At 38.8% G+C, this 213,757-nt stretch overlaps 2 protein-coding genes across 6 annotated transcripts; both read right to left on the bottom strand.

The window, feature by feature from the left end:
- Positions 1 to 59,696: 59,696 nt before the first annotated feature.
- On the bottom strand, positions 59,697 to 201,772 carry ARHGEF12 (Rho guanine nucleotide exchange factor 12). 4 transcript variants are annotated; one of them, XM_063092401.1, is made up of 41 exons: positions 201,685 to 201,772; positions 135,772 to 135,795; positions 134,423 to 134,508; positions 132,779 to 132,835; positions 122,181 to 122,279; positions 121,438 to 121,487; positions 118,970 to 119,027; positions 116,644 to 116,822; positions 115,058 to 115,135; positions 114,760 to 114,879; positions 112,981 to 113,121; positions 108,117 to 108,197; positions 105,542 to 105,634; positions 103,854 to 103,964; positions 103,456 to 103,554; positions 100,651 to 100,693; positions 100,250 to 100,355; positions 99,664 to 99,801; positions 99,162 to 99,194; positions 98,729 to 98,843; positions 97,910 to 98,015; positions 96,323 to 96,535; positions 91,440 to 91,572; positions 91,099 to 91,134; positions 90,609 to 90,763; positions 85,704 to 85,850; positions 84,547 to 84,632; positions 80,858 to 80,983; positions 79,093 to 79,207; positions 77,326 to 77,426; positions 74,016 to 74,093; positions 72,665 to 72,740; positions 71,976 to 72,143; positions 71,025 to 71,112; positions 70,257 to 70,343; positions 70,043 to 70,122; positions 69,534 to 69,767; positions 66,653 to 67,123; positions 65,484 to 65,800; positions 64,297 to 64,366; positions 59,697 to 63,717 (listed from the first exon to the last, which is right to left on the bottom strand). In XM_063092401.1, exons 1-41 carry the CDS (start codon positions 201,714 to 201,716, stop codon positions 63,707 to 63,709), a joined length of 4,641 nt encoding a protein of 1,546 aa, XP_062948471.1. In that variant the 5' UTR covers positions 201,717 to 201,772; the 3' UTR covers positions 59,697 to 63,706. The 4 variants fall into 4 exon arrangements, with proteins under 4 accessions (XP_062948471.1, XP_062948475.1, XP_062948472.1 ...); XM_063092405.1 differs by lacking the exon at positions 65,484 to 65,800; XM_063092402.1 differs by lacking the exon at positions 132,779 to 132,835.
- A 6,326-nt stretch (positions 201,773 to 208,098) lies between these two features.
- TLCD5 (TLC domain containing 5) lies at positions 208,099 to 210,606 on the bottom strand. Of its 2 annotated transcripts, XM_063095975.1 has the most exons (3): positions 210,354 to 210,606; positions 208,565 to 208,637; positions 208,099 to 208,207 (listed from the first exon to the last, which is right to left on the bottom strand). In XM_063095975.1, the coding sequence occupies exons 1-3, from the start codon at positions 210,550 to 210,552 to the stop codon at positions 208,099 to 208,101; spliced, it is 381 nt and encodes a 126-aa protein (XP_062952045.1). In that variant the 5' UTR covers positions 210,553 to 210,606. The 2 variants fall into 2 exon arrangements, with proteins under 2 accessions (XP_062952045.1, XP_062952044.1); XM_063095974.1 differs by having other exon boundaries at positions 208,099 to 208,637.
- Between the last annotated feature and the right edge of the window lie 3,151 nt (positions 210,607 to 213,757).

Here is a 213,757-nt window from a genome sequence, read left to right as displayed (position 1 = left end):
TGCTAAGCAATTTTAACAGCCATGATCTCATTGAATCCTCACAGCCCCATGAGGTAGCCACTACAATTATCCCAATTTATAGATGAGGAAACTGAGGCACAGAGCAATCTAAATCTACCCATCTAGAAAATGGAGGAGTTGAAATTGTATCCCCCAATGTGACTAACTCTTACTCACCATCATACTGTCTCTTTTGTGAGCCTGATGGAACCGCTCTTTCTTTCTAGCATTACATCTATGCTATATTCAATTTAATTCCCTATCTTGTTGTTGAGTAGACACGTTGATAAATTCATTGTGTACAGGTGTGTAGGGTCTCTGCTACACACAGAGCACAGCTGTGTGGGTAGCATAACAAATGCGAGGCGAGGTCCCTTGTCTACCACAATCTTAGAATTTATTTTGAAAACTGGGCATATATGCAAAACAATGCAGCACCAATCCGAGGCGGTACAGTCACACCACCTACCTAGGGGACTCGGCTCTATCCTGAGATACAGAAGGAAACAAAAAGACCTCAGAACAAACAAGGGAGCCCCTCTCAGGCCTCATGCTAACTAAGCCTGTCTGCTGCTGCTGCTGCAGCTGGGGGTGTAATGCTGTTGTAGTTCATACATACTACGTGCGGAACACAGAAGAGGCAAACATTCTGGCAATAATTAGAAGAGCAACTGATATAGAAGAGGAAATCACAAAAAGTAGACGAAGAACTCAAGGTCAGCAGTCTTAGGCCATCTGATGTGGGGGAGAAGAAAATACCCTAGAAGCCCCTGGGAGTATCTGTTCATGAGAGCACAGGGTAGTGGCTGATGTTTATAACAATGACCCCGAGTAACAAAAAAATGGTCCAATCATGTTCTGTGCATACTGTTTAAGAAAGCATGCATATTAGTCATACTTTTCTCATATCCATTTGGATGGAAATATTTCATGAAAGTGGCCAAAATATTTTTCTTTTAAGTTTTGATAATTAAAAGAATAAGTCACATTCTTCTGAAATGCCAGATGAAATACAAATTACAGTGTGTAATTAAGTACCACAGTCAGTCAGGACTGGGAATCCCTGGTGAATGGGAAAAGATTCTGCCTGGCCCTCTGCTCAGTGCCCAGCACAGGTAAGCAACCAGCAAAAGATGACCATCCCCCGGGTACTGGTGCTCATGTGCCTCGTTCATCCACAGCCAAGAAGGTAGGGAAGCTTAGGTGTCTGGGCCCCTTTCCAAAGCTAGTCCTGGAGAGTTGAGGACCTCCCTTACCCAGCTCCAAGGAGGCCAAGCTTAGGGCAGAATTGCCACCACCTAGCCTAAGGGGGCCTGTGCTATCCCATGGAGGTCACTGTTTCCAGACCTCTCTAGAAGGAGTCCTGATCTAAGTTGTCAGCAGCCAACCTCCAGCTGATAATAGGTAAGGCTTCTCTTATCTCCCTTTGCCTGGTCCTAAATGGCTCTAGCCAGCTGCTGCCGGGGAAGAGGACAGGAAGAGAAAACAGCAAAAAAATGAGAGCCCCTCAGAATCTCCATGATGAGGACTTACTAAGGATTTCAGACATCTTTTTAAAACCAAATACTCGCAGACAAGGAGCTACAGTAAGACACAGAGAGAGACACAGAGAGAGCAACCTGTGAAACTCAGACCATGTTGGGAAGGTGAAAACTTTTGCCTACTTTCTTTCTATGTAAACCTAAAATGTCCCCTAAACCCTTCCCATCAACTAAATGCATTTAACTGTTACTTACATATAATCTACTCACTTGTAAATTTTCTATCATTTATCATTTATTTATGTTACATACAAATGCCTCTATATCAGCATGACTGTCTGAACTGAAAACATCTATGGGCTTTTGAACTTACTTCATATGGGGGGGAAAGGAACTAATATTTATAGAGCCTGCTATAATACAGACACTTCATGTAGCTTTATCTCATTTAACCTTATAACAGCCCTCTAAGGTGAATATTATTTCCATTTCACACACAAGAAAACCAAGACTCAGAGAGGTTAAGTAACTGCTAAATGTTGCCCAGCTAGTAAGTGTCAAAACAAGGACTCTGTTTCGGGTTCCCTGATTCTGACTCCAAGTATCACCTCAGATGCCTTCTTGATGTTATCACCACAAAAGAGCAGAAAGAGAGAGACCTCTCAGGTAGCACATCTGGGGATAAGGAAGACCCCTTCTGACTTCAGACAAGAATGCTCCTCATATTTGGCCTAAGCCTGGCTGGTATTTCAGGAGTTGACTTACATGATGAATGGCCTTAGGGCACACACAAGACGCAATATGTCTTGATTTAGTGAAGCACTTGATAGGTCGTCTGATGAAATTTTACTTGCAAAATTAATTCAGATTGTCTTGGCTGTGTACTCCCATCACCCAGACAGCACAGAGGCTGGGAAACCGTCAATAAGTGGTCAAGAGAAGAGCTGGGCTGGACAGGATTGTAGTGGCAGGGCAGGCACTGCCCAGGATGAGACTGAGACAGCAGTAAGTACTGTTTTCTTTCCCCAGTGCAATAGCACACAGGGTGACTGCAGGGAGAGGAAAGGGATACCATGCTGAACAAGAGAGTCTCTCAAAGGGGAAGAGGGACAGTAGAAGTAAAGGAGGGAAAAATGACCTCACAGGGCTCCTTCCAGTCCCCAAATTCTACACGGTCATAAAACATGGGCCAGGAACACACTGGTAGAGCCACCAGAGAGTGACAGTCAATCCTGGTCCCTAAATGCTGTCATCGAGCAGGCTCTAAGAACACGTCACCTGGTCCGAAAATCAGGGTCACTTAAGTCTTAATCAGGCCAACTTTGCAGGAGTAGCTAGAGGTCGTTTCCTTCTGGGGGCAGGAGGAGCCTGGAGGGGCAGCCCGGGGAGGATGTCAGCTCACTCCAAGATGGGAGGTGAGCTGCCACTGGTGAGGGTGGCGAGATGGAGGAGAGAGAAAGAGACTAATGAGGGAGAATCAGATGCTCGGTGCACGAGTGGAGCTAAACTGACACGGGGCAAGGACGTGACTGCCATTCACAATTAATGAAGGAGCAAAGAGGAGACGAATTACTGTAATTATGAACCTGCGGAGCACAGTTTTAAAAAAGTGTTTCTCTCGTGCATTCGCAGGAGATGAGAGGAAGATGCAGTTGTTTTTCTTCCTAAAGCAAAGGGTAGGGATTAAGTCCATTCCCAAGACATGTGTTACCCAGGATGTTGAGGAACCTGGAGACATAGAGAGATTAGGTGGGCAAAAGGAAGCCAGGCTGATCCCAAAAAAAGCAGGCATGACCGAGAAATCCTAACCCCTACCTCCTTGTGGAGCTAGAAGGAGGTAAGTGGAATTGATTGGGGTTGCGGATGGGGGGTGGGTAGGTGCTGCCTCCTGGATGTACTTTGAGTTATCCCTGTGAAATGACTTGATCTGGCTTGCATTTTTAAAGGTTTACTCTAGTTGGGAGAGTGGAGGCAGGCAGGTAAACAGAGAACAGGGGTCTGGATTAGGATGGTGGCTAGCAGAAAGTGGAAAGTGGTTAGTTGGAGGTCTATTTTGAGGTAGAGCAACAGGATTGTTGAAGAATTGAATATGGGGTGTGAGATAAAGGAGTCATGAATGAATGAATGAACACGTGCATGAACACCCCTCCCTGGCTGCACCATGACAGGGCCCTGTGGCAATGATGGCAATAACGTTTCCCACTCACAGGCTTGCCCCCGACTCCCCACCTATCTTGTCTTCCATTTAAACCTTGACCTAGACCTGCTCCTTCCAACTACCTGACAATTTACTTCAATCCAAGTCAAACAGCTCTCTGTGTGCTGGCATGGAAACCTAATCACCACCTGAAAACGTATTTCTATAAGCAAAACTGCTTTCAAGTAGCCAACAATCAATTTATAAATAAACAGTTAGAAATATGACCTGTACTTAAGTGGGAAGTTCCTGTATAAACACTGCCATTGCCTGAGTTGTCAAGTCCAAGGCAAAGCAGTTTCTACTGCCCCCAAGACCAATGGCCCCAGCATGGCCATGATTCCTATGGGCAGGGGCATTGATAGTGATGACGGTGGGAGCAGCTCCAAGGCCTCTCGCAATGATGGTGACGGAGGGAAAAGGAACGTGCGGACTTCATGCCGCTCAGTTTTCCTGAGAAGTCGAAAGGGCCATGGGCAGACAGAGGGCAGACCTTCTCTCCACCCGTCTTCCCATGTCTCTACCTAGCCACTGGATGCTTCTTCATTCCATTTGCCCAATAAGAAACTGCCCAGAAGTGGGTAGTTTGGGAAAGGCAGGTGGAAGGATGCCCGCTGTGTGCATCTGGCAGCAGCCTCAGCCCCAAAGTGAATTGTACTCAGAGAAGATGAGAAAGTGTGTGAGCCAGCGTTGGCTCAGCAGATCAGAACACACACAGACCCGGGCTTTCTTAGGAACCTTGATGCAAATCAGACTTGGAGAAACAAAAGCCAGACCTAGGCCTGCTGTGTCAGCTCCAGAGATGATTTTCTACTTCTCATCTGGCCCTTGCTGCCTCACAGTGGCTTCTGGCTCACCACCCAATAATGAGAGCTCCCAGACCTAATGCATAAACAGGAAGCCGCTTGCTGGGCTTGGCATCCAAAATCCCAGGGGCTTTCCGGGGCTCACCATCTCCACGTGCAGGAGTCAAGCATGGAGTCACGAGAAAGATGGGCAGATGGCACAGCAACATCTGTACTTTGACCCAGCATGCACGGCCTGGAGGACATGTGGGTGGCAGCTGCAGGCTGGGGCTGCAGAGAACCTTCTCAGGTCTCACACACTCCATACCAGCTCTATCCTGGGGCTTCCTTGCACCACCTTCTGGGATGCTTGCATGGCAGTGTGGTTGGGGTCCCCACCCCACCCCCCGCACCTCCTCCAGTGCTTGAGATGCTGCAAAAGCTTTTGTGGCTAAGAATAATTAATTGCCACCGTCAACTGCTCAGAGCTGTCTTAGAACATAAACTATCTCTGCTAATGATATCCTGGGCTCAAAATCTCATTTGGAGATTTACAGATATTTTTGCCGGCCCCATTTGGGCCCAACTCTACATTTTTTTAACTTCATGTACTCATCCACCTTTCTCTCCTTATAACAGAGCCTTATGGGTGCCTACAGCTCGAGGCTATTCCACATACCATGGGGTGTGGGGGGTGAAAAACCTTTAACATTATCCCTACATGTAGGTGTCCCCAAATCCATCCTAATCACAGCTGCCCCGGTCTCCAGAGTGGTTTCTCTGCTTTAAAGCCTGATCTTGACACTGTGACTTGGACCTGCCCAGTCCTCCCCCTGCCCCTCCCCCACCCTGTCAGTGTTGAGAGTGCGCAGTCTGCTTTACTATGGGGACAGAAATCTCCAGGCACAAGTGACATAAGGGCATGTAATTTACAATTACTCAGCTTGCTCCAAGTTCAACAGTACCAGAGTCCTTTTAACATCTCCTCGCCTCTGGAGGTCCAAAAGGGCTCTCACTCACAGCTCCAGGCCCTGAGGAAGCCCAGCGCTGTTTTCTGGATCAAATATAACCCCCCAAGGGCCCCCGAGGGCTGGCGGGTTAGCTCGGTTGGTTAGAACACCACCTTGTAACACTGAGGTCAGAGGCCAGGCGCCAAAAGAAAAACCAAAAAAAAATCAAATACAACCGCCAAGTTCAGGTCATCACTTCTTTTCCCTATAGCCTCTTGGAAAATTAACCGTTTTCTCACTTCTCCAGGCCCAGGTCAAGTTCCCTCACTGATTCCACATCCTCTCTTCCCTTCCTCACGCCAGCCAGCCCACCGCTTCTCCTCTGAACACGTTCTCCCCTGGGTCACCAGTGGCCCAACCTCCTGCGAGCTCCTGGAAGCATGTGACTCGGTTGGCCACTCCGACTCTTCCTTCCTCTTGGTTTCCGTGACGCCACCTCTCCTGGCTTTCCTCCTACCTCCCGTCTCTTCCCGAGGCTCCTCTACTTGCCCCTGCAGTGCTGGCTCAGGGTTCAACCACCTACCCTGTTCTTTCCCACTCCACGCACTCTCGCTGGGTGATCTCAAGAAAACCCTTCACCTGCTGCCTATTGTCTGACGGCCCCAAATCCTTATTTCCAGAGTCTTTTCTATCTAGGAGGTACTTAGAGATTCATAATTATAGCCAATTATAGTCTCTCCCTTGCAGATAACCTCAAATCCTTTGCCCTTTCCTCTCTCCTTCTACTCACCTGGCTGAGTCCCAAGTCCCCCCAATCCCTAGTATCCATCCTCTCCATGCCTGCAGCAGCAACTGAACATTTCTGGAGAAAACCACAAGATCAGGTTGACTACTTGCACTTCAAGCTTATAACCACAGCTTCAAACAGGCCCTTAACAGCACCCTGGGACTCTCCTGCAGATCCCAGCAAAGTCCCCGCGCAGCTCCTGCAGACTGCCGAGTTATGCCTTACCTCCTCCCCCCAGTTCCCCCACACAGCCCACCGCCTTGTCCCGCAGCCCAGTGGGAAAACGAGCCGACAGAGACTCCTTAACTTCCCACCGCTGAGTCTATGGGCTTACCTCCTTCTGTCTCATATTCTCTGTCCTCCCTCCATTTACGGTGGCAGAAGTGTTCCTGTTCCCATCTGAGGCCAAACCATCTATCTTCTGAATCCCAACCCCTCACTATCTCAAGGCCTTCATTCTGGAAGTGACCCCCTCTCCTGAAGCGTCAGTTGACTGTCCCTATACTAGATCAGTCCCAGCACTGCACACTCACTCTGCCATCTTCTGTCTTTAACAACAAAAGGCCTTCCTTGGCCCCAGTTCCCCTCCAGCCACCGCTCCAGTCATCTGCTCCTGTTCACAGCACACCTCAGAGAAATTTCTGTGCTTGTCCCCTATTCCTCGCCCCCCATCTGCTCTTCAGTCACTCCAGTCTGGCTTCTTATCAAGACTACCAATGACCTCCATGTTGCCAAATCCTATAGTCACTTCTGTATGCTCTGTGTGACCCATCCTCAGCACCACGGGACCCATCCGACCTCTCCTTCCTCTCTCCCTCCTCCTGGCCACCCGGTCTTCTCCAGGTGATCCCACACTCCCCGGGTTAGTCCTCTCTCTCTGGCCACTCTCTCTCCATTTCCATTGCTGGCCTCCCCACCTCTACCTGACTCTAATAATGGCAGACGCCAGGACTCAGTCCTCAGCCCTCTTCTCAATATCCAGATGTCCTCTCTACAATATCTTTTACTTTCCTTTTAACCACTGAGGACTCCCAAATTCTATCTCTAGCCTTGACCTTTCACTTGGGCAAGAGGCTGGTATCCAGCTGCTGATTTTACATCTCTACTTGGTTGTCTAATCAGCATCTGCTCAAAGGAGAACCCCATGCTCCTCCCAACTCACAGCCCCCAACCCTGTTCCTATTTAGTATCACGACACCCCATCCTCCTCCCAGTCACCCCAGATCCTTTGCTCTGCCTCCTCCCTCCAGTGCAGCAGCAGCAGCAGTCTTGCGGATTCTACACCCAAAATATACCATGACTCTGCTGGCATCTGTCCACTCGGCTACGACCACCACGTTGAAGCCACTTCTACCTGAACGACTGCAACAGCCTCCTGAGGGGTCTCTCACTTCCACTTTTGCCCCCCTGCAGTCCACTCTCCCCAAGGCAGCCACAGTGAGCTTTATAAAATGTAAATCAGACCCTGTCCCTCCTTTGCTCAAAAGCCTTTAATAGCTTTTCATTGCACTTAGAACCAAACCCATTGCAAGTGACAGAAAACCAAACTCAAACTGGCTTAGATGATAAAAACTAATTTGGAGGGAGTAAATTGGCTGAAGCTGTTGTAGACCTCACGTCTAAACACCTCCATATCCAGGGGGAGCCTTTTTCTAAAGGCCACAAAGGGGCCACATAGGCAAGCAGCAGCACTGACAGTTCAGTTGAGAGTCCTCAGACCCTAGAGGTTCAATCAGCTTAGAGAGTTGCCTCTTCTCCCCATGGCAGCAGCTGCCCGCCTCTTCCAGCTGCTCATAAGCCAGGCCTCCTCCACCCTGCTCTGTCCTGCCCCAGGCTCGTGCTGTGAGCTGAGCAGTGTGTTATTCAGGTCACCGAGCCAGGCTCTGGGTGGGGGTGCTTGTGCACCTCTCCCCATCCTCTCTGCGCTCACGTCCTCTTAAAGGAAAAGGGCCTTTGAACAGATGCTAGGGCAGCTCCCCACAAAGGTAGCACTCCATCTTTGTTACAGTTTGTGTCTGTCCACATTGACTGTCTAACAGTACCCCATGGGGCCATGTTTCTTCCGGTGAGAAACAGCCAGGAAACAGAGCATCCTTCAGAGCCCCCTGAGTCCCACGGCTGCCTAGGATGACAACACCGGGAGAGGGACGACCTAGCCATGCCATACACATGGTTCCCCGAGCCTGCCTCAGCCTATGCCATGCCTGAGACCACCCCAGCCCCACATGTCAGATAGGCATTGTGTGGTCTCAGACAAGAGAGCCCTCTCCCTGCACTGCAAATTCAGCCATCTCTGCTGAGTGACTTTTGATAAATCACTTAACCTCTCAGGGCTTCAGTGTCCTGTCTGTAAAATGATGGGGTCTTAGAGCTGGGGTGGGTAGCCCCAAGGACATGCTTCTGCTCTAGGGCATTTGCTCTGGAGCTTTCGTACAGCTGGCAAGACTCTCCCCTCTCCATGCATCCCCCCCACCCCCCCGCTGTTCCCAAAATGTCCAAAGGATCATGTCAGTCTCTCTCTCAAAACCCACTGCTTAGAAGAGAAAGTCAACATCTCCCAGCAAGGCCATTGGAACCAATTTGCCTCTCTAACTTTATCTCCTCCCACTCCTCCTGCAAGTGTGACACCCAGGTGAGGGAGATACCCTGCCCTTCTCTGACCACACCTCCTATTTCCAGGCCACCATGCCTTCACTAGAGCATACCCTGTACTTAGAATCCCCTTGCTTTTTTTGCCCCTGTCTCCACCTAGAGCAATCTATTTATTTATTTATTTATTTATTTTTCTGCCATCTGTGGAACATTTATTTATTTATTTATTTATTTATTTTTTAAATTTTATTTTGTCGATATACATTGTGGCTGATTATTGTTGCCCATCACCAAAACCTCCCTCCCTCCTCCCTCCCCCCCCTCCCCCCTCCCCCCACCGATGTCCCCTCTGTTTGCTTGTCGTGTCAACTTCAAGTAATTGTGGTTGTTATATCTTCTCCCCCCCCCCGGTTTTGTGTGTGTGTGTGTGTGTGTGTGAATTTATATATTAATTTTTAGCTCCCACCAATAAGTGAGAACATGTGGTATTTCTCTTTCTGTGCCTGACTTGTTTCACTTAATATAATTCTCTCAAGGTCCATCCATGTTGTTGCAAATGGCAGTATTTCATTCGTTTTTATAGCTGAGTAGTATTCCATCGTGTAGATGTACCACATTTTCCGTATCCACTCATCTGATGATGGACATTTGGGCTGGTTCCAACTCTTGGCTATTGTAAAGAGTGCTGCGATGAACATTGGGGAACAGGTATACCTTCGACTTGATGATTTCCATTCCTCTGGGTATATTCCCAACAGTGGGATAGCTTGGTCGTATGGCAGATCTATCTGCAATTGTTTGAGGAACCTCCATACCATTTTCCATAGAGGCTGCACCATTTTGCAGTCCCACCAACAGTGTATGAGAGTTCCTTTTTCTCCGCAACCTCGCCAGCATTTATTGTTCGAGTCTTTTGGATTTTAGCCATCCTAACTGGGGTTAGATGGTATCTCAGTGTGGTTTTGATTTGCATTTCCCGGATGCTGAGTGATGTTGAGCATTTTTTCATATGTTTGTTGGCCATTTGTATATCTTCCTTAGAGAACTAGAGCAATCTATTTAATAATCAAGGTTCTGCTCAAATGGCCTCTGTGCATCTTTGCCCATCCCCCCCATCAGAATTAAAGACCCCTCATTGGGCATCCATGGTGCTGGGTCCTCTCCTACACTCCTACAACAGCCAGCACTTACAGCACGGCATGTGTGTATTTTCACACATCAGGGAGCTCCTGGATGCCAGGAAGTACAAGAGAGACAGTGCAAGAGGGCCTGGACATGCAGCAGGCCTTGTCTATGATTATGATTCAGGCTGAGTTACCTACAGCACCAGAACCAGATGATCACTCTCATAGACTGTAAGCAGTGGCTTATGCCTGCATTTTCCCAGGGTCGTTCCTCCCCACATGGACAGCGGTCCCCAGGTGTGCAGCTGCACAGGAACCCTCGGGAGTCACCCAGCAAGGCAGCCAGCTCACCCTGGCAGGCGCCTAGCAGCACCAGGCTGCAGAGTCCCCTGCGCCCAGCACATTTATCTCGCTAATGAGAAGTTTCTTAAAGCTCTAACAAGGCTCTTTCCGCTGAGCAGGTTCAGTAACAGATTCTTATAAAAAATAAATTCAGCACATTAAACCCAGATTTCAGCACATTAGGAGACCCATGGGGAGGGGCCTGAATTTACCAAATACCAGGCAGTTGCTGTCTTTTAATTAAAAAATAATAATGACAAGCTCGTGCAATTTCTGGTTTCCCCCTAAGAAAAATTTTCTGATTTCCGATGTCAGATGCTCCCGTGGAAAAACTGAGTGTTTATGTCAGGACGAAACACATTTCTGAATGGCTGGAAACAAGAGGACGCCTGCCCTGCTTGGCCTCACCGGCTCCAACCCTCTCCCACACCTTCTTCCTCCAGTCATCTGACTGCTGCTTTCAAAGAGTGGTGAGACTGCATGCCTGTGTGGGCATCTGGTCACCTCCCACCAGATTCTGACCGAGCCTTGCCCCATGTCACCACACTACACATTCATCTATCTGTCCCTCCTCCTGTGCAGCCACCCAGCCACCTGTTGAGGTGTATGCTAGGAATTAGACATACAAAGACGCCTGAGGCAAGGTTTTTACCCCATAGAGTTCACAGTCTAGCTGCAAAGATGCTAACAGCCACGGTGGAGGTGTGACCAGGGTGTTCCAGAGGCAAAGAGGATGGTGTCTGTGTCTAAGAAAGGCTTGCTGGCAAGGCTTTGTGGAGAAAATGACCACTGAGCTGGCTCCTGAAGATGGGTGCAAGGGAGAGAGGGGAAAGGGACTTCAATTAGATGGGACTGCCCATACAAAGGGACAGAGTCTTGCAAGATATGAGCCCAAGGGGCAGGATGCCAGGGAGGCACACAGTGCTCTGCATTTGAGAGGTCTGGGCTCGATGGTCAGGCAGTGCCAGCCCCCCAACCTTGATGTTCTGAAGCTGTGCTCAGTCCCAGAACCTGGTGGCATTGGAGAGAGGTCAGAGTCATATTTGGTTCCTCTAGCAAGATGGTGAATGGTCTTCTTGCATTTGCATCTCATGCCCAGTTCATGAGGCCTGAAGCCTCCCACAAATTCTGTCCTTACTCCTTGTAGGCACATAATGGGGAGGGGACTTTGGAATGCAGGGGCCCGGGGTGTCTGAGACTTAGAAAAGGGACTGACATACTGAAGAATGCAAGGTCAACATGAGAGCTGAGCCAGGAAGCAGGTCCCAGGACCTCTCCACACATTGTCTGCTTTGTAGACTCCATCCTTCACCTTGGACACAATGTGTGACAGGACTCCTGGGACATGCACTGTGCCCAGCCCTCCTCACAGTGCTGGACTCCAATCCAGATTGCATTCCCTTATTCTAGTGGATTTCTAGAAAGAAGGGATTAGGCTGTCAGAAGAACAGGCCCAGAAGCCATGCATCCCCAGCCTGGTGGGCAGTCTCCCCCACCTGGAAGGACACAGGTAGGCATGTCCCCTTGGGAAGTCCTTTGCCATTACAGAGAGAATCATTCCAAACTGAAAGATGCCCCTGATCACTTCTCTGGACCAGGTCTCATTTTAGCCCATCTTTCTTGAGATGCAGTCCCAAGAACTATAGCCAGGATTCTAAGTGAGACTGCATGAGCAAGCCCATGTCAACTGGGGATGAACCAATTAAATGGGAAAGCCAAAGCTCACGCTGTAAGGGGTGGTTTTCAGTGCGGGCTCCTGCCTGATAAAATATTCTGTCTCCTACTCACACAGATTCCCCCACAGAGAATGCAGCCCCAAGGGACCCCCATTAGGAACACAGGACTGCTGTGCCTCAGGGTCAACAGCTGGACCAACCCATGAAGACCAAGGACTCTTGATCATTGGCCAAAGGGACACCAAGGGGAGAAACTGAGGGTATTCGGCTACACTGTGGGGCAACAGACCACAAAGCAGAGGACACAGGAGAGGTGTGAAGCGTTCCAGCCCAGAGCCACCATCCTTGCTGAGGAGGGAAGGAGACCGTCCCACTCCCACTTGTCGCTGAAAGCGCGCAGCGTCACCGAGTAAAGGTCTCACCGCGGCGCATGCTTCAGCAGTTCTCAGCAACTCTTCCTCTGTCTTCATCAAGCCTGGATTAAAGAACCTCTCGGTGTAGTTATCTCAAGATTTCTAAAACTGGTGGTCCCTACTTGACAATTACAGTCAAGACTTCTGGCGTCCAGAATAGGTAAAATTCAATAAAGTTCCAACTCCTCCCTTTCAAAATTCACTGCCATTGTTATTTCACAGAAGAAAGAGGTGGTTAAGAGCCCGGGCCCTGGAATCAAGCTGTGTATATAAAAATTTCATCATTTCCTGGCTGTGTGACCTTCGCCAAGTTATGTAACGTCTCACAGCCTGTTTTCCTTATACATAAAAAAGGGCTAATAATAATAGTATGCTAAAGCACTTAGAAGAGTGCTTACTATAGAGCAATTATTCAATATGTATCAGTTATTACTGTTATTGATAGTATTATCCACAACAGGATTTTGAACAATTTCTACCCTCTTACATTGGCCTCACTGTATTTTTTAAGCTTTCTTCAATGAGCATGTATCATTTTCTAATAAGAAAAAGTTTATCTTAGGAAAATAACCTTCAATTAAATTAACTTAATATAGATTTAGCCAAAAGAACATTCTAAAGACAAGAGATAAGGTGGTTTTGAGTGAGCGTAGCTCCATTTCTGGTGTGACTACATAAGGTCTTGTGCTAAGAGACAAACAAAGGTGCCCGAGGTTGTGACTGAACTATTACCTGCACAGAGACAGGGCAGCTGGGCCAGGCACCCCCACAAGCCAGGCCTGGACCTCCTCTGGTGACTCACGCCTCTCAGGCTCTGTGATGACACCCTCAGCACAGCCATGGGAGACAGCAATGCCCAAGCTTTGTGAGAGGACCCCTACAGCAGAGTTCTGCCCCTGCTTCTGACCAGCTTGAGCTGACTGTGCAACCTCTCTGCCTCAGTTTCCCCACTCACAAATTAGAGAAAACAGGAACCCTCCAGCCCAGGGCTGTTGTGACAATGTACCATGCCTAGCATCACACGGGGAACCTGGGTTGTGCCCAACAAGCCTCTTTCCTCTTGATGCTCTCTTGGTGAGAAGGGACAAATACGGTTTCACTGAACACACCTCTTCAGATTCTTCCCAACCCTTGACCTCTGACCCCTACATTAGGATCAGAGCTCTGATAACCCACAGGACATCTCCCTTTCTTGTCCCCCTGGTAACTCAAACTCAGTCTGTTCCAAACCCAAGGAAATATCACTAGAGTGTGGAGGGGTGGGGAGGTAGACACAACTTTCTAATAATAGCAGTGCTGAAATTTCCAAGTTTAAAACAAAGAGTGTTTTTTAACCACTTTATTGAGGTATGATTGACATGTAAAAAGCTGTACGTATTTACTGTATGCAACTCAATGAGTTTGGGAATGATAAGTGATGAGCATCTTTTCATATCCCTGTTGGCTATTCATATGTCTTTCTCTGGAAAAATGTCTGTTCAGGTCCTTTGCTCCTTTTTTAATAGACTTATTTGGTTTTTTGCTATTAAATTGTAGATGCTCCGTATATTTTGGATATTAGTCACTTATCAAATATATGACTTGCAAATACTCTCTCCCATTCCATAGGCTGCCTTTTCATTTTGTTAATTGTTTCCTTGGCTGTGCAGAAGCTTTTTAGTTTGATGTAGTTCCACTTTATTTTTGCCTTTGTTACCTGTGCTTTTGGTGTTACATCCAAAAAATCATTTGCAAAATCAATGTCATGGAGCTTTTCCCATTTTCTTTTAGGAGTTTTATGGTTTCAGGTCTACATTTAAGTCTTTAATTCATTTTCAGTTGATTTTTGTGTATGGTGTAAGATATGGGTCCAGTTTCACTCTTTTGCATGTGTATACCCAGTTTTCCCAAAAGAAAACATAAGTTCTTTTCTTCAGTAAGAGATTTTCCTAAGTCTCTTATTGAAGAGACTTCTGTTTCCCTATTGTATATTCTTAGCACCTTTGTTGAAGGCAAAGGTAACCATATATGCATGAGTTTATTTCTGGGCTATCTATTCTGTTCCACTGGTCTATATGTCTGTTTTTTATGCCAATGCCATACAATTTTATTTACTATAGCTTTATAATATAATTTTACAAAAGGAATTGTGATCCTTCAGCTTTGTTCTTGTTGCTCAAGTTTGCTTTGGTTATTTGGGATCTTTTATGGTTTCATATGAATTTCAGGATTGTTTTTTCTATTTCTGTAAAAAATGCCATTGAAATTTTGATAGGGATTGCATTAAATCTGTAGCTCGCTTTGGATAGTATGGACATTTTAACAATAGTAACTCTTCCAATCCATGAACATGGGATATCTTTCCATTTATTTGTGTCTTCTTCAATTAAAAAATATTTTTCTTAATACCTACTTGTTGTGGCCATTTTGGTTAAAACAGTTTATCCAGGTCTATTTAAAATTTTTTATTGAAGGTTCACACAAAAGGCTTACTCAGAAATGAGTAGAACAGCCCCCGCTCTCAAGAAGTACCTAGTCTTCTGCGTAAAACAGACACAGGAAAAAATCATTTTGACACACTGTGTAGTAAGTGCTCCAATAAACCTGTTCAAGGTTTGATGCTGGCTCAGAGTGGGGTAGGGTGGCACTGGCTATTCCCAGAGGGGATGGGTCAGCAGAGCTTGAGCTGGGTCTTAGAGGATGAGTAGGAGCTGAGTAGGTGGTTAAGGAGGCAGAGACAGAAAGGCCAGCCCTGGCAAAGGCCCAGAAATTTGAACCAGTGTAGCACATTCAAGAAGCTGCACCTAAATCCTGTGCCTGGGCCCCAGGCTGTGGGGTGGGAAGTGGCAAAAATATGCTGGAGAGAGAGGCTGAGGCAGGTTGGGGAGGGCCTTATGTAGCAAAAAAGTGCTTACATGTTTGTTGAAGCCACAGTCCTCTTTGAGAATCTGATGAAAGCTATGGACCTTTGTATCCCAACATGCATATATCCACAATTTCGCATACCATTCAGAGGTCTTCCCACCCTGAACTCTATCAATGATCCCCTGGGTATTAATGAGCCCTAGGTTATAAATTCCAGGTGAGCATCCTCAGGAAGAAACTGTGGTAACATGACCAATCCCTTTGCAGGTTTGGATTCCTCATCCCCACACTCTCTCACATTAGAGCTGCCTTCCCCTTTCTGCCCCTTGCCCAGGCCTCTGAAACCTCTTGGCAATGGCTCCCCAGAGGCCTGGAAGAGTCTCCTGCAAACCTGGAGGTTGCCCTGCGAGCACCTCTCTCGTCTTCATTGACACAGGTGTTCAGTAAACCCAGGCCCGGCCCCAACCCAGGAAACACTCTATCCTTGTCCCTCTCTGCTGGCCCCCAAACAGCCTATCTATGACAAAGTTATAGCCCCAGCCCCACACTAACTCAATTTTGAAGTTGCCTTTGATGGGTCACCTTGACAAGGCCTTTTAAAGCCAAGTCGATCAGAGTTGCTGGGTACCCTGTGCCTGGCTGCCTATTTACTCCTAAAGGAGCTCCATTAAACCATCTGGCACAAGTGCCCTTTGCAGAAACCAACCATCTGGACCCCAGAAGGGGTGTCTACCTTATGTGTTTGGTAACCCTGTTCATTTGGGAGACGCTGACATGGCTTTAAATATTTAACCACTTTAAATACATTGGTAATGATAACAACTATGCTGATGGTAGCTCACATTGAGCTCCAGATCAAATAAGATTTGTTGAACTTAAACTATTTAACTCTCTGACCAGCTTCCCTCGGAGCAGATGGCCACAAGGGGCAGCTGCATGTCCTGGAAAGAGCGCTGAACTTAGAATCCATCTGCAAAGAGGGGCAAATAGTACTTACTCTCATTGTGTTGTTGTGAAAAGCAAATCAGATCATGTTTGCAAAAATGCTTCCTTTTGTGACCTATTATTAAGTGGATACAAATGTAAGGGAACATTACTATTGACAGTTAAAGCTGCTCCCAGCTCACCCACAGAGGTCCACCCTAGGATTTGCCATAATTCTTACTCAAAATAGGATAGAGGGGACACAAGTTGGGCAACTGGCCCAGGATTGTTCCACAGGCCCCCAGAAGCCACCCCAGCAGGGGGCTGTCCTCTCCTCCCACAGGGATAGGGTCCCTCTGTGGAGCACCTTCCCTAATGAGTGTTCAATGTGCTGCCTCCCACCTGCTTTGGATGTGGCCCTGGCCTTGGGTACCCCCTAGGAGTTTTGGGGGTAGGTGGTCAGTGCTGCTTTTCTTCTCTTGCACAGGATTTTCCAGCCTGAGAATGAGGAGAGGAGACACAGCTCCTGGCCCAGCGAGGACACCAGGCCTTCTCTCTGAGACCTCCCTTGGGAGGACCCCTAATGCATCCCTGATATTGGCCTGTCATCAGCAGGACTGTCCTATAGACCTACTTGTCGATGTATCGCATTGACTTGCCAATGGAGAAACCCAACCCTGTCTTTTCTCCTGACTTCCTCCTGCTCCGGGGACAGATAGGTGGTAGACCAGGAGGGCTGCCAGTTTAAAGATCTCAGATAGGCAGCAAACTTGAGCAACTGGCCTGTGTCTGCACTTCTGGTAGAGAAGGGACCTGAGGCAGTCTGTCCAGCCAGCCCTAAGTGGCAAGGAAGCCAACGATAATGGCTAGTGCAGTACACAATTTCATTACTAATGCAAAAGCTGATTCCAACTCATGGAAACAGGAAAGGGAAATCTGCTTGGAATGTTAAGTCCCGAGCATTTGGAATGGTTGGATGTGCCTGAGCTGGGACAGTGGGCCTTTTACAATGTAGACCTCATGGGGAGGGAATGAGACACTTGCCTAGTGGATGGGGTGGGGTCACCTGGACATTTTCTACTTCCTGGAGCAAGCACCTGCCTGTAACCAACTACTGTGCTCCCCTCTTTCTTCCCCAGGAGGAGACGCCATCTCTAGAAACAGATCCTCTTCCACTGCCCTGCTGCCAAAGTGATGTGCCACCCTGTCTGAAAAAGCAGCTCCATCCTGGGAATTAGGCACAGCTCGGAAGGGATGAGCACTGCTCCAGAGACTGTGAGCAGAGTCGGGCTGGAAATCCAGGCTTCTACGTATGGCCAGGCAAAGACTTCCACCCTCACTAGATCTGTGTAATATAAGAAAGTCTGTGACTGTGACATCCAAACACACTTCTGTTTATTAAGGCTAAATAATTAACACAAAGTTTTTATTTAAACATGGGCATTGGCAATACATCACAAACTTGCTCTGTACTTTCTCTGGCTATATGATACATAGATATATACCCCTTCCCTGTACTCCAGGTCCATCCCCTTAACAAGAAAAACCCATTCAAAGATTTTTTTTTTTTTTTTAGGAACAAGCGAGTATGTGTTCCAACCTGTACGCAAAAGCACATATATTTATTCTACAGCAGACTCATTCATTATTGAGCACCTACTTTGTGCATGGCATGGAGCCAAGACTGAGGCTGGAAACAGGCACAGAAAGCTCCCCAACGTGTTAGGGGAGGGAGGCTCACAGCGCCCATCGTGACGCACTACGAGCAGCGCACTAATAGGGCTCAGTACAAAGCGTTTGTACATCTAAGAAGAGGGGATGATTAATGCTGCTTCAGGGTTTGGCAAGAGCTTCCATAAGACCTGTGCATTTGCTTCCTTCACAGTGGGTTTCCAGGTAGGACTCACCCAGCAATCCAGAAGCTTCCCTGCTGAGATGCCAGAGATCTCATTTGCACACACCCATCTGCCTTCTCTTCATGCCCAATAAAAAGTCAGGAGACATCCCTATTAAAGATTGTGATTTTTATTTCCAATGTGGCTGGGGCCCTTTGAAGCATTTAAACATCTGTAGCTCTGAGCTTCTACCTCTGACCCCAACCCAAATTTCCTCCTGCTTCCTATTCTCTCCTTCCTAAAGAATCTGTGAGCCAGATCAAGAGAGGACAATGGGGCTGTGGAGGAGAAAAGGTGGTGTCTATCATGTCCACTGATTTAAGGGACAGTGACACAAATAAGTTGGACTCTCCTGCAACCCTCCAAGTATTTGAACTAGTTACCAGACTCCTCTCTCCGTCAGGGAAGTCTCCAGGGACATGGATCTCAGCTCTCATGCCGTCTGGCCAGCCCTCTTCTGGAAGAACTATGGTTTTATGAATGGGCCTCAGCATGCATGAATCAGGATGGAGCATGGGGCGTGCCCTAGGCCTGAATGCCTGCTCTCCCCTAGCTTGCCTCTGTCCCACCTGGCCCACTGGAGCTGGTGCGAGCCCCACCTCCAAGTCCTCCACTCTGCCCGAGACTGAGTCAGGCCTCTGCGTCCTGTGTTGACGTAACTGATATTTTTAAAAAATCTAGAAACAGGAGATTTCATTCGCTTGTGGTTAATTCCACCTTGTTGGTTTGGGCCCATTGTTCTGCCTGTTGATCGTTCCACGACTGATGATGCTGATTATGTCACCCAGTGCAGAGGGTCCCCCTCCCTCCCAGCCTGCATCACGTGTGAATTGGATAGTCTGTCTTGTCCCTCTTGACCCAAATCATCAATAAATATGTCAAACAGGCCAGGGCCAAGGATGACGCCCTGTGGCACAAGAGACCTACAGGAAGGGCTCAGTTAATATTGGTCATGTGACAAAGTGAGCAACTGAATGAAGAAACAGACAAATGTGACCTCTCTCTAGGTCCATCCTGATCCTTCATCAATGCTCTGGGTCCGATTGTTATTGTTCAACCAGCTACAAATCTACCTGTCTGCGCTCCAGGGCAATTTACAGCTTTTCATCTTTTCTTACAGACACCATCAGGACTGGCTTAAGTCGTGCTGAAATTAAGACACCCTGTGTCTAAGATACTCAGACATGGTAAGCTTTGGAAAAGCAGAAAAGGAGATGAGTTTGGCCTGATGGGTCCATGAACTGCTGCCGGCCCTGCCGAGCACCTCTTTGTTTTCTCTGAGCTCCAACACCATCTGCTTCATACACTCTTTTGAAATGTTGGAGGAAGATGGCCTAACACTTATTGCTTTAGAATATTTTTTAAGCTACCTTTTTCTTCTTTGTGAAAACATCTGCCTGACTTCACATTTTTGGCACCTCTCATGCCCACCGTGGTTTCTCGGTAGTGCACGCAATGCTTCCAAAATCACATTTATAATCTGCCACTGCTCCCCTAAGAATGACTTTCTAGTTACCTTTGTTTGTCCTGCTCTCAGTTTTAATCCCTGGTTTTGGCCCTCTCTGATAAAAATGCAGACCGGTGGCCAGGAGGAGCCAGTCAAGCCTGCTAAGACGGTACTCGTGTGTTCACACCTACTACAGAAAAATTAAAATTATGCCCACTGATGAAGGTAGTGTGCAGCGTCACTGTCACACCTTAAGGATGCTCATTATGTGGGAGCAAGGTGGAGACAGGTGTGGCAATGCAAATGTAAGCAAATGTGCATGGATATACATGTAAAAAGTTCAACATCTGTTGAGTTCCTGCTATAATAATAATAGCTAATTGTTTATGTTACTTACCATGCCCAGGTAGTACTGTTTCACATATTTAAATTTGTTTAATACTCACTACAATCCTACAAGGTGGGAACTAGCACGATCCCCACTTCACAGCAAACAGAAGCACATGCTGCGGCTGGCAGAGCCATAACTGGAGCCCATGCAGCCTGGCCCCAGAGCTTGGGGACTCCACTGCTATGGACCTGTCTCAGGCACGTTTATATCAGCAAGACCTGTCCCACACTTCCACGTTACTTCCTCCAACCCACCAGCACACACCACACATTCTTTACGTCTGGACACTCCTCCCTATCCCTGACCATGTCGTGCCACTTTCATGCCACTGTGACTCTGTTCATGCTATTGGCTCTGCCTGGAATATCCTTCCTCCTCTTGCTCACTCAGAAAAATCCTATTCATCCTTCAAAACCCAGTTCAATGTCATCTTTTCTGTGAAGCATCTCCTAATTCTATGCCAGGTAGAATGATTTGTTCCCTCCCTTCTGGTCCTACAAGAAGCTGTTTGAACAACACTCTATCATAACCACCAAGATCAGGCTTTGTTTATAGTGAAAGATTCTGGAACAGGGATCTAGGAGCCAGTCAGCTGATGAAAAATAGCAAGAATAAAGTTTGCAGGGGTTTTCACTTATTCATTTATTCAATAAATATTTAATGCTCTGTATACCAGGTACTGTTCTAGATCCTGGGGATAGAGCAGTGAAAAAAACACAAAATTCCCTGCTCTCATGAGACAGACAGTAACAGAACAAGTAAGTAGAGCATGCAGCGTGTTAGGACGTGCAAGTGCTCTGGGAAGGAAGGGGTAGAAAGCACGGGTGGAGCACAGGGACATTTTGCCATTGGACGCTGAACTGAGACCTATTCTCAGTTCCCACTAGAAGGTGCCAACCAGAATGGCATGGAGGGTGTTCCTTTAACTACCCACTGAACTTATCCGGGTGTCAGAGAAAATGCAGGGACCCCCAGCTTTCTAACTCCCACCTTTAGTGGTGGTGACAGTGAACCAAGATCATCCTGTCAAACTGAGGAGGTAGATGCAGATGAGAAAGACCATCTGAGGGCACAGCTTGAGCTGACACATGTCCTCAGTGGTCATATGCACACTAACTGAATGATGTCTATGTACACCTTATATGGGTTATCTCATCTAAGTCTATAGGGTGATGCTATTATTCTCCCCCTTTTACAGATGACAAAACTGAGGCTTGAAGAGGTTAAGCATCCTGATCAAGGACCCATGTTGTTAAAATGATGGGGCTGGGACTCAAACCCAGGTCTGTCTGCTTCAGTGCCCCTTAGACTTCCTCCCCCAGCCCCAGAACTCACTGGTCTATAGCTGCTCAGACAAGAGTCCTGCTCTCTGGGTCAGCCTCAGAACAGGCCAAGAGCAGAGACCAAGTACAGCAAGAGGGAGCAGAGCAGGCTCCAACAAGGGGACCCCGGTCAGTCCTGCGATGAGGGCTGGCCTCCTGGACTAGGCATTCGGGGCTACAGCCAGAATGAGAGGGCTTCCTCCTGGGCTCCCACCACACCTCACCTGCCTCCCCAGACCAGCCCAGCACTGCGGCCACAACACCCCTGGCACCCCCTGTGCTGTAAGAGTGTCTCTTCCTCCCTTCCCTCTTAGCACAGCCATATTTATCCACGTCTGGGTTCGGCCACTGACTGGACTGGCCAGCCCCTGGCCTCTAACTCCCGTCAAACCTAGCACCTCTGAGGCCAAACAGCTGCTGATTATTGTTTTAACTTTCCCCAAAGCAGAGCTGACTCCATTACGGGTACCTCCGCCCCAGTCACTCCCTAAATCTCCGCTCCTCTGTGCGCTCCCACCCAGGGGGTCTCTCCTCTTCCTCCCGGCTGGTCTCGGGCTCCAGTCCCTGGCCAGGTCCTCTCCCTCCAAATGGAGGCTTCACTCCCCTCCCTAACTAGTCTCAAATCCACAGCCAGTTGCTGCACTACCATGACCCTGAGCCATCCTGCCCCTTGTCCTTTTGTCACCCCTGCTCTAAGACCCTCACTGACCAGCTTCTTCCCACCCACACACCAGCTTCTGAAAGCTGTTCAAGCATGTGGTGACTAGATAGTGCCACTGCCGACCCTTCAGAGCTGCTGTGTAATCCTTGGGGTGGAGAGGGGGGTCCTGGTCTGCTCCTTCCCCCTTCCTTTCATAGGCTTTTCCAGACTCCTTCTCCAGCCACCCCCACCCCCCACCACCTACCCCTTCACACTCCCCAAGTTACTCTGTCTCTTCTTTCACTGAAGCCATAGAGTGGCCACACCCCCAGTCCCTCCCCAGCCCTCCCTGCAAAGATCTGCACATGACCCAGCCTTCCCTGTCCCTCTGGGCCCGGTGAGCAGAAGCCCCTCCTGTGGCCCAGGTCCTTCCCTGGGCCCCTCACCTCTCAGTGCCCCAGGCTCTCACCCAGTGGTGTGCTGGAGCTACTCAGACCCGCTCACAAGAGTAGGTTAAGCACATCTCTTCTCTACTCTGCATTTAGTGACCTCATGTTGGTAGCTTAAAAGTGACCATGGTGAGAGTATTTACGCAGTGGAAATCAGCAAACTCTTTCACATGCTTCCCCTATGAAAGTCCATTGTTAAACACTCATCAGTTCACAGCCAGAAGTAAACTCTCCTACGGTGACCAACCACCTGGGTTTGCCTGGGACTATGCTGGGGTTAGCATTGAGGTCCCACATCCCAAGAAGCCCCTAAGTCCCAAGCAAACCAGGACAGCTGGTCCCCCTAACCTCTTCACCTCTGCTGAGTCCTCCCTCGGTCAGTAAACTGCGCTCAGGTCCCCACAGTGCTGGAGAAGCCCTCCTTCTAACCTCTGTCCCCTGCCCCCCAGGGTTTTTCCTAGCCTTCCTCCCTAGCCAGCTGCAGAGGCCATCTGTCTACACATCCCCTCTGGTCCTGTCCGACGTTCTCATACTAGCTCAATCACCTCCCTCCTATGCCCAGGAAGGGCACCAATGACCCCTTAGCTGCCAAATGTACTAAATATTGTTCTGCCCTCTCCATACTTACCGTACCTTGCTGCAGCCTCTTACACTGGGACTACTCCCCCACTGCTATGGTTCCCTTCTGCCTGGATCTTTGCAACACCTCTCTCCCTGGCTGTCCTTCTACCCGTGGTCACTTTGGTCGCTTTCATGGACTCAGGCCCTCAGTGTGCGTGGCCTGCAGAGCTCCATCATCAGCCCTCCTGTCATATATATATATATATTGATAGCTGGCTGGTAGGGGGATCCAAACCCTTGACCTTGGGGTTATAACACCACGCTCCAACGAACTTAGCTAACCAGCCAGCCCCCTCCTGTCATATTAAACGTTCTTTCATGGGGCGGGGGTTCGTCCAAGACCTTGAACCCCCTATTTGCCCTCGTTCCAAAATCTGCATCCCCAGTCCTTGCCTCTCTCCTGGGCTCTGGGTGCGTATATTCAACTCCACATGGATGTCCGCAGTCACTTCAAATTCAACCCGTCTAAAACAGAGCTGAATCCATCACCTTCTACTGAAATCCAGACTCTGCCCCCGTCTCCCAGATCTTGATGACTGACACTCACTTGCCCCAGAGGAAGACTCTGAGGATCATCTAAACACCTGCCTTCCGCCCAGCACCTGTCACCCACATCCACTCAGCCCTAGGTGTCCTGGAGATTCTCCCCGCTCGTGCTGTGGGGTCCACACTCTCCTCTGCACAGGGCTCAGCCCCGCCTGCCCTCCTCCCTGGATCCCCACAACAAGTTCCTTCCATCCTCCATACTGCAGCCAGAGTGAATATTTTGAAAACAAATCTGATCAAACTATTTCTGTTTAAATTTTTTTTCTGTTTAAAATTTTTAGTGCACATAAACTTTTTAATGTGCATATAAGGCCCTCCATAACCTAGCTGTGCAGGGACACCCCAAGGTCAAAGACCCAACCCTGGCGTAACATCCTTGGGCCAGATAACAACTGAGGGGCAACAGAGTGCTGAGGGAGCTGGCAGCCCTGAATCATATGCCCAGGTCACATCTCTGAGATGGGGGGGTCTGAGCTGAGCTAATAAAGAGAATGCTAATAGTAGCCGCATGAAACTAGGTAATACAAGGAAAGCCCACAGAACACCGCCTGACGCTTAGTGCATGTGCTGTGTACTCTCATCACTATAAACACCATCAGCCCCTAGCCGATTCTTTGCCACCTCTCGCCCCAGGGGTCCCTCACCCCAGCCATGACACATGCTCCGTCCTCTGCCCAGGATGCTCTGGCCCTTTCTTTTGCCAGGCTAACTCCTCCTTGTCCTTTGAAATGTAGTCCAAGCTGTAGCTCAGGTATTATTCGTCCTCCAGGAAGACTTTCCTGCCACCCACGTCTAATTTTAATGTCCTCTCCTGTGTCCCCATGGTCCCCTGTGTTGGCCTCCACCTTGGCACACTACACTGCATTGTATTATCTGTTTACTTCTCTGCCTCCAGTACAAAACGTTGAACTCAGGAATCTCTCCTCTTGTTGCTAAATACAGGGCCTGGTGGAGAGTTGGTGCCCCAAACATATCTATTGAATAAGTAAGTGAATGAATGAATGAATGAATGAACACAAAAACAAATAATACAAGGAGGGAAACCAAGGCTCATCCCCTAAGTCTCCAGGCCACTGTCCTTTCCACTTCCTTCCAAAGAAAAGCTCGAAGCATTTAATTCCCCAAAAGAAAGGCATCAGGCCGACTCTGTGTCCTGGGTCTCCAGATCCTTCAGAAAACTCTGGCTGAAGAATGAGTCATAGGAATCCACTTGGGAGGGACGGTGGCTGCAGGGAGGCCAAGGCCACAAGAAAACAAAAATGCTAATTATGAAGCCAGCGATATGAAACCCAGGTTTGGGCAGTGCAGGGAAGGAGTCCACATTAGAGAAAGAAAAACGAGGTCAGAGCAAGCAAACTGTTTAAGCAGTCAGCTCCGACTCAGAAGGGGAAGGACGGATTAAATCAAACCTCTGACACGCAATCAATGGACATTCAATTAACAGTTACGATATTACTAATTTACACAGAATGTCTAAACAATACCTGTTCTCCCTGTGAGAAGACCTTGATTCAACACTTCCGAGATGTTGGGACATTCTCTGCTAACACCGAAGGGCCACAGGGCCACTGTGCCCGCACCCAGCACAGACCCTATGGCACGGGGGTGGCCAGGCCATAGGAGGTTGGGGTGGGGGTGGGCCTGGGTGGATGCAGAGAGCTTAGCCTGGGGCTGTGGAAGGATGTCCACAGCAGCGAGGCCAGGTCACTTCAGGGGCTGGTGGGGAGCAACCAAGGACTTAGAGGCCCATGTCAGGATCATGCAGTGGCCCTGGCATCAGTAGCCCAGGAGTCCAAGGGGCCACAGACGCCCCGGGTCAGCCCTTGCATGTCTTGCTTCCTGAGCCAATGGCAAGTGGAAGGTAACACACCTGTCAGGTGAACTGACATCCTTCTTCATGTCAGAGCATCCAGAGACGGGGGTTGAGGGAAGATGACCATTTGAGAGTAAAGAGGAGAGGAAAGGATAGCACCAGCTCCACAGGGAGACCCCAAGGTCACTGACCCAACCCTTGGTGCGACATCCTGGGGCCAACAGGGTGACAAAGGAGGCAGGCAAAGCTCAGTTCTAAAGGTGACCTCGGGCAGGCCCCTCACTGTTCTGGGCCTGTTTCCTGCTCCAGTAAAATGGGACGAGACTGGCTCCCACCTCCAGGCTGGTGTGAGAACTGGAGACGTGTATAGTGCGCCCGGTCTGCGGCTCTGGAGACTCCTCCATGTCCAAGCGCTGACTCGAGCAGTGCTGCAGAGCAGGTGCCAGGGCAGGGCAGGCGAGGGCGGGAGGAGGAAAACGTCATTCCTCCTGCCACGAACAAACATACATTAACCAGGTGCCACAGCTCTGAGTTCCGATCTCGACCTTTCTGGTCCTGATCGATGGATTCTGAAAGATGTTGCTGGTACCACCTACATACAAAAGTCCCAAATCCCTCTACAATTTCTAACCCTCCAGTTTTAAGAAAAGCAATCTCTAGAGAAAAGCACGAGAGCTGTCTCCAAGCATCTGTTATACCCCTCTGCTTAGACGGCCCTATTTTTCCCCTCTTGATCCTATGGAATGAGCCAGGCAGGACTCCACATCTCCATTTAATAGATGAGGAAACTAAGTCACAGTCACAAGAGGTTAAGTGACTTGCTCAAAGTCACATAGCAGCAGGTCTCCTCTTTCTTCAACTGATCTTTTTTCTAGCAGTCTACTGTAGGGAAGAGGGGTCTAACCATCACTATCTTGTTCCAAGTCCCTTCGATACCCCAGTGCCATCTCTCTCTGTCCTCCTATGTCACGGAGACTATGGCATGCCCCTTGGTTTTCAACAGAACCTCTTAGGTCTCTGAACTTCATTCTCAGCCCTGTGTGGCATAACCCACCCTGCCTTGGAACCCCGTCATCAGAAGATGGAGGCATTCACTGGATCCCAGGTATGGGACTTTGCAGGAAATGGCTTCCCAAATTAAAGGTTTTAAGCACAGATGCCTGAAAGAGATATTAAGGAGCTATGTACCCAGCCAACAGCCACCTCCTCAGCCTGAAGAGGCTTCCACCATTGGCAAATGTGCTTTCTGACAAATTTTACCATGTGGATTAACAACTTCTCCAAGTGGACCGGAATGGAGAGCTGCCCCAGGACTAAGTCCCCCCATCCTCCACCCCTGCAAGGAACCCGTCTTCTAGAGTCCACAATAGCTTAGTCCCCCTGTCACTCTTCTCCTTGAAATATCGTTCCCCTGGATCCTCTCCCCACAGGCCATCGACCGATTCATTTGTTCACCATTATTTTTAAAATTCAAATTTTATTAGCAATGGAGCATGAGTAATAAATACTAATACACTATTTGCACTTGAATTAGCCTTGCATGTCCTGGGACCACAGGGCTATTTGTCAAAGGCAGACTTTCCAGCCTACTCACACTTTATGGTCGGGACGCAAGCACTTCCAAGGTCAGTACTCTCAAGCGCTAAGCAAGGAAAGGTGGTGGGGGCGGGGCGGGGGCGCTCTGATGACTCACATTTGGGGCACCCTGATTCCTAAACAGGCTGCTGAGCTGCCAGGAAGGAAGGGCAGGTGGAGCTGTAACACTAGACCAAGGAGAACTGGATTCCAGCTCTGCTGCTTACCAGCTATGTATAACCACTCTGAACTTCTGTCTCCTCATCTGTAAACTGAGTCAAAAGCACCCACCTCCCAAGGTCGCTGGGGAGATTAAATCAGATGCTGGATGTGAGAGCACATAAAGGCAATCTTGTAGGCAGTGTGGTGGGGAGGGCAGGCTTCTTCCTACCAGGAGTCAAAGGATACACTGAAATCACCTCCACCTTGTTCCATGGAAGGACAAATGATGGGCAGCATCTTTCTGGCTCCCCCCGCCACTCCCAGCAGGGAACTTACAGGTGCGACTATCCAGGCACATTTGTGGGATACTGTTATACTGCACCTGTGTGAAGATGTCGGGAACCCGGTGTCACGTGAAATAGATGTGGTCACTGGTGCCCAGGCTGGGCTCAAGATTCCTGCCTCTAGTAGCTATTTGGGGCTGAGACTTAGTTCGAGGGAGTCACAGCGAAGGGCAATCCTTCCAGTGCAGATGGGCACAGCAGCTCGGCTTGCTCCTCTCTTTGGTGCTCAATGGCCTCACTTCTTTCATCAAACATTCAGCAAGATCTTCCCGTGGGCCAGGCTCATGAGAGAGTGTGTGGCTCAGGAGTGGATGTAGCAGCCCGATTCCTGGCCTCCCAGAGCTCAGTGCCCAGCGTGGGAGGCTGAGCAGCCAGCAGGCAGTTACAGTGCAGTGTGGGAGTGCTCTCCAAAGGGAAGGAAGGAAGGAGGGCAGGGGGCTGTGGAGGCACAAGGAGAGGCCTCACGTAGACTGAGGAGGCAGCAAGAAAGGGCTTCCTGCAAGAGGAATGGATGAGCAGTAGTGAAGCAACAGAAGGAGAAGAGATGGCAGGAGGGGTTCCAAGCAGGGTGAACAGCGTGTGCAAAGGTCCAGAGGCAGAGAGCCAAGGCTACACTGGGGAACTGGAGTCACTGCTGCAGATGGGCACAATAGATGGGATCCCCAAGAGAAGCTCAGAGAGAGGGTCCCCATAGTCCCTGCCCTGAGCCAACCTCCAGTCAAATAGAGGTGACAGGATCAAAACATTAAAGACAGACTTAAGACAGACTTAAATAAACAATCATAAGCAACAAGAACTCATTAACGCATTTAGTCTATTCACAGAGTGCATGTCCCTGCTGAGGGCCAGGATGTAAGCATTGAGAGCCGAAGGGGTTAATCAGGGCAGGCCTCGCAGAGGAGGTGAGGCTGCAGGCTCAGCTGGTAAAAAAGCACCTTCCCCCAGCATCTGAGTAGGTCAACAGGCCCTCTTTTTCCCACCTGATTGGAAATCTTGGACAACAATAAGGCTTAATCTGCTTTGCCAGTTGCATATAAACGGGAACACAATACCATCTCTCTCTCACTAGACAAGGCCACACGTCAGGGGGGGCTTAGTGTGAGTTAGGCTGATTCGCTCAGCCAAATAATAAAGGAAACAAAGTGTCTGACTTCCCATCTTCCTCTCGGCCCCCAGACTGGAGGATACAATCCTGTGCTCCTGGCCGAAGAGTAAGGTCTCTATGAAGATGCAAATCCCCAGCACAGGCTCTGGGGAGACAGTGAGGGAACTGGCATAGGGTAGCAGTGAGAACATTCCCTCCTCCCCTCCACTGCTGGGGTAAATATTGCCACTCTCCCCGTCTCACCTGGCAGGGATCTGCGCTGGGGGGTTTTAACTGAGCGCAACCCCATTTGCCCTGGAGCCTCCACCCAGACCCCCTTCACCTCCAGGACCCTGGGACACCCCTGGGAGACTATGCCCCCAGGGCAGCATGTCTTGCTGCTCTCCAGACAAATGCCTTCCTTCCCAGCTCCTGTTTCCTACTTACTCCCATTCTGGAAACATCTCCAGATTGGGGGCAGCATGGGAACTGAGGCTGTTCTGCACATTCCATGAAAGCCACAAGGTCTGGCAGGACCCTGGCACAGTCAGTCACAAAGATGACACAGACGCAGGAGCCAAACGCCCTGTTAGCCAAGGAAGTGGCTAACCACGTGAGTTTGTGCCCTTCAGACTCCACGTCACTGGACTGAGAGTGTGGGATAGGGGTCAGACCTGGCCCAAACCCCACCTCTGCCACTGGCTGGCTATGTGAGTTTGGGCAACTTATGTAACCTCTCTGAGCCTGTTTCCCCACTTGTAAAATGTGGGCTGAAGGATTTAATGAGAAAATGCTTGTGAAGTTGTCAGCGCACTCCCTAAAATGTTCAACACATATCAGCTACTGTTTTTATTAGCATCATTCCAGGAGTCCTCTTGGACATTTTGTCAAGTAGCAGTACTTTAGCCATTAGAACCTGGCCATTATCAGCACTCAAAAAAAAAAAAAAACTTTTAAATTGAGGTACAATATACTTACAGAAAAATTCACATAAGTGTACAGCTCAGTGAATTTCCATATAACCAGCTCTCAGATCACTACACAGAGCACTGTGTCTCTAGTATTCTAGAGACTTCCCCCGCAGCCCCCTTCCAAAAGCAGCTACTGTCTTGACTTCTACTACCATAGATTGCTTTGCCTGTTCTAGAACTTTATATAAACAAAGTCATACAGTATGTACTGAAAGCACCTTATGACTTAAGAAGACCTTTCCCAGATGTGATTTATTTGCTCTTCCTCAAGCCCCGTGAGATCAAGTTTTTATTACTCCATTTTATTGCTAAGCAAACAGAGACTTTAGATAATGTTAACTGACTTATCCAGTAGTGAGTAAAGAGGCAGGGACTCCAACCCCAGCTGTCCAAGCCCCTCTCCTGTCCCCTTCCTCCCACACCAGGCTACTTCCCACACATCAAAGCCTCCCCTCTGCCCTGTTAAGCCCAAGTCCTACTTCCTCCAGGAAGCTTCCTTGGATTTCCCGGGGGAGAGCCATCAGCTTGTCCCGCTCTGCCCTGGTCCCACATGGACACTGGGACTTTCCCTGTGGCTGACCTTGGTGTGGAGCTGATGCGCGTGTACTTACTATCTGCCGCAGGGTTGGGCAACAGCCCTGCCACCTCTCCTCCATGTGCCTCTCAGAGTCACACTCCCGGAGGACAGAGCCTGCTCCTGCGGCTCATTCCGTGCCCTGCCCGGCTTGAATGGGGCTGGCTAGACGCTGGGGCAGGGTTGGGGGAACAGCATTAGGCCTGGGCCAGGCAGGGGGCAGTGGTACAGGGCACACGCTCTCCTGGTTGGTAAGAGGCTCCTTGTGAGGCAGTCTAATGAAAGGCTCGAGACCAAATGAAATAGAGCCCAGGGGACCCCATTTCAAATCCTGGTTCTGCAAGTCATGTGACCTTGGGCAAGTTACTTCTCCTCTCTGAGCCTCAGTTTTCTCATTTGTAAAATGAGATGACTGGACTAAATCTGATGTGACAGACTCATTGCACTCTGTGCCCATGTCAGACATCACAAGTTGACCCACACCCCTTCCCAGGCAGCCTGCACTTGGCCCCAGGCTTCTTTCAATCCAGCACTGCAGGCACCACCGCCGATCAGCCAGAATGGGTAAAGGAGGAGAAACCTACCTGACAGCCCTGGCTTGAGCTAGCGCCATGGGCCAAGGTCCCTGATGGGCTCCAGGGTCGGAGGGGATGACAGGTGGGGCAGGACCTGGGCTTATCCCCCGACCTTGGGTGCCTCTCTGTCATTCCCATCCCACACAGAGAGAGCCTTTGCCTGGGTCTCTCTGCCCCACAGTGCCCACTCCCCACCCTGCCCACTGCCCTCTCATGTAACTAACTCTGCTCTAGGGTAAATGAACCCAGATGCACAGTCCCCAGCTTACACCTCCCTCCCCAAAAAAGAGCTGAGGGGAAGAGCCAGCCCAGTAGCTGCCCATCCAGCAGGGAAATTCACTCTCCGCTGACTTTCCACTGCTCAGATGGGCCCACTGCCATGTTTCCTGCCAATTCATGCCCTACCTGGCAGATCCCACATTCCAGCCTGTTTACTCTGGACTCTGGCAGGACTCTTACTTTTCAAAGGAGAGTCGGATGGTGCTATTTCATCTCCAATAAACTAGTGAGCTTTCTCTAACTAGTTGCCCACTCTGTGCTTTTAGATTTATGTTATCTGAATTTTGGGCCCTCTGATGGGTGTTAGCAGCATCACCCAGCCTCCTAGGAGCTCAAAGGAGCAGCGGTCCCCCAGTCCTTAGCCCCCAGCCCCAGGCCCGCAGGCCCAATCTAGCATTTGACAGATTCGGCAGATATCTGTGCACACATTTCCTAAGAGCCCAACCTTGGGGTTAGCCCACCTGTACCCATTCTGTGGCTGTGCCTAGCACACAAGAGGCACCCTGGAAACATATGTCTATCAACAGACATGTGGCAACACCCAGCACAGCCCTGTGGCCAAGGAGCAGGCATTATCTCCCCAGGAGGCAAGTCCTAGTCTTGGACTTTTCTCTGAGCTCCCAGGCCATCATCTTCCTGGCCAAGGGGCTGCAGTTTGGTCAAGAATCTTGGAAACACAGGTAGGATGAGACTGAATGCTGGCTCTATTTCTTGCTCATTAGGTATCTTCCCATCCCGGGGGCTGGAATAGGGTTCCAAGGAGGGATGTAGAACAAGGACCCATGGAGAGTAGACTTGGCTCAGAAAAGGTAAAACCTTCTTGTATTTTTAGAAGTCACTTGAATTTACTGAGCACCTCCTGCATGCCAGGCAGTGTGCTGGGTACTGTCACATGTTCTCTCACTTACAGCTGCCCAACAAGGATCTGACCTGCCTCTTGAGTGGTCAGGCATGACCCAGGCTGCCTGATTTATATACTGGCTCTACCACTTACTAGTGTGTCACCTTGGGCAGGCTATGAAATCTCTGTCGATTTGTTTACTCATGTGAAAAATGAGACAACAATAGTATCTACTTCATAGGGATAAAGAGGAGGAAGAGAAGAGAAAGGAGAAGAGCCGAGGCTGGATAACCTTCCACAGGAGATTCTGTCTGCAGAAGCATCGTGTTGAATATCGAATGCAATGATCTCAAGTTCCTTCCAGGAACGAGATTCTATGATTCATTTAACTTCCCTGGGTTTCAGTTCTCCCAGCAATATAATAGGCATTGCCATTCCTGGACAAATGCTGCTTTATTCTGTGTAATAGTCTAGACCTTGGGAAGAGCAGGTGTGCTCAAGGACCCCCCACCTCCACCGTCATGCAGGCCCAGGGTGGCCTTTAGAAGGCACTGGCAGTGGGTGGAGCCCCGGGCCTAGGGCAGAAGTCCTGGATCCTGATCCAACTTCCCAATCAAATAACTGTGGTTTTCAGCAAGTTAATGAAATTCTGAGAGTTTGGGAAAACAATTCCTACCAGCCCTCTCTGCTCTCAGGCCTGCAGCCCTGTGGATCTTTCAGGGAGGGAGAAGAAATCGCCAAGGACATAACGAGCCTTTGAACATGTGCCCACCAGTCAGGAAGTGGCACAGCAGCCTCAGCACAAGGGGGCTGTGCTGGTGGAGGCTACAGGGAGATCCTGACCTCCCCTCAGGAAATGACTCCATAAGAGTCTCTCGGCCCTCTCTAAGCCCACTCTAGTCTTCTCTAATTCTGAAAACCCCTCTGCTACCTCCAAAAACAGAGGCCCCAATTCCCATCCTATCACCAACCTCACTAGGGATGTCATTCTCTTATGATCTTATGAACTGAACTGGGCTAGAGGAGACACTATCAAGAGCAATAATAACCATAACTGTAACAGCAATGTCACCATCAGATTTCTTCCAAAGAGATTCCCTGTCATGCTGCTGAGGGTCCAAGACCCCAGTCAGACCCCTTCCTGCTAACCCCCGGCTGATAACCCAGGACAGCCGTTCCAGCCAGGTGGGCCCTTGGAGGAGGCTATGAGGAGACAAATGGGCCCTGGCTGCTGTTGGCAGGGCGGAGCTACCATTAACCACTTGGAGTCCAGTCTCAGCTGAGCTCCAGTCACTGTGCAAACTTGGCAGCTCATGAGAGGGTCTCATCAATGCTTCATGTCACCGCCTTTTTCCTACCTCCACCCCAGGCCCTTCCCTGGATGGCCTCCATGCTGGAAAAGACTGGCACATGATTCAGGAATGACTGCAGTTGGGGTGGGTCTTTAATCAATTCCCCAATATTGCCAGTGACCCTCTCACTCAGGGGTCAAAGAAAGCAGGCCAAGGAAAGACAAACAGCAAAATACATGGAGAACTCACTGCCCACTCCCCATGCCCATCAGTGGCCTAAGAGATGAGGAACAGAAGTAGTCAGGTAGCCAGAGGGAGAATCTTGGAAATTAGAGAAGATTAGTGCATATTTCACATTTCATGCATGTGTGCACGTGTGTGCATGCACACACGTCCACACACACACACACACACACACACACACAGGAATTATCACCAGAGTTTGAAATAAGACTGTCTGGGTACAAATTCCAACTCTGCTTCTTACTAGCTATGGAACTTCGGGCTAATTAATCATCTACTCTGAATCTCAGCCTCCTCATCTGTAAAATGGGTATAATAATAATTCCTTAAGGTTATTATCTTAATCCATTTGGGCTGCTACAACAAAACACCATAGACTGGGTGGTTTACAAACAACAGACATTTATTTCTCACAGTTCTGGAGGCCAGGAAGTCCACGATCAAGGCATCGGAAGCTTTGGTGTCTGCTGAGGGCTTTCTGGCTCATAGCAGTGTCCCCACTGTGTTCTCAGATGGTGAAAGGAGCGAGGGATCTCCGTGGGTTCTCTTTTATAAGGGCACTAATCTCATTCACCTCCCAAAGGCACCCCCTCCTAATGCCATCATCTTGGGAGTTAGGATTTCAATATATGAATTTGTAGGGGACACCAACATTCAGTCCATAGCAGTTATTAAGAGGATTAACTAAGATAATATATGGAAAGCACTTTGATCATGCTTGGTACATAATAAGCATTTAATAAATATTAGCTGCTATTATTGCCATTGCTGTTGTTGAATTCACACCTACTATGCATCAGCTTAGTGTTAGGGACAAATAAACAAGGCCCTATCCCTGCCCCCAAGGAGCTCATAGTCTTGAGCCTTAAACAATCAAAATCATCTGCCTGCTAAATTCTAGTCTGATTTCGTTTGGACGCCGCAATTGGACCAGATGATTTGTCTCTTTTCCAGCCCTCTCACTCCTGCATGGAAGGTCACGAGACCCAGGAGCAGAAATGCAGGCCACGGAGACTGGAACCCCAGCTCTGCCCCTCCCCGCTATACAACGTGGACAAGTGACTTAAGTTCCCCAGGCCACAAGGCCCTCCTCTGTCTGGTGCTTAGTCTAAACTACTCTAGACGGATTAAAAAAAAGATTAAAAAGCCTCTGCTGCCTTCCAGAAGGGAGATGCCCCCTTCTCCATCCTCTCACCAACCTTGCTGGGGACATTACTCTATGGAGTCTTATGAACTGGACTGGGCTTGAAGAGACACTATAAAGATGAAAACATAATAATACTTGACAATAACAACTGCTGCCACTGACTGAGCACTCTCCACACCTGCTAAGATGTGCAGAGGTCATGGTGTGCTTGTTAAGTTCCGGGATCTGCATCTGTGCATATCTGATCCAGAAGTGGCTGACCACTGCACCACACAGCCTCTGGGGAGCATGGCGGTGCCCACCCAGGCCTCCTGACAGGGAGAGAGAAGCAGGGCACTGCCCTCCATGCCACGCCCAAAATACACTCCGGCCAGGCCAGGTGGGAGAACAGGAGAGCAGGACCAGCCAGCCCCAGCTTCCCTACCCCACATGCGCCTCCGTCTCCTGCGCTCTCTTAAACATTTCTTTTTTATTAAGTGTGCCTTGCAACCAGCCAGCCTCTCACTTACACATCTTAACCTCCTCTGTGCTATTGATTTCTCATTCTATTAAATCCTCCTCTTTAACTCTGGCCCTTAAACTCCAAGTCTAAACACGTGTTTGCTCCACAGCCACCTCCCTAGGCCACCACTATGACTCCCCTATCCCGGGGGGTTGGCCCCTCCCTGCTTCCTCCTGCGAAGCTGCAGTGGGGCCTCTGTGAGGGAGACTTTATTGTGTGCCCCTGTTTATAGAGAGGAAACCAAAGCAGCAGTAAGTAGCCTGGGTTTCCCAGTTCCACGCCAGTTCTCTTCCACTGGTGCACAGCATTCCCCCTCCCCAAGATGCCCATGTGACTCTGTGCACACCCCAGCTTCCCATTCAGCCTCTCCATGGCCAGAATGCCCTGCAGCTCCCTGAACAGACTGTTGTCACTTCTTGGTTTTCCCTGCTCCCTCTGAGCAAACTGCTCCCTGACTCACAGGTGGGGAGGCAGGGCCGGCTCACAGGTGGGGAGGCGGGGGCTCGCTGCAGTCTAAGGGACTACCCAAGGCCTCCCTGTGGTAAAGATGGGCCAGCCTCAAACTCAGTACTGAGTGAGGAAGGGAGGCCTGCCAGTCTTGGGACCCACCCTCCTTCCTACCTGCCAGCTACACAAGCTGGCACCGAGTGGTTGGACATAAAAAGAAGAGGAGCAGTGACAGACGTCAGGAAGTGAGGTCTGATCAATGAGCCCTCAGACACCCTGTTCCCAGAAGCCTAAGGCCTTCCTCTCTCCTCTCCACCCTCCATAGCCTGTGAGTTTATCTCTGTAGCAAACATTTGTTAAATATGAGAGAAGACCCTTAACTAGGACAAATGTTTACTTAACACCTGTTCTGAGCCAGCACTAGAGAGCAGAGCAGACTGGTCCCTGCTCTCCTGGATGGAAGCTCCACTCTCAGTCCCCTGCAGGTGACAGACACAGAAGGAAGAGCTTCGAGGGCAGTAAGCACTGGACACAGGGGCTGCGGTGCCATGCAGGGCAGGCAGGGGGTCTCGCGGAGGTTGGGTGGTGAGATCGAGGCATCAAACTCCCCGGAGCCAGCCCCTCGTAGCACAGGCCCGGGGCCTGCACTCTTGCACAAGACAGCTCAGCTGCCATCCAGGAACTCCACGCCATGCGGGCCACCCCCAGAGGCCCTGTCTCCTCCGTGGTGGCACATCTAGGAACACCCATCAGCTTCTACCCTCCCCTTTTCTGAAAGCAGCACCACCTTTCTGGTCTCCCGGGCCAGAATCTCCAAGTTATCTCTGACACTTCCTGCTCCTTCATCTGCTGTATCCAATCTGCCAGCACGGTCTGCTGTGCCTTGGAAATGTCATTCAACTGTATCTTCCCCTTTTGCCGCCACCCCTCCGAGCCCTCCACCACTCTTTCGGCACAGCATCCCTCTGCCGAGAATCTTCAGCGACTCCCCCAAGTCTGTGGCAGCGACCTGAGCCTTTCCTCTTTGGCAGTCAAGGTCCTTGAATCCTGTCCACCCTGACGCTCTGCTACTCCTTAGCCTTCTGCGACAGACAGGACTCTTTCCCCACTTACTCTGCCCACTCACCCAATGCTCAGAGCCGCCTCTCTCCCTCGCTCTGCCTGTGTGGCCCCTGCTCCTCCTCCTCCCTGTGAAGTCCCCCTCCTCCATCCCTGAGCCCCCATGCTGGCTCCAGCTGGGTCTGAACCACTTCACTAGTGGCCGGTGCCCATCAACTCACGTGTCATGCTCCACCCAGATCACAGACCTGAGGAAGAAGAAGAGTTCTGCCTCATCTTGAGGGACTCGATAACTACGCAGTACCTGCTGGGCTGTACGTAAGTGATTTACACATTCAGCTGTTTAAAGAAAACCTGGGATGAGCCACTTTATAAAGTTCCCCCCTCCCACTTTTTAAAACACGTTATGCCCAAGTATGGGGGAAGAAGAGGGGGTCCTGGAGCACTCACTGGTCTGTGATGTGGGACAGAATGTGTGACACTGCAGGGCTCCCAGGACCCCCTTCCTCATCTGTAAAAACAGATGTGCTCACAACTAACACACAGGGTAGCTGGGGTGATTGAGCAAAACAAGCCGAGTACACAGTCAATACAATGTTAGATTGATTCCTTCCTTTCTTCCCATAATTTTCCTAGCCTGGTACTGTGGTATAAGATTTTTTTTTTTTCATATTGGATTTGCTAAATGTAAGGCATATCCTATTTTATGTAACAAAACGTTATAATCAAGTAAGAACTATTTATGTCCCTACTATGAACAGGGACAATTTACGGGGTGTTGAAGGACAGTGCCTGCTCCGTTGGGCTCTGAGGATGTGAAAAGGCATCCGGTGAAGTCTTGCTCCTTGAGGGATTTGCCATCTGGGCAGGCAGACAAACAGGGACGGATAATTATCAATGCCAGGCAGGAGCTGGGAGCTAAACCAGCCACAAAGAGCAAGAGTAGGAGGGGGCCACCCAGGGGATGCACCCTGGTACCCAGGTGGGCTGCCCTTCACATCTGACATATCACATCCCACCCTCTCACTTTCCATGTGCCAACCCTCTGAAGCAAGGGCGATGATCCCATTTTACAGGGGAGGAAAGTGAGGCTCAGAGAGAGTAAGCGATTTGTCTGAAGTTACAAAGGGAGTGATGCAAGGAGAGGAACCCATGTCTGCCTGGCTCTTAGCAGCTGGAGCTGCCACCCTTCCACAAAGGCGGAGCAAGATGTGGATGGGCAGAAAAGAGTAGAGAAAAGGACCCAGGCCAGTACACAGTGCCTGTGCCGAGGGGCAGGTGGAGGGTACTGCCAGATGCCTCCATGTGACACAAAGCTGGGGCCAGCGTAGAGAGGACCTTCACCTCCAAGCAAAGACATCTGCGCTGTGTCCAGTAGCCCAAGGGCTGCTGAAGGCTACTGAAACAGGGTCACCTGTGAGAAACACATCTTTTGCAGGAAGATAGGTGCAGCAGCACGGTGCCCAGAAGTAGAGGCTGAAAGTCCAGCGAGGATGCTGTCGTTCCTACAACAAAGGAATGAGCAGCTCAAGGCCCATGTGAGGACAGTAGCAGTGAGACAGCAAAGGTCAGACTGGACACTAGAAGTGCTCAAAAGAACTGAAGTGACAAGGTACCAGAGAAGGGGGAGGGGAGGCTGAAAAAGATGGAGCCAAGGAGGCCTCCAGGGTATGCAGGCTGCATGCCTGGAGGAACCCAGAGCTGATCTGGGAGGGAGTGGCCAGCTGGGTCAGGGGACAGCCAACCCGGGGATTGGGGAGAATGCAGAACAAAGAAAGAATCTGCCAGGCCGGGGGCATGTAGGGAGCCAAAACGGTCAGCCCCAAGTGGAGGAAGACAGTGTAGAGTACACAGGGGGGTGAACCGAAGCATGGGATGGGCAGAGGGTGGGCTCTCTGATGGCTGAGCAGCTGAGGCCTTAAAAAGCAACAAGAAGTTGCATGAGAGCACGAGACTCGGAGTCCAGAGGCCCTAGATGTATCTGGGAAACCTCGGACAAGTCATTTAACCTCTCTGAGCCTCAGTTTCTGTGGGTAAATAATACCTCCCCAGAGGGCTGTCTGTAGTACAGAGCAAATGCTTGCAGAGCTGTAGTGGAGATCAAATGAAGTAATGTTTCTGAGAAGCATCCGGAACACTGCAGAACTCAACACACACAGAAGGGATTAGTACTATGCAGAAGAGATGCCTTCTTCCCACACACGCACGCGGCCGCCCAGCCTCACCAGCCACATACCCACAGCCTTCCTGCTTACTGCTCTTCTTGCTTTCTGAGCAGCTTCTTCCCTCACCCTGTCCTTCCTTTCTTCTATCTCTGGGGGTCTGCAACCCACCTCCGGGCAGCTGAGTTCCCTCTCCAGGACCCTCTGCCTCCTAGCAGCTGAGACCTTCTCCCTAGAGCTTCTACTTCTCTCCCATTACGCAGAAGTTCCCTCTGCATCCTAAGGGAAAACCAAACCAGAAAGCCAGACCACGAAGCAGACCCAGTCTCTCAGAAGAACTTTCAGGGCTGGGGAAAACATCAGCCAATGATCAAGATGCCTAGGGTGGGGGGATGGGCAAAACAGAAAACCAAGATCTCCTCCCAACCTCCCCTCCACTAGAACCTGCCTCTTCCCCATCGGGGGACCAGCCCTGCCTCTGGGTCTCAGGTGACAGGTCCTGAGCTGGTGAGACAGACAGGAGGCTGGTGGGCAAGCCCGGGCCACCAGAAATGAACAAAATACAGAAATTAAACAACCCCAGACACTGTAATGTGTGCATATTAGATTAACTCTCCAAAGGGTCGTGACCTTGAGGAACACATCCAGCCAGTTAGGAAAATAATAAACCTGATTAATGATGAAGCGTGAGCTGCAGCTTCGGCAAAGAAAGCCGGCCCGATGTTGCCCAGTGGGATTCCAGGGGCTGACCTCCCCAGGCCCCTCACCCTCCACCACGCGAGCACAGACACTCAGGGAGTAAGGCAGGACTGGATTGCTCTCAGATGCTCACCTCCAACCCAGGCGGCCTCTGTCCCAGGGGACACCATGCCACCTGTTTCTGGGTGCTCCTGGAAGTGTCACTACCACCCAGGTGACCCACATTGTTGTAAGTGAAGGTAGCCCTCTTTGTTCCCAGCAGGGCTTGGTCCTCTTGGCCAGACCTCAGACCTCTTGGTCTGGTCTTGACAGATGCCCAGTGTCCGGCCAAGGGGCCCAGCCAAGCCCAGACCTCCCCTCCTCTTTCCAGACAACCCAGGCCCCTGGGAGACATGCCCAGGAGAGCCACTGGAGGGAGGCAGGGAGGTGGCACCGCGTGGCATCACAGACAACAGCACCAGGAAGAAGATGGCAGCATCAAGTACAGATGCCAAGAGCTGTGCAGCCCAAGGTCCAGCCTGGAGCAGCTCAGCCCGCATTGCCCCACCACTGCCAGGCAGCCTGGCCAGAGGTGCTCTGGCCCAGCGCCCTCCAGGCCGCCTCCCCCTCCCCAAGGCCCTGGGCCAACTCTCCCAGGCTCCAACTCCTCCTCACTTTCCTCCACTCAAGGGAGCCAGGGAAACAGACACAGGTGCTCTCGGCGCCTTGAACCCCGTCCCAGCTGTCGCAAGCAGCAGCCCCCCCCCCCCCCCCCCCCCCCCCCCCCCCCCCGGCCGCTCACAGCGCTGCCAGTCTCACCACCGGAGAGACTCTCAACCAGCTCCCCTCCCCCTCCCCCAGCCCCCTCCCCCAGCCCCCTCACGCGCCCAATGCAGGTCTCTGGAGTTTCTCCCTCACTTCCCACTCGGGTGAACTAGGGTGGGATGGGTGGAAGCCCCGTTAGTCCCGGAAAAAAGAGGATCATTTCTGATAGGACCTGGTTCCTCCAAAGCAAGCCGGCGTGTGCGGTGGGGGGTGTGGTGGTGGCCGGAGTCCAGTGCAGGGGCAGGGGGCAGTCGAGGCAGATGGCAGTGAGGGAAGGGGGAGGGGGTTTCGTGAGATGCAGGGCTGAGCCGGGATGGGGGACTGGAGTCGGGAACGGCGGCGCTGGGAGCAGCGGAGGGTGACGAGGTGTCGAGGTGTCGGAGAGAAGCGCCAGCGTTGGGAAGGGGCCGTCATCGCCGCAGGGGGCAGAGGCAGGGCTGGGAGTTGCACGGGGACGGGGTGCGGACCGGGGAGACAGACGGGGATGGAGACTAGAGAAACTACGGAAGTAGAGCGGTGGGGACTCGGCGGCGGATCGGGAGACGCAGGGACCGGAGTGCGGGGCACAGGGCTGCTGACGGCGGGAGAGGGCAGGCGGGCGCCGGGGCGGGGGCGGGGGCGGGGGCCGGGGCAGGGCTGCGGGGCAGCGGCCCCCATCAGAAGTCGGGGGCACGGGCGCGGGAGGGGGCTCGCAGGGCTGGGACGCGGGGGACGCGGGGGCAGCCCAGGGTGCGGGCCGGGGGCGCCGCGGCGGGCCGCTGCCCTTACCTGGGCGGCTCCGCACTCCGGGGGCTGCGCTGGGGGCCGGGCGCTGCGCTGGGGGCCGGGCGCTGCTGAGCCGGCCTCGCCGGGCTATTATTTTCCTTTCTTTTTTTTTTTTTTTTTCCTTCCGCAGCAGCCGCGGAGGCTCCAGCCCGATCCGCCGGCAGCTGAAGGCAGAGTCTGTGTCCGGCTGCGAGCGAGCCGGGAGCGGGGAGCGCGGGAGGCGCGCGGTGAGGCGCGGGGCGCCGCCCGGCGGGCAGCGCGGGAACTGCGGCGGCCCGAGGCACCGCCGGCCGGCCGGGGGGGGCGCCCCTTCGGGGCCGGGCCGGCGCCCCGCGGGCAGCCCGCACGCCCGGCGCGCCCGTTCGCGGTCCTCCCAGGCTCGCCCGGAGCCAAGCGCGGGGGAGTCGGGGCGGCGGTGACAGGCAGGGTGGGGGCCGGTCCCAGCGGCCAGGGACAAACTTGCCGCCGCCCGGGGGCTGTGGGGGGGGGGGGCGAGCGGGAGGCGCCCGGCAGGGGACAGGGGCACGCAGGGCCCAGCGCGCGGCGGACGCAGGTGCGGGCGCTGTGGTGTGACGATTTCAGGTGGGGGACCCGGGCGCAGCCCGCACCCCCTACCGCCCTGCGCAAAAGGGCAGCCCACCACGGTCCCGAGCAGTTATTAGCCCGGCCGGCTTCGGCGGGCAAAGGGCGCCACCTGGTGGCTTTTGGGGACCAGCTCGAGGGACTAGCGTGCCTTGCTACTAAAGACTGTGGCCTCAGTGGTGCCGAAGATGTAGAGGGAGCGGGGAGTTTGATAGTTAGAGACATTGTTCCAGGAGGCTGAAGAGCAAGAGTAGTTCCAAGGCATTGTTTTATCCATACAAACATCTTGGGAGGAACTGTCGTCTCGTTATGGATGAGGACCCTGAGGCTAGGAGAGGTGAAGGGATCAGCCGAAGAGCACGTGGGTAACAAGTGGCAGGACCAAGAGGGCAACCAGGCTTTCTGGCATGCGGTTCAGTGCTCATTTTCTTTCCTACACCACAGCTGCCCTCAGGAGGAGGCTGGAGAATGAGGAGTCCTGATGGAATTGAAGGAGGCCCGAGGGACACGTGACCTCCTCAAAGCTATTCGCTCCTCCTTTGCAACTCACAGGGTCTCTGTGTTGGGCAGATTACCGAAGTGATGACACCAGCCTGCCCATCTTCAACAGCCTGTGTCTCCATGCCCAACCATCAGCACACCCACAATGTCATCAAATTCTCTGTGAAGGGTTTGTCCTGATACTTGGTCGGATCTTGGGCACGAGAGGGTAATGTCTGGGCTTGAGAATATTCATTGACATCACGTGCCCCAGGGAGGGCTAGCCTGGGCAGGGGCTGAGCTTCCTGCTTTCAGGAGGAATGTGGGCCACAGAGTCCTGTCTTCCTCTTTCCTACCTCCACACACTAGGCTTGATGAAGGCTCCTGAGGGAGGGTGATGCCATATTGAAACAGGGATCCATTTCTGCAGCCAAAATGTGTGCCAAGACTACACTACTTACACAAGCGTGATTTCCAATAACCTTCCCATTAATTTTGCAGGGTGACACTAACCCCATTTTATAGATGAGGAAACCTGTTAACGATCAGTCACATCCTGGGGTGAATGTGCTACAGAGAACCAATTTCTAATTCCAGCTCTATCCCCTCACTCTGGAACTAATTCTCCTCATTTGCAAGTGGCAGAGTAGCAGCATGAGCCTAGCAGAAAGTACACTGGGCTGGAAGGGTGAGGAGCATCCCTGCGATCTGGGCAGGTGGCTACTTCCTTCAGCTTCAGTTTCCACGACCCTAAAAAGGAGGGTAGCAGATGAGAAAATCTCTAAAGTTACTTCAAACTCTGAAATGCCAAGCATGGATCCCTGGCCCCTCTTACTGAAGGATATAAGCTCAGTGAAACCATAGAGGCTTAAGTGATTGAGAAGAAAAATATGAGGGCACTTCAAAAATTTCTTGGAAAAATAGAATTAAAAGAAAATACAAACATTTCATGAACTTTTTGAATTACCCTCACACTATGTAAGTGAAATGCTTCATTTTACTCTTTTGCCTGTGACCGGGGTTGGGCTGGGGGGAGGTGAGCTTGTGGTGGGTCAGGGATTGATGGTGGCTCTGGAGGTAGCCTTAGCTGTGGCCTAGTGAGGACCCCAGTTTCCTCCCTTTCTACAAGGATGATTCTGACTTTCTTTTCCTTTCTGAAGGCCTCTGCTCCTATAAACAGGGAGCCCCTACAAGTCAGAGAGTGGACAACAATGCCTGAAAAGCCTGCCTTCAGCTCCACCCTGGTTGTCCCCCACCCACTCTCCCGTGTCTTCCCTCCGTCTGCTACCTGCTGAGTTCTACTGATACACTCCCAACTTGCTTTCCCTTTCTTTATTCCTGAATATCAGTGCCACTTGTCGATCAAAATTCAATTCCAGGCAAGCTAACTTCCCAAGGTCGGTTCTAGGGGTAGCAAGGTCAGTTCAGATCATTTATGAATTCCACGGTAGGGGGATGTCAGCAGGCAATGAGCCTGGCCCTGCTGATCTCCTGAGGCTGCTGCCTTGAATGAAAGAGCAGAACGGTTGGGAAATAGGGCTCCCTCCTCTAGAACCTCACGTCTGAAGCGTCCTTTGTAGCCAGCTGCCAGGCTGTGGTAGATGGACAGGGTTCAGTGTGCTTGGGTGTCACCATTAAGTCTGGTGCATGCAAGCTCTTTGGTTGCTGGAGCCCAAAGGAAGTAGTTTGTTCTCCTGGATTTATTTTTAGTTACTTCCTTCTTTGTATTTGCCTCCAGATATATCCACAAAGAAGAATACTTGATCTTAAACTTATCTACGATGTTTTTTCCAAAAGTCCCTTTGAAGGTTTGTCACAAGTTCATAATGATCCTGCTGCATAAATGGAGCCAAACGAGGCACACAGTGATTAGGTGACTTGTCCTCACATTGCTTAATGGCATATGCCATCATCATGTCACCATGTTTTAGAAATTATTGCAACAGGCTTCTAACTGCTCTCTCCCTGCCTTTTGACTGGCTCTCTCTCCAATACATCCACAAGTGGCTGCCAGAGTGACGTGCCTAAAACAAGCTTCACCACTTCCCACCCAAGTTTAAAACCCTTTCATGACCCCATATGACCTACAAAGTAAAACTGTGTCCAAGACTCCTTAGCCCAGCATACAAAGTCCCTGCTTACTTCTCCTGGCTCACCTATTTTCCATCTCTGTCGAACTCATACTCTATCAATACCAAACTGCTATGAGTTCTCTGGTCATCCTATTTTATAACTCCTGTTCCTTTAACTAGTGAATTGTGCCTGGAATCCACCCCCCCCCCCCAAACACACACACACCTTCCCCCTGCCCCCCCTGCATCACACACACACATAGTTCATATTTTACTTTTCAAAATGTTGTTTGGGAATTCTCTCCTACTAGAATTTTCTCATACCTCACTATCTAGTCCCTTCCCAATAGAATTAATTACTCCCTTCTCTGGACCTCTATTGCACTTACTAGAGTTTATGATCACTTACTTGTTTCATATATGCTCTCACTAATAGACTGTGAACTTGTTCTCCTGGATTTATATTTAGTTTCTCCCTTCCTTGTATTTGCCTCAGGAATATCCATGAAGCAGAAGATGGGATCTTAAATTTACCTATCATTTCTTTTCCAAAGGTCCCTTTGGAGGTTCATTACATGTTCATAATGAGAGTGTAGACTAAAAGAATCTCTATTAACAGCACAATGCCTGGCATAGTAAGTGCTTAGCAAATGTGTTGAATTAATAAACCAATATAGACTAAGGGTTAATGAGGACCACAATTCTGGCAAGTCAAATTTGCTCCTGTTACTGGTCCGGATGAGTCAGATGATATTACCTAACTGGCAGATATGAGACTATGGGTCTCCACTAAGCTTGAAGTCTTTACAAACCTAAGTGGAAGTCAGGAACACGAGGGTGGAGGAAGCCTGCTTGTATATCCATATTTTCATACAGTACTAAAATTCACCAATCCTACCAGAGTACTTAACTCAAACTCCATATGGAAACAAAACAAACTCTTGTGTCCTCGTCACCTGTTTGGGGGGATAAATGGTTCATTCCTAAAGGATAATGTCTAACAGAACCAGTTTGGAAGTAGAATTGAAGACAGAAGGATAAATGTCCTTTGATTTTTTTACTCATGCCTTAAAGAATGCAATAGGCAGTGGTTTTGCCCAATGACATTATGGACAAGTGTCAGCAAAGAGCACATATATACACATGTGGTTTAGACATCACATAGTCCCCAAGCCTCATAGCAGCACATTGCTCAATCTAGCTGGCTGCAAAGATTACATCTAATGTTTAAAAGCCCCACCCCACTTGACAATTATATTATAACGCAGCTTCCTTCCCCCATCATCTCTTATCTCTATTTTATTAGTCTAGGCATGAAGAATACTGCCCACTTTGAAATTTAAGTGAAAATTTGGGTCATCTTTGATCAGAATACACCCTGCCTCTCATCCTGCAGCCCTGCTCTCACCCCTAACATGAGAACCTAATTCATTCCCACCACGTGTGTTTCCATTTACTAATCTGCCGAGGACATAAGCTGCCATGGCAATTAGTTCTTGTTCAAGAAGTCTTTGGTGCCTATTATGTGCCAGGCATCAGAGACAAAATAGAAAACAAGACAAATCCAAGTCTTGTCCTCTTGGAATTCACAGTCAAGTAAAAGATATTGTAGAGGTAGGGCATTCTCCTTCTAACAGTTTTGGTCCATTATGACTTCAGGTATTTTCTGTACGGTACTTTGCAAACCATTAACTCAATTACGTGGTCATAGTCTAGGCTGGCAGGCTAGGTGCAGTGGGTGCAGTGACATGTGGTTTACAAAAATTCAAGAGTTGGGGTCCAGGGCCTTTACCACACACTGGTTTTGGTACGCACCCAGAATTGCCAGTCTGAATCTTCCACAGACGTGCACTGTAACTGGAGATCTATCACTATGGCTGCACCTCTCTGGGAAAAGGGACATTGACATTCATTTGCACAAAGAAAGACTTATAACCAGTACCACCAGAGTAGGGGTTCCACGCTCACTTCTAAAAGTAGCATTTACTTGTGATGAGCTTTGTACTTCCACACTCATCTTTCCTCATGTGATTCTCACAGTTAGTCTAGGTAGGTTCCATTACAACATGTTATAGATATAAACCATTCGGTAAGTAAGTAGCAAGGCTGGGTTAAAACGCTGGGCTTCTGGCTCCAGGAGGGAAGCACACTGCGTCAAAGACACTGGTCAAAGATCGCTGTGAGAAGGGGGGAAGTCGAGTTGGGTAAAATATTAAGCAAGGATTAAAGAAGCTGCATTTTTTTCCCACCTTTTCACTGTTTTCCTCCTCCATCTCCAATAATGAAAGCAACTGAAGAGACGATACAATTGAATGGGGGGAACGAACAGGCAGGAGGAAAAGGAATAGGGTGGCATTTTCTACCTGGGAGCAAAACATAATCACTTTGGTAGTGAAAGGTGCAGAGAAAAGGGTCTGGTTTCTCAATGCAACAACTCTGGGATATAAAAAATAAGGTGGCAGTTTTCATATTACCCCATATGTTTTTGATTTTCAGTTTATCCAGAGAATAGTTTTGTCTGAACGGTGGCATTAAATCTCCCTATAAATTACTAATGAAATGATGCAGGGATATTAGGAAGCTATTTGAAGGCACAAAATGTGTGTGCATATATATGCATGTGTGTGCATTATGCATATGTGTGTATATGTGTACTCGTATTTCATATATACATACGAGTATATATTCAACATATATATATATATATATATATATATTTCAACATAGTGCTGGCCAGTTCTCTTTTTCGACTCGATAGAGCAATAATCCCCTGAGCAGTTTCTACCTGCAGGTACAGTATAGAATTAGGCACTATAAGGGGACAGAAAGAAAAATTGGACATGGTTTCTACTTTCAAAAAGCTTATAGTCTGGTGCACTTAATTCTCCCTCCTAAAGGAAAAGCTTTCAATTTTATCTCACAGCAATTTTTAGGAGCTTGGGCTCTCTCAGGAAGAATAAGACAGCATGGTTTCTATTCACCCAGGAAAGATTTCTTACTCATCCTAGCTAAATGAGGAACGGGTTACATTGAAAAAGGCTGTGACTGAGTTTGAAATACTAGAAGAGATGCTTTACTAGCTAGCTGCAATTACAGCAAAAGTTTCACATTGGGTACTGTAGAGTTTAACAGAGCCATTTCCATTCTTGTTCTTCCAGATTCCAGACAAAAATCTTGATTTTAAAAGAAATCAGTCATCTTAATTTGGAAGACTAATGGAAGATATGGTAGCTCTCTCACATATTTAAGATCTTTTCTGTGTTGCTCCACAACCAGGACCAGTGAATAGAAGTTACAGAGAGGCCACTTTTAGCTCAAATAAGAAAGGATTTGTGAGTTGCCTCAGAAGGTAATGAGCTCCCCAGCACGGGAAGCATACAAGCAGATGGATGGCCATCTGCCAAGACTGCCGGAGAGGGTACTCCAGCAGTGGATTAGGAGGCTGGATGAGGTACCTTCTATCTCAAAATTCTTGGATTCTCAGTCTGTCTCCATGGCCCAAGGCTAAAAGGAAATTTGAATCTTTGGAGAATTATAACACTTCTTGTTGAAAGTAACTACTTGCCTTATGTATTTGAGCCTTTTTATTTAGATGCATGGGCACTTTTCTTTAACTACAGTGGAGATACTTAATACTAGAAAATGCAATAATTACTTAAGTGCTCTATTGACAAAAGTAATATTATTGACATACTCAAGTGTTACTAGGTAAATATCACTAATGGCCTTGTTTTTTTTAAAAAAAGAATATGTTTACATAAGAGTAAAATAGTTCCAAAATAAGACCAACCTGAATAGATGAACATCATGCTTGTTTTAAAAATGACTCCTTATAACACACAAACACACACATACACATTCAGGAATAAAAACAGTAAGGAGGGTAAAAATGAAAATGTATTTCAATGTATCTGCTGCTTTTACACCTCAGAGTCAGACTGCACCTCCTGCTAGAGGAAGGATGGTTGGTTTTCTTCAAGCATTAAGCACTCGGATGAAGCTCAGAGCACACAACACCTTGTTCATCCGAATATAAATTGACCCCAAGCTGCCCCCCCTATCTGATGAGGTACACCACTTTTCAAATGCAAATTAATTAGGCCCACTGTTGTTGAGGTGATATGGTTGACTTAAAAATTCAGGAGAGAAAGAAGAATAGAGAAACTAAATTTAGAAATAAAAGCAAAAAAACGCTGGCTGGTTAACTCAGTTGGTTAGAACACAGCGTGATAACACCTTCAAGGTCAAGGGTTCAGATCCCAGTACCGGCCAGCTGCCAAAAAAAAAAAAGCAAGAGGTAGATCCAGGCAAAAATACCTATATATTTAATAACCAAAACAGAAAGTAAGTCTCTCTCCCAATTTCCAAAGACAAGATGTTTATTTTTCAGTAGTGACATAAGGATCTGCTTTATGGTATAGTTGGGAAGAAGGGGGAGGATGAGGATGGAAAAAGTTTATTAAGTCACTCCTGGGGCTATTATCAACCTTCAGGTGAATTTAGTGAACCGTTAATCACTCAGTGGCCCCTAGGTGCCAGCACTGTCCTGCTGCTGGGGATGCGCAACTGAGCAGGCACAGCTTCTGCCCCCAGGAGCTCGCTCTCTCCCAGAGGCACTGACAAGCAGCATTGCCGTGTGCACTTCTGTAGTGGTCGACCCCACTGATTCCAGTCCTCAGCTCAGTACTGCTGCCCTGCACCTTAGTCGTGCAACACAAACCTGAATGCTCAAATAAGTACACCTTATTCTTAAATAAAAATAGAAAATCTTATATAAAAACGCATACAAATGGAATAGTAAGTGTTCTCAGGGTAAATACTTCTCAGTTGTCATTATGTAAGTGCATAGTCCATCTCATAACCACACTTAATAACAACATCCACACAGCACTTCACAGTTTACAAAGTGCTTTCACAGCCACCATCAGATTTGTTCATCTAACTCTCTGAGTTGAATAATCGTCATTTCAAAGATAGAAAAGTAACTTATTTAGTAGTGAGTTATGAGTCTTGAAGTTGTATTTTCTGAGTTTAAATCAGAAATTCCCCTTCCACTACAGTTACATTTTAATAACCCCACTGCCATCCTGATATAATATATACAGAACCCGAGGTACAAAGTGTTTCACTGAACCAAGCTGTGCCACTTAAGTGAGCTAAAATCCAAACTGCTGCCCCTAAAGCTTCCAGGCTCTTTTCTTGTAACTGAGCCAAGTTACCAGTTTTGCCTTGGGCCTAATGAAAAGATCAAAACATTCTTTATAGAATGAAAAACACAGGTGAGGACAAAATAGCTGGAAAATTCAACCTATCACCTGAAATAAGAGTAAAAATTAATGTAAAAAATCAACCTTACTTTTAAAGCAAGTTCAAGTGTATCTTATTTCTCTCTCTCTTACTTTTGTGCTTTGTTTCAGATGTCTCCCGCGGGGCTAGGGCCCAATGTTTATTAATTTAATAGAAAATATTTGGAAAACATCCCTCAGGATGACATACACTGTCCACTATACATTTTTTTAGTTGCTAGGGCTGAAACTAAGCATTCTAGACTCTGAATGAATCCAGACAGAACCATGCTATTTGTGTTTAACAGAGCACATGGTTGACATTTAATAAATGGTAGATAATAAAAATAGAAGCAGTACTTCAAAGTAACAATATCTGAAGAACCTCATTAAGCACAAAGTAAGGTAAACAAGCTATCAACACACATATGGATTTGTGTATAAATGCACCTTCCCTCTAGCTATTACAAAAGACCTGGGCTAGTTGGTATACCACCCAACACGGAGGGGCCAGACAGCTTGTTTCACCCAACACCATGGGGAAAGAAAGAGAAAAGAGACTCTTGTTCAGCTCTTTTCCCTAATCATACCTTGGATCTTAATACAGAAAATACAGCATACATGATAAATAATTTAGAAGTAAATGAAAAGCAACAGAGTCAGGGTTTAATCCCATTATCAGCAATGGGTCAAAGGAAATGGACAGATGAGAGCACTAAATTATCAACAAATTATTGGCATGAAATGGAGAGGGTAGAAACCAGAGGAGATGAGTCAAGAAATTAAACTTCGTTTCCATGTTAATCCAAAGCTGTTTGTTTGGGGGTCAGAGGAAGAGGAAAGCAATGATAAATAACTACAGCAGAGAAACTGCTCTTTAATATCCTAGCAAAACAGTAACCTCAGATAATAGAAAATATGATGTCTCCAGAGAACAGAGAGAAATTCAGATTTACTCTCCCATCCTTGGAGCTCAGTTTAATACAGTATATTCCACAGAGCTGAATAAATACCAACAAGAAAGTTAATACATTGAGTAGGAGAAATACTTCACACTACCAACATCTGGAAACAAACAAACCAGTTTAAAAAGCAGGCAGGGAGATGTAGGTTGTTTTATTCCTCTGAAAGTAACACTGGCGATTTGTGGTTCCAGCTGCCCAGTGAGGAGTAGGAAGCAGAGGGAATGAGGTGGGAGGGATGCTTCTTTGGTGCAAAGCTATCGAAGGCTGCTACTACTGGGTTTATTACAGTGTTTTATGAAGCAATACAAGAGATTACCCAAACAATTCCGCTAACACCAGGACTGCACTAGACACGTAATATAACAAATGGCTTGTAAAAGGTTCCCAAATCTTCTAGATGATTGAACTTAATAAATTGTCTCCTGTCTAGGCTTTTGGTGCCACATCATTTCATAATTATTTGTCTAATTTTAGCCACACAAGGATAAGAAGTCTGAGGTTAGGACAAGAATCTACCAGACAACACCTTGTTAGTTTCACACACTTTACAAACTATCTTTCTGTTTATATCTTTCAGTTACCAAAGGTGGATATTAGGAAGGTTTAGATCAGGTGCCTTAGGCTAAATAAAACCGCTCACAACTTTCTTAATATCATTGGATCTTTGGTGGTAGGGGAAAAACACTGAAACTAAACATGAAGTTCCCCTGGCATCTTTCTGCCCATCATGCTGCTGTCGAGATCCAAAAGCACTTCAAATCTCTTGCCACACTGTACATGCCTCTTGAAGGGAAGAACAAAATTGCTGGTAAATTGACCTAATATAAAAGCATCAGTAGACGCTATCAAGGTTCTTAAATAACAAACCATACATTTTCACAGCTCATTCCAACTATGTTGATACAACAGACTTTTTGGATTATTGGGCAATCAAAAACCAGAGTGGGATAACTGAGCTCTTCCTGAGTATTTTGCATAGTGAAGGGCAGGCAAAGAGTAATAGAAAGTGAACTGTTATCATTTATCAAGTGTTTACTATATGCCAGGCACTACATACTTCACACACGTTGTTTCATTTTCATCAACACAACCCTAAGATGTAGGTACTATTATTACCTCCATGCAGATGATGAAAGTGAGGCTGAATGAAGTTAACTATTTTACCCAATGTCACAAAAGGGGCAAAGCCAGGACTGTCTGATGTACAAAAACCATGCTCTTTATCCACTATGCCACACATACACCAACTACTAGAGGTCTCAAAAATTTGGAATAGGTTGTTGTGCAAGAGTTAGTAAGTTCTCCATGATAGCAGATGTATACCCATCTCCAGTGTAAGCAGAGGATGGATAAAGGCATTAAGTCTCCTGATATGGGGACAGAGTCGGTGATCTCTGGGGTACTTTTTGTTTCTTCCACTTTTTTTTTTTAAAGATAAAATTCACATGCCATAAAATTCATCATTTTAAAGTGTACAGTTCAATGGTTTTTAGTATATTCACAAGGTTGTGCAACAATCACCACTAATTCTAGAACATTTTTATCACCCCCCCCCAAAAAAATTCCAGAATATTTTCATCACTCCATATGCATTAACATTCTCCCCAGCCTCTGGTAACCACTAACCTACTTTCTGTCCCTTGGATTTACCTATGCTAGACATTTCATATAAATGAATCATACAGTACGTGGCCTTTTGTGACTGACATCTTCACTTAGCATAAAGTTTTTAAGCTTCATCATGTACATGTATCAGTACTTCATTCCTTTTTTATGGCCAAATAATATTCCATTTTATGGCTACACTACATTTTGTCTCCCCTTCATTACCTGACAGACACTAAAGTACTTTCAACTCTGAGATTTTATGAACACAGGCTCCTGTCCTTAATCCATCTGGGACAACTAAGATGTATGACTCTACTCCATGCAGTTCCAGAACTGTATTAGCCACTTCTTGCTGCATATCTCTAAATTGATAAAACACTGCTACCTACAACTCAACACAGCCAAAATTAAGCTAGTTTTCCCCTTAAAGCCAATCTCTCCTTCATGCTTCCCTACTTCCATTAATGGCAATACAATGTCTTAGGTTAACAAGTGTCTTTTTCTTTAGACTCCTCCCTCTCGTTTATGTTGCATATTAATGTATGCACCAACATCTGTTAATTCTACCTCAACCACACCATTTTTTGATCCATTCTGTTACTTTGCCAAATTTAAGCCTCGTTTGGATATTAAAATAGCCTTCCATTAGTCTCCCTACCTCCTGACTCTTCCTTTTCTATTCTATACTACTCAGCATAATTTAGTTGGTGAATTAATCTTTTTAATGTTCAGCTATGATCAAGTCATTCCCAAGATAAATACCTTGGATGAAATGCAAACTTCTCAGGGTTCATACCCCTTAGTCCAGTGTAGACAACTGCAATTTAGTGAGGGAGATAGGGAGACAAGTGATATTCATGGTCTTGTCTTCACTATTTGATCATAAACACTTTTAAGGGCAGAAACTATTTCCACAGCTGGGTAATAAAGACATAGCTTTGGTGAAAGACACTGGCTTCAGTTACCTCATCTCTAAAAAAGAAGAAAAACCACTTCTTGGGGGTTTTGTGAAGATTAGATGTAAGGTATGTAAAGTGTATGGCACGTGACACATAGATCACACTCAGTAAGTTGAGCTATTACTTCTAATATTCATCTTTGAATCCTCTGCAAAGTAACCCATTACTCTGCACAGAGTGGATACCCAAAAATGCTTGTGTTGCTAAGTGGAGATGTGGGGTCAGGTGGGGTATGAGGAAAAACTATAACTGTAGGAAGAATTAGGCAAACTAGCAATGACAGGAAATGAAAAGGATAAACTTGAGAAAATGAGCAGGACTGCACAAAGAGCATTTCAGACTGAGGCAAAAGCAAAGGTTAAGGCAGGACCTGGAACGCCAAGTGGGGGAGATATGGAAGCTAAGCCTTAGTGGAAAAGAGGGTTCATGATGGGCAGTAGAGGGAAATAAAGTTGGACAGAAAAACTATGAACATCTCAGAAACTAATCAGAGTTTAGTCTCAACACAGTAGTAACTGTAGAGCTACTGTAGGTTCTTGGGAAGGCCAAGTGTTATAATGAAATTAGTGCCTTTGAGAAAACTGAATGCGTAGCCATGTGCGTGACAGACTGGAAAGCAGGAGAAGGCAATTTATGCAGCTGTTTTAGATATGGAGATGGGTGGCAAAATGACTTGGCTATAGTGGGAATAGAGCAAGAGGTAAATTGGAGAGACATTTTGGAAAAAAAAAAAAATCACAGGGCCTAGTAACAGTACTATAAATGATCCTAATCTTTAGCCTTCTTTCCCTAAGGCCTATGTTTTGTTTTTTCCCTCAAACCACCTTCAAACACTGTGCTCCCTCTTTAAGTCCTTGTTTTCTGAAACAAAGCTCAGAAGAAGTTAACCAATTAATGCATCAACTTTTTAGTCACTGCTGCCCAGCTATTCTAGCCCAAGATAGAAAGATTCCTGCTTAATCTACCTAAGTATACCCAGCCTCAATTGAAATTCAGCTCAGAACATCTCTGAAGAGAGAGAAAAAAAGTTGAGAATGTAAGTTAATCATAACTCATGTTTAAAGATCCAGAATCTTCCCCACACAATCCTGTTAGAGTGCAGACAAACCCACAGGAAGTGAATGTATTTCAGTTAAATGTCACTGACTGCCTAACCACGTTAGAATTTATCCCAAAGAGGCCAATTTCTAAAAAGTAAAAGATAGTTGAGAATATTTGAGTCTTTTACTTTCAATAAGTTGCAAGGCACAAGAACAGTTTTATCCCACCTCCTTTCATTTGAGCTGTTATTTTGTAAATATTTGATTGCATAAAAGCTTCAAGTTCTCTGGGACTTATTTTTGCTAGCTGAAAGTTCTTCTGATGGCGCACTTGCTTGCTAAATAATCAATCCAGCTAGATCCTGTTCCAGGCACTCAACTTTTGTGAAGTCTCCAAATTTTATAAGCCTTTCAGAATAGGCCATCACTCAGGACAGGAGGCAGAAGGGAGAAAAGAACTCACAATCTCTCCTCAGCCAATGCTCAACAAGTCTCCTCTGAACCAGGAATGTCAGATCATCTTCCACAAAAGCCTCCAAGTTTCTTACAAACTGGCAGTGAAACCAAGACAAAAGAACAGATGAAAATAATGCTTCATCAGACTGTAAGTAATACTGAACTAAAGGAAGCATCAAAAGACAGACAGATACTCCAAAGAAGAATAGGAGAAAATGAATTTTCCAGGGACAGATCTCAGTGAGTTATATTAAAATTATACTCTTCTCGGGCCGACCCCGTGGCTCACTCTGGAGAGTGTGGCGCTGGGAGCGCAGCAGCGCTCCTGCCGCGGGTTCGGATCCTATATAGGGATGGCCGGTGCGCTCACTGGCTGAGTGCAGTGCGAGCGACACCAAGCCAAGGGTTGTGATCCCCTTACCGGTCACAAAAAAGAAAACAAAAAATTATACTCTTCTTTGGAGCAACACACAAGGTTGGGAAAGGAAAGGAGAGAGCTTACCAGAGACTACCAACCACAGACTTAAGACTACCAACCACAGGCGTGGTAATTTCTCATTTGATTCTCACAATTGTTGAATTATTATCTTACCCCAATTTACAGATGAGAAAATGGAAACCGAGAGGGTAATCTGTTCAGTCACACAACAAGTAAGTAGAAGAGTTGGAATTGAATCCAGATCGTCTAAGTTCAGGCTCTTTTCACTACACCAACAACAAAGGCTGTGGCACCAAATTTCACAAACAGTCACTGCATTCCTCATTGCCACTCACTTGCAATACAGACACTCTCAGTTTCACTGAAGAATGTCCTGGATGAAAAAGTAAAAATTAAAATTTTATGATATCTCAACCCTTGAGTATACATCTTTCTAATATTCTTTGTGACAAAATGGGAAATATGCATTAAGCACCCCTGCCGCAAACCAAATGCCAAGGTTGTGGCTGAAAGAAAAGTACTTGTGCAACCGTTTGAGTTGAGAACATAAACTAGTCACTTTTATTTTCTCTTTTAAATGGAATACCATTTTAATGTGAAAGAATGACTGGTAAGCAATGGCTATTCAGACTTGAGTATTTACCAAAAATTTCTCAAAAATGAAAAAAGTGGGCCTGTCTATTCAAGGAAAACAACAGTATTTGTTGCCATTGGTAAAATTCAAGGCTTCAAGGAAAAATTTGAATTTGGAGAAATTTGCATCTAACACTATGTGACTTTTCTGATGAGATCACACCTATGAGATTAATAAATGTGATTTTTTGTTATTATATGAAGAAATGTGTTGACATTTGGAAGACCTGCATAACTCAGTAAACCACTATTTTCCAGATGACAGGTACAAGATATTACAAAATCATTCATGGGTAAAAAAATACCATTCTTCAAACATTTAAAGGGTAACATGGACCAATGGATTTTTAGTTTAATAGAGTACAAAAACGCTGATTGATAATGGTTTCAGATTCCACACTGCAGCTATCTTTTTAAGAAACCACCACTTGTAAGTTTCCTTGCTATCAAGGAAGAATAACCATAATTATCCGAAAAGGCTATTAAAATACTTCTCCATTTTAAAAACATGTTGCTATGTGAGGCTGGATTTCCTTTATGTACTTCAATATATCACAACAGATTGCACACAGAAACATATGTGAGAATCCAGCTACCTTCTATTATGCCAGACATTAAAGAGATTTCAGCAACTATATGAAAACTCTTCCCCATACATTTTTTTTTTGTGTGTGTGGAAAATATAGTAATTTTTGAGGCTTTTGGTCAAGATGGCAGAATAGACAGTCCCCAGCATCACTCTATCCCACAAATCAACCAATTTACAACTGTAAAAAAGCAACAACAGCCAAGCTGGGGCTGCTAGAGCTCAGGGGAAGAGGAGAGCACAAAGATGGGAGTGCACGAAGGTGGGAGAAGCCATGATGAGAGAGAAAAAACTGCTCTGACCATTTCATGCCGTGGCTGCTTTAAGGTTGGAGCTGCTGAGCGCATGGAGCAGGAGCCGGAAAAAGCTGCAGCTGTGCCCTTCAGATGAAGTTGCTTGGAGGTGGCAGGGGAGAAGAGGGCCTTGGTGGCCCCTAGGCCAGCAAGACCACTAATAGGATTCCTGTGGACCCACATAGGAGTGAGGAGCCACAACAACTGAAAAAAAAGGAGCCACTCAGAGGCCGGTGAGTCACTGCAAGAGACTGGTACATGGCCCATCCCTTGGGAAGTGTGCAGCACAGGTGGTGGGGGAGATGGGCCCACCAGGAGAACACTGTGGCACAGCCAGGACAGCTGACTGGCACCCCAGTCAACGAAGGACCACTCAGAGGAGACTGGTCGGGAATACAGAATTGCATGGGATGCAGTTTGATGAAAAGACACAAGCCCAGATCAGAGTTTCTACACACAGGTGCACCAGGTCTCTGGAGAGCCAGAAATACCTATGAGGTCAACCATTAAAACCTGAGCTGCACAAAAAGCCTTCCCTAGAGAATCAGCAGCAAAGCAGCAACTTAGCTAAACCACAGAGCTCAAATACTAGTCCCCACGGGAAGTTCCCCCATTTTAGAAGAAAGCAAAAGGACAAAAAATTAGTTCCAGCCCAGGTATACCACCAGCGCCTCAGGGCCTGCCCAGAAACCTGAGGTATGGAGCCAGGGACTGGATCCCCCTCCCACAACCAGGCACACTTCCAGCACCTTGGGACCCACCTGGGGACCTGAGGCACAGAGCCAGGAACCAGACCCCCCTGCACACAACGAGGCACACTGCCAGTGCCTCGGTCCCTGCCTGAGGTCCTGAGGTATGGAGCCAGACCCCCCCCGCCAACCAGGCACACCACCAGTGCCAAGGAGCATGCCAAAAACATCACCTCCATGTGGGTGGCCCACCACAGCCACCACAATAATTATGGCTACTGCAAAAGTGGGCAGATGCCACAATCACTGGGCAGATGGTCCTCCAGCCACTGGAGTGCATTGACACAAGGAGAGTCACCAGCAGAGACCAAAGAAAAGAGGATGTCTCTATCCACAAAGCCCATTCCAGAGTGACAGAAGCAGCATCTGCTCTATGATAATATTGAGGTACCTGAACACACCTCTCAGCATTGGACAGATCATCTAAGCAACAAATCAACAGAGCAAACTTTACTCTTTCAGATGGAGAGAAGAAATATAGGGTTATCGGAGGTGGGAGGGGGAGGGGGAGGGGGATTGGGGGAGAACGGACATGAGGCATAAAGAATAAGTACGATTTGTAACAATATATATGCTAGCAATACTGATTTGCTCAACATATGTCATGTTGAACCCCCAAAATATGTATAATCAATTATGATTAAATAAAAATAAATAAATAAAATAAAGGTAAATACATAGGTTAGATATAAAAAAAGAAAATACAGTAATTTTTCATTAAAAAGTAAGCTATGTTAACAGATAATGGCTTATCATTTTTAAATGAATTAATGTTTTTATTAATTTTCTCATTTCTCAAATTTTCTTCTAATTTCTAATACAGTAAATACCAATAGATATAATCCACATGAACCTAAGCTTCTCCATAGTCTTGGGCCATTTGTAAGAGTGTAAAAGTGATTCTGAGATCAAAATGATTGAAAACCGCTGTCCTACATCATGCTACTTGCCTTCAATATTTAAAATAATGACAGTAGAAAAGAATTTCTCTGTACAGATACTTCTCCAAAAATTTAAGAAAGATTACCAAGATGTACTCTAATTAGTGGTTTTGATCAGGATGTGTTCAGGTAGCCTCAATCTTGTGGTCACATGTACAAAGAAAGAGACCCCCTAAAATAAGCTTATAAAGAAAGCCTTAAATTATAGGTAGGTCCAAAGCACCCTAATCAAATGGGAGGAAAAGGCTAGAAAATGAGCTCTACCTACCTTAAATAATTTCAAATCAAGGCCTCTGCTGATGCTCAGAGAATGATGACCTCTCAGTAGTAATAACAGATAGCAAAACAACTATATTTTCTGACAGCTAAAATTGAGGAAATGTCTTAAATTAGTAACAAGAATTATCCTGGACATTATGGAAAAAATGCAAACTCCTACATCCAGCTATTTATCTGTAATGTTTTTTTTTTTTTTTTTTTTTTTTCTTTTTGTGACCGGCCGCGCCACGCTCAGCCAGTGAGCGCACCAGCCATCCTTATATAGGATCCGAACCCGTGGCGGGAGCACTGCTGCGCTCCCAGGGCCACACCCTCCTGAGTGCGCCATGGGGTCGGCCCAAAAGAAGACCTTTTTTTTTTTTTTTTGCCTTTTTCGTGACAGGCACTCAGCCAGTGAGTGCACTGGCCATTCCAATATAGGATCTGAACACGTGGCGTGAGCATCGCTGCGCTCCCAGCGCTGCACTCTCCCAAGTGCGCCACGGGGTCGGCCCTCTGTAATGTTTTATTTGTTATAAAACATCAAGAAGATATCAAATTCAATTAAAAAGCAACTTTTGAAGTTGGTATTAAATCTTTGGTGAACCAGTCATTTGGCTTGAAAAAGGACAGCAAGAAGTAGAAGTAACTCCTCATCTGCAAAAACAGTTTTATTTTCTCTATTCCTATTAGAAGATGGCTATCTAGGAGCAAGAGGAAATTATATGGAGCAAGACAAATTATACATTTGTCCTACCAGACATATCTATGTTATGTTTGTAAACAGAGCTAAGAGTACAAACAGGCTAATTTCTGCAAAGTACATTTGAATATTCTTAATTTTTAAAAGGTTTAACTAGAAGATCCTACAAAATGTTAAGCATTTTTGTCATGCTTATTAGCTGTCAGCCAAATGTGCCCCTCAACGACTGAAAACTAAAATACCATCCCAAGAATAAGTCAAATTACACCTATATTTCAAAACCAAAATGCAGAAAATTCCAAAAGTCAGTGAGCCTTCTGAGTTGAAATTGCATCCATAAAAGCATAGAAATGTTAGTATGTTAAGAAGCCCAGCACTGGGGATAGGAATGATAATGAGACATCATATTTTTCATTTTAGGGTAGCATTAAACCAAAGTTATCTTCGGATAAGCCAAAAAGCCGACCCTTTAATCCCACTGAATTATACACATAAAAATGGTTAAAATGGCAAATTTTGTTATGTCTATTTTACCACAATTCTAAAAAATGAATAATATACTAAAAGTCACTGGATTGCATACTTTAAGTAAATTAACTGCAATGATTTGTGAAGTATACCTCAATAAGGCTATTAAAAACAAAAGCAACAAAGCTGCCCCACATGCCAAGGCAATCTCAGCTGTTAGTGTTGCCATGGAGGTTTACATATCACACAGAGATTGACTGTCTAGTCTCACTAGTAAAGATGCTCCAATAACCAGGAAGATGTTTGACAGTCAATACCAGTAAGATTAATTACAGGCTCCTTAACTCTTCAACTTCTCTAAGTCAGATAAGACAAATTAACAAGAATACAAATAAAAAGTCACATACTTGTTTCCTTTAAGCTTATTTAATATTTGAACTCTTATTTTCTATTTTCCCAGACCCCAGAAAACAGAAAGTTTTTAGATGACCAATATTTCGTTCCAGAAACATACAGCCTTATCAGCTAATTCATAAAAGAGCTATTTTACAAAGGTACATTTGGATAATTAGAACAATACAGTCTTTTAGGTATTTCAAAATGTGATCAGTAAAAATACATGATTATTAATAAACTTTTTTTAAAGATAGTTCCAGATTTTTTTTTAAAAGCAATTTCTGTTAAAGAATACATGATTGTATGGTGAACAAAGAAAATAAAATGTTCTAGTAGGAAGAAGTTTATTAAAAATAACCAACAGTGTGCATATTACAGTTACCATTTTTGCAGTACATCTGCTTAGCAGTTGGCACCTGGAAATGGTGGGGAGGGCTTCCTTCTAGGGGGTACATTTTTTCCCCTTACCAATTCATTATCAAAACCCTCAGTACCAGTGGGGAAGGCATAAGGAATGAGGCAAAAGGAACTCTTTTCTTGAAGAAAAAACAATCTTGCAGATCACTCTGAAAAGGGGTGGAAACATCAGAAAAAAACATGATTTACAAAACAAAACTTTTAATACCAGCGGGGAAAAAATCTAGCTAGCAGGCAGTTGATTGTAAGGTCCTGCTAATTTTGTATTTTGAAATCCTATGCACACGGTTCTCAATGGTGCCCTCTGTGACATATACAGAAGGAAATACTGACCAAAGCTCTAGTAACTCAAAATAACATGAAATACCAACTTCAGAGAAGAAAGTTTCCTATTTGAAATATGGAAACCCCATGTAATACACCAAATTTACTAATCAAACGGGGGGCGGGGGGGAGGGATGTAAGTAAAATTCACAGGAAGCCTAAGTATTTTCTTTAGCTTCTAAAAAGAAGAAAAAATAAAACTTTTCTCTGCTACTATCATCTCAGTAGCTTCTCTCTCTCCTCCCTCAAAAATAAATAAGCAAAAAACTTTTTAAAAGGGGGATTCATCCTTTCTAACTATCATTAGAAGTTGTTTCAAGATGGAAAAGCCAAAAAGTTTATACCTCCCAAGCAATATAATAAATAGTTACAATTTAGGTTCTAAAAGGCAACATAACGCAAAGCAGTCCAAGTTACCTGATTTTAAAACATATGGCTTTTAGGGCAGTAATCATAATTTTAAATTACAGCACTTTGGGGGCTTGCCGATTTGCCTTGGTTAACTCTATTCTCTGAAAAGGAAGGAGACACTCCAAATGTAATTTGCCACTTAGTAACAAAGGAGCCATTAAGCCCACAGGAGAGAACACAGTGTCATAACAGGTCACTTCAACAGCTAAACTGCAGCTTTCTCACTCTGGGAACGTTGCTTTGTCTACCACCTTTGTACCCTTCAGTATAGTAGTGGATTCCAATTCTAGTCATGTAACTGAGAAAACTACTTTGATGGTACCATCTCACTCAAAGACAGGATGAAAATCTAATTCCATCATCCTGAAAGGGAGATATAATATGAAAGTACAATGGATGTGATTATAATGGCCAAAATAAATAGAAGGCCTAGGAGGCCAGGCTGGGAGGGAGAAGAGAAGTCATCAGGCTGGTAAGATAAAGACAGCACTCAAAATTTTGGGACCTTTTCAGAATTAGACTTTGCCTTGGGGCTTCATTTGACAATCTAGATATGAATTTATTTGGAAGTACTAGAGCTATGTACGGTCCTAGTATTTTTCCAGTTAGTCCTGTTATAACTCCAAGAAGAGGTTAAACTGCAGGAAAAGAAAAGCAAGTAATTACTAAAGACAAGATATTGGCTGAGAGAACCCAAAACTTTCCTAACCTACAAGCTTCTTAATTGACTTAACTATGTGATTACCCTGAAGTGTCAGAAATTAAGATGAAAGTTCTACTCATATTATATTTACCATTCTCCTGATTACCTGCCCCCTGATGGTGTTAGTGTCAAGTGGCTACAGATGTAACTCTTTTAGTTGGGAGTGACTACAATATTTCCTGCAGCACAATATATAACCATTTGGTTTCTACTTGTGTCTCCTAAGAGATACAGAAAGTTTCAAGTTCTAAACTTCACATATATTAACTTCTGCTTCTACAATTTTCAATCCCATTCTGAGTTAAATTATACTTGGTCTAATACTCAAAATATAATTCTAATTTATAGATGAGATCCAAAGAACCTCATCTACAGAAAGATCAGTTCTGAAAGGACAGAAACAGGGATCCGGACATAGATAGATGAGCTTGTTAAACTGTCGTGGTGCTCATAAAAGCAGTTGGATATCCTTACCATTTGTGCCGAGAAATTTTTTTTTTTTTTTTTTGTGGACTGCAGGGAAGAAAAAATTACATCCTGACTACCCACAGAGTTCAGAGGGCACTACTAAAAGATGTGAGCAATGGATGAACTCCTTGTTTATTAACAGAATTTACAGATTTGATAAATGATTTCATTTTAGTTGGCAAAAATACTCCAAAACATATATACCTAATGCACAAAGAAAACCACAGAAAGCCAATATAACTGACGGAGTTCTCAAGTTACAATTCTCAAACATTTATCCTCTTCAGGGTGCTGCCAGTACTACTACTATTCACTCTAGAGCAGGCAGTTACCAACACCTTGCCCGCAGCATCCAGTGTATGTTCTGGCTGCAGTTTTTAAGGTCAGCGATGGCCCAGTGTGGAAGAGCTGCAGCAGTGAAGTCAGAGGAAGTGCTTCTGGAGTTGGTGTGAACAGTTCTGCCTCCTTCCCACATCTTTCTCCACTCCACCGCTGGCTCTATTTTTGACTCAAAGAGCCCTTTGGCACCAGCAGTGCAAAAATTAGAGTCAAACCTCCAGGTACTAAAATTTTACTGGCCTTATAATCAGCAGTACCCGTGGCTGACAAAAGCCATGGTTCAACTCAGTAGTGATTCAGTTAGATCACCTTTCCAAACTCTTTACACACTCCCATCCCACCCTTCCTTAGCAACCCCCACCCCTGCCACCACCTGAAGCATTTCCATTTGTTTGTTTTTACTTCCTGCTTAACCTGCAGGGATAATTTTACACAAGTGCCAAAGTCTAATGTATAATTATAAAAATGAAATGATACCAAGAATAACAAATTTATAGTCAAGAAAATAAAATTTGCTTTCTTCTCCCTCCCAAATCCCAACCCTCAATAAAAGAGATGACAATAAAAGAAAACACACCCATTTTCAAGTGCCTGATATTTAGTACATTGAGGATTCCTGTTAATTGGGGTTGATCCCAGCTACAGAGAAGATGTGCTTGCCTCAGAGTGGGACAAAGCCCACTTACTCTCTGACCACCTGGGCAGCACATAGCTCAAGTCCTCTGCCCAGAACAGCCACAGGGATACTATGCGTTTGAGGTGACCCTCAATAAAGCAGCCTACAGCAGAGGGCATGGAATACAGCTGAGTGAAGGAAAGATGCTCTCCCTTCCACTTCGCACTTCCTCCTCCTTTTCACTTCTCTACCCAACCTCCTAATACCCATCCTGACCTCTTAGCTTCAGGAGTGATTGATCCTTGGTTGCACTAAATACATAAAGCTAAAACTCCCACTACTCAATTAAAACAAAACAAGGCAAAATAAAAATTAAAATGTGCTTTCAAATACGGAATGAAGTCAAATAAATACATCTGATTTTTCTCTTTTTCTTACGTCTAAGTACAATTTCATATCCTACACCCAAAGCTCTATACATTTGGTTTTTGTTCTGAATCAAAATGAATTTCCAATAGTGAGAAGAGGAGAGTGAGAGAATGGATATTCCCTCACTGACAGACTAGTGCAGCTGCCACACTGTGAAGAACTAGTCCCGCTCTGGGCACCTTGGGACATGGTTAACCCCAGGTGGTTCACAGGCAGGTCCTCTGTAAAACACTCTGTGTGTCCACACTGGAGCCAGGATATGGTGAGATAATGCCGATGCTCAAAGTCCAACAATCTGCAGTCACCTCCAGGACACGCACCTCTAACTTTTATCTGAGAAGAATAAAGAATTGTGGAAACCAAATTAAGAAGAACAAACGAACACCGCAAAGAACACTCATGAAATCAGTGGTCATGGTTATATCTTTGTTTCTGAATCAGAACAGCCCCATCCCAAAGTATGTGAGCAGATGAGTACAAATTGCTGCAATGAATACAGATTCATCTGCAGTCAAGGGGCAACACTGGTCTCATTGTCAAGAGACGCACAAAAGCACAGCACGACCTGAAGAAGACCAGTCCTCTATACTAGGGAGTTATCACAGCACCAGCAAATCTCATACTGAATCCATGACTGACCAGGCTTCCCACCACTCTGCATTCTGCTTTTGAAAAGGTGAGGAAAGAGAGAGAAGAACTGACAACTGCCATTCCTCTCAGAGAAGGAAGAGCAGAGTCAGCAGGTGAAAGCTTCTGCTTGATATATGAGGTTTAGAAACAAGCAGCTTTTTTAAGACAGAAAAGAAATGGAATCTCAGAAGGTTTTCACTTTAAAGAATAATAAATCATTTCATTCAGTGCACTGTTTAGGCAGGATGATTCTAGAGCCTGGAACCCATAATTTTCACATACCTGAGAGCTTGTCTGTGAGGGCTGATCCAGCCAGCCTTTGGCAAAGAATGGTGTAACTTTCCTCCACCTTCTGTAAAACAAAACCCATAGGTTTTTCATTTGAACATCATGAAAAAACCAAAACAAAAAGTTTTGAAAATAGAAAAGAAGGCTTTTATATTACAGTTTTATATATTGCTCCCAAATTTCGACATTAACATCATTAAAAATTTTGTTAGTGGGGAGAAAACAATAAATTTCATTCTTTTTGCCTATTTCTCCTTTGAATGAATAACTTGAAATTTTCCCACCCAAAAACAAAGTACAGGGGATAACTGGTAAATGTGATTATCCCACTCCAGGAGTCACCCTGAAAATGGTCCCACATCATGTGGCATGAATTTTATGAGAGCTGACCTGCCCACAATGGCCTTTTAGATACCTCATCAGACATAGAATAAACACTATATATAATCATACGAAGAGAGGAAAATCGTATCATATGAAGTTAAAAGAAAAATAAAGGGAGACCAGTTTTTAGCTAAAAGGCTAGGAAGACCTTTAAATCTGTCTCTAAACACCTGCCAACTAAATGAAAAAAATTGGGGGGTTCTAGCAGCTGTGTCTACTGATGGCAACCTTTAAGATAGTGTCCTTTTCTCAAAAATTGCCACAGAAGTCAGTTCTGAAATAGTGACATCTTCAATTACCAATTTATAAAAATCCCATTCATGCCCAGGTTTTTAGATTACATGATCCTCGGAAGCCAATTTCTATCTGTCATAGCATCTGGGAAACTACCAACAACACCTAATGAGGAACAGATAATTAATAGTTATAACAAGTTACAGTATTTCCCAGCCTAGATCATAACTATACAAACACTATCCATTCCAGCTTATTCATATCGTCTGATGGAGGCCAGCAAACTACTCCAAGCATTTTTTTGATTCTGAAACTTAAAAACCCAGACAAACACATAGTTTATAGAGCTATAACTTTTTCTGTTCTTATAATGTATCACAAGATAAACGATGCCAATTCTCAGCATTTTATCCAGGCCTATTCATGGATAATGGTCAACGGAAACATACAAATCTAGAACCTGAATAAGCTTACTGACATCAGCATTTTAATAATTCCATACTTCCCCTCTGCTAAATGTGTTTCTTATAATCAAGCCCTAAGGATAGTGAAACATGAGGTACCTTTAAGTGTTCAAGGTCAGCCTCTATCTTATGAATGTACTCCATGATCTGGCTTTGTGACTCTGCACAAAAGGAGGGACTCTGGATCTCAAAACGGGAATCCTCCATAGCTCCCCAGCGCTGTTGGACCAGGAATTCTGGGGTGAACGGTGAAACTGCCCCATCAGAATGAGCATTCTGGGGAGAATGTTGCTGCTGGTGGGTGGAGTCCATAGAGGGGATGCCTGTCATGGGTTGTGGGGTAAGTGAGGAAGCAACCTCCTCATCTGTGGAGCTCTCCTGCACTGTTTCATAGCCATCAAGGATCAAATACTTTCCTATTGATAGAGACAGAACAGTTTGATGAGATTAGTACTGCCATCAGAAAATCAGAAAATAGAGATGGGGTAGTACACTGATAACTTGAAAAGCTATAAGGAGGGGGGAAAGCCATTAATTTCCAAGTTTAGTTTTAAGTACATCAGACTTTCCTCACTTCGCATTAAAGCTAAACTGAGCAAATGCTTATGGTAATTTCTGAATAATTTCATACTAGTTAGCATGTTAGAAGTTTAAAGCTGGAAACTACAAAGTCCACATATGATCTTGCCAGCACTTCTCCTGCTGAATACCTCTCTTGCTTCATCTCCTACCATTTCCTACCTCACCCTGCATTCCATAACTACAAAAGCTTGCTCTTGACGTGCAGCATTTGCCCCTTCTGCTCTCTGGTGGAATACTCTGCTCCCAGGTATCCACATGGCTTTTCCCCTCACTGCACTCAGGTCTCCACCCCAGTGCTACCTTATCAGAGATCTTCCTCCCTGATCACTGTGTCTGCCCATTATTCTCTCTCCTTTGTCTGACTTATTTTTCTTCCTAATATGTCACACTATCTGACATCTACTTGTTTGTTTACTTATTTACCATTACTCTTTTCCCTACTAGTACTTAAGCTTCCTGACAATAGAGAATTTGTCTGCATTTTTTTCACGGCTGTATCCCCTGGCACCCAAGATGAGGTCTGGCATAAAGCAGATTCAGTAGTTATTTACTGAATGAAAGAATAAATAAATACTACACACACAAACACACACATACAAATGCTTAGATACCAAAACAACATCCATTTCAGTATCAGGACAGTAAACAATGACCAAAACCAAAGTTTACATATAAAAGAGACTTGCCTGAGATGTGTAAATTAACATCCTTCTCTTCCACTTTAACTGCTCCATCACCTTCTGATGGATTATCATCACTATGTGCTTCACGGGCATCAAAAAAGTGCTCTCCACTCTCCTCAAGACCCCCTTCTGGCTCTGTGGTAGGCATCTCTGGGGTCATAATCATGTGGTCCATTACCAAAATGTTACTTGCCTGGCTATCTTGGTATGCCAGTACCACCGAATCCCGTGGAGCAGAAGATTCAGTTGAAGTCCGTGGACTGTAACAAGTTGCAATGTCACCAGTTCCAGTTCTAAAGGGCATCTGTCCTTCAGCAGGATGACAGGCCTTAATATTTTCAGAGTTCTGCATTCCACCGTCTGCCTGTACCCCCTGAGAGGTTATCCTATATCTTGGAAAAGGTTGCCAGTCTTCCTGAGTGCTCTTCTCAGTCAAACCTAGCTGTTGTACCAGCAACTGCTTCAATAAACCCACTAAAAAATTTAGGAAGGGGGCAAGGAGAATTTTTAAAAAGCACATTCACAAATATAACCTCAGACAGCCAGAGTTAAATCAGCTGGCTAAACTACCAATTATCTGTAAAAGTAAGCACCTTTTAATAATATATAGCCAGAATATTAATTTTATACAATCACTTTTTTTGTTTTGATAAGTGAAATAAAGCACCATCTTCTAGAGAAGATTTAATATTAATCTAGATTTGAAAATATCTAAGCATTCTAAAATAGGAAGATACTCCTATCTAGAACATCTAAATAACCAATACCATGCTTCTACTTTTAATTCCATACAACTAGAATAATACCACAAAGGTATTTAAGAGTGTTGAAAGGCTGTGTTAAACTAGACAAAAAACACTAATAGTTCTACTTTTTCCAGAAGCAGACACTATATGTATAGGCATATATGTTTTCTAATTTTATTAGACACATAGAACATTTATTTTATCATCTATAATAACCCAAAGAATCTCCCAAAATGGTAAGAAAGGAAATAAAACTGCCTTGTAATAAAATTTAATTCCAATGATTTGGTAGTATAATTTCAAATGATAGGGAAGTATTTTTCAGTTTTAAAAAAATTACCTTACTAGTGGCACAGCTTGTTAGGTTGTTGAAAATAAGAACCAACTTAATTTTGAATAGGCAAAGTGTATGCTGTGAGATCACTCACACAATGATATAATTACAGGGACAATGTTAGTCAAACCATCAGAAATCATTAAGACTGTTAATTCAGGAGAACCTGGAATAAATTAGGTTTTAAATAACTTAACCAATTTCCTACTTTCATCACTGGCTTAATTTCTATCTTATTTAGGTAAACAGTTTCTTTAGGTAAACAGTTTCCACATAGGTCTGAACCTTTGACCCTCTGTCTTTCTATTCTACATTCATTTCCTGAAAGATGCTATGGATTTTTACAGCTTTGACACTCAAATCTAGCTCTCTTCCTAACCTCTCTCCAAAGTTCCAGTCCTAAAACTCCACCTTCTTGCTAGTCACTTCGTCTTGAATGGCTTGCCATTCATTATTTTAATCTTGACATGTTTTAAAACTGAACCTATAATCTCTGCCAAATAAAAGAAGGAGAAAATAAAGTGCGGCAGTGGAAGGTTGGGAAGACCATGGTGGTCCTTTCTGACTCTTATTTCTGACAATACCAAAATTATCTCTAAATATTCCCCTTCATTGCACTCACATTCAAACAAGTCAATTGTTTTAAGTATCTGTTGTCTCCTCACTTTATTTTTATTACTTCTGACACCATCTAGTCCCAACCCTTTTAGTTTCAAGTCCAGACTACTATAATAGCTTATTTAGTAAGTGCGCCACTCCGAACTTCTTTCCATTCAAATCTTTCCTCAGCTCTCAGCCAGATTAATCTTTTTTCATTAATCATATCACAGCATAAAAGCTTCAAATGCTTCTCTACAGCTAGAGCAATTGTTTTCCCAACTCAGTACACATAAGAGATGTGCTATCCTTCCATTTATAACAGTGATTCTCAGCTAGGCTTAGCGGGGGCTAGCTAAAAGAGTGACCTGTATATATGTACGTGTGCGTGCGTGCGCACACGTGTGTGTAGTGTGGGCTATGGTGAATACTACAACTGTTGCAAGAAAGGTAGGAGTATATGTGTAGTTTGCCAAAGACCACAAAATACTGTGATTTGCCATCCTCAGAGGGTTGAGAGGTCAAGGGTTTGGACCCCTATACCAGCCAGCCACCAAAAAAAAAAGAACAGAAAAGAAAAAAGAAAACGGTGGAGAACCCAATCTGCTATTCAAAGTTTACAACAGCTAGGCTCAATAGCACATCTTCTACCTTTCTAACCTCATCTTCCACACTCCTTTAACTTATATGGTCTACCACAGGCCAACTGGTCTACTCACTGCTCTCTGAACACCCTCAGTTTTCTGCTTCTGTTTTTCTGGTACCACCATTATTCTTGTTTGAATCACTTCTATTCTTCCACATTCCTGCCTGAATCTTAACTATTCTTCGAGCAATAATTACATCTCTCTTGTTCTCTGATGCCTCCCTTCTCTAGTCATAGCAACCCAGATCAATTCTGACATACCAGCACTGTCACTGTTCAAGTGTTTACTTAAAAAGGCGGGTGATCAGTTGGTTAGAGTGTGGTGCTGATAACATCAACATCCAGGGTTCAATCCCTGTACCCTCCCAGCCAACAAAAAAAAAAAAAAGGTGAGGGTGAGGTAGGGTGGGGTTTCTATCATCTTCCCAACCGGACTATAAATTTCTTGAAGGGAAAAGTCATAGCTTACACTTCTTTGGATTCTCCCTAAGTGGCTATTCAGTACATTATACAACTCTGGTATTTAATAAGTGTCTGTAATAATTTATGAATAAAACTTACAATTCCTTAGTGCATCCAATGCCCACCGTTCTTCTGAGACAGGCAAATGTGGATCTGGGATTGGCAGCTGATAATTTACTCCAACTTCCTTTACAGTTGCACCTGCATGCTGCTCCTTTGCAAACTGTCTCTCAGCCACAAAGAGATCATCTACCTCTGATTTCCCAGAGGTACTCAGTGCATGAGACGGATGTTTTGATGATATTAAGGAAGATTCTAATCCCAAATCTCTGTCTGTTCAATGGAACAGAAAAGATAAAGTGTATCTTAACAAAACTTTTTACTTTTAACATGAACCATTCAGGAAAGACTTGGGGAAAAAAAAAAAAAAACCACATAAGCTATGGAGATTACCTGTTAAATAAAATATGTAACACTTAGAGAACTGTTATACTGGAACACAGAAGGCTCATAATTGGAGTTTATTAAACTGAATATCTGATACCAGAACTTGCATAAGCCAAATAATAGGCTACATTTTTCCAGGGAGACTTAACAGATAAGTTTACCTGAATTCTGCAGACCAGGGACTGAAATATCATGATGTTCCACTTTTAATTTTGTAGGTTCCTCTTCATCATTGTCTCCTCTGCAGAAGAAAGAAAACAATCTTTCAGCTTCATGAGTTGCCTAAACATCATTGCAACAAAATGTAAGAATTGTCCATTTCTTTTCAAGAAGTCCTTCTTTTCAACAAGTCCTACCATGCAAAGAAATACTCACTCGCAAGGTGGTGATGGTGGTAATGGAATTGGCTTTGTAGATTGTTCCTTTACTGATGCAGCCATCCGACAGATAAGGTCCTGCCAGCTTCAGAAAGTTTGAAAGAAATCCAAAACATAAAAAGGAAAGAAAAAAATAAATACCTTTTAAGTACAGTCAGAAAGCAGGAATACAAAAAAAAAAAAGAAAAAGAAGATATAACAATCACAATAATTCCTTGAGCTTGTTAAGTGAACAGATATTATGCTGATGGGAGGGAGTGGAGGAGGAATTGGTAAAGGGACATGAAAATTAACTACATTGTATATTGATAAATTTAAAAAAACCAAATCACCCAGGCTTTAGAGTTCAGTGAAATTAAAAAAAAAAAAAAAAAAAAAAGAATACAAACAAAACAAACAAAAATAACACACTCTGCCAGAGAATATCTTATTTTGGCAACATACTATTAGATAGAGATTCCAAAACCATACCTTAAAGAAAAATCTAACATTATAAATACATTACCCATTAAAAAACTATACCTGACACTTTTGAGAATTTTTTCTTTAGAAAATATACTTTTAATAGAGTAGAATCAAAACAAAACACATCAAACTAAAAAGAAACAAGTGTGTAGAAGAACATCTCTAAAAGAATACTGAGAAAGTGCTTGCATATAGCTTTTGGTTTTCAGAGTCCTAGTACAAAAACAAAGTTGAATTTGTGGAATATTATACTTGGGGTAATAAAAAATATTAGAGTAAGGTAGCTATATCTAATACGTACACAGTCTTTTCAGAAACTGTTTGTGCCACCAGTTCATATATTTGGGCTCCATTGTCTGACATGGAGATGACGAACAAAGCTTTGTTATCTGGAAAAAACAAGGCAAAAGTTACTCTACCTCTATGATCTACAAAGGCCACTGAGGGAGGCTTCTGAGATCTTGGTAATACCCTGCATCTTAACCTAGATAAAGTTTACATATTTTCACTTTGTAAAATTCATCAATATGTACCCTTAAAATTTGTGCAACTTACCGTATGTTATTCTGTATATATTACACCTCAATGAAACAAAGATTATAAAAATTAATACTGATTCCAAAGTAATTTAATAGAAGCAAAAAGATGTCAAAATTCTACATTACTTAATCGAATGCTTTTATTCTTTTGTATTTATTTTGAACTGCCCTTTTGCTAAGTTGTTAGTTAATAATATTCAGTGAGTGTTGAAAAATAAAAGTCACAAATTTATTTTGCCATCACAGAACTAACAAGTTTTAAAAGGGATCTCATTGCTAGTATAGTTAAAATATAACTTGCAAATTTAAACTGACTTTTAAGAACCCAAACTATACCCACCACCTCTTCAGTTTTCACATTCTTTTTTCACCAAATCAAAAAACATACCACCCCAAAGAAAGCTTTTTCATTGGGATTACCTCTCAATCTTCATTAGCATCCATCAATGATCTGAACATGGAATAAAGGCCAAAGTGATGGCATAAAAATTTTTAAATGCTCAAAATCACTCAGAGAATCTAGGCATCCTAAATAATTTGGGGGCATAAACTCTTAATTCACTTTCTAAGCAGTAAATAAATTTCATTTAATTTGCCTAAGAATATAAAAGTAACAAAACTCTATACTGCTTGTGCTATTTAAACAACATTAAATATCTTATGCAACTTTACAACGAATCAGGAGGTTAGCATCCTTCAGTGGACATACTTGCCTGTTGCCACTTGTCGAACCAACACCGTATTCAACTTAATGACAGGACTAAAAGTATGTTTGCTATCAGCTGTAGATGCCAGAATCTTACTATGACACCTTAATACCAGTCTATCATCCTGCTTTTGCAACAATACAAGAATGTCTTCCAGCAGCAATGTGTATAGATCTAGAAATAAAAATGCAGGAAAGGTGATAAGTACAAAAACTGTGATGTGTTTAATAACTTTTTATAACAATTTGACAGAGAAACTTTATTTTTTAAATCTAGTACATTTTAAAAACTGACTTGTATATTGTCATAATTTTAATTTCACTTTTTAATAATTTATCCTCACTGTAATTCACCAAAGTGTCTGTCTGTGACTAGTAGGAAATAAAATGATAGTTTAAGATATACTGATTAAAGGAAGTTTACAAAGACTCATAAGACTACAAGAATGATAGAAATTGGACTGAATCATGACAAAGTTTTCTGTTGCTTTCCTAAATGAATATTTAACATACATCAAATATAACAAAATAACACAAGCAGATCTATAAATGTGCAAATAACACACTGTAGCACTGCTAACTGCTATAACTGAAAATTGGGAATGGTTCTCTCTTCCTCCCTTTGGCACAAGGAAACTTTCCTATTCTTTTCCTTTCTCTACTCTCCCCCAAAGTTACAGACAACATCAGACCTACCAATAGTTTTATCTCTATTCACCTTCCAAACCAATGGCCCTTCGTGAATCATCTTCCTTTTTGTTAAATCCAAATTCTGCCAAAACAAAGAGAATTACAAACAAATTATTTCCAAGTACTCAGTGAGAAGATATTCCATATAAATTAGTTTCCTTTCAAAAAATTCTGATACAAAAATTATTGCTATCTGTCAGCTCTTGAAAATGGAGTAAAGACCATGTTAAAGTAATCTGCATAAGACTTTTTAAAAAGGAAAAGGTACCTTGCAGAAAAAACATACTATACTATCTTTCAATTATCACTCTAAATGGATGATAATTGCTTATGGAAATAAAGTTACAAACATTCAGCCACTAGATTCTTGACCCATCCCTTAATTTTTCTGTGAATAACTGTATGAGAATGATGCATATGCTTGTCTAAAAGAGGTCTCTGAGTTCTAAGGCTTTAATTCCAAAGAAAGTTCTAAGAAATAGCACTCATTAGGAAAAGCCTAGGTAATACTCAGGCTTGGACTAAATATTAATAACTTATAAAAAGAGAATTATCTTTTAGTATTAGTAGCTCTAGAAAAATCTCATTCTTTGGAAGTTAAAAGGATAAGAACATTAGCATGCTTTAAAAAAAAACTGTTAAGGCCAAGCCCATGGCACACTCCGGAGACTGCGGCGCTGTGAGCGCAGCGACGCTCCCGCCGCGGGTTCGGATCCTATATAGGAATGGCCGGTGCGCTCACTGGCTGAGTACCGGTCACGAAAAAGACAAAAAAAAAAAAAAAACTGTTACATATGACATAAAAGTCTATTTCAAACAGCTACCAAGTAAATCTGCCCAAAACAACCACCTAGCGAAATGGTACAAAAAAGACTTGAAATCCTAAAAAGCTAATTAATACAAAAGCCCAGGTACTAGAAGTAGCAATCAGTAAACATTTTACTATCATTTCTGTAATGGTTTCAACTTTTATGCTTTTGAAGAGCTTCATAGAAAAATAATTAAGTTATCTTGCCTTCCTCAATGATCTGGCACGTTCCCATAATAAACAGTTCTACTCTTACTCAACTATAGAACATAATAAAATTAAATTTAATAATAACTGGTTGCTTTAGTCTCCTGCCAATTCCTATCACATAAACTTACAGGTTCATACAAAATATTCCTCTAAAGAAAGACTAAAATAATCTTCACAGAGATTAGACATTTAAAAGGCAGAATAAAATTACAAATATAGATAATCTTTGATACAAGAACTTCTTCAGGTGACGTATATTCCCACTGCAACATTAATTACCTGCCAGTTCCTTAGTAAACTTTATTTCATTTTTTAAATTATGATTAGATCGTCTCTCACCCTGAGCTCTTCAACATTGGGGTACTCTGACAACTTCAGATTGGAAGTATCAAGGCGACGCTGATAATCTTCTAAGTGCTGAAAATTAGACAGGATAGAGCCAAGGTTACTGCTTTGGTTACCAACAACCTTTCTGTTTCTAAATGCAATGGACATTTTTATTCTGCACTTTACTGAGCTCTTTGCAACACCGGTCATGATCCACAACTCACTCTTTTTTAAAACATCTCTTCGCTTGGCTTTCGTGATATTACACTCCTAGTTTTCCTCCTACCTCTTTGGCCATTCTTTCTCAATCTTCTTTTCAAACACATTGGCCTCGAACTAGTTTATATTTATTTTCTGAATACATAAATCACGCATATAGCACAAAATTCAGAAGGTAATATAAGGCACACGATAAAAAGTAAGTCTCCTTACAACCTTGTCTTATTGTTCCCCATCCCCAATCTTCCCTAAAGAAGCAATCATTAATATCCATTTCTCTGGTAGCCTGTGAGAAAAATTCTATGCAAATAAAATATGTATGTATGTAAGTATGCTTGTCTCTGTGCCTGTTGTATACATATATACATACGTTTTAAAAACAAGATATTATAACATAATGTATTCATATACATATTCTTCTGTGCTGTGTGTTTGAGAGACTTTTCAACATATCTTGGAGATCATTCCACATTAGTACATACACAGAGCTGCCGCAATGTTTTTAATGGCTACGCAGTATTCAACTCTGTGAATAAACTATAATTTATTTAACTATAACTTACTGATAGACATTTAGGTTACTTTCCATCTTCTATAACAAACAACATTGTAGTAAAATGGCCTTAAACATATGCCTGTTTATACCTGTGTGTACATATGTCTGTAGGATAAATTTCTAGAATTGCTGAATCAAAGGGTATGTGCATTTTTCCCCAACATCACAAAGATTTCCAAATACACAGAAAAGTTTGAATGTACATAGTGAATACCTTTTTAACTACCACCTACATTCCACAATTAACATTTGCTACACTGGGGAACTTGAGCAACACTGCTTTTGGTATCTGCAGGGGGTCCTGCAACAATCCCCTGCAGATATGGAGGGATGACTGTATTTGTTTTATTATATATCTATCCATCTAGTCATCCCTCTATCCATCAGTCCATCTTATTTTTTAGACACATTTAAAAATACTGTAAATCGCAGATGTAAATACATTTAACCCTAAACATTTTAGCATCCATATCATTAACAAGAATTCAGTATTTGTTTACAGTTCTTTTTTAAAAAGTAAAATTTTGGGGCTGGCTGGGTAGCTCAGTTAATTAGATCAGGTGTTATAACACCAAGGTCAAGGGTTCAGATTCCAGTATCAGCCAGCCACCAAAAAAACAAACAAAAAAAGGAAAATTTACATCCAATGAAATACACACATTTTTAGTATACCTTTCCACAAATTCTGACAAATGCATACACCTGTGCAACTCAAACTTCTATCAAGACAAGAAATACTACCATCACCCCAGAAAGTTTCCTCATACTTCTTTCTAGTTTAATCTCTACCCCCACATCCCCAGTGGCAACTGATCTTAGAAGTTCACATAAATAGAATTATATGTATGTAGTGTTTTTGTCTGGTTTCTTTCACTCAGCGTAATGTTTGTGAGATTCATCTATGTTGTGTATATCAGTAGTTCATTCCTTTTTATCACTGATAGTATTCTATTTTATGACATATCACGGTTGGTTTATCCATTCTTCCTGTTGATGAATTCTTGGGCTGTTTCCAGTTTTTGGCTATTATGAATAAAGCTGCTATAAATATTCTTGTACAAGTCTGTTTGTGGGCCATATATATTCAGTTCTCTTGGGTAAATCACTAGGAACAGAATTGCTGGGTCAAAGAATAGATGTATGGATATACACACTTTTAATTTAGATAAATATTGCCAAATTTCCCTCTGGGGTTTTATCATTTTATACTTCAAACAATACATTTGAAAGTACCTATTTTCCTACAGCCTCATTAACAGGGTTGTCATCATATTCAGTTCCTAAAAAATTACATCCATGTCCACAGATTCACTTAGCCTCTATAAGCTCACATTTTAAAATTTTTATCTTCAGCATAGTCCTCTTAGAGGTGGATCCATATAGCTATCTGCTGACTACATATCTCCATTTGATACCCCAAACTGAACTCATCATCTTCCCCACAAATCTGAGGTTCCTCTACTCTTCCTGCTCATCCAAACATGCAAGCCAGAAACCGGGGGATTTATTCTTGACATTACTTAGCCTTCAAATCCTTCTATAAATCAGTCACCAAGTCCTGTCAATTTCACTTCTAAATACTTCTCCAATTCTTGCACTGCTTTAAAACTGCTTAAGTTACCCTCATCTATCCTGGACTGTTGCAGCTGACTACTAATTGGCTCTTTAATACACTATCTTCCTCTTTCAACCCATTCTCCACAGAATAATATGAGTGATACTTATACAGTGAAAATTTGAGTACTATATTCTTAAATGTCTATAATGAACTCCTACTGCCCTTAGAATAAAAATCAAAATCTTTAACAAGGTCTAAAGAGCCCAGTATGATCTGGCCCTGGCCTTCTTTACCTCATTTTATACATTTTATATCACTCTAACTTTGCTTTGTAGGCATTATCCACACTAATGCAATCTTGCAGTTCCTCAAGTAGACTATGCTTTCTTTTTATGTCAGGACTTTCATACACGCTGCTCCCTCTACCTCTAGGGTTCCCCCTTCCACACTGTTTTGGTTCATTCCCACTTATCTTTCACAGCTTGGCTCAAATGTCAATTCTTCAAGAAGGCTTTCTCTGATAGCCACCACCTAACTTCTCCACACTAGGCTAGGCTCCCTAGTTACATATTCATATCACCCTAAAATCCTCCTTCATAGCAGCTATCACAACTGATACAAAATGCTTGCACTATACTCTGTTAAATGCCTTTCAATCCTGCTTAAAAAAAAAAAAATCAGTGTGGGTAGTTATTATGCTAATTTTCTCAACCACCCTACACCCAGCATACAGTAGATGCTCTATAAATGTTTTTTCGATGAACAGATGAATGAATGAGCAAACAGGCAGCTAGAGATGCTCCAAAAAGTCAAATATAACTCTGATATACATCACAAATAGATCTCGACCGACCTCCTATGTGAATAGTTAAATGTCCTGCCCATCAATTATGTAATGATAGTTTCAATTATCATTTCACAGATTCCAAGTAATACCAACTTAATATTCTCCCTATGCCATCCTGTATCATCTTGCCTTCCCTTTTTACCTGCTTGTTTTCTGCCTCCTTGACAGCCTGATTTACATAATTTAAGATCTGACGACAGTGATCTGCAGCTTTCTTCACCTTTTCCCTTTCCATTGGCCATTCTAAATATGAGGAAGAAATCCAAAATGTGAAATGGAGAAAATTAGAAAATAAATAAATACACATATACACACACATGAGGATACTTCAAAAAGTTCATGGAGCTGATAACACCAAGTTCCAGGGTTCAATCCCTGTACCGGCCAACCAAAAAAAAAAAAAAAGTTCATGGAAAATTGGAATTAAAAGATAATGCTAATCTTTCCATGAACCCTCATGTATACACGTGTATGATTTCATTTTATTTCAATACTTATAAGAACATACTAAGACCTTGAATATTTTTACGCCAGGTTAAACCTATGGCAGAGTCTCAATTCAGGTAGTCTTTGGACAGGTAACACTTTTATGACAGTACTTTAAAACATAAATTTTAATTTTTAAAAAGAAACCACAGTATAGAACCCAAACTCCAAAGAGTAATGCTTTACATAAAGTGTCAGGGACGCTATCTGACACACTCCAGGGGACGGGTCTCATTCACTTTGTAAGCTACATAATTGGGACTCGCCCTTCTCCCCTGGAATTTCACAGTACAGGGCCTACATGATTATGTCCAATGGACCTGTTAAGCAATGTTTTTGAATAATACAACCCAAAATAATTCCAAAACAGTTTCTTTTGCGATTATATTTAAATAAGTAAAATAGATTACAATATTAGTATCATTAAAAAGATGAAATTCACCAAAATGTGTTGAGGTTACATCATGTCTATAATGTAAAGATTATCAAAATCAGAATATTTAGTACTATAATCCTCCAAACAATAGTCCAACTAAACCAAACAGATATATTAAAGTATAAAAATTAATGTGCATGTGTATAAGCCACTTCTGTTACCAGATACCATAATTTCAAACTTCCCAATTATGCATTCAAATTCTCAGGCATAAGAAAACAGGAGTTTTATTGCATGAAATTATTAATGAAGGGCCGAGCCCGTGGCGCACTTGGTAGAGTGCGGCGCTGGGAGCGCTGCGACGCTCCCGCCGCGGGTTCGGATCCTATATAGGACTGGCCGGTGCACTCACTGGCTGAGTGCCGGTCACGAAAAGGAAAAAAAAAAAAAAAAATTATTAATGAAAACTAATTTAAAGCTTAAAGCTCAAATTTAGAAACTCAGATTCACTTCATTTTTCAAAACAGGAAAGTTGGAATTACGATACACTGGTTTAGCTTAATAAAATTATATATATAGATTAAAACATCTCTTCAACCCAATATAAACCTTCTTCAAAGCAAATATAATATATGCTAGAGATGGGCAGACTTTTTCTGAAAGGGCCAAGTAATAAATATTTTACACTTTGCAGGCCAAATGTTCTCTGTTGCAACTACTCAACTCTGTTGCTGTAGTGCACAAAGCAGTAGAGATAGTATGTAAACAGATGAATGTGGCTGTATTCCAATAAAACTTTATTTACAAAAATAGGCAGTGAGCCTGACTTGGCCCACAATCCACAGTTTGCCAAACCCTCTGCTAGAGCTACTAATGAAGTATATTAAGTCAAACAGCCTGAAAACGACTAGATTTTATCTTGTTAGAAAATCTTGCCATACTATCTGGAAATCCAACTCCAGGCACTAGGGTGCTGAGAGGGATTATTTAGCAGGACATTTTTTTGTTTTGTTCCTAGGCTTTTTTATTTCAGTGATAATGCTGTACCTGTGTATTTGGCAATATTATCCAGTAGAAGTGGGTACTTAGTGAGCCTTTGCATTTGGGTGGGAATGATATCCTTCAGCTGAAGACGACGACACAGTGGATTACTCTCAGCATCCTAAAATTAAAGTGAAATCAGTGAATCTGTAATTCTTATTAGTACTGTAATTATATAACATGTATCACGCATTCACCATGTGTTTACATGCTGTAGGCAGTTCTGGTTATCAAATCAAGATTTTTTAAAGATGCCAAGACATATCATTGCCACACTATATTTCTGCTTGTTATAATCACATAATGGGGGAAGAGAGCCTCTATTACTAAAGCAGTGGCTTCTTTGATATCTGTTTAAGCCAGGACTGAGAACATCCATAATCAACTCTAAGACTTACTTTGTGTTTCAATAGCTTTATTCAGAAAACATGTTGTGAATTTTCTTGTGTTATAACATATTCAGAAAACCTAAGTATAATTTCCTATGATTGGCATTCTTAACAAAAGTTAGTTAGCTAATTTGCTGTTTGTCTTTCTAAATAGGTACAATGGATCACCAACCTGAATATACCAGCTCATCTTTACCAGCGATCTGCAAACTTTTCAGTAAAGTGATAGATAGTAAATATTTTAGGCTTTGCAGGCCATACAGTCTCTCTCATGACTACTCAACTCTGCAGTTTTAGCACAAAAGCCATCATAAACAATACATAAATGAATAACCATGGCTCCGTGTAGTAAAGAATCAAAGATGGACTCCAAGATTTCCACCCTCTGGTGTACACACCTTGTATAAAATAATCCCACCCCCTTAAGTGTGGATGGAATCTGTGAATATGATGGGATATCACTCTTATTATTAGGTTATTATCAGTTGACTTTGAGATAATACAAAAAAGGGATTGTCCTAAGAAGACCTGATCTAATCAGAGGAGACTTTAAAAGAAGTCTATGTCAAAGAGACTCATTCCTACTGGCTTGGAGGAAAGCAAACATCCACCTGTAAACTGCGTAAGAAAGCCATGTGCCAGAGAGATATGAGCATCTTCTAGGAGCTGAGATTAGTTTCTAGCCAACAACTAGCAAGAAGACGGGAACCTCAATTATTCATTTATAAGAAAATAAATTCTGCTAACAATCAATGAGCTTAGAAAAGGACCCCAAGCCTCAGAAAAGAATTGCAACTCCGCCTGACACTCTGATTTCAGCCTGGTAAAGCCCTGGAGAGAGGATCCAGCTAAGCCGTAGCTGTACACCTAACCACAAGAACTATGAGATAATAAATTTGTGTTAAGTGACCATGTTTGTGGTAATTTGTCATACAGCAATAGAAAACAAATACACTGTGTTACAAAAAAATTTTATTTACAAAAACAGGCAATAGGCTGGATATGGCCAAACTTTGACTATACCAATGTGTACCTCAGTGAATATGACTGCTGTTATATTCTTCCCTGGGCCCAATAGAAGCCGATTCTCATGTTTTGACAATATTCTTTTAATAGTATATATGGCTCATTTCTTGATAAAACCCCCACAGCAATGTGGATTTCTATGTCAACTATTTTAAATCTCACATATATTTTTTTATTATTCACCATTCCAAAATCATTTTTTATACCTTCCAGTAATTTAAGAGATAGCGCATGGTTTTTTAAAATGTAGATGTAGTCCTTGTAAAAGACTTAGTCTTAGAATTCCCCCAGTTTATTCTATAATTGATTTTTTAAATGTACATTATTTTTTTTCTTACATGACTCCCTCAACTCACTTGCACAAAAGTCTGGAATCGAGAATCCTTTTTCTGACGAGATTTGATCATTTCCAGGGCGAAAGGCTGGTTACTGCAAAAGGTAGCAGCAGCATGTTTCAACTTCTCTTCTCCTGGTCCACTGAACTATGTGCCAAGAATGCAAAGAAAACAACTGAGAATGGGATACTAAGATTACATAAGGCCAGGCAAAATGAGAGACAGCCATAATCCTTTCAACATTTCAACCTCAGCATCTTCTCAAGTGACAAGAAACAGAAAACTGTATGTCTATGTGGAATATCAATCATTTTCCATTAAAAAGGTCTGACCCTGACACATCCAGACCTTCTCTGATCATATTCCAATGTTTTCTTGCTTGTTAGCCTACCACAACTTATTACCTTTCAGCCTATACTACTAAATTAGATAGAAAGATTGACATTTAGGGAATACAAGACACAAAACGTGTGAAAACTAGATTAAAATTTCGTTTTCTCAGACCCTGACACCTTTACAAAAATTACTCTATTACTGCTCCAAGAAGCAAATCCTTGAGACACTAGCTTTCTTTCTTACTCACTACGAGCAGGTCGTAACTTTTCTGGGCCAAAATAAAATTAAATCACTCCTGCTTCACCTGTGCAGAGAGAGGCTCAAGCTGTCTTGGGAAAGATCAATGAGCTTATGAACCTCTTTTGATAAAAATTAATAATAATTTTTAATTAGCAAATTTAAGTTTGTATATGCCATGATTTTAAAGTTTCTAAGGAAACACCTAACAAGTGCTTCACTCATAATAGTTGCTCTTATAAGTCAAGTTAACTATTTTTTACACCCGTAGTGGATTGAAATTATGTCCCCCCAAAACTCATTGAAGCTTGAATTGTGTTCCCCAAGTTTTATGTATTAGAAACGTAGCCCCCACTGTGACTGTTAAGAGGGTGGGAAATCCTATTATGGTAATTGAAAGGTGGAGCTTTGAAGAGGTGATTGGATTGTAGGACCCTGCAGTAGTGAATGGATTAAAAATGGTGGTCAGGGGCCTGGTTCTGAGGGCTTTAAAAGAAGAGGAGAGTCTGTCTCTCTCTCCGCTCCACCATTTTTGCACTGTCGCCAACACCAAGGCTCTCACCAGATGCGTTCCCTAAACTTTGGATTTCCCAGTCTCAGAAACCGTAAGCAATAAATTTTGTTTTCTTTAGAAATCACCCAGTTCCGTGTATTTTGTTATAAGCAACAGAAACGGACTAATATAATACCACTTCTGCATTTGTAAATAATTGAACCTTCCCATTTAATCTTTCATTTAAAGCCATATTCCCAAAAGTTTGTACATGAAGACATTTTGTAAAAAGTCTTTTTGTAGTGTATCTGTAGATAAATTGGGGACCCAGCTCCACCCCCTCCAAGGCCAGTGGACACTGGGTGCTGGAAGGGAGGAGTCTTTCTCTTCCTTTTTCTTCTCTCTCTTTCCTTTCTTTTTTCAAAACAAAAAAAAACACATATAGAAGAAAATGAACACACTTTACCAATATTTATAGATAAATTTGGGGTAATTTTTCTTCAAGTAAGACATGTACAAAATGATATTTTAATAGTTACTCTAATTTTGTGTTCTTATTCTATTATGACACTCAACATATTTAAAGAGGAGACTGGCAGCATTTTGTGTAGTTTAGCCAATCAAAGCACCACACAAAGAGCAGCTGGGTATACAAAAGAAAATAATGCCCCTAACCTCAAGCAGTTCTACAGTAGTTTTACAAGTAATTTAAATATATGTAAGATGATCTTAAGGGACCAATACTAAAAAAATACTCTCCAAAACTATTTTTTTTTTTAATTGTAGGAGTAAATCTAAAGGGTCTAGTTACGATTTTTGCTTTTAGAATTTCTGAGCAATGTTCTTCCCTAAATTAACCCTTTGTATGTAATAGTTACAAACCAGATTGGTCACTACATTTTGTTGTTCCTCAATTTCCTATAGGTATATCACGTTGACCAAGAAAACACTTCTTTTTTATGTCCTCTAAAAGAAATTTTTTTGTTCCACTCTGTTCACAGGTTTCCACGCTTTATATTACCATGTAGTAAATTTATGCAGTCCAATGCACTGTGATAAGAGGACCAACTGAACTTCTGTATCTTATTAACGATGAATCTCATTTGACACGTGCTATTCAACATTATTTACAGAAGATGCAAATGATATTGCTTAGAAATCAAGATGCAATATCTTAAGTCCATATGACGTACAACCTTTTAATACAAGTTTGACATGGAAACTGATACTATGCTATGTCATACTATAAAATGAAATGATAGTATTATAAAATTTTCAATTTTCTATTTCAAGTTGAGCATTATGTTGTCAAGCCAAAAGAACTCAGTTATAACTTTAATAGCTATGCTGAGATCAAGAAACAAAATGAGCTACATCATCACAGAGTAGCCACAGAGTAAGCTGAACTTTTCAAGGAAGTTAAATCTCCTTAATAGCAATACTGTTACAGTGGGCTGACAATAGAAAATGCTTTCGAAAGTGCAGTAAGTGCAAGGTGAGACTGGATTATGATCTCCTGCTTCTGTTCTATGAGTCAAATGGCTAAGACGAATCTACTCCTAAATTAGTAGATTCCAGGCCATGGTCTCACCACCAATGAAAGGAATAAGATGAAGATTATTTTAGTAAATTTTCTAGACTTTAATCTTTTAAAAAGTTATAATTATGGAATTAGCAAAATCTTGTGGCATTTCTTCAAGTAGTGCATATAATGAACTAAATTTCTATGGGCATATCTAAATGGTTTCTTCCAACCTGCTTTCAGATTTTGAGAACTATGCCATAGACTTTACCACTGTTCACAGCCTTAACTATAGTATTCTCTTAAAAGTTTTAAATCAACTGCCTTCCCCCTAGGAAGGTTTTGTATCTGTTCTAGTTTAGGTTTCTCTGCTACATATGCCCATAAAAACCTGTATTCTCCCCTTTTTGTTATACTCATCATGCTCAGAATAACTAATGAACTCTTTTCCCACTGACTATAAGCTCTACGAATTCAGGAACAATGTCTGTTTTGATCACCATTATATCCCCAGAATTTAGCAGAGCACTGTCCAATATATACTGACAGGGTCAGACAGAAAGAATGTGACAAACAGCTACTATAGCTTCTGGACTCTTCCTTATACTGTAAATAAGGTTAAGTAATTTCACTTTTCTACTATTGTGATGGCAGCTCTGGATCTATAATTATCTAATATTGTACATTACAACTCCAAGATCTCAACAACAGAAGACAGCTAAAGTTCTACATCAGTTAAATTATTTTTATCAAGATCCATTTCACTCTATATTCTTTAAAACACAAGGGCTGATACCTTTTTTCTTTTTCCTTTTTAAGGTTTTTGGCAGCTGGCCAGTACAGGGATTGAACCCTAGACCTTGTTATTATCAGCACCGCTCTCTAACCAACTGAGCTAACCTGCCAGCCCTAATATCTTTAATTTGATGAAAAAGACAACTTAGTTTGATTGAGCACTTATTAGAACATACTAACAAAGAGAATATGTACTCTGGACCCTTTTCAGCTTTATATTAACTTTGCAAATTGGATGAGTTTGCATATTTGGAAAGGTTACTTAATCTTGAATCTGATCATCAAGTGTCTATAAAAATATTAAAAAGAAACAGAAAATTTCTTTACCCAGGACAGCAAATCTTCTCCAATATGATCAATAACAGAGGTCTCATTCCTCTTTCGAACAGCCTTCATTTGCTCATTCAACCCAACTAATGAAAAAAGAAAGAAAAAGATTAAATACACACTCATTTTATGAGTAGTACTGAATTCTGGTAGTACTAAGTAGCTAATTTCCAAAACAAGAAAAAAAAAAGAAAAAGATTTTCAGAGTAGTATAACTGCTTCTCATCTCCTTAAATGTAAGTCTGGACACAATGCTTATAACACCTAGATATTGCAAGCTCTATCTGAAAAACAGGTGCTAAAGCATAAAACGATATTTTTGGAAACTAGCGCATTACATACAGTGTAGTTACATCAAATACACACTTAACCTCAAAAAACCAGGCTCAAAAACAACTTGAGTTTAAATAGTTCAGGTGATTCTATTCACTGTTCTTCTCAAAATGTTCACAGGCAATGGATGTAATCAAGCTTGAACTGGACAATGCAGACTGGTAAAACCTAAGATTACCCACAAAGGAGTAAAAGGTATCAATTTGGTTGGCAGGTGTTGGTAGGTGGTGATGACATCCTTGATGAAGAAAAATTGAAAATTAAGGGTCATAGAGAAACAGTGACTTACAAAGAGTGGAACATCCTACTACTGCCTACAAAAAGTCTAAGATGACTACAACCAGGTAAAGCCAACAAAGGGGAATTTTTATGTACTTACTCACATGTTCCAAGCAAATAAACAATAGAACAATTCTTTTAAATTATCCCACCATGGGATTACATACTGTATATTATTACGTACTTACAAAATACATTTATACACATATTATTACATGGGATATATATTTTAAAAAAACATATATATTTTAATTGATAGGACATTTTCAAGGGTAATTTTGACTACTCATGTTTTTCTCCTTAGGCACTGACTTTAGACCCTACATTAACACTTTGTTTAAAAAAGTCTGATCATGTGTGAAAAGGATCTAGTCCAATATCCAATCATTTCTTTATTTACGTTATATGCTCACATGTAATCTCAGGAATTCTAACATAGATACATTTATGAAATTTTATAAAGGCACCTTTATGGTGCCTTTATGCTCACAATCTTTTCTCTATTGGAAATGTTAGGGACAATGATCAGGGCCAATTTCTCTTACTATGGAGTTGAAGAATATCCTCCAAGTTTGAAAAAATCTTCCGTAGTTCTGATGGTGACAGAATTCCTTCTCTGGACACTCGCTGATAGAACACTTGATCAAGAACCTTCAGCGTTCGAACATGAGCTCTTTCTGTGTAGAACAACTCTAAGCAGAAAAAAAGGAGATATGAAATGTTGTCTTGCTTAGAACTTAGAATAATCCTGGGAGCCCGGCGACGCTCCTGCCGCGGGTTCGGATCCTATATAGGAATGGCCGGTGCACTCACTGGCTGAGTACCGGTCACGAAAAAGACAAAAAAAAAAAAAAAAGAACTTAGAATAATTCCATAGGACCAAATATAGTCTCTAGCTGGAATTACGTAGCAAATGAGTTATATAATAAGTTATTTATTATTCAGAAAGGATAAAATGTCTCTGGAGTCACTCTGATTCTATGAAATTCTCCTACACAGGGGCTCTGAGAGTTGAATACTGACAAATAAAAAATATCATTCAAAACTATTTTGCACTTAGAAGTTAACAATGTATCTCCAAACTCATCTATCTGTTTATAATAATATCCACCTATCACAACTACAACATGAGAAAACTGTAAGCCCCACTATCATATAAGCCTGTAACTTGAACCACCTTCAGAAATAATTGTACATTTGGTCATCTAATTTGCCTATAAGCCCTCAATTCTAGATCCAGACTTATAATTTCACTGTGTCTCAATGTTATCAGAGTCAGGGAGTATATTTATTCAAATCACATCCTAAGGACAGAAGAGGATACAGCAGCCATGCCACATATCTGTTACATACATGCTAGGGTAAATAAAGAACACTGTACTTGGATACTGGAAGATCTGAATCATAATTTTCCCCTTATCAGTTATTAGCTGTATGATCTTGAATAACTCAATTAATCTCCTTGAGCCTTACCTTCCCCATTTATAATCTATGCATAAAAAAACCTTAACCTGAAAGTAAAGTGATGGGGCAAATGTTGTCTGAATGATTTTTCAACTTTAAGATCTATAATGTTATGAATCTTAATTATTTTGAAGGAAAACACCTTTTCCTCTTGAAGAGCTCGAGGATCTACATAGTTTAATCTTCTCTTGTTTACTTTTATTTTTTCCAATTTATTTTTTATTGAAGAATAATAAATTATACATACTTTGGGGGTACAAAGTTGACTATCAATAGTTGTGTACAATGTGTGATGGTCAAATCAATATAGTTAGCTTATTCATCACTACAATACATAATCATTCTTTGTGTCCATTAACCAATTTCTCATTAACCCCCCTCCCTCTCTCTCTCTCTCCCCTATTCTACCTCTAGTAACCACAGTTCTGTTCTCTCATTTTAAAAATTCAACATATTATTTTGATTGTTGGTTGTTTCTTTCCTTCTCTCTCTCTCTTTATTGTTGTTTAATTATGAATTCAGCTCCCACTTATGAGTGAGGACATGCGGTATTTCTCTTTCTGCAACTGGGTTGTTGCACCTAACATAATTTTCTCCAGTCTCATCCATGTTGCTGTGAATGGCAGAATTTCATTCTTTTGTATGGCTAGTAGTGCTACATTGTGTATATATACCACATTTTCCTTATCCAGTCATCCATCAATGAACATTTAGGTTGGTTCCATAGCCTGGCTATTTTAAATAAAACCATGAAAAACATGGGAGTGCAGGTATCCTTTCGACATGATGGTTTCCATTCTTTTGGATATATACCCAGTAGTGGGACTGCTGGATTGTATGGTAATTCTGTCGTTTAAGGAACCTACATACTGCTCTTCATAATGGCTGTAGTAATTTACAATCCCAGTTTCTCCGCATCCTTGCCAGTATTTCTTATTCTGTTTTTCTGATAATAAACAGTCTAAATGGGGTGCAATGATATCTCAAAGTGGTTTTGATTTCCACTTTCCTTATTAGTAATGTTGAGCATTTGTTCATGCATCTGATGGCCATTTGTATGTCCTCCTGTGAGAGATGTCTATTCAGCTCCTTTGTCCATTTTTTAATCAGATCATTTGTTTTTTTACTGTAAAGTTGTTTAAGTTCCTTGTATATTCTGGGTATTAATCCCTTGTCAAACACATAGTTTACAAATATTTTGTCCCATTCTGTAGGTTGTATTTTCACTCTGTTGATTGTTTCCATTGCTATGCAAAAGCTTTTGAGTTTGATATAATCCCATTTGTTTATTTTTTCTTGCACTGTCGGTGCTTTCAAGGTCTTACTCATAAAATCTTTGCCCAGTCATACATCCTGGAGTGTTTCCCTATGTTTTCTTCAAGAAGTTTTAAAATTTCAGGTCTTATATTTAAGTCTTTAATCCATTTTGAGTTGATTTTGGTATATGGACAGAGGTACAGATCTAGTTTCATTTTTTTACGTATGGATATCCAGTTTTCCCAGCACCATTTTTTGACAAGGCTCTCCTTTCCCCATTGCATGTACTTTGTGCTGTTGTCAAAGATCAGTTGGTTTTAAGTATATGGGTTGATTTTTGGTTCTCTATTCTGTTCCATTGGTCCAAGTATCTGTTTTTATGCCAGTACCATGCTGTTTTGGTTACTATAGCTTTGTAATATAATTTGAAATCAGGAAGTGTATTTCTTGCATTTTTGTTGTTGTTGTTGTTCAGGATTGCTGTGGCTACTTGGGGTCTTTTGTTGTTCCATATGAGTGTTAGGATTGTTCTTTCTATTTCTGTGAAGAATGTCATTGGTATTTTGATGGGGATCATATTGAATCTGTACATGACTTTGGGTAGTATGGAGATTTGCACTATGTTGATTCTTCCAATCCATTAACAAGGAATGTCTTTCCATCTTTCAGTGTCCTCTTTAATTTCTTTCAGCAGTGATTTGTAATTCCCATTGTAGAGATCTTTCACCACCTTAGTTAAACATATTCCTAGGTATTTTACTTTTCTCATGACTATTGTAAATGGGCTTGCTTTCTTGATTTCTTTTTCTGCTAGTTCATTATTGGAGTGTAAAAATACTACTTATTTTTGTATATTGATTTTGTATCCTGCGACATTATTAAAATTGTTTATCAGCTCTAAGAGTTTTTTGTAGAATCTTTAGGTTTTTCTATATATAGGATCATGTCATCTGCAAATAGGGACAATTTGACTTCATCTTTTCCTATCTGGATGCCTTTTATTTTTTTCTCTTGTCTAATCAGTCTGTCAAGTACTTCCAATACTATGTTAAATAGGAGTAGTGCGAGCAGGCATCCTTGTCTTGTTCCTGTTCTTTTTTATTTATTTTTTACTTAATGCTTAGATAGAAAATTAGTTTCTCAACATAGAAATGAAGGAAAACATCACAAATTAAATTTAAATCCAATTGATAAGGAATAAAGTTAACACTCAAAGATTATCATTCTTAATACAAAAGAACTCTTAAAAATGAATCAGAAAAATCTAAGCAGAAATTTGGTGAAGGACATAAGCAGACAAGTCACACACTCTGAAGAAACACAGGTAGCTAATAAGTACATTCTAAGATGTTGTTGTGGAGGTGGGGAGGGAGGCTGGCCCTCGGCTCCTGTCTCAGGACCCCAGGTGGCTGGCCCCCTTGCTTGCCCAGTTGTTGGCAGTGGCAGTTGGCAGTGGCAGGGCTTGAGGCCCTCAGCCCCCATCTCAGGACCCCAGGTGGCTGGCTCCATTGCTTTCTTGTTCCTGTTCTTAAAGGAAAACTTTCAGCTTTTCCTCATTCAGGATGATATTGGTGGTGGGTTTGTTGTATATGACTTTTATTTTGTTGAGATAGCTACCTTCTATACCTCATCTGTTGAGAATCTTTATCATGAAGAGATACTGAATTTCATCACATGCTTTGTCTGCATCTACTGAGATGATCACATGGTTTTTGTTCTTGATTTTGTTGATGTGGTATTTATCACATTTATTGATTTGCATATTTTAAACCATCCTTGGGATAAATCTCCCTTGATCATGATGTATAATCTTTTTGATGTGCTGCTGTATTCTATTTGCTAATATTTTGTTGAGGATTTTTGTGTCTATGCTCATCGAGGATATTGGTCTGTAGTTTTTTTTGTTGTATCTTCATCTGATTTTGGTACCAGGATGATGCTGACCTCACAGAATGAGTTTGGGAGAATAGCCTCCATTTCAATTTTTTGAATAGTTTGGAAAGGATTGGTATTAACTCCTATTTAAAAGTTTGGTAGAATCCAGCATTGGAGCTGCTTCTGAGTGGCTCAATGCTCCTGTGGTGGAAGCCAAAAGGGGCAGGGCTTCTGGGACTGCTGCTGGGTGGCTCAAGGCTCCTGCAGTGGAAGTCACAAGAAGTGGGGCTCCAGAGGCTTCTGCCCAGTGGCTCAAGGCTCCCATGGTGGAAGTTGTGCAGGAGGGGCTCTGGAGGCTGTGGCCAGGCTGCACAGTACTCTAGTGTCTGTGGCCATAGGCTATGCAGTGGCCAGGGCCAGGTCCACCTGCTGTGCAGCTCCAGAAGCTGGGGCTGCAGCTGCAGGTGGCGTAGACAGGGGCACGAAGAACTCCCACGGGGGGAGATGGATCCAGGGCCCTGAGGCTGGCAATGTCAGTGGTGATGAGGACTGGCTGGGGCAGGAGCAATAGGGGGTTACCACTAGGAAGTGCTCATGACAGAGTAGACTCTTCTTGTCTCAAGGGAGAATTCCTCTTGTGCTGATCCCAGCTTTCCACTCCTTGCTCTGGACCCCTTCTGCAGGAGGACTGTAAGTTGGGCACCTCGAGTCTGCCATCTTAACTGGAACTCCTCTGCTTGTTTGAAACAAAAGGCTAGGAGAAACTTTAAAGCAAACTCCCAGGCTGAGGGGTTTGCATTACTCTGATAAAACTCAATATATGTCAACAACAACAACAAATTGATTAAACTCACCATTAATCACTTCCTGTCTTTTGATCTCACAAGGTTTTAGTCCCAATAACACTTCTCGACTAACAAGCTGCTGCCAGTTTGGTGGATCTGTCTCTAAATCATTTTCAAATTGTTCATCCTCACTTTGACTTTCTCCAAAAGCAATGCTGTCAAACCTAATGAAGAAAAAATGAATTCTATTTGAGGACTTCAAGTGGACAATTGGAAATAGCACAAGTTTTTATATTACAGTAAATCAGTCAGATTTTTGAATCTTACTTAGCACAGAGCCTGAAACATCATCCTCTCCTACAAAACAGCTTATATATGTTATATACACCTCAATATGTATCTACTGAATTATTTGTGTCTATTAAGAACTTTCTTTTATACTGTCTAACAGTTTGTTGTACAGGGTTTCTTTTCCTTTAAAACTGGGATGTTAGAGGAAAAAAAGCTATATTTCTTAACCTTCTTAGCCTTTATTGAAAGCTACTGAATATTTACTTACTTCCGAAAGGGCTTTGGTGTCCCATGTTCAGTCACCCTGAAATAATGGAGAGTAAGGAGTCAACATGAAAACAAAATGGTGATCAAGAATTTTATACCAAAGGTACTCAAAACTGGGTTAAGCTCCAGTGGCTTGATATACAGTTCTTCCGGATATTGTAATGATTTAACATAAAAGAAACTGGAAAAATTTCAGTACCTATCTAATATTTACTACCAACAAGCACTACTTGTTCCTCAAACATTACATTGGGGAAAAAGTGCTACCAAGTATAGAAATGGTATATAATTTTAAAAACTTTAAGCAATGCCCTGAACCCCTCTAAGGTATTACTGAATTACCTTTCTATTTCGAATTCCTCCTCCTGTACTTGGTCTAATGGAGGAGGTGGGAAATCAAAGACAGTATTGGGAGTACGGGGTATGCCATCTAAGAAGTCTCCAGATGCTGGTGTTTCTCCAACTTGCTTTGATCCTGAAAAAAGAAAACATCAGACATTCAAAGAGTAACAAAATCACTGATAACAAAGAAAAATTAGTCCCCAGAAGAGCTTCAACCTAATCCAGAGCTACATTCTTATTTAAACAATTACTAGTTAGCAAGAACCAAAATTTTAATATACGAAAATTTTAAATGCACTAAAATACAAACAGAAAATTACTTTTAAAGCAGCTTCCTAAAAATCGACATAAGACACGGCAACAACTCACAGAGTTCAGAAGAATGTATGATGAGGCACAACATTTTAACATCCTTTTCTAACTCCAGTATCGATCCTTCTTCATGTGTGCAAATTTTAATTATAGTGATTCAACTCCAAATAATATAACCTCTTACTTCTTTTTCTTAAATTATCATCTTTATGTAATATCTATATTTCCTTCCCCTCTGAGGATTTTGTTCACTTATACTTCCTGCCTTCACTTTCCCTCCGTATCTTCCCAATGTTTAATTGTTATATTATTATTATTTGCTGGTTTATTAGTTATTACCTAACTTTAAATGATCTATCTATATTTTTCTTCCATCGAGGAGTTAGCATCTCAACTCTCTTCTATGCCAGATTAGGTATTTAGTGTCCACCTCCCTCCCTCTAATTCTATTTCCTTCCTTTTACCTTTCATTTCTTTCAGCTACATTTTTACTAGTATCACTAGGAGGACTTCTTATATTTATATTCTGATCTGCAGCCACAATGAAATATTCTGTGCTTTGCCTAGTAGGATGATTCTAAAAGTATGAAAATTAATAAAGAGTGCTTACATTATAATATACATATTATCATATAAAATATACAATGTACATATACATATTATTCCTGCCAGGTTAAGAGGTATGCTAGATAAGATTTTCTTTTCTACTGGTCCAGTGATAGAACTTTGGGACACTTGAAATGGAATGTTTATTACATTAAAGTCTATATACTATCAACGCTTTAAGATCATCCCATTTTTTATTCTAATTCAAGTTTAGATCTTGACCTACTTTCTTGAACAACTCTATTTTTCTTAGCATTTCTAAACGTCTTTCTTTTATTGCTAAGTTATATAATTTTATCGTCTCAAATTTTTTTCATCCACTAACTCATACTATCACAACTGCTTAAAATTCCCTTTTCTTATCCCTGATGTCCTTGTGTTCCAATCTGGAGCAGCTGCTCCCTTAGCCTGTGACACAACCATCATGATAGAACTGCCCTTTGCTGCTTCCTGGAGTTTTTCCACTGTTTCCTGGATCCCATGACATTTTCTTTCTTAATTTTTCTGGAGTGTGTATTCTCAAAAAATTTTCAAGGAAAGGGTGCATTTTGGTTAAAGTTTAGAAACTTGCATATCTGAAAAAGTCTTTGCTCTTCATATTTGTTGGATGGTTTGGATGAATATAGAATTCTAAGTTCAAAACTATTTTCTTTTACAAAGTTGGAGGCATTGTTGCTCTTTTGTATTCTAGCATCCAGTGTTATGATGAGAAACATGATGCAGCATAATCCCTATTTTCTCTCTCTTAAAAGATTTTAGGATTTATCTCTCATGCATTGAAAATCTCAAGGACATTTTAGACAGATTTTTTAAAAAAATAATTCATTATAGTTGGTTCTCAGTGAGCCCTTTCTATCTGAAGACACTTTTATTCTTTTTCAACTCTGGAAAACTTTCTCCTACTGTTTCTCTATTTCTCCTCCATGTCCTCTGCTGACGTTTTGTGAGAAAGATAGATGTAGAATTCTTTTCTCTCAAATTTCTTTTCATTTTTTAAGCTGGAAAAGTTTCTCCAGAATCTCTCAAATGTCTGTCTTTTGATATTTCTGATATACATTCTAAAATATTTCCTTGACTTTATTTTTTAAATTATTTTTAACTTAACAATTTTATTTAAAAATGTATATTAAATTTATTTTTAAAAACTTCTTTTCTATCCTTTAAATATTGGTAGTTGTGGGGAAATACGAAAACTTGAAAATATGTCCATAAATTTTTTTATATTCTTCCTTTCAGGGATGGAGCCTAATTCTTCCCTCCCTGAGTGTGGGCAAGTTTTAGTGACTTGCTTCTATCTTGAAGAAGTGACAGTGTATACCTACAGAGACTAAGTCATAAAAGACACTGGGGCTTCCTTCTTGCTCTGTCTTTTGGATCACTCTGGGGAAAGTCAGCTACCATTTCATGGAACACTCAAGCAGCACTATGGAAAAGTCCATGTGGTGAGGAGCCAAGGCTTCCAGCAAGGAGCTAAGGCCTCCTGCCAATAGTCACCTGAGTGGGCACAGAAGTGGGTCCCCCAACCTCTCTTAAGCTCTCTGATAACTGGCTAATGTCTTGACTACAACTTTATGAGAGACCCCAAGTCAGAACCACCCAGCTAAGCTGCCCTCAAGTTCTTCACTCCCCCAAAAAGCGAGATGATCAATGTTTTTTGTATTAAGCCATTAAATTCTGGGGTAATTTATCACACACCAATTGATTCCTAATATAATAGATATTGTATTATATTTAACAGTCATATTTTTAAAAGCTTTTGTCTTTCAACATTCCTTTTTCATAGGACCCTATTCTTACCTGATACATGTAATAACTTATTTAATGTCCCCAAGTATAATATATAATTTAGTGGTAATTTTTAAGTTCTAGTCTATTACCAAAATTATCTTTTTCTTTTGGGAACAATTTTTCTGTTTATTTTGTATTCTCTCTTATGCCATCATCTGATATGTTTGGCATTATATATTATCTTAGGTCTTGACTCTAATAAGCAAACTTTGCCATGAGTGAGTAATGAAGTTCATATTTAAGAAGTAGCTGCTTTGGCTTTCTTTTGCTGCTGTGTGGAAATAGGCTCGTTTCAGTCGGGAGCTCTCTGACAGGGTGAATCTCTGGCATGCCTATTGTTGAGCTCTAGGCTCCCAAATGTTAGAACTTCAGGACATCAATACTATGGAGAACTTAATTCTCCCTACATAATTCATTCGATTTCTCTAAAAAAGAGCACACTGGTCTTCTTCTGGCCCATAACTAACAGACTTAAATTCTATAATTCAGGGATCAGAATCTGCTGACACAGCTGTTTTGATTACAGACCTTCAATTTATTCACTATTTTCAGCTCTACTTCTTATTCATGCACTCCCTAACATATGCCACCTCTGAGCTCAAAGTCTCTCCAGGGTTCCAATGGGCAGGTTGGCTCCCACCTTGAACTCCTTAAACAAATTATGGGCTCTGGCTTCCTTAACACTGTTTATTCATCAAATCACTTTTGTCCATTTTCAATCTCCCAAATAGTTGTTGAACTCTCTTATTTGCTGACAACATATTCTCTTCCTCTACTTCCCTTTATGGTTTTTATTTTCCCTTATCTATTTATTATGTTTTATTTTAATGAGTCATGGGAGCCATAAAATATCAATGCATGTACTCAATCCAACATCTTCAGAATGCCAAATCTGACAAAATCCCCAGACTTTTCTCCAAATGTCACTCCCACTTCTTTGCCTTAAATAGAAACCTGCCGACCCTATGGGGGTTATGTTACCTCTTTGCTATAGTTCTCTCAAATAGAATTGATATTCCTGTCATCCACTGTTTCCTTCAGGGTGGAGACGAGATGAACGGCCTTCTTAATCCTCAGTACGACTTTTAGACCACTATCCTGCTGCTTTCTTGTAAAACTCACTTGCTTCATTAAGGCTCTCATACTCTGGATATTATCACATGTTCTCCCCCTCCTCACAACAATCATCTAGCAATACTAAACCTTCGGCTGCTGGCTCACAGTTTTTTTCCCCATGCTAAAATCATACCAGGTGACCTCAAAACCCATGTATACTAAGCTATTCAAATTCCTGGCTCCTTGGTTCCTTACCTTCTTCATCCCTAGTAACTTCTTCTATACCACTTCAGTGACCACAGCCTCATTCTTAATCATGTCATCACCATTAATTGAACTGCCTCCAGACCACTAATACAGACAGGCATTGCCTGCTTCAAATAAAACCACGTATTTTCCCAGCTCACTTGCTTAATAAATGCATTTTAATAAGTTTAAATATGGTAATAAGCTTCTTTCCCAATTATCTACAATTACTTCATATCTTTCTTTACTTTTCAAATCCCTTTGCCTTGCTCACTAAAACCTCACTCTCAGCTAATAGCCTTGCCCTTTACATACACTCTACATCCCTTCTCCTCTTTCCTTCTCAAAACTTTATTCTATTGCTTATACAGTCTCTCTCCTACATAGTCAACCTCTTCTCTCAGCTGGCTTCCCCTAACATTTAAAAAACAAAACAAAATTCTAGCATCTCAGATTTTTTTAAAAGTCTTCTTTAGACCCCCAACATCTGCCTGTAACTACTGACCAATCCCCTCAATGCTCTCTTTAACTTTCCTTTATTGGACTTAGCACAATTTGAATTTTTTATTTATGTGACTATTTCTCCCATGAGACTAAGCTGCATGGGGCAAGCACCTGTGTACAATTATTGCATGCTAACATGTGATACAAAGCAAATGCCTGACAGAAAGCTCTATAAATAGTTTTTGGATGGATGAGAAATAGAAGTTATCATTCAGCATAGGCTTGCCATGGGTTGCAGAATATTAAGATGTTAAACCTAAATTAAACTGGGATTCAGTCTTGATTAAAATAATCTGCTACTCTATTTTCAGTCAGTGTGTTTGTTTTAAAATCTTGATACTTAGTTATGCTAAACTACAACATTAGCTCACCCATATCATTCTCTTTCCCTCCTTCCTGGGAAAGAGTGGCCCCTGAAGCCACTGAAGAAATGGAATTGGCAGGCAGGTATCCAGTGTCTGTTCCTTCATTTGCTAACCCACTCTGGCGCAACTTAGCAGAGTCCTGGGGTTCAGGACTCACAGACGAGGGTGTGGGTAAGTGCTTAGGGTAACGCTGCTTCTGTAGTTCCATGGCTCTGCCAACTGAACAGAAAGCAATGGTTAATAATCTGTGTTGCAAAATGCTAAAAGGAAAAAAAAAAAAAAGATTATGTAAAAGGACCTGAAAAAATGTCTGAAATACAGTTGGCCCTGGAAAAACGTAAAATTAATTATTACAGAGAGCAAGGAATAGAGAGTGACAGATGGAGGAAGGAAGAGGAAGGCGTAGGTGGGAGATAAGAAGACGGAGGAGGGATGAAGAGAGTAGGTAGGGAGAAGGTGGAAGATGAGGATAAGGAGGAGGGGGTAGAGGAAGAAGAAGAGTCATGAGAAAAGGAAATGAAGAGAGCAATGGTGGGTAGGGGACAGGGAATGCTGAAAAACATAGACAGACACATATAGAGCTGTATTCATTATGATGAAGCCCTATGTCTCAGTGAGCTCTTAGCATGTCCCCACCCCACCTCTCCCCCAACACTCACAACTTCATCATCACAATATGCCTCAGAGACTGTTCCCTATCCTGCTTATTATCCCTATTCCCATCAGCCGCCATGAGAAGCCAAAGCCTCTCGGGACATCATCCTCCATAGCACTGAACATCCTCACACAGCTTTTTATGCCCATAATCTAACCCCATCTTCCCTAATTCCTAAAATTATTTTTCTATACCCTTTGGAAATCATGATCAGCATCTGTGAAATCCTCCATCCCCTCAACCTCCTCTCTGAAAATTTCCTTCACCTTCTCAGTGTTTCTTAACAAGGGGCACCACTAGCATTTGAGTGAGACTTTCTCATTGTGAGGGACATTCATTATCACTGTAATATAACTCCACTCCCACCTACACCACACCAATATTTTCAAATATGGTACTATCCAAGATGAGAACCACTACATGACCTAGTTACCCTCCCCACCATACCACCATCCCTATTTCTCCTGCAGCCTTCTCTAGTGAGCTGGTCTCTCTCCATTGAACTTGGGGGTGGAGGGAGATCAGCAAATAAAGCACAGTGGAGAGGTGGAGAAATTGAAAAAGTATGGAGAGAGTGATATATGTATAAAGAGATTAAACAGTATGATGGAGAGGTCCATGAACACTATTTTTGTTTGTTTTTTCTTTTAATTTAACAAACATAACTTGAATGCAAAAAAAAATCAGAATAGGTAAGCAAATCATGTTATGGACATCTGAAAGAATACTGCCATTAAAGGAGATGTTTATGGCAATTTTACGTCACAATAGAGGATACTTAGTTCAGAAATAATACTGAATGGAAACAAGCTACATTGGAAGTTCAGTGAAATCATCTCAAGAACGCCTTTCTCCAGCAATTCATTCTAGCAAAGGAGACTCTGAAGTAAAGATGGCACGAAACTATGGGATTACAGCATTTCAAAACTTCAACGTACTTGCACTGTTGTCATGACGGCTTGGTCTCCTTGGGGGTCCCAGGATACTGGGGAATCCTCTTCGCTTCCCTTTTTCTTCGCCTTCTCTATCTTTCTTTATACTTTGCTAGAGTTGAGGTACAAAGAGATAAGCAGTATGTAACAGTGTAGATTTCTTTTGCTGTTTTCAGACACAGAAGTGAGAATCTAATGGTTAGTTGAAATAAATTAGTTAAATGTAAATGAAAGCACACACGCACAGAGCACACATCAGAGGCTGACACACAGTACTGTGTACACCTCAAACTCAAGATGTCTTTTCAAACCCTTTAGAGCTGAAAATTTTGGAAAACAAAAGGATAATTTTATAACACATTTACCAGGAGCTTCTAAACAATTCATTCATCCATTTAACAAATACTTACTAAGCTCCTAATGTGTGAAGGCACTATGCTAAAAGCTAAGAATACAATAATGAAAAATGTCTTTGCCCTCACAGAGCTTTACAATCTAGCAAACATTAAACAAAAACACAAATAATTACAAACTCTGACAGGCACTGTAAAAGAAAAGTATAAGACACTAACAGAGTTGGGAATGGCACTCTGTGTAAATTACTATTTTCATTTTTCATATTGTCTAAAATAAGCTTATATGACTAGATTTCTCTGTTTATGTCTAGATTTGAGATTTTTGAGAACAGGGACCATACCTTATACCTTTTAATATGCCTACCACTAATTTGTTGATTAAGCAAATATTAAGAAGAAGAAAAACAGAGAAACCAAATATAAAGAAGCACCAAGACTGGGGCACTCTCTATTATTATTCCAGTCTTACCTTGATTTTTGGAAGGAATCCAATCCGACCCCGCTTGTGCTCCAAATTCCGGGGTTCTTTCACTTTTACTCCCAAATGCTTCATGTACATGAGAATAACATATTGCATTGTGGAACTAGGGGAGATAAGACTAAGTAAAATAAGATTCTGAGAAGGGAGGATTAGTAGAATAAAGACATCAAATGATTTCTAAAACCCCAGCACTGGAATTCCTGAAATTAATCAAGCAAAAGATAAAGATCTTTTCATTGTACACAGAAAAGAATTCTACTCAAGATGACACTAGAATATTAGTCAAATACAATACAGGCCACCAGAGGGAGACCACAGTCTATATTTGTAAGTTAAAAGAAATAAACTGTAGTTTAAAGCTAATAGGAGAAAAGATAACTTTTTTTTTTCTTAAAATGCTACGGAAAAACAGTTATATTACCTCTTATCTTCTTCTACAGCCTGAGCAGTCATCCTAAAAATAAAAATGTTTAAAAATGAAATATAAAAGTTTAATAAGATTTGCTATTAAACTCAGATACTTGAAACAACAGAACAGAGGAAAATGCTCTGGGTCCCACCCCATATCTCTGTCACTTACAATAAAATGCCAAAAGAAAGCTAATCCCCAAAGGAACTACACACTTTTCACACTGATGTCAAAACCTATGAATTAAAACCAATAAAAGTATTCAACCTGTTTTTTAATTACTGACTAGAAATTTTAGAATTACTCATTTACCAACACCCAGAAAAAGAAACACAAGAACTTTACTGAAAATAAAACATCAGAAAAGAAAATTCCAGTTTCTTAAGTATTGTAACAAAATTAACAGCTCCACATATATAATCTGACAGCCCTTCTAAATTTGTTCAAAGGGTACTTCAAGCATAACTAGCATCTCAGTAGAGAGGGCATTTCCACATACACTTCTATTACTTACAACACTTCTTCAATTTTGGCAATAATCTGTTCTGCACATGCCCTCTCCTTCTCCAAAGTTATCCGGTCCTTGTTAGGCTCTGCATCAAGTTTAGTTAGCTCACTTTCAGCCAAGGTCAGTCCCATACTACGTTTCTGCCTGATGGGAAAGGGAATAGGAGAAATTTTTTGAGTAGCCTAGAGAAAAACAATCTCCCTATGGAGACATTTCAATCAAAGTCTCCATAGCTATGAGTTTCTAGGCACAAGCAAAATGTCATAGTTTTCTACTTATGGACCAATGTCACGTAGGATAATAGAAGAAAAAAATTCATAGGCAATCACTCAAAGAACACATATCTTGAAGAAACACACTTAGCAAAGACACAGTACTGAGCTTTAATCTTGAAAGTGTACAGAAGGGGACTATGGACTCTACATTCTACTCTAACCCTTTGACTCCAGATGTTCATTATGTTTTAATAACAGTGATAAGATCACACGGTTTAACTAGTACTAAGCTAAGTATTTAATGTGTAAATTTTTTCTACCTAAAAAAAAATTAATTCAGAATGACCATATCAGGTTTTATCTATCACCGGGCTTACCGAAAATCTTCCAAGTGCCTCTGAACTTCTGGGTGGACTTTTTCTTGCATAGTTTGGATGTAGTGGCGATGTAGATCCTCAGGAATAAGCTCAGGTCTTCTCTTTTCTGCATAAAGAAAAGAAATTATTTGATCTAAAGTTATGTTCTGTCCAACTGGCAACATATCAATGCTACTTGGTACAAATTTAACTTGGAATGCACCAAAAAGAAGTTCTTCAGTGCATTTCATATATTTCATCTCAGAATCTAGATTTCATTTACCCTTAAATATAGACTCTTCTTCTGTGGAGATTCAGGTGATCAAGCTAGTCACCATGTGACATATAAAACCTTTAGAGATGAGCTGAGCTACATATCTATAGAGATGTAATTCTCCAGAATGTTGGTGATCCAAACTTACCTAGATCTACAGATATTTCATCAGGAACAGAAACTTTCAGGTGCTAAAACAAAATGCAAACAAAAAGTGAAATAGCACTAAAGACTTTTCAAGATGTATATAAGTACTTGTATAAAGTAAAGTATTACAACTTGGATATCTATTCTTACAAACATATTCATGTATAAGCTCATTTATTCATCCAAATTTCATAGCTATGGAACAATCTATCATTTAAACTTGCCCTTTTCCCAAGGATCATGCTATAAACAAAATATCTACAGTCATCTCACTACATAACTGAATACTTTTGTGTCATATTTAATCCTAATGAATACACTGGCTCTGACTTTTTAGGATCATTGGTTAATCAGTTATACATCATTTGAATCAATATAATTAAAACCCAAACTATGTGTATGTTATCATATGAAAAATTTAGTCATATATATTTCCTATATATGAGATGCTCAGCCTATAGGCCATAATATTCCCAGTCATTTTCCTGTGTAAAGTTAACCCTCATAACAGTCACACTCTAAATGAGAAATTAATGTTGAGTTTTTGGAGTCTTAAATCTCCAGGATTTATCCATAGCTTTTGTTATTGAACTAACTAAGGTAACTGTCTTAGAATTTATTTCTTCCTAGCTAAGGTTTTCCCTAATAATAATTGCAGTTTTGGGTCCCATTACCAGATTGTTGTATTTTCCTCTATCAATTTGAAGGAAAAATTTTATTATTCTGCATTTAGAGGAACTATCTTAACCTCTTCATGTTTTTGTTTTTTTTTTCCTGACCGGTAAATGGATTGCAACCCTCGGCACGATGTGGTCTGCACCACGCTCAGCCAGTGAGCACACTGGCCATCCCTATATAGGATCCAAACCTGCGGCCTCGGCGCTACCAGTGCCTCACTCTCCCGAGTGAGCCATGGGGCCAGCCCTTCATGTTTATTTTGTATTGTATACTTATTTAAGTCATATACCTCCAGAATTTAAGCAATTCCTATAAGATGTGAAGTTTAAATTTGAAAATAAGTCACTACTAAAAATTATGACACCCCTTATGTTCATTTGCAGAAGAATGAAGTGGATTTCAAAACTTTCTCTTTAAAGTTGCCAGGTAGTATAGCTCAAATCAACTTTCTTCACAAATGCAAAAAAGTATATAAAAGTTCATTTGTGTATGTGTGTATTTATATGAAATAAGTATGACTTGCAGCATAAGAAAATAGCAAATTAATCAATCAGGATTCTCCTTATACTTTCATGTTGATATACAGTACTTACGTAGATTATGAGCAGCAAAATATAGTTTTGACTTAGCTTAGAGCTCTTAAGAAATGTGAAATTCAAATATACTTAAATATACTGTCATTCTCCATCAAAGCAACTTATTTTAATAAAAATAATGTGTGATATTTTAAACAATGGCAGTATAATCAGAACCCTAATTAATTCAACAAATATCTCAGTGACTACTATGTGCAAGGAACTCTTCAGTGTTGGGGACACAGGAGCAAACAAAAAGAACAAACAAATCTGCCCTCATAGAGCTTATATACAGAGTAGGAAGAGTAGAAATATAAACAAACAAACAAAATAAATAAAATATACATTTCTGTGTACAAAGATAACACAGAAGAAGTGACAGAAAGTGAAGGAGGTGAGACTTTAAGTAGGTTTGTCAGGGAAGGCCTCATTCAGAACGTAATCATATTTAGCAGTGTTGAAAGTGTATAAGTAACTTTGTAAAGGAATACAAAGAAAATGGGGAAGGAGCTGAAGGGAGAAGTGGAACCAAAATGTTTGTGTGTGTGTGTGTGTTTGAAGATAGGAAAAAGAACAATGTTTGCATGCTAACATGAAAGCTTCTGTAGAAAACAAAAAATTGATCATGCACGGGACGGAAGGATAATTGCTAGAGTAAGGTCTTTGAGTAGGAATACGGAAATAAACTCTGGGTAGACAGGGAAAGAGAAGGCTTTGGATAAAGGATGGACTATCCCTCCATAGCATCAAGAGAAAAAGCAGTGTACTTGATATGATGGAGGTAAGTGATACATCTGGTAGAAGTTCTCTTCTGTATACTTTTAATTTCTCAGAGAAACAGCATAGTCATCAGCTGAGAAAAGGCTAGGAGAAAGACGGTATGAAGTAGTCATTTAAAAGAACTGCAAATGTGAAGGGACTTGGAATGTGCGGCATGATTATCCAGGATGCGTGAAGGGCTAACTGCTATTTACCCATAGCAAGGCTAATAATAAAACTTAGTTTAAAAACCTTATTAACATCTTTATTGGTAAAATAAAACACTATTGTCATTTATTTCAGTGTTAGTGAGATCTTTTCCACCACTTTTTAGTTAAGCTTGTCCCTCCAAACTTCAGAGGCTACCCAGAGTTCAATTATGCAAGTATTATCCCTTGAATCCTAATATGAGAATACTTCAAAAAATTGGTGGAAAGATTTGTATTAATTATCTTTCAATTCTATTTTTCATGAACTTTTTGAAGTACCCTCTTGCACGTGCATGCACGCACACGTTCTCTTTTTCATTCCCTTGTTCTAACTACACAACTTAAAAATCCAAATATACATATATGTAGCCCCTAAAACCTACTATGAGAATTCATATGCCTAAAACTAATTAAGGAATGATTAAAAAATAACAATCAAGAATAGTCAATGATTGAGATATAACACAGATATCAGAAAGCACAACAACAACAACAAAAAAAAAATACAGGAGGGAAGGTTGGAAGTAGAAGGTTAATAATTCAATGTACTAAAGCAAAGATTATAATATTAATTTGGCAACTTACTGCAGATCGATCCAGGAAGAACTGATGAAACTCAAGGAAGATGCGACGAGTTTCCTTGGAATTGGTCTGCTTATACAGGTCTGAATAGAGATAACAAAGCTATAGTGGAGAAAGAAATAGAAAAGACAAAGTGAGAAATTATGGAAAATGTAATTTGCTAGATCCTCATTGATTAGGATTGTTTGGAACAGGTAGGTCACCATAAACAATGTAGTTATTACCATGAAACCAAGTCTTTAAAAAAAATAAATTAATAACATTTTAAGTATCTTTAATATCCATCCTTGCATGTTTGGAAAACTGAAAGAAGCCTGTCCATTCATCTTGTAGATATGAAAAGTTCTATGGTATGAATCAATATAAGAACTCTGAATCAGCTAAACTGTAAAATATATTACCAACGTTGCAGGGTCAAACTGTGAAACTACATGATGTAAGAAAACAGCCAAGTGAGCAGGGCGAGATTTTAGAAGTTCAATGCTCTGGAAACAGCTGCACTGCCCATTGATCTAGAAGAAGAAAATAGTTTTACATCAATAAATCCAACATACAAATTCAAAATGCAATGCAGGCTCAACTGAACATAGCTATTGAAATTATTACTTTGACCTTCCTATAAAAAATTCAAGATTTTAAAAAATTTCACTAAAATTTATTAGCAACACAGGCTATAGAATCTCTTCGTCTGAAAATTAATCATCTCTTGGAGATAGGTTAGAAGACAGACCATTTTGGGAGAATGCAAGTTTAGGAGATGATTATCAAGGAGCTCAGATGTCTACAAATCAGTAAAGTAAAAACAGTCTAACATTTATAAAAATGTAATGGAAGTCTTTTGCCCAATAACAAAATAGCTGTTTTTCCTTTTCTTTGGGGCTAATTGCAGAAATGATGAAGGGAAATGGAGCTGTATGATTTTAAGTTAAGACAACTGCTAGAATATTTGTATTATCCCTAAATACACTAAACATAGAAAACAGCAATAGTTAAGGTAAACCAGCATCATAATTTCCATATAATTTTTCACATTTAGATAAATCAGAAAAGAAAGTTAATCTAAACAAATAATAACAATTCTACACAATATCTGCCAGAAAATGTAAAGAATCACTTCCCAAATCATTCTAAAGACCAGCATTACCCAACTATCAAAGCCAAAGTATCAGAAAAAAGAAAAGTACAGACCAATATCCCTCATGAACGTAGATGCAAAATTCCTTAGCGAAATAGCAGCAAATTAAATCCAACAACATATAAAAGGGATAATACATCATGACCAGTTGGGTTCATTCCAGGAATACAAGGCTGGTTCAACATTCTAATATCAACCAATATAATTTAACATATTAAGAGAATAAATCAGAAAAAAACTTGATCATCTCAATCATTCAACAAAATTCAACACCCAGTCATGATAAAAACTCTCAGCAAACTAGGAATGTTCCTTAGCCTAATAAAGAGCATGTACAAAAATACCTATAGTTAACATCATAGTTAATTATACAAGACTGAATGCTTTCTTCCTAAGATAAGGAATAAGGCAAGGATGTCTCACCACTCCAATTCAATCTCATAATGGAAGTCTTCATTGCCAGTGCAATGAAGGCAAGAACAAGAAATAAAAGATAAACAGATTGAAAACAAGGAAATAAAAATTGTCCCAAAAGACAAAAATCCCAAAGACTTATTTTAAAAAGCTCCTAGAAATAATAAGTGAATTTAGAAAGATCACAGGATACAAGGACAAGAATCAAGCCAATCATATTCCTATATATCAATAAACATTTGGGATTTGAAATTTTTAAAAAATGCCACTTTCTATACACCCCCCACCCCCACCAAATGCCTCAACAAAATGACATACTTAAGTAGAAATCAATGACCTAACTCTTACTGGCTTTAAAAGCAAAGTCATTTCTACCGGTCAAAACTAAAATAAGCAAGTAACACAAGGGGCTACTGGTTCTAAGATTTAGCTTCAAATCCTTACATATGTTTATGTAATATCCAGAAAATGTTCATTTTTGCAACAAATCAGACATCTCAGAAAATTAATAATTTATTTTTTAGAAAACAATGTCATCACCTGTTCATGTTCAGTACCAAAATCATCATCCTCCGCTCCAATAATATGAGGTGCTATACGGGTTGAGGGACTCCCCACAAGTGACTGAATGTCCTGGTAACAACATTCAGAGAAAAGGAACAGAAAAATTATCTGGTGGTCAAATTCAGAGAAAAAAATAGTCAAACCATCAAAAAGACATGGTTCACTTAACTGGTGAAATTTTGGGGGTTTACTTTCTTTCAAGTACTTCATTTTCAAAGTAGTAGTTCTCAAATTTTCAAGGCCATGAACTACTTTAGCAGAGAAAACAACTGTGACAGTATTGTTTGTTTCTTGGGGGGAAAAACATCTCCCCGTGAAACAGTAGATACCCTTTGCTCACCACACCCTTGGTTATCTGATTCTAATCACTTTCTGTATACTTCACTTATTAATTCGTACATATCTAGACCTTGTTACAGAAAGAAAATTGGTTTACATAGTTACAACAAAAAAATTAAATTAAAAAAAGTGACAGAAGACAATAGGACAAAGGAAAAATGAGAAAAGAAATAAGACAAAGCTAGCAGAGAAGTTAATATACCTGAGAAGTACTAACCAAAAATTTCTATTAAGTGTACTTAATTGAAAGTTGTCACTAAGCCCTATGTTTTCATTTAAAATTCATTTTCTTAAGTGCATAATGAAGTGTTTTTCAACTGGAACTGTTGACATTTGGGGCAGATAATTTTTTGTTGTGGGGGTTGTCCTGTTTTTTATAGGATGTTTAGCAGCAACTCTGACTGCTATACCCACCCACTAGATGCCAGTAGCAGCCTTTTAGTCACGACAATCAAAAAAGCATTTCCAGGGCCAGCCCCATGGCACACTCGGGAGAGTGCAGTGCTTGGGAGCGCAGCGGTGCTTCCGCTGCGGGTTCGGATCCTATATAGGAATGGCCGGTGCGCTCACTGGCTGAGCGTGGTGTGGGCGACACCTCACCAAGGGTTGCGATCCCCCTACCGGTCACAAAAAGACCAAAAAAAAAAAAAAAAAAGCATTTCCAGACATTGTCAAATGTCTCCTGAAGGGCAAAATCATTCCTGGTTGAAAATCACTGGCATAATGGAATAAAATTTTCAATTAACATCACAAACACTGCTATAGAAACATGGTAACAAAACTGTAAAAATAAATTGTAGGTTGGCAGATTGTACCCCATGCAATAGTTCATCCCTTTGTCAATGCACAAAGTTAGATTTAGCATGAAAAAGGCAGTGTAGCGGCATTGATGTATAATGTAATAAATACGGGATGTTTGAACACCATAAGCACTAAAATCAAAGACCATATAGCATTAAAAGAAATAAAAAGTTTGGCAGAGATAGGAAAAGAATGAGTTTGGTTTAAATCTGACAGCAGTTGAACATGCAGGAACTAGAGTTCAGCAACGAAGGATGGGGCTATCCTGGCTTGAGGATCATCTGCATAGTAGCTATAGCTGAAACTATATAAACGGATCCACAAGTTATAAACTGAGTAAATAATATGTATCTAATTTTCCCTTCTTGAGTGCATTGCAACATTATGTACTATATCTCCTAACTTGATCTTGCCTTTTTCACTACTCTTTTATTTTCTTTAATCACAAGGCTTAAAAATTTTTTTTTTAAAAAAAAGACAGGTGAAACAGAAATTCATTCATAGCAGCAGTCAATTTTTGATTTTATAACTGATTTAATGTCTTTGATTTTTCAATAGTTCTTATGTTGCTACTAATCAGTACATCACAAAATGCTGTTAAATCTTTTACTATAAAACTTTAAACAAGTCTAATTAAAAAATAAAATCAGAATGCTAAAAGCATTCAATTAAGAACAGGTAAGAGCCAGCAATCCCATTTCTAGGTATATATCTGAAAGAACTGAAAGCAGGGCAGCATTATTCACAATGGCCCAAACGTAGAAGCAACCCATTGACAGATGAATGGATAAAAAAAATGTGGCATATATACATATCATGGAATATTATTCAGCCTGAAAAAGGAAGGAAATTCTGACACATGCTACAACATGGATGAACCTTGGAAACATTACGCTAATGAAGTAAGCCAGTCAAAAAGGACAAACATGTATGATTCAATTTACACGTGTACCTATAGTAGTCAAATTCAAAGAGACAGAAAGTACGATAGCGATTGCCAAGGGATAGGGAGAAGGAGGAATATGGACTGAGTGTTTAATGGCTACCAAGTTTCAGTTAAGGAAGATGAAAAAGTTCTGGAGATGGATGGCAGTGGTGGTTGCAAAATAACATGAGTATACTTAATGCCACTGTACCCTTAAAAATGGTTAAAGTAGTAAATTTTACATTATATATATTTTACCACCACCACCACAAGAACAAATAGTACTAAGCAACTGAATAACACTAACTAACCATGTAATATCTCTCCTTTTCTTCAAATCTTTATTAAATTCCTTTAATTTAAGTTTTCTCTAAAAAAAAAAGAAAAAAAAAAGAATAGGCAAATGTCACATCTGTCTACCATACCTTAAGTACTATACAAGGAAAGCTAAAGACAGCACTTTCACTGCATAAATTTCATACTCACAGTGTCCTTGTCCTGAATTGCTTCATTTTTTTCTGGGTTTTCATCTACAAAAATCCTCTCTTTCAGGCGAGTCTTGGGACTCTAATGAAAAAAAAGATCTTCAGTTAATTTATTTCAAGAGGCTCACCAAAAGGTCAGAAGAAAAAATAGTGTGAAAAATTAGTGTACTAAATTTTATATTTGTATTTAAAACTACTAAATATATTTCATATAATACCTGGCTCTACTACATTTTTCCTGACTTTGGCAAATCACTTATTCTCTCAGCTTTTCAGTTTTAAGTTAATAAACAACACAGAACCAATAGAACAGCTTTACCTAATCTCCAGGCCTGAGGGTTACTTTTCTACCAAATAACTCTAACTACATACATTACAAATCTCAAACTCATTATGTCAAAATCAAGCTATCTTTATCTATCTTTCCTAACCCCCACTTTCCCAAACTATCCATTCTTTCCAAGTTAAAAGCATTTTGCCCTATTTATATGAATAAATGTAAGCTTCTATTTTTCTGTCACTATCTCATGTAAAAGCTGCTGTATGGATTTTTATAAACTTTACATGGTATGTAAAATACAAATTACATGACATGAGGAAAGTTCACTTTTGGGTGATGAGAAACACCCCAAAGCAATGGGAGCTATTCTTCAGAGCAACTGAAAATGAGGAACGAGAGACGGGTGTATGAATGCCAATAGGAGAAGATACTCACACATGTTATCTACTCATATGCCAAGATATCACAGGACAGAGAAAACAGCAGTTTCAAATATATGCCCCACTTTGGAGAAAAAGATGACTATGAGTCTTTGACAAGAGATATAAAAGGAAAGATTAGAATAATCCTGTCACAAAAAGCAAGGAAGCTATCAAATATACTGGTGAGTCATGTGAAAAAAAATAGGAGACAACTTGAGAGGGCTCCCACCAACCAAAAAAGGGTAACTCATGTTCATGTTCTACAAGTTCAAAATATTACACACACATCTCTTTGGAGTTTGTTAGGGTATCAACTCATCTGGAAAGAATCAAAGAAAAGATTCTTTAAAAGGAATAGAATAAAGAAAAATATTTTTTTCAGATGCTTAGGAAAAGAGTCAAGGAAAAGTATTTATCCTGCATTCCCTGTATAAGCTATATTTTAGGGTAACCTCATAGCTAGTAAGGGAAAAATCCTTCTTGATAAAATAATTCCATCTAATAAATACAGAAAGAATGACAAAATTATAATATCTCCCTTTTGATACCCCTAATTAAATAATGAATCTAGGCATTTTGGCCATCAATGGCATGTAAAAACATTACATAAAAGCTTGATGGGGAACTTTATAATGAAGGAATCATGCTGACATCACCTGAACATAAACAAACATTCAACCACAGTAAGACAACGAGACATTCACCCCGTGATGTGATAGAATGGCATGTATACAGTACCACCCATGAATTGTTCCTGCCAAACAACAACCATCAAACCTTAATCTGATCAAAACTCTAGATCTAACTATCAGTTTTCAGGAAATATACATACAGGAACATGTTATAAAACACCATGAAAATACAATTAGAAAGTGGGCTGTTTTACTACACATATTACCCAATTTCTTCAACAACAACAAAAAAAGCAAGGAAAAAAAAATAGAGAAGAGAACTATTATAAATTGCAGAGACTTAAAATGACTTATCAACCAAAGGGAATATGAGGACCTTAACTGGATCCTGATTCAAAAATAAAAACTGTAAAAAGATCATTATAAGACAATTAGGATAATCAAATTGTATATAAAGAAAATATTAATTCTTAAGGTTTGATAAGGATATTATAGATATATTTTAAAAACATCTTACCTTTTAGGGACACACATTAATAAAATAATGTCTTGGATTTACTTCTAAAATAATCCAGTGTTTAGAGGGTGTAAGGAATGGGGGATATAGAAAAGACAAGTTTGAGCACATGATGATGAATGCTGAGGCTGGGTTATCGGGGATATGAGGGGGGTAATTATGCTAGTCTCGGTACTTCTGGATATGTTTGAAAATTTTCTAAAATAACTTTTCAAAAATATCATTCACAAGTTGAAAATCAAAGAGGCAGATGCTCTAAATTTTAGATGATGACTCGTGATCAAGTTGCTTCTCTTGTGAGAAATGGGGTTATGAACTCTTTAAAGCCTTCTCCAAGGTGAGCAAAAGCAGAGAATTTATTTTTACAATATTAATATCACAAACACCGCCAGGAGACTATTTTATAAAAATGAGAAGAAAATTTTAAAAAATTAAAAACACTGATTCAAAAGATAATAAGACTTGGTCCTCCAAACTTATTGCAGTACAACTGAAATAAACACGGAAATCTATAACAGAATCACATTTTTAGCCTCAAACAGACACTTGTGGGAATTAAACCACTCTGTTATGTGTTCAATAGATATCCTACTCTGGACTTTATCATTTCTTATCTGGATCTTCAGAATATTCATTTATTTATTTGGCCTCAGTTTTCCTCATCTATGAAATGGTGCTATTGTTTCTTTGAGATTATTATGAGAGTTAAAAAGGGTATCTGTAATGAGTTAGGTACAACCTCTCACACAAAGCAGGTATTCAACAAATGGTAATTATTCAGCACACATTTGTTAAGTTCCTACTAAGCCAAGCAGTCTTCTCTTACAGATCTCCCTGTCTCTACTCCAATTCATTTTCCACACTGACATGTTTTTCTGTATGCAAGATAAATCCTAAACGCTTTACACATTAATTACGTTGTTCTTTCAAATTCTTATTAAACATCAATTACATGTCAAACATTGGAATGTCTATTTCTACACTCACCAATTCACTCTTTATAAGGTTATATTTCTAAGCCACAAGTTTTTATTAACATGCCTCTAAATACAAGATGAAATTCAAATTTCTCATTCATATAACTTGTTCTGAATGCTTACAATCTACCATGCTTTGAAAACAGAAAGTCAGATAAGACTGTCCTTGTGCTTTCAAGGAACTTCCATCTATTCGTAGAGACAATCCACAGAAACAGAGAAGAGAAGCAGCACTAAATCAAAAAGGAGAGTATGAGGATTCCCAATAGCACTGCTAGAACACACTGAAGCGCTTTGTAGTGTGGATTCAAGACTTTGTTTCTAAGATAATCTCTAGCCATTTCATCCATAACCCTGATATGCCAAGTTGCCCTAAAATTTTCACTGCTCTTCAAAAATGTTATGCATTTTCATACCTTAGTGCTTTTGTTTATATTTAGAATACTGGTACTTTGGAGCTAGGTGAAGGTAGATCACTTATTGCCTGGGTAAATTTGGCAAGTTAGTTAACTCTCCTTGGCCTCAGTTTTTTCTCTAGTAAAGTTAGAATAACAGTAGTAGTACTTCATAAGGCAGTTTTGAGAAATAACTAAGGTAAGGAATGTAAAACCCTTATCACAGCATATGGTATGTATGCCCAATAAATGTTAGCTAGTATTTTTTCTTAAGCCAAAATTAAAATTTTCCATTAAAATCTTTATTATTAACAAATTTTTTTACTGAAACAATTGATTACACATATATATGTGGGGTGCCACGTTGAATACGAATACCTGCGTACAATATGCAATGCTCAAATCAGAATAATTAGTATATTCAGTATTATACAACATAACCATTTTTTGTGGCCCTTTACCAATCTCTCACTAAGCCCCCCTACTCCTTCCCCCTTTTCCCACCTCTGGTAACTTTAGTTCTGTTCTCTCTTCCCATAAAACCTTTAGCCAACCCAATCACAAGACGCCTATCACCATCTTTCAAAAAAAAAATCCTCAAATTTTCCCTGCATGAGGAACTGAGTCACTGGGCCTAAGCCTCAGAGGTAGCCTGAATAATGGCTTACACCGCGGCTTTCAAATTTTTTTTTTTAATGACAACCTTTAATTACAAAGAAATTTTACATTGTTAACCAGCACATATGTGTATGTGTGTATACAACAAAAGTCACAAGGAGTAACACCTCTTCTACATATAAAGCACTCTTACTTCCTGTTCTATTCTTTTTTTGTAAATACTGGTCACAACCCACTAAATTGATTTCATGACCGACAGTTATAAAAACACTGGCTCAGACTACTTCCCTCACCACTTTTAAAGAGGTCGATCTACAGCATTTTTAAGTCATTATTCCTATCACTGCATACTACTTACAAAACATTGCTAAGTAACTAACACCAACTCAGCTTTTAAGTATTCATATGACTATGGTGCTATATCATATTCAACTAATAATATGGAGGTACTTCAAAAAGTTCGTGAAAAAATGGAATTAAAAGATAATAATCTATCCATGAACTTTTTGAAGACTCCTTGTATTTTATTATTATAACAAATACTCATGTTTATCAGGCAGTTTCTGGGTTAATCAAGAAGTGCTGTTACTAAACCTAGGCTATTTACTCAAGTCTACTCCGCTTTGTAATGGCAAAGTGCCCCATGATTCAAGACTGAGTCACTCTGACCACAAATGGAATATTAACAGGCTCTTAAAGATATCAACAGTTGGCCTGTCGGTTCAGTAAGAAAGCACTGGCATTAACTTCTCTACCCACAAACAAGATGCCTGCTGGGAAATTCCATTCCTGTAAAAGAAACATTTGGCAATGGTGTCTAAAGGAAAAAGTGAATTCTGGAATTAAAAGCACATATACAACAGTATCCAGAATTTCTGTTTATTAAATTGCTATATTAAAGATGGGGGTGGTAAAAAGTAAGCAATAAGATAACACTTCTAATTTACATAACCTAAAATCAAATCTAGAAAGGCACTGTAAGAAAGAATACAAGAAGATAAAGATTTAGAAAACTAATGCTTACATCAGCATTGTCACTACTGGGCCGAGAAGCATCTCCACTGCTACAGTTAGTCCTGCCCACTCCATCTCCAGGATCTGCTTCTGCCTCACTGACCGTCAGGGCATCACCTAAAGACCTAGAGGGTATAACTATGGCTACATCCTAAAACAGATTAAAGAAACACACAAACACATAAAAGAAAAATTTCATTAAATAGAAGGCCGCTACAATCTACAGAGAGACTGCTAAAAGTTGACACTCTGATGTGATAAAGAATGCTTAAAATTCTACCAGTAAAAAGTATAAATAACTACTAATTCTATGATTCTAAAATGGCATGACCTTAAAGACAGCGAAAGTGATATTTAAGTAATAAGAGTAAAAGTCTCAACTTCCAAATATAGCAAAAAGATAAAATAATTTATATAATTTATAATATCTGCCTACTAGTAAAGATTACTACACTATAACTTCTGGTTAACTGCCTTCTGGTGCTTCAGACTTTCAATAAATTGCCAATTTTAGGACACAATGCTATAACATAAATTATTATACGCGTTTAGATCAGGAACCACATTTTTACTATTCAAAGAAGGTAAAAATGTCTTTGCTCTGCATTAGCAACATAAAACTATCAATATTACTGAGGCATAATACTTAAAATGTGACAAAGCTAGTGGGACTGGTAGTAATGAAAAAAAATATATAATGTGTAATGAGAAGTATGTTAAGCCAGGAAGTCAGGAGACCTTACACACTATATGACTTTGTATAAGTCATTTACCCAGTTTTCTCAACCATACTGTGATATTTTTTAAATTTGAAAATGAACAGATTAGCCCAGATAACCTCAAAAACTCCTTTTAATTCTATGAATATGTGGCTTTCACTTAAGACCTAACTCAGGAATAGTGACAAATCAATAGCTTTTACTCATTTTAAATGTATAGGCAATTTGTCCACTTTGTTTTATGTACAAGGAGCTTTACATATCCCAAATCTGAATATTATAGAATATGAGGGTACTTTTAAAAGTTCGTGAAAAAATAAAATTAAAAGATAATAAAATCTTTCCATTAACTTTTTGAAGACTCCCCATATAAGTCTGGTTGACATTTAAATGCTGAGCTGTTTTTTCTAACGAGACCATTATCTCCATAACTTATACATATAGCAAATTCTATTGAAGTTTATTTTTTAGTTATAATAAAAATCTAGTCATGTGCTTTGAATCTAGAGTATGCTTCTAGTCAAGAGTATGAATGTGCTTTGAAATCCTCATATTGGGTTTGAATCTCAGTTCTATCACTTTTGAGCTATACAACCTCAGACAAATTACTTAATCTCTCCAAGTTTCAGTACCTAACCTCAGAGGGTTGTTTTGCAGATTAAATAAAAGAATGCTTGTCCATGTATTTAGCACAGTGTCTGTCATTTTGTAAAATATTATACCCCTATTATAAATATATGAACTGTCATTCTGTTTTAAGGTAGAATGAATTACAAAAATGTAAATATACATATCTAAATACATTTTAGTGATTTGTCACATTAAAGAAAAAGCATTCAATTCTTTTTAAAATTATTGGAACAAAGAAACGTGATATAAGCAAGCAAACAATCATAAGTCCACATTTATTTTCATTAATCATTACTTCTGCAACATCCTACACAGGACATCCTGTTGTCCTAAGCTAGAAAAATAACTTTTTAAAAAGGCAACTACAACATTCTCTGACACATTCCCAGAAGAAAATTCTCCTGCAAAAAGTTGGGTAGCACTTTTAATAGTGATGCTACCTGAGCACAGCCTGTGGCTTTGGATAACTGCTCTTGCAGCTGAGGAATGTGTTTCTTGGCCTCTTGGATCTCTTTTAGCAATCTTTGGGCAGGTGTTCGGCTGTAATCTTCCTGTAATAACTGAAAAGTTATAAAAATATTTTGAGAATTAATTACTTATGTCAAGAAAATACAAAGACAGACCATTCTTAATAAAATAGCTGATGGCACTGATTACAATATTGTTTGACTGTAATTATGATAAACATCCACTCAAGGTTTTAATGGCCTGTAAACAACCCCATTTCTAATTTAGTACCTGTAGCCGTTCTTGTTCTTTCTGTAACATTTTTCTCAGAATTTCCACTTTCTGGTTATGAACCACATTGTTTTCCTCCTAGAAAAAGATAAAAACAATTAACCAATAAAGGGAAATTTCTGCTGCCCAATTTCTGGGTTCAAAAAAACATTAAATATTGATATTACGTGGAAAAATGAAGTTGCCTTAAGTACAAAAATAGCACCTTATACTTTCTCTCCTTTGGATCTTTACTATCAATCCCCATGCATGGCTCAAATTCCCAGTTACTTCTACCTGACATATGAAGACAGCTCCCTAACTCATCTCCCACCATCTCTCCTTGTTTCACAGCCCTATAATATTTTACCAATTAGTCTCCCTACAATCCTGTTATAATCATGTCACTCTCTTGCTCAAAAAATCTTTAATGGATTCTTACTGTTTATCTAGTTGCATGTAAATTAGCGTGATAGTTGTGATTTTTCATAATCTACAGTAGATCTACTTTTTTCAGCTCCTCTCTTCCACAATGTACACATTTAATAGCACCAGCAAACCAAAGTCCTGGATAATTCCTGAAATAATGTGGTACTTTCTTGGCTCTTTATTTCCCTTTATTTTACTTCTTCTACTTGGTTTGCCTTTCTCCTCATCAACACCACTGAAATGTTACCTTTTTTTCCAGGCTCAGTTCAAATAAAACCTTTCCATTAAAGGCCTTCTTTATCATAACTGCAGTGGATTAAATGTCCCTCCCCAAACTCACTGAAGATTAATCCTCACTCTAACTGTTGAGGGTGGGAAATCTTACTATGATAATTGGAAGACAGAGCCTTGAAGACAGTTTAATGGTGGTTGTGGGTGTGGTTCAGAGGGCTTTCAAAGGAAAAGGGCATGAGTTCTCTCTGTCTCTGCTCTACCATTTTCTGCCATGTGAGACTCCTGCTTGATGTAGAGCCACCACCAAAAAGATACTTACCAGATGTGTTCCCTGGACTTTGGACTTCCTAGCCCCTAAAACTGTAAGCAATAAACTTCTTTTCTTATAAATTACCCCATTCAGGTATTTTACAATAAGCAACAGAAATGGACTAATACAACAACTGAATGTGCTTTCTTCCTCCTTTGAATCCTTATAGAAGTTAATATTTTTTCCCTCAGAATGACTACATTCTGCCTTTGTATTATAACTACTTGTGTACTCTTGATTTAATAGCAATCAAAGAAGGTTTATTAAGCACCTACTATATGCCAAGCAATATTCCAGGCACCAGGGACACAAGAGTAAACAAACCAAAAGAACCCCTGTTTTCCTAAAGTATACATTCTAAGATGACTAAGGACCTTGAACATAGGATATCTTAATTATATTTTTGTGGGTTGCACATTGTTTTGTTTATGGTAGGTGTTTGACATTTGTGGAATTAAATCTTCTATGAAAATACTCTGTAATCATTCTAAATTATTATGTGATCTTTATATTAGGAAGTCATTTTCCAGAATCTTGAACTTAAGTTTATCAGCCCAATATTTCAAAACTCTTAATATAAAGCAAAGGCATCTTATACAACTGAGCATTTACTAAGAAATCTTCCTACTCTTACCCCCATGAGCACAGGACTAGTGATTCTCTCCATATTCCCAGATGCTCCAGGTGAATGAGGGGATGTCATGATGGGAGACATATGTCCAATGACTGATGGCTCTACTTCAGAATCAGCAAGTGGAATCTGGGGCGACCCAGGTGGGCGTCCCTGAACAGTGAGAGCTACATAGGAACCAGCTTGGTTGGGGTGGGGAAACGAGAGAAAAGGAAAAAAAAATAACAGTGTCAAGAAAATTTTTATAGGATTTCTCTACTTAATCTCTGATAATTCTAAAAGATCCAGATAAGTGAGAAAGTCCCATCATCTGCTAATCATACCTCCATTAAAAAAAGAATGCATTTGTCATTTCTCTTTTATGACTGCCCTAAAAATCTAAAATAAAACTGCCATTTTCAGATAGCAAATTACTACTCATAAAATATTACTTAAAAGCAAATAAAATGTATACTCACAAAAATACATTTTCTTAAAGAACAGTTAATATCAATCAGCCACATAGCTATGTTCAATGAATTTTTTAAATATAAATTTTTGAAATCTTATTTTAAGATGATACTAAATAGGCAGAGTTTAATTAACATTCTGAACTATAGCAATGCAATTTGAAATTAACTTTACAAAATGAATACAACCAAAAAATATTCCTCAAAAACAGGAAAAAAACACAATAAGTAGTAAATTTTAATTGAAAAAATCTGGAGAATGGACAGAAATTCTCTAGGCATATTACAGAGGGAAAAAAACCATACAGCAAAATTCATCATAACCAGAAAGATTTAACAACATTCATTATTTATCTAACATTGAAAAGAAATGAGATGCTCCAACGAAATGACTTTCCTAGATAACTGACCTTTAAATGACAAAATTCAAAAGAACTTTTAATGGATTTCACACTTGTCTCCAAATTTAACCCTCTCATGGAATTCATTATTCTAGTGACCATTTAGAGCACTGGTAAAGGAATTTAGGGTTGCTTAACTTAAGCAATAAAAAGGCCAAGAAAGATTTCAGTTTATTGAATTTATTCTAAAGATGTTCATCCACTCAATGAAAATAAATAGAATCAAATAAAACAGTACTGATTCTATTTGGCCACAAACAACTATCTCTTATTTATAGTCTACTTTACTGTGGAATAATCTGATACAGATCATCAATTTTTTCTTTTTATTGCATTCAGTTTATTTTAAGCTAATTTTTTTCCCCTTTGAGAGCTATAATAACAAATACATAAGGCCTAAACCAGGCCAGAACAAACAAAAAGGAAGTTATGTTTTAGGTGGTGGGATTCTCATGTGATTTTCTTTCTTTACTTCTGTAATTGTCATGTAGTACCCATTCAATAAATGAAGCAATTTGAAAATATAAAATCTCTTTTGGAAAGCAGGCAGGGTTAAAGTGTAATAACAAAGTGAAACTAAGGTCCAGCGAGGGGACCTTTAAAAAAAAAAGTTTGGGATGGCACCCAAACTTTACCCAACTCTGAGATTTTGAAGACCCACCCCATCACTTCTTGCAAGCAAAGCTCACAGGGCCATTGAACCCTCCCTTTTTCCTGTTCAGATAGGAAAAGTGAGGCCCTGTGAGCAGTAGGGACCTGGGTTGCCCATGCCTCACTGCCAACCTGGAGGAGCACACATCCACCTTTGACCCTGCAGTGACAGAAGTGTGGTTAGTTAGTTGCAGACTCCCAGTGCTCTGAGCTTCAATTTCTCCACGAAGAGCTAAACCCAGGTGGGCCACTCACCCAAACACAAAAATCCTAAATTCTTAACCTTGAAGGTTTCCAAGAGAAGACCACTACCCAGGATTATAAAATCATTTACTTATCTAAGGGAAAGTGATTGTGTTAGATGATTTTTAAACTTCCATTCCAGTTCATCAGTATACTGTTTGATTTCTCAATCTCCTGCCTCTCAAGTGACTCATGCATTTCTTTCAAATATATGTCTTCAATGTTACCAAGAATAACAAGGATACTATAATCAGCCATATATACGGAATTGACAGAAGATAGCTATTAGTAAGTTAAGAGTTTTCACCTAAGACTTTCCTTTAATACAGGAGTCAATAAACTCCAGCCAAGGTGCTAAATCTGCCCCACAGACTTTTGATAAAGTTTTACTGAAACACAGCCACCCCCAATTATTTACATATTGTCTATGACTGCTTTCATGCTACTACTACAGAGTCAAGTAGTAGACCACATGGCCCAGAAAGCCTAAAATATTTACTACTTGGTCTATTACAGAAAATGTTTGCTAATCCTTGCTTTAAGGATTTCAGAAAACAATTAAAACTGAGAATAACATTCACCTACATTTGATTAGCTTCACCACCTCCAAATGGTTTGAATGAGTCACCAGAGTCCCATTCACCTGTAATAAAATGAAAATAGTGTAAGTCAGATACAGTCCACTGAAACAATGAATAAACTGAGTTCAGGAATTATCATACATAAAATAACCAATTTTAATATAATACAGTAAACAGGGCTACATTAAAATACAAGGAGTCTTCAGAAAGTTCATGTAAAGGGCCGGCCCCGTGGCTCACTCGGGAGAGTGTGGAGCTGGTAGCGCTAAGGCTGAGGGTTCGGATCCTATATGGGGTGGCTGGTGCACTCACTGGCTCAGCATGGTGTGTACCACACCGTACAGAGGGTTGCGATCCCCTTACCAGTCAAAAAAAAAAAAAAAAAAAAAAAAGTTCATGTAAACATTCGTATTATCTTTTAATTCCATTTTTCCATCTTTTAGAAGTATCCTTATATGTATGTGTTTGGTTCAATATTCACTTTCACCACTATTCTATAAGATATATTCACCAACAAAATGAACTTAGACAGAAAACACCTAGATTTAGAGGACATTACAACTTACCCTGACTAATGACAGAACGTATCATGAAACAGATGTAATCCTTCACCGTGAAGGACTCTTGCAAATAGAAAAGATCTCTGCTTTTAATTACCAGTTCACTGATTTGTCAAAATTATAATAAATAAAAAAAAGGAAAAAATACTTCCACAACAATACTCAATTTACTTTTAGTTTTTCATTACAAAGAAAACTAATTTTCAGACAAGCTAAATATAGGAAATGTTATCCAAAGTCTCCACCAAACCAAACAAATTAAGGTAAACATATCAGACATGGATTTAATATTTTATTTTTTTCTCTGATGCAAGTAATACTAATTTAAAGTTCAAATATATCAGCATATAAAGTAGAAATAAAAGTATACTCCCCAGAGATAATCACTGTTAGCTATGACATTTAATCTTTGAGACATTTTTCTAGCATACATGCACCAGACAAACACATATAAATACACACTATAACTGCCTTTTTCCTGGAAAAAAAAAAAAACTTTTTTTCATCATATTGTGGAAATCTTTCAATATAAGTACAAATAGACCTAAATCCATTTTTTTCAAAGCTGCAGATAAAATGGAATTTATTTCTCTAGCCCTCAGTTTATGCACATTTAGATTGTTTACAAGTTTTCAATGTGATAAAGCTGAAACAAATTTCCCTATACACCTATCACTTCACACTTCCTTAGATAAGTTCCTAAAAGCAAAATTGCTGGTCAAAGGTTATATGCTTTCTTAAAGGCTTTTGGTACTTATACACAAATTTCCATCCAAACAGATTTTACCTCATTTATACTCGTAACAAACTTATGAGAGCAGCCATTTTACCAGACCCAAACTATGCCAAATGTGTACTACCAATCTTTAAATTTTCTGACAACCAAATAATATTTTTCACCTATCATTTTAATTTCTATTTCTTTGTTATCAGTGAGGTTGGACATATCCACATTAATATATTATTTACTTCAATCACTTTGGGGAACTGCTTGACAAAATTTTTACCCATTTTTTCTATTAGAATATTTATTCTTAGTAATTTAAAAGTGCTCTTAACAATTAAAGGTATTGTGCTTTCTAATATGTTTCAAATTTTTTTTTCAAATTGTTGTTTGTAAAATACGTTCATGGTGTCTCTTCCTGTACTGTATAATAATTTTATTTTAAGTAATCAAATTAGTCAACTGTTTCAAGAGTAATTACTGACTAACCCATTCTTTCTCTACTGATCAGAACTCAAGGCCTATTTCTGGGACTCTACTGTGTTCCACTAGCAGGTCTGTATCTAGATTAGAGTCACATACTTTAAACTAACCCATACCATCCCCTCTCATGCACACTCATATATATAACATACTTTTTTCTCTAGCTATTCTTATACATCTGTAAAGTTTATCTAGAAGAATAGTTATTTGGACAAGTAACAAAAAACCATCCCCATTCTATTCATATATTTTGATGAGAATTTCTTGCTAACAGATTAATTTGGAAACAAATGATCTTTAAAAGGGTGAGTTTTTAAAAAAGGGGGGTGGTGCAGGGGCCTGGATGGTTAGTTCAGTTGGTTAAAGCATGGTGCTGATAACACCAAGGTCCAGGGTTCAATCCCTGTACAAGCCAGAAGCCAAAACAAAACAAACAAAAAAAACAAAACAGTAAGTTATTTTCCTACCCAAGAACATACATGATTCCACTGATTTAACGGCCTTCGGTAAAAGGTAATGTTAATTTTGTTATGCCCTTCAGTAAAGGGTAATATTAATTTTAAAACAAATAAGTTTTTATAGTCAACAAATCCATCATATGTAATACGCTGCTTTTTATAAAAATACAAGTGAAAAAAGTCAGAAATGGCTAACATATGTTGTTTTTTAATCCTGCCATAAATTCCATAATAGTGTTTTTCTTACCTTGATGATTCGATCACCTGTCTGTACTCCAGCCCGCATGGCTGCTCCATCTGTATGAGAAATTACTTATTTAAAATGTGACTCATTTGCATTCACTGATAATCTTGAAAGAGAGGCAGTGTAAGGAAGTGGTTAAAACATGAGCTGTAAAGTCAGACAGAATTAGGTTCAAATCCTGCCTCTGCCACTAACTAGTTGTATGGCCTCAAACTGATTTTATGTTGTTGTTTTTTTTTCACTCTAAGCCTCAATAACACCTGTAAATTGGGGATTTAAAAAATCAGTCTATCTCAAATTACAGCTCCCAAAATAAAGGAACTTTTGAATATATGGAAATGACAGAAGATATTATAACTGTCATTTTGGGGAAAAAAATTCATATCTTGATATTTTGAGCCTATAACAATCTCTTTAGTCTGTCTCTATCAAAATATTGCTGGTGCAATGAAGAAACAAAGCTCCAGAAACTTCTGTAAGTGATGATACATAAAGTAACATGACCAAGGAGCCATATGATTTCTAAAACTATATAAGAATGGTTTTCTTTCTATAAAGCACAAAGAAAATTAACTGGGATAAATTCATTCCTATAAATATGACACTAGAGACAAACCTAGCACTATGGTCCATGTGACTTGCAATCTATGTAATTATTCTATACCAGGCAATAGACATTATTTAAGCTTTTCTATTCTTACTCTGTTTGCTCCTGAGTGACAAAACTGTTTTACAAAATGTCTTGCCTTCTTTGACGGACTGTACGAAGACTGGATTGTCTCCACTAACCGTCAGCCCAAATCCATTGTCATCTTTCTGGATAATCACACAACGCTGAACAAGACCTGCACACGAACCACAGGGTGAAGAGAAAGGGAAGAGACAACAGAGAAAGAAAAAGACAGTAATTACATATTAGTAATAGACTGTATTCTGTCTGGAGAAACACAAGGTAGCACATGAAACCCATATATAAAATAAGAGCACTAGCCTCATAAACAAAACAAAAACAAGAATATCACAAAGAGTCACACATATTAATGATTTCTCACTAGAGAGGTTGAGTAGAATTGCTCCAAGATTAAAAATAGCAATGGTAAACAGGAAAAGATGGAGTATTAAAAGTGAGGCAGTTAGAAGGAAAGCCCACTCACACCTATGCTATTTATTTGTAATGTAAAATCCCCCCCACCACCACCCTGTGGTTTTGGTGCCCTAATAGGCATTTAACCGAAGAAAATAAAACATTTTAGGATGTTAGGCTAGGACACCCCATGGAAAATTCTAGAGAAATCCAACCTTATTCTCAGGAAAATATACTCAGGAAAAGACTGTAAAAAGAAAGGAGGTGTTTGCAAAGTACCTGTAGCTATTCTCCTAAGAGGGAAAGAGGAAGGGAGGAGTTCAAAGGAAAGAAAAACCCTGGGTCAGAGAAAAAATAAACAGAAAGGAGAAAAAAGTGAAAAAGATAAAGAAAGAACCTGTGAGCTCAACCAATTCTTTCATCTCTTTCATATACTTACCTGATTCCTACAGGAGAATCTGTTTTCCTTCTAGTTAAATGGCAAACAAAAACTCTCCAGGCAAGGTGAGAGAGAAAGGACCCCAACCAAAGGAATAAGAACATAACAGAGTAGCACCCTCATTAGTACCCAGGGCTGTTTTATCATAGACCAGATCTGAAGATCCTAAATTCTGTGTGAGCCAGAGACTTAATATATACTTTCAGCTTTGCAGAGTCAAAGCATTTCACCAAAAATCAATATATAAAACATGAAAAATAACACAAAGATAATGATGATTAGAAAATAAAAACTTTTTCTAAATAAAGATTTTTATACAAAGAGTAACATCATTTAAATAAGTCTGATGTACAAACCAAAGGATATGTTAAAGATTATATATTAATGAAATATATATTTATCTTCTTGCTGATAATGACACATTATGAGTATGTGAGCCTACTACAGACAAAAGACTGAAATAACCAGATCCCCATATAGAAAACGTGAACCTTAAACTTTGAACTTATTCCCCACACAAAAATTAACTTAAAATAGATCACTAGCCTAAACATAAAAGCTAAAACTTTTCAGAAGGAAACAGGAGAAAATCTTCAAGTCCTTAGGGTAGGCACAAATCTCTTAGGATGCAAAACATAACAACTATGAAAGAAAAAAACTGATAAACTGGACTCAAAATTTAAAATACCTGCTCTTCTAAAGACACTGATAAGAAAATGAAAAAACAAGCCACAAATAGAGAAAATACAATAGAAATATCTAATAAAAGACATGTATCCAGATTTTTTTTTTTTTTTTTTTTTTTTTGGGTGGCTGGACAGTACAGGGACAGATTTTATTTTTAAGAAAACAACTCTAAAGTTCAATAATGGAAGAAATTTGAAAAGGGAGAAAAGATTAAAAGAAACACATCACAAAGATACATGTGCAAAGCATATGTGCAAAGGTGCTTATTAACATCTGCAGTCATCAGGAAAATGCAAATTAAAACCACAATAAGATATCACTATACAACAATTAGAGTGGCTAAACATAAAAAAGGCTGGTAATACCAAATATCGGCAAGAATGTGGAGCAACTGGAACTCTCATAATATTACTGGTTGGAGTACACAAACACTTTGGAAAACAGTTTAAGTTCTTATAAAGGTAAGCATACATTTACATATAACTCAGAAATTTCTCTCCTAAGAGAAATGAAAATTCATGTCCAAATAAAGACTACACAAATGTTCACAGCAGTTTTGTTCATAAGAGCTAAAAACTGGAAACTCAAATGTCCATCAAGAGACAAATGGATAAACAAATTGTGATATATCCATATAATAAATACTACCTAGCAGGAAAAGAAAAAAGGCTACTCGTACATACAACATGGATAAATCACAAAAACATCATGCTAAGCGAAAGAAGCCGGAAACAAAAGAGCACATAGTATGTGATTCCAATGTAGAATGGGAAAATCTAAAATATAGCCACAAAAAGCAGAATAGTGATTACATAGTTACAAAGTAGTAGAAAGAGGGGTGGGAAAGACTGCAAAGAGAAGTGAAGGAACTTTGTGAGATGATAGAAACGTCTTGGATCTTAATTAAGGTAATGGTTACATGAGTACATTCATTTGTCAAAACTCATCAAACTGTACACTTAAAATGAGTGCTTCCTATTTTATGTAAATTTTGCCTCAATAAAATTGATTTTCAACATTATAAATGTATTACCCCTTAATTCTAGAGATTACTAAATACTAAACAGTACTTGAATTCACAAATTCATCACTCCCACAAAAGAGTAAATTGTAATGGGGGCAGAAGAGAGACAACACATCAGAATTCAACCTTTTTCATCTGTTCATTATTGCTTCCTTCAAGTAATTAGGAAAACTATAAATAGGATGGGGATAAATACATAAAAATCAAGTAAAAAATCATTCTTTATAAATTTCTAGTACATAATAAAATAAATAGAATCAGAGAACCTCAAAATAGAATAAGAACAGAGTTTTACAGGAAACTTTGAAAATTCATGCTCACTTTTGGAAACATAAATATCTCATTACCTCCCTCACATTTATTTGAAATTTCAAAATAGATGTTGTGACTTTAAAATAAAAATCAAGGCAATTATAACAATGAATATATATTTTTTCATACTTTATCCATACTTCCCAGTCCTCTCACCCCACCTTTCAAGAGCTGAAAATCAATTAATTAAAGGTTTCTAATATTGGTGGTTGCTGTGCTAAGCCACTGTGCTTCTTAAGCAGACTTTTTTTCAGATGCCTGTAGAAAAGAGGGTGCTTGTTAAAGATAAGGGAAAAGGATAGTTGGCATTAAAGAGTTTGCTATGTTTGCATATTTGACTTGAATATGATGTATACAAAGTATTTAGTTTAATGCCTGACAAATATTAAAGATTCACAAATGTTAAATATTATTTTATTATGACTGGGAGTAGGTTGCCCTTGAATTTTCTTGCTCAGAAATATTCTCATCAATCTGTGCCATCAGTAAAAATCAATTACATACTTTCATGTTAATAAATTCCTGTCATTAATGCAAATGATCCCTAAGAGGATCAATCCCCATTTACATCTTTGTCTAAGTTTTGTTTTAACAGACAAAGAAATTAGTTTTGGAGAGGGAAGAAAAAGAGAAAAATTTTAAGCAGCAGGGCTTCTTGTTATAGATAGCTTTAGAAGATGAGAGACAGCAAGAAGTCCTCAAGAAACAAATGACATCCTCTTATAAGCTTTCCCTAAATATCCAGACTAGGGTTAGGTGATCTTCCTGTGGACTCCCACTGTACCCTCTGTTTACTCCTATCACATCATTATCACTCACATTGATTTCTATTTGTTTTTATTCCCTCATTAGACTACATGCTCCAAGGGTACGGGGGCAGGGGGGTATATCTTGTTTACAATCTTCTCTCAGAACCTGTCATGTGTTCTGGTACAGAAGGAAATTTTTAAAAATTGCTAATAAATTAAGGAAACTTAGAAAAGTAGAGGAGTCTAGAGATAGATGGAAGCTTAGAAAGGGAAGTGTTGAGAGTCAAAAAAAAAATACCAACACACATAGTTACTTTTACAAATATGCCCAGGGTCCAGGGTCCTAACAGACTGCTAAGGGAATGAGTAAATGCATTAGGATTACCTCATAATATTGCAAACTTGTTTTCTCCAACTCATAACAGTTTCAGCTTGATAATCTTCCCTTTTAATTCTATACCAAAAGGATAAGATGAAGAACAAAGAATAAAGAGGAAAAGAAAAAAAAGAGCTATGCACACATCCCACTCATCTTTCTCTCCTCCTCAATTCCACAGTATTGTCCACCTTTATTATTCTACGTCTACCTGCTAATCTGAGACTCTGATATACTCTAACATGTAAGAATTACTAGACAGTAAAAAAAGAAAACATACCTTATATGTTCAGCCAATTCTGAATCTATGGAATTCAAATTGACAATACTATTTTGTCATGTCAATATGTGCTGTCTGCATAAATTTAGATTTCTAGTCATAATTAACTAAAAACTAAGCCATTCTACCATTCAAAATTCGGAAATCCAGTCTCTCAAATGCTCAAATCTATTATGTTTTCTCCCATTCAAAATCAAATAAAATGTTTTTCCTTCTTTTTAGAGAAATGTTCTGCTGAAGACCAGAAGCTGTTTAACCCAGTAAAGGAATAAACTCCACCCTCTGTAACAGTGAAATCACCAATACTGGCTAAATTATCATATCTTTGAAATGTCTTTTTTGACTCAAAAAGCCTTACTACTTTTTTTTTTTAAAGCAAATTTGTATTGAGCATCTATGTACTGCAGTTGACTTAACGCTGAAGTCTGCAGATATTATGAAGAATACAAAACTGCTAGGAGACTCTGCTCTCAAAAAACTTAAAATCTTGGCAAGGAAAGACAATATTGAAACAAATAGAGAAAGAATGACAATGTCTGAGAATCAGAGCATGGTAATAGATAATAGGCCCTATACAAAAGAAGGGAAAGATAAAAGCGAACACTTAACTCCAAAATAGCCATTTTCAAATTTCATTAATTTTTAGAAAAAAGCTTTCATCACTTTTACTTTTTCTGTTTTTACAACACATATGGTCCATGGTTTTATTCTCTCGTATTGCCTGGTATAAAGATTATTAATCATAATTACCATACAAATGAGTATATTTCTGAATATGAGTTTTATGAGGTCACATAATCACTTTGATATAAGCTATATCCCAGCACTTCGTACAGAGAAAAGAAAAGAGAACGCTCAACAAACAAGATAAAGATAAGGCTTAAACTTCCTTGAAACTTAGCCTTAGTAATACTTCTTCATTCTTATTGCTCTTGGTGCCATATGAAATTTTTTCCACAGCTTTTTTTTAGTGCATGTGGAACACTGGTAAACAAGTGCATATCACTATTATTGCATTTATCAAACTGTATTGCTATTCTCTCTTTTGTGCTAGACTGTAAGTGTCTAGAAAGCATGTAAGGCCTCCTATTATCTTCGTACCCCTATCCCTTAGCATAGTGCCTGGCATATAAGAGGTGATCAATGAATAGTTACTAAATTAATGTAAATTTATTTTAGTAATTTTAAATAAATCATAATCACTTTTAATAAAAAGAAAATCATACCTCTGAAGATTCTGCAAAGTAGAGAAAATACTTTTATAAAAACACTAATTAACTTCCCGCCCTGGCAAAATTCCAACTAAAATAATTTGATTCCCCATCTACCTCAAAATAACTCCTCTAGTTACAAAAAAAATTTTCTTTATTTCCTGCCTTTTAATGATCATGATATTTCCCCTGGAAGCTGATAAATGATTATCACGCTTCATTTCATCACTGCAGATATTCTATCAAATTTATGCACATACTGTCCTTTCCTAAATTTCACTTTCCCTTCATAACAAAGGACATATTTTTTTTCTAACAGTGTGGTATTTGAAACCAACATAAAAACATTTCTTCTTACTCAATAGATAATTACCATTGATCGTATTTTGAAAGTGAAAAAAAATTACGTTTTTGCAATGCTTTGGAAGGGGAGGGAAGGAGGCAATAAAAAGGTATTCTGAAAAAAGTGAGAAGGTACTTTCAAGTATCACTATAATATATTCCTGAAAAAAGGCCACCACTATAGTTCCAGATAGTAAATTAATGAAAATGGAGTGTTAAACATGTAAGGCAACATGCTAAACCTTTCATACTACATTTACTTTAGTGAAAGCACATTAGTCTTTCTTCACCTTTTATTTTATTACATGACCAAACTTCTCTAAGTCTCACCTCTTAAGAATTAGCTTCAGGGAAGGGTGTGGAGAAAGACCATGTGCAACCTCATAAAAACAGCTCATTTTTAAACTGCTGCCAGACATACATGTTTTATGAGTAAGACCTCAGATAATCCTTTGATTAAGAAGCTTCTTGATTCTTACATGTACGATGCAGCCAGCAAGAGGAGCCTTAAGTTCCAATTATGCTGATTTCATTCTTTTAGACCACTACCAGAAATAAGTCTGTTTTCTAAGTTACCTTCTCTCCTACCTTGAAGTTATTCAGAAAGGAAAAAGTAATTTTTCAGAAAGATTCAATTAAGATTAGTCAAAATCTTATTCCATTAATTTTCTCTACTAAAAATCTTCATCTCAATCTCAACAATCGTTCATTCAAAACTCACTTAACAAGCACCTCCAATGTGTCAGACATTATGGGAAATGCAAAGATGAATATAAATACAAATAACTAGATACAAAGCAGGATGTTAAAGTTCAAAAACAACAAAAGCAACTGCGCAAATCGAGGAAAGCCCTGTGAAAGAGGCAGTATTTGAACGGAGCCTTGAAGGATGGGTAGGATTCTAAGTTACAGGAGATAAACCATTCAAGACAACAGGAATGGCATAAGCAAAGGAAGAATAACAAGATATATTTGGGAAATGAAAATTTGGAGGAGAGTCTGGTACCTTTAGGTGAATAGTAGTAGACTAAAGTAGAATGATAAGTTGGAAACAAATTATGGCATATCTTAATAACTACCTGTACTTTCCTAGCAAATGAATGACCAAATTGTTATTTTAGTAATATTAATCTGACAGGTCAAGGCAGAATATAGTACAGTGGAGAAAAGGAAGTGAATCAATGTGAAACTCATGTGAAAGAAAGTTATGAATCTATTAAAGTAGTCTAATAAAATGATGGAAAACTGAACCGGGCAGTGGGGATGAAACCAAAGAGTGAAGGATAAAAAATAATGTGATTGTAGAATCAAGGGGACCCGGCAAACAGCTGACAACAGAGGACAAAGGAAATGGAGAAGTCAAAGATGACTTTAAGGAAATAAGACTCGGTGAATGGAAAAATAGCAATGCCATTAACATTAGGGAAATCTAGAGGAAGACTGATTTCTAGATGTAGTGAATAATGATGAACTCCAGTTTGGTCATTCTGAATTTAAGAAACAGAGTGAAAATATCCAGCAAACAGTTAAAAATGTGAGACTGGAGACTAGAAGAAAGATCAGGGGCAGAAACTTGGGTAACATCTACATGAATAAGACAAGAGGGAAAAAGCAATCAAGTAAACAGAGACAAAATCACAAGGAGAAAAGAACCAGGCTGAATGTAATATTACAGAAAAGACATCAGCATTGCTAAATGGTTCAGAAAGAAGGTGAGAAGTGAGAAAAAGTTAACAGATTTTCAAGTAGGATACTATGAGTTCAGAAGTGAGATTATAAGAGGTTAAGAAGTGAATGGTTCATGTAGAATGCTCCTTGCAAGGTTGAAGATGAAAAGAGACAATAACAACTTGGTAGGAGCAAAAATCAGCCTAAGAACTTTTCTTTTTAAAGATATGAGAAGCCTGAATAAGAAAATGATATGTATTTCTTAAAAATACACTCTGAAATATCCAAACCAGGAAATTTCAAGTAAGTATAGTTCATTTTTGTTATGAATTAAATGTATTCTCCCAAAACTCATATTTTGAAGCCCCAACCTCTAACATGATGATAGATGGAGATGGGCTCTTTTGGGGGTAATTAGGGTCAGAGGAGGTCAGGAGGGTAGGACCCTCACAACAGGATTAGAGGAGACACCAAAGAACTCACGCTTAAGCACTCTCTCTCTCTCTCTCTCTCTCTCTAAGCGCATGCACCAAGAAAAAGGCAGGTGAGGACATGGCAAAAGGCAGCATCTGCAAGTCAGCAAGAGAACGCTCACCAGAACCCAATAACACTGACACCCTGATCTTGGACTTCCAACCTCCAGAACTGTAAGAAAATAAATTTATGTTGTTTAAACCACACAGTCTATGGTATTTTGTTATGGCTGCTTGGGCGCATTAAGACAGCTTTAAAAAAACATGGCTTATTTTCTTGCACATAATACTATCATTAGTAATCTCTTCATGGTACTAAGATAGAAGTTAGGAAGAAGCCGCAGTCTAACACAAAATTCCTTTGCCGAATCTCTCATATCCCAGTAATACACAAAAGTTCTCCATTACATTATCAGTAAGAAAAACAGAAAATCAGGTATCATTATAATTGCAGATCAGAAAACACATCCATACATGTTCAATAGACTCCAAAAGGTAAAGAGGAAAAAAAATAAGGGAAAACAGAATAAATATTGACTTACTGCCCTGGACAGAAAATTAACAAAAGAAGTCAATACAAAACAAACACTTGGTTTCCTTTTAAAATGAACGAAGTAAATCAGTCTTACAGATTATCTCCAAAAATGACTAAGAAAGAAATATTTACAAATGATTTATTTTAAACTTATTTGTGTTAAGTACCTAGCTAATGAATTTTATCCCAGGAGAACACTATGTATAATCTCAAAAGCCTATGCACTAAAGCAGAACGTCACCAGTTGCTATGATTCTACTCAGTCATATTCTACTATTTCCAAGCTTTCCTTGACTCCCTAGAGAATCTTTTTACCCATGTTAACTGCACCACAGTCCAAAGAAGTCTATTCACACAAGTAATAAAATATTTGTAATGTCAAAGAGATTTGCGTTAGCATGCTTACTCCATTCTAATCAACTTATCTCTCTTATGAGTGCTTTTTGAGGACTTGTGGCTCAGTTCCTTCCAAAAAAGGTATTTCAAGGGTTTTCAAAAAGCAAACACACAGAGAAGCCACACCTTGCTTTCCAATTACCACTTAAAATGTTTCTATTACTACCAAGCAAATGGCTTGTCTGAACTAGTGTTAATATTCCTATCACTGGTAAGAAAAATATTAGTATAATATTTCTAGTCAGTTTCCTAAATTGCTAGTCCTCATCCAAAGCAAACAGCAAACTTCTGAATACATACCACAGATCTAGGAAAATGGTAAAAGAGATGGAATACAACATTTCAAAGGCTACAGAATGGAGCTATAAGAATAATGTTCATGTTCCTAAGGAGAGAATAAACCATAGGAAACTCTTCATATACAACAGAAAGGCAGATTCTTAAGGAATTAGAAAGTTATTTCTTAATTATAAGGAGCCAAACTACTTAGGAGGGAAGAAAAAGCATAAACGTGACATGCCACAAGGCATGTTATACATTTCCTATCAAACCACCTGCAAAAGGTTTAACTACACAGAAAAATCACTGATCATAAAAACCCAAGCAAAGAACTATGTGTATGTATCTAACATAGAAGCATTAACTAGTTTAGAACCAAACACTGAGGCTTCCTAATATTAAAAAGTATCTTGATATTATGGATTCAAGTACCAGTAGATGTAAATTGTCAGAAAGGGGCAATTCCATATACTTTTTCCTCTCATATATGCCAAACCAGCAAACACCTGCACCTGCAGAAACTTCCATTTGATAGATTTTTGGCTCTATTAAGAGAAGACCTGATTTTCCTTTGAGGCCAAATGGGAATTTTCTTAAAAAGAAATAACTTAGTCTTTCAGAGATTATTTTAAAACTGTGGGTTCCAGGCAGTCTCTCTCGTATTTACTTTTGTCAAAAAATTAATTAGATGCCAAAAGAAAGGAAGAGGGCAGGTAAAACTGCAAAGGAAAAGGAAAAATACACATAAACTTCACAAACATGTTTATTGTATCTTTGGAAGACAGGACTCAGTCTTGATATATTAGCATTTCAATCATCTGTTGTGAATGTTGACTATTCAGGCTAAACTTGCTCTTGTGGAAGCTTTTAAAAGGTACCATTTTGAAACTTTCCCATTCAGATAAGATTCGGGGAAACTTCTGAAAGGCATAGACAAAGTCTTCAAACTATGAAAATAAAATATTTACATATTTTTGCTATTGTGGATAAATTATACAAGAATGACTTTTCCAGATGACAAGGCAAATAAAAATTAGCAAACAAAAAATAAAATAAAAATTCCAAAGAATTGTAGGACATCTAAATTATACCATTACTATACTTAAAAGGAAGAGACTTAATTGCTTAAATGCTACACAATCCAAACTCCACAAATGAGACACAGAAAGAAGATGCCAAGAATTCAAAGACCATCCATGTTATTTGGAGGAAGCTGACCCAAACATATTAGAGACACTTTCCTAACATAAGATGAAAGAGAAGATGGGTAATATGGCCTGTTCTTAATCTACAATGTTAGTTTCTAGCAACCTTAAGCTTCCACATCACAGCCACATTAAAACCCCAGGCTCCCTTTCCAGGCAGCAGATCACGCCATGCAGAACAGACACAAGACAAGCTGTGGTTATTTAAAAAAAAAAAAAAAAAGAAAGAAATAGCATGAAGCAAGCTCCAAAGGTGCAAGGCTGAATTAGCTACATTAGCTTACCATATATCTCGGATCTACTCTCCTCTGAACTAGACTTTGTCTTCTTGGAGGAGCTATCTGCACAAGAGCGGGAGAAAAGGAGAGAGATATAGAAAATATGGAGACCAATGTAAGGCGAAATATTCATGGGGAAAAAAAGAATGAATCATGATCAAGTTAAATCGTGCAAACACAAAGTATGAACATCACAGATGATAGCACTTAGAATAGTCACGAACAGCACAAGTAATGACATATTTTAAAGATTTATTGAAGAAATGACAGTACAATAAAAATACACTCAAACAAAACAACACATGAGTAGTCTATAAAATATATCATCTGATAATTGTAGAGATGACAAAAGCACTAAAATCTGTAATAATCTCATTATGACATACTGTATAACACTTTGCTAAATATGTCTTTGAAGATGGGCACATCACAGGTGAACAATACAGAATAAATCTAATAAGACTGTAATATTTTTATAAACATAGGGCAGAAATTTGAGACCCTTATTAGCAAGACAATAACTAATCATATAAATAAAAGCTTCTGAGTCCTATGACTTAAAAATTAGGTGTCAGAAATAGAGAATTCTCTCTTCATGGAGATCCATAAGTAACATATTACATACTCCCACACCAAAGCCTCCTAAATTGATGAATGAAATTTCATTTTATCTACTACCCAAGATGCAGGTAAATTATTAGCTATTCACTTCCCAGTTATCCCTTCTGGGTAATATTCATAATATTTTTTCAAAATAAAAGAACAATTTATACTAAAAGTAGGAAACATTTTAATTAGATACATAAAACATATTACTCTCTATTAAATATTTTGAAGTATATTTCTAAATAAATATATCTAAAAATAGGTACAGCATATTTATCTGAATTTGCAGCATTTACTTTATCTTTTGTCACAAGGATATACAACTAAATAAAATAGTATGTGCACAAAGAACATGTATCAGTTTCAAATGACAAAAGCAAAATTATCAAGCAATTTCTATAAATTAAGTAGTGAGTGAGTTTACAAGAAGAAAGCAAAAGGAAAAGCCTATATTTTACAAGAGAAGAGTCTGCTAACATCAAAACTCTAGGAAAGATCAACACTACTTAGGTTGAATGACAGCTGAATTCAGAATACTTTCTGACTGAAGAAAAAGGGATTTCTATTCTTTTGCTCACTCTAAAATGAGACAATCATTAATTTTTGAAGTTGCATTTTATCTAATATTTCAATTCACCATGATCACAACTGAATTTTTAAATGACCACAGAAGTTTGTAGTTGTTATAGCCTTGATTTTATGACATAGACTGCTCATACCATGATTTATCTTAACACTAAACCATTGGTCTGACCAAAATCTCCAATTATGATATAACTATTTCTATTATCATTATTTTTAAATATAACACACTCACACACATCACAATGATACTTCTATAATGAAATCTATAGTGCTGAAAGTTAACAATGCTTGCATTCCCGCTGAATACAAAGGCTTTACATTATATAATTGGAGGGGAGGGAGAGTCCTAAAACAGATCAAACAACTACTCCAGAGTGGTTCAGGTAGTTCAAGCTGAACTTATGTTATTCTGAACTTCACTACTCTCAATATTCTTTAGAAGAACAAAAAGTGCTTTACCTGTGGGGTCAAAATCATGTGATGTACTGCGTTCAACTTTCTGCTTCTTATCGGTTGGTGACTCTCGGTTCAAGATACTCCCATGCCTACATTAAATCAAAGCAATCACATGTTTACTATAAGAAAATCATTAGAATAAAAACTTAATTTGAAAATCCCAGAAGTGTGTCTTACAAAGAGAAACCAGGAAATCAGTTTACCAAATAAGTTTAAAAACTCAGTCTGTGTTACATGTAATATACACAGTTTATTTGGTTATAAAAAGTGCTTAAAATAATAAAAACAGTATTCTGTGTTAAAATCCATTTTATTGTTAGAAATACCTGCTTACATTTTTTTAGTGGTTTTCATAGGTCAATCATTAATATTTCCATTTAACAGACAAGAAAATTGTGCCTACAAGGAATTAAACACATTCTCCAACCGCACATATACAATGGTCAAGTTCAAAATCACTGTATAAATACAGCATGCATGAAAACAGTTTAAAAAAACCAACAAAACCAAAACTCAGGCGAGCCTCACTTAAGCCTGCCTATACAGTTCTAGATACAGAAGTCTTAGCCAACCACTCCAGACCCAGATGACACTAGAATTATTATTTTTTCTATGGCCTAACCAACTAGATTGATCACATTACCGGGCAACAAATAAGACCATAACTATGATATACACACTACTAATAAATTGAAATGCTAAGGTCAGCATTGGTATCCTGGACTATGCTGTCACTAAAAATGATAAAAGTACTATAATAATTAGGAATGACATACTACCTACATTTTAAATAATATTTATGATAATTAAGGAGAGAGAGAGAAGAAACGTTGAAGCACAAATACTGAGGAAGAGGCACTGAATCCCTGGAAATGAGTAAATACATATGGATATAGGAACAAATATATTTGAATATTTTGGATTTTTTTTTACTGTCATAAAGTAATTAAGACTAAATGAGTGCCAAAGTTCATTAACAAAAGGCAGTTACAGTCACATAAATAATAAAACACATCAAAAACAAGCAATCCATTTTTATCCTCCAAGCTACTCACAATTTAAAACAATCACAAATAGATTTTAAAATTAAATCTCTTCATAGGGAGTGACCTTAAATGTCAATTTGAACAAACTTTTTAAATGCTTACATTAAAAACATTGGAAATATTATCAAAACAATGTCATCTTCCAGACAAAATATGTAACACCTGTTATATTTTAAATTTGTAAAACATTTTGCAATTTTAAATCCACATTCTCAAAAACCACAAAAATTCACCATAATTTCAAAGGAAAGCTTCTACTTAAAATTTAACCTAATATTTGGTATGAAGTGCAACTGAGCAACTTACCTTATAGGTTTTTTGAGGGGAAACCTGAAACAAAGTAAAAAAAAAAAAAAAAAAAAAAAAAAAGATGTAGTTATTTCACTTGTAAGATTCTGTTATTACATTTATTCATTCTACTGAACCAGAATAAGGGATTTAAATCTTATGCTGGCTGGCAATTTAGCTCAGTTGGTTAGAGCATAGCCATATAATACCAAGATCATGGGTTCAGTTCCCCATATAGGCCAGTCACAAACAAACAAACAAACAAACAAATGTTATGCTAACTTTCCCAAAGCAAGATTCAACAATCAGAAGGAGTAAGAAGATGGATACCATTTTCAAATAGCTTAACTACTTTGTTAAATCTTAAACTGCAGATGCATTTACCATCAGCTGTCCCCGAATATGGCTCCTCTTTTAAAAAATTCTAATAATAATAGCAACTGCTAAATGTATTGAGAGCTTACTAGATGCCAAGCACTATTCTAAACTCTTCACATGTATTATCTTGCTTAATGTTAAAAAAAAAAAAAAACAACTCTAGTTATTTCATTTTAAAATCAAAGCAAAATAAATATTTTACCTTTAAAACATTATACTTTGTTTTCCTAGCACGGAAAGTTCTTTCTTGCCCATCACTTCTCCCCACTTCCCAAAATACCTGGTCTGATTGCTACACTATTGATCTGTGTCTACCCTTTGATTAAGATCAAATCATGATCCTCAATTACAGTAGTCTCCCCTTATCTAATTTTGCTTTCCATGGTCAGTTACTGGTGGCTCAATGACCTGGCCAAAGATATTAAATGGAAAAGTCCAGAAATAAACAATTCATAAGCTTTAAATTTCATGCCGTTCTGAGTAGCATGATGTAATTTCAAGTTGTCCTACTCTGTCCTGGCCCAGGACATGAATCATCCCTTTGTCCAGCATATCCACAATGTATATTCTACCTGCCTATTAGTCACTCTGTAGCTGTCCTGGTCATCAAATTGAGAAAACATAACATACAGTATACAGAGTTTGGTACTATCCTCAGTTTCAGGCATCCACTGAGGGTCTTGGGATGTACTCCCTGAGGATAACGGGGGGACTACTGTATTTAAGAACAGAACTCTAGAAAAAACTACCATTGGAGTAGTATCAATTACTAAAAATATGTTCCAAAAATAGAAAACAAAGGGTACTTTTTTCTGTTTCATTTTTCTGGGGATTCTGTAAGCTGAAAGAAGTACAGCATTTCCTCCTGGCTGTCTTTCTTTTAAAGAAATTATTACTGAAAGCTTCCTGATAAGAGTTTGATGCTATACATAAATGCTAAACCTAAGTCTAAAAGAATGGTCTCAAATATCCTCCCATTCTTTTGATTTCTGTCCTTTTTAGATTATTTCAACTTATGGCATTTTATGTAAAGATTATTTAGTCTAGGTAATAAGAACAGTGCTTTATTAGGATCATCTGTAAAGCTGGGGTTTTAAAAAAGGCTATTAGTAAAGACAGGAAGAAATAAAGATAAAATAATGATACTTGAATGACTATATGTTATTTAGTTAGCATGGTGTTAGTTTAGTTAAAAAAAAAAACAAACTCTGAAACACAATTAAGATTCCTTTAACTCCTATTATAATTAGAATTTATCCACAGAAAAACAATCTAAAAACTCCCCTAATAAGTGATGGCATGTTAGTTCACAACAAAGTTAGTGATGACAAAGAAAGGGGGTCTGGGACAAGAGGTCACTCCTCTCAAAAACATACTGATTTCAAAAGACTACCTACCCAATCTTCAGAAATAGGGTATCCCTAAGTAGTCTGTCCATACTTGTTAAGGTGGGAGTGGGAGGGAATGGGAATATGTTTTTAAACTTACGGATGAATACAGAAGTTGGCAGCAAAGGATTACTGAGTTTCTGCAGAAGATAGCACCTGGAGTTACCAACCTTAGCTACTCTGCCTCACAACCATTATAAAAATTCTTACCCTAAAACAATGCTGCTTGCGTCAGGGACTGCAAGATGCAAGGGGATTCTGGTAAAGAATCCCAGAAGTTCCCAGACTACTGACTGTAAGCCAGTTTCCTGAGCTATTTTCTCTTACAAGAGAATGGAAAAGGAGGAGAAATATCAGGACAAAAATGGAATGAGCAGAGGAATAACAAGGATCACCCCACAATACAACTTGTTTATCATAACCCACTTACTACATTCACAAAGTATACATAAAGTACTTCTCAAATAAAAATTTTTAAATCATATTTTTTTCTCTCATCAGTGAATTTCACTTTAAAGTACCTGCTAAAACAAATATGTGTGCACACATGTGTGACACACATCTATATGTATATGTACATGTATATTTTATATATATGCATTTATACATAAGTAACAACGTCAAGAACCTTTCTGGCTATTTTATTGGTTCCTCTGCTTCAACTAGGAAAATCACCAAGACAACCCCATAGTTTTGTAAAATCCTTACCATCTGCTGAATATTGAGATAAAGATGTAATCAGAGAGCTGAAAATAGAAAGTCAGAACCCCAAAGCTTGGGGCTAGAGTTGTAGATTTGAGCCATCAACCTACTGGTGATCATTGAAATGTAAAACAGCAAGTAAAGAAGAGAAAATGGCAAGGATCAAATCCTGGGAAAAACTAGCATCTGGATGATTGAGAATGGGAGGCAAGAGCCAATGAAGTAGATAGAGTTGATGAGTCAGAAAAGAGAAAGGGCTATCCCAAGGAAGAGGAGATAATCAATTATACCAAATGCTGTAGAAAGACAGGTCTAAAAGCTAAAACATAGCTATGTTCTAAGCAACAAATCAGTTCAATATTAGGCTAACGAAACAAACTCCAGTGAACAAAATCCTATATTTTCAAGTCCATGTCCACTACGTAGTCTAATCGTGAAATAATGCAATTTCCGTTTGTTAAGATATATTTACATAGAGTTAAGTGTATTTGAATGCTGACATAATGTTAGAGGTGCCTAATGAAACTCTGTCTGGCTTTTGAAAATATCATATTGATAATTTCAACAGTTAGCCAACAATGAATCTCTTTGTATTTATTTATATGTGTCACTGTGTATTTTTCTAGATATCAAACAAATCAAAGTACCAGTATGAAGAACTATAATGAATAAAAGGAAAGGGTTATTAGGAATTTGGATTACTGGGATAAGGTGACTAGATGCCTTTACTTTGGATTTCCCATACTAAGCATAGCTGTATCCCAGAAATCCTAACCCATGGCCTTAAACGTTCAGAATACATTTATTCACTAGACTGAGAATAAACTTATTCACTAGACTCAGAATGCCTTTTTCTTTGCTAGCTCTTAGCTCTAAAGCCCTAGGTAACAGTATTTAGAGGCCTCCCCAAATTTTGCATTTTCACACATCCCTCCCAATATGTTATTACAGTACAGAGGTAAATGTGATTTGGTAATTAAATAACTCTAACCCAATAAATAATGTATACTAGAATAAGACTTCCATTTTAGCCAGGTTTTTAACTATTCTAACATACACACACACAGACACACACGCACGCACACACATGCACACGTGATTTTATAACCAGGATATCCCTTTAAGATTATTAAACAGAATTTCTTCTGTATTTTAAAAGAAGGCAAAAAAACCACAAAGGTTTTGTGTTGTCACATATTTGCTTATAATAAATAGCCTACCAGAAACCATATTTTTCTTTTATTGATTTTAGTGAGAAAAGAGCTAGCCTTTTGACACTACTCCAGTGAGAAATGTTCTGAAACCATGTAAGAAGAAATGGGGATATCACATTCAAATCTTAATTCCTACCCTTCTCTCTCTCCTCCAAAGTATTAGGTTTTTCCCCTGGGTTTAGTTATGGTAGGAAATTTGGGGCTCTAGATGGTTCTTCTTAATAAGGAATGATCGAAATGAAGAGAAGGAGGTTAAAAAAATTTTTACCTACATTGGACAGTGGTAAGATTTTATTAGCAGTCAAACAATGTTAGCTACTAAGTTAAGAATTATCAAGAATTCCTTTAGAAAATACATCCTGATTTTAATGATGTTAAAAGGTAAGGTGGGGGGCAGGACCCTGCATCTTGGAATCAATGAAATACAGCACCACTTTACTGGAATCCACTCCTGTGAGGAGAGTTACTAGACAAAGAACTCTGCGAATTAGTTAATAATTAATATAATTCTAAGGCTCAACTCTCATGAAATGATGATAAACATCAGTGCAGAAAATATACTGTTCTGAATCAGAAATGGGTAGAATGGAATGGGAATAGTATTATTAATTGTTATAGTAGTCAGTGAAAGTTTCATGTAATTTCAAGGTCTTGGGGGCAGCATACTCCTCAAAGAGTATATTCCTCAAAAAATATACATAATTGAGCTCATATTCAAGTTTCACAATTTAATAGGTGCTTAACTCGGGCAAGTTGCTTAACCTCTCTAGGTGGCATCTGTAAAACAGAGATAATACTAGTACCTACCTCACAAATTTTTTTTGAGGATTCAATTAGAAAATGAGAAGCACTCCCTAGCAAATAGTAACTACTTAATTATTATTAGCTATTAGGAAGAACAAAAATAAAATATGAACATTAGTGGCATGAATTCAAATTAAATAGAAAAGAAAAAATAAACTTAAAGACTAGTAATATTCAAATAGATTTTAGCTCTGTAAAATGCATAGAAATGCGTAATTCAAAGTCCAAGACGAAACCACAGGTTTAACTCACCAAGTTATATTATATAAAATTAACATCAATATCAAGTTAACAAACTTCCCAGATGCTACAAAGTAAGGAAGAATATAAGGTTACAATTTAAACTTTCAATTTTCCTGGCAAGTAGGGTTAGTGATTTTTTCCAACCTAGTTAAATTGTGTTGACCATACCCACCACTTATTAGCAAAGCAGTCCATTATTTCTTCATCTCCTTTAAAATATCAAGAGTGACTGATTAAGGCATTCTGTGGGCTGGATGTAAATCGTATTTTTCATTAATCTTTATCTACAAAATAATTTAACTGGCCTAAAGCATAATACTTAAAAATTTGAAATTAACATGAATCTGAACCAGCTTGCTCTAGTATTGTATCATTTTTCACAAAAAAACAAAACAGCTAGGATGGCATTTGTCTGCTCTTAAGTAGAGGGATTTAGCACATAGTGCTGACTCCAGCTGGACTGTTAATTCAATGTCTCTGCACAGTACGATTCACAGAACCAAAGTCGTTAATGGCCACCGCCATCACCGTCACCATCATGACCACCGTCACCATCATCACCATCATGCCCCCGCCCAACAAAAAGAAAACCAGTCACAAATCCTTTCACCATCTACCATTTATAACTGGTCTAGCTTAAAGTAATTAAAAGAACTAAAACTTATGGAACTGGCAAAAAAAAAAAAAAAAAAAGGAGGAGGAAGAAGAAGAAAGGAAGGAGGAGGGAAGGTGGAGAGAGGGAGGAGGGAAGGAGGAGGCGGGAGGAGGAGGAAGAGGAGAAGGAGGAGTCTGAACATCGCCTACAATACAATAGCCTTACTGATGTAATTTTTTATTAGCATATAGATCCTATGCATGAAAAGAGGTTAGCAGGGCTGGCAATAAAACGTTATATCAGAAGGATTCTAAAGCAGAAGCTACAGCTGACAGAATGATTCATGGAGAATTTTTCACGGTGTTTTTAGTTTTAAACCTCTGGACCTTGCAATACAAACCACAGAATGACAAGGCCCAAGAAGCTCAGATTTGGTGTAAAATCCAAAAATGACTCACTACGAATGTAATGTAAGATTTCAAATTAACTTCTTAAATATAGTTTAGTATACACCACTTTTACTGACGAACTTAAACACATGACAGACCCTTAGTAAGACTCTCTTATTTCCTGAACACACTTTGACAAATCAAATAGTAAAGTTCTTTTCAATTACTTTCATCCTCTCTGCCAGAGCTATTATAGATTGGATATTAGTTGTTTCTGAACTGGGAAAAGTAGTTCACAATTAATATAACACCTTAATAACAGCTTTCATTTCCTATTGACAATCTGGAAAATTATCACCTTTGTGAATATTTCCTGGAAGGCTTCTAAATAACTTTCCTTTGAGAACATGAGGTACACTATTATCTTAATAAGTTTCTTTTTAGGCTCTATTTACTTCAGAAAACCAGGTTAAAAGAACTGCCAGAAAAAAACTTTGAGACACTCAAAATACTTAAACATGTATCCTTATCCCATTAAACACCATTCAAGCCATCGAATCCATTGTAATGGTAGAGATATTAAATATTAACATTATTAAACAAATATAAGCAATGAACTAGACTGTACAAAATGATCTCATGATTTATAAAATAGGAACAATGAATGGTTTTTGTTTAATAGGATTTAAATCTTAATCTCATTTCACATTTCCTTATTTTCAGGGTATGTTGGTGAAAATAATAAAAACAAGAGATTAAAAAAAAGTTCTTTTAATCAGGGACAAGCATTTTTCCCACCAATATTTTATATAAAATATATTAAGATTAAACGTTCAAACTTTGTAAATTTAAGTGAGAATAATTCAGAAAAATTTGTTAGGACAATGTGCTTTCTGCAAATTTTTTAAAAATTTTAATTTATCTGCTTTCTGCAAATTCACCAAAAGATTCAATTGTGCTTCTGAAAAAACAGAAAGTCTTAGCTTTTACCATTGCCACTGAAGTGCCATTGAGACAAGCTCCAACGTATAGTGTTTACTTTCCATTCTGAGCCTGAGAATTTTATTAAAATGTAAAATTAAGATATAAAATAATGTCAAATAATATTTTACATTTTTGAATATAGAGCATCCTGTAATATAAAAGAGTGATACTCCAAATTTAAATTCTTACATATCACTTTAAATCGCAAATATATTTCCAGTTTAGTTGCTGTTTTTATTAAAGAAAAAAATCTAAAGAATCCACAAAAACAGCATTCTGTAGCAAGAAAAAGCGATTCAACAACAAAAAAATTATAATGGATTTATCTTAAATGTTCCTAAACATTTCTTACCAGTGCCAGAACAATCAAAGAAACAGATTTTTTATTTCTAAAATCTTAGGAGAAGGAAAAACAGCCAAAACTACACTAACCATCAAATCACAGAGTGTTATGCATGATCTCCTGCTTACCCTCAGGTGTTGTACTTGGTATGCACTCATTCCTTGAATACAGAGAAGACCAACCACAGCCATACCTATACCACCAAGCTAAATAGACAAGGAGTTGCCCAAAAATCACAACAGAAGAAAATACAAGGAATAAGAAAAGTACAAACTTACTTCTCATGTGCTCTAAAAATGTTCACAATTTCTTTGAACTAATTTCTTGTGCAGAAATAAAAACCTCATATACTTTCCAGGTAGAGTGGTAAGAGAATAAGGTTGCACACATTCCATGTTCTCTTAGAATACTAGAATATTTTTAATTACATAAGAAATGCATTATGAATAAGTCCTCTGGTTACATAGTCTTAACTTTATGCAAGCCATATTCCTTACTGGAAAACATATTTCTATAAATATGTAAAATTTAGAGCCTATGTGAATATAAAGTACAGGTAAAGATAAAATAAAACTTAAAAAACTGATGATAACCAGTATCATTACAATTAAAACTTCTTATATAACACACCTCCCACATCCATAGAAAATATTTTATTATTTTCTTCTGAGGAAATTCTTTTTCATTAAAAATACTTTACCTGTCTGTCATATAAGGGTACTCAAAAAGTTCATGGAAAGATCTTTTAATTCTATTTTTCCACAAACTTTTGTGAAGTACCCTCAATATATAACAAATACTATAATGAAATTTTTGGTTTTGTACTAAGGAGATTTCTCTTCACAAATGCTTTGGTTGTGGAGTAAGATATTAATAATTCCTCAACCAGAATTAGCTATTCACTTAGTTTATCACAAAACCACCCTTTCTGCTGTCAAATCTGAATACCCCAAGCTGTCAAACCACTCCACAAAAAAAAAGACCTCTGATTTTATTGGGAAAAAGTGAGAAAATGAGTTATATGCCTACCAGCTGCTTCATACTTTCTTCTACAGTTTTTCTTGACCCAAATCAACGGAATTAGAACTGAGTATACTCTTACCACTCACCGCTGCACAGAGTCTAGAAGGTTAGAGGGAAGGGGTGTTTTAATGACTTTGACATTCCTCTTACGTCATCCCAGAATCAGGAATCACTGCTCCACAAAGTTCAGTTCATTTTGTAATTTAGTGACATTCAGTTCTATTTTCTCCCTTAGCTGCTAAAAATGGGGCTTATCCTAATATACTTAATACATAAGACTACTGGAGCTGATAATTTCTAAATAAATCTATACTCATATTATTTTTATAACATTGTCAATATAATTCGTCACACTTAAGGGATTGAGAAATGAGACTGTTATTGTTCCAAAATGTAATGTTTTCTATAAAGAAATGGTTGTCTACCTTTTTAATACGAAGGAATGTCTCTTTTCCTTTATTCCCAAAGAAATACGCATACAAATTTTTAAAAATTAAAGACAAAATGGAAAACAAAAATCACTCATAATCTCAATACTTAGTGTTTTTATGCATATATTCCCCCATCTTTTCTTAATATAGAGATAGATTTCTGTACGTAGTGTATAAAATTTCTTTGTATAAAAATTAAAGCATAATGAACATATTACTTCGTAACTTTCTTTAACTTAATAAACACCAACGTGTTTTTACATCATTAAGTATTTCATTACAGCACTGGTTTTAAACTTTGCTCCATAAAATCCTAGGGGTTCAAAAGAGGTCCCTCATGAAGCAAGAGTGGGTAGATGGGGCTCTGGGCTTCCACACATCAGAGCTGCTTGGTTTTTATTTTTATATATTGAACTTCCAAACAAGAAAAGATTTGAAAAACAGAGCTCCAAATAATTCTTGGTAGCTGCAATGTCCTGTAATATGGCTATTTAATTAATTTAACCAATTCCCTTTTGTAAATATTTAGGCTGGGTCCAGTTTTTCAGCATAATAAACAATATTGTAACAAATATCCTTGTAACTCAAACTCTATCCTTGATTTCTTCCTTAGGATGAATTCATTTATAGTAAGGAATCCAGATGGGGGTTTGTAATAGAAATAAGAGGAGTTTGTGTAGGTAGCAGGTAAGCAGAAAAGAGAGGACACACTGGTCCCCGAGCGCAATTCCACAGACTCATGCCTAACCTTTATGGAAAGAGCAGCAGAAGCTGAAGAAGCTGTTTTGGCAACAGATCCTGTAAGACAAGGGCCAGTGTAACACCATTGGTTCCCAAGTAATAAAGCATGGCACAAAGTGGGTAAGAGAGACCCTCCCTATTTCTGTTAAGATTAAAAACAAACAACAAAAAACAGGGATCCATGTAATATCAACTCTGGTGAATAAATGCCAAAAAGCTGCAACAATTTCATAATATTTTCAGAATTTGCTTTTTATTAATCACATCAATATGTTTGAAGACAATAAACAGATGTGCAAGATGCATTTCTTAAGCAGTATGTGAAGAGCACTAAGTGCATATAGAGATTCTCAGTTTACCTGCATTAAACATGAAAGCAATCCTAAGTTGGGAACCATTACATTTGTTACGGGATAACTGTGTCCCCTCCCCACCAAAGATATATTAAAGTCCTAACTCCCAATACCTGTGAGAGTGACAGGTTCCAAATAATTTCCCTTATTTGGAAATTAGGTCTTTGCACATGCTTTTGATGTCCTATCTAAATCTTTGCCTAAACCAAAGTCACCAAGATTTTCCCCTACATTTTCTATTTTACTTTTAGGTCTCCAATATATTTCATAATAATTGTAGAGTATGAGGTATGGATGGAAGTTTATTTTTTTGCATATAAACATCCAATTGTTCCAGCACCATTTGCTGAAAAGACCACCCTTTCTCCACTGAATTGCCTTTGCATTTTTGTTGAAAATCAGCTGTCCACATATGTGTGGGTCTATCTTTGGAATACTAGAGGTAAAGTGCCCTTTTCATCACCTGTCAAAGGGTAAATGTCATCAACATGACTTACCACTAGTAATGTTAACCCTTGGTCATTTGGTTAAGGTAGTGTTCACAGGCTTCTCCCTGTAAAGTTATGTTTTTCCCTTGCTATACTTTATTCTTTAGAAGCAAGTCACTAAATCCAATCCACACTAGGAGTTGAGAGGTAACTCCATCTCCTGGAAGAGGAGGAATCTGCATATACTCTTTGGAATTCTTCTGTAAGAAAGATTTATGTATTTATGCAATCATTCATATTTGTACGGACTTATGTATATTTATATTTTGAGTTCTAATCTAACACTATGTTATTTATTTTCTGCTCAAATTGTTCCAGCTTAAGCCAATGAGGGTTCTTTTAGGTTGGCACCAATGTCTCTTTGAAATGTCCCCACCATTCTGTTTTTTGAGCACTTCCTTGTTTCTGACACTACAAGGTGCTCTAAGCTTATCTTGTATTTTCCCTACTCCAGCTCTAGAATCAACCATTTCTCCAGTCATTTTATTGGAGAATGGTATTTAGAAACAAGATCTAGGGGCTGGGTATGCTCACTGGTACTGGATGCCACCGGTTCTAGGTATTCTTAAAGGAGGCAGGAAATTAATGTGTGTATACTAACTCATGTATACACATATCTATAATCGTTTCTGTAGTTATCCATATATTTATCTATATACATATTAAGATAAACATGAGTTCATACTGATATCTGATTCTAATGCAGTACCACAGGAGTTCATTCCAGTCTTCCCCCCTTGCTTAACTCCTCAATCCGACAGTAAGATACCTAATTTCCATCATCTACCACCCATTTACTTATATTGACTGATTTTTCGATGTTAAACCCACTTATACTCCCGTGATAAACCCCATCAGGTCATTATTATATATATATATTTTATATTTTTTCCTACTTTAATGTGTGTATATATATATAGCTACATTTTATAAACAATGGTTACATACTCATATTATTATATATAGTTGGAATTTATAAAAATTCCCAACCATATTTCATCTAAATTTTTGAATTTATTGGCATAAAGCTATTCATAATGTTCTCTTACTATTCTTTTACTATCTGTAGAATCTGTAATGATGTCACCTCTTTTATTCCTGATGTTGGTAATGTTTGTCTTTTTTCTTTTATTCCTGATCAGACTGGCTAGAGGTTTAACAATTTTATTAACCTTCTCTAGAGAATCAGCTTTGGTTTAATTTTCTTTACTGGTTTTCTGTTTTCTACTTCATTGACTCCTGCTCTGATCTTTATTATTTCTTTTCTTCTGCTTGCTTTGGTATTAATTTGTTCTTTTTCTAATTTCTTAAAAGGCAAGCTGATGTCATTGATTTTAGACCTATCCTCTTTTATAATAGTTGTTTAATGCTATAAATTTCTAAGTAATGCTTTAGTGACATCCCACAAATTCTGATATGTTGTATTTTCATTTTCATTCAACAAAAAATACTTCCACATCTCCCTTTTGACTTCTTTTTTGGCCCATGGGTTATTTAGAATTGTGCTGTTAAATTTCCAAATATTTGGAAATTTTCCTGAGATTTTTCTGTTATTAATTCTAGTTTAACTCCATAGTGATCAGAAAACATATTTTGTATGACCTGAATCCTTTTACTTCATTGAAATTTATTTTATAGCCCAGAATATGGTCTCTCTTGGTAAATATTCCATGTCCACTTACAAAAAAACAAAAAAATGTATTATATTGTTGGCTGGAATGTTCCAAAAATGCAATTAGATCAAATTGGTCAAAAGTGTTATTTAAACATTCTTCATCCTTGCTGATTTTAACTACTTCTATCAGTTATTGAGAGAGGGGTATGGAAATCACTGACAATGATTATGGATTTGTCTATTTGTCCTTGCAGTTACCTTATTTACTTATTTTTTTCCCTATGAATTTTGAAACTCTGTTATTACGTGCATAAAAGTTTAGAAATGTTATGTCTTCTTTTTTAACTGACTCTTTTATCATTACAAAATGACCTTCTTTATCCCTAGTAATAATCAATGCTCTTAGATCTACACTATCTGATATTAATGTAGTCACTCTAGCTTTCCTTAGTGTTACCATGGCATATCTTTTTCCATCCCTTCACTTTTAAACTATGTGTGTCTTTATTTTTAAGGTGTTTTTCACATAGGCAACATATACTTGGATTTGCTGTTTCATTCAGTCTGATAATCCCTGCCCTTTAATTGGGATGTTTAGACAATTTACCTTTAATACGATTACTAATATAGGTAGGATTAAGTCTATCATCTTGCAATTTGCTTTTTATTTGTCTCATCTGTCTTTGGTTTTCCCCTTTTCTCTTTTTCTGCCTTCTTTTGGATTAAATTATTTTAATCAATTGATTTTTAAAACAATTTTAATATTTTGTTAACTTGTCTGACTTTCTCACTAGATCTTAAATTATCTGAAGGCAAGGACCATATTCTATTTGACTGTGTATTCTAATTAATTAATATGATGCTGAGCATATATTTGACAATTCAATACATGTTTACTACATAGATTCATTCATTCAACAAATTTTTTCTGAAAATTGTAGAGGGTGTACGTTATTTCCAAACCAGAAACCACAGCCTTATTTCTAACAGAACTCCAATTTTATTCAGTTATCTACTACTCCCCTCAGAGCTCAGATGACTCAGGAGAAGCCAACCCCATCTGCAGCAACAGCGACAGGCCTTTTGACCTAAAGGCAATTCCATTCTTGGGTAAGTGACTGGTTCAGAAAGGGGCAATGAGAATAGAAACAAAGTTCACTAGAGGCATCTATGAAAGTATTTCCTTACTCTTAAGAGAAACCACATGAAACTTATTTCTCTCCTTCCCACTGGACATAAATAAGGAAGAAAGCAGCCCTGACTGCTACTTAGCCTTGATTCTTAAATACTAGTTTAGGATGAAGTTGATACTGATGGCAAGAGTGAAAAGATGGAAAGCACCTGGGCCCTTGACACAGTTAAGCCACTAACCCAAAACTCCCTGAAGCCTACCACTAGACATCTTTTTTATGTGAGCCAGTAAATATGTTATTGCTCAAGTCAGTTTGACAGGTTTCCTGTTACAGGCAGCCAAAATCATACTAAGTTACGCAAACACCAATCTGTGCCAGTTACTGTTCTAGACATTGGAGAGTACATCAGTGAACAGATAAGGCCCCTGTTCTCATGATGCTTACATTCTACAGGAAGAAGATAGACTTTAAACAAATAACTGTACTAAAAAATTTCAAATAGTGATAAGTGCTATGAGAAAAATAAAAGAGATGTGATTTGACTAAATGTGTTAATTTAGTTTATTCAAGGATGACCTCTGAGATATTTGAGCAGAGACCAAATGAGCTGAAGGAGCCAGCTATAAGAAGATCTGGAGCCAAAGCATTACAGGTAAAGGAAACAGCTAGTACTGGGGTCACAGGGATAACCAGCTTAACTTATTTGAGAAATACAAAGTCCACTGTGGCTTGAGCACAGGGAATGACCAAGAGAGTAGTAGTGAGATGAGATCAACAGAAGTAGACAGGAGCCAGATATTGTAAGAATGAGAGCCATGGCAACAAGATTTTATTCATAATATAATGGAAAACCACTGGGGAGTTTTATATCATAATCTGATTTATGATTTAAAGGAGCACTCTGATAAAGGAATAAACCTTCATATTCCACCGATTTGAAAACTAACAAAGTCAAGTTCGGTTTGTGTTTACAGTAACAGTGTATTTCACCCCAAACATATCAAATATTTATGAAGTAATATGCGGAGAACACTACACAACGTTGATATATTCTTTCCCTCACTCCTCAAACAAAACATTCCACATTGTCTTGAAGGTAGATTTAGGAAAGAGAATAAAATAAGAAGAAACTAGGAAAGAACGGAGGGCAGCTGTTATGTGGTCCTTCTACTCTAATTTCTCTAGATAATGTCTGAAACTCAAAGACTGAATAATTTTTTTAAAGCATAACATGACTGAGAGGCATTTGGTAAACTTAGAACTATAATGCAGCCTTTAGTCTCTGCCCAGGCAAGTGTTTCAGTCCTCTTCTGACACAAGTATTTGGATTTTTCCAAGAGCTGATGTCAGGGCTTTTTACAGAGACAGAACAGCATTTACAGGCCAGAGAAGGAAAAAGGGTTTCCCCAGCAGCTATGCTCAATGTGGCCTTTGTACTGTTCCACTGCCAAAGGCAGGAAGACCCTGCTAGATAGAGCTATTTAGTTCCTGAAAAAAATTCTACCCTGGGAGGGTAGAGGATGAATGGCCAGATTTCCCATGAAGGGAACCCAGCTTAATTTTCTTTTGGTGCTTAAGCCCAAATTTAAATGGGCTCATCATCGGAACAAAGGGTTTCTTAATTCTTACGAGAAAAACCATTCTGCTGAACTTGTATATAAAGAGAAGATGTACTGGCTAGAATAAATATAGATTATACTGGTAAAGAACAGTAAGTTGTTCCATATTTCCTAGGGTTAGCTTCTCGGAAAAATATTCATTTGAAGAATGATTGGTTGAAGAACACTCTAAAGCTTCAAGTTACATATTTGGTAGTCAAAAATTATGCTAGACAGATTGCTCCAAACATATGATATCCATTATCCATGATAGGAAAAATGATTAACAATTAAAATCACTAAATCATAATAGCTAAAACTTGCTACTTGCTACTTTTATTTGAACATTTATAGTCTCTGCTTTAAGTACTTTATGTATATTAGTTCATTTAATTCCAACAATAATTCTATAAGAGATATTATTTTGAGCCTCATTTAATAGAAGAGAAATGTGAGATTCAGAGAGGTTAAGTAACTTACATGCGGGGTCTTCAAAAAGTTCGTGGAAAGATTTGTATTATCTCTTAATTCTACCCTCAATAAGTTATATAAGCAGTAGATAAAGGAACTAAGATTCAAAACCTCACTAACTAGAGCTCCTGCTTTCAACCTCTAGACTTACCGCCTTACAACAAAAACATAATCAACTTCCCTTTGTGTAGTTTTTTACAGTTAACCAAAAGTTTTCACATGAGTGAGACTCAGAAAACTAAATCTTGTATAATTACAAGATATTTAGCTAGAAAGTTATTCATACCTTTTTATATAGTTTCAGGAAAAGATAAGCCAATATAAACTGGTTACAAAAGAACTCCCAATCCTACAGAACCTGCACCTCCAAATCACAAATTTGGTGGGGAATTCAGTTAATATTTATTTGCCATTTGGGCAACTCGCCAGCTATACATCTAAAAAGAGACATGTTTCTACCTGAATAGCAACATTCTTGCAAACCACCAGGTGAAGATGGAAGAGAGCAAAAACAATTCTACTCCACTAGCCATCCTCAACACTAAAAGCAAAAACAGAGGGGGGTAAATTCTTCCATGAAAGGATATGATTATAACCTCCAACCACTAACTATAAAACATATTTGTCTAATCTATTAAATTCTGGATCAATACCAAGGAAGTCTTGGTAGACTTTGAACAGGAAACAGATTTCCCTAAACATAAGGATCACAGACCTGAAATGCAGGTCCAACTATCCTTTGATTAGGAAGGCAATATCCAGGTATGTGTACAGAACAAGGAATAGCAGACTCTGCAGAGACCCAGAATAGCAGGAGGAGATGAAAATAAGGAAAAAACAACATGCTGACACAATCCCAGACTTAGGACACTGATGGACGTTAAGCGGAGATGATGACGGAAAGAGTGACTGCCATCAGATCACAACACAGAGAACCCTGTGCCTCAAGCACTTTGCTATGAGCTGCACAGGCTTTTTGAACACTAACAGAAAACAAGCAAACAACAATAACAGAAAAATGAAACAGTTAAAAATCATAGCTAACACTTACTGTGCATTTAACATATGCCAGTAACTACTGCAACTGTATTACATATATCAACTCATTTAATGCTCAGAAAGTACTATCATCATCCCTATTTTATGATTGTAGAAATTAAGGCACAGAAAGATTAAGGAAATTTCCCAACATCAGATCAGCAGAGAAACTGAGATGTGAACTTAGACCTTATACCTCTAGAGTCTTGTTCTTAACCACTTTGCTTTCCAGGAATAAAACAAATATTCAAAAATATACTACAGAAAAAAAAGATAATGATTTGAATCTGAAGATTGAAAGGGTACATACACTGTACCCTAGAAAACTAACACAAAATAATTAACACTAACACGTACAATGCTAATGTTATAAAAATTTGATTTTAAAATAAAGAGCTATACAAACACCTAGATTAAAAAAAAAACAAAAAACTGTGTTATGTGCAAATGAGAAAGATTAAGTTGGCCTCAAAATTTCTCCACAGTAAGATGCCATATGCCAGCAGATATGACTCCAATGTGAGAAGATAATGGTACAATGTCTAAAATTTCTTTTTTTTTTTTTTTTTGGCATACTGGAAATAAAGATATTAAGAAATCTTTAGAGAAATAAGAAAAGAGAGCAAGCACAAGCCCTTCTTATAGAGGGAAAAAAACTACTTGAATACAAAATCCATAAAATAAAAATATAATCAAAATAAAGAACTCAGGAATGTAGAAGCTAAAGTAAAAGGATTAAGGGTAAGCACTGGATCAATTAACATACAGAAATTAATAAAATACCTTTAACAAAAGCCATCCCCAACCCATCCAGCAAAACACTAATGCTTCCTCAACGGAGAATTAGTCTTAACTTTGTACCCTCTCTATACTCCACATATGGTACTTCTGCACATATTACTCAACAAAAAATTTTTAATGAAAATCTGGTATATCCCGACTCCCACCCACCCCACTGCAATATAAGCTCTGTGACAGCAGAATCTTCTGGTTTGCTGCTGTATTCCAGACAGCACAGAGTAGAGATGCTTCATAAATATCTGTCTAGTTAAAGAATGGATACCAGATATGGGAAGATGGACTTGCTCTGTCTTCTGGGCTCCCATCAATAGCCTTCTGGGCATATCCATTTAGATATCTCACTGACATCTCAAATTCAATAAAGCTAAAACTAAATTCTTACTCTGCTCCCCAAAACCTGCTTTCCCATCTTAATAAATAGACCTCCATCTACCCAGCTGATCTAGTTAGAAGTCATTCATGACATCTACCTCTCCCTCAGCCCCACATCTAATACATCCAACTGTCCATCTATCCAACAAAATGCACTCAACATCTACTATATACCAGGCAGTCTCTAGAGTCTGAACGCACAACAATAAATAAAACAAAGTCCCTATTTTCACGGCGTTTAAATCTATCATTGCATTTGAATGATTTTACCTTCAACAAATATCTCAAATTTGTCTATTTCTGACCTCCTCCATTACTAGCTTAGAGCTATCACCTCATCAAGCCTAGACTACTACAATAGTTTAATAGGTCTTGCCACTTCTACTCTTGCACACATCCTCCAATTCATTTTCCCATACAGCAGCCATTTAATTTCAAAACACAAATCTTGCATTCCCTCTGCATAAATTCTTTCAATAGTTGTTCACTGGGGCCGAGCCCATGGCGCACTTGGTAGAGTGCTGCGCTGGGAGCGCGGCGACGCTCCCGCCGCGGGTTCGGATCCTATATAGGACTGACCGGTGCACTCACTGGCTGAGTGCCGGTCACGAAAAAACGACAAAAAAGAAAAAAAAAAAAAAAATAGTTGTTCACTGCATTTAAGAAAAAATCCAAACATCAAACATGACATACAATGGCTAAATATAGCTTTCGGTACCTTTCTAACCTTAATTCATACCACTCTCCTGCTCATTCACTATGCTTTAGCCATAGACGCCTTCTTTCAGTGCCTCACATGCAACCTTCCCCCAAAAAGGGATGTCTTGCCCGCTGTTCTCTTTATCTGGGACACTTTCCCTGTCCTTTCCCTGACCTCTGCTCCCTAATATGAATTAGGGTTCTCATGTTATTGTCTCCCATAATAACCCTGTTCTCTTTTTAAATACCATTTATCACATTTTATACTTCTTTGTGTTTAATGTTAGTCTAAATATCATCAGGCAGGGTACATGGTAAATCCATGGGTACATGGTAAATCCAGCATATGGTACAGCTCCTGAAAGAACTCTATGAATATTTGTTGAAAAAGTTAATTATCCAACCAAGAAAAAGAGACAAGGAGAAATTTTAAGCAAAGGAAAAAGCACATGTTGACATGTATGGAGAAAACGCAAGTAGCTCAGTATGGCTGGAGCATAAGTGGTGGGTGGGTAAAGATGTCTGGAAAGATAAGCAGTAACTAGATCAATGCAGTCTACAGACCACACACCGGAATTTAAACTTTGGTCTGTAGAAAGTCTGTGGAAAGAAAGGTTCTTAACGCAGGGTTCAGCTTCCAAGGGTACTGAATTTGGGGGGCTGAGGCAGTCTCTAGAGAGTCTTAAAAGAGGTCCATGACACTCTTCCTCCAAAGAACCACTACTAGAGACAATGTAGGAACACTGACAGGTTTTAAGCCAGACAATAATATGATCCAGTCTGTATTTCAGAAACACTGTCTTGCAAACAGCATGAAGAATGGGGTGGAAAAGGTATGAAACTTGTGGCAGGGAAGCCAGTTAGAAAAATAAAATAGTACGAATTTTTAAAATAGTACAAATTTTTTTAAAAATTAGGATCTAAATGAACAATATCAAAGGCAACAGAGAAAAAGGGATCAATATAAAAATAAAATTATGGAAATAAGCACTGAACCTCCAATAGACTTAGAAAATGGAGGAGAGAAAGGAACTCCCAGAATTTGGGCTTAGGCAACAAAACATTTGATTAAGCCACTCACCAAGAAAAGAAATGCAAGAGCAGGTGTGGAAGAGAAGCAGTTTTACATTTGTCAAAGTGCCTGTAGGACATCATGGTAGAAATGTCTACTAAGGACTTGAGTCAGTGGAGAGGTCTGATCTGAAAGGTCAGATTTGGATGACATCAACATGATAGCAGAAATCATGAAAGTAAATGATTTCCCCCAGTGAATAAACTTAGGGTAAAATATGTTAGAGTAAATCTGAAATATACTTCTAAAGTTATATAATTTTACTCATTATTGATTTTTATGAAGTCATAAAAATCCATAAGCTTACCGAAACAAGTTTACTTTAAAGTTCATATTATATATCTATAGTTTCTACTTCCTTATCATGTTCTTACAATATATTTTGAATTCAGACTTATGCCACAACCATTGCATAGCAGAGAAAATATTTAAAATGATTAGTTATGGGCCGGGCCCGTGGCTCACTAGGGAGAGTGCGGCCCTGGTAGTGCCAACGCCGCGGGTTCGGATCCCGTATGGGGATGGCCGGTTCGCTCACTGGTTGAGCGTGGTGCAGACCACACCGTGCCGAGGGTTGCTGTCCCCTTACAGGAAAAAAAAAAAAAAATGATTAGTTATGACTTCTCTTCCAATATCAGAAAATTAGCAGAATTTACCTGTTTAAAAGAGAATTATCATATTGAAAAATACTCTGAAAGCCTTTCTTAAAAAAAATGTAAATGTGATCTTCTCTTTTCAAAATTTTTACTTAATTTCAACAACAGTATTATCATTACATTTGTAGTTCTTATAGTAATAAGCACTCATAAAAAGCCTAATCTGATAAATGGCATCAACAAAAAAATCTACAGCCAACATTATATTTAAAATGGTGAAAAACTGAATGTTTTCCCCTCAATATCAGGAACAGGACAGGGATGTCTCCTCTTACCACTTTAACTCAACACTGTACTATTCTAGCCTGTGCAGTAAGGCAAGAAAAATAAAGGCATCCAGACTGGAGAGGAAAAGTAAAACTGTCTTTATTAAGAGACTACATGATGATTTATATAGAAAATCCTATGAAAACAACAAAAAAACTATTGGAACTAACTAATGAGTTTAGCCAGGTTGCAGGATATAAAATCAATAATCAGTTGTATTTCTGTATTTTGTACTAGTAACGAACAATTAGAAAATAAAATTTAAAAGACAACACCATTCATGATAGCACCAAAAAAATATTAAATACTTAGCTATAAATCAGACAAAAAATGTGCAAGACCTGTAAACTAAAAACTCAAAAAACATGGCTGAGAGAAATTAAGACCTAAATAAATAGAAAGCGCTCCATAAACATCAACCTGCCCTGGAAGCTGATCCAGGTACCATGAGCTCTAGCAAAAAAGCTTGGAGGGCTTCTAATCTGTTTACCATGTTAGCAAGCAGCTCAGTTCTGTGCAAAGACAAAGTCCCCCAAATATGGTGAAGGGCACCAAGCTTGGATTACGGGACTGAAGAAAAGGGCAACCATACCTTCATAGAGAACCACAGACAAACTCTGGATCATCGAAACTGCACCACAAATGGCAACTCAAAAAGTGAATTCCACACCTGATGCCACCTCACAATCGAGACAGAAATAGCTATTTGGTTTTGTTTTTAAATAGATCTATTTACTTTATCATCACTTCAATTAAAGACCATAAACAACAATAAAAATCTCACTGTGTCTACAAATCTAGCAACCTACTCAATTCTAAGTGGATACAATTAATAAAATAAAACCCATTGCCTTTTTTTCTGTTATATTAACTGAAGATACACTTAATCTTGAGGCAGCTTCTGAGCTCAGAATTATATTGTTATCCAATACTGTTGATACATTTTGAATCTTCAGACACTTATCTCCTGCTGCTTATGCTCTTTTTAAAGGTGCTTTCACATCGCACAGACATTACCAACAGTAGTGTCAAACAGCAGCTTGTGTCTTTTCATTTTATGCATATTTATCACATAAATCTGGTCTTTTTGTAAATGTCTTGAATGGTAATCCGGAAAGAGAATTGGTAAGTGACACTATGGTATCCCAGTAGGAAGAGGGTTATGTGATTCCTTCGAGTCTTTGATTTCTAAAGCCTACTCCTATAATTCAAGAGCACCTCTTTGAACCAGGACATTCTCCAATAATGCACTCAATTCAACAAAGCAATTGCTTCACTCTACATGAAAAGCACTTTGAAAACAAAAAAGAAATTTCATTTCTTTTCTTGTAGCCTTCCTGATATTTACAGTTATGTCATTAACTATTTCCCTTATTGGTAGCAAAAAAAAAGGATACTTTCAGCAACATAATTAGAAGTTTTATAGTGCAGCAAGGAACTGCCTTCCAAAAGGGGGTTTATGTATAATATTCATTTACAATTCAGTATATAATTAGGCAAATAATTTAAAAATATAATCAATAATAAAGACTGTTCTGTGGATGGTAGTGGTTAATACATTTTACATTTTGTTTAGTGATTTCAGGTCTTTGTTTTCTTAAAATAAGCAGCTATTTAACCTAATTCTTTATTTTTTATTTTTGGTCACAAAATAAGTCTCAATACATTTAAAAAGACTAAGATCATAGAAAGTATATTCTCTAACCACAATAACAGAAGGAAATTTAGAAATTCACAAATGTGTGGAAATTAAAAAACACTCTCCTAAATAAACAAGCGGTAAAAAGAAAAATCACAGGGAAATTAGTACTTTGAGATAAAAATCAAAGTGCAACATATCAAAATGTACAGGATGCAGGGTTCATGCAGTGCTTAGAGGAAAATTTATACTTGTAAACACGTATATTAAAAAGAAAAAAAGTCTCATATCAGTAATGTAAACTTCCATCTTTAGAAAATAGAAAAAGAGCGAACTAAACCAAAAGCAAATGTAAGTAGGAAATAATAAAGATCAAAACAGAAATATATGAAATAGGGAATTAGAAAACAATAGAGAAAATCAACAAAGCCAAAAGTTGCTTCTTTAAGAAGATCAACAAAATTTGCAAACCTTTATCTAGAATGACCAAGAAAAAAAAGAGAGAAGACCAAAATTACTACAAAGAGAAATAATGCAGGGGCATTATTATGTTTTCATTATGTTTTATTGTGGTGGTAAGATTTAGTTTCTTTTTCTTTTATTTGTTTGCATTTTTGTTCTATCAGTGGGTTTTGTTCTGTCTTGTGTATTTGTGGTTGTGATTACCGTTTTTCGGACTCCAGATGCAGAACTTCCTTGAGGATTTCTTGTCAGGCTGGTCATGTGGTGGTGAACTCCCGCAGTTTTTGTTTGTCTTTAATATACACTATTTTCCCCTCATTTCTGAAGGGCAGCCTTGCTGGGTATAGCATTCTTGGATGGCAGTTTTTTTCATTTAGTATTTTGGATATTATCCCATTGCCTCCTGGCCTATAGAGTTTCTGTTGAGAGGTCTGCTATTAGTCTGATAGGGGCTCCCTTAAAGGTGACTTGATGCTCCTCTCTTGTTTCTTTTAAGATTCTTTCTTTGTCTTTGAGCTTAACCAGTTTGACTATAACATGTTTTGGAGAGGATCTTTCTGGGTTGAATCTGTTAGGGGATCTTTGAGCCTTCTGGATCTGAAGGTCCATATCTCTCCCTACTATTTCTGTTATGAGTTCAGTGAATAGGTTCCATGACTTTTCCTTTCTCCTCCCATTCTGGAATATACATGATTCAAATGTTTGTGCACTTAGGTTGTCTGCTAGCTCTCTTAGATCTTCTTCATTTTTAAAAAATTCTTTTCTCCTTCTTTTGTCCGCCTGGGTTATTTTGAAAAGACTACCTTCAAGATCAGAAATTCCTTCTTCTGCCTCTTCTAGCCCGCTGCTTTTTTTTTTTTTTTAAACTTTGTTGAGTGAATCTTTCAGTTCCATGAGTTCTGCTACATTCTTTTTTAAGGTATTAATCTTTTTGTAAATCTAGAATATGAAGGAGGAAATTTTTTTTCTCATTTCATTATGTTGTCTAAATGAGTCTTCTTGTATCTCAGAGAGTACTCTTTAAGATTGTTGCTCAGAATTACTTTTCAGTCATTTCAAGGGTTTCCTGCTCTATAGGGTCTGGTATTTGAGAATCACTATATTCTTTTGGTGGTATCATATTTTCTTGGATTTTCGTATTTCTAGTATCTCTACATTGGTGTCAGATCATCTGGTAGAGCAGTTGCTTCTTCTATTACTCTGGAATGGTCTTTGAGGAGAGAGATATCCTCTTCTTTTTCTGGTCACCATTGGTGACTCTCCATGTGTCAATGCAATCAAGTATCTGGCAGGCTGCCTGAATGGTGGCTATGGCTACTGCTGTGGCGTTGAGCCACTTTTGTGGCAGCCATGGCTGTGGTGGGCCACCTGCGGAAGTGGTGATTTTGGCATGCTCTCTTGACTGTTTCTGGGTGGGGGGTGCTGCCTTCGGCTCCTGCCTAAAACCCCGGGCATTGCTCTCTTGCCTGCTTCTGGGTGGACAGGGATGTGTTTGGCTCCTGCCTATGACACTGAGCGTTGTTTTCTTTATTTAGCCTAGTTCTTAGTGTTATTTTGTCCTTTCATCATTACTTTTCTGTGCATGCTTTTTGTGATCTGTGTTAAAAATCTGCTTTGCCAACACTGCAGCTCAAACTTAAAAAATGTGTTATTCAAATAAATATTTAATTTTAAAAATAATAAAAGAAATAAATAGAAAGAAATGCCATGTTCATGAACTGGAAAGCTCAATATTGTTAAGATATCATTTATCTCCAAACTGATCTACAAATTCAACCCAATTCCAATCAAAATTCCAAAGGGCTTTTTTCCAAAACTTGACAAACTGATTCTAAAGTTCATATGGAAATGCAAAGGGTCTAGAGAAGCCAACAATTTTAAAAAAGAACAAATTTGGAGGACTTGCACTACTTGATTTCGAGACTTATCACAAAGCTACAACAGTCAAGACAGTGTGGTATTTGCATCAAGATAGACAAAATCAACAGAACAGAATAAAGATCCCCACTTATATAGGTAACTGATTTTCAACAAAAGTACAAATCAATTCAGTGGAAAAAGGATAGTCTTTTCAACAAACAGTGCTGATATCCATACGCAAAAAAAAAACCCCAAAACTTCAATCTTCACATCATATTAAAAAACTATCTCAAAATGTATCACAGACCTAAAAGTAAAACTAAAACTATATACCTTCTAGAAGCAAATAAGAGAAAAACTTTGGGACCTTGGGTTAGGCAAATATTTCTTAGATACAATAAAAGTACAATCTGTAAAAGAAAAATGATAAATTGGAATTCAAAGTTCAAAACTTCTGCTCGTAGAAATGAGAGTTGTATCTCAATAAAGTGATTTAAAAAGACAGACAGAATGTTATGAGAATGAAAAGACAAGCTACCAACTGGGAGAAAATATTTCCAAAGCAAATATCCAAAACAGGACTTCTATCCAGAATATATTAGGACCGCTTAAAACTCAAGAATAAAAAGACAGCCCAATTAAAAACAAGATTTGAACAGACAATTCACAAAAGAAGACATATGAATGGTAAATAAGCACATGAAAAGATGCTCAACATCATCAGTTACTAAATGAAATGCAAATAAAAACTACAATATGATACCATTACACACCCACAGCTGAAATTAAAAAGTGGTATTGGTGAGGCTGTGGAGCAACTGGAACACTGCTGGTGGAAATGTAACACAATACAACCACCTTGGAAAACTGGCAGTGTCTTACAAAGTTAAAATATACACCTACGACATGATCTGGCCATTCCACTCCTAGGTATTTACTCAAGAGAAATGAATGTTTATGACCATACAAAGACCTGCACATAAATGTCCAAAGCAAACTCTTCCTAATAGCCTAAAACTTGAAACAATCTAAATGTCCATCAACATCTTAACGGTAAACAAACTGTGATATATCTATATATTAAAATATTACTCAGCAATAAAAAGAAATGAACTAATGATACAAACAACGTGGACAAACCTCAAAATAATTATGCAGAATGAAAGAAACCATACAGAAAAAAGCACATAATGTATGAGTCCATTTATATAAAAGACATGCAAAGTAATCTATAATGAAATAAAGCAAGAAAATGCACACTAATCTTTAATGACAAAAAGCAGATCAGTAGGTGGTACCTGGGGATGGGTGGGTGAGGTCGGGGTGGAAGGGAGGAATTACAAAAAGGCATGAGGACCCTTTGGGGTGATGGATATGTTTATGTTCTTGATTGTGGTGATAGTTTCCCAGGTATATACATACATCAAAACCTATCAAATTGTACACTTTGAACAAATAAAAGACTCAATGGTCTGAATATTTTCTACCCATTGTAAATTAATAGCATTTGAGAGTAAACGTAAGTCAATAGACAAATAAACTAAAAAGGAACTTTGCTACTGTGTTTTTCTTTGCATATGTGGAAGCATCTAGTGATACTTTGGTAAAGTATTTTTAAATAGAACACTGGGTAAATCTATGGTTATTGAGTTCTATACTATCGACAATTTTGTATGGGGAAATTCCAGCAAATTTAGGATTACTTGATTAAGCTTGATTGTTTTGTAAGTTTTCTTCTTTTCAATATTCTTATATTTGTTACAACCCTAAAGGAGCACTGTAATAGTAAGATAAATAATTTTAGCCGCAAGAGAACCTTTTGGTGTTAAAAAGTATGAAATTCCTTGTGTATTTTGCCAATATACTCTACAAGCCTATCATTTATTCATTCAAAAAATGAATTTATAACTGTGTACTATGTAGCCAGGCACTAGTCAAATTCCTTGCAATATATTTGGGGGAAGGGCAGCTGGGAAACTAGAGACAATAATGATCTTAATAAATAAATGTATACTATATGTAATATTTCAGAAGGAGGTATGTACTCTAGGTATATCTCCCACAGCCCCCAAAAAAGTAAAGCAAGTTATGAAGGATCAGTAATGGAAACTAAATACATTTATAATACAAACTCTAAAGTAATGAGACTTGTTTTCATAAGCCACACATGAATCACACACTGAATAGAATCTTACACTAAATAGAACCATATAATGTCAGAACTGAACTTTAGGTTACTTAGTCCAACCCTTATGCTTCAGATATGGTGTTAAATGATTTACCCAATCATTCAATTCTTGGTAGAGATTAGGATCACTATCTCCTGTTCACTCCATTGGCATCACTCTTTATGATGTCAAATAATTGTGAGAAAATGCTTTAATCTGCTAGTAGGAAAACAGTGGAAAGAGCTTTGGAGTCTGGTTAGCACGGCCTTCATCACTTCATGGCTTTGTTACTTGTGGTAAATTACTTAACTTCCCAAAATGTAAATTTTCTCATCTATAAAAGAGGATGACAATAATTTTGTGACTGAGTTGTTATGAGGATTATGTAAAACACCTACATGCCAATACATATATATATAACCAAAACTTAGATACTAGCCCTCAAAATGGTAAATGGTATACATGAGTTTTTTATATCCTTTACTAGACCATAAACCTCATATATATCTAAAGTACGTAGCATAATGTAAATGCTCAATAAGCACTTGTTAATTTGTTAATACCTCTGAGGGGTCAACCAGTTTTCAAAATGTGGCAAACAGTATAATAATTCATATCACTGTGATGGAGATAATCAAATTAACTGAAAGCTGTATAACATGCTTTAAAATTTTTTCGGTCTGTCTTTTCTAAACAGAGAAGTCTGTGGTACTAAACATCTTAACATCATAAATCATGGTCCTGGATCTTCCTGTCAATAAGAAAATAACTTCCACCATTAAAAACACCTTCAAGAGAAAACAAAAAACCTTCAGTATTTTATACCACTTCTACTATTCACATTCATGCCTCTGCTCCTGTATTCACAGATATAATTGAAAAAAAGAAAAAAAGAGCAGAATGCAATTCCAATGCCATCACAGCAATTCGGCAGCTTCGTCATATTTATAACCAAAATTTTAGCTGACGAGTGCAAAAATACCACAAACTGAACAAAGGATAAAATAATTCAAATTGTTAACTGTTTGGTGCCATGGATATCACCTTTTCCAAATGATTATATATTTCAATTTAGTTTCAAATGGAAAAACAATCAGAAAGATTACTCTGTAAAAACACTCCCTTCCCCCACTATAAGATTAATCCCCACCCCCCATACTCTATCCATGGTCCCGTGGGTATCAAAGGGAGACAACCATCCTGAAGCTTGAGATAATTAAATCACAATTCACAGAACAGTAAATCAAAGTCCCTAGCTAAGATTCAAGAGAGGTTATGCCAATTCAGTTCTAAAAAGGTAACAGAAGGATGCTGCTTCCTATTCTCTTGAATAAAAATATCCCTGCCAATGCTGGATGTTAAAACCTTTGTTCTCAAGTTAAGCAATTAAGGCATGGATATTCAAAACTAGAAATTTTATTCCTTTTGATCAAATTAGGTTTTTTAAACATGAAAAACTTAAAAGCTATTGTAAGATATAATAATGAATGATGTAAAAAAAAAACCTTTTCCTTGTTAATTTTATTCCTGTTATAGGTATATCCTTTTCACTGAAACTATCTTTCTACCATTTTGCTACATTTTATACACAACAGAGAAAACAAAGACTGCTATAGATTACCTGGATCACCGGACAAATCAGCAGACAAGTTAAAGCTCAAAAGGCTCGTTTCCATGGAGTGGAAGAGAATGAAATCCTCACCGAAACAACACTCCCTTAACAATCCTAGGCTTTTCCTTTAAATATACATTCGACATCCTTGAAAAGGCATTTGTTGGATGATTTTATTGACCACAGGAGGGATGATAGGAAGAAACTCCACCTCTTCTCCCACCCCCAATCATCAACCATCATCATCTGAAGCCCAACACTGCACTGCTAATGGAAAGGCAGAGAACAGCATCCATGTACATTTCCCTAGCAGATTACACAGTAAAATATACATAAATGATAAAGAAAGCAAAGATTTAGCTGACATGTTTTTTAAAAGAGCAGGCCAAACAGCTCCCATAAAATTAAAAATACCTATAAAAGATCCAATTACAGAGCCATAAAAAAACAAATTTTCTTTCTGAATACAGTATGATTTTTAAATTTGGAATTTCCTGAGTACAGTATCAAAAATGGAGCCCTTCAAATATCTTAAAATTTTATTGTTACTGCTCCTTTTCTCTAAAGCCAAATAAACCAAATAAGTTAGGATTCACACACAAAAAAGTCTCCTTTTGTTGGCAGTATGATCCCTTCAAAGAGAATCTGGAATAGGAGGTGGGAATAAAGGAGAAACAGATAAAAAAGGGGGGGGAAGGAAAAATATTTTCTGCCCCAATAAGCCTAATTAAATTTGTAAGCAAAGCTGGGAAAATTGAAATTTCTTCATGCTACTCTGTCTATTTGTGTTTGATTATTGTAAATCTTCCCAGGTCTCTAACTATGCCCCAGGCATTATGATGTCTGGTACTCTGTTAACTAGAATCCCTGCCACTTACAGTAGAATGACGGAGGGACAAGAGACACACTCATTCAATCTAATCCCTAGTAGCTATGTAATTTGGCTAAAACAGTAATCTGCCTCAAACACTGTTCTCTAGCAAATGTATTGCCACAGTAAGAAGATTCACTAGCCTCTATTTTCCTTTTCTAAAATATCAACCCAACTTGACAAACTGAGTGCACATAATTTCTGGGATCAATATATTAGTAATAAATGAAAAACATGCTCTTTGTTTTATAACATATATTCCTTCAAACATTCAAATATATCTAATTTTATGTTAAATCCCAGTAATCACTTCACCCACATAAATTATAGTAAAGGGTTCTGGGAATTTATAAAGGAATTCACAGAACCTCAAAACCACAGTTCTGAGAAAGAAAAATATATTTATAATACCTATTATTTGGATATTCAGGGAAATTGAGAAAATTATAAACTTCCTCCTCAGCTCCGAAAGTGTTCGGATATTACATATTACATATTATATATTTTATATATATAAGATTTTGTAGCTCTTTCAAACTATAGACTAATTACTTTAATGCTCTCCTTGGGCAATATTAAAGAACAAATTTATTGAACTTATGGCTTATAAGTACTTAATAAAGAAGTAGTTAGTGATCAATGAAAATAGCCTAGATTTGCTAAAAAGTCAGCCTAGACTACTGACTCTGGTATCATTAGACTTCCTCCACCTATTCTGGGTTCTCATGTTTCTCTGACGCTTAGCACTTTCTCACCAGCCCACCTATCCTAAGAACCATGAAGCTCCCCATGGGTCAAAGCCTGTGTTGGCCTATACTGATGAAGCAATTTTGCACCACAGGTCAACTTAGAACTTGAAGCCTACTAATTCATGTCTCAACATATCTATTATCCTAGGTCTTCAAATAAAACTTTAGTCATTTATTAATCACGTAATACCTCTCCTCTAACAAAATCTCCCACTACTCCCCTCTCTACCAAACTTTTTCACTGTGTACTCTAGAACTCCCTTTCTACAAGAGACCAAACACCTCTACAATCTCAACTTCACAGAATGCACTTCAGACTTCCTTGCCTTAACTAAAACTTGGCTCTCCCCCAAAGACACTGTTTCCCTTACTGCATTTTCTAACAGAAACCATCCCTCCACCCAAACCCCAATGCTTTCAAAGCCTAGAAGGAAGTTTATAATTTTCTCTATCTCCCTGAATATCGAAATATCAGTATACATATAAAAAGATGATCATCTTCAGGGAAAATGTAAATTAAAAACACAATGAAAGAAATACAGAGAGATAGAAAGAAGGAATATATACAGTACTCACAAAAAAATGAAGCATTTCAACAATGAGAATGAATTATGACTGCTCACAAAAATAGAGATAAATATCACAAAAAATTCATGAGAAAGAGGTTTAACAAAAAATTTTTAAAAAGAGCACACACTGCATTACTCCATTTATACAAAGAACAAAAGCAGTCAAAAGTTAAACACAGACTTCCCCTATGACCTGCAATCATACTTGTAGGTATTTACCCGAGTGATTTAAAAACTTATATCCACACAAAAACCTGCCCATGAACACTTTCAGCAGCTTTACTCTTAATTGCTAAAAACTGGAAGCAACCAGATAGATGTCCTTTAATGGGGGAATGGAAAAACAAACTATGATTCATGCATACAATGGAATACTATTCAACAATTAAAAAAGAATAAACTATTAATTCACACAACATGGATAAATCTTAAATGTATTTTACTACATGAAACAAAGCCAGATGCAAAATCCAAAGATTGTATCATTCCATTCATATGACACTCTGGAAAATGTAAAAGTATTGAGACAGAAAACAGATTCATAGTTTCTTTCCCCGCTAGGGGAGTAAGTGGCTAACTACAAAGGGGATGCACAGGGAAACTTTTGGGGTGCAGGATCTGCTTTATATGATATTAGGGTGGTGGATACATCACTCCATGCATGTCTAAACATGCATATCTGCATGTTACGAAGAGTGAACTTCAATGAATGCTAACCAAACAACAACCAAAAACCATCAATCGGAATGTCAGAAGATCCCAAGATGAATTGTGGGTTGTGACAAATAAATCTAACTGTATTACAAATTAATGCCATAACTACACTGAAGGGGTGGTGAAAAAGGAGCTAATCTAACTTTGGAAAATGGTGTTTTGACTTGAAATTGTAAGGCTAACAACAAAATAAATGGTCCATAAACACTGTACTCCAATTGGAAAATTTGTTTTGCTTCTCATGTGTACTGGGATTGAACAAATAAGTGAATGAAGTATGGGTAGTTGTAGGCAGGTTTTCATTGTCAGATAGGGAAGTTCCAAATAAACAACAGACAGACTAGAATTAACCCAGTGGTACTGGGTTAAAATCAGGGACATCAGTATGAACTCATGTTTAACTTAATATGTATACAAACAGATAGAGAAACAATTATAGATGTGTGTGTATACATGGGTCTGTAGGACCTAACAGCAATGGCAGCCCAATAGCAATAAGCATACCCAGCACCCACATTTTGGTTTCTAAATACCATGCTCCAATAAAAGGAACTATAGCTCTTCAGAGAAATATCTGATTCCACAGCTGGGGCAAAGAAAACACAAGATGAACCTGGAGCATCTTGTAGTACCAACAAGTAAGTGCTCAAAAAACAAAAGGATAGTGGCATGTGAAAGGGACACAAGCACCAAACTGAAACCCTTCCCAATGGTCAAAATTGAAACAATTTAAGCATCAAAACAGAAACACAGCATTAGACTGGAACTCAAAGTAAATAGCAGACATGAGTCTATACTGATATAAATGACTGAATAAATAAATACGGGTTGGGAAAGACACATATCTTCCTTACAGAAGAATTTCAAATAATATATGTAGATAATTCCCCCTTCCCAAAGTGTAGGTTGGACTTAATGACTTGCTTCTGAATAACAGAGTATGGAAAGAGAAAAAGAGTAACTTTAGAGTGAAGAAACCTAGCAAACACTATCTTAACCAAATGGTCAAGGTTAACATCATCAGTGATGTCATGTGGACATCATTTATTCTTGATATGATGAGATGAAAAAAGCACTTCACCTCTTTGGGTTCCTTCCAAAAACACATAACTCCAGCCTAATAATGAGAAACAGCAGCACACCCAGACTGGGGGACATACTACAAAATACCGCGTTAGTACTCCTCAAGGTTCTCAAAGCCATGAAAAACAAGGAAAGGCTGAGAAACTGTCACAAACCAGAAGAGATTGGGGAAACATGAAAACTAAATGCAATGTGGTATCCCGAATTTGATCCTAGAACAGAAAGAAGTCATTAATAGAGCGATCCCAGTACTGGCCAGCCACAAAAAAAGAAGTCATTAATAGAAAAGCTAGTAAAATCCAAACAAAGTCTGGAACTTAGTTAATGGTAATGTATTCATATCTGTTTCTTAGTTTTGAAAGATTTACCATAGTAATGTAAGGTGTTGACAATGAGGAAGACTACGTGTGAGGTATATAGGAACTCTTTGTACTGTTCTTTCTAACTTTTCTGTAAATCTAAAAATATTACAAAATAAAAAGTTTATTGAATAAATAGTTTATGCTGCTAGAAGTCAGAATAATTAGTGTTTTCTGAGAGCAGTGAATTTAGTTGTTGATTAAAAACATTTCCACAAAGAAAATTCCACATTCAGATAATCTTCACTCTTGAATTCTCACAAGCATTTTTTAAAAAGAGATAATAACAATTCTATACAAACTCTTTCTGAAAACAGATAACACTTCCCAACTAATTTTCTGAGGCAAACATTACCCTGATATCAAAATGAGGCAATGATGTTACAAGAAAACTAAAAACCAATATCCTTTATAAACACAGATGTAAAAATCTTCATCTATTAGCAAACCATTATAATCAAAATGTGTCAATTAAAAATAAGATTTTTTTAAATATTAGCAAACCAAATATATAAAAATAAAAAGACATAATAACCAACTGGGGTTTATCCTAAGAATGCAAGTTTATTTTGACATTCAAAAATCAATGTAATTCACCATATCACCAATCTAAAAAAGAAAAATCATATGATCATCTCAATAGATGCAGACACATCATTTGACAAAATTCAATACTTGTTAATGATAAAATTTCTCACAAACTAGGAATAGAAGGTAACTTCCACAAACTGATAAAGGGCATATATGAAAAACGAACACCTAATATCATACTTAGTGGTAAAATACTGAATGCTTTCCTGTAATATCAAGAACAAGACAAGGATGACTACATGTCTGCTCTTACAATTTCTTTTTCTACTCATTTTAGCCAAATGAGTAAGACAATAAAAATAAACATATAAAAGCTTACAGAATGAAAAGAAGTAAAATTATCTTTAATCACATATGACATGATCATCTATGTAAAAAATCCAAAGGAATCTATAAAAAAACTAGTAGAACTAATAAATAAGTTTAGCAAGGTAACAGTATACAATTGACAAAAATCAATTGTACTTCTATGTATATGTAATAAACAATTAAAAACTAATTTTTAAATGCCATCTATAATAACCTCAAAATAACAATACAATAACCTCAGCAAACACAAAATACACAGAGATAAAGTTAACAAATTATGTTCAAGACCTGTACAGTGAAAACTGTAAAACCTTTTGAAGGCAATTAAGGAAGACCATTTAATAAAAATCCCAGTATGCTTTCTTTAAAAAGAAATTGGCATGCAGACTCTAAAATTCATATGGAAATGCAAAGATCTAGAGCCAAAACAATTTTTAGCAAAAAAAAAAAAAGTTGGAGAATTTACATTACCTTATTTCAAGATTTATCTTGAATTTATCTTGATAAATTACCTTATGTCTAAGATAATCAAGACATAAGGACAGTGATATTAATCAACAGAACATAACAGAGAGCTCATAAAGAGATAGTCTATTTGGTTTTTAACACAGATGCCAAAGTAATTCAATGGGAAAAGCATAGTCTTTTGTACAAATGGTGCTGAAATGTGCCAAAACACATACACACACAAACAAATCTTAATCCTTACCCCGCACTATACACAAATGTCAACTTGGTATGTAGGTATGTATTCATGTATTCTAGGCTGAAACATAAGAGCTAAGCTGTAAAACGTCCACAAAAAATTAAGAAATTTTTGTTGATGTTGAGTTAAGTCAACATTTTTTAGGTAGGGCCCCAAAAGCATGAACATAAAAGAAAAAGTTCATACACTGAACTTCATCAAATTAATACCTTCTGCTCTTTGAAAGGTACTCTTAAGAAATAAAAGGACAAGCCACAAACAAGGAGAAATATTTTCAAAACACATACCTGTTAAAGGACTCATATTAACATCTCGATGATGTCATTACAGAAATGAAAATAAAAAATAAAATGAGGTCTCACTCACACCCACTACAATGACTAAAATTAAAAAGACTGATAATACCAAGTGTTGATGAGGATGTGGAGCAACTGAAACTCTTCTACATTGCTGGTAGGAGTACAAAATGATAAAGACACTTTGGAAAACAACTTGGCAGTTCCTTATCAAATTAAACATATACTTACCATACAACTCAGCAAGCCTATGCTAAGGTGTCTACCAAAAAAAATAAACAAATAAAAATGTACGCCACACAAAACTCATAGGCAAATGTTCAAATTTATTCAAAATAGCCCCAAACTGGAAACAATCTAATGTCCATCATCAGGTCAGTGGATAAAGAAACTAATATATTCACACAATGGAATACTACATGGTATAAGAAAAAGGAATAAACTACTACCATATGCAAGAACTTGGATGAATCTCAAAAGCATCAGGCTTAATGAAGAACACAAAAAGATTATGCATTACATATAGTTTCAAATTATATGAAGCAGAAATGGTAAAACTATTTTGTCAGGAAACAGATTAGTGGTTGCAGTATACTGAATGAAAAGGTGCAAGGTAGAACTTTTGGAGATTGTATATCTTAATTATGGTAGTGGTGGTTAAAAACTGTACACCCTTGTCAAAGCTCAAAGTATACACTTAAAATAGGTGAACTTTACTATATGTAAACTGTATCTCAAATAAAGTTTATTTTTTAAAAGATAAAGGGAGTAAGTACAGGTGTCTAGAATTTACATAGGTGATAAATTGACCAGCTTCTCTAATTCTTATTTAAAATATTAAAACCTAAGTTATTCCTTTAGATAAACACAAAACTTCTAGAATTCCACAGGAAAATAAGCCTTTATTTCAAAAACAAAATTTGAAAGGCTGAATTTTTTTTTTTTTTGCTGGCCAGTATGGAGATTGAGCCCAGGACCTTGGTATTATCAGCACCACACTCTAACCAATTGAGCTAACCAGCCAGCTTAACATTTTTAAATTTTAATTCTCAGCTCTGAATATATTATTTGTAAAAATACTTAACATTTCAATGAGCACTATATTAATATGATGACTTACTTCAATACCTAAAGCCCAAGCAATTACTAGAGCAATTTACCTAACTAGGATATTCCTACCAGAACATTCCAATACTTTACAGTAGAGAAACCTGACAACCACTACTTTGGCCAGGTGATCAAGGTCATCATCAACAGTCCCAATCATGTTGATAGCATATACCCTTGATATGAGGTGATGAAGATGGCACTTTACCTCTGTGATCTTCCTTCCAACATCCCATAACTACAGTCTAATCATGAGGAAAACATCAAGCAAATCCCAATATAGGTACATCCTACAATAAACCTAACAAGTAATCCTCAGAAATGTCAAGACCATCAAAAACAAAGTCTGAGACACAGTCACAGTCAAGAGGAGTCTAAGGAGACATGATAGCGAAATACATAATGTGGCATCCTGGAACAGGAAAAGGACAATAGATAAAAACTAAGGAAATCTGAACAAACTATAGACTGTAGTTAATAATAACATTAATACTGGTTCATTAATTGTGACGAACGTACCATACTAATGTAATACGTTAATAATAGGAGTTAGTATGAGTTTAAGGCACATGTTCCTCTCTAGCTTTCCAATTTTTCTGTAAATCTAAACCTGTTCTAAAAAACAAACTTTTTACAAAACAAAACAACAATTTTTAAACAGTCCATCTCATCAGAAGAACTTAGAACAAGATGGGAAAAGGAAAGTTGCAAAGGGGAAGGAAATCAAGAAATAGTTTGCATGGCTGCTAATTTAAAGAATATCATGACAGTTTCAGTAGAAAATTATATTAAAAAGCTCTTTTTTATAAAACTATTTAATGTAAGAAGAGAAAACATAAAAGGAAAGGTCAAAAAGATAATCTAACAGATGTTAAAAATACTCTTCCCACTGCTTATACAGCTGTACTGGTGTTTTGACGTCAATCTCAAGACTCCCATGGATTATAGCAACAATTCACTCTTTGGTGTTTGTCATATAAGTTTCAAAGTAAAACCAGTTGTTAATGAATGTTCACAGTTTCCATGATAAGACTAACTTTGCTTAAAATCTGAGACATTCAGTGGCTAACTACGAAAGGAGGAAGAATGAGGGTCATTCTAAGCATGCTTATTTGAGTTTTAATTAAGTCTTCTCCTTTAGCTCTTTAAGCCATCTATCTTCTCATTCTTAATCTTTACTGGGAAACAAAGTGAAATACCAATCTCTTTCTTTTCTTTTACAAGTCAAGTCTGGAAAAAAGTGGGTGAGTAAAAGCAAATTATTAGTGTGCCCTTCTAAACCAAGAATGAGTTGATATCCAAAAATTTTTGAAATTTCCAAGTACAGACTATCTGTATATTGTACGGTGGATTTAACTTAATAGAGCTATGTTAGTGATTTGAATCACTATATATGACTCATTGTAATCAGTTACTCATAAAAGCATATTCTTTTTTATAACCATTATTCAACCACATTTCAAAGAGAAATGTGGTTGAATAAATATTTAATGTTTTTCTAGGATTGAAACTTCATGAGGATTGAGACTGTTAAACTAAAACTCACAAGGTCAATTTTTCAGACTAGAAGTTAACTTGTGCTATGCTGAATTAGAGGAAAATCATCTTCATCACAAGACATATTTAAAATTCATATTTACCTAAAATAAGGCCAGTTATTCAAGAGAAAAGTGATCCTTATCTTTGTAAACCTTTGTAGTAAAGCAAAAAAATCAGCTACAGATGTTCAGTAGCTCAATGAAGTTTTTTTTTTTTAATCAAGGATAATGATGTTCACACACATATTTAGCCATACCCAGTAACCTAACCATATCTTCAGAAGTACCTCCCTACTCTTTATAGGTGATTAAATCAAAAGGAATGAATGCCTCTTCCCTACCCAAGGATAAAATACTCCAGCAATATCAAAACTGCTGAATGGTTAGGCGTTTTCTTTTTTAAAGTTCTAACTAGGCAATTCCTTTTTATGAGAAAAAGCATACTTAGAAGTCGTACCGTCTCTCCTACATTAAATAATGATTGCACTCTGAAATTATAATAGAACAAAGAAACAGGAGAAACCATGTAGGGATGGGTTAATGAGAGCCACCAGATTATGTATTTTAAAAAAGCACAATAAAGGAAAGACATTTAGCTGTCGGTATCCATAAAAATACACTTTTCATATTTTAATTATTTTCTCAAAATAAGTTTTTAAAATTGCTACCATTATCAAAATAATAGCTGGTTGCTCACTGAAGAGAATATAGGAGAAAAAACAATACAAAAACATGGCAGGGTACTCAAAGTCCTTATCACCCATCATTATTCTACTAGTTAAATAAACTATCATATAGCTATACAATATTGTATAGCAACACAGCATAGGTACTCACACAGAAATAAAACATTCAACAATTATATTGCTAAATAAAAATTTGAAGTTATAAAACACTACATATAGGGTAATATTATTTGTGTAAAAAAACTTAATGATGGCTACCCCTGGTAAATCAGATTAGACAAGTGGGAGAAAGGAGGACACTTGCCAGTTTATATCTTGTATGGTTGAAAAAGATTAATCTACACTGTATTTTTATCACTAAAGCTGGTAACAGGGTAGTGAAGGTTCATTATGCTAGTCTAGTCTTTATGTATGTCTGAAATTTTACATAATAGTTATTTTACAATATACTTTAAAAAAAAATACTACTTCTAAGAAAAAAATCCTGTTTGAGACTAGATTAATCCTGAATAGCTTTTTTCATCTGCACTTATTTTTAATTCTGAAGATAGACCCCTTAGCTACAAAAAATTATCAATAAGCTACAACTTAATAATTTTAAAAAAACGATCATTCAAAAATCCCTTAAAGTAGGTATTACAGTAGATACTGAAGATAAAAAAACAAAAGCTAAGTTAGAGAGGCTATGTATCTTTTCAAGTCCACCCAGCTAACAAATGGTAGAGCCAGGACCTGAACCCAAGCCTATTTGATCTCAAATCCTGCCTGCTTTCTACAAAAGGATGGAAATATTTATAGAGAAAAGCCTCACAAAAATTGAGCACCTATTCTACTGAATGCAACATGTTCTTTATTATAAACCACCTCACATCCTTTTGTTAGGAAGTGGGGTATAAGTATTTCAATTTTTTTTTTTTTCCTGACCGGTAAGGGGGTCGTAACCCTCGGCAGGGTATGGTCTGCACGACGCTCAGCCAGTGAGTGAGCACACCGGCCATCCCTATATAGGATCCGAACCCACGGCCTCGGCGCTACCAGTGCCACACTCTACCGAGTGAGCCACGAGGCCAGCCCTAAGTATTTCAGTTTTTAAGAGTCAAAATTAGTGTACAAATTCAAGTTATTTTTCTTTAATAACACAGGTTTTAATAAATAACTATAGTCTGTTTTGTAGGAAATGTGCTTTTCTCCCCTAGAAATAATTCTTTGCACTGAATTTTTAAATTAGGAAAAAACCTCACATACTTATCTCATTTGATTCTGTGAGGTACCAAATATAAAATAAATACTATTCTCTCTATACCGATTAGGAGAATTAGGCTCAGAAAAGTTCAGTTAACTATCATATAATTCTTGGGGGACAAAGCTGGGACTCATTTCCAGCAATTCTGACTCTAAGTTCCATATGCTTTCCTCTAAACCACACTACCTTAAATAGGACTTTTCACTAAGACAACATAAAATTGAAACATTAGATAATAAGGAAGGGAGGAGAAGACAGAGAGGAGGAAAGAGAGAAAAAGAAAAGGGGATGGAAATGGGGAGGGGAAGGAAGAAAAAAAGAAAGGGAATAAGGGAGGAAGAAGAAAAGGGAAAGAAAAGAGAGAGACTGACCAACCATTCATAATAGCAGCAAAAGTCATAAAGTATCTAGGAATAAACACAGCAAAAAAAAAAAAAAAAATTAAGACATCTATGGATAAAATTATAAATTACTATTGAAGAATATAAGACCTGAAATTCTAAAGAAATACTATGTTCATGTACAGGAAAACAGTATCATAAAGATGTCCCTTTTCTCCAAGCTAAACTAAATATTCAGTACAATTATAATTTTAAAAACCCAACAGAACTTTTTATGGAACCTAACAAGCTGATCCCAAAATTTACATGAAAAAAGAAAAAGCCAAAAATAGCAATAAAAATTTTGAAGAAAAAAAACCAGGTAAAGGGACTTACTATGCTTATGGAGCTAAAGTAATTTAAGACAGTTTGGTGTCAGCATAGAAAAAGTTAAAAAAAAAAAAAACAGTGGAAGAGGATAGAAAGCTCAGAAAGAAACCTACAAAGTATGGAAACATTATGTATGATAAAGAAGGCAATGCAAATCAATGAGGAAAAGATAGACTGTACAATAAATAGGGCAAGACAAGACAATTGGTTATCCATATGGTAAAATAACTTGATCCGTACGTCATACCGTATTTGTAACATCTTACTAACATTTATTATTAATAATTGGTAATATTTAATATTTTATTAATAAAACAAGTTACAGAATATATAATATGAATTAAAATTTTGTAAAGTTTAAAAATCTTCAAAAAAAATTCTATAGTGTTTACTTCTAAAGAGAGAGAGAAGAGAATAGGATTAGGGAAAAGTACCAAGGACAGCCTCAACTTTATACATAATTTTTATTTCTTCACCTCTCCCTCAAAAAAGATGATGCTAAGTAGTAGGTACATGCACATTCATTATATTATTTTCTTTTTTGCCTTATACTTGCGATGTTTCACAATGAAGGAAAATGAGGGGGAAAAGAAAATTTAAAAATTAGATGTTGCAGCTAAATTGAGACTTCTATTTAATAACACTGAGAAGGCATAGGTTTTCAGGCTTTTCCCTTTTTTAAAATTTAGAATTAATTAGCTTGAAGAATAAAACATTCTTTTACATCCCAGAATAAAGTACTTTTGTTGCAACTGTATCACCTTAATTAATCTCTTATAAAATGATAAATGTAATGCTTAAATGGTTTATACCACCCCAGTTCATTGACTTAACTCTCTAAAATTTACCAATAAGCACCAATTCTGAAATAGCTCTCCCTTATTTCTGAAATTTATTAAAGTCCTCAGTTAAAACAAAAAAATTTGAGTGTACACCACTTTACTCATTAGTCAACTATAAGATGAGGCTGCTATCACGGAGAGAGCTAAACACTAAGGACAAAACTAATTCTACTTTTTCAGCAGCTAAAGAATGACTGCTTATATTATAAATGCAGGCAAATAAAAATAATTTAAGGGCCAGATGAAATTTACTTATAAAACCCTTCTAAAAGGAAAACATATAGGAAGAAAATGGGTTTAGTATTGATCAGACTGCGGTCAAAATGCGGCACAACCACTCACTGGTTTGTGTGATCCTGAGCAGGTTACTGAACTTCACTGAACCTCGATTTCCTCACAAATAATTAAACTAAGTACTTGCTTTACAAGAATGTTGTCAGGATTAAATGAGATAAGTACATAGCCCAGTACTTAAGATATATTAGATAGTAAACAAATACTGATTCCCTTTAATAAAAAGGCTGCTCAAATATAAGAATACTATATTAAATTCTATATAAGTTTTATTTATTTCACAATGCAATCTTTGGGTCTTATTTTATCATTATAAAAGTACTCTAAAAGATTTTTTAAGTTATTAAAGACACCTAAACAAAAATTATTGTCATAACATTCTATAATCCTTGGAAAAGCTCCTATTACATTTTGTCCAAAACAATTGAAAAAGTTTCAAAGCTATTTGCATATCACAACATTTCTGAGATGCGAACAGCAGAATCATAGATGATCTATTCTTCCTTTTCCATTCTGTGATCCCTGCTGTGCAAGCACCAAAAGAATCAGGTACAGGGCCAGCCCCATGGCTCACTCGGGAGAGTGTGGCGCTGGTAGTGCCAAGGCCATGGGTTCGGATCCTATATAAGGATGGCCGGTGCCTCACTGGCTGGGCGTGGTGCAGACAACACCATGCCGAGGGTTGCGATCCCCATACCGGACCAAAAAAAAAAGGATCAGGTACAGTAAAACTGCTTGACAGCAATTAAGCTTCTTAACCAAACTACTTTGCTACAGTGTAGCAGAGACTGGTTGAATTTTTTTCCTTTCTATTTATTTCTATCTGTCTATGTTGAATAGAAATATGTTGTCATGTGACTTTAAGGAGGGGAAGATGGGTAAGTTCAGAATTAAGAAACTTGAGTCAGGATGTTGGGGTCAGACTGTGGTCATGTTAATTTACCTGTTTCTCACAGCCAGAAAAAGGAAGAGAACAGCCAATATTCTGTGGAAAAATAAGGAACTCCATATTTGAACTGCATCAACAGAACACTCACTGTATTATTTTATTGCCCACAGCGTGGCATGAAAAGATCAAAAAAGTAATTTAAAGTAACTCTCCCAAAGCAGATACATCTAAATTTAAATTAAATTTTGAGTCCTCAAGAAAGATTCCTTTGGTATTGTTTCTGTTTTTAATTGAATCTTTCTCCAGAGTCTTACAATGGAGGAATAGCTGGGAGGATCATTTGTCCTGCCTTTTTTTGGGGGGTGGAAGTGCTACCAGTAATACATGTAATTTCTATAATTTGACCTAAAAATTACCATTACCCACATGGGAGGTACCCCTTTTCCACTAAGCTCATAGCTTTAGGAGTGGTGCACATAAATTAGTGAGCAAGTCAGCTAATACTTATCAAGATAACCATGTTCTCCAACTAGCAATCCACATAGTGACAAATGTCAGGAACATATCTTCATACTCATATCACCTATTTGTTCTTCTTAACCTTAACAAATTAGAAATAGGATCCTGACAACATATAGGATTTAAAGAATTGAAGTATATGGAAAATGTACCTGAATCTGATAATGACCTCACTAAATTTAAATATTCCCCAAACAAAAATATTTTTAAGAGCCGAACTTTCATTTTAAAATTCATTATATTTACGTCAAACATCCAATGAAACTTGGTAGTCATCCTAGATCTCTCTTTTTCCTTTATGCCTATATCTTACTGGTGCCTACAGTCCTCTCCAATCCTATCACTACTGCCCTAGCTGAGGAATTTCTCACATTTCCCAATAGAGTCTCCCATCTGCATTTCTAACCTCAAAAATTACTTCTCTCAAATAAATAACCAGATTACTATCATAGTAACTTTCTTATTACAATAAAGATCAAATAAACAAATAAAAACTAAATAGAGTTTTCACCTAAAAACAAAATAAAATGTTTCTCATTACAAAGCAACATATATTTAGCCTATTCACTGGGGTAGGGACACCCTCTTCAGCAAATGGTGCTGGGATAACTGGATATCCATATGCAGGAGAATGAAACTAGACCCATACCTCTCACCATATACTAAAATCAACTCAAAATGGATTAAGGATTTAAATATACACCCTGAAACAATAAAATTTCTTAAAGAAAACATTGGAGAAACACTTCAGGAAATAGGACTGGACACAGACTTCATGAATACGACCCCAAAAGCACGGGCAACCAAAGGAAAAATAAACAAATGGGATTATATCAAACTAAAAAGCTTCTGCACAGCAAAAGAAACAATTAACAGAGTTAAAAGACAACCAACAGAGTGGGAGAAAATATTTGCAAAATATACATCTGACAAAGGATTAATATCCAGAATATATAAGAAACTCAAACAACTTTACAAGAAAAAAACAAGCAACCCAATTAAAAAATGGGCAAAAGAGCTAAGTAGGCATTTCTCTAAGGAAGATATACAAATGGCCAACAGACATATGAAAAAATGCAGCATCCGGGAAATGCAAATTAAAACCACACTGAGATACCATCTAACCCCAGTTAGGACGGCTAAAATCCAAAAGACTCTGAACGATAAATGCTGGCGAGGTTGCGGAGAAAAAGGAACTCTCATACATTGTTGGTGGGACTGCAAAATGGTGCAGCCTCTATGGAAAATGGTATGGAGGTTCCTCAAACAATTGCAGATAGATTTACCATATAACCCAGCTATCCCACTGCTGGGAATATACCCAGAGGAATGGAAATCATCAAGTCGAAGGTATACCTGTTCCCCAATGTTCATCGCAGCACTCTTTACAATAGCCAAGAGTTGGAACCAGCCCAAATGTCCATCATTGGATGAGTGGATACGGAAAATGTGGTACATCTACACAATGGAATACAACTCAGCTATAAAAACGAATGAAATACTGCCATTTGCAACAACGTGGATGGACCTTGAGAGAATTATATTAAGTGAAACGAGTCAGGCACAGAAAGAGAAATACCACATGTTCTCACTTATTGGTGGGAGCTAAAAATTAATATATAAATTCACACACACACACACACACAAAAAAAAAAAACGGTGGGGGGTGGAGAGGATATAACAACTACAATTACTTGAAGTTGATACACAAGCAAACAGAAAGGACATTGTTTGGGGGGAGGGAGGAGAGGGAGGAGGGAGGGAAGTTTTAGTAAGGGGCAACAATAATCAACCACAATGTATATTGACAAAATAAAATTTTTTAAAAAATAATAATAAAAGGGCAAAAATAAATAAATAAAATAAAATGGCATTACATGAAAATAAATAAATAAATAAAATAAAATAATCTCAATAAAAATTTCAACTAAAAATAAAGTCCCAGAACAATGAAATGAAAAAAAAAAAAAAAAAAAACCCAAAGTAACATATATTCATTGTTGAAAGCTTAGAAAATACAGGTATAAAGAATAAAACAAAAATCATCCATAATCTCAAAACCCAGAAACACTTTGAAAAAGTAATACATGTCCTAGAAGTCTTTTTTAAGGATTCTATGCATGATTTTAAAAACATAATTGGCGTTATATTTGAAGTTTTATCTCCTACTTTTCACCTACCATGGACACTTCCCCATAAAAGTTTACTTGAAAATTTACTTTAATGCTGACATATATTCTATCAAATGACATACATTAATTTATTAACATCATTCCCCTGGGAGCTCCTTGCCATCACAGTTTCTAGGTCTACCTCCTAAGAGGCACCAGACTTAGATTGGTTCCTCCTTGCCCCTACTACAATGGTGTGGTTGACATCTTTGTATAAAATGAAAATTGACAGCTAAATCTTTAATTCCTTAGTGTCCTGAGATATATACCAAGATTGTCATCACTAAATCAAAAAGTTTAAACATTTCTTAGGCTTCCAAGCTATATTGTCAAATTGTTTTCTATAATGCTTAAACCAATTTATACGCCCAACTGCAGAGTATAAGAAAGTATCTGTTCAAATTGCAGAGGGAGGGAGGGAGAAAGGGAGGGAGGCAGGAAAGAAGGGAGGAAGGGAGGAAATAAGGAAGGTAGAGAGGAAGGAAGGAAGGAACACAGACCACAATAAAATGTTGAACTTTCAGAAGGAGACAACAGACCTATAGTCACTAGAGGTGGGAAAGGGGGAGGGAGAAGGGGGTTAAGGAGTCATTGGGTAAGGGACACAAACAATAATTATGATATGTTATGATGAACAAGCTAATAATATTGATTTGATATCACATACTGTACACAAATACTGATAGTCAATTCTGTACACTGTACTATGTATAATCAATTATGTTTCAGTTCAAAGAATAAGTTTTTAAAAATCTAAAAAATAAAATTAAATAGAAATTTTAAAAAATAAATTGCAATTAAAAAAAAAAAATGAAGTTCAGCTACAATGTATATCGACAAAATAAAATTAAAAAAATAAATAAATAAATAAATAAATAAATAAATAAATAAATAAATAAATAAATAAATAAAAAATGAAGTACCCAGCACAGTATGGCATAACCTCAGAAATTTTTCTGGAATTTTTTTGCTTGGTGCCCAAGATTTGGCCTTATGCTACAGCACTATAACTCTTCATGACTCTTAAACTAACATTTGTTCACTCACCACCAAATATCTACTGGCTGCCTATTTTCTTTCAGGTATTGAGAACATAAAAGTGAATAAGAAATGCAAGCTCAATAAAGCTGGAACAATTAAATTCCATGATTCCTCCATCCAAAGCACTGTCCTCAGAATTACCAAATCCCCTCTCTACCAACCGCCTTCTGAATCTGCTGTTGGTTGTCTCCTTGAGGAGAGGCAGTCCCCACTTGATTAACATTAAGTCGGTGATAAGGGAAAGTGGTGAGAACATAAGGCTGGAGAAATTCAACAAAGGCCTAGTAGTGAGTTCATGTTAAGGAACTAGCTTTTATCCTGCAGGCTATTGTTTCCCATACTTACACTATCTTATTGATTTGCCACAGTCCCATAGGCCCTGAACTATTAGTTACTTAATGTTCTTTTTCAAGTAACACTACTTTCATTTCCAAAAGAAACTTTATTTCACTATATAAATAGAAAAGCAGTACTATTTGCCACAAATAGAAAGCAAACTGGGGGGAGGGGGGCAAACTATTATTAAATTTTAAAGTATTAAAAGTAAAATGCAAATAAAACATTACTGGAACAGGAACACTGACTTAATCAACATACCTGTAACCTGGTCATTACAGCAGGCTCAAAAAGGAGGCATTTTGTTTCCTTCTCTTCGAATCTCCTAAAGTCAAGACATGCCTTCAGTCACACAGAAAAGATTGTTTTATCTAATCCATTGGTACCAGTGGTTGTTCATTTAATGGAAAAGAATAGTTATACCAGGAAATTATTAAAAACCATTCTTATATACCTCAAACTTTACTTCAACTCAAAATATATAAATGTATATTTATTTACCAATTGTTAAATGTAGGATCAAGGCCTTTTCTTTAAGTAAGGGTCTGTCCACTGGAGTGCCCCATTATCTTTCTTGTATAAACTATACTAAAATACATCAGCTATGATTTATTTCCTGTTTCATTTTCCTTACAGTGGAGCAAGAAAGTAAAGATACTCTCAAAATTCTGGACTTTACTTTTTTCTCAAATAGCTAATACTTGTTTTTCATCCACATCTAATTTGACAATTTCTTTAGTGAAATATCTCTACTCATATTTCCAAAGCACACACAACTCAGTTTTCATAGAAATAACTTTCTTTTTTGTGCTCATATTTCATCAATTTTCATAATACTTAACTAAACTAATTACAATACAAGAACAGGTTGGGATTATACAATTCAACTGGCAGAAGAAGTATTCAGACATACTATAAAATAGCCTACTAGACACAAGCATTTAACCCACTGAGAGTAAAAGTCATGCCCTACTGAGGAAATGGGGTAAGTCCATCAAACTGAGGTTAGCTAAGTGACTTCAACTATTGTTTCTCCCTCTTCTTTTTCCCTTATATTGGTCACTTCTTCCAGGACTTAATAATGTTTGGCTTCCCTTGATGTTACAGGACTTCATGAATTGCTAAATGACCACCCATATTTACGACGTTTCCTCTAAGAGCTGCTTAAATGCAATCAGCCACCTTGAGACACTCTAAAACCTTTATTTTAAGTTATCGAGCATAACACTCTTTCTTGGCACTTTTGCAGCATCTCTTAACACTATTATTTGAATGTCTTTTGTTAACCATTACAGATCAAAACCATTTAGAAACCTTACAAAAGTATTCCCCATCTAACATCAAAATTGGAGCTACATATAGAGTTCAGCAAAAGAGTGGAAAACTCTTCACACATCCATTTGAGCTGCAGGAAGAATTTCAAATATTTCTGGAAGAAATCTTCAATTTGTGAGATCATATGCATGACAGAGACAAGTTTTGCAAATAAGCATATCTTGACAAATATACCTGCTCATGTGAACAACTTAAATTTATCCTGACAAGCGTAAGTATTCTATGTACAAAACAAAGTGAACAACATAACTGCAAAACTAGAACTATAAGATATGTAGGTGAGTTGGATTTTTTTTCCTCTCTGAAAGAACTAATTAAGGATTCCTATGAAAAACTCACTGAAAATATTTTGAATATAAAAGACGCATGAAAGATTTGATAATTTTCACAAGAATTTTCCCAAACTTGATGGCAGCAAAGAGTAGACAAGGAACTCCTTCTCTAATTTATGGACATCTAATGAATAACTTGACACATTCACAAGAACAGATTCTAAAGATTACTTTAGATGGCCTCTCAGAATAAAAGGACTAATTTTTATTAGTGTTTAACTGTAGACCAAAGTTGACCATTAACCGTATTATGATCTTTCCAACCACAAATACTTGAGAGTTGAGATTCTTGGTGCTTGTTAACATCAAAATTAAAAAATGCAACTGTCCTAATGACCTTAAGTCTCATCTTAGTTATAAACCAAGCAATATCCAAACAAAGGTCTTTTTATTGCTAACTGGCCAAAACCAGTCTTCTCACTGAGGAACTTATTTTCAGGTAAGCATTTTTTGTAAATCAAAGGATGAATTGTTGTATTTCATTTTTTTTCTACTATTGCTCTTTTATATGTGGCAAACAATGCTCATTTTCTACTTATAATAATGAAATGAAGTTTCCTTTGGAAAAGGGGTGTAAGTTTAAAAACTTACTTAAGGAAAAAATTGCTTAAGGAAAAGCACCAAGTAATTAATAGTTCAGGGGTTATAAGACTATGATAAATCATTAAGGTAGTATCCAAATAATTTAAGTATGGGAAACAGTCTACAGGATAAAGGCAAGTTCTTTAACTTGCTTTCAAGACCACTCTAATTGGCCTTCAAGCCTCTTTTCTCACCACTTTCCCTCATTACAAACTTCATGTCCTAGAAATATCCCACACATAACATACCATCCTTCCTGCCTGTTGTGGATTGATTGAATTGTGCCCCCCGAACTTCATATATTAGAAGCTTAATTCCCACTGTAACTGTTGAGGGTGGGAAATCCTATTATGGTACTTGAAAGGTGAGGCCTTGAAGAGGTGATTAGATTGTAGGACGGGGTATAGTGAATGGATTAATAATGGTCAGGGGCGTGTTTCTGAGGGCTTTAAAAGACAAGCATGTGAGAGGTTAGCCTCTCTCTGCTCCACCATTTTCTACCATGTGAGACCCCTGTGTTGCTGTAAAGCCACCACCAATGAAGGCTCTCACCATAAGTGTTCCCTGGACTTTGGACTTCCCAGCCTCTGAAACTATATGCAACAAATTTCATTTTCTTACAATTTACCAGTTCCATGTATTTTGTTATAAGCAACAGAAACGAACTAATGTACTGCCTAAAATGCCCATTTTAGTACCCATATCAGCCCCAATCCCACCACCCCCCCACAAATCCCTAAATACCCAACCCAACTCCTTCTTACTCTTTACAGGGACTCTACATTACAGTATTACCTTCCTTCGAGAAAGGTATACTTCCTTCAAGAATTACCTTCCCAAACATGTCTTCTCAGACTGTACTGTGTGTTATTAGAGACTTTGTCTATTTTTCTCTGGCTCCCAGCATAGGTATTCAAGAAATAATTTTTGGAAGAATGATTCTCAAGTTTTACTCTTACTTAACTACTTAGCAATGTTAATTACATTCTACTTTCAACTTATCTCCCTTCATGTTTCCCTTATAATGTACTCACCTGGTTCTCCTCCTACTCCTCTGTAACTGTTTATCCATAGCCTTTGAGAGCACTTTTGTCCTCCCGCAAGATACTACAGTCATGTACCACATAACATCGTTTTGGTCCCACAGGACCACATATCTGACAGTGGTCCCATAAGATTATAATGGCTATACCATACAGCCTGGATGTATGGTAGACTATACCATCTAGGTTTGAGTAAGTATACTCTATGATGTTTGGACAATGATGAAATTGTGTAACAACACATTTCTCAGAATGTATCCCTGTCGTTAAGTGACACGAACTATATCAGCTATCCTTCTGGTGCAATCTCATTCTTGTTGATCTTACCTATTCAAATTACTTCAGCTACCATCATAAATACCACAGCAGTGGCCAAGATCTTACTCCTATACAGCTAGTTGCCCATTAGCCATCTGCATCTGGATATTCCACACATATCTGTGGTGCGTAGCCTACAAAATGACCCCTAATGACTCTTGCCTCCTAGAATTCATGGCCTTGTATAGTCCCCTCCCATAATGAATAGAGGTGACCTGTGTAACCAATAGAAGATCACAGAAATGATGGAGTGTGACTTCTGAGGTCAGCTCACAAGTTATTACAGCTTGCATCTTGCTTTCTACTATCACTCGCTCTGGGCAAAGCCAGCTGCCTCAAACATCCCTCTAGACAGGTCCACCTACCAACAGAAGAACTGAGGCCTCCTCCCAATAACCAGCACTCCAGTCCAGCATGACTAAGTCACCTTGGAAGTAGACCTGCCAGCTTCAGTCTAGCTTTCAGATGACTTGAAGCTCTTCCCTATAGTAACAGACTGGTAGAGGCTGCTACCTCATGAGAAACTTTGAATCAGAACCACCCAGCTAAGTTGTTCCCACATTCCTGATCACAGTAAACTGCATGAGATAATAAATGTTTAGTAACACTGTTCAAAAGAACTTTTTACAATGATTACAATGTTCTGTGATCAGCAACCAATACAGTAGCCTCTGGCTACATGTGGCTACTGAACACTTGAAATGTGGCTAGTGTGACTGAGAAACTGAATTTTCAATTTTATTTCATTTTAACTAATATAAATTTAAACAGACACATTTGTTTGCTGGCTACTGTACTGGATAGTGCAAGTTTATTGTTTTGGGATAACACATTACACAGCAATAGATAACAGTACCTTACATCTGTCCCTTAAATCTGTCCCTTAATACAGTACCTTAAATCTGTCCCTTACTACATCTGTTCTTTTCTCCATCCTCCATCTAATCAGTCAACCAAACAAAAACAAAACAAAACTCTGCCTCCTCCCTTTTATATTCTCCATCTTGGTAAATGGTGCCAACACCCACCCAAGCATATAAGCCAGAAAGGCCCACACCTTCACCACCCACCTTTTTCATGCTCCTAGAATTCTTAATATCTTCTTCTTAGCTCTATTTGTCTCTTTTAAATGTATTGTTACAACTTCAGTTTAGAACATCATAATTTTTCATCTGGATTATTAAAAAATGTCTCCTTATTGGTCTCTTTGCCCCCTGAAACTGCTTCTCAAGACTAATCTTTTCTTCACTCTGCCACCTGAATGATCTTTCTATAACATAGTACTGAACTTATTACCTCTCAGATTAAATGCCTTCAGTGGCTCCCCACAATCCAGAGGTTAAAACTCAAACTTCTCGACAGAAAGGCCCTCCATAATCTGGTGACACCTATCACTCCAACTTTACCAATTGCTGTGCCCATCATCAACCTCCACACTCTAGCCACACAGAACTATACGCAGTTCCTAGAAAATGTGAGCTATTTTACCTCTATACCTTTATTCATAATGCTCCTTTTATCTGAAATGTTCTTGGTGACCTGGTGACCACATCCCACCTTCAAGGACTAAGCAGAAGCTGCTTCTGATCTGTCCGGAAATACTGATACTTCTCTTTTGAGTCCCCACTCTACCCTGAGTACTTAGCTGTCTGTCTCCCTCTATTAGACTACAAACTCCTAGAAGACAGAAACAGTACTTGATTCAACTCTGACTATATCTGGCAGCATGATGTTTAAGAGAACAGGTTGGAAAATCAGACAGATTCAGACTAAAATCCAAGTTTTACCACTCACTAGGCATGCTATTTAAACTTTCTAAGTTTCTGTTTCTTCACCTGTAAAATAAAGACTATATAATAAAACCCATTACCTCACAGGATCATTGTGAGGAGTAAGTAAAATAATACATATAAAATGTTATAGTGCCTAACACATAATTTTTAGTCAATAAATGATTGTGAGTGGAGAGATTAATGGTTGGTTTACTATCTCCTAGGTAGGTACAGAAAGGATGAGAAAGGTCAAAATAGAAGGTATCATATTAGAAATAACTTTTGCTAGGCTGCTCTAAAGAAAAATAATAAGTAATCCAGGAAGCCTATTGGGTATCTACTACACAGTCAGAAAATTGCAGGGAATGGCAAAAGGCCTCAACCAGAAATAAAAGATTAAGAGCAGGGATTAGAAGCCTGGTGATGACAGTAAAGGTGAAGAGTACATGCACACAGGAATGGGGGACGAGGAGGAGTAGAAGGTAAGAGAGAAAAACACAAAAACTTGAAAGTAGAATCTTCCCAAGTAATGACAAGATCTAAGATGTACTCATATTGATAGATGGCTGCTAGGTGGAATCATAAGAAATTGCAAATATTAGACTGTTTTTGACTAATAAAATGGATTACACTACTTTTCAATAATAAATTGAATCTTTTTTTTTTTACTAATAAAATAAGAGTCAGAGGGTTACACATTAATTCCATTTTACATTCTACTTTTTGCCTTGAATGCCTGAATGTAGGGACCATAAGACAAAAATTACATTCCTATTAAAGTGTCCTGCATGTTCCCTGGAACACAGTTTAGAAATTGCTGCTGTGATTTATATTAAAAAGACAAGAGACTAAATCAGCTTTTTTGGCTGAATCTTCTCATTTGAATTTTATATTTTCTATTTGTGTTTGAATTCTCACTTTGCAAAAAATACAATTATCCAAAATTGTATGCAGTAACAAATACAATGAACCAAGAGTCAACAGACCCGGATTTTCAACCTGATTCCAAAACTTTCTACCTGGAAAACACTGAACTAGTATTTGAATCAAAGTTCTTTTCGCATCTGTAAAATGGGAATAACATCTGCCTTGTAGTGTTAATATGTGTATTAAATATATCTGTAAAGCACCTAGAAGGATGCTTTATATGTACAAGCTGGTTACTATTGTTACTAAATGAGAAAACAGTTGTAAAAGTATAATAAATACAAATGTAAACTACTACTAGTATACAAATAAACATAAAAGTGACAATAATTTGTTAGATATGACAAGACTGAAATAAATTACACTTTTTACTTGATGAAAACATTCTCATTTTAAAAAATAAATGTGGGAAAATAAACATGGCCAAATATTTCTACAATAACCAAATTATTTATTGACCGTGAATCGGTTGTTTACCCTCTCATTATTTTTTCCAAACTGACTTTTTTAATTTCACCAACCAACCCTCAAAGATGAAAGAACATTCTCCAGATTAGTCATATTGATAACAGTAAATTTTTCAAGGTCGATAAGCAAAGGTCTCCTTATTGCTAACAGTGTGAGGAAGCAATGCTAGCTAAAATGAGATATGGTAAATATTTATGCAAAATTAGCAGACCTTTACCCCACAGGGAGGCTGCAAGCATGGGAAAAAGCAGCTTCCCAGAACTTAGCATAGCGGATGTCTGCAGATCTCCCTAAGGGCTATAAAGTCTGCATCCATAAGAATGCTTCCAAGAACACTGCCTTTTGCCTGTAGCCTCTTTGTAAATCTTAAACCTAGTAAAATTATCAAATTACAGTTCTCTAGTCTTTATCTAGAAACAATATATATTCAATAAAAGCTTCAGAGTTTGTGGGCTTTTTTAAAACCAACTATCTGCCTACCCTTTGTTCTAGATATTCTGGGGTTACTAAGAAAATAATTTATAGCTAAAAAGGGTTAGGTTAAAAAATAACACACACCTAAATATCTCTTAAACAAATCGTCTCTCCATGTTATGGCATAAAAAGTGGCTAGACTAAAATGATTCATGTCACAGAGTTTCAGTAACAGAATAAAAAATCATTTACAAAGAAGAAATAAGGATTAAAAGTGATGTTTTATGGCTCAAAAGATGAATCTGTAACTATAAGAAAAGGGACAATTACTTATTTCTTTAAGTGGTAGAAAATATAAACTGAATGATGAAGGTAAAAGCACTACTGTAACGAGACATCTTTAAAAATAAAATATTACTCCATTGCTACTTAACCAAACATAGATTTTTACTAAGAAAAAACTACAAAGTCCTGGTAACCTACTATTAAAAGGCATTTGTTGCCCTTTTTTCCTCTTACATGCTCAGTATAACAATTTTTGCTACATTGCTTCTTACTGCTTTGTGATCCTTTAATACCAAAAAGTATATATAACTTATATTAGATAGGCCTTAAACTTCTTAAAAGAACTTTAGAATTATGAAGGAAAATAATTTATAAGCAACACAGATTAGACTTTTAAAAGTACAGTGTTTACAGATGTGTGTATATTTAAAGCAATGAATAACAAACCTAAACACAATGTAGCCATTCTTTAGAAGAAATGAGACAAAATCCACCAGAAATGTGGAAAAGGGAATGGGTAAATTGGTGATTAAGAATAGAAAGAATAAGATATAGTTATAAAACTACAATGTGAAGATAACATTTTAATGATGTTGTTGAAGACAAAATCCACTTTCAGGTTTCATCAAATTGATTCAAAAGATCAACTGACTGATGTAGATGAACCAATCAGTATGAGCGGGTTGGAGACCAGAGGTTCCAAAAAAAGGGGGGGAGGGGAGGATGCCCACTGGAGTCAAAATTCCAAATCTTCTGTTTAGAAACTATATGATCTTTAGTAAGTTAGTGAACCTCTCAGAGCCTCATTTTTCTCAGTTTTAAAATGGGACAACAATATTTAACTTACACAGTTGAGAAGATTAAATTAGACAATGCACAGAAAGTACCTACGACAGGGCCCAATACTTGCTATGTACTCAATAAATGTAAGATCCTTTCCTACATCCCAAGTTTCTTCATAAGACTAAACTTCACCTATTTTTTAAAAAATATTCATTTTCACCTACATCACATCTTGCCACCTTTCAAAGTCTAAAATATTAGAGCAATAGGTCATCGTGATTTAAACTGTCCTGCTAAGCAAATTACTGTAGTTTACAGAATTCTTTGATGACCAAATCATCATATTTATGTTTTCACTTGATGCACAAAGTATAGGCTATAATGAGTAGAGAAGTTCTCCTTTGAGTAGTGATTAAAACAATGCCTAATGTGTAAAATGTGACTTCTTCTATTCAAAAGCAACGAACAGCTAAAGCTTCTTAAATTTCAACTTAATGTCAATGTCCTTTCCACTTCAATTTGGATAACTCACTACAATACAATTAAATTGAAAAATAAAATAAAAAGGAAAACATAAACGGACAATATATGATAGGAAGTAACCACATTACTGTTTTTTTAATTTGGAAAATAAGATCAATTTAATTATTAATTATGATTTTGTACCACTACTTCCCCAAAATAAACATGACTTCTTGCCTTAATCTTCAGCACTAATCAATAAATATCACTCTCACAGATAAATTTCTTAATTTTTAAATGTAATTCAGCACAGCAAGAGTTCAAAATTACTCTGCAAGATAATGATCTACATAGAACAGGCATTCAATATTTACTGTATAAATAAATAAATGAATTAATCATGACAAATACAGAACTGGACAAATTCTGAGCAATTAAAGGTAGATTTAAAAAATGACTGTCAATCCAAATTAACATACCCATTTTGTGATTAGAAATGTTACTGTTCCACAGTCTGAATTAAAATAACCATCTCTTTTAAATCTATTCACTTCCAAATGCATCTTAATTCTAAAAATAAACTACCACTTGAAATATTAAAGATAAAGGAATATTATCACAGCAAGGAGGAAAAAACCATCTTAGCAGCAGCTGAAAATACATATGAATCCAAAATCATTCTACAAGTTTAGATAAAAGTTTTAGGAAAACCTAGCTAATTTCTGAGGTTTAAACAACAACAACTACTGACTAACTATAACTTACTGACTTTTAACATGTGCTAGGTACTTAATACATTCTCATTTAATCTTTGCAACAACTTTGTGAAGTATTATTCTTCCCATTTTTACAGATGAGAAAACGAAACTGCTGTTCAGACAGGTAATTTGCCTGATGTCTCCCAGCTAGTAAATACCAAAAACAAGTCTGACACACCAAAACCCAGGCTTTATTTCTCTCTATCATCCTCATTCAGTTCCCTTCTACTGTCCCTCTCTTACAGGGCAAAAAAATAAAAATGTAAATAAATATATACATTTATACACACACATACAAAATTAAGGACTGAAATATCTTTTCCCTTAAAAGCTACTTTTTATCTCTAAAAAAAAAGTCTGCCAGAGGAGTAAAAATTAATATAATTACTAATATTTATTCATATAATATTGACTTAATTCCTATTTTTGGAAACAGAATTGTACCTTATATCCTATTAAGCTATAATTGCAAGGTGAGAAGCTTCTCTTTTTTTTACTGTTCACATCAAGGCAACACACCCAATTTACCTTTAAACACTGTCTTAAGAATTCTAGTCATGTGGGGCTTCTGGGTAAACACAGTAACTAGAAACCACAAACCTTTCCCCAAGTTGTGCAACTAATAAATGCAACTAAAATGCAACCAAAGTACAAATATACAGTATTGTCCTGACAAAGGTCCTAACAAACTATTACCTCTGAAAACTGTTTTCAATCTTGATACAACAAAAGAAAAATAATAGAAGGGCACGGTGCTGAAAACACCAAGGTCCGGGGTTCAATCCCTGTACTGACCAGCCAAAAGAAAAAAGAAAAAAAAAATACGAATAATGGCAAGTCAAAGAATTATTCTCCATAGGGAAAATTAACTTATTTATATTTTAAATAGACAATATTGTCCCAAACAATCAAAGCCAGAATTAATTCAATGCCAAGAAAAACTCAAATTTAAATAATTTTATTTACAAGCCAATGAGAGCCATTTTTCTACTGTAGCTCCCACATGGACTCTGAAATGAGATTAACAATACAACTTAATTAAACTAAAGCTGTTTGGATACCTACAAAGACTACTTAAATGTAAGCGTCTCTATGTACAGTGAAAGAAGCCAGTTAATAAAATTAACTTAACAGTGGTACTACACTAAAATAAAGTATTTCCATCATGTTTACATTTTGTAATGATGAAATGCTAATTATCTTGATTTGATCATCACATACTGTACACAAGTATTGACAGTCAACTCTGTACTCAACAAATACGTATAATCAATTGTTTCAATTAGAAAATACTTCCATCATGTTACATACAATTATTTATTCACTAAGCTGTATAAATTCTCTTTGATCACCTAATAGTCACCTGCCAGTCTACAAACTGAAGGGATTATATCTGTTTAATTTGCTTCCCACTGTTTATTACATAACAACCCCCACAAAAGAATGTCCTGTGAAACCGATGATCCTAGATCCATAACATAATACATAATGCCTGTATTCCTCACAAACATCGAAATGACAAATAAACTTATTGATTACACTTAATAATAATAAAATCTGTGATATACCGCATCAAAAGGGAGGCTTTGGCTTTAAGGGCCTTAGATGAACTAACCTGAGCAGCTGAAAATGACTTTAGTAATTTCTAAACTAAAATTAGATCGATTCATTTTCCTCACTTTTATATTATTTTAAGAATCACCTTAAAGATATGATAGAGCCTTTTTTTGCACAACAAATAGCACAGGTGAACACAGTATTTTTATGATTCTGATGTTCTTCTCCAGAGTAAATAACACCACTGACTGAGAGCTCCCAGAAGACTTGAAGCCATTAAGAGCTGGGATTCTTTTCAATTGGCATCATTCCAGCAGAGGCTCAGTGAGAAATGAAACCTCCTGCAAATCAAATCTGTTGCAATGTTATTTTTTCCAGAGGTTAATTACCTACTTCTGACACACACACACACACACACACACACACACACACACACACACACACACACACACAAAATGTGGACACACACACACACACACACAAAAAATGTGGAATAACGGAGAGGCTGGAAAAGTAGATGACCTTGTGTTGTAAGCCTCCTCCAGAAATACCCAAAATGAAATCAAAACAAGTTCGGGCTGTGAAATTCTAGACACACTCCATGAACATCCTTTTCCTACTTAAACACATGTCAGTCCATCATACCATTACCTCAAGCTATTACTCGTAGACAGTGAGAATTTACCGTAAGAAGTCACTTTCAGATTTCATCTTCTAGAGATAGTGAAATGTTTATAGGTGAAATTACGTTATCTGGAAACTGCTTCAAAATAATCCATTGGGGAGGTAGGGGAAGGAAACAGATGAACCAAGATTGTCCATGCACTGATAAATTGCTGACGCTAATGATGGGAACATGGAGGTTCATCATTCCATTCTCTGTACTTTTGTACATGTTTGAAAGTTTCAAAAAAAAAAACTTTCACAGACTCAAAAGACTCAAAACAACCCATCTAATAAGCATTTATTGAACAATAATATATTATTGTTCCTAATATTCAACCTCCCCTTTCCTTCCTTAAGAAGATTAGACAGGCTTATTCATTACCGTGTGACTTGCAATGACATCCGTAGGAGGAGTATATATCCCTATCCCACTGACAATGAGCTTGACCAAATGACTTGTTTTGGCCAATGACATGTGAACTGATGTGATATATGACATGACTGAGTGAAAGCTTTAAGAGCCATCACATGTTTCCATCGGTTTTCTTGCTATTTCCCTCTGCCACGATAGTGGCATAGCCCAGACAGGGGATGCTCCTTTAGCCATGGTTCCAAATTAAGACACATGTAGCAATGCTGCAACCAACCCACAGCTGACAAGGGGTAATGTAAGCAAGTACTAAGCCAGTGTTTTAAGCCAGTGAAATTTGAAGGTGTTGCTATGGCAGCATAACTTAGCAAAACCAGACAGATAAACCTACTATGGGGTAGGTGAAAAGACTATCAACATGAAAGGCTGGTAGATTTAAAAAGTGTTTTGGAAGACAGACAAAAAAAAAAAAAAATTAACTATGTTTACCTCTGAGGAGAGGGTCTAAAAACTAATAGGTTTGTAGAGAGAGGGTAAGATGAGAGGGTAACTTTTTATTTTATACCATTATATATGGTTTGAATTCTCTCTCTCTCTCTCTCTCTGTGTGTGTGTGTGTGTGTGTGTGTGTGTGTGTGTAAACATGTGCAGCAGCATCTGGGCAGCTGGATCATTTGAGCCATTTCTTTTCTTCCTTATGTTTTTAGTATTAAAAAAGATTAGAAGTATAATAAAGCAAATAATCATTACTTAAAAATAAATAAGAACTATCCTCCTACCTTTGAGGAACTCAAAAATCAATTGACAGTTTAGTTGTAAAGAAAGCCTCTCCTCAAAAAATACTCAGTTAATTTTTTTAAACATCAAAGGCTAAATGCAAATAGAAAATATTTTTATGAGTATGTCATATGCAATTCTATCAGTCTATTTTGAAGATAGATGGTGCAGCCAACTACTGATCTCAAAAGAAAATTCTCTCAATTTCCTTATTTAAATATGCCAGTTAAACTGGCAAAGAAGCTTGCTCACGGAGTTAAGTTTTGTGAATAAGCCTTCACCAGTACTACAGACAAGGTATGTACTCCATTAAGTTAATCCATGTACAATAAAATGATAAAGGAGAGCTGAAGGATGAAAACAAGAGGAAACAATTCTAAACATAACTCTTGTGGTGATTAAACAACACTTGAATCATTACAGAAATCAAGTTTGGTAGAGTAACACTTTACTATTTGAACACGTTTTTATTTCAATTGAGCAATATGTGAACATAGCAGAAACCTACAAATATGATTAGAAACATGTCTGCACTTTTCATCTTAGGACCTCAAAGCACTTTACAAACATTAATTTAACCCCATATCACCTGAGAGGTAGATATTATACAACGTTATAATCATCTATCCCACTGCTACAAAATATTTAAATACCCTTTCAGTAGTACTGCCCTTGAGAATGTCTTGCCTAAACAGCCAATAAAACAGGAAATAAGCTGACAGTGCATGTGTCACCAACAATCTCCGAAGAGATCAGACCTTCACCCACAAGAACCACTTCCTCTGAGTAAACCACAGAGACTGTACTGGGCAAACCACAACATATCAGCTTGTGTCTGGAACACAGGCAGATAACCCATCTAAAACCTATGGAAGGATATGTCTACGCACCTTCACAGGATTTCCTATTTATACTTAAGGATATTAGGGGGATCTGTTACTATTCTCCACAACATATAGCCACTTTCTGCCATTACATGATCAATTTCCTTCAGATGCTGATTGAGTCTCCAGTTTTCCTACAATAGAATAATCTACATTTTCTGAATACACAGATCTTCAAAATCCTCTTTGATCTTCTGAGTATGTGAATCTAAAATCAGCATTTATATGTAATATTTGACCAAAACTAGTCTCAGAGCAGTATTTTTAAATGACTACAATATGCTTTATAATATTAAAAGAAAAAGCAATGTGACAAGTGGCTAACTAATTGCAAGCACTAACTAAACCAGGTTTCCTTATATATCTCCAATTTCTGCATAAATTGTTACAGTCACAGGACAGGAAACCTAATTTTTCCACTGGCCATTAGATTTGCTTGTCTCTAGACTGGGAAGCTACCCAGGACTATCATGTGACTATGATCTCAAAAACCAGGACTCAGCATTTGAATTAGTAAAAGATCCTCTTTTGGTATAAATCTAAATCGTCAGCTGCACTGGTACGCTAATTCAATAAGGTAAATTTAGTACCTTTCTTCTTTTACTGAAAGTCAATAACATATGCTTATGCAATTTAAGAATAGCCTCTGACCTTCACTACCATCATGTATTACCACTGCAGAATCAAAAAGTTTAAAATTATTCCAGGTACTAGCTTTATATGCTTGTCTTAAAGTTAGAAGCAGTCTTACAAACATTTTTCATATATGGCTATCTTGATACTCCAGATATTCTAAGATGAAAAAGTAAAATCCTCTAAATTTGGCATGTTTCCAAAATTCTAAAATTACTAGCAAAATACAAAAGAACAAAGGCATCTATTTAAATAATTTTAAACTAAGTTAGTATCAAAGTAAAAGATCTACAAATACACAAGAGTGCTACAATCTTATATATTTTATAATAATCTAAATATGTACTTTTTCTTTCTGTTACTGTCTCTTGTCATTATTAATAACACTTACAAATATAGTGGCAAGAAAGTAAAATGTTATTTCAATTTCCATTTTATTGGAAATAACAGGAGACCTCCCCCCCCACAAAAGGTAAAACTTAATAAACAAAAAAATGAAAACAAAATGACATACAATTCAAGGTAACACAGACTGAAAAACCACTGGGTGGAAAAAAAAGTAACAGCTTCCAGATGTATCTCACCATACTGCAACAGATACTTTATAGCTACAATCACATCTCCTCACTTCAGAGATGTTTAGCTTCACTTCTGTTTTTCAATCAACAATGGCTCCTGACACTTAGTATTTCTGTACCCTACCCTTTTGTCACATAATTTATAACATTTGTTAATTGGGGACACTCATATTTGAAAGAATCCCTTTGTAAAGAAGCCTCTTATAACATGAGCAATTGTTTAATTAGTTGATTTGGTAATTATACTGTTTGTATAAATTTGTTTCATTTGATTGTGACATCTCTTACATCCATTCTAAAAACTATCTAAAATAAAAGTGAATTAAAATGATCTTCAGAATCTTTTTACCCATAATTTTGGGCTATGCCTGGAGAAAATCACAGTAAAACTAAAGTTGGAACTTGCTTCTCTAGAATATCGGTCAAGATAAAATACAATTACATTTTGTACCAGAAGAGCAACTAATGAAAAAAAAAATCTTGTGCTAGAAGAGCAGTTGGGAAAAGCTAATGAAATATTAAGAGGGACAGGCTGGTTTTTAGAGAATGGATCAACAGAAAACATATATCTTGGCTAAGCAAAGAATAAGTAAGGGTAGGGGAATGGAAAGAGTGGTAGATAACTGTCTGAACCATTTAGAGTCACATAAACATAAAATGGGAGAAAGCATTATTTAGCCTGGTACAGTAAGTATATACAAGTAACAGGACAACTTAAAAGTAAAGTCTTAGCTAAGTATCAGGAAAAACTTCCTGACTACGAGATCTACTAGATAGCTGTTCAGTCTCCTGAGGAAGTAACAAAAGCTTTATACTCTAGAGATACTTAAAATTAGAATGTGTAAGGTACTAGAAAGCAACCTGTACGAGGAAAATCCAACTCTGATTTGGTCAGGTTGAAAAGTTACTAAAGGAAAATAGAACAGAAAAACAACATACATAGAAAGACAATAATTTATTTTATTTTATTTTTTGATGGCTGGTTGGTACAGAGATCCAAACTCTTAACCTCTGTTGTAACACTGCGTTCTAACCAACTGAGCTAACCAGCCAGCCCAAAAGACAATAATTTAGAGTGAAAAAATAAGGAACCTGAGAGCCAGAAAATCTAGGTTAAAATCTTGGGTCTGTCCTTTCTAGTTTTATAATCTTGACTTAAGCTCTACAAGTTGCCTTAAAGTGTAAATGATGGAAGCATGATCTGCCCTACACTAACTGAAAATACTTGAAATGTTAAAGAATTAAACTACCATAGGATACCATTACATTGTAAGAATGAATATGCTAATAAAAAAAAAAAGAATACCATTACATATATGAGGGTATTTTACTCAAAGGGAAGCAAAATATTTATAATTCTGCTGATTTTAAAATTTCAATTCAAATAGCACTCTTTTGAAGACTCCTAATTATTAAAAGCAAAAGAAGCATGTCTTCAAATAAAGCTTTACATCCTCAAAACAAAGTTTTAACGGATGAGACCAAATGAAGTTAAACTTCCTGTTCCTGAAGATGTGGCACAGTCAACTTCTAGGAGATAAGCAATTACATAACAAACATTTCTAATAATTTTGTCAGACAACCATGATACAAGAGTCACTCCAATTACCTCTGGAGAAGCATTAAAATATCATGCTGGTTCTGTGACCTATATCAGTTTGGGAGGCAAGTTATACCTGTTTCTGAATGACATTTAGAAGAGGCAACCACAAGTGTACACAAAGGTTTTCCAACTGTTTTCCCTAGAATCACAATGCTCCACCAAAACAAACCACAAAAACTAAAACCCACCATTTATGCGTTCCATGAATATTTGCCTCAAATTTCAATTTAGTTGAAAACTCAATCTTAGTTTAAAAAAAAACTACATGTTAATTCAATTCAATGTTATATGTTAACAATTGGAAACCACCAATATGTTAAACAGTATCACCAGGTTAACATATTTTTGTAATGATTTCAAATAAAGCTTCTCTTGTCATCTCACTAAATAAATATGAACATCTTATAAATGTGCCATTAATCAAGAAGACTGTATCTGCACTTTTTTACATATTTACTTTGGTCTGTACATGTTGACTCATGAAAACTGTTCAAGTTAATGTACTATTGCATACCTATATGAATTAAGATTTTTTATGCTAAACAACTAAAAGTCAAAAAAATCCTGAATACAAAGCTACTAGCACTGTGATCCTTAACCCCAATTTCAATTCTGTATCTACCAATCAGCTGACTTTACAAGAAAACGTTACAAATAATTTCACCTTGCAGACAGATGACTAATGCAGCCTTGAAAACAGCACACAAACATGAGTTCTTCTTTTTTTAATCAAAAGTGTTATAATAACAATTTTAGCAGAAAAAGTATCATGAATGAAATTACTGGGTATATGCATACAAAGTCACAGATTTCCATAGTCCCTTTAAAAGTTTGCTTAAGTAGGGCTGGCCAGTTAGCTCAGTTGGTTAGAGCCTGATGCTGATAATACCAGGGTCCTGGGTTAAATCCCTGTATAGGCCAGCCATCAAAAACAAACAAAACAAACAAACAAAAAAAAAGCTTGCTTAAGTAAAACAAACTTAAAGCTGAATTTGGTGTTAATAAAATTCCATCACACCAAAAACCTCTGTTTATGTACAAGTCAAAACAACAAAATCCATAAGCCCTAGGCAAAACAAAGGTCCCTTTATTTCTAGGAAGACCCTTATAACTTTCCTACTTGTCTTGTCCCCCAAAATTCACTGTTATAGAATTTGGCCTGAAATCATTTACTGAGTCCACTGAAAGAGCATTCTCTCCTCTCTAATGTTCAGAAGCAATTCCAATTGCCATAGGATCCCTAAATTCTCAGGGATAGAAGAAAGGCATCTAGGAGGATTGGAAACAATTAAGGATATATTTTAGGACTGAATGCAGCAATCAATACAGACCAAAAAACGGCAATCAGAAATTTCTGCCACTTTTCTTTTTGGGGGGGCAGCTGGCTGGTAACTGGATCCAAATCTATCACTTTTCAAGTGATCATTCTAAACGTTGAAAGTATCACCTCCAGGTCTCATGGAAATTACAAAGCAAGAGACTGGAAGGTATTCATAAACTGCTTAGACTTTTTTTCAAGCTGTTCAGATATACTACATAAAAACAATAGCTACCATGAACACAGTTGAAGTTTTAAAAAAGGTATGCATTTTAAGTTTAAAAAGAGGGGTGGGGGCTGGGGAGTAGAAGATGAAGAGAAAAAGAAGGAAGCAAATGAATGTGTTAATGTATTAATGTAACTGCAAAATAATAACAGGATATAACAGAGTTCTAAGTATCCAAAGTGACCAATCAGAGACTAAACATAGCTGAATTCCATCCCAGCCCCAGCACGTCCCTACCACAAGAATAAAACCCTTCTTATCTTGTTCAGCCATGTGTCGCCTGCCACAAACTGCAAAACAGAACAACGCCCAAAACCAGCTAGTCTGATTTCAACTTAGGACAGACAGACTCTGTAGTCAGAGCACCACAATGAAAGAACTCTAACTCACACAGCTGGCCTGGTGGTTATGCACACTCTACGAAACAAAGCCATACCAAATACAGTACTTCAGTCTTGAAAGGATCTCTAAAAAGCTACACTGGCACGGTTAATTTGCCAACAGTTCTAGAATCAGCAAAACATACCTACAGTACACTGGAGTTAGATAGTGAGAAAAGATGATGAGGTATGGAAACCTGAGAGGAAGCTAGAAACCATTCCACACTCAACTTTGTTAAGGTACCCTGGCACAGAAATAACACTAAACCAGTACTCCCAGATTTCACCCCAACATATATTCAAATCAGGGACAACTACTCTCTTAAAGAGCAAATGGATGCTTTGTATTCACAGAATAAGATATGGTTAAAGAAAAATTAGTGGTCACATAAAAATATCTCATTAAAAAATAAAACAAAAAATCCTTGTAATAAATTCCTAAGAAACAGGTCTCAGAAGTGTTTAAGTGGCTTTCAAGCATTCTTTCTTTTAAAAAAAATATGTAAAATTAGGCAGCACCTGAATCAGTTCAAGAATAGTAACACCCAAATCAATTTACAGATTAATCTTAGAATACTCATCTTTTAATCTTTCGTAAATAGTACAATGCCTGGCAAAGAATAGGCTTTCAATTACTGCATGCTTATTGAATATTTATATGCCTTCTCAGTTTTAAAAAGGACACAAATCTTGAGATTTTATTTTCAAAATAATGGAAATAGAAAAAAGTCCCTAAGAAGCAAAACTAAAGAAAAGCCCCATTACTTGGGGGCTTTTAAGTGATTTTTGTGTGGAATGAGCTAGTGACCCTAAGTTCTGTTTCTACAAATTAAATACCCCGGCATCGGAATGGAAGCCAACATTACATTAGTTCCTATTAATACTTCTTGCCTACAGACTCAGCAAAAAAGGCAAGAATTGAATGAACTAGGAAAACAATGATCCATACACAACCATAAAAGTGATTTCTCAGAAGCAAAACACTCTGAAAGGAAAAGGAATTGGGATAACTAAAACAAAACAAGATAAGCATTGTTGCTACTCACTTAAGTGCATTCTCAGAAAAAAAAATTTTTTTCACTGAAAATGAAAACCCACTTAAAAATACACAAACAATAAATATAAATAGTTTAAATAGTTAATGGAATTTTCTAGGTGAACATTCATGTGACACTGGAAAGCATCAACAGGAAGAGGAAGTTCTGTTTCTGGAGTAGCTGTCATGGAATGATAATGGAATTTGGCCCTTTTAAAATCAACAAATGGATCTTACAATTGGGTGAAATTCTCTTATTAGGAAATTAAACTACTTTCTGCAGGCGCACTATTGTTGCACTTTTCATCAAAGAGCTTTGGGACTCTCAGTTATCTGATCTACTTTTTATGATGTAACAGTCTGAAGGCTGACTTTAAGCAAGCTGACTGAAATTTGGCACTAGCACACAATACCATAAATTGAGAAACAAAATGTGGTAAAAGAACATGTTTTTATCGCTTAACCCATTCAAAAGAATAACTCGTAAGAGTAAGGGAACTCCACTTCAACCACATATGGTCTAGCTTAATTCACCACACACCACCATGCGACACCGTTAAAAGATAAACACAGAACTCAACAAATCCACCTGCCACGCTTGTACTATGCTCAGGGTTTATATCCCTTAAACGCAAGTGTTTCTGGAAGATGATATATTAAAATGAAATAAAAGCAATCCCCATGATTTTCTCTCATTTCTTCCAGCTCCTAGCTGTTTGCCTCCAGCGAGAGCCTGTGATTGACTGGTAATGTCAACATTCTGGAAAATATTAGACAATAAACACTGGGCAAGTTAATACCTAAGAGATCAAGTTCACAAATCACCACGCAACAGGCTCAAAACTGCGTTCACAGATATAAATTTCTCAAATGTAACCGTGTCTGGAGATCTACGACAGACAGGAGTAAAACTGAGGATGCACCAATACCCCACAAACTTCAGGCACTGACCTTCACCCAAAATGACCTCAAGATGAGTTCAGAATTCTAATGCTCCCTACAGACAGAAAATCACAATCATGGCTTTACCCACCCCTTCTCTGAGAGTCTGGGGGAAAGTTTCTCTGCAGAAAAAGTATATTTCCAAATTCAATCAACCGGATAACTTGGCAGCAACCCCAGACTAATTGCATAGCTCCGAAACAACCCTCTTGCCCACGCCTGTCAACTTCACTGGCCAAAGGCAATCTGCAATCTCCCATCCTCCTGCTAGGTCGGGCCGAATGGACGGAGGCCAGGCGAAGGAGGAACTTCATACCAACCTGTCGGTGATAGTAGACTGTGTGCCACTCATTGGGGCCCTTGGCGAGAGGTCCTCCCTTTATCCAACTTGCATTTTACAGTAACACCTCCGCCCCACCCCCAGTGCACTGAGATCAGGCCCAACTTCGTCAGGGACACAAAAGTCCAACTCGAAACTCCATTCAGTCATCTAGAACATCCGATTGGAAGGGATCGAGGAAAAGGGATGCGGGCTGGAGCAAAAGTTATCTTCCAATACAAACTGAAAAAGTCGGCCAGAAGGCCAGTTCTAGAGCTAGCGATAAATCCTCCAGAAGGCAAAAGGAGAAAACTTCGTCACAGAGGGAAGTCCGCGAGCCGTGGGAAGGGGACCCGGGAATCCCTCCGGGGCTGGGGCAGGATCAGCTCAGGGCCGGGTGTCGGCTCCTCCTCCGAACTCTCGGGGCCTCGAACTCGGCGCCGCGGCACGGCCGGGCCCTCTCGCCGCTGCTCTCTATCTGGGGCTGCCGGCCGCTCGTGGCCGCAGCCTCGGCCGCGTCTCGGACAGTCCCGCGCCGGGTTCGCGCGGCTCCATGTCTCCCGGCCCTGGGACCCCTCTTGTCTCCCTCGCCACCCCCACCAGGCTCCGGGCGCTGGGACTAGCCGCGGGTGCCGCGAAAAGGGGGTCCCGTAGCCCTAGGTGACAGGAACCCGGGTCTCTCAGCGCCGCAGGCTGCTCCCCATCCCTCTGAGGCCCGGACTCTTCCGCAGTCTGCACAGGCGGCGGCAGCGGCTCCTCCCCGATGTTTGGGTAGGCGGAGGTTCCCGCGAGGGGAGGGAGGTTCCCGTCCGGCCCGGCCTGGAAGCCCCGGCAGCGGCAGGCTGAAGCGACGGCGGAGACTCCCCGCGCAGGGCCGGCTCGCCGGGTTCTGGGCGCCCTCGCGGGAGCGCGCGCGGAGGGCGGAGGAGGCCGCCGGCGCTGCGGGGACGCGCGACTATCGCGGGCACGCGCGCGGATTCCGGTTCCGGTTCTGTCTTCCCGACCGGCCGCGGCCGCGTCCAGCGGGAGCTCGCTTTTCCCCTCCCCCGTCGACTTTTTTGGCCGCCTCCCCTCTGACTTCGGATAGCCGCCTCACCCTAGATCCCTCCGCCGCCCCTCCGCCCTCGAGTTCGCGCCGCACCCGCGAGGACGCTTCCGCTAGAGCCTTGTTGGGGGAAGCGGAAAAGTAGTTCGGCGGGGTGGAGGGAAGTCAGGGACAGGCCGACCCTGGGAGTCCCACTCTCCAAACCCTGCCGGCCTTTGTGTTCCGGGAGTGCCAGAGAGGTATACTTTGAAGTCTACTTGGTACTAAGTTGGCTTTAACCAGAGACCGCAGGAGAGAATTGCCCCCGATCCCAAGGAGTTCCTGACGAGAGGTTCACTGGGAATCACCCACCCCCTTGTCCTGGAAACTTTTATCCCTTAAGGAATGTACTTGTCATCCTTATGTTCTGGTAACACGTATCGGGTGCTTTTGACCGCTGGACGCGAGCTCAGGTCCAGGTGCCGGGACAACGTCCCTCGCTCGTGCAGCACACCCTGCACAGAGAGCTTCTGGCTTTGGCCGCTCACCTGGGCACCTGCTGGCTGGCCTCCTCCCCGGAGGGGGGCCGCCGCGCACAAGTCCAGGCTGCCAGGGGTGGCCTGGGGAAGGGAGGCGAGGAGGGCTGGGGAGAAAGAAGATTTGGGAACTGGGGCCAGGATTTCTTGGTATAAATAGTGCTTTTAGACTGTTTTTGCCTTGGCAAAATGAAATGTATTATTTGCCCAGTTGAGAAAGCATCTTGCTTTCCATAGCGACTTAAATTTGTGGAAAGAAGTGGAGAAAATAAATTTATCCAGTAAATTGTATTATGGTTCTCTCTGAAGAGTTCCCAGATATTTTTTCGTGTTTTTTATTTTATTTTTTTCCCCCTACCGGGTAGAGAGACTTAAATATCCGTCCAGTTTTATGATTGAATAATTCAGTATTGTGACAATTTAAGTACCACAACGATATAGTTCTTCAATTCTGCCTTCAAACGTCTAAAGTGGCTATCCCTTTTATCCATTTATCTTAAGATTTTTGATTTTAAACCTGTGTTGGTAGTAAGGGACTTCAGCCATTTTGTGGAAATCAAATGGCAAATCAAATCTAATAAACAGTGGATGCAGAGAGAGGAAACAATTACCTCTTAACAATGCTGTTTCTAAGTCTTTCTGCAACAGTTCACGAAAGGATCATTATCCCTGAATAGATGCATGAGCTAAGACTGACGTTAGAATAGGGTAAAAAAAGGAAAAGATAAACAGAAGCCAAAGATTACTTCTTATTGCTTGATTTTTTTTTTTTTTTTTTTTTTTTTTTTTTTAAAGTACAGGGCACAGCCAGCTCATTTTGTAATGTTTATTTTTGGAAAGAATAGAAGCAGATTAGGGTTCCAGGACACTTTTCTAATAATCAGAACAGGACATATTGCCACCTGCTGGTTCATCCTAGCATGACAATTTTATCCTGAAGCCTCTTCCAATTACATTTTCTACAATATAACTGGAAGGAGTTCCATTCATCTGTATACAATGGCCAAAATGCAAACCTTACCCCAAACTTAATAATATTAAATGTACTAAATACTTATTTTTCCCTATTTTAATAATGTTATAGTCTAAGTATCAAATTAATTGGACCCAATGAGTCATCAAAACATCCATTTTAAGAGTTCCTCTCTTCCCTCCAAGAATGCCTCAATACTTAAGTCTCAGAAATAAAACAAACTGGGAAAGTTTCCTAATTCACCTTCTCTTCCTTGCATACAAAACCTCTTGGCAAGCTGTTTTCAAGACCTTTCCAAACTTAAACAGACCCAAGGCTCTAGCTGTGAGCAAAGAAGGCATTTTGCTGTGGGAAAGCTTCAGAAGATGGTAAGCAAAGGATTGAATTAAGCCAGTGGTTATTCATTCCAGAACTAATTTTTTTTTAATGATGAAAATCCCTATAGTCACCCACAAAGCACTAATGATAAAAACATCCTCTGGAAGCTTCTTTACAGCTGTCAGTGGCTCGGTTGTTCTAAAGCTTCCATCTATGCAATGCCTGCAGAAGAGTCAGGGGGGTCTGGATAGAACACTCTCCCCAGGGTAAGTAGTCATTTATCTAGAAAAGTGACATTTGTGATGCAGCCCGTGGATATGCTCTTTGAGCAAGTTTTCCAATGGAGGTTATTCTAAACCACATTCTCATCCTCTTATCTATTCTTTCAGCGTGCTTATTAAGTACCTACTATGTGTGCAAGACTGTTTTAGGCGCTGGAAACCCAGTTCTGAAGACAGCCAAAGGCCCTGTCTTCATGGATTCACTCAACATCATCATTTTCAAGGTAACTGCCCAAACAGTGGCAGAACAAGAAAGAAATTAAGTTCTTCCTGCCTCTTTTGGCAGACTGTTTTATATATCTCAGTTGCTACTCCCAAAAATAAAAAATTGCAGGAATGATTGATGATAAACAGCAGATTAGAGATATTTCACCAGTAAGTATGAATATGGGTCAACATTTCTACAGGCCAAAAGGCTTTTATTTTTTTAACTTCTTGGCAAAGCAACAACAAAGATACAAAGGCAGACTCTGGATTTATAAAAAGTTGTTTTATTTTTATAAAATTTAGTACAAATCTTACTGAAATATAAATCCTTCTTGAGCAGTATTAGTTATCACATAGTAATTCAAATGAGTACTTCATTTTGTCTGACCATACCACACATTAATTAGCTCTTCATTTACCTGTGATATGAAAACTTAGCATCTTGACTGCTGAGTCATCTTCATTTCACATTTTTCTCAGAGAGGTTTCTTCATAGTTATCAGCTACAGCATCAAGAAAAGCTAAAACAAGGGAATTCCTTTCCCTTATCCATTATTCAGGTTTCTCATCATTCAAAAAAAATCTACATACATTCCTATGAGAGTGCCCCAAAACAGCAAGATCTGCAATCCCTTTACTTCTGAGGGGTAAAAGAGAAAAAAATTGGTACCAGATTAAGCCTGTTCGTTTGTCTGGTATGAAACAGGTTGCACTGTGCCAAAATTCAAGAACCAGTTTTTTCTTTTTTTAAAGCTCATGTGCCAAGCCACTCTTTTCTACTAGGCTTTTGCTAAAATCAGCATTCTCCAGCATCCTACTTTGACCACAATTTTGTTGGAAAGACATTTGCCAGCATTTTAGGGATTCTGATCATAGAAAAAAAAGAGGGTGAGATGCTGTCAGATTATTTCAATGCCCAGCAAAACTCTTTAACCAAATGACAGTCATTTTAAAAGACCCACAGTTAACATGCCTTTAAAGTTACTTTTTGCTTAGTGATGACTCTACATGGTTCCAACCACTCCCTCATGCGTATTTCTATGGCCAATAACATCTATTTTCAAGACTACCCATTAGGTATTAATGACCAGAGAGTGACCATAGAGTGGACTGATCTTCAGCCTTGACTTTCATAGCACCGTACACTTACTCACCAACTGAACTAATCAATCACCCTTGGTCTAAATGACATGGTAAAAATAAACAATAAATACATAAATAAATAATACTTCATTTTTTCATAAAAGCCCTACATTGAAGACCTCTGTTAATAAAATGCCACATAAAGTCTCTATGAAATATACAGCAGGGTAATTCATTCATTCACAACAGGTTTAAACTGAGGCAGAGTAAATAAGTGACCTGCCCAAATGAATCTGGCAAGTGAGTAGCAAAATTAGTTAAAAGAACCCCGGAATTCTTGATTATTAACCCTTTGTTCTAAAGTTATCTTCTTGCCTCTCCTACATTAGAGTCTATCACACTAAGAAATATTTTTTCCCCTCCAAGATTGGCCTTGTCATATAAGTTTGTCTATAGAGAGTGGCACCTTTTTAAGAGGAGGAAGAAAAAGTGGTAAGAGTACTAAAAGGGAATGTATCTGAAATCAGAAAAATAGTAGTAATAAAGAAAAAATGTTAGCCTCATCACACTGAGGCCAATACACACTTTAAAGTCTTTGGTTTTAGCTTGCAAAAATGTACAGCGGAGCTGAAACCTGAACTGCCATCTCAAGTACAGTGGAATCCACATGGTAAATCCCTATGGAATTTAGTCATAGTCTCTCATGCCTAGGAGATTAATGCACAAAAGCCCTGAGAACTGGCATAGTTTTCCTGGTACGGCAGAACCCGTACAACAGGACTCGGTAAATCTACCCACGTCTCATTCATCTTCCATCCAAAGCCCTAGGTCTATGATTTTTGTGCAAAAAAAAAAAAAAAAAAAGAGTTAACATAGCAGGCCTGAACTGCTATCCTTGGAAAGGCCTGCTTACAAGGTTGGCCCATGGCTGCCATCTGGGAACTTAGATTTCAGAAGGGTTCCCACCATTAACTGGTAAGACTGCTTTACTATACCTAAACCATTTGTACAAACGATACGGTTTATGCTGAACATATATTTTCCTTTCGGGAGTCTCTAATTCTGCTATGTGCCAGGCAGAGGCTGCCTACAGGAACAGTCCCCAGTGAAAACCTTGGGCACTGAGTCTGTAATGACCTTTCCAGGTAGACAACATTTCACACATTTTGTCACAAATTGTTGCTGCAGAAATTAAGCACATCCTGCGTGATCCCACTGGGAGAGGACTCTGGAAGCTTGTGCCTGGTTTCCCCTGGATTTTGTCCCAGGTGCCTTTTCCCTTTGCTGATTTTTCTTTGTATGTTTTCACTATAATAAATCAAAGCTATGAATAAGACTATATGCTGAGTCCTCCTAGTGAATCACGGAACCTGGGGATGGTCTTGAAGACCTTTAACACAGTTGGTAGAGGGAAGTTCACTAAGTAACCCCCCCCACACTGCTTCCACAATTTTACTCTCATCCTTCTTATCCCCCTTTGTTTAAGCAGATCCAGTTCTCTCACCCAATGCTCAGAATGCCAAAGGCATGTCTCTTCCTGAAGGTCCTTCATTTTATAGTAAATGGGGTGAAGTTATATAAATTGCTACATGCAAAGCAGGAATAAGTGTTTGTTGAAAGAGTTACTTCTCAAAGGAACAAGAAATAGCATTAATCTTTTTTGAGTTCCTTTCTAAGCTGTCTGAACGTCAAACCTCCCTTGGACAAGAGGACCCAGGGTTGCCACAAACTAAAACGAATACTAGAAATACTCACCTCATGGTTCTGACTTATTGCCAACTACCACTAAGGATTCTCTTTCTACAACTGTGCCACTGTAGAAGTTACTGTTTTAATACTGGTATATGCTTGGCTTGATGACTGACCAAATTGATCAATAAATTTAGCCCTTTTCTGAAACCTAAGTTTGTTATCAGAGTGATTCCACAACCATATTTCCAACTTGGTTCCCGTGGCTGACTTAACCCAGTCCATTATCTGGAATGAGCCTTGGCTAGTGCGTCTTGAGATGTCCATTACATTTTAGCTGCCGTTCCTCAACCCACCTGCTTCTCCAGGCATGGTATTTCTTGATGCTTTTCTTCCATGCAAAGCGCCAGATACTGAACATGAAACACCAAGACACAGAATACATGGCTACTCCCCCAACCTTCACAAACCACTTAGGAGTGGGTGAGACCATTTCACAGAAAAGGAGGCGAGCTCCTACGCCAATCCTCACTCCAGTGAACAGAGCCACAAAGAGGAAGTCCACCACATCTCCAGTGAAACTGTGGTAGTGCCCTGTTTCACGGAGAAACCAGCGCATCTGTAGCAAGGGATTGGTGACCTCACTTCCAAACAGGACAGCATTGACCTCTGTGCCTGACTCCCCAAGCACCAGGGCCATGATGATGCCCAAGATACTCAATATGTGGTGAGCCAGCATCAGGGCACCTTCAGACTGGAAGTAGATGCACCAGCCCAAGTCGAAGATGAAATAGCCCAAGGTGAGACACAGAACATGCACCTGGAGAGGCGTATTGGGTGAGCCTGAAATAAACCAAGACAGAAGCAAACTGAGTGACTAGGAATTGTGTTTCCTCACACAGGGATCCTGTGTTGTAGTCTTTCAAACCGTAGGAAGTCACCAAAGACGACAAAAACAGTGCAGGCACATTCTTTTTAATAATAACCAAAGGCAGACAAAATCTAAAACCTCAGTCTTTACCAAACCAATATTCAGGCCCCAGGAGATGCTGTTCTGTTGAATCAGACCTCAATGAGTGATTTGAGCATAGGCAATAATTTCAGTGTCCTCTTTATGGAACAGCATAAAATTGAGTTATTTTGTTCTTTTAATTAAAATCCTACATTGTCTCTTTATATCTTTTTTCTTTTTTTTTTTTTAAACCAGCTAACAGTCTGTTTCCAGATTCTTCAGTCATTCTGTCCTGAACGTCAGATTAATTTCTTAGCTTAATGGATTAGGTTATTGGACAATGGTGGCCCTAACCCATTCTGAAAGTGGACTCTGGAGAGAACCCCAGAAGTTAGTGTGTTCCCATGTCCAAGAACATCAGGTGCAAGGACTTAACATGTTCAAATCCATGAAGAACCTTCCTATAAAACATTTAAGAGTTGCTTTCATATCAGTTTGACAATATGGGAAAAACTCAGAAGCTCAATATGTGAATCTAAGGATATTCAAAAAAATAATAATCCAAGAAATTTTTTAAAAAATCATATTCCAGGTTATGTGCTGAATTGCATCCCCCTGAGATTCATATGTTGAAGCCCTTTCACCCCCAGTATCTCAGAATATGCCTATATTTGGAGACAGGACCTTTACAGGGGTAATTAAGTTAAAATCAGGTCATTAGGGTAGGCCCTAAGCCAGTATGTCTGATGTCCTAATAATAAGTAAGACGTAGACAACACACACAGAAGGATGACCATGTGAGGTCACAGGAAGAAGGCAGCTATGTGCAAGCCAAGGAGAGAGGCCTGAAGAAAACCAAACCTGCCAACACCTTGAGCTTGGAATTCTAGCCTCCAGAATTATAAGAAGATAAACTTCTGTTGCTTAAACTACCCAGTCTGTGGTATTTTGTTATGGCAGCCCAAGCCAGCTAATACAAAGGGATACAATTTTGTATACTAAGGAAGTAACACTTGCATATCTGGTGACTTAAAAATTAATATAGCTGCCCAAAATAATGAGGCGTTGGTCAAATCAGTGATGGTAAATGCATACAACACAATATTACGTAACAATTAAAAAGGATAAGGAAGATCTATATACACAGACATGCAAAGATGATGTCCTTTGAATATACAATTAAGTAAAAATTGCAGGTTACCAAAAAATATGTATAATACAGTTCTATTTGTGTCCGTTTGGGGGTGGTGGTAGAAGATGTTGACATGGGCTTTATGGTTTGTACATAGCTGATTGATTCAATTGTAACAAGAAATCTAAAATTTGTTTGTTTTTGTTTTGTTTTGGTAGCTGGCCGGTACAGGGATCCACACCCTTGACCTTTAAAATTTGTTTTAAAAGTAGAGTTATGAAAAGCAGAAACAACAGGTGACATAAACAATATCAGAGTCAACAATGATGACTGACGATCCCAATATAAATTAAATGAGAATTATTCATTGATATTCTTCAAAATTGTACAAATTCTGTTTAAAAGCCCCACTCCTCTAAGACTATCCCCAAATTGTAAATCCCTAAGGGCAAATACACTAACATCCCCTACCTACCTGGGTGGGTAAAAGGCCAAGGACCATCAATGAAGCCAATATAAGCTGACAGGCCTATAGAGAGGACTCCATGGGTGAAGGTAACCAGCCGACAGCTCCACTCATAGCTTCGGTGCTTATTCAGGCGGCAGAAAGAAATATAGAGCGAAAGCCAGCCACACAGGCTGCACAGCACCTGCAGACACAGAGCTAATGCCATCCTATGATAAAAAGACCAAAACCGGAAAAACAAAGGATGCACCCTAAGAAAACAGCATTGCATTGTTTTGTGTATATGTCTTCATTTCTACTATAGAATAGTACAAAAACATTTCTTTTACTGAAACACTTCTTTCTTATCTACATAGCCAAGAATCTTCTATTTCAGTATGGTTGTGTTTATAACTTCATGTTCCTTAGAGATAACATGTTGGCAACTGGTGAAAGCTGTAAGCTGGAAACCAGGAACTGCATTCCAAGTTGGTAGGCTGTCTAACATATACTATAGATCATAAATGTCAATAATAACCCTTCAGCAATGACTGATCTTGCACAATAAAACACAGATAATAAAGTACATGTATTAGATAATGTCTTCACATTTCAAAAATCCCAATGAAAAGCTCTAAAGAAAAAACTAAAACATCACCACTTTGGTTTCTGTCACATGAAACATGGCAGTTTAATGTGGTTTTAAGCTGATACTAAATTCAGCTGAGGTTTGCATTTGGGTCACGGGTTTATCAGTCAAATTCAAAACTTGGGTAAACCTAAATATAGAAATAAAGAGTGCAGACATCTTGGAAGAGGGGGAAAAGTCCTAATTCTATTCAGTTCTGAAATTCAACTCAAAGATTTGCCAACAGGGAAGCAGAAGGATTCTGAGGTATAAGAGGGGAATTTTTGTTTAGATATAAAAATATCTTTAAGGAAATTATTCAGTTAAAAATGAAACAAAATCAGAAAGCTACACTTTGGAATTTTTACTGGTGATAAATACATTAGGACAAGAACAACTATAACTGAGTCAGTTTAGTCATATACGACTAAAATCTAAAAACGATCAAGATGTTATCAATATTCACTACCGTCTCTATTGAAAGTACAAACGAAAAAGTCAAAAACATTTCAGATATCTGTCTCATCTCAGCAGGAATTTTCTGCATGCCTACACTTATTGCTAAACTCTATTCTGACAAGTGAAATAGTATCTGTGGACCGACATACTTCGATACACAAGCCACTCCCAAGAATGCTATCCAGAGAGGGCTTTGAGAAGGTCAAGTTCTGTACAGCTTTCATCTGAAATCAGATTTCCACTCAAGAAATCGGTAGGTGTCCATTATAGATCTTAGTTCCAATTCTGTCTCTGTCCCTAACTAGCCATAAGAGTGTGGACAAACCTAACCTCTAGAGCCTGTTTTCTCTAACAAAACAAACAAACAAAAAAGATGGAAAAGAAGAAAGAAAGAAAGGAAGGGAAGGAAAAAGAAGGGGGGGGGGAAGGATAGAAGAACTTTGTGTTCCGGTCCAGTTCCAACATGGAGTTCTGAGATAAATTTTGTAAATCATCTAAGCCAATTTTCAGAGCAAGGGCCAGAAAACAAAGTACCCAGAGTGAACAGAACCGTCCTCCCTTAGTTCCTTTTAAAGGCCAGGGTCACTGGCCAGTAATGCGGATCAGCTCATATGGATATGCCGATTAGTATTTTTAGAGTTCTCTTCTCTGAATCCTAATTCCCTGGCAGAACAGAGGAAACAGTAGCCCATTTACGCACACTTAAATAAAAGAACAGACGTTAGTAAATGGCAGATACAACTCTGTGACCTTGGGAAAGTCACTCCACGTCTGCGTTTCGGCTTTTTACTCTTGGTTTTGTAAAAGAACGGAAGGGTATTTAGATGGCCACTCCGGCTCCAAGTCCAAGGCTCCTCTCCGGCTTCTCCTGTTCCAGGGCGGGACTGGCGCGGAGCAGCGCTGGGCGGGCCCCCTGGCTCGGGGCCTCGGAGCAGGCGTGGCCGGCGGCGGGTGCAGCCCCGGGCGATCGCAGGGCGCGCGATCGCATCTCCGTGCCTACGTTCTGCCGCCACGCCCGGCTCGGAGCCCCGGGGCCGGACCGTTATCCCCTCCCCTTCGGAGGCCCGCCTCCTTCCCCACCAGTGGCCCGGGGGGACGAGACCCCCGCGCTGGAGGACCGGCCCGGAGCCCACCCGGCCGCGCGGTCCGCGCCGCGCTGTTACCTGGCGGAGCGCACCGGCAAGCCTCGGGCGCCCGGGCGCCCACAGCTCAGGGCACGGATCGCCGCGACAGGAAGCGGCGGAACGAGGGGGAGACGACGAGGCTGTGACGGCGGCGGAGGAGGAGCCGGGGGTCTGGGGGCACCTGCTGGCTGGGAGGACGGAGCGCAGAGCCGGAGCCGGGAGAGCTGGAGGGTCCTTCTGCTTGGGGTTGGGGAGAGATCTAGTGGTGACATGAAACCTGTAGACCATTGCTCTTCTTTGTTTGTTGTCGGCTTGTTTAAATCGTTATCCATCCTCCCCACTCCCGACAATGGGACAGCCCAGCCAATAATCATTTATTGAGCACCTACTAAGTGCTTGCACCCTACTAGGCACTGTGGGAGACGTAAGACATCATCCTCACCTTCATGCTTCAATTTAAGTTGTCAAACAATCATGCAAATAACTGATTACCAGGAAAGTGCTCAGACCCGAGAATTAGAAGTTATATAATTTCAGCCCTGTCATCAACGTGGCAGTAGAGCATAAGGCTTAAGAGTAAACCCCGCTTGCAATGTCTTTGGGCAAGTTGCTTGACTTTTCTGTGCCTCTCTTTTCTCATCCACAGAATGGGGATTGTAATAATACCTGTCTCATAAGGTTATTGTGAGAATTTTAAAAGATTGCATATGTAATGTGCTTTGAACAATGGCTGGCACATGGAAGTCACTATATAAATGTAAACTATTGTTTTTATTTCACTTAGGTAGATCCTTTCTCCTTTCTGGATCTATCTTATCGCCAAGAAGAGTAAGTTCGAAGAGATGAGTATGAGGGCTCAAATGGGGTAAAGAGGGTGCCCAGTTTGGTTCAGACAGGCAGTGATGGGGTGCTGAGTAGCCTAGACATTCTTAAGAAGAGAAGACCTTAAGCAAAGGTGTGACTGTTTAGACCATGTCTGGGGAATACTAAATATTCTAGTTTTGGTCATTTATCTTGCCAGCCCCTCAAGGGTAAAGATGGCACTGTTTGGGGCTGGCTGGTTAGCTCAGTTGGTTAGAGCCCAGTGTTATAACACCAAGGTCAAGGGCTCAGATCCCCCTATCAACCTGCTGCCAAAAAAAAAAAAGGCACTGTTTTCATCTCTGTTCCTCTAGTACCTCATATGAGACAGATGCAATAAATGTTTGTTAGTTGAATTAATG

The sequence above is a fragment of the Cynocephalus volans genome, chromosome 4 (genome assembly GCF_027409185.1).
Source record: "Cynocephalus volans isolate mCynVol1 chromosome 4, mCynVol1.pri, whole genome shotgun sequence".
Lineage (NCBI taxonomy): Eukaryota > Metazoa > Chordata > Mammalia > Dermoptera > Cynocephalidae > Cynocephalus > Cynocephalus volans.
Note: the sequence above shows the minus strand (reverse complement) of the source record. Positions and strands in the feature narration are given on the sequence as shown.

Excerpts from the sequence above, each read along its gene's own strand:
- TLCD5 (XM_063095974.1), bottom strand. The coding sequence starts at position 210,552 with ATGGCATTAGCTCTGTGTCTGCAGGTGCTGTGCAGCCTGTGTGGCTGG. Across the intron at positions 208,638-210,353 it reads TTGGCCTTTTACCCACCCAG|GCTCACCCAATACGCCTCTC; the intron begins GTAGGTAGGGGA and ends GGTTTATTTCAG.
- ARHGEF12 (XM_063092401.1), bottom strand. The coding sequence starts at position 201,716 with ATGAGTGGCACACAGTCTACTATCACCGACAG. Across the intron at positions 103,555-103,853 it reads AGTTTGACCCTGCAACGTTG|CTTTGTTATCTCTATTCAGA; the intron begins GTAATATATTTT and ends TCTCCACTATAG. Across the intron at positions 67,124-69,533 it reads ATTGGATGCACTAAGGAATT|TGGGTTTATTGAAGCAGTTG; the intron begins GTAAGTTTTATT and ends TAAATTTTTTAG.